We start from the raw sequence: 288,358 nt of genomic DNA, 5'->3' as shown, positions 1-288,358 counted from the left end.
CTGGACCCCCAGAGACTTTTGGCCAGCTTGGGGGGGCCTCCTGACCCCCACAAGACTTGCCAAAAGTCCAGCGGGGGTCCGGAAGCGACCTCCTGCGGTCGAATCGTGTTGGTCTATGGCCGCCGCCATTTTGCGGCGGCCATTTTGCAAAATGGCGCCGGCTGAAGACAACACGCTTCAACAGCAGGAGCCCATTTCGGACCGCCGCTGGACCCCAGGGTACTTTAAGGCATTTGGGGGGGGGGGATTTAATTTAAAGGGTCGGGGGTGGGTTTTAGGGGGATTTAGTGTGCCGGTTTTCCTACCCTCCCCCTTACCCCGATTTAGCTATGGACCGCCGCTGGATCCTAGGGTAATTTAAGGCATTTGGGGGTGGGGGATTTAATTTAAAGGGTCAGGGGTGGGTTTTAGGGGGTTTTAGTGTGCCGGTTCACGATTTTAACAATTTTTACGATATTCTAAACACCCAAACGGCAACGATACGATTCCCTCCCCCTCCCAGCCGAAATCGATCGTTAAGACGATCGAGGACACGATTCACATCTCTAGTATGAATGCTTTTTTGGAAATAAGACAGGAACTTAATAGCATCTTAGTGCTAGGTGATTTTAATCTTCAGATTGATGTTGTTCCTAACTATCCAGTTTCTGAGGTATGTTTAACTTTCATGCATGTATTGGAAATATAGAAACATGAGGCTGAAAAAGACCATATGGACCATCCAGTCTTCTCATCCATTCTGTCCAATTAATTTAGCATTATAATTATCATCACTTAGAGATCTCATGCTTTCTTGAATTTAGATACTGCTTTTGTCTCCACCACTTTCACTGGGAGGCTGTTCCATACATCCACCATCTTCTCTGTAAAGAAATATTTACAAAATCATTCCTGAGTCTACCTCCTTTCAACTTCATCTCATGACCCCTCATTCTAATCTAGAGCCTCCTTTCCATTGAAAAAGGCTCACCTCCTGTGCATGGAAACCTTTGAGATATTTGAATGTTTCTATCATATCTCCCCGATTTTGCCTTTCCTCTAAGGTATACATGTTTAGATCTTTAAATCAAACCCCATATGCTTTAGAACTAAGACCACTAACCATTTTAATAACTACCCTCTGGACTGACTCCATCCTGTTTATATCCTTTTGAAGGTGTGGTCTCCAGAACTGTACACAGTTTTCCAAGTGAGGTCTCACCAGGAGCAATATCACCTCCCTTTTTTCTGATGAGCATTCCTCTTCCTATGCAGCCAAGCATCTTTCAGGCTTTCACCATCACTTTATCCACATGTTTGGCTACCTTAAGATCATCAGATACAATTACCCCTAGATCCCGCTCTTCCTTTTTGTTTCAAAGAATTTCATCTCCAATACTTACCTTTTCCTAGGGATTTTGCAACCTAAATGCATTACTTTGCATTTTTTAGCATTAAATCTTAGCTGCCAGACCTTAAACCATTCCTCAAGCTTCACTAGATCCCTTCTCAGGTTTTCTGCTCATTCCTGATTTTCTACCCTGTTACAGATTTTGGTATCATCGGCAAAAATACAAACCTTTCCCAGTAGCCCTTCCATTATGTCACTCAGAAAAATGTTGAAAAGAACTAGTCCAAGTCATGAAGTACACTGCTAGTAACAACCCCCACCTCAGCGAAAAATCCATTTACCACTACCTTTGTCGCCTCTCACTTAGCCAGTTTCTAACCCAGTCAGATTCTTCTGACAAGATTTACTTCTGGTAAAACCATGCTGTCTTGGATCTTGCAATCCACTGGATTCCAAAAATTGCACTATCCTCTGTTTTAGCAGCGATTGCTCACCACAGAGGTCAGACTAACTGGCCTGTAGTTCCTAGCGTTCTCTCTTCCACTTTTATTAATAGGAACCACATCCGCCCATTTCCAGTCCTCCAGAACTATCCAGATTTTAATAAAGCATTGCAAAGATTAGCCAATGGAGCTGCAGGACATCTCTAAGTTCCCTTAGTACCCTCAGATGTATCCCATCTGGCCCCATGTCTATAAGTTTAGTTAGCTTTCTACTTTAAGTTTAGTTAGCTCCTCACAAACACACTGTTCTGAAAATTGATTGAGGTTTACCTCACTTCCAAGCTTATGTTTTATGTAGTCCTGCTCTAGGCCCTTCCATAGTGAACACCAAACAGAAATATTTGTTAAGCAATTTTGCTTTTTCCTCATCAGCCTCTATATATTCCTCCCCTTCAATTTTGCATCTCTCAATGCCACTTTTGCACTTCCTTCTATCACTAACATATCTAAAACAAATTCTTATCCCCCAATTTTATCATATTTTCTATTTTTTCTTCTATTGGAATATATGCATTCCTGACTATTTTCCCAGCTTTTCTTAATTTTTGTCCTCCTCCTCTTCCTGCAATCTCTTGTAGTTTATGAATGCTAACCGTTTCTTCCTTACCTTTTCAGCAACTTCTTTAGAAAACCATAATGGTCTATTTATTAGGGATGTGAATCGGGCTTCGGACGATTGAAAATATCGTACGATATTTTCAAAATCGTCAGAAATCGGGGGCTCCCCCAAAACGATAGGAAAACCCCATGATATTGTTCGTGGGGGTTCTCTTATCGTTTTGGGGGAGGGCGGGAAAAACGGCACACAAAAATAACCCCTAAACCCACCCCGACCCTTTAAAACTAATCCCTTAGCTTCCCCCACCCTCCTGATCCCCCAAAAAAACTTTTTACAGATACCTGGTGGTCCAGTGGGGGTCCCGGGAGCGATCTCCCTCTCCAGGGCCATCGGCTGCCACTAATCAAAATGGCACCGATGGCCCTTTGCCCTTACCATGTGACAGGGTATCCGTGCCATTGGCCGGCCCCTGTCACATGGAGGGAGCACTGGATGGCCGGCACCATCTTTAAAAATGGCGCAGGAATGGCTAAGCCCTATAAAGGGCTCATTTGTTCCTGCCCTCATTGCCTCAGCATAATAGAAGGACTAGGGGGCACTCCATGAAGTTAGCAAGTAGCACATTTAAAACTAATCAGAGAAAGTTCTTTTTCACTCAACGCACAATTAAACTCTGGAATTTGTTGCCAGGGGATGTGGTAAGTGCAGTTTTTAAAAAAGGATTTGATAAGTTCTTGGAAGAGAAGTCCATTACTTACTATTAATTAAGATGACTTGGAAAATAGCCACTGCTATTGCTAGCATCAGTGGCAAAGGATAGACTTAGTTTTTGGGTACTTGCCAGGTTCTTATGGCCTGGATTGGCCACTGTTTGAAACAAGATGCTGGGCTTGATGGACCCTTGGTCTGACCCAGTATGGCATGTTCTTATGTTCTTAACAGGTTTACCTACTCCTGAGTAGTGCCTGTTGCTTCCAGCATTCCTGCCCTTATCCAACTGTCTTCAGTTCCTCAACCAGCTCTTCTTCAGTTCTTCATCCAACCTATCTTCTGCCCTCGTCCATGTGTCTCTGGTTTGTTTTCTGTCTTCATCTCCATTCACATTGCCCACTGGTTCTTCTTCTTGCTCGCCTGCCCTGCTCATCCTTCCCTCTACTCCTCCCTTGGACGGATACCTGGTTTCAATCTCGCCTGACCACTGCCTGCCTCTGACCATTGCCTAGACCTCAGATATTTTTTAGCATTGTCTGCATCTGACTATTGTCTGGACCTCAGATATGCTTGACTGCTGCTTGCCTCTGACCATTGCCTGGACATCTGCTATACCTGATTATCACTTGCCTATGACCCAGTTTACTACAGAACTTTCCTGTCATTCACAGAGATCCCACCTAAGTCCTACCGGCCCTCGTACCCAAAGGTTCAACTCGAGGGAAACAAGGGTTGTATAAGTGAAGGTCCTGCCAGGTCCCTGCACTGCCTGGGTCAGCCTGCTAACAGTGGGAACCTACAGGACTCCCCCCTGCAGGTAGAGCCAATCCTACCTTGGCCCAAGGTTCCACAAAGTCAGCACTTGGGAAATATAATCTAGCTTTAGATAGGTATCAGTTATCTGTCATCATTTCCAAAAAGGAATTTATTTCAAAGACTATTCAGAATGCTGGTAATAACACTAAGGAACTTTTTTTTATCTAGTGTTAAAATGCATGTAAGTCATAATCAAATCTTTCTCCAGTCGATTTTGCTAGATTTTTGAAACCAAACTTTGTATTGAATTCAAAATTTTCTATTCTCTCTTTACCAGAGGATTTGCACCATTTCTTGGTTGGCATTTGACCCCATCAGTTCAAATGATGTTATTCAGATAGTTAAAAAATGAATCTGACCTCCTGCCCTCTTTACTCTTGCAGTATTGCAGTTATTGGATTTCTCCTGAATGATATCTGTGAACCATTAACTACATTAGTTAACCTTTCATTAAAGTCTGGATTATTACCAACAGTACTGAAAAGAGCTTCAGTTGCCCTTTGTTAAAAAAAAAAAAAAAAAAAAAACTCAGGCTGATATGTCGGGCCTTAACAACTACAGACCTATTTCCTCTAGCCCTTTGTTAGCTAAGGTTATACAGTCTGCAGTTCTTAAACAACTTTAATATTTTCTGGATGAAAATGGACTACTAGACCATTTTTATTGTGGGTTTAGACCCAAATTTAATATGGAGATCCTTTTAAGATCAAACCTTGATTTTGTGATCCAGGGTTTTGATTGTGGAGCAAGTTTTATTCTTTATGCTAGAACTTTCCTCCGCCTTCGATACCCTGGACCACAAAATCCCCTTCTTCCTCTTGGCCCAACTTGAACTAAGCAATATAGTTCTCAACCAGTTCATTTCTTATATTTCCAACAAGTTAAATATGGTAATGTAACATCATCCTGGCACCCGCTCACCATGAGAGTACCTCTGGGGTCCTTACTCTCAGCCACTCTGTTCAATGTTTACCTAAATACTTTATGTAAGCTTTTGGCTGCTCATAATCTACGATATTACCTATATGCCAATGAAATACAGTTTCTGTTCCTCTGTAATAGTGATCCTCTGTAATAGTGATCATTAGCCATATATTTAGACACAATATATACCTGACTTTCCCATAGCTGACTTTCTTTACAAGTGGGTAAAACAGAAATTATTTATATGAGTAGACATCCAGCATAATCTTTCTCAGTGTGGCCAGACTTTTGGTCAACCACTAATTGTCATAGCTCCTAGCCCTTGGGATTTATAGCAGCTTACCTGGAGGCAGCATTCATGCATAGGCCTTCCCCCAAAGGCTGCTTATGGATGATGATCTCCCAGGCCACAAGGGGTGGGGGGTGAGCCCTTGTGAGAGTGTGGCATTGTAGATTTGATTTCAAAGGAGAAGGAATGTTTTCAGTGTGCTCTCCAAGTTAGGCCCTCAGCTTGGTACAGAGAGGGAGAGATACTGCCCTGCCAGGTCCCCAGAAGAGGACTGGAAGACTGAAGATTTTTGCAGTTTTTCTGAAGTTTTCTCACAGTTTTATTTATTTAAAAAAATTTCTATACCACTATCTGTAGTGGCACACAGAGTGGTTTATAAAATCACACACAGTAATTAAAAACAAACAACTTACAGGCAGAATTCCCTGCTCAGTGCTTCAGGAGGGAGCTGTGTGCCTCTTTGCCCAGTTCAAGAGGAGGCCGCAGTGACCATGCAGAGAGAAAGAAGTATCTTGAGCAGAAATTTAGTTTTTTACCGAAAACGAAGGAAGTTGTTTCTGCCACCCTTTCTTGCCCTAAGCTGGAAGCTGAAAGGACTGTTTTCAGTGGTTTGCCTTTCATGCCGAAAGGCTGCATCTGCATCTGTTTTGAAGAAGAGTTCAAAGGGAGAAAATAGAAGAAGAATATCTGGAGACCCCCAATGGAGTTTACATTCTGAGACCCAGGATTCTGCCAGATTGGAGTACAGGATTTTTCATGGACTTCAGGTGCTGGATCGGATATCCGTCATGGTAAGGACATCCCCAGCCCACTGCCATGGAGGATAAGACAGTTTCAAGCCCCTGCATGGAGGGACACAGCCACAGCGTCCAAATCCATGCCCCCACTATGGATACCTGTAACAAAGACCTACTGCAAAGTAACCTGGACAAGTTCTTTGGTCTATGTCATGTGCATCTCACATAGCAGGCCCCTTTCTGTTCCATCTTGGCTTTGACAGTCAACTTGGTGTCCCACCAACAGGACTTGAGCTGGTCCACTATCCTGGAGGCCACCAACATGATGCTGATATCCTTTGCAATCTCGCTCAGATTTTCCTCTTTACCTTGGTGGATGTCTTCTGACCAAAAAGCACAGTGTGCTTTTCACAGACCCACTACACCAGAAGTTCCTTCTCCTCCTCCAAGAAATGCACAACCCGCTGCACTGCTTCTCCTCCTCTTGGCTGCAGGTTCCTGCCTGTTCCTTGCTGTCAGGAGAGTGATGTGGATCCCTACCTTTCAGAGCGCTACTCCCTCTCCCAGTCCCAACCCCTCCTTCCCCTGTTCTGGCACCTCCACCTGCCTTCTTTCCTCTCCCCTGCAACTGCACTCTCTACCTCATGCACACCCCTCTCCTCCTGCCCCATCTCCCCTCCCATCTCCCCTCCCCTCCCTCCCCTCATCTGACTCAATTGCCATACTCCTCCTATTCAGTCCGTCATCACTCACCCACCTGTCATGCTCATCCTCTCCCATACTCACACCTCCTCTGTCACAATCCATTCTCACCACAGCCATGAACACTTGCTCTGCCGTTTCAAGAACAAAAGGCGGATGAAAAACAGACAGATAGATAATTACATATGAAAATCCATTTTTGGTGGATGGCATAATTCTTGAGGGCAATCACGTCAATCACCATGGATCTTGAAATAATATATCAGGTTGGACCGATAGTAAACAGTTACTGGCTATGAAGAAGGTACCAATGTGTCCAATGTGATTGTCATTTACTCAAGAACCTGTATAGATATGACTTTCATAATAGGCTTCATCATATAGTATTACATTCCACTTTTGCACTCTGCCTTATGTATAATCATTGGTCATACACAGCACATTTTTTGTTTGTTTTTTATCTTTGCAACTTATCCCTTGTTGTGCAACTCATATAATGTGATTCACAAATTTGTGGAAAGAATTTTTTGTGTTACTTATCTTAGTAGTATGACATAGTTAGAAGCCAACCACTCCGAGATAGACTCAGCCTGATAGCTCTGCCCGACACGGGACCATGTTTCGGATTGCAACGATCCTTTTTCAAGGGCTAAAGTAACTGAAAATATAAAGGTTCCATATGTAAACTTACAATATAACTTTAAGGTTAAATAGATGCTGGCAAAACGAAACTAATGTAATTTTGGCATTCAAAAATCATATCACAGCACTTACTATTGCAGTCAGTTTTCAAACATGGTGCAGTGGTATAATGAGGTTCATTTCCGGGATCAGCGGAAAGACTGCCATTTTTAAGTTTTTTAAAGGGCTAGGATGTCAATCATTGTAGCCGACATGATAGAGAGCCACTTGAGTTACAATTAAATGAACTAGATGAAATATGCCGACTGAATTGGGAACCGAAGTCAGCCATTATTTGCTGAATGCTGCCAGAAACCGTATTGTGTCGAGAAATATTAATGATGACATATTAAGACATCACACAATAATACTTGTTCACAATTCTTGGTAAATTTAAAGAAATTGTTAGCAATGCTTGGTAGACTTTGATAGACCTTTGATCAGTTGTCCACCTCCCTCCTCTCAATTCTAAAAATGTAATGATGTTTAGAACAATTAACTACACGAGTAACACTCCACTAGTGCATTCAAATCTCTAAGATAAGAGGCTTATAAAAGAAAAATCCATCGTTGTTCTTTCAAAATATCTTCGGATCATTTCCTCTTAGGTTAAGATGCACTACTTGGTGTAAAAAACTTTTGGTGTAAAAAAATGTTTTGGAACAATTAGATGCACGAGTACCACTGCTGCATTCAAGCCTCTGGGATGTGAGGTTTTTAGTTGAAAAATCCATCGTTGTTCTTTCAAATTTAAAGTTGTCTTCGGATCTCCTCCTCTTGGATTGGATTGCTCTACTTCTATAACTCGCCATTTTAAATCAGCGAAATTATGTTTCTGTTGAATACAGTGTGCCACAATTGGAGCTTGCATTTTGGCATCCTTAAACAGCTGCGGTATTCAATAAGTCAGATTTTTATAGTACATTTGGTACATCCCACGTACTGTAAATTACAAGGACAGACTATTAGATACACCACATTAGTAGAAGAACAGTCCGAGTATTGCCATGCTTGATGAAGTCTTCCAGTGTAGTCTGTCCAACTTGATCCTGTAATTGCTTGTTTACAAAGTTCACAATTTTGGCAAGACCAATGGCCTATTCTAGCATCTTCATCTCAAACCGGAATTGGGGATAAAAAAGAATGTACCACATGGTCCCTGATATTCATACCATGGCTGTAAGCTATAATCGGTCTTTCCTTGAAGACCTGATGCATCCGAAGAATGGGCCAATGTCGCAAGATGATAGACGCTATTAAAACCGCTTTTCCAGAATGGGTCACAGTGCATACCAATGGAAATGAAGTTTGTGATTCCTTATCCAATAGTAACCACTGCCGCTTGGCACTGAATGCTTGCTTGTAAGCCTCGTTCCAGCAATTTGCAGAATAAAATGTCTGATTGAGCTACCAACTCTGTTTTTTCGCTGCATAACCGGCGTAGATGTAGAGATTGTCCTACTGGTAGGTTGTTACGTAGATGCAATGTGTGAAAACTGGTGTAATGCAATAATGTGTTACGTTCTTTCAGTTTTCTGTGAATAGTTGTCACAAAAGAATCTTCATTTTTGGTTATACTAATATCCAAAAAATTAATGGTATTAGGATGATACCTTATGGTAAATTGAAGATGAGGATCTAAAGAATTAATCCACTTATGGAATTCTAATAATTCATGTTCGTTAGACTGCCACAGGAAAAAAATTCTTGAGGGCCCATAAAATAATTTCTTAATCTGGGCTACCTCCTCAGTCAATGATGTGGGATCTCCCTTGTGAATCTGTTGCCATAGCTCTTTGGGACAGGTACACTTACCAACCAGGCTGGCTATTCTGGATAGGTGTTCAAATTAAAGTTTACTGTGATTGCTATCAAAATAATCATTTAGCTGATCTCTACCTATGTAAATGTGTCTAAGAGGGGCTAGGAGCTACTTTATCCTCCAAAGACTGGAATGATAATTTTCCCAAGTGGGCTAGGGGTGTCCTAACCATGACTGAATCTCCTATCCAATACCTAAAATTCCACAAAAAATCCTGAACACCATCTTGGTAGTGTCCTGTGTCCCAGGAGTGGAAACTCCATTTGGGTATCTCCAGATGCCTTTCTCCTCTTCTCTCCCTTGGACTCCATAGATGCAGCCTTCCAGGAAGAAAGGCCCAATACTGAATGCAGTCCTCTCTGCTCCCAGCTCTGGGTAAGAAAGGGTGACAGAAAAATACTTCCATCCCTTTGTGACAGAAAACTAAATCTCTGTTCAAAACACTTCTCTTTTCTCTGCAAGGTCACTGCCACCTCCTCTTACTAGGCGATGAGGTACACTGCTTCCTCCTGACCCACTGTACAGGGGATTCTGCCTGTCAGAAAGTTCAAGTCAAAACTGTAAAAACTTCAGAAAACTGCAAAAATCCTTCAGCTTCTCTCCCCTCCAGTCTGCTTCTGGGGACCTGGCAATGCAGTGTCTCTCCCTCTCTCTGCTAAGCTGGGGACCTAACTTGCAGGCCGATACAGAAAGAAACGTGGGAGAGCGAGCGAGTGCCCGCTCTCTCGGCGCGCGCACAGGCCAGTGTCCTGGGCACGCGATCCAGTAAATAAAAATATGCTAATTAGGGCCCGTGGTAAAAGGAGGCGCTAGGGACACTAGCGCATTCCTAGCGCCTCCCTTTTGACAGGAGTGGCGGCTGTCAGCGGGTTTGACAGCCAATGCTCAATTTTGCCGGCATCGGTTCTTGAGCCCGCTGACAACCATGGGTTCGGAAACCAGACGCCGGCAAAATTGACCGTCCGGTTTTCAACCCGCGAGCCGCGGGCTGATTTAAATTTTTTTTTTAATTATTTTTAATTATTTTTTACTTTTGGGACCTCCAACTTAATATCGCCATGACATTAAGTTGGAGGGTGTACAGAAAAGCAGTTTTTACTGCTTTTCTGTACACTTTCCCGGTGCCGGCAGAAATTAATGCCTACCTTTGGGTAGGCGCTAATTTCTGAAAGTAAAATGTGCGGCTTGGCTGCACATTTTACTTACTGAATCGCGTGGGAATATCTAATAGGGCCATCAACATGCATTTGCATGTTGCAGGCACTATTAGTTTCGGGGGGGTTGGACGCGCATTTTCGACGTGCTGTTACCCCTTACTGAATAAGGAGTAAAGCTAAGGTGTCGAAAATGCGCGTCCAAATGCGGGTTAACAGTGCACTCCACCGGAGCGCACTGTACTGTATCGGCCTGTTGGAGAGCACACTGAAAACACTCCTTCTTCCTTAAAATCAAATCTACACTGCCACACTCTAACTAGAGCAAGCGCCCCCTTGTGCCTAAAAGGGCTTCCAGTTCCAGACAACCTCTGGGGGAGGTGCTGAATGGAATGGCATATCCCTTTGCTGTTGTATAATCAAGGGCTGGGAACTGGGATTTAGCTGATCTCTACCTCTGTGGATGTGTCCCTCCAAGCAGAGGCTGGGAAATAGGGCCATTTAGTGGAGACCTCATAGTCTCTACACAAACAAACAGATGTACTCCAAAGATTCAGTGACAGACAAAAGACAAAAGGATGGGATAACAACAAGAAAAAAAACAAGCAGAACAAAAGACACCACTTAGCATCACAACATACCACCAACACTTACCACCACCAAATCCGACCAACTCCTAAGAACACTCAAACAGCCCTGGAAGGAGCAGCCTTTTATAGCCCTGCAAGGAGGAGTGTCCCAGAAAATTTGATGGACATGTTTCCACCCCAATTACACTTCCATTTAGCACATGTCACTTTAAACAGCCAATAAGGATCTCTGCACCATTTTTTCAATAGTACCAATTTTTTTGGTGCCTAGTTTATGCACAGATTTCTGCATCGGGATTTTAACATTGATTTTTGCATTTGTTTATTATCTAGCATGGATTTTTACTTGGGTCTCATTTGTATCCATTCTGTTATTATATCCTGTGAGGCTGTCTGTTTTTGACACACACGCTGTAAAAAATAGTGTGGGTCTTATTACATTGGCCCCAAAGGATCCCTGGTAGAAAGAGAATAGTAATGAGAAAACTGTGCAGTCTTCACTGAGTAATGGTTGCAACTGAGGGCAGCAGTGATAGGGCTACATTGTGCTTCCTAGATGGCATGGGAAAACCTGCATGGAACAGCAGTTACAACTTTAAAGGGAATACAATGGGATTGGGGGTTGGGTTCCATGTGGTAATTGGATCTACTTTGGGTAAATACACATAAAATTACTGCTGGGCAAAATAAATGATCCTTTTGGTCTTTATCTGCTATCATTTACTATCAGGCCAATACAATATGAGGCACTCCGGCCAGCATTCCATTTTACATGGTTTAGATGTACGCTTTAGACATGCTAGATGGACATCCTATGCAATACATGCATTAGCGCATCTATAAGGCACATGCTAACCAGCGTTGTAGGTAATAGCACCAAGCACATGTAAATTGCATGCTAATGATTAGATTAGCTAGTACCCCCCATCCAGTAATGCATGTCCAAAAGTAGTGCGTCCATAACAAGCTTTTTTACGTGTAAAATTTAACACCTACCTTGTTCCTGGCGTTAGTGTGGTGATGCTATCGGTGGCAGACATATCGAGAGAGCTTTTGTGTGTTTCTGACTAAATCCAATGGATTTTCTGTACATTTTTGTCCTGCTGGCCTTTCTCTTGCATATGAAAGCAAGAATAAGGAATGCCAGGTGAAGGAGAGCGATTGCTCTGATGAACAAAATACGACAAAACTCAGTGCCAAAATAAGAACAGATAAGCAAAAATTGGGAGTCCATTATGGGCTTCTGTAAACAGCTCACAACGGACGCCCAAAGCCATCCATGTGTCTGTGCATCCTGACTTGGTATTGTTGCAGGGATGATTCAAGCCTCATTCTCGTGGCATTTCACACACGTCTTGAAGGCAATGATGAAGCAGATGATACAAAATTGTTCAGAGTAGTTAAATCACAAGCAGATTGTGATAAATTGCAGGAAGACCTTGTGAGGCTGGAAAATTGGGCATCAAAATGGCAGATGAAATTTAATGTGGACAAGTGCAAGGTGATGCATATAGGGAAAAATAATCCATGCTATAGTTACACAATGTTAGGTTCCATATTAGGTGCTACTACCCAAGAAAGAGATCTAGGCGTCATAGTAGATAACACATTGAAATCATCGGTTCAGTGTGCTGCGGCAGTCAAAAAAGCAAACAGAATGTTGGGAATTATTAGAAAGGGAATGATGAATACAACGGAAAGTGTCGTGGTACCTCTGTATCGCTCCATGGTGAGACCACACCTTGAATACTGTGTACAATTCTGGTCACCGCATCTCAAAAAAGATATAATTGCGATGGAGAAGGTACAGAGAAGGGCAACCAAAATGATAAAGGGAATGGAACAGCTCCCCTATGAGGAAAGACCAAAGAGGTTAGGACTTTTCAGCTTGGAGAAGAGATGGCTGAGGGGGGATATGATAGAGGTGTTTAAAATCATGAGAGGTCTAAAACGGGTAGATGTGAATTGGTTATTTACTCTTTCGGATATTAGAAAGACTAGGAGGCACTCCATGAAGTTAGCATGTGGCACATTAAAACTTATCGGAGGAAGTTCTTTTTTACTCAACGCACAATTAAACTCTGGAATTTGTTGCCAGAGGATGTGGTTAGTGCAGTTAGTATAGCTGTATTTAAAAAAGGATTGGATAAGTTCTTGGAGGAGAAGTCCATTACCTGCTATTAATTAATTAATTACTAGCAACGGTAACATGGAATAGACTTAGTTTTTGGGTACTTGCCAGGTTCTTATGGCCTGGATTGGCCACTGTTAGAAACAGGATGCTGGGCTTGATGGACCCTTGGTCTGACCCAGTATGGCATGTTCTCATGTTCTTATGTTCTTATGTACATTGTGTTTCCTAAGGACCCAGCATAATTTCAGGAGATATGCCGTGGATTCATGGCAATTGCTGGGATGACAAATGTGTTGGGTGCCATAGACTGCAGCCATATTTCATTGACCCTGAAGTCAAAAGAAGACAATTCCTTCCAGAACCACAAGTAATTCCATTCGATGAATGTGAAAGTTGTATGTGATGCACACCTTCGAATCCTTAATGTAGTGGCAAGGTTTCCCGGGAGCTGCCATGATTCCTACATTCTTGCACATTCATCGCTTGAAACCCATTTCCCACAGGGGAGATATGGTGATGGCCTCCTGTTCAATAATTAACATTTGCTATGGGACGAGGTTCTAGACAGCCAGGTGGGATGATAGCCTACAATGTGTTGTGTTAATTTCTGAAAGTATTTTGTTAAGGACTGTAATGTCAAGAGTGGTGAGGTATAAATGAGTATATGTATATTTATATGCGATCTGGATCTGTGTATGTGCTTGGTGTTGTCTCTTTACTGTTTTTTGATCCAAACTTGGTTACACCTTTTATAGGTGATGGCAGCTATGGCTGTAAACCTTGGTTGCTAACTCCACTCCAGTCCCCACACCGCAGCTGAAATATGCTATAATGAAGCTCATGCCAGTACAAGAAATGTGATAGAGTGGACCTTCAGCGTACTGAAAGGTAGATTCAGATGTTTGGATCGCTCCGGTGGAGCCCTGCAGTATAGTGTGGAAAAGGTGGAAGTATTATTATAGTCTGCTGGCATGCTACATAATATTTGTTTGTGCTTTGCCTTGCATGCTGAGGTCACAGAAAACTTGCCACCAGATCCACCACTGGAACCAGCTGTAGAGTTGGACAACACAGAGAGGGGCTACGATGTTTGCAGAAGGATCATTGCCAATTATATCTCATGTAAGTTGTTATCAATTACACATATAACACTTGACCCCTTGTCAGTATATTGATGCAGTCTTGATTCAACAAAATACCTATGCAAAATCTTTTTATATTTTTCTTATTATTATTACAGTAGATTAGTTGCATATCTTGATTGGAGTCTGTCCTGTCATCTCAGCTTCACAAGCATATGCATCCATCACACAATCTCCCACCTACTCCTAACACTTGCACCACCCTCTCAGCCTCTCAATAAATCCCATCACTGGAGAGCCAAATCTATATCCTGTATTTGGTTTTATTTCAGGAGCTGTAATTGGAGATAACAGATGTACCTGGACTCCAATGCATTATATATAATTTTTTTCAAAATGTGCCAATACATTTTTTTAATTTCTTTAACAGACTTTGTTCTCTGGAATAAGGTACCTATGATACTAATATCATTTACATTCCTCTCCCCTTGTGCCAGCTACTGCCATGGCTGCCATGTGTCAACCTGGCACTCTCAGCAACTCCCATCCATCTCAGGCATTGATCCACTTACCTACTCACAAGGTCCTGCATTGGCATTCCCCTCCTACCACATTGCTAGTATGTGGTAGGACATCAAGGACACCTTGGAAAGACCATAGCCTTGGCTGTCCATTGTGTGCCCTTCAGAAATTCAAAATGGGCGTCCTTTGTCTAGAACATACGGACCCTCCACAGATGCTGAAAGCATGGATGCCTCACTTGTTCAGCCTAGATAATGGATGCCCAAGGACTAGGCCTTCCCATCCATGCTTTGGGCATCTGTAAAGGGACCACATTCCCTAGACAAGGGGTGCCCAAGGCTTTCCAAGGCATCCATGCTTCTGGCAGTCTTGAGCTTCTAGTTGTCTAAGATGTGTGGACCCTCCATAGATGCTCAAGGCATGGATACCTTACCTGTTTGACCCAGATAATGAACACCCAAGGACTAGGCCCTCCAGATCGTCCATGCTTCGGGCATTTGTGAAGGGATCGCATGCCCTAGACAACGGGCACCCAAGACATCCATGATGCATCCATGATTACCTTACCTGTTCGGCCCAGATAATGGACGCCCAAGGACTAGGCCTTCCCAAAGCATCCATGCTTTGGGCATCGTGAAGGGACAGCCTGCCCTAGGCAGGCTGTCCCTTCACGTATGAAGGGCCAAAATCAGAGTTTTGGATGTCAGTTTAGGGTTGTGAGGTAGCTAATGGTTTTCCATGCAGAATTGGTCTTTTGTGTGCATGATTATTGATGTCCATCCCCCATGGCCACACTCAGACATCCATTTTGTGTGGTGCTTTCAAGAAGCAACCATGCCACATGGATGGCTCCCGAATTTTAGGGACAATGATGTGAGGCTCCTGGCGGAGTTGATTATGGCTGATAAGTACAACCTATATTTTCACCCTGGGTGCCAGCAGGACAGGATCAGGCTGATGAGGCCTAGCTGGCGCTTAGGGTGAGCTTCAATGCCCAGTCTTCTTTCCCCAGTGAGATAAGTTGGGGGTTGGGGAAGATGGTAATAGGGTCCATTCCTAGAGGAAATTGTCCTAGGCCTTTCCAAAGTGTCCATGCTTTGATTGTCCGTGATGGGTCTGTATGCCCTAGACAATGGATGCCCAAAGCCATTCCAAGGCATCCATGCTGTGGGCAACCTTGTGCGTCCATTCTCTAGAACGTGCAGACTCCATTGATGCACACAACATAAGACGCCTTGCCCTAGATAATGCACACCCAAGGCTGCCCAAAGCAGGGGTGCATTTGAATGGCCATGGGCTTGGGCATCCAAAGGGTCAGTTTTGGTGTCCATTTAGGGCTGTGAGGCAGCTCAGGGACATTCACTTGAATGTCCCAGACAACCATTTTGTGCGGTGCCTTCAGTTAGTGGGGACATCCATTTTGAGCTATGCCTTTAGTTTGTGAGGCAGTTAAAAAAAAAAAGAACAATGCCACATGACAGGCTCCTGAAATTCATGAGGGAGATAAAAGGATACTGCCAGAGCTCATCAGTCGAGATGAGAGGCACTTCTATTTTCGCTCTGGGCACTGGTGGAATCAGCATCGGGTAGATGAAGCCTGGCTGGCACTCAGAGCAACCTTTAATTACCCAGGCTTCCTTCCCTAGAGAGATAAGTTGGTAGGTGGGGAAGATGATAATAGGGTCCATTCCTAGTCCTTCCTGCAGATTTTTGGATGTCAATATGGCCAATTGTGGTTTAGGAACTTTTTCTCCAGGTTGTTGTCCTTTTGCTCCAGGAACTTCTAAATTGTTCAAGGGGGCAAATAATAGACCAATTGCATCCCATTTGACCATTGCTGATGCTTTTTTGCTAAAACACGCAGGGCAAGTTAATGAACCAGGTGGGAGCAGCAGGCCACACATCAGTTTATTGCATTGTTTAATTTTTTTTTTTGTTGCCCAACAGGTCAAGGCATTGAAGAAGAGGGCCCAGAGGCTCCGTCAGGAGGACCATGGGTACCTTCAGGCCCTATATGCCCAGTGTGGGCATTAGGAAGGTATGTGTTGTTGGTTTCATGTCGACGTAGGAAACACGAGGCAAAAAGCAAATACAATTTAATGGTCATGTAAAGCGCATTGAAAACTATATTATAGGAAGCCTATGGTCTTATAAGTTTAATAATGTAAATTATAAATAGTAATCACAGCTATTAAAGGTTTGCCTGAAATATTGCCGGCCTATATCAACTATGTACAATTGTTGAATCTTTACAAATAACTCTGTCCAGCCTGCCCATCAGGACTCTTTCCCCTATGTTGAATCTTAGTAATACATTCATATTTCTTTCAGACACCACCAGCACTTCAGAGGAGGAGGAGAATGGTGAGGAGGTACCACCACCACCGCCACCGCCACCTCCTCAACCATCCTCTGAGCAGCAGGAGGCTATGACCCCGTCACCTGCCCTCCCCCCCCCCAGCACCCGTTCCTCCAAGCCCACCATCCATGGAGGCCAAGGAGGTCATTGTCATAGATGATGACCAGCTCGCAGCAGCAGCAGCAGTCCAGATGGTGGCCGCCTTGGAAGATCTGTGACATGGCCACCAGCAAATGATTGAGCTGCTGCTATCAATGGCAGCAGCTCAATCGCTGATGGCCATGTCCTGGGCTCCACTAAGCTGGCCACCATCTCCCTGTTGGTGATGATGATCCTCCTTGGCCCCCATGGACCCATCCCCCCTCTTCATCCCAGCCCCTCCTGTATTTTTGAAAATTTTATTTTTTATTACTTATACTAAAAAAATGTGTGTTCTAACCTGTTGGTGGTTGAAGTGTGTACAAAGCAGACGAGAGAGAGGGAGGCAATATTGGTTGAGGTAAGATGATGTTACAGATGCCAGGAAAACAATAGGGTGCCCGAGTACAAATCATGGATGTCCTGCTTCTTTCTTGGATGTCCAGGAAAGGAGCAGGACTTGGGCAAGCGACTACAGGCCCGGAACGGGCGGCCATATGTTGGACGGCCCGGAAAGGAGCAGGTTGACAGAATATAAATCATGTACGTCCAGCTTCTTTCCCCAGATAAATTCCTCTTACCTGTTCAAAATGAAGCAATGCCAGTGTTGATCTTGATAATCCTGTAATATCGATATCCAATATGATTGCCAGGCACCAGTTCACACCATTCTGTATATAACACAGATCCAACTTCAACTGAATACAAAAGGGCAATTGTACTCCCAGCAGTAATTTATATACCCTCCCCCCCACCCGGCAGGATTATGATGTCACTTTGGGAGAGCAAGGATAAATTTGAATAAATTAGAATTTCTTATTCCAGCCAGTCCATTCCAACAGCCATGGACTTCGGCATGTCCACAAGTCACACGTGCAATACTGTATGGACGCCTGATTTAATAAAATGAGTAACATTACGGATGCTCTTTTTTTTTTTACCTACATGCGCATTTTTGCCACCATTCTGGCACGCCCAGGAGAGGTGGCTGTGTGCGCATTGAAACCGTGGGCACCCAAAACATGCACATTTTTAGTGCGTCCGAATTGTGTCGGCCTGTATGTTACTATGTTGTCATAGAAGCATAGAAACATAGAAATGATGGCAGAAGAAGACCAAATGGCCCATCCAGTCTGCCCAGCAAGCTTTCATACTTATTTTTCTCAAACTTATCTGTTACTCTGACTGTTGAGGTCAGGGCCCTTATTGGTAACTTTTTGGTTCTAATTTCCTTCCACCCCTGCCAATTGATGTAGAGAGCAGTGCTGGAGCTGCATTAATGTGAAGTATCAAGCCTAATTGGTTAGGGGTAGTAACCACCGCAATAAGCAAGCTACTCCCACGCTTATTTGTTTGCCCAGCCTGTGCAATTTAGTCCTTGTTGGTTGTTGTTCAAATATAAATCCTTTTTTCTTCATTCCCCCCTGCCGTTGAAGCAGTGAGCTGCACTGTATATGTATTCAAAGTGAAGTATCAGGCTTGATTGGTTCGGGGTAGTAACCGCCGTAACAAGCAAGCTACTCCCATTCTTATTTGTTTTTCCAACCTGTGCAATTTAGTCCTTGTTGGTTGTTTGAATATAAATCCTCTTTTCTTCATTCCCCCTGCCATTGAAGCAGAGAGCTGCTTGGATATGCATTGAAAGTGAAATAGGCTAATTTGGTTTGGGGTAGTAACCGCTGTAACAAGCAAGCTACTCCTATGCTTATCTGTGAATGCAGATCCTTTTTCCCACATTTCCTCTTGCTGTTGAAGCATAGAGCAATGTTGGAATCGCATTAACCGTGTGTATGTTTATTGAATAAGGGTAGTAGCTGTCATTCCCGTAAGCCACCCCCATGCCTCTTCTTTTCATTTCATTCACATCCTCAAGACTTTATGGATCCACAGTGTTTATCCCACGCCCTTTTGAAATCCTTCACAGTTTTGCCATTGATATAAAAGCTGTGGCATTGCTGTAAGATTGTCTTTCTTGTGGGAAACAGAGGTAGGGCAACCAGGGCTGTCTGTTACTTTAACTACATGGTCTTGCTGGTGGAGAAAACTGGGCAGAGAGCCAATAAAGGAGGAGATTTTCTGGGAAGGTTCAAGCTAAACTTATGTAAGTTTTTTAAAGTACGCTTCCTTGTGCATTCTGTGCTTGAATTAAGTACTTCTGAAATTATTTGCAGTTCTTCAAAACATTTCTGCATCCAAAGTTGAAGTTAAAAAGATGCCTTTTACAGATCCAGTGGTTATATTGTGTCTCTTTATTTTGACTCTAATCTTTATGCTCTGGTTGAAGAGTGGCTGGGACAGTACCTACAAGAATTTTCCTCCAGGGCCAAATCCCTTACCACTGATTGGAAATCTGCACATCTTAGATCTGAAGAGACCCTCCAAAACTTTGATAGAGGTAAAACTTTTAAAATCATTCTATACATGATGCAATTATCATTATTTGTCATATAAATTGCTGGCTTCAACTAAAAAAAAAATAGAAGGGAAACACTATGGCTTATGTGTGCATATCAAAGATACTCTGAACAGCTGCAGAAACCTCTTTCTTGTCGAAGAGAACATTTATTCTCTTAAATCAGCTCATGATGGAAAATTAAGATATGCCTGAATTAGATAAAAAATAAATTTCCTATGCTTAACTGTTTTGGAATGAACTTCGACTTACTTCTACTACTATTGCTAAAGTGTTACCAGACACTAGACATATATATATATCATACCTATAAGGGAGCCCGGACCGACGTGCCGCAAATGCGCAGTAGAGAGCAGCTCTACTGCTCATGCGAGCACGTCGGCCAGAGCAGAGCGTGCCCCCCCCCCCCACCAAAAAAATGGCGCCTGCTCCTTAGGAGCAGGAGCGGCGGCGGCGGCAGGAATGACGAGCGGGAGGAGCAGGAGCGGCGACGGCGACAAGCAGGAGCGGCGGCGCGCACGCGAGGGAGGGAGGGAGGAGTAGTAGCGGCGGCGACGCGCTCGCGCGCGTGCGAGGGAGGGAGGAAGGGAGGAGCAGTAGCGGCGGCGACACGCGCGCGAGGGAGGGACACCCCCCTGTCTGCTGGTTGTGATCAGCTGAAAGGGGAGGGAGGAGGAGAGAGTGAGCTGAGGGGAGGGGGAGGGAGGAGAGAGTGAGGGGAGGGAGGAGAGAGTGAGGGGAGGGAGGAGAGGGAGAGTGGAGAGAGGAGAGGGAGAATAGAGTGGGGAGGTGAGAGGGAGGAGAGAGTGAGGTGGGTGGAGGGGAGAGGGAGGAGTGAGGTGGGGGGAGGTGAGAGGGAGGAGAGAGTGAGGTGGGGGGAGGGAGGAGAGAGTGAGGTGAGGGGAGGAGAGGGAGAATAGAGGGGGGAGGTGAGAGGAAGGGGGGAGGAGAGAGGGAGGAGGGAGGAGGAAGTGGGAAGGAAATAGACCGAAAAAAATGTTTAAATGAAGCCCGTTGTTACGGGCTTAACGGCTAGTATATATATATATCAACCTAATAAACGAAGCTTGACTGACGTGCCGCAAATGCGCAGTAGAGAGCACGTCGGTCTCAGTGAGCGTCAGCTGGATATCAACATGGCGGCGTCGAGCAGCAGCGGGAGTGGCGGTGGCGACGAGGAGTGGCAGCGGCGGCGACGAGGAGCGGCGGCCAGTAGCGAGGAAGGAGAGTGAGAGGGAGGGAGATGAGAGAGGGAGGGAGGTGAGAGGGAGGAAAGAGTGAGAGGGAGGGAGGGAAGAGAGAGTGAGAGGGAGGGAGTGAGTGGGTGGGTGGGAGGGAGGGAGGAGAGAGTGGGAGGGAGGGAGGAGTAGGAGAGTGGGTGGGAGGGAGGAGAGTGGTGGGAGGAGGGGAGAGGGAGGGAGGGGGGAGAGGTGGGGAGGAGTGAAGGGAGAGGGAGAATGGGGGGGAGAGGGAGAATGAGGGGGAGAGGGAGAGGGAGAGGGGGAGAATGAGGGGGAAGAGGGGGGAGAATGAGGGGGAGGTGAGAGACAGAGGGATGTGAGTACGTGGAAGGATAAGAAATTGTGGAGCAGAGAAAAAGGGAGTGGAGGAGGGCTGAGGGAGAGGGGATGGGATTGAGAGAGGGTGGGGAGTGACTGAGGGAAGGGGAGGGAGGTGAGAGTGAGGGGAGGGTGGCAGTGGGAGACAGAGGGTGAGTAAGACTGAGTGGAGGGAAGGGGGTGAGTGAACAAGGGGAAGGGGGAGTGAGGGAGAAAAAGTGTAGAAGGGTGCTGTGTTCGAAAATGGACTGAAAAAAAAATTTAATGTAGCCCGTTTTAATGGGCTTAACGGCTTGTATATATATATACTAGCCGTTAAGCCTTTTAAAACGGGCAAGATTCCATCGGTCAGACCGGCACGGTTAGAGCCGCACTGTTCTCCACAACTTCCCTTTTCCTTCCATCCCCTCTCATCTTTCCTTTCCTTCCCCTCTCACCTCATCTACAACCCCTTCCCTCTCCCAGCCCTCCTCCACTCTTTTTTTTCTTCTTCAGAACTTCTTACCCTTCCCACTTGTTCAGTCATATCCTCTTCCCTTTTCCTTCCCCTCTCACCTTCCCTTTCCTTCCCCTTCTCCCCTCAACCTCAGCCCTCCTCCACTCCCTCTTTTCTCTACTCCACTTTACCCGTCCCACTTACATCCTCTTCCTTCCATCCCATCTCATTTTCCCATTCCTTCCCCTCCCACCTCCTCAATCCCTTCCCTCTCCCTCAGCCCTCCTCCACTCCCTTTTTCTGTACTCCACAACTTTACCCTCCCCACTTACTCACATCCTCTTCCTTCCCCTCCCACTTCCTCCACAACCCCGTCCCTCTCCCTCAGCCCTCCTCCACTCCCTCTTCTCTTATCCAGAACGCGTGCCTGACGCTTAGATACCGCCGCTGCTCCATGGGAGGTCTCCAGGGGTCTCTCTCTCTCACACGCGCCTCTCCACCGGGCTCATTGCTGGCCCGCCCGACGCTCGGTGATGAGGCGCGCACGCGAGAGAGAGACCCCTGGAGACCTCCCATTTCTATGTCTGTGCCGCCGCTTCTCCCCGCGCTAGAGAGACCCCCCCCCCCCCGAGACCTTCTGTGCTGCCGCTGTCGCTGCTGCTCCTCCCCGCCGCTTTATTCCTTCCCGCCGCTTCATTCCTTCCCAGCACCATGTTGCTGCCCTCTGACCGACGTGCTCTTGCGCATGCACAGTAGAGCTGCTCTCTAATGCGCATGCACATTTGCGGCACGTTGGTCCAAGCCCATTTATATGGTAGATATATATATATATATATATATATATATATATATATATAAAAGAGACAGTCCCTGCTGCATAAGCTTACAATCTAGTCAAGAAAACATGACATGACAGGCAACAAGACATACATGACAAACAAGAGTTACTGGAAAATGTGTTTATTGTAGAGAAGTGGAAATGTTCAACTCTGTCTTCAAAACAGAGAAATATCTAGCTAGACAAACCTCATATTTATTTTATTTTATTTAACTTTTTTATATACCAACATTCAAGACGGTGGTCCCATCATGCTGGTTCACAAGAAACAGGGGTGCAATTATAATAAACTTTTTTTATTTTATGTAATTTTTAAATGTAATAATTCTACTGTTTTACTTTGAACCTGCACCCTGCTACCAGAACCCACTCCTGCTTCCTTGGGATACAGCTGTAATCAAGGCTTTTGTCTAAATCCAGCTTTCCCAGTCAACAGATCGAAATAATTTAAGATCCATTGCAGCCTGGAAAAATGGATAGCTATTAACTAATACAGCAGTAAAATCATTGCAGATACTTGCAGTAAAGGTTAGGGAAAGGAAAGCTTCAGTTTAAATAAAAATAGTTCTGTTTTATACAGTGTAAAAGCTAAGAACATATTTGGTCTAGCAATGCAATCTGCCCAGTAGTTTTCTTAGTCTAATGATGTTTTTACTAGAGACCATTCTACACAGAATTCCTAGAAGCAGGGACCCACTGGGATATGCATCTCTTCAGCTCAGGGCCCATGCAATTGTATTTGGTGCCCTGGACCAGGAGGTGGGCAAACTTTTTTTTTAAACAGGGCCACATTACTAGCACTTACTGAAGCCAGAGGTGGGGGGGGGGGGGGCCTCTTAGAAGGCAGTTTACATTGGCAAGTATACGGCCCAGTGAGATGACCAAAGCAGCATCCATACCAATAAAAAGAGTAATTCAAAACAGTTAACAAATAGAAATACATCTAATACTGATAACAATTTTCCAAACCCTCATAAAATATTTCAAAACAGACACATCAGAGAATACCCAATAATTAAAACTAGTGAGGATTTTAAAAGATTCCCCACTTTCCATGCCTGGGAACTTTTGATTTCCAGATGCCCTGAGACTGTCATGGATTAGCAGACAGAGTGGAAGGGGGGGTTGATCCACACACACACACATGCTCTCTTTCTCTCACCCACCCAGATACACATTTTTTCTCTCACCCACCCACCCATTCATATAATGCTCTCTGTCACCCATGCACACATGCTGTCTCTCCCACCCACCCATATATGCATTCTCTTTCTCACCCACCCACCCATTCATATAATGCACTCTGTCACCCATGCACACATGCTGTCTCTCTCACCCACCCATATATGCATTCTCTTTCTCACCCACCCACCCATTCATATAATGCACTCTGTCACCCATGCACACATGCTGTCTCTCTCACCCACCCAGATACACATTTTTTCTCTCACCCACCCACCCATTCATATAATGCTCTCTGTCATCCATGCCCACATGCTGTCTCTCTCTCTCTCTCTCTCTCTCTCTCACCCCCACACAAACACAATGTGCTGTCACCCACCCACATACAAACATTCTCAGAAAGAGAATATGGGGGAGAAAAGGAGGGAGAGGGACAGGAACTTGAATGAAGAGACCCAGAATCAGAAGCACCCTTCAAGTTTCTGACCTGGGGCCCTCCATATCCACCCTGAACCTTGAGTTATATACCCAAGCTCTGGGAGAACTGGCAGTTAGCTTTGGTTTGCTGCAAACTTGCACAAAAAAACTCAGGGGTCCATATTCAGCCACTGTGTGGCTGTGCTAGTTAGCCAGTTATTTATAATATGCCCAGCTGTCTTAAATTTAGCCACTTATGTATAGCTACCTAACTTTAGGACAGCCCTAAGTTAACGGGCTAACTCCAAAAATCAGAGTTAGCCCGTTAACTTATCCAGCTAACTCCTCTCCTCCTCAGAATGCCCTCCACATATCCAACTAAATTTTAGCTGGGTAAATAGTTACCCGGCTAGAATTTAGCTGGATATGAGATGAATATAGACAGTCCATTTAGATGGATAACAATTATGTTATCCATCTAAATCGTGTTTGAATATGGATCTCTTAGTTCTTACTTCTTCTCCTTCTAGGTCACTACAATCACCACTTTTACTGAACGCAGGGCAAAGTACCACCCTGGGCAAGTGCAGACCCCACCTGGACTGGCAGCAGGGGAAACAACACCCAATCCTATCCCCTCAGGCATGGGGGTTCCCTCTTGAAATGGGAGCAGGTCAAAAAACAAACCAAGTTTCTCAAAAGTCAAAAAAGCCTCTCCTCAAAACTCTCCTTGTTTATCTCACTGGTGTAGACACAGGGCCTACTGGGATTCACAAGACTTGAACCTTCCACCTCAAACAAAAAACTATTTCCAATCATACCTTGCTTGTGCTCAACCCAGCTTATATAGGGGAGCAGAGACCAATACCAAAAACATGGGAAAGGACCAACCAAAAATGTAAAATAGCAAAAATCTACCTGCAGCTGAAATGTTTGGTAAGGATGAAAAGCCAGCCTTACAAGAAGTAATGTTGGTGACTATCAAATCTTGTAATGCAGCTTTGTTTTTTTCTGATATATTGTAGTAAATTATGAAAGCTTTCTAGATCATTCTACTTACAAAACATATAATGTAAATATAAAACAAAAAGCTAACTGGGCTAGCTGAATATTCAGATTATTATTGCACTAAAAATCAATATTTGCAGTTTGTGGCTTCTTTTTGGACAGTGATACAATCCAAAGAAAATGCTTCACTTGTGACCTGAATTTGTTGAGTGTAACCTGTCAGATCACAACTTGAAACACAGGAAATCTATGAAACGTTTTCTACAAGCTGCAAAAATTAGTCATGGGCAGCAGTTTATTGTGCAAATATACTTTCCAGGAACTCCAAGGGCTGTTTTTAGTATCCAAGTTAAAGAATGATCGTAAACAAAGGGCCTGATGTCAATGGCATACTGAGGGAGGTGGAGCCAAATCTGCAAAGCTCTGGGCTGTGGGAGAGGGCTCAATCAACACATACCTGAAGTCAGGCTGCTCTGCCGTGTCAGAGGAATCACATTTTCACTGAGGTTGCCAATATACAGCTTATTCATTTTCTTTCACAAAACGGAGGGCGGATTTAAAAAATATAAAATGCATGTGTGTGTTTGTGTATGTTGATCTCCTAAAGGGTTTTCACATTTTGCATGCATGAAAAAAATGCTTAGGACATCAAGCCTTAAGTCACAGTATTTTGGATATGACACTTAAAAATGACTAGTTTCCTACTATTAATGTACAAAAATTGGGTTCAAAGTAGTCAACTGGCTCCCTGTGGGACATCTGGCTTCAAATTCTGACTCTAGCTTCTGCTTCTTGAGCTGGCCAGGGCTAGAGATGCTGTAGGGGTAATGGTCACAGTCCGCAAAGGTAGGACATTCTAGCCATTCCATAATAGCAACACCTAGGGCCTGATTCATGAAGACTCTTTTCCCATTCTGCTTCTATGGGAAAAGAACTTGAGGAACCAGGCTCCAAGTGGTCAGATTCTGGCTGTGTGGATACTGGATTCTAGTGGGAGCTGTTGTCTATGTCAGCGATTCTCAACCAGTTTGTCGCGACACACCAGTGTGTTGCCAAGCACTGGCAGGTGTGTCGCGGCTCCTGGTGACCTACTGCCCAAGTTGTGCTTCCCCGTTCCCTGCCCCCACAGGCCAACGGCAAGCCTCCTCCATTCTTCCTACCCCCACGCAGGCCAATCATAAACCTCCTCCCTTCTACCAGCCAGTGGGAGTAGGAAGAAGGGAGGAAGCTTCTGATTGGCCGATGAGGCAGGAAGAAGGGACATAGCATAGGCTGGGAGTGGGGGGTTGGGAGGAGTGGCAGTGTTGAAGCGAAGCCACCACAGGAGCTCATCCCCGTGGCAGCAAAGAAGATACCTGACCCCAACGAATCATGGCCGCCACGGGATCTCATCCCCATGGTGGCAAAGAGGAAGCCTGACCCTGGACAAGCAAGACCGCCATGGGAGCTCATCCCCGTGGTGGCAAAGAGGAAGCCTGACCCTGGCCAAGCAAGGCTGCCATGGGAGCCCATCCCTGTGGCAGCAACAAAGAAGTCCCACTGGAGTAAAGCCGCGACGGAACTGGAGCCCATCCCTGCAGTGAAGGAAGAAGAGGTTTGGCGGTGAGGCCTGGTACATGCATGTGAGAATGGGAGCCTGGGTGTGGGTGTGAATGGGAGCCTGGGTGAGGGCTGGTGTGTGTGGGTATGAATCAGTACCTGGATGAGGGCTGGTATGTGTGGGTGTGAATGGGTGCCTGGGTGAGGGCTAAAGTGTGTGGGTGTGAATGGGTACCTGGGTGAAGGTTGGTGTGTGTGAGTGTGAATGGGTGCCTGGGTGAGGGCTGGTGTGTGTGGGTGTGAATGGGTGCCTGGGTGAGGGCTGGTTTGTGTGGGTGCGTGCTGGTGTGTATGGGTGTGGATTGATGCAAGAGCATTTGTGTGTGATTTTGAGCTTGTATATAAGAGAGAACATGTGTGTGATTGAGAGAGAGACTGGTCAGGGAGATGATGTGTTTCTGGATGAGAGAGAGAGACTGGTCAGGAAGATGACTGGTATGTGCGTGAGAGACCAAGACTGGTTGTGCGGTCTAATTTTGGGGGGTGTGTGTGTGTGTGAGTGAGTGAGTGAGTGAGTGACTGATTGTTTGACCCTGAGAAGAGGACTGTGAGGACAGAGCTTCAGTAGCTGCTGCTGCCTCTGGTGTGTGCTTTTGGCCTGCAAGAGAAAGGAGTAGGAGAGTTGCTGGAGATGGTAAGTAAAGGTGTCTTTTTAAGTTTATTTTTCTTGATTGACTGCCATTTTAATTATTGGGTATTATGTAATCTGTCTGTTTTGAAATATTTAATTGGTATTTGGACAATTTTTAAATAATTTTTATGAGTTTTTAATCGTTGGGTGTTATTCTGTTCATCAGCTGTTTCGAAACATTTATTAGTATAGTTTTATAATTATTTCTGCGTGGGGTTCTATAGCAGCTTGGCTTATTCTGTTTTCCTAATAGGAAGTATATTGGTGTTTAGGGCCTGGTTTAATATTTGTAGTGTTACCTTTTCATAGATAGGGTTGTTACTGTTTGAGTGCATTCAATAATGCAGGTGTAACTTTGTGCAGATTAGTTTGTGTGCATTATTGCAGATCCTGGGACTATGTTAGGTGCTATATTTGTTTCCATTTCTCCAGGTTTGCACTGCATGCAAAGTGACTTTTTTGGTTTTCCATTCCAGTTTCTGTCTCCGTATTTATAATGTGTGGTCTTTCTGTCCTTGGTGAAGGTCGGCTTTGTGTGTGACCGAGGTGAGGTATTTTACTAGCATGTAGGCATTTGTATCAATCTTATTTGTTGTGTTTTCTCAATAGGATATGCATTAGTGGTAAATTATTGTCTTTTCACAAGGAAGGCTATTGTGCCTGGTAGTAAAGGGAGTTTGTTTTGCTTTTACTGAGATGTCACCAGAACCCGAATATCTTTTTTGTACGGTGAGTTGTATGGGTAATGATCTAGTTCTGTTCTGACCCATTGTTGGGGATCGAGGGGGTTCCCATGGATGCAGAGTGTATGTTTACATAAAGCCCCATGACGGTCACATGTTCAGTGTGTCACGCATGTGAGAACCATCTGTCAGGTGTGACCTGGCTGAAAAAAAGGTTGAGAACCACTGGTCTATGGAACCTCAACAAGGATTGTAACTATGATGAATGGCCCAAGTGGAAAGCAGAAAAAGTTAAAAAAAAATAGGGATGTGCATTTGTTTTAAAACAAATGGTAAACTGAACTGAAGAGACATTTTCATTTTGGTTCATTTTATCCCAAAATGAATGCACAATCCCCCAAAATCCCAAAATGTTTTGGGTTCATTTATTTTGAAAAATAGTGCTCACTATTTTCCAAAATGAGTAGAAATGAAAAAATGAAAAGAAACCCCATGAAATGAATAAAAAATTATCCATAAATGAATAAAATGATCCAACATGAATAAAATTTCCCTACACATCCCTATTAAAAACATTGACATTTGTATACACTGAGATGAGATATTACATTTTATAGAAAATCAAATTTCTCATTTCAGCTACACACAGTCCTCAAAAAGAAAAAATACCGATTATAAGGATGATCCAGATGTATCTGCAAATTGTGTCCTTCATGGTTTTTCTCTTTATCGATTATTGTGTTGGTAGATTCTTCTGTATGGAAATGTTTTCCAGTATGAGACAGTTATCCTTACTGTGTCATCTGATAACTGCTAGCATATATTAGTTGAAGTTTTGCTTGAGTTTGAATAACAGAAAAATTTAAGAGTAAAGCTATTACTATATTGTCAGAAGGGTGCAAAAAATCTGGATCCTGTACAACTGGATCCTGGATCTTGTACAACTTCCATAGTTAGAAAATCTATTTAGGTCTGCCCCACCCTGTTCTCCTTCTCTTGTCTTTCTTTCCTTGTTTGTTTTCACCTCTCATTATATTCCCTCTTATCCCTCCTTCATGTCTTTATTGTTCATCCCTCATTTCTCTAAATGCTATCCTCTTGTTTCAAATTTCTTTCTCACTTCAATCCCTTTTCACCATTCAAGACCACATGGACAGATGCTCCCTTTCCAGCAGCTGCTTATTGACTCTGAAGGTCCCAATTGGTGCTTCATGCCTTGCTTGACTAGTCATCCTATTTTCATTTTTGGACAGTTTGGAGCCACACTGGCTCCACTTCTGTGTCTCACCACATCTATTGCTGTTAGCGGGTTGTGTGGAGGGGAGGACCACAACAGTGCTTTTACTTGTTGACTAATGTGAATCTGCTTGAGACTGTTTTTGTCTGCTCCATTTTTTGTGACAAATTCAATATTTATTTGTTGTCTTTATGTTCTAGTCTTGCCTCGTTCAATGTTAACTTTCATATTTATGCAGCTGATATCCACTTGCTTTTTCAAGTCAATGGTTCATTGATTTGTACCATCAATGCCATGATAAGTTGTTTAGATTCTATCATTAAATGCTTGGGTCATAATGCCTCCATTTAAACTTGAAGGTACACACCAACAAAGGTTGGAGACTTAAATTCCAAAGAACATTATTAATTGAGACATGAAGGAATTATTAAATATAGTAAATACATTACAAATATCTTTAATAAATGGTTACAAAAACTTTAAAATATTCCAAAATCAACAGTCAGGATACAATGAAAATACATACAGTAAATATGTCATCAATACTTACTAATATATGTATACTCATAAAAACAGATCTCATATATGTACTCACACACAAAGCACTACTAACTGACATTGTATCACTTTCAGTACAAACTTGCGTATGCTAAACAAAGTTCTAATTAACAAGTCTGTGTCCAAAAGTAGTGAAAGCACGCTTGATTTCTATGTGTTAGATGAATTCTTGAAATTTATCCATTGAAGAGCTGGAGGGAAATATTTAAGTCCTTGACAACTTGTCTTATTGATGGAAATACATGTGCTCTTATGACTCTATTAAAGCTGGTGATGAAAGAACCTGTGGCCTCGCTGTGTTCTTATCCTGGGTGAAAGATTCATTATGTAGATATGTATCAGACTCATCTGATACATATCTACATAGTGATACATATCTTATAAGTAGCTAAGCAAAGAGTAAGCTCCCTAGGATGGGCATCTACAGTTAAATTGTATGCCAAGGTTAGGATGTACGGTGACAGTGTACTTATTCAGCTGTAAGTGTCCACCTCAAGAACGTACACTGGAAATTAAACTCCTGTGTCAAAAGTGATGTAAACCTTTATTTCTGGTCACCAAAATTATTCTAGTGCTGTGTCCAGTCTGGTAGAAGCAGCTAGACACTACCACGCAAGCCCCAGGATGCGCGTATGTCCCGGGGCTTTGAAAAAGAGGCAGGAAGGGGGCAGGGGCAGGGCAGCAATCTGGGGGCGGTCCGGGGGTGGTCCCGAGTCCTCCGGCACAGCGGCTGTGCTGGGGGATGGCGGGCCGGTGTGCGCAAGTTACGCCTGCCTCAGGCAGGCGTAAAGAAGATAAAGGTAGGGGGGATTTAGGTAGGGCTGGGGGGGGGGCGGTTTAGATAGGGGAAGGGAGGGGAAGGTGGGGAAAGCGAAAAGAAAGTTCCCTCCGAGGCCACTCCGATTTCGGAGCGGCCTTGGAGGGAATGGAGATAGCCACCGGGGCTCCCCTAGGGCTCGGCATGTGCAAGGTGCACAAGTGTGCACCCCCTTGCGTGCGCCGACCCTGGATTTTATAACATGCGCGCGGCAATGCACACATGTTATAAAATCGGGTGTACATTTGTGCGCGCCGGGTAGCGAGCACAAATGTACCCCGCGCACGCTGTTTTATAAATCTGCCCCATAGTGTGCTTGGTATATTATATTATATAACAAAACACAGGCTGTATATGCAAAATGAAGTGCTCAAAAAGGACATAAAAAACTCCCCACCACAGGGAAAGAAGCACTAATGATAACAATGAAAAAAAACTCTTTTTTATGAACTTTTATTTGTTATTAGATCATTAAGAAACAAAGATGCAATAATGCATACCATGATAATTTAAAGTACATTCATCTGTAATTCAATGTTCCCAAACATGATTATAAATCAAAAACTAACCCTAGCTAATCACACAGGACACTTCTACTCACTGAAATACACTTGACAGTTATATGATAGTCTGGACGCATTACATCAGATACAAAATATTGGTGGAAACACAAATGAATGCCACAAGATACAAGTTGTTATAGAAGGAATAGCACAAGTGTTCCAAGCTGGAAACAGTGTATGCAATTGCCTTGACCAGACAAAAGAAAAAAGACAAGACTGATTTAACATTCCTACCAACATGCTCAGTCATACAACTAGCTCAGGTATGCATAAACATATTAATTGTGACCAAAGAGTGTCCAGAAATATCATATACAACAACCTTTAACACACACACACACACACACTCTCCCACGTTCCCACAAACATGCACTTTCTCTTTCTTTCCCCAGTACACACTCATACTCACACACGCCTACACACCCACAGTGGCAGTTCTGCCTCCCACCAATAGCCCTAAACAGTATAAATTGAACTCAACCCTCTGACTGGGAAGATGAAGCAAGAGGGAAGAAATGGAGAAACAGAGGGATAAGAGAGACAGTGTCTTGGAAAATTAAGAGTAACAAGGCAGTGGGGGAAGGTAGAGTGACAGAAGGATGGAGAACAGAGACTGAACACAGAGAAGACGGTATGTGAGAACTTAGGAGAGAGAGAAAATGCTGATTTGATTACCGTATTGATCTTCTTAGTTTTCAGAATATGGTGTGTTTTATTTCAGCTTTCCAAGAAGTATGGCTCTGTTTTCAGCTTTCAGATGGGACTGAAAAAAGTAATAGTTCTAACAGGATATCAGACTGTGGTGGATGCTCTTGTGCACAATGCCGATCAGTTTGCAGAAAGGCCTGTCATACCAATTTTTGAAATCATTTCCAATGGAAAAGGTAAAATTTGTAATTCTGCTTCTTCAAGATACAAGACTGTAATTAAAGGGATGACAATTTTCAAAAGCTCTTTATCCATTTAAAATGGCTACATAATGGATGAAAGGACTATGAGAGTTTCCAACTTGTATGCTGCTAAAAGTATATGCCTTGTTCCTCAACATGCAAACTTTTCCCTGCATTTTTGTGGAGAGCTTTCAAAAAACTACCTGCATTGGTTTGGTCAGAAAAAGCAGATGCAGATCTCTGCGGGCAGTTGCTCCTCAGTCAGTTTTGAAGGTTATAAAGACACGCATACTTTTCATTCAAGTACCTGTGCAAAATCCACTGGGAAAAAGTACTTGTAGACTTTGCCTCTCCCTACAGAGTTTTGAGTCATCCCCTAAATGTTTTGCATAGTTTAATTTTGCAGACTATTTTAAAAACTATTACTACTGTAGTTATATATTTCTATTGACTAAATTGCAATATTATGCCACCTTAAATGTTTTGCTAACAATCACATTTGTTATTATTGTGGACAGCACTCATTTTACATCTCATGGAATGCCGAAAGATAATGCTGCATATTACAATTTCCTTGAAGAACATCCCCAGAGTAATGAAGGGGCATGAGTTAATTAGTATATTGCACCAAGAGTGACTCTATTTTCAAAAGAAACATTTTTTTATGTAGGGGGAGCATGGGTGAAAGAGCTGTAACTGACTCCACTTTCTCCACATGGACCTGCCAGTCTAGTTAGAATCTGAGCACAGCTCACAGTTTCCAGTGTGAGGCTCACTGTACGGAACACAGACCATGGGTCCCTTTGGAACTTAGTTCATATACACCCTGAACATGGTAATATCTGCTATCATAAATGAGAAAACAATATTCTGTCTATAATTATGCCTTTCAACTTGCTGTATGTATTAAATATAGGGGTAGATTTTAAAAAGGTGTGCGTGCTACCCGGCACACGCACATGTACACCTGTGCACTTGTGTGCACAGGCGTGCACAAGTTATAAAATCAAGGGTCGGCGCACGCAACGGGGTGCACAATTGTGCATCTTGCTCGCGCCGAGCCGCACTGCCTTCCCCCGTTCCTTTCCCCCTAACCTAACCTTCCCACCCCTTCCCCTAACCTTTCCTCCCCCTAGCCCTAATCTAACCCCCCCAAAAAATGTTTATTTTACCTTTTGCACCCGCCTGCTGGCACGCGATCCTTCGATACAGCGGCAATGTCAGCTGTGTCGGAGGCCCTCTGGCCCTGCCCCCACCCCTGCCCCACCCGCGGACCGCCCCTTTAGTAAAGGCCCGGGACTTACACGCATCCCGGGGCTTTATGCACGTCGCCAGGCTTTTTTAAAATAGCCTCGGCACGCATAACCTTTTCAAAATCCGGCCCATAGTTTTTAATATACAGTAATAATGGAAAAATTTTAATATTGAGGATGGTGATGCTGTTGATGTCCATGAAGAAAATTCATATGTGGATATGATGAGTAGTTCTATGGTTACCTACTTGACTCTCATTGGTGAACAGCTGAGGATGCTGTCACCTCTCATTTGGCCTTTTAGGGCCATTCTACCAATACTGACTTCTACAAGTCTGACCTCTTTTCCTCTGCTCCCTCCAGGGGAAGTAAATCAGTACTTTTATTTCATGCTGCAGTTTCCTCCTTCCTCCTTCTCCCTCTGCTTCTCCTTGTTACTCTTTATTCAGATGTAGCTACTAGGCTGCTGGGATGGGTAATGAAGCTCAATCTCATCCTCTCCTGTAGCTTTGTGCAAGACTGTTCATTTTATGTTCTCTCTTATATTTCTTTTCCCAAGTTGAACATGGTCTGGGTTTTCTGGCTGTTCCGCCCTCTTATCTGTCTGTAGACCCCATCACATACTTCTTCCCTTTGGGGAGATTTTTAAAGGCGCGCGCAGGGCATACTTGTGCGTGTGCTACCCGGCGCGCACACATATATGCCGGATTTTATAACTTGCGCACGCAGGCGCGCGCAAGTTCTAAAATCAGGGGTCGGCGCACGCAAGGGGGTACACAATTGTGCACCTTTCACGCGCCGAGCCATGCTGCCTTCCCCCGTTCCCTACACCCCCACCCCATCTTCCCTTCCATTCCCTCCCCTGTCCTTTCCCCCCTACCTTTTTTTCTGCTTTTTTTATTTCACAATTTATTTCAGCCCTGGGGCTGAAGTAAGTTGCGCGTGCTGGCCAACTGCCAGCGCGCGATCCCCGGCACAGTGGCAAATATGGCCGCTATGCCGGGAGCCTGCCCCCACCCTGCCCCCAGATGCCCCACCCATGCGCTCCCTCCCCGCCCCTTTTTGCAAGCTCCGGGACTTACACTTGTCCCGGGACTTTATGCGCATCACCGGGCCTTTTTAACATAGGCCCGGCCTCATAACCCTTTTAAAATCCAGCTCTTTATCCTGAGTGCACCAGCACTCTTGGCATGACCCATAATTTCCTCCTCCATCATCATCCTACGAGCTTCACTCTTCAAATCAGAATGTTCACATAGGTAGGCTAACTTTAAAAACATGTAAGAGCACACACAAATACGCAGTTATATGGATGCACGCATGCATACACACGTTTTATATCATGCGCACAAATGCATACACACTATATAAAATCTGGTCCATTTTAAAAGCCCTATGTGTGCCAAAGCTAGGAGATGCACCCATGACTCATCCCAGCATGTACCATGTGAAATTTTTAAAACATGTCAGTATGTGCATATCTCCCAGTACGCGCATAGAAAACATTTTCACCAAAAGGAGTGGGGCATGGATGAGACTGTACCATGAAGTCTGCACATATGTATTTACATGCACAAGTGCATGTCGGGGTCCCCTACCATTTAACTTTACTTCTGCTATGGATGATGTGTAAGTCATGTAACAAACAAAAAAAAGGCTAATCAGTAGGGTTGTAAGGGTTGGGGCTAATAGGGTAAAATGGAGGCAAGTTAGCTAGGGGGTTTAGGAAGTCCTCTCCTTTACTGGGGCAAACTGGGAATGAACTGAGGAAACAGGTAATTGGGTTGGTGCATGTATCCACTAAAATTCCTCCCACTCACGCACTCAACTAGCCATTTGCATGCAGTTGCACGTCAATATAAAATCATGCACACATGTACACGCGTAAAGCCAATTTTATAAAACACGCATATACATGTATGTTATAAAATCAGCATGTCTATATGAGCGCACATGTGCACCCACACACAGGTCATATCATTTACTTCAATATGTGTAAATCTACCCAACAACGTGTTCACATACCAAAAAATGTGCAGCATGTATTTTAAACATAACCTCATAAATTTTGACTTATCTAGCTACAGGGCAATAAATATCTGGCTAAGTACAGCTGTTTAAGACTTATTTGGCTAAGTAAGGGCTATATTCATCAACCTATTGCGTGTGATAGGAAGAGGGGCATATTTTATGGTAATAGCCTATCACAATGTGTGCTATCTTAGTACTTTGCGTAGGTATTACCGCAAAGTGTGTTAAATTTTCGTACTTTGTGGTAATACCACAATTATGGCATTTCCTACCTGCAACTACTGGGGAAGAGAGAGAGAGAACCTATTTATAAGGCCCTTATAGTAGTTAGATATTTATATCTCTATAGGAGGCCTACCTAGTAACTCGGTCAGGTTTAGGTAGTAGTGTAGGGGTTAGGGGCCACTTTGACATGCAGAGTGAGATGTACGAACAGAACAATTCACTCTTGTGAAGATCTGATGTCCTTCAGAGTGAGGAAACTCACACAAAGATGAGATTTGTTCAATGATCTCTCAACCTAGCTTGATGTTACCCAGGTAGAGAGTCTTTAAGCTAAGTTGAGAGAACATTGTACAAATCTCACAGTCTTGGACAAATCTCCAATACTTGACAGAGTTCTTGTAGTAGATGGGTCAAGAAGGTTGTCTGAGAGAATATTTTTAGATGATATGAACTTAAGAGCCATCACCCACAACTGCTAGGATAGTGTACTCTACCAGTCACAACAAATAACTGTAACTAATAGTTGTCTTTCCTCACTAGATCAACCCCCACTTGGTTAAATAGGATCTTCACAACAGGAAGGAGTACTAGCAGAGGCTGGGACTAGTCCTAATGTTACAATGTCCTCCAAATGGAGTAGCATAGGACAAAACTAACAGATTTTTGTGGTACTTCTGAGAAACAAAGAGGCAGCACATTATCTCTCCTGTAGGGGCTGCTTGGTTGTCTGATATAATAAATTGTACTTCAAGTTAAATTATGGATAAGGCAGATATTTGTTCCCAATTCTCTTTCTTTTGAGGCTGATATTCAAAGGCTTTATTCTGCTAACTTATGAAGTTAACCAGACAAAAGCAAAAATGTAAATATTTCTCCCTGCTGAATGAATACAGTTTGTGCATACAACTCATTGGTGCCAATGTAATAAGATCCGCACTGAAATTGATGCTATTTTTCTGGGCATATATTTTTTAATGCACGCGACAACAGCAGGATCCTCCTGAGATGTAATAAGGGGACAGCATGCAAATGAGATAGTGGCAGAAATAAGTGCAGACCAAATACATGTGCCAATACCTGCATAAAAGCCCTAATGCAGAAAACCATGGGAAAACAGGCCCTAAAATAGACGCTCATGGAAAATGTTGCAGACTCATCTCTAATGATTTCAACTTACTATTATTCAGAAATAAATTATTTCAGCTCCTACTGGCCCTTTTACTCCATTGCTGGCATTAGTGTGGTTGTGTATCCGAGCAGCCTTTTCCTTGCCGGGATCTGGGGCCGCTCGACAAGGATCAGCCCCACTGGGAGAGAGCAGAAATGGAAATGGATGGATTGGTGATTTCCAGGAGCTGCAGACAAAAGCGCCAACACTGCCCAGAGCCACAGCATTGCTAGGACTGGAACAGGGACCAAAAGCCACCAAAGCAAGCACTGAGAGCTCAGTGAGGAAAAGGCTGCATAGACACACAACCTGGGAGTTTAAAGTAGCTCAACAAAACTAATGAGAACTAATCCCAGCAATGGAATAAAAGGGCCTCCAGACAGACCCTTTTACTTAACTCCTACCCTGACCCAGGTGCTAAAAGACCCGCTTAGAAAAACCTACACTAACTGATCTCCCTGCTAGCATGGCTCCTTGCATAGCCTGTTTAGAGATAATTGCCTCTTTTGCATGCCAATTTGCATGCACTTGCACAAAACGTGCAGCAGGTGTGCACGCGTTTTTTCTGCACTAAACACGTTATTACATATGTGTGGAAAACCACACGCAATTACCCACACCAAAACCATGGCAGGTTTTGCACAGCTTATTAAACCACCTCCATTGTGTGCATAAAATTTAACTGGATAAAAAGAGGCGGTGCTGGAGGTGTTCCAGGGAAGGAGCTAAACTTTAGCCAGTAAACACAGATATTGAGTGCTGTCTGGTGAAAGTTATGTTTGTAAGTTTGGTCAGAGAGATACTTGTCCTAAAACTTTCTTGGTAAAGTTATATGCATAACTTATATTCAGTGGTAGACTTCTCTGTGTAAGTCCCAATGAATATTTGAATAAAGTTATAGGCATAGATGTATCCAAATAACTTACCCGCTCACCAGCTCTTTAAGTCCCTGAGGTCAAACAATCATGGCTAACAAAAGAAGATCAATATTCAGTCACTATCCAGCTGAACAAGTTAGTCAGATAAACGTATAAGGCTAACTTGTCCTGGATATTTAGTGGCACGGCCTCATCGCTGGATATATCCGGAAAACTATGAGTTAGCCATATACGTTTATCCAGCTAATTTTCTAACATATCTAGCTAATTTAGCCAAATAAATGTTAATCTTGCTACTTATCCAGCAAATTGGGAGTTGCATCAAGCTGCAGTAGTGCTCTAGTGCACATTAGTGTATGTCTTGCAATATATGCTGTATTTCGCATGATAGAGCACTTTTGCAGTGATATCACATGATATATGCAATAATTTGCATTGCCCTATCCAGGTTCCCTCCCCTATTACAATGACCTGCTTTGCTTTCAATCCCTTCAGTTACCTCTGCATGACTCACCCTTGTTAGAGAGAGAGCGATTTCACTTGCAGGACCTAAATTATGGAATGCTTTACCAGTAGATTTAAGATTACAGGCAGAACTCAATACGTTTAAAAAGGCGCTTAAAACCTGGCTATTTGAGCAGGCTTACATGATAAGTAATGGTTAATTTTTTTAGCTTCCAGTTATATGTTTTTTAACTACCACAGTTTTTACAGATTTTTATATTTCCATATTTTTATTGATTTATTAACTGTATTTATGACTATAAAGCTATGTATAATTTTTATTTTTACATCTATTACCTTGTTTTATGATTATATTTCATCTTATGTTTATTTATATTTTTATTGGATGTTTTCAGTTTGTTTGAAATGTTTGTAAACCATTGTGACTGCTAGTCTAAACGACGGTATATAAAAACCTAACAAATAAATAAATGTAATTTGCATTCATAAATAATGCAAATGCATATAAAGAAGGTTATTAATAGGCAATTTATTGTGACTGATGGAAAAAGTAGTCAGCCACAATAAAATAACACCTCCTGATATTTTGATAAATGCAACGTATGTGGGTTTTGAGGCTCCTGGGTTTCATTTAAAGTGCCATGCAAAGGTGAAAAAAAAATTGCCGTGGCTAAAAAAAAAAAAGAGTTTGATCCAGTGGGTCAGAGCTGACCCCCAGCTCAAATCAAGACCACCACTCAAGTCGGCCCCGACTCCTCAAAATATAAAAAAAAATTCCATTTCACACATGGTTATGGCCTCACCCTCCTTTCCCCCAGAGTTAAAATTAAAGTCATTGGGGTTCAGGGTTACACCCATCTCAATAGTAAAAGAACTTAATTTGGGTATAGTGCCATCCCAAGCAACCGTACCCCCTAAACATATAATTAAAAATCATTGGGGTTCAGAAAGGGTATCCCCCTCCCCCATATGTAAAAAAAAACCTCATTGGGATTCAGGGAGATCCCCCACTCCTGACCCCTTCCCACACACCCCACCCTGAACCTTAAAATTGTGAAAGTCCTGTGCTGGGGCCTGAGGCACCCCCTAACACTAGGCCTGTTTGATTCCATTTTTCAAAATAGCGCCGACCTGACCTTTCCCTGTCATGGGTTGGGGCCATGTCAGGTCAGCGCCATTTTGAAAAATGACATTGTCCGGGCCAGATGCTAGAGAGCACAGGACTTTTTCAAATTTTTAAGATTTGGGGGTGCGGTAGGGGGGTCGGAGTGATGAAGTGCCTGGGTGTGCAGAGGGGTGAGGGGCTCCCTGAACCCAATGAGGTTTTCTTTTACATTCAGAAGGGGAGGGAGAGGGGGTTCCCCTCTGAATCCCAATAATTTTTACTTATACCTTTTGAGGGGGGGGGGGCAAATGGCAGGACATTATACCCAAATGAGGTTCTTTTACTATTTTGGTGGGGGTGGGGTAACCCTGAACCCTAATGACTTACTTTAACCCATGGGGGATGGGCTATCACTACACATGAAATGATAATTTTTTTGTTTTACTTTGTGGGGTCTCGGCCACCACTTTGACCCCGCTCAACTTTTTCTTTTCAGTGACAAACGTCTTACATGGCCAGCTCTTTGAGGTTGGAGCCGCTATCGCTCCTAAAGGGCTGTTTGCTGTGTCCTTTCATCCCACGATGTTCGGCCATGAGACAAAAGAACACGCCATAGAGCCGCAATATTTTTTCAGGGGGAAGAGCCCTCTATCGCAGAAACACCCCCCCCCCCCCCCCCCATGAAACTGGTTCCCCTCGCATGAAAAACATTGCAGTTTAATGCATCCAGGCTTAATTTTAAGAACATAAGAACATAAGAAAATGCCATACTGGGTCAGACCAAGGGTCCATCAAGCCAGTGGCTATTCTCTAAGTGAACTTAATAGCAGGTAATGGACGTGCTGGATAAGTAGCTACACCCTCGAACGTCCCATTCACCACTTAGTTGAATACTATTTTGCTGACCCCAGCTGAATATTTAAATGCCGCCATTTAGCTGGATATGTCCAAACCTATCCAGCTAGGTGGCGATGAATATCAAGCCCAAGGTCTTTCTGCTGGGCAAGACAAACTCCTTTAAGCACTTCTCTGGGGAAGCTGGCTCATGATAACTCATCTAGGTCTGCCATCGAGACTTCTCTATGCAGCCCTCGCTGTTTGTTGGGTCTCCATTATTCCCTGCCATCATTCTGCTTTACTTTTTTATGTTTCTGGTCACCATGTTTATTTTAGTGCTGCAATTGCACCTACTCATTATCTTCCACTGTCAGTCCAGAAAGTAGGCTCCTTCACAGGCAGAAACACCTTTGTTAATCTGTGAACATTGGTCACAGAAGAAAGAAATAACAGAAAACAGGGTGTGTTGTTTGGGTACATTGTCAGGCAACATGCTTTTGAGAGTAAGTCGGGCCAGATATAAGATTATGGCACTCATAGGCAGAGGAGCAGAAGACCGGGGAAGGGGAGATTTCACCCCAGCAAATCAGAAAGCAGTATAGGGAATTCTGTTTTTGGGTGCCTTCAGAATTTGGCACGCTAAGCACATGCTTATGTTGCTAATTCCTAAATCCAGTCCTGCAGTGAGTACTAAAAATGGCAGTGGTCCCTAGGTGCTTTCATAGGGAGCCAGACAGAGATCACAGTTTTGAACAGCCTACCTTTCAAGTTATTCTCCAAATCAAGACAGACTAATTATTGGCATCTTAAGTATTTTTTCTGCATTTCATTCACTTCCATAAATATCAAAGCATCACCTACTTCAATATCCATATAACTACCCAAACTTCCAAAATTCATAGTCATTGCTGGTTTGCCATGTGCGGATATACGCCCAAGGACTATGGTTATTTTGCATTCTTTTTTTTACAGTTGTCAGTTTAAATTCAAGTATGCTCGTTATATGTGATCCTGATTAATGGAATGCTATTAACATTATTTGTCTGTCAAGTTTCCCTCCCTTTTATTCCCTGTTTGAGTTCCACTTTTGTTCTTACCTTGAGTTTCAAGAATGTTTTATACAGTATTCTATGATCTGTTACCTGTCCTTTCAGAATGGGTAGCAACTAGGGGTGTGCATTCGTTTTGAACTTAAATGGAAAACGGAACTTTTTTTTTTTTTTTAACTTAAAAAAATGATGAGGCGTAAACGATCGGATTTCCAACGTATTCAACATAGCTATGTTGAATACGTTGGAAATCGCGATTGTTGATCTAAATAAAAATTTAAAACCCCTCACCCTCCTTAATCCCCCCCCAAGACTTACCAAAACTCCCCAAGCTGGCCAAAAGTTCCGTGAGGGTCCGGGAGCGGACGCGTGGGGAATCACGTGACGTCCGCGTCACTCCGACGTGATGCGGACGTCACGTGGTCCATCGCGGTTCCGCTCCCGGACCCCTCGTTGGGCCCAAACGGCACTTTTGGCCAGCTTGGGGGGGCCTCCTGACCCCCCCAAGCTGGCCAAAAGTGCCTTTTGGGCCCAACGAGGGGTCCGGGAGCGAACCCAAGGGGAATCACGTGACGTCGGCGTGACGTCGGCGTGACGCGGCGTCACTTGATTCCCCTCGGGTTCGCTCCGGGACCCCTCGTTGGGCCCAAAAGGAACTTTTGGCCAGCTTGGGGGGGCCTCCTGACCCCCCCAAGCTGGCCAAAAGTGCCTTTTGGGCCCAACGAGGGGTCCGGGAGCAAACCCGAGGGGAATCACGTGACGCCGCGTCACGCCGACATGACGCTGACGTCACGTGCTCCTTGCAAAGGAGTTCAGGAATGGCGTCCTGACGCCGCTGGACCACCAGGGAGTTTTGGTAAGTCTTGGGGGGGGGCGGGATTAAGGCAGGTGAGGGGTTTAAATTTTTATTTGCACATATGGACATAGACTCAACTTATGGAATTCTCCATATGTCCATATTGACCGCAAATGGGACCCACTTTCGACTTATGGACTTATGAACTTAAACTTTTGGTCTGCACATCCCTAGTAGCAACTCACTGCAAAGTAGCAGTCCACACTGGAAATAATTATCCAAAAACCAATTATATTTTAGGTATTATTTTTGCTCATGATGAAAACTGGAAAGTGATGAGAAGATTTACTATAACAACTTTGCGAGATTTCGGCATGGGCAAGAGGACCATAGAGGACAAAATTATTGAAGAGAGTGAATCTTTGATCGAATGTTTTAAATCTCATAAAGGTAGATCTTTATCTCACAACTTTGATCTTTATGGCTTATATATTTTTATTTTAGAATAATAATTTTAACCTAGAAAAACACATCTTATTATCTTGCTGTAGGGCAAATACTTTGCAGTTAAATAATCTAAATAGGCTTACTTGATTAGAATATTTCACTATCAAACAGATATTATTGGTTTAATTTTTATAACATATTACATTGGTACTAGTGAAACATGGAAATGCTGCAGGCCAATATAACTTTTTAACAATGTAGAACTTGTTCAGTACAAAAGCAAAAGGTTTAAAATAAGATAGATTAAAAAATGTGTTCTTGAACAGAAATGTACTTTAAATTATCAGGCTTATTACAAATAGTCCTTACAAAAGTAGTTTAAAACATTCAAATTGTCAGTTACCAAGCAGGTAACCTGAGTTATCAGACTGCTCTAGCATGGTACATGGCATTGGACTATGGTTATGCCAATGAAAATGTGCATACATAGAAATTCCACAAATCTCAAGCATCTCAAGAAAAAATGCTTATTACAGCAGAATTTGCATCATTTTGTTTTTATTTTTCTTTCACATGAGTATAATCTGCAAATATTTTATACAAAATTAACTTTGTACAACTTATGATGCCATAAGATATAGCTAGGTCTCACCTACTATTTCATACATGAACCCCTTAGTCATGATCACAACATGGATCATTGACAGGCAATTTTAGGGCTCTATTCTTTATTTATATTTTCTTTGTGAAAAATGTATGTTCCATCAATCTAAAGCATCCTTTCGCTTGATGGTGTGGCTCCCCCTTATGGGTTGACCACTAGATGTCCCTAGTAGCCCACAAACCAGTTTCCAGGAATATCACATTTCAGTTCCTCCACTAGAGGCTGCTTGAGTGGGTGTATCTTGCCTACAAGTAGGGACTAGAACAGTAGGTGGTGAGGCATTTGAGTTAGGATTTTGTTAAGAGAGGAGGTCTTAGAGTTTGTCTTTTAGAGTGAGGCCTACTCTCTCACTCAGTACATTTTTAGAGGGAAATCATTTTTGAGCAATACCTGCTTGTTAAGGGTCTTCCTCAAGTAGACAGAGATTTCATTTAAGATTTTTATGCACAGAATTTTTTTGTCTGGCGTGCAGCCTGGTTTCTCTTGGGGCATGGCCATTCCCCATACCCAGAGGCCAGGACACTGCCTGAGGCACAAGCAATAACTTTCCTCCCCTCCACAGAAAGAACTCACCTCTGGGATATAACCAGCAGGAGGGCATAAGTGGCAAAGGAAATCAGCCACAGCTATATAAAGTGGTTTTGTGTGCCCTGGAGAATATGCCCCTCCAATGAAAAGGGTTACAATTGATTACAGCATAAAATATAAATTACAATCAGCCACATAAAAGGAAAAACACAGAAGGCTAAATGGGATTTAGAATGCTCCTAACTGTATGTGAAAGTTTATGATTTGATTTTTTTTTTTTTGTGTATTCTTTTTGATACTTCAAAGTAGATTATATTCAGGTACTTATTTCCCTATCCCCAGATGGCTTACCATCTAAGGGCCTCATTTGCTAAGCATTTTTCCCATAGAGACAGAATGGGAGAAAAGCCTTAGTAAATTAGGCCCTAACGGGCGGATTTTAAATGCCCTGCCCGCGTAAATCCAGCCGGATTTACGCGTGCAGGGCCCTCGCGCTCCGGCGCGCCTATTTTGCATAGGCCGCCGGCACGTGCAGAGCCCCGGGACGTGCGTAAGTCCCAGGGCTTTTAAAAAGGGGCATGTCGGGGGCGTGGAAATGCCGCGTCGCCAAATGACGCGGCGTTTCGGGGGTGTGACGCAGCGTTTGGGGGTGAGCCCGGGGGCGTGGCACCGGCCTGGGGGTATTCCGGGGGCGTGGCTGCGCCCTACGGAACAGCCCCCGGGTTGGGTCTTGGTACGCCAGCAGCCCGCAGGCGCACGCGGATTTACGTCTGCCTCCGGTAGGTGTAATCCATGGATAAAGGTAGGGGGGGGATTTAGATAGGGCCGGGGGGGTGGGTTAGGTAGGGGAAGGGAGGGGAAGGTGAGGGGAGGGTGAAAGAAAGTTCCCTCCGAGGCCGCTCCGATTTTGGAGTGGCCTCGTAGGGAACAGAGGCAGGCTACGCGGCTCGGCGCGCGCAGGCTGCCCAAAATCGGCAGCCTTGTGCCGATCATTCCTGGATTTTATAAGATACGCGCGGCTACAGGCGTATCTTATAAAATCCAGTGTATTTTTGTTTGCGCCTGGTGCGCGAACAAAAGTACGCGATCACACTATTTTTTAAAATCTACCCCTAAATTTGTACCTGAGGCAATAGAGGGTAAAGTGACTTGCCCAAAGTCACAAGAAATGGTAGTGGGACTTGAATCCTAGTTTCCCTGGTTCATAGCCTGTTGCTCTATCCACTAGGCTGCTCCTCCACGCCACAAAGATACTTTGTTCTTCCATTATACTTTCATTGACAAGTTCTAATCAACTCACCAATGAAAGAATACAATTTCAATTCTGCTTATTTAGTAAGATGGCATAGTTGTACATAGTACAAACCATTTAAACTGGAAGCCAAAATGAAAAACAAGATTTGTTAATCATGCAAATTTTGCAGAATTATTTTTGCCTTTGTCTCCTGCTAGATTACAAATGAAGGCTGATTTTGTTTGTTACTTATGAACTTTTTTGTATTATAGATGGAAAAATAGAGATTGAGGACATATTTTTTTTTTAAATAAAATGAATTTAAAATTGTCTGTAGCTAGAAAAAAGTTGCTTACCTGTTACAGATGTTTTCTGAGAACAGCAGTTCACCAGTCACACAAGTGAATCATCTGACCACACTTGAATCCTGAACGTACCAAATTTTCCAGAAATCTCTGGAAAGGCAAAAGCCTTTCACTGCTTATGTATGATAATTCATGCAGTGCAGTGACCACTCAGGGTCCCTCTGTTTTATTGTTTAGCTCTGACTGGAGGAGAAAACAACTAAAGAGGAGATAAATGGCCTAGCATGCTTGGTCAACTGCTGTCTTCGGGTAAGCAATTTTGCTTTCTCTGAAGACAAGTAGTTCACCTGAGTCACACAAATGAGCCTCCCTAGCTAAGGATTTTCTTCAACCAAAAAGGGGGAAAACAGTAAGAATTGCCAATGGGAAAGCAATAATTTTTGTTGGGGAAAAAAGAAAACCCCTTTTTCTTATTTGCTTAAAAATAGGACCTAGAAGGGATAGAGTAGGGCTGTATTCCTCAAAAAGATAGTGTAAAACAAACAGACCAATTCCACTGGGAGGCTGTATCTAGACGGTAATTGGAAATGAATGTGGGCTGTATGCCACATCACAACCTTGCAGATTTCCTCAATGGAGGTAGTCCTTAGATGGGACATTGCCATTATGGGCTTTGATATGCCCATGTAAGGTTAGACCTGAAGTGAATCCTTACTGATTTAAATTGTAGGCCATATTCTGATAAATTTAGATCTATATTCAAAAGATTTATGCAGATAAAATTGGTTTTATAGAGTAAAGCACAGTTATGTTGTTTTTTTTCTGTGCGTTGTGCCTGGGGAAAAGGGGGGGTGAGAGAGAGACTATTTGTAACACTGTAAGAGGGGGCACTTTTAACTCAGAGTGGGGTTGGGGGTAGGTTAGGAGGGTGGTTTTACATACGCAGTAGGAGGTACAAACAGCAAAGTTGACAACACTGAAGATCTTCTGTCATATCAATTGATGAAAAGTACAAGAGGAGTTGATTTGTACAATGCACTCTCTACCTAGCTTGTTTGAATCTAGCAGAGAGTGCATTGACAAATCAACTCCTCTTGTACCTTTCAACAATTGAAATGACAGAAAAATCTTCAGTGATGTCAACTTTGCTGTTCATACCTCCTACTATATATGTAAATCCACCCCTCCAACCTACCCCACTTGCCCAAACCCCACTCTAAGTTAAAAGTCCCCTCTCTTAAAGTGGTATAAATAGTAGAGTTACAAGAAACACATCCCTACCTGTCCATGGAGAACAAATGTTTTAATTATTTTTTAAAATTATTCATATGATTTTTATCTACTTACTTATCTTACTGATTTATTAAATAACCAGAAGTCCACTATGCAACCCACTGTTATAAGCAAAAGGTGTGAAAAGTGGTGTGAAAAAGTTGTTTTTTTTAAGGCCAAATGCGCTAATGCTAAGTTTTCCTGGGAAGTTATTGGCATTTATTAAAGCAAGAACAAAAATATCTAATTTGAAATTTTAGTCATTTTTTCCACTGATTTCTCCCATTTTTGTAACAGGGAAAAATAAAATACAAACTGAAAATGAAGATCCCTATCTGGCTAAAGTGGGGTGCACAAATAACAGCCCTAAAGTTATCCAGATAACTTTATCCGGAGATTCAGTGGAACTTATCAGGATAACTTTATCCAGATAACTGAACCATGTATCAGCTTTTTAAATTTTGAGCTCAAGGTATTCAAGTAGTTTTTGTGTGGCAAGAGAAGGGATCTAGGGTCTTGCCCTCACATCAGATGGAAAACTTCCTCCCTTTAAAAGCAAATAATTTCCTGAGAATTTCATTCTAAAAGGCAGAATAAATTGAGACGACTTATTGGAGAAACCAAGAAGACTGTATTACATCCTCCTCAACATCCAGGCTCTGAAGGCCAGAGATTGAATGTTGGAGTGAAGCAATGATACCTGGTTCTGCATGCTCAGAGCTGGAGAAGTTCCCAGTCTAATTTGTTTCCTCAGAGATAAATCCTGAAGAAGTAGAAACTGAGGGCCGGATATTCTAAACTACCGTGGCTTCCTGAATCCCGGCCCTAACGGGGGGTGGGGGGCGAAGCAGGGGGCGGGCCTGCGAAAGCCGGCAGCGATCGCACCTCTGCGGTGCGATCGCTGCCGACATTCGCACCCAATAGCGCCATCGTAAAAGGTAGTGCTATTGGTCGCGCTACTGGCGACGATAAGGGGCCTTACCTTTTCACCATCAGCAAAGATTCCGCAGTGTCCGCCCCAATGCTACCCCTACTCCTCCTCTTCCAGTGCTGACGCTGCCCCGATTCCGCCCCGATCTAGGTATCGCGTGCAATATCAAAAGAAAATGACCCCCTAAATCTGTCCCAGGTTAAAGGGAGCTATGAAGATCATACTTCCCTGGTAAATTTGAGTTTTATCAAGATTTAGGTCATTGGCAGTAAAGGAGCGTACACAAGGTATCTGCTGCTAATTTGCCTTCTGATCTCCTCCTAGAGCAGAAGACTGGTAGCTTTTTGTTGCAGATAGGTCCTTCTTGGGTGCACCTGACTTGAGAAAGATACTGTTTGCAATATTCTGATCCAGAAACCACTCTTGAGAGTCCAAGTTTTCACTTAATTTGTCTGTCAGTATACTGACACTTCTCAGCAGGTACATGGCTTTTAGAGTGATAGTGGGAAAATGCCCAGATTGATAGAACATGACCACCTAACTGTTAAATTAGGACAATTGTTTTGACTGTGTGCTTCCTGAAAGCCTTTAGAGCTTTCACAACTGCCTGTAGTTCCAGAAAGTTGATATACCATCACTTCTCTTAAAGATATTAGGAGCCTGAAATTTGGTCTCCTCTTTTCCACCTGGTACCTAGGACAATGCAATCTTTCTTAGGAATCATAAGGTGATTATCACAATAATCGGATACAAAATATTAGAAGGAAAATTTTAAAAGAAAAGGTGTACTGTAGTAATTTCAGAAATATAGTAAATATGCTGGTTGTCAGGGTAGAGGAATAGGGGGGGAGAGGGTGGAGGGAGATGGGAAAAGTGAGGGATTTTCTTCTCTGATATCTCAGAAAAATATCTAAGGCATGATGATCCAAATACACACTAGAATGCTGAGATATTTTGACAGTTCTATCTGAGATATTTTGACTGTTCTATTGTTAATGTTATTGTTTGTTTTAAGTACAATTGTTTATCTGAGAAAAAAACAATAAAGAGATTGTGCAAAAAAAAAAAAAGATATTAAGAGCCTGAGTGTGAAGCCCTTGTAGGCAAGCCTCCCATCCCAGTTTGGAAACATCTGTAGTTAAAATAATCTGAGGAAGGATTTGGAATGGTAAATCCAAGGTCAAATTAGAATGGGTGAGCTACCAAAACAGGGAATCTATTAGCTCTTTCATGAAAAATGATTTTCTGAGGTCTCTTAAGGGCATTATTCCACTGGAATTTTAGGGTTTACTGATGTATCTCATATGGAGATGTGCCATGGCAGTTACATGAACTGAGACTGCCATAAACCAAATATTCTGAACATAAACCAAGGTGATGAATGCTGACTTGAATTATTCCTTCTATCATGGACACTATATCTTCAGCCCTGTTGATAGAGAAAGAGAGAAGCCATGACTTGAGCCCTGTCTAGCAGAGTCTCTGTAAACTCCAATTGTGGTATCTAGATCAGATTGGGTTTGGGTAGTTGGTGACAAACCCTGTTGACTGCAGCACCAGGATGGTGCTCTGCATAGATTAATCCACTTTTGACCCATCAATCACCCAAACAAAGAAGCACATGAACCCCCAACTTGTATTGAAATACTGCAATGATTGTAAGACATTCTATGAATACTAATGGGTTAGAATCCTCCTATATGTCTTTGGCAGCCATAAGTATCTGGAAAAAATCCCCATCTTCTTTCCCGTAGTGGGACAGGTTTGACTAATCTTGCCTGCAAAAGGGAAGAGATTTCCAAACTCAGCAGGTCCTGGGGTTTTCAGGTTTTGAGCCTCTACAACTGCAAGCCACACATTAAAATGTTGAAGCTTGGTTTTATTTTTTTCTGGTAATATAACATCGGCATCCTGGCTTACAGATTCTGTCTAAACACAGGACAACACCTTTACTTCAAGGCAGATTTGTACCACAAAAGTTGAATAGGTTCAGTTAGCAGTACTCACGTCAGGTTCAATTCATGGAGAAGACTTCTGGAGAATCAATCCAACGTGCATACAAATTATTACTAGCAAGAGTTTACAGATCTCTCAACAAATCTACCTACATACAGTTCAACAGCCCTCAAACTGATGCAAAGATAAGATATATAGGAACAAAATTTGATTGTTACCAGAGCTCCCCTTTTGTGAGCCCCTAGGATCAAGCCTTTTCCTCAAGGGTGGAGTTACAGATCTGGGATTCAGGTTGCGTGTAAGCCCTTCTAACTTGCTCAATGACAATTTATCAGAGTCACCCAGTGACTCTCAAGCAAAGCCTCAACCTTTAGCTGATGGTTAAAAGCAGCCAGAGCCTTTTTGCCAATAAGTAAGTTTTACTTTTAGTGCTCTTTTGGGCATGATTTGGAAAGATTCCCAATAGATGTGCAGAGGCAACATTTTTTGATTCGGTTCATTTATTCACTTCATACATCACCTCCATTCATTTCAAATGAAGAAAAAAAATTATTTGTTTTGTATTTTGTTTCCCTTTAAAGTTAATCAGGAAATTAATGCCTATTTTGATCTTCAAAACTGGGGTTTTCTAATCAATTCTAATGAAATGTATGAATAGACATCAGAAGAGGTAAGAGAACTCCAAGACACCAATACTGTAGCATAGTGGCATCAAAAGGCTTGAATAGCTTAAGTCACCATAAAAGGGCAAAAGGATACCAGCAATGGCAGGAGTTTTTCAAGGAACTGTCAAAGCAGCAGCAAGAGTGGCAAAGCTTCAAAAGAGGGCACCAGTGACAATGATATGAACCCCCAAGGGCAGCACAAGGGCAAAGTGGCACCATTCGTAGCATGAACACACTAAGGCACCATGAAGGGGGAACAATGCAGCAAAGGTGGTGAAAAAAAACCCAGGCGTTGATAGAGGGACAAAACAGCACAAAAAGTGGCATGAAGACCCCAATACACCATGAGAAGTGCAAAGCAGCCTCCCCAAAGTGTAGAGTCTGGGGTATGGCAGCAAGGTAGAGTGGCTGCAAGACTGACAAAGTATAGAATTTGGGGTATGGCGGGTAAGGCTGAGTGGTAACAAGACCCCAAAGTGTAGCAGAGGAACAGGCAGAGTGGCAGCAGCAAAGCAAGGCAGCTAGGCAGAATGACAGCACGATACCCAATCCTCTGCCCCTGCCATTTCCTCCTCTCCCCTTTGCTCACAGTGGCATGATGGACTTAGAAATGGCTACTGGGGTTTTGATGTCACCATATATTTTTTTGATTCCGTGCCATTCATCAGTGCCACTATAACACTGACTGGGTTTCTGTCACACAACTCCATTAAGCTGACAGACTGAAGTTCACTTCAGTGCTTAAGAAACACAGTGATCACATGCCAAGCAGAGATGGCAGCTTATTAGCGGCACAAACTCAGTCTCTGTCTGGCTAAGTGGCAAGGACTATCACAATGTGAGAAAAAATGTTTCTTTCTCTCTCTCTCACACACACACACACATACAGTGTATGTGTGTGCATTGCAGATTAACTCCTTTTCCACCCACAAAAAAACTGTGACACTGGTTAGTCACTATAGCTACCAACCTCGCAGCAGCACTTTTCAATGGGCAATAGACTTGAATGGGAAACATAAATGAATGAGATTAATATTTTCATTTTAATTTGTGGTCAGTCTCCATTTGTTTCAGGGGAGGGGGGGGGGTCCAAAGATCACCCTTGCATTTTATCCATTTGTTTCAAACTAATGCACATTCCTAATCTGTTGTCTTCCTTCACAATCTGTGTGTGAACCTGTCTGATGTAATATAGGGCCAACAGTTTACAAAAAAAACCCTTAGCCTTCCTCTGCCAGAGAAGTCTCCTGGAACAGATCCTAGGATTCTGGCTATCTCCTCTGGATCTAGTCAAAAATCTGACCCTGATTTTGAATAGGTGACAATATGGGGCTTAAGACTTCTTTGATCAGAATGACAAGAGCTCAAGTCCCGTTGCCTGAGACAAGGAGGCCCTAGGAGGCATTTATTTTGAGGAATAAACTGTTTCCTAGTGGATCCACTGACACATTTCTGAGATGTAAAGGATGGTTTGGAGGCAGAATGGATAGAGTTTGATGTGTAGAATGGTCGAGTTTCATGAGCTGCACTGCCTGCTTGACTTTATCTCTGAAGACATTTCTCACTGCAAGGCACATCTGATTGAAAGCCCGAGGCCCACAGCTGTGAGAGTCTGCAAGCGTCCATAACCATGGCAGAGGCTTGCAATGCTTTTTCATAAACATTACAGGGTATTTGGAAAAGCTTTTCACGTTCCTCACCTATTGTCATTAGGTGACAGACCTTTTCCCGATTCTCCTGGAGAAATTGGGTGAATTTCTAGGCCCCTTTCAGGACTGTGTGCAAGTATTTAATCATGTATATCTAGAAAAAAAACTAAGTGAGACTAGAACATTGCATCCTGGTAATACTTCTTCCCAATGAACTACAGAATCTGAGACTTATGTCTGGGGAGACTAAGGCAGGGGTTTTCAAATTCTACACTCTAGTATGGTAACCAGAGCTTGTTAAATCACTAATCCAGCCAAATAGTTAGCCTGGGTGTAGTGGGCATAACTGGGCGGCACTATATGTCCAGTTGACTTAGCTGGATAAGTAGTGATATCCAGCTTTATCCTGTTAAGTTAACCGATAAGTTAGGCATGGCCCATAGCAGGCCTAAAGTTAACTGGATAAGCCTATCTGGCTAACTTTAATACTTATCCAGATATATTCAGTGGCATTGCCGTGCCATTGAATATCCCATGTAAATTAGCCAGATATAGACATATCTGGCTAACTTACAAAACTGAATAGCTTTAAATATTGGCCTTCTTTTTTCTACCTTCATATAAACAGGTTGTAAAATATGGAGTATCTAAACAGAGAAATATAGAAATATGATGGCAGAAAAAGACCATACAACCAATCTAATCTGCCATCCACATCAACTAATTCTCTCAGTGATCCTCTTTATCCCATGTTTTCTTGAATTCAGATATTGTCCTTGCCTCAACACCTCCACGGGGAAACTCTTCCACGCATCCACTACCCTCTCTGTATAGAAATATTTCCTAGACTACTACTCAGTCGACCCCCTTTCATCCTTATCCCACAAACCCTCATTCTAGAGCCCCCTTTCCTTTGAAAGAGGTCCATTTACTCTACATGGAAACCTTGGAAGTATTTAAATCTCTCTATCATATTTCCCCAACCTAACTTTCCTCTGTTATTTTCCCATACATCCTGAAAAAGATGGTGGACAGGCCCTGCCACTGACCTTTTACAGCAGTAATCATCACTATTTTTTAGGCAGGGTCACTTTTAATCCAATAGAACCAATGCAGAGCCAGGTTCGAAGAGTCTTCCTCCAATGCTGTGGCCAACTGGGGAGACTTGATGGAGACAATATGCTGGATGGGTATGGTTTTATAAATTCTAAGAGAGAAATGGTCCATCAGGAGCAAGCAAATAACTTTCTACCAATAATGTTTTCCTATTCCCCCTCTGCTCCCCCTCCCCAGTTCCATTACCCCCTTCTCTATTTAACCTCCTTTATAGTTCCAATGCCCCTTTGTTTTGTCCTCTCTCCAGTATGTTTCCCATTCCTCTTTTCCACTGCTTCCTGTTACCCTCCATAACAGTTAATACCCTCGTTGCGTTGTCAATCTCTGCAGCTCTCTGGTTCAAGCATCAGAGGTATTGGGGCCCAGAGGCACATAGGATAACCTGCGTGGGGGGGGGGGGGGCCTTACCACTGCACTCTGTCATGGGAGAGGTTTCTGGGGGCATAGGCATCAGTGATATGGGATCTAGAGAAACATGAGCTGCCATATGAGTAACTTACTTTCTGTGCTGGTCTGCTCCTGCTCCTCTGGCTCTGATACTTTCTGTAAGTGGGAAGCAAGGCTCAATGCCATGGTCTGCTGCTCTGCACCTGCATTTTCATCACCACTCCTCTGGCTGTGCTGCGCTGAGCTTTTCAGTCCCTTTTCTCCCTGGGCTGGTGGACGCTACAATTTGGATGGTGGGGGGGGGGAGGGCAGGAGCATATTACTATGATCTCACGGGATCTCATGTTTGCCTTTGCTAGTGGAGTTCTGCTATCGCGAATGCTTCAAGACGCAACATAAGAGATCATACAGCTCTTTATATGATCACACTATATTCTTAGTCGATATATAACTAATGAATTCAAGAAGATTATTGTAAGCCCCTGAGGCAGCCGTTTTGAAACGGCGAAACTCGGCCAGAGTCGGGCTACCCTTGTGTCTCCACTGCAATAAAGGATTGTTTTAAGACTACAGGCATCTATTTCTTTTCTTTCATCCTGACGGCTATTATAGATCGCCTTCCTTCGTAATGAAAGTTTAAGGCCTCTCCTTTTGGGTCTGAATTGCTCTGGGCTACATCTTTGCACTGAAACCACAACCAGAGTCATCATGACCTTGTACAAAAACACTTGTAGCAAACCTTATGATGGTCAGTAAAAGACATCATCTGTTTGCACTTGGAACAGAACTTGAAGTTAATTGTTTGCTTCTTGGACGTGGTAAGGAAAACTGATAAGGAAAAATCAAATAAAAATATTTTCTTTTTAATAGGAGATGGATAGTCTGAATAGAAAACAAATGTGGCTGGGTTGCTCACAGGCAGTGGTTACATTGAAGAAAACTGTGAGCCAACTCAGCAGGATCACTGAAGAAGATAATAACATTTTTTAAAAAGCCAAAAAAACTATGGATGGGGGGGGGGGGGGGGGGGGGGATATGGCAGAAGAAAATAAAAAGAAGACAAATGTCTTCAAAAGCTCTGCAAGCCTGCAGCTCTTAGAAGACATGTCTAATGATCTTGGCAAACAAAAAGGAACCAAGGGGAGGCATAGGGTTGCTGAGTGCAGGAACTTCCATACAAGAGCAGTGATATGCCTTTGCCTTTCCAGAAATCTCTGGAAGATTCCATTTATTCAGTGCCCAGCAGTGGCATGCAGTGACATTTATAGTCGTGGATTCAGTCTTGTTTCCTCAGCCCCCTTTCCACTTCTAACTCATACCCCCACCCCACCCCCAACAACCAAATCACCAACAATCTTGCTCCCTCCATTCCCTCTACCCTCCCATAGCCCCTCCCCAACCCTTCAGCAGTCTCGCTCCCTCTGTCCCCTTTTCCGAACATACAAAAGATAGTTGGAACCCATATGGCATTAGGCTTTTTGTAATATGCATTGGGTGTGAGCTTGCCCTTCAGAAAGCCAGGAATAAACAATTACAAAATAGTAAATCTCCCATACCAAAACAGCACTACTGCCAGTACTCAAACAGTAAAATCCTTACATATAAAAAGGCAACAATGCAAATATTACATCAGGCCTTATAACACCAATAAACCACACCTATTAGGTAAACAGAACAAGCCAGGCTGCCTAAAAATGCCTGCAAAATAAATACCTTTACTTAAAAATATTGTACAAAAGCTTTTAAAACTACATAGGCCCCTTCTCCAGATGTCAGATCAGAGATATTCACATCTAAAGATGGGTCCTATATTGTCTCAATAGCTCATGTACAGTATTTTGGGATAATACTTACATAGCTCCCATAAAAGCTATCCCAGCCTGCCAAGAACACAGTTTACCCCAAGAGACAAATCTGCCATATCAAAATAACACAAACTCCCAGGACTCAAACAGCAACAACCCTACCCAGGAGATACCAGCATTGCAAATATTACATCAATAAAACATTTAAAAACAGCAGACATATCAAATAATATCAAACAATTCAAACTTATAGGGATTTTTTTTTTTTAATCCTCTGCTCTCCATATCTGGGAACTTTTGATTTCCAGTCAGCTTGAGATTGTTCTGGATTAGTTGGGGGGGGGGGGGGGAGGGTGTACAAACTATTTCCTTTCTCTCCATCATACACACACACACACACTCAGTGGCTCTTTCTTTTTCACACACACACACACACACACAAAGGCACTCTATCACACTCAGTGGCTCTCTGTCTCTCCCATATACAAAGGCACTCTCACACTCAGTGGCTCTCTCCCCTTCTTATACACACACAGGCAATCTCACACTCAGGACTCTCTCTCTCCCTCACACATACACACACTCAATGGTTCTCTCTTCCTCACACACACATTCTCAGGCACTCTCATATTCAGTGGCACTCTCCACACAAACACACACACACTTAGGCAGTTTCTCACATTCAGTGGCTCTCTATCCCTCAAACACACACACACACACATACTCAAGCATTCTCTCACATTCAGTGGCTCTCTGCACACACACACACACACACACACATATGCAAACATAGCACATGCATTCTCCCATTCAGTGGCTCTCTCTCCCTCACACCTACACACACACACACATTCATATTCAGTGGCTCTCTCCCTCACATACACACTCATTCATTCTCTCACATTCAGTGGCTTTCTGCACACACACTCACAGGCACTCTTGCATTCAGTGGCGCTCTATGTACACACACAGGCACTGTCACATTCAGTGGCTCTCTCTTCCTTACACACATAGGCACTCACTTTCAGTGGCTCTACACACACACATACACACAGAGGCACTCATATTCAATGGCTTGCTCACTCTCAGACACACTCACACTCTCTCTCACTCATACAGGTTCAGGGCCTCCTCCTCCTCTCTTCACCATGCTACCAGGTCACAGGTGTTCTCTTATTCAGCTCCCTGCAGTGGCCTGCCAGGACTTGTCTTCAGCCACCAACGAGGTGGGTTCCGCTGGTGGCCACCAGGTTGCGGAGTCTCCTGTTTTCTTCATCCACCAGATAGGCTCCGTGGCGGCCTGCCAGATCACATGGACCATAGCAATCACATTGATGCAACATGAACACCTGCTTCCGCGGGGCCTGTCTCACAATAAACTACGAGATCGGTTCCAAGGGCAGCAGGAGATTATGTTCACTTATACATGACTCCTGCTGCCAGTTATGGGGGGAAGTGGAAATTAAATGCAGCATTGACTCGAGCAGGAATTTGCCCCTGCCATCTTCTTCACACTCAGTGGCTCTCTCTCTCTCTCTCTCTCACACACACACACACACACTCGCACGATCAGTGGCTCTCTCTCCCACACATATTTTCTCAAACTGAGTATCTCACACACATACAGGCACTCTCTCTCTCATCCTGAATGGCTCTCTCTCCCACATACACAGGCACACTCACACTCAGTGACTCTTTCTCCCTTACACATACACTTAATGGCTCTCGGTCACTCACACACACACACATACACACAAATACATACAGACATCCTCTCACGCTCAGTGACCATCTCTTCCTCATACACCAGGTCCTCTTCCACACTCAGAGGCTCAATCTTTCTCTCACAAGCACACAGGCTCTGTTTCACTCACACACACACAAGCTCCCTATTCCTCTCTCATACACACACATTGAAGATCTCCCATTCTCTTGACCTTTTTTGCATCTATCCCATCGAGTTTCTTCTTTTGTTGCTAGAGCAACCTCACTGAAGATGTACCACTGGGGAGAGGGCCACATCAATAAAGATTTGCTGGAGAGGGCCCATGCCAGTATTCACCACTGGGCGGGAGGGTCTTGTCAGTAAAGATGCACCGCAGGGGAGGGGGAGACGCTTCAGTAAAGATGCGCTGCCAGGGGGGGGACACCTTGTCACTAAAGATGTGCCAGGGGGAGGGCTGCATCACTTAAGATGCGCTGGGAGGAGGACCACATTACTAAAGATATGCTGCGGGGGAGGGGGAGCCGTGTCAGTAAAGATTCACTGTGGGGGGGGGGGGGGGGGGGAGGGATGGCCACATCACTTAAGATGTGCCAGGAGGAGGACCACATCGCTAAAGCTGTGCTGCAGGGGTGGTCTCGTACCCGAATTGAAAAAAATGCAAAGAGAAAAAATTAAATAAAGGAAATTGGTCAGGGCTGGGGATTCACTGAATCCCTTGAAAGCCCTGACCGTACACCACTGGTGCCGAGCATAGTCACATGGCCCACTTGTGTGATTTAGGTGAACTGCTACTCTTCAAAGAACAGGAGCTACACTGGTGGCTCTAAGAAATAAATGTACATTATAATTATTGCATCCTATAATGTTTTCACCGGCCAAACTGTATGGTATAGATGCCTACATTTATTTTACAGAGGCTAACTTTTGAGTATCCTTAATTATTTTAGGTGATCCCTTTGACAACATAATGATAATAAATGCTGCTGTTTCCAATATCATTGTGTCTATAACAATTGGGCATCGGTTTCAGTATGAAGATTCAACATTCCTGAGACTCATAAGTCTAATCAATGAAAATATGAGACTGGCAGGAAGCCCCACAGTTATGGTAATTTATTCATCATCTAAAATGATACATTTTTTAGCCTACTCTCCAAAGGGAAGGAGGTCTATGCAATTGCCCTACCTGTATATTTCTGCATGTGTGTAGCTGCCTGTCTGTCCCCTACTAATAATGCATACACAATTGCTGTCTAATAACTTTTTTTGTTTTGCATCCAATCCATCCCAAATTTTTTCCACATGTAGAGAGCCCATAAAGATCATAACAGGAGTATTTTGGAGGCTATCTACATATTCAACAAATGTACACATGCAATTATGTCATCTATCAGATCCACACCAAAGTTTCAGGATGCGTCAGGGAGAACAGGACAGTTCTAACAAGGGTATTTTTATTTTGGATCTAAGGATCCCTCAAATGTACACAAGTACACTTATATCACTTAATAACTTTTTTGTTTTGAACTCTATCCATATCAAATTTTCAGGACATGTCAAAGAATCCCCAAGGATCATGACGAAATATTATTTGGGGGATCCACCTATATGATGAGTATATGCGTGCAATTAAACCACCAAATAACTTTTTTGCAATTATGCCATCTAATAACCTTGGGGGTTTCATCTGATCCACACCAAATTTTTCAGGACATGTCAGAGTCATGAGGATTCTGACAGGGCTATCTTTTTATTTTTGGAGCTATGAATTCCATGAATATGTGCATGCAATTATTGTCCCCTAATATTTTTTGGTGTCCATCTGATTTACACCAATTTTCAGGAGATAGGGGCTCACAAAGATAATGATAGAGGTATATTTCGGAGAGCCATGCAGTCACACCACCCAATAACATTTGGGGATTGTATTAAATCCACACCAAATTTTGAGCAGATATGAGGGGGTCTAAAAGAGTCATGATAAGGAATTTTTTGGAGGATCCACCGATTCAATGAACATGGATGCAAACTTACAGTACATCACTGAATAATGTTTCGGTTTTACATCTAACCTACACCAGATTCTCATTATATGTCAGTAGGTCTACAAGGATCATGAAAGGGGTATTTTTAGTGGGACTCCATGTAGTCCATAAATGTGTGTGCACAATTATGCCATCTAATAACTTTTTGGTTTTGGATCCCATGCACACCAAATTTTCAGATTTCAAGTAGTCCAAGAGGAATCAGACATTAGTATCCATGTAACCAGGAAAAAAAATACCATTCTGAAACTTTAATTTATATACATGGTCTAGAATTAAGTAACTAAGTTCAATTAAGCCATTTAGAGACTGGAAAGAAGGCCATTGTGAATATTCAGAAGAGTATGGCAAATTAAATATTTTAAATACTATTCTGAGGTCAATTAAGCCAGCCTCAGAATGCTGAATACTGGAAAATAGGCTGATAATGAATGTATAATGAGTTTTTTTGGAGCTCAGCCCTCTCAGAACTGTGTAATATATTATCAGCCACATAACAAGTATGAAACTCAGTATGCCTCTTTGGACATGCAAAGTCACTTTAATGGTATTGATTATGAAAGGAAATTAAGGGAATGGTTAAAGGTGAGGTGGCTTCCGGGCTAGGGGAATGGCTGAGGAGGTTTTATAATATGATCACTGTGGTAAATGTCACATTTGGCGATGTACGTCATTTTTGTTTTATAATGGAAGAATGGCTCATTGTATAATAAAAGAAAAACATAAATATTGGGTGGCCCATGGAAAAGTAAGCTGCCTTCGATACCAGTTATTGGAGGCAGGCTACTTTTCCATGGACCACGCTGTACCATCAAGCCTAACATCCTGCCTTGAACAGTAGTCAATCCAGGTCTAAAGTACTAAGCAGATCTCAGAGAATAGATTAAATCCTTTTTGCTCATAACCAGTGATAAGCAGCATTCCTAATTCAGCATGGATAATAGAGGTTTATGGACTTTTCCTCCAGGAACGTGTCTAGACTCTTTTTAAACCCAGCTATTCTAACTGATTTCACCACATCCTCTGGCAATAAAATTCACAGTTTAATTGTTTGGTAAGTACAGAGAAGGGTGACCAAACTGATAAAGGGAATGGAACAGCTCCCCTATGAGGAAAGACTAAAGAGGTTAGGACTTTTCAACTTGGAGAAGAGACGGCTGAGGGGGGCATATGATAGAGGTGTTTAAAATCATGAGAGGTCTAGAATGGGTTAATGTGCATCAGTTATTTACTCTTTCAGATAATAGAAAGACTAGGGGGCACTCCATGAAGTTAGCATGTGGCACATTTAAAACTAATCAGAGAAAGTTCTTTTTCACTCAACGCACAATTAGACTCTGGAATTTGTTGCCAGAGGATGTGGTTAGTGCAGTTAGTGTAGCTGTGTTTAAAAAAGGATTGGATAAGTTCTTGGAGGAGAAGTCCATTACCTGCTATTAATTAAGTTGACTTAGAAAATAGCCACTGCTATTACTAGCAAGAGTAACATGGAATAGACTTTTTGGGTACTTGCCAGATTCCTATGGCCTGGATTGGCCACTGTTGGAAACAGGATGCTGGGCTTGATGGACCCTTGGTCTGACCCAGTATGGCATGTTCTTATGTTCTTAAATGAAAAACACTTCACAGATTTATTTTAATGGTGTTACCTATTAACTTCATGGAGTGTCTCCTGGTCCTAATACTCTTGGATAGGGTAAATAAGCATTACCAATTTATGTTTTCCACTCCACTGGTAGATCCCATAAAATAAATCTATTTCCTGTTATTCACACCCAGGGATAGAAATAGCTTTCTTTAGTCTACCTGGCTAATAATGTATTATGGACTTTATCTCCAAGAACTTGTCCAAACCTCTTTTAAACACTGTTATGCTAGCTGCCTTCACAATGTCCTCTGGCAACAGATTCCACAGTTTGATTGTGCACTGAGTGAAAAAAGTAATTTATACAGTTTGTTTTAATTATAGGACAGCTGTTCCATCCCCTTTATAATTTTTATTGCCCTCTTCTGCACGTTTTCTAGTTCCTCAACCAAATTAAAGGTTTTTCCAATACCCAAAAGACAGGACAAAGAAAAGCTTGGTCAGAGCAGCAGGTATACTGTATTTGGATAATGGCCTTTTAAACAAATAAGTCACAGGGAAGGCTAAAAAACAAAAAACCAAACGGAGCAAAATGCAAATATTTCCAGTCTATGAAATTTTAAATGCAATTGTGAAATTTGACTCAGGAGCATGTAGGTATGAACTCTGGCACATGACTTGCTATTACATGCAGTTCAATGCATTCAGAACTTAGTGAAAAATAGTGTATAATCAACAAATATCTTTAGAATACTCAAAATGTTCCTTTTACAAGGATTTAAAATGCAATAATCATGTTTTCATTTGCATTTTAATATTGTCACTTAGCAAATGTTTTGGCTGTCAAATTTTAATTGTCTTTCATTACTTAACATTTTTTTAGTTATACAACTTGTATCCTGTACTTGGATTCCTGCCAGGAAATCACAAAACTATACTCCAAAACACAAAAGAATTAAATGCTTTTGTTAAGGCGACTTTTGTTGAACATCTTAAACAGCTGGACAAAAATGACCAGAGAAGTCTTATTGATACATTTCTTGTCAAACAGCAAGAGGTAATATAGTAATTTTTCTAGATATATTTTTTTCTATCATGTACAGTATGCTTGTTTTGCTTTTACAATTGATAAGATTAAATTTTCTACTAAATAACGTAGCTGACAACAGGAAACAAAAGTTGTATGTAGTAGATGAAATTACTGGATAATCATTTAATACAGACAAAATCCAGCCTCTCATTGGTTAGGACAATATGTTTTCACTAAGGAGATTCTGGTTTGAGATCAATCAGGCTGCAGCTGGGAGAATTCTAAAGATTGTTTTCACAGACTAACAAAATATTTGGATATGTGCAGAGTCGGATTATGATGAAAAACACTGAATTTGACATGCTAAGGTCTTTGTTCTATTTGAATTAATTGTCCTTGTTTATTGTAATGGTTCTGAATCTGGTGTGTTATTATTTTGATTGTTAACCATTTGTATCGCACATACCACATATATGCAGCACTATATAGAAACACATATGAAAGTCCCTGCTTGGAGTTTATAATCTAGTCAAGAGACAAGATACACAGACAAAAAAGAGAGGCTTTATTATAAGAGGGAGGTTTGTGTGTGGAATGAGTGGCTAGCATGCAGTTAAGCATCTGGAGAGTAGCATGCATGTATGTTAATTCGTTTGGAGCATACCCCATGGTGACAGAGTAAGATTTTTTTGGAGGAGGATGCCAATATTTTCATCCATCATGGTTCATGTTTAAGAGTGGATGGAGCCATAAAAGGGGGAACACTGGAGGTGAGAAAATCAAAATGCAGCTGTGAATGACTTCATGTTCTTAAACCTTGGAACTATTTCTCTATACTAGTTATAGACATCTGCAAGGGGTTTTGTGATTAGGGTTGTCAACAGGCTCCAGCTTTTCAGAACAGAATGACCCAGTCCTTTTTTTATCCCATTGTCTGCTTGGACTTGTAACCTTGCTTTTCTTAAGGAAATCAATAGGGACATCAAAACTCAGGGCCATGAAGACGGTGGGTAAACCTAGAACTGGATGAGCCTGTTCTGAAAAAATTGGAACCAGCTGGCAAACCTATTCATGTAAGAATAAGTACATAATTCAAGCTGATGTTCTAGAATACTATGGTTCTTAATCCTTCTTCTTTTTTTTTTTTTTAAAGAATCTTGAAAATCCTAAAGTAAAACTTTGAAATTTGGAACTATAACCTTTTTGTTTAAATGTAAAATATTTTAGAGCCAGGCAATGGCAACAATGGCTAAAATGTTTCATGTGGAATATTTTACCAATTTCTTTGCCCTGCCTTGTCTTAAAAACTATTGAAATGATTTTTCTGAAATTTGGCAAACTGATAGGTTTGAACTTGATCCCTGATTGCCAGATTTCAGATGGCACTGGCAAAATGATGATTGCATGAACACTGTGATCTAACATGTATCTGCTAGTATATAGGTATGGACAAATAATTAGGCATCTTTCAGGTTTACATTCAACCATGCATGTTTCCACTTCACCTTCAAAAATCGCATGAACATGTTAAGGTATGTTTACACCTTGGATATCACTAGCTAGAGATCAGATTTTTCAATAACATGGATACAGTGGATGTCAACATGAATGTAGAGGATGATAATGATACTTTATTGCTATGGATGTAAGAACTCTTATAAAATGATGCTTACAGCAGATTAGTGACGATTATTTTTACCTTGATTTTAGAGGATCAAAAAAATATGATCATTGATTATGATCCAAAGTAAGCTCACCTTCCCTGAAAAAATGTACAGACTGGGTCTTTTCTATGACCCAAAAACTAACACTGCCTGCACCTTGAACAACACACACACCCACAAAGGGTATTGCTGCTTGAATTGTGCACTTTTTAAATACTGCAGGGTCTTGCAATTAATTAGAACACAAAAAGTTACACAAAGTTTCTAAAATAACAAAGTGTTTTCTTTCACTTGTATTTACAGGAAAAAAGTAATCCACAGTCATATTTTCATGATGAAAATTTAACCAAAGTTATAACCAACTTATTCACAGCTGGATCAGAAACTACATCCACAACTCTCCGCTGGGGACTTTTACTTATGATGAAATACCCACTGATTCAGAGTAAGGCATCTAAAACACCTACCACATAACTGAAAAAAATGCATTTTATGGTTCAGTTTCATTCCTGCATATACTTCCTGTGAGCCAGTCCAAGAAGAAATCTTAAGCTGGTTAGAGTACTTTGGGGGCAATAATCAAAATACTTGTGTTGATGCAAACCCTGTGATAGTTGTATTACTACCCCCGCAAAAATTACCTATGGAGATTTTGTGCCTGCCTTCTGTCCAGATATATTGTTTCAGAAGAAAAAATGCATGTAGTTTTGAAAAATCAAAACTATGTGTGTTCGATCCTCCACCATCTCTTGCCCCCAGGAATAGCCCTACATAATGTAGAGAAAAATACAAGCATTATAGAACATGTGCATTTTCCCCACTTTGAGAGTGGGAATTTTTTTTTCAAACCCATTTTTTGATCACGGAAATGGCATTCAATATTTCCTTCTTTGTGATTGATTTTCAAAGCAAATTACCTTCGTAAAACCCTGTTTTGTGTGCAGTTGACACTTTAAAAATCAGTTAGGGGGGTGTGCATATAAAAGTATGTGCAAAACCCCATCTAACATATATTTTTACCTGCTCTAACAAGAGGCATTCTAGGGGCTTGAGTCAGGCTACGGAAAACATTTACGTGCAGTTTCGATTTTTGAATGTATCTGTGTAAATGTACATACAGATGGATTCAACATCACCAGATAAGTCGGGACTCTGAAAGCTATGTTCATTTAAATGATATTTGAATTCTACATACATAGCCTAAAAAAATCGTTTTTAAGGAATAATGGGATAAAAAAATGTGTTGCAGTTTTCACTAGGGTTGCACGGAGTTTAAAAAAAATATGGTGGAGGAGGATTGGTTGATGATTATACATGCACACCGATCAGACCTTGTGTTGGGCTGAAACAATTATATATGAAACCCTTCCTCTACTTGTCTAAAAATTTTGCGGTTTCAGCAATCTAGGCAGCTTGCAAGTGTTTCATTCACACATTGCAGTTGACCTTTCAAAAAAGTTTTTTAGTGGTCATTTAAACAAAGACTTGATTGCGAGCAGAGAATTGTTATTAACAATTTAATAATTTGCAAAACTTAATATTTACTGGGGTATTCTCATTTATATTTTGATTATCATATGACTAATTCCCCAGAACATTTTGGTGCTATTTTGAAATTTTTGGTATCATACAGAAAGTTAGACATTCATGGAAGCAGGTGTAACTTTCCACGTGTTTGTGTATGTACGTACCGGGACAACCCATGAATGTTCAAAGCAGATTTATGTGCTTGGAAAATTCAGGCTTAAGTCTCCAGTTACTTTGCACCTGCAGCCTTTAGCTCTATGTGGGTTGTTTATATATACTTGGGGATAGTAATTTTATGTAAATTATAAATTAAAACCAATCAATTTGTATTCAATTTATTTTTTTTTCATATAGATGATGCAATGTTTGTTTCTTTCAAATTTCCATCCCAAAGGCCTTCCCCTGGGTGTGGGAACCAGAGATATTTCTAGGTCTCTCATAGTTTAGAACCAGCCCAGGGTTGATCTAGCAATCCTAAAAAGTAACATGCTAAGTATACCCGTAACCAAACCAAATCAAGTTAGCAGTAGCTGAATATGCCACTCCAGTTTCAGGTCAAGGTGGTCCTGAGCTTCCTTTCCTTTCTCAGTGGTATTCACCCAGATGAGAGTTTATCTTTATGCACAGGTCCATGAACCCATCTACCCTCTCTGGCAGTTCCACCTGGACCAGTTCATCTTTGGTATCATATCATAGCCTTGTACCGAACTGGTTGCTTACCTGTAACAGGTGTTCTTCTAGGACAGCAGGATGTTAGTCCTCACACATGGGTAACATCATCAGATGGAGCCTGGCACAGAAAACTCATGTCAAAATTTCTAGGTGTACTGAACCTGCCCAGCAGGCCCTATATCACGCATCCACGCAGGATCCCTCTTCTGTCTCATAACACAGGATTACGATAAAAATAAAATAAAAAATTGAAGAAACCCAATTCCACGGGATGGCAGGCAGGTTTCATGAGGACTATCATCCTGCGGTCCTAGGAGAACACCTGTTACAGATAAGAAACTCTGCTTTCTCCTAGGACAAGCAGGATGGTAGTCCTCACACATGGGTGAATCCCTAGCTACAGGTTGTTCCCCAACACAAAAGGGGACCAACAAGCACCAACCAGGTGTCAACAGGCACAACAACCACAGTTCTGTTGGTAACAAAGGGGGAGACAGCCTGAACCCAAACAATGGGCCCTAGGCAGGGAGAGTTGGGTTCTACACCTCAAAGAGATTCCGAAGAAGAATCTGGCTGAACCTACTGTCACGTTGGCCCTTCTTATCCAGATAGTAGTGAGATATGAATGTGCAGAGAGAACTCCACGTCGCAGCTTTGCAGAACTCCTCCATGGGAACTGCTTGCAAATGGGCCACCGACATTGCCATGGCTCTGATAGAATGAGCCTTGACATGAACCCCAAGATGCAGTCCTGCCTGGGCATAACAGAAGGAGATGCAATCTGCTAGCCAATTGGATAGTGTCTGTTTGGCAACAGCAACTCCCAATCCATTCCTGTCAAAAGAAATGAAAAGTTAGGTGCACTGTCTATGGGCTTCTGTCTGCTCCAGGTAGAAGACTAAGGCTCTCTTGCAATCTAAACTGTGCAGTGCTTGTTCGCCTTGGATAGAATGGAGCCTGGGAAAGAATGTTGGCAGGAAGATTGACTAGTTAAGATGGAAATCCGTCACCACCTTAGGCAGGAACTTAGGGTGTGTATGTAAGACCACCCTGTCATGATAAAACTTGATATAAGGTAGATAAGTCACTAAGGCCTGGAGTTTACTGATCCTGCAAGCTGAAGTGACCGTCACAAAATATATGACCTTCCAGGTCAGGCACTTTAGGTCGCAGGTGTGCAGCAGCTGAAAAGAAGCTTTCATCAGCTGAGCTAGCACCACGTTGAGGTCCCAGGACACTGTGGAAGGCCTTGGGGGGGGGGGCTTCAACTGAAGCAAGGCCCACAAAAACTGTACAACTATAGGCTGTTCAGAGATGGGCGAACCATCTTCACCATGGTGGTATGCCCCAATAGCAGCACTAAGATGAACTTTGACAGAACTGGTTTTTAGGCCAGCCTCCAAAAGGTGCAGAAGGTAATCAAGCAGTTTTTTGTGGGGCAGGAGAAAGGATCTAGGACCTTTTGCTCGCACCACAGGGAAAAACCTCCTCCACTTCAGTCCATAGGACTTTCTAGTGGAAGGCTTGCTAGAAGCCACTAGTACCCGAGACACATTTTTGGAAAGATCAAGCGGCTGCAGAATCAGCCTTTCAACATCCAGACTATGAGTGACAGGGCCTGGAGGTTGGGATGCTGCAGCCTGCCCTGATCTTGCATGATAAGATTTGGGGAAGTCCCCAGACTGATCGGTTTCAGGAAGGACAACTCCCAAAGGAGAGGAAACCAGACCTGTCTCAGCCAATAAGGGGCTATGAGGATCATAGTCCCCTGATCCTCTCAAAGCTTCAGGAGAGTCTTCGTAACTAGAGGATTCGGAGGATACACATACAGAAGACCCTTGCCCCAATGGCAAGCAAAAGGGTCTGAGGCTGGTTTGCCGTCCGACCTATACAGGGAGCAGAACTAAGTCACCTTACTGTTGCAGGGAGATACGAACAAGTCCACATCTGGGCTTCCCCAGAGATGAAGATTCGATTCATCACCCCCAGGTTCAGGGACCACTCGTGGGGTCTGAAGGCTCGCCTCAGTCTGTCTGCTATCACATTCTCAGTTCCAGCCAGATACATGGCCTGGAGCACCATCCAGTGGGACAGAGCCCTGGACCAGATCTGGACTGCTTCCTGACACAGGAGGTAACACCCTGTGCCTCCTTGCTTGATGACATACCACATTGCTACTTATCTATCTGAATCAGGACAATTTTGTTGGACAACTGATCTTTGAAAGCCCATAGAGCATACCTGATCTCCCAGAGCTCCAGGAAGTTGATTTGATATTCAGCTTCCTGAAGAGACTACAGACCCTGGGTGTGGAGCCCATCGACATGAGCACTCCACCCCAGGTTGGATGCATCTGTGCTGAGGACAATTTGGGTATGGGGAGTTTGGAAAGATATTCCCTGCTCCAAATTCGAGAGAACCCACCACCAGGACAAGGAATCCCAGAGAGATGGAGTGATGAGGATGCGAGCCTGGAGGTCCATTGGGCTCTGTGCATGTGTAAGTGTGCCAAGGGAGTAACATGGATGGTTGCAACCATGTGGCCCAACAGCCTCAACATGTGCCGCACTGATACCTGCTGGCTCTATTGAACCACCTCCGCTATGGACACCAAAGAGAGCCCTAGAGCGTGGCAGAAAGGCTTTTTCTTGAGCTGTGTCTAGCAGAGATCCTATGAAGTCCAATCAAGGTGACAGGCTGAGATGGGACTTTGGGTAGTTGATGACGAAGCATAGTGACTCCAACATCTGGATGGTCAAGCGCAAGGACCAATCCGCCCCTGCCTGAGAGGTGCTCTTGACCAGCCAATTGTCCAGATAGGGGAAAACATGCACTCCAGGTCCGCGGAGGTGCGCCCCCACCATGGTCAGGCACTTTGTAAAGTCACGTGGGGCCAACGCTAGCCCGAACGGCAACACTATGTACTGGAAGTGTTGTTTTCCCACTACTAATCTGAGCTACTTCCTGTGATCTGGAAAGATATTGATGTAAGTGTATGCATCCTTTAAATCAGGGGAGCATAGTCAGTCACGTTTTTGCAGAAGGGGAATCATGGTGCCCAGGGAAACCATCTGAGCTTTTCTTTTTTCAGAAACTTGTTCAAGGCCCTCAGGTATAGAATGCGGTGGAGTCCCTCTGTTCTCTTTGGAATCTTTGGAATCCCTGTCCTTTTTGCCTTGGTGGGACAGGCTCGACCACTCTGGTCATTAAGAGGGCAGAGAGCTCACTTAACAGTATAGGCATGGAGGAGAATTTGGCAGGACACCCAACAGATTCAATCAGTACCCTAGATGGACAATGGACAAAACCCACTGGTCCGATGTTATAATGGGCCATCGATTCACAAAGAACCGTAGCCTGCCCCTGACCGGGGGGGGGGGGGGGGGTCCAGCACCTCGGTTACAGGTGCTCCCTATGATCCAGTCAAAATCCCATCCTGGGATTTGGCTGGGACATCATTTGGGGCTTGGGAGCTCGCTGCTGCCTTTGATGGCCGTGAGAGCTCATTCTCTGCGTACAGAAGTAAGAAGCCGAAGGATAGTCCTACCTCTGGTGGTAGAAAGACCTCCTCTGACCCAGCCTTGCAGACATCCTGGCTGAGGAGGGTGGATATGAAGTACTGGTGGAGAGATGCTGGAGGGTCTCATGATGATCCTGCAACTGGGCCACCATGTTCCTCAACTTATCTCCAAAGAGATTCTCTCCTGTGCTCGGCAGGTCAGCGAGTCTTTCCTGTACCTGCAGTCGGAGAGCCAAGGCCTGCAGCCATGCTATTCTGCGGGTGCCAATTCCCACTGCAGAGACTCTCACTGCCATTTCAAAAACATCGTAGGTGAAGTGCACCTCATGTTTTCTGTGCTCCAGGCCCTGACGTACCAGCAACAGAAAGGTGTCTTGCTGCTGTTGAGACAGCCACTCAGCTGCCTCCTGTACTTGCTTCTAGAGGTTGTGAGAATATTGGCTCATGTAGAGCTGGTAGGAAGCAATGCGGGCACTTCCTTGCTTTCTAAAGTTTAAATTCATACCATAATGATTTATGGTAACACAGCATCTTGGAATATTGCTCTAGGTCAAGCTCCTAAAGGGTGCATTTTAGGATATAACATTCTGCAGTCTCTGTCTCCCTTAGTAAAGGCATTCATTAGGGGATCATGCATTTGTGGTGCAAAAATTCAAAATAACCGTATGCAATTTGAGGTGAGAGATTGATGTATGTTTTGCTATTTTGAGATTAGACACAATGGGGCCGATGTAATAAGATCTGCGGCAAAACAGGCACTCGTTACGTGCATGGATTTTGATCACCATGCGCGGCTGAAGCTGGTGCTTTCGCAAATTATGCAAATGATTTGCGCACAGAAATCCGTGCACGTACGGAAAAATGCGCGTACCTAAGCTGGGCCTATATAATAAATGGCTGCATCCGCGGTCAAAACCCGCGCCAATGATCTGCGCATAAAAGTGAGTGAGCAAGTGAACGGGTCTCCCTATTAAGTGAAAGTATGACCCTGGAAAGTATTTTTAATATTTCAATTAACTGTGCTGCAGAAAACAGGGCAAATATTTTCATGGATAATAATTCACAACAATCTTGCCGCTCTTCTGTCTGGCTGTCTGCCCAGGGAAGCGCCTACCTTGGCGCCTAGCTTACCTTGCCATTTGGGTGCTGAGCTAGGCACTTAGTTGATTGCGAATGTATGCTGCTTGGCCACGATCAAGTAAGCACCTAGCTCAGAGCCCAAATGGCAATAGTAGCTAGGCGCCTTTCTGGGTGCCCGACGGCATACATTTGAGACCAAGTAAGCACCTAGCTCAGCGCCCGAGCAGCAATAGTAGCTAGGCACTTTACTTGGTCACGAATGTATGCCGTCAGCGCCCAGAAAGGCGCCTAGCTAACTGGCCACTCAGACACCGAGATAGGCACTCAGCTAGGTGTTTTTCAGGATGCTCAGATGCTGACATAGGCCCCCTGAGTCAGTGCTGACACTTAATTTGTGCCCTGACCATTGTGGTAAAAAACCCGTACTAGCATTTTTTTATTTATTTATTATTTTTACTATACCGGCTTTCATGACATGAATCACATCAAACCGGTTTACATTTAACAAAGTGTGCAAGGTAAGAGAGAACTCAAACAACTGGAACAAGAGCATTGTAAGGAGGGTGACAGTTACAATAAAACAGGGAAATAAATAACTGGGAGCTGGAAGCGAGAAGAGGGGAAGTTAACTGACAGCAAATTATTTACAAGGTAGCAAGATTGAATCCGATAAAATGTGATTTGTATAGTAAATGACATTGATAACAATGTGAAGATGATGACAGCGAAGGACATAGTTTGTTATTTAAATCCATTTTTTGATAATGTGATTGAGGTGTCGGGTGTAGGTCTCAGTCAGGGACTGGAAAGGCTTTTTTAAAAAGCCAAGTTTTCAGCCTTTTCCTAAATGTTGGTAGGCAGGGTTCTTGTCTCAGGTCCGCTGGGATGGAGTTCCATAAAGGTGGACCTGCTGTTGAGAACGCTCTGACACAGAGATTTATGATGGAAGGTTTTTGCATGAGGAACCTGAAGAGATTCTTTGTAAGATTCCCTGATGGGTCTGGCGGATGTGTGTTTTTCGAAAGGAATTTGTAAGTTGATCCGGGCCTATTGGTGAATGACTTTGTAGATGGTGGTGATGGATTTGTAGATGATTCTGTAGTGGATCGGTAACCAGTGAAGGTCCTTGAGGATTGGGGTGATGTGATCAATTCTCCTAGAGTTAGTCAGAATTCTGGCAGCTGTATTCTGCACCATTTGTAGAGGTTTGGTATAGGAAGCTGGGAGACCCAGTAGTAGCGAGTTACAATAATCTAGCTTGGAGAAGATTATTGCTTGAAGAATTGTTCTGAAGTCCTGGGAGTGGAATAGAGGTTTTATTCTTTTTAGGATATGTAATTTGTGAAAGCAATCTTTGGTAGTTTGGTTGATGAATGATTTTAGGTTGAGACGGTTATCCATGATGGCTCCTAGGTCTCTTACATGAGAGGTTTGAAGGAGAGTTGGTGGCTTTGAAGAGGTATTGTTGTTTTCCGGGGAAATAAGCAGAAATTCCGTTTTCGAGGCATTGAGTATTAGGTTTAGACTGGTGAGGAGGTGGTTGATTTCTATTAGGCAGCTATCCCAGAATTCTAATGTTTTTATAATGGATTCTTTTACAGGGATCACGATCTGGATATTGTCTGCATAAAGGAAGTGTTTCAGGTTTAGTTTCGTTAGCAGTTGGCAGAGAGGGAGCAGGTAAACATTAAAGAGCGTGGGTGAAAGGGAGGAACCCTGCGGTACCCCTAGAGAGGATGGAAAGTAATGGGATTCTTTATTATGAATTTTGACCTTGTATCCTCTGTTGTCCAAGAAAGTTTTGAACCAGGTCAGTGCTGTGCCTTTCACTCCTATGTTTGCCAGTTGTTTTATAAGGAGGTGGTGGTTGACTGTATCGAAGGCAGCCGAAAGGTCGAGGAGGATTAATAGGTAAGCGTGACCTTTATCTATGCCGGAGAGGAGGAAGTCCGTGAGGGAGAGAAGTGTTTCGGTGTTTGATTCTTTGCGAAATCCATATTGATTCGGGGACAGAATATTGTGATCCTCGATGTAATTTGATAATTGAGTGTTTACTAATTTTTCCATAACTTTAGCTATAAACGGAAGGTTGGAGATGGGGCGGAAATTGTTAGGATCGCTCGCATTTAGGTTCGGTTTTTTTAGGAGTGGTTTGATTGAGGCCGTTTTAAGGTCATCTGGGTAGATACCCTGGGACAAGGAACAATTTATGATGTCGGCTAGAGTTTTCGATATAGTATCCGGGATTAGTAGAAGTAATTTGGACGGGATTTGATCAAACGGGTGTGATGACAGTTTCATTTTCTTCAGAACCAATTGTATCTCTGAAATGGTGATGGGTTCGAAGGCGTTTAGATGAATGTCTTTGTTTGGGAGAAGATATGTGCTATTGGATGTGCCCATGTTTGGTGACAGTTGTTTGAGGAGGTCAGAGATTTTTTTACTGAAATGAAGAGCCAGTTCATCTGCTTTTGTCTGGGATAATTCGGTTGGAATATCTGGAGTGATAGCTTTTGTGAGACTGGAGACGTAGGTGAAAAGAGCTTTAGAGTCGAAGATGAGGTGGTGGTTCTTGCTGGCATAGTAGTCTCTTTTGGTTTTCAATGGTTTTCAATTCAGGGAGCATGGCTCCCTGAATTGCCTATGATTAGCTAACCACCTCCGTTGCATGCGTTAGCATGCATTTGCACAGGAAAAACTGTGGGCCTTTAAGCGCGTCTGTTAGTGCTTTCTTTCTGCGCACAAAACCCTTAACACATCCCCGTATAGGGCTTTGCGCAGGAAAACACATGTGCAAACATGCATACATACGCACACAAACCCATGGCAGCTTCAGTGCACTTTATTATATCGGCCCCAATGTGACAAGATGGTGGTTAGAACCAGAGGGATTCTAAGGTGCATAGAAAAATGAATAACCAGCAAAAAAAATAAAATAAAGTCATAATGTCCATATACTGGTGGTTAGTGAGACCTTACTTAGGATACAGTTTTCAGTTCTGAAGGCCCAGAAAGAAAAAGAATAGAGCTAGACTAGAGGTGGTCCATAAAAAGGCAATCGAAAAATGTAATGGAATTCACAAAGACATGGGATAAACACAGAGGATCCTTAATGGCAAGAGAATTGTAATGAAGTACTAGGGTTACCTGCACAGAGTGGTAGTTCAAGCCAAATGACTACATTGTGCTTTTAAAAAGGCTTTAGGACAGGGGTGCTCAAATTAGTCCTTGTGCTCACCCCTCCGCCAGTCACGTTTTCAAAATATTTCTAATGAATATGCATGAGATTTATCTGCATGCATTATTTCCTACGTATGCAAATATTTCTCATACATATTCATTAGGGCTATCCTGAAAACCCAACTGGCTGGGGGGGCCCCTCAGGACCAGTTTGAGCACCCCTGCTTTAGAGTAACCTGCACAGAAAGTTACAACCATAAACAAAAGGCATGGGGTAACCTGTACAGAGTGACAGTTACAACCTTAAACATCTTATTGGGCAGAATGGATGGGCCATTTTGGTCTTTATCTGCTGTTATATACTATGTTACTATGTGCTGAGTAAGCCCAGCTGAAAGGCATGTTGTTCTCTATGGGAATTGTAAAAAGCAGGTTTGGGAGGAGCAAGACCCGTCCGCATCTGGGAGAAACATGTAACCATGGGTTAGTGCATGGCATGGTGGTCTTTATAAGTAATGGCATGCATTCCTCTTAAGAGCTGTGAGAGCAGGAGGAATGTGAGATATCCTGAGCTGGTCTGCCATTGTGCATGCTTGCTATATTGTTGATGTGAGAGTGGTAGCAGGAGTATAGTGGTTGAAGGCAGCCTCTCCTTTATAGAGGTATGAATGCTGGGGATGCAGGAAGGGTGGTGTAGGGAAGAAAATGATGAATAATAAAGATTGTATGGCTGTACAAGTTGCTTAACACTGGAATACGTGATCTTGGGTGCCAGCACTTCATGGTGCCTGGCATCTAGCTATAGATTAGCAGTTAGCTGGGGGATTCTAATATGTGGTTTTTCCAAGTGTTTCAAAGTTGTTGTTTTTCTCCATTGAATCCTACATTAGAATGTTGAATAAATGTATAATCGACTATGAAAATGAGGCAGTAGGGAGATTTAAATAGGCAGCATTTTCAGCTTCTTGCTCTTTGTTCACCCTGACATTACACATTACAAGCCATGCTTGCTTGGTTCAGTTTCCACACTTAATACAGATGTTGCTGACATCACATGAAGAGAGTTTGTATATCCAAGAAGGTATAATTTGGTTCATGCATATGCAAATGAAGTAGTTAATGCATTCTGTGACTATTAATAGGGTAAGTACAATTTATCCCATTAGGGCACTCAGATAAGCTCCCTTCTGAGAATGAATTGCAAAATCTTTTATTCATCAGATGACCCAAATGGCTATTTACCTTTGAATGGCTCCTAGTGGCAAAATAGAATACCTGGAATAGGGGGTGATTTTCAAAATATTTACTGGTTATAATCAGGTTTTAGCTGAATACATTTTCCCCATTTAATTTTGGCTCCTCTAACTAGTTAAATTTAGCTGTTAAATTCATAGACTGGAAAATTTAGCTAGCCAAAAAAGGAGCCAGCCAGTAGAGTTCCTGGGGTGGGTTTTTGATATTTAGCCAGTTATGATATTCAGTGCTAATCGGCAACAGCAGGCCTAAATCTGCCAAGTTACCACTCAGCTTCTCTCGCTCCCAGTGTCCTATAGCTCAAAAAACAATTGCCCTGAATCATAATCTGCTCCTCCCTTCCCATCTCCAAAGTTCTTGATCCCCCTACTCCCTCCCTCCCACAACCCCCTGTTACCTCAAGCCAAGCCAAGCCAGCAAGAGGATTCTCTCTTCTCGTCTGCTGGCTTAAGAGATGCAACTGTGTTCTTATCTAGTTTGTCTTTATAATTTGTTATTTTTAGAATATGATTATGGCTTTTTAATTGTTTGCAATGTTTTAAATTGGTTTTAATTGATTGTAATGTTTTAAGGATTTGTAAACCTCTATGATTAAATTGTTTTAGAACAATGGTTAAGTAAATTTAAAAAATCAATGTTGCTCTATGAATGATACTACTACACTAATTGGCTGGATGCCAAGTCCTCCTGTCAGCTCAGCTATGGGCATGGAACAGTGAGTGTTGGAACTTCTAAGGAGTATGGGTGAGGGCCAGGAGCAATATTTTTCAGATGGTGAAAGGAAGATCATAGGGGGATGTGGAAAAAACAAAAAAAAACAAGGTCTAAAGCAGGAGTAGTGAGGAATCATGACTGTAGGCTCCATGAAGAAAGACACTGAAGTGGCTTCCAATTGGATGCATGTTACAGTGGCATGCTGTACATGCTCAGTGAGGCTGAGTCAAAGTTCCAGAAACTTTGACATAAAAGTTCCATGGAATGATGTCACCCACTTCTGAGGACTGCCATCCTGCTTGTCTTTGGAAAAAAGGTGCAAAGCATCTATATGGACAGGTAGTGTAATATACCCTGCAAAGAAGCAGGGAGAACAAAACCAAATACAATAAAAACCAATCAAATAAAAAGCTTTAAAATCAAATGACCATGAAGGTGAGCTATGTTTCTAACTAGATATAGTAATTTGCTGACCTGAGTATGGAACAATACTTTGAACAGCTCTCTCTTTATGAAGTGATCCAGGTCAAGTATAGGGACAGAAGAATGACTAATCACTATCTGAAAGATGAACGCAATGCGCAAATGCCTTTTACCAAAATTTACAGTCCATTTAAAATCAGTTTACTGTTCTTTGTTGATTTTCCTCAGTAAAAAAAATGGTTTACAGAAAACAAGTTAATGTTCATTTATTCAGGGTTTGGTCCAGCAAGAACTTCATTAGCAGGATATTCCATTCAGGTAAACTTTCACTATTTGAAGTGTCTTTGTCTTAAGGGATGTTGCTATGTAGTCATTCTTCCACACTTTATTCCTCCAATTTTAGCTTTAAAAAGTATGAATTAACATTCTCTCTCCATGTTATATTCTCTCTCATCAGAAAAAGTCCAGGAAGAGATTGCAAAAGTGATAGGATCAGCACAGCCTCGTACTGAGCATCAGAAGCAAATGCCCTACACAGACGCTGTCATCCATGAAGTACAGAGAGTTGCTAATATCCTGCCAATGAGCTTGCCCCGTGAGACCACTGTCGATGTGAATTTTAAAGGCCACGTTATTCCAAAGGTAAGGTTTAAGGAGTATTTAAATTACCAGACATTGCTGATGAAGTGGACTTCTGTCCTCCAAAGCACATTCCTCAATAAATCAGTCTATAAAGGTGCCACCAACATTCTTGTTGTTTTTTCTCTGAATTTGTGTTAACAGAATAAACAAAATGGCCTCATGCAGTGCCCCTTGTGTGACCCAACATTTGATGCTCTGAGTTGTCTTTAAAAGTATTTTTGACAAAGTTCCTCATGAGAGGCTTCTAGGAAAAATAAAAAGTCATGGGATAGGAGGTGATGTCCTTTCGTGGATTACAAACTGGCTAAAAGACAGGAAACAGAGAGTAGGATTAAATGGACAATTTTCTCAATGGAAGGGTGTAGGCAGTGGAGTGCCTCAGGGATCTGTATTGGGACCCTTACTTTTCAATATATTTATAAATGATCTGGAAAGAAATATGACAAGTGAGGTAATCAAATTTGCAGATGATACAAAATTGTTCAGAGTAGTTAAATCACAAGCAGATTGTGATAAATTGCAGGAAGACCTTGTGAGGCTGGAAAATTGGGCATCAAAATGGCAAATTAAATTTAATGTGGACAAGTGCAAGGTGATGCTTATAGGGAAAAATAACCCATGCTATAATTACACAATGGTGGGTTCCATATTAGGTGCTACAACCTAAGAAAGAGATCTAGGCGTCATAGTGGATAACACATTGAAATCGTCAGTTCAGTGTGCTGCGGCAGTCAAAAAAACAAACAGAATGTTGGGAATTTTTAGAAAGGGAATGGTGAATAAAACGGAAAATGTCATAATGCCTCTGTATCGCTCCATGGTGAGACCGCACCTTGAATACTGTGTACAATTCTGGTTGCCGCATCTCAAAAAAGATATAGTTGCGATGGAGAAGGTACAGAGAAGGGCAACCAAAATGATAAAGGGGATGGAACAGCTCCCCTATGAGGAAAGGCTGAAGAGGTTAGGGCTGTTCAGCTTGGAGAAGAGACGGCTGAGGGGGGATATGAAAGAGGTCTTTAAGATCATGAGAGGTCTAGAATGGGTAGATGTGAATCGGTTTTTTACTCTTTCGGATAATAGAAAGACTAGGGAGCACACCATGAAGTTAGCATGTGGCACATTTAAAACTAATCGGAAAAAGTTCTCTCTCACTCAACGCACAATTAAACTCTGGGATTTGTTGCCAGAAGATGTGGTTAGTGCAGTTAGTATAGCTGGGTTTAAAAAAGGATTGGATAAGTTCTTGGAGGAGAAATCCATTACCTGCTATTAATTAAGTTGACTTAGATAATAACCACCACTGTTACTAGCAACGGTAACATGGAATAGACTTAGTTTTTGGGTACTTGCCAGGTTCTTATGGCCTGGATTGGCCACTGATGGAAACAGGATGCTGGGCTTCATGGACCCTTGGTCTGACCCAGTATGGCATGTTCTTATGTTCTTATGACCTTAGAATAAAGTGGGATAGTAGCCTTTTATATTGATTCAAGCAAATATAATTTGGGTAGCTAAGCAGAAAAAGCTCAGAGCAAGCTTATTTAGCACAAATGCCTGTAATGTCCTATTTGTCCCTTTTACAAAAAAAGGGTACCATACAAAAACAAAGACACTTGAATCTTGACAGTGTGAATTTTAACAAAACACCACATTTATTTAATTATATTTTCCCTGCTGTTGGGTACATAGAATAGGCATACCCCTTATTTTATTAACCCTGAAATAATTTTTTTTGGAGGGGGAAGGGGAAATGGAGGAAAAGATTTCAGCTTTTTCTGTTCATATGATAGCTGCATCAAATCTACATGGTGATTTTTGCACAAGAGAAGTAAGTGAAAAGAAACAGAAAGGGACCCATCTTATTGGTGACACAGAGGTGCAGGAAAGACTTGTCAATTTCTATACAATGCTTTTTGGCATTCTTATATACCAGAAAACACTGAACAATTGTAGCTTCCATTTGCGGTAATGTCCTCATGTCATCAGTGGAGCAAGGATTTGCTCTGAGAGAAAGAGATTTTCCATGTTGGGAATTTAGCAGAGGGCAGGACTGCTGGTGATCAGCTCTGTCAAGCCCAAAAAGTATTTGTGGTGAAGCTAGCCTACATCTTAACGGAAACAGCCAGAAACCAGTAACCCTGCTGTTACTGAGTTCATGTATCCTTGGGAGATTTCAAAGAAAGAGAAAAAGAAAGAAAGAAAAATAAGATTTGATTCCTGATTCCAGAGAGATTCCTGTACCTTGAAGGTAAAAAAAAAGAAGGAACAGAGTAAATAGTAGAAGCAATTAAACAGGAATGCAGTAATTGTTTTTACCTGTTCTAATTAGAGGGAAGTAGGATTTTGTTTTGATGTGTACAGTAACTACAGTTCCCCTGAAATTAAAGACAGGGATTTCCTGATTATTATTTACTTTCTTTAGCTATAAAAAAAACAGTTTCACCAAGCTGCCGGATACATGCAGCAGAAACGCTTTTAGCTTGGCGGAAGATAACGCAGTGTTGCGTGTCCTGGCTATGGCAGGCCCACGACCGGGCCTACTCACCTTCAAGCGCCCAGCTCCCAGACCTGGCCCATCCTCATTAGCAGCGGTGGGCAGCCGCCTGTGCTCCCACACCCCTGCTGCCTCCTCGGGCACTCCCAGTCCCTCTACAGGCCTCTCTGTCTCCCGATGGATCTCCCCACGTGTGCCGTGGGGAGACGCCACGATTCAGTGTCCTGCCTCTTCCTAGGCGTGCGCACACCTTGTTGGCCTTTAAAGAGGCTGCGGTGGGAAACTAACCCATGGCCCAGGATGATGACATCATCAGGCCCTGCTACTTAAGGCAGGGGCCACTACTCATTCCTTGCCTTGACAACAGGTCTCCAGTCGTGTAATTCATTGCTCTTCCTTGTTCCTGACTTCGTTCCTGGTTCCTACCTAACTTTGCCTTGGACTGACTACTGGCTTTGACCCTTGCTTCGTTGGACCACGCTAAGGACTGATTACTGGCCTTGACTCTTGCTCCGTTGTACCTTGTCTAGCTCTGCCACCTGCCCCGACCCCAGCCTGTTCCTGACCTCGTTTCTGGTATCTCCTTGGACTTGGCCTTGTCAGGCTTCGGCCTTCTGCTGCCTGGGCGTCACCTACTCTTGCTTATAGCCCGTCTTTGCCGCCCGGACCTCTGGATCCCTACCTCATCCAGACCTGCCTCGGTTCCTCCGATACCTCTGCTGGTCCCTGGCTACCTGCTACAACATCCACTGGGCATCATCTGATGGAGGCCTGCCTAAGACTAGCTGGCCCTGGCACCCAAGGGCTCAACCTACGGGGAACAAGGGCTAGTATTGGCGAAGCTCCAGTCGGCCACCATCCCCTGGTCTGCTCCACCTCCCGACAGTGGGGACCCATGGGGCTTGCCCTATGGGTAGCATCAATTCACCTCGGGCCAAGGGTCCACCACCAGTGCAACACTCGGAGCCAGGGAGGTAGTCTTTTTTTTTTTTTTATTTGGTATAGTTAAGTAGGATCAGACACCAGCGACCTCAGGATTCATCACCTGGAGGAGACAATTGCTGTGCAAGAGACCATCCATTGGAGATTGCATCACAATGGATTGAGCTTGGATCCCAGATAAGTGTGTGCATACATCTACAAAAGGAAATCACACCAAGGTCTGGCCAGACTAGCAAGTTAGCAAAATCTAATTGAGCTCAATATGAAAGTAACACAAAGGACAGACAACTCTGAAAGTGGACAGTAAAAATAAAAAAGGGAAAAAAGATACTTACCATAAGAGGGACTCATAGTTTTTAGAAAAGCCTGGAAAAAGAGAAAAAGTACCCCTAAAGACTTAATTTCTTATGATACAGATCTGAGGGTTAAACAAAGTAAAGTGAAGACCAACACACAAAAGAATAAAAGACCTAACTTGGAGTTGAATCCAGCAGAAGGTTCTTGGAAATAAGAGAATAGAATTATTAATATTGTTTTTGCACTGCTACCAGAAAAGAAAAATATGGAAACAATTTCTAATTCTTGTTTACATGTCTATGGTTGAAAAATGTGGTGTTGTTTTTTTGCAATTATTATTCCAAAGGTACACTTTTGAACTTGAATACTTGTATTGTTTACTACAAGATTGCTTCTAATCATTTTCTTTTTGGTAAAAATAAACTTGTTTATCAGCAATTGTTTATTTCCAAGGTACTGCTGGTAACATCCTCCCTCAGGAGGGTTACCTTAAATTTCTCCCTGCTTCCCCTCCCTGCCCCTGGGAGACTTTGCTGGGTGGGTTCTGAACCCCATTCCTGTGCAGGAGACCCAGTAGGAAGAAGGCATCGGAACAGCCAACCCTGTAAATTTCCATCTAGAAGCTTTGCAACACAGCAACTTTTAGCATCCCCGTCAGCCTCTGCCACTACAGTGGGAGAAGGTCTCTGCCACAGAGGAATGCTATTTAGATTACTTCCACCATCTTCCCCTTTCCTTCCATTTCTCCTGCATTCACTGTTAAGATTCTTTTACCAACCTCCTCTTACAGGCCAGGCCAACCTTCTCAGTGCTGGCACAAAATCACAGCTATTCTCATAAGTTTATAAGAGAAAACTTCCAGCAATGGAAGATCCAAGAAGATTAGGAGAAAGTTAAGAGGTAATATAGCCCCCATCCCAATCAGCTCTTTGACATGAGGACACACAGGTAGGATCTTGGACCACACAAGGCCAAATGACCTCCCTGTATTCCCACTAGGGGTGTGCAGGGATAAAACATTTGTTTTGCTTTTCGGTTTGTTTTCGGGAGGTTTATTCGCCAAGAATTTTGTTTCATGGAATGTTTCATTTGTTTAAAAAAGTCAAATCAAACATTTTTTAAAAACCCAACAAACAAAAAATTTAAAAAAAACAGGTCCTCCTGACCACACCTGAAAAAATGCTGGGGCCAGGATCCCCCCGGCCCCCACTTAACTGGTCCAGTGGGGATCCGCTAGTGAGGTCTAAGCCAAAGTCGTGATAGGTCACTGTGACCTCAACATCGGCCTTAGCCTATGCAAAGCCAAAGCTTTGGGCTAGGCCAGATGCTGCGGCCCACCCTGGAGGCCAGGTCCCAGAGCCAAGGCCTCAAAGCTCCGATCGCATCCTCTTCTTTCTTCTTAAATGGACACCGTTCGCTGGTGACTCACTGGACTTAATTAACTCCAGCACTTCCTCAACGGAGGGCACCATTTTGCTGTATGGCATAGTATGGCAGCGTGTTACCATATTCAAGTGGGAGACATGGATTTTCATGTCCTCAGGGGATTCCAAGGGAGAAAATACTTATTAGGAGAGCTAGGACAATATCCTGGATTGGTGCATCTCAATTTTGTCCTCAGAGCATACTGAGCTAGTCAAGTTTACAGGATATCCACAATGAATATCCATGAGATAGATCTGTACACATTGTAAAGATCCTGAAAACTTGATTAATTAGGTGTACCTTGAGGAGAGGGTTAAGAAGCAGTGTCCTAGAATCCTACTTCAGTACTCAAGCGAGTTGAAAGGATAAATCTTGTGTGGATCTTGGTGTTTGCTACATTTTCCTGTGGTTTTGGACTGCTAAACTTTGCATCCTGCTTTATCTTTTTGTACTTCGAAACTAATTGATTTTTCTTTCGTAAACTTTACCTTTGTTTTGGAATAAAACACTTGGCATATAGCCTGCTCTTTTAGAGGGATTGAGTGTGATCCCCATGGGTCTTACAAGTTAGCCTGTCCCTCACAGAAGGATCTGGATTTCAGAGCTGCCCTGAGGTGGAGAGTGCTCCAGAGGCTTTGAAGGGGGCCCCTTGTAAAGTGGGATTACACAGGAAATTTTTAAGCTTCCAAAATCCGTGCACTCTTTTTACCTACAGACCTTGCACTAACTTTCAAACTTGTGGACCTTTGCACCGGCTTTTTGTTTAGGTAGAGATTCTGCAGAAAATAAATAAATTGTAGGCTTAAAAATACAATCTACTTGCATTATTTTTAATCCTGCCCCAAACACACCTTCCCTAAATATGGCTAAAAGTATGCATGTCTGAGGGAAAGCAGTTTTCAACCAGTAATTTTATGCATGTAAAATGGTTATTTAAATCAAATAAACCTACAAAATTACAGTGGTGAAAAATAAAATATTAAATATGTGAACCACTGAATATAATCAGTGACAAACAGGTATTGTCTCTTCAGCTATCAAGACGGAATGTATTTGCTAACTCCTGTTGAAAAATGTTACTTTTTTAACCAACACTACAGCATTTCAAATCTGCTCAATCGGATATAATCATGGGACTCTTTTTTTGCATATAAAAACAAAGTTCATTATAGAAGAAAGAGCACTTATCATGAAATTTGTAGACTGTAAAAACTTATGCCAGCCTCAATATTCCAGGTTTCTATTTGTAAAGAAGACAGCTGAATGCCCATTCCAGGTTTCTTTTTGTAAAGACAACGACCTGAATGCCCGATACGTTATGTGTTTCATTTCTTCTTCATGTTTTTAGCATGTTACAAAGAAAGCTCCTGCTCTTAATGGCTTAGCATGATAAACCTTTCACTGTGCTCATAAACCTCTGCCTATCATTTACACATGTAAATGACGCTGGAACATGTCCTCTGTCTGCTAAGTGGTGTTGCTTAATGCTCCTTCCCAGTTCCTTTCACTCTTTGCTCTCTTGCTTCTCCTTTTCCCCATTTTCTGTCTCATCTCTGCTTTTCTCTTTGTTCATTTTCCTCTTCTTCCTTTGGTTTCTTCTTTTTCTTTTCTCCTTTTGATCAATGCTTTTTTTTGCCCTTGTTTCTCCTTCCTTCCCCCTTTCTTCTCACCATCTTCCAGTGCCATATTGGTAATATGGAACCACTACGGTTCCATGTAAAGCTCCACTCTCTGTTGAGCAGTTCTTTGTTTTATGTAAACCGGAGTGATTTGTAGTCCCTACAAGAACTTCGGTATATAAAAATTAAAAATAAATAAATAAATAAATAAATCTCCTCCTTTTGTTCCCTCTCTTCATCTATGCGCTCTTCTTTCCTTTCATATCCCCTTTTTTCTTTTGACCTCTCTCTCCCTGCCTTTTTTTTCCGCATTGTCTGTGGCTCCACAGTAAAAGTACCTTGGTAATATGGCACTGGAAGAGTGAAAGTGGCTGTAAGGAAGGACAGACAGAAAGCAATTAAGTCTCCAGGGCTGCTAAATCCACCACCTCCTGCTTCCTTTAGATTACGGCATCCCTACTGCAAGCGAAGAGGTTGCAAGAGAAGGCAGAAACAGTAGCCAGTAGGATTTTCTGCTTCTCTCCCACAGCGCCCATGCTCTCTCAGCAGCACCACCATGGCTGATTTATTTACATACTGATGGATCTCCAAAATATAGCACATCCCCTTGATAAAAGTTGTACGAAACATTATCATGTTTGAAAAGCTGACTTTTCTCTGTATTTCCTCCTCCCTAGCAGTCAGATCAATGGCAATGAAAGTAGGTTGGCAGCAAAGGGACAGAGCAAGCATCCACTCCCAATTTCTGCAGCTGCTCCTCTTCCCTGTTCTATGTTTCTTGATTATAAAATAACTGTTTATCTTGGGAGGAAAGCAGCCCTAGGAACAGGGAACATTCACTTGATGTATTCCCACTCTGCTCGCCTACCACTACATTGCCCAAGAAAGTGAATGGAACCTGGGAATGGGGAGATGAGGAGGAATCTGAGAAGTAAAAGAGATGGAGAAGAACCTAAAGAAAGCAGAGTTGCTTTCCTGTAACAGGTTTTCTCCAAGGACAGCACGATGTTAGTCCTCACACATGGGCGACATCATCAGATGAAGCCCAATGTGGAAAACTTATGGCAAAGTTTCTCGAATCTATGACTAGGCACAATGAGCATGCTCAGCATACCCTATACCACGGGTCCATGTGGTGTCCTCCTCTTCAGACTTGTAACATAGAATTACGATTAAAATAAAAATAGGAGAAACTCAACCCCACGGGGTGGCGAGTGGGTTTCGTGAGGACCAACATCTTGCTGTCTGGAGAACACTCTGCTTTCTCCAAGGACAAGCAGGATGGCAGTCCTCACACATGGATAAATCCCTAGCTACAGGCTGCTCCCCAACACAAAAGGGGGACCAACAGACATATAACCAGGTGTTGTTGGTAACAGAGGTGTTGTTGGTAACAGAGGGAGAGAAAGCCTGAACCCAAACAATAGGCCCTAGTTTGGGTTCTACACCTCGAATAGGTTTCTGAGGACAGACTGGCTGAACCCACTGTCTGAACCCAGTCGTGTTGGCCATCCCTATCCAGACAGTAATGGGATATGAATGTGTGGAGAGAACTAAACATCACAGCTTTGCAGATCTCCTCCATGGGAACTGCTCACAAATGGACCACTGACGCTGCCATGGCTCTGACAGAATGAGTCTTGGCATGACCCTCAAGATGCAGTCCCGCCTGGATATAACAGAAGGAGATGTAATCTGCTAGCCAATTGGATAGTGTCTTTTTGGCAACAACAATGCCCAACCTATTTTTATCAAAAGAAACAAAAAGTTGGGTGGATTGTCATGGGGCTTCTGATCATGCCAGCATGAAGGCTAAGGCTTGTTTGCCCTCCAAAGTGTGCCGTGCTCATTCGTCTTGGTGCAAAAGGGACCTGGGAAAGAATATTGTCAGGACTATTGACTGGTTAAGATGGAAATCCATCATCACCTTAGACAGGAACTTAGGGTGTGTACACAAGGCTACTCTGTCATGACAGAATTTAGTATAAGGTGGATAAGTAACTAAGGCCTGGAGCTAGCTGACCCTGTGCACTGAAGTGACCTGCCACAAAAAATATGACTTTACAGGTCAGGTACTTTAGATCACAGGTGCGCAGCAGTTCAAAAGGAGCTTTCATCAGCTGAGCTAAGACCATGTAGAGGTCCCAAGACACAGCGGGAAGTCTTAGGGGAGGCTTCAATTGAAGCAGGCCCTGCATGAAATATACAACTATAGGCTGTACAGAGACGGGTGTACCATCTGCATCATGATGGTAAGAGCCAATCGCCCTAAGATGGACCCTAACGGAGGCGGTCTTCAAGCCAGCCTCCAATAGGTGTAGAAGGTAATCAAGCAGTTTTTGTATTGGGCAGGAGAAAGGATCTAGGGCCTTCTGCTCATACCACAGGGAAACCTCCTCCACTCAGTCCATAGGACCTTCTAGTGGATGGCTTTCTAAAAGCCACCAGGACCCAAGATACATCTTCCAAAGGATCGAGCGGCTATAGAACTTACCTCTCAGTGAGCAATAGGGCCTGAAGTTTGGGATGCTGCAGCCTGCCTTGATCCTGCATGATAAGATCTGGGGAAGTCCCCAGACTGATCAGTCTTCGGATAGACAACTTCTGAAGGAGTGGAAACCAGACCTGTCTCAGTCAATGAGGGGCTATGAGCATCATAGTCCCTCTGTCCTCCCGAAGCTTCAAGAGAGTCTTCATCACTAACGGAATTGGAGGATAAGCATACAGAAGCCCTGTGCCCCAGTGGCAAGCGAGGGCATCTGAGACTAGTTTGCCGTCTGTCCTGTGCAAGGAGCAGAACTGAGGTGCCTTCCTGTTGCAGGTGGACGAGAACAGATTTACGTACGGGCTAAGGCAGAATATCCGATTCTGTATCTCCTGGTCCAAGGACCACTTGTGGGGTCTGAAGCCTTGACTCAGCCTGTCTACTACCACTCTCTGTCCCAGCCAGGTACATGGCCCTGAGCACCATCCCATGGGACAGGGCCCATGACCAGATCTGGACCACTTCCTGACACAGGAGGTATGATCCCGTGCTCCCTGCTTGTTGACATACCAAATTGCTACTTGGTTGTCAGTCTGCATCAGGACAATTTTGTTAGACAGCCGATCTCTGAAAGCCCATAGTGTGTACATGATCACCCAGAGCTCCAGGAAGTTGATTTGTCATGAATGTTTCTGAGTGGACCATAAATCCTGAGTGCCGAGCCCATCCACATGAGCTCCCACCCAGACTAGATGCATCCATGATTAACACAATTTGAGACTAAAGACTCAGAAAGGAGATAATCTGTTCCAGATTGGAAAGTACCGTCACTAGGCCAAGGAGATCCGAAGGGACAGGGTGATTTGAATGTGATCTTGAAGGCTCTGTGTGACTTGCCACCACTGAGACCTCAGGTCCATTGGGCTCTGCGCACATGTAATTGTGCCAAGGGAGTAACATGGACGGTTGTGGCCATATGGCCCAACAACCTCAACATGTGCCAAGCTGATACCTGCTGGCTCTGTTGAACCTCCACCGCAATGGCCGCTACTGTGACAGCCCTCTGGCATGGTAGAAAGGTCTTGGCCTGAGCCATGTCTAGCAGGGCTCCAATGAAATCTAACTGAGGTGTCAGACTGAGATGGGACTCTGGGTAGTTGAGAACGAACCCTAGTGACTTCAACACCTGAATGATCAAGCTGACTGTCCCTGCCTGAGACATGCTCTTGACCAGCAAAACATTCAGATAGGGAATAACATGCACTCCCAGCCTGCGGAGGTGCACCACCATCACAGTCAGGCATTTTGTGAATTCCCAGTACTGGAAGTGCTGTTCCCCCACTACAAACCAGAGATACTTCCTATTACCATGGAAGATCTCGATGTGGGTGTATGCGTCCTGTAGGTCGAGAGAGCATAGCTAATCCCCTTGTTGCAAAAGGGGAATCAAGGTGCCCAGGGAAACCATCTTGAACTTTTCTTTCTTTAGAAATTTTGTTCAAGGCCCTCAGGTCAAGGATGGTATGAAGTACTCGTGTTCTCTTTGGAATCAAGAAGTTCCTGGAGTAAAATCCCTGCCCTCTTTGCCATGGTGGAACAGGCTTGACTGCTCTAGCAGTTAAAAGGGAGGCAAGCTCCACTAGTAGTACTTCCTGATGCACTATCGGCCCCCAATTTGGTGGGACACCCAATAGATTTAATTGGTACCACTGACAGACGATGGACAGAACTCACTGGTCCGAGGTTACACTGGGCCATTGGTTCACGAAGAATCGCAGCCTGCCACTGATCAGAGGGTCCATTGCCCCAGATATGGGTGACTGGCTGATACTCCCTGCAGTCCAGTCAAAACCCCGTCCCCGAGTTTGACTGAGGAGCCAGTTGGGGCTTTGGAGTCCTCTGCTGCCTGGGATGGCTGCAAGAGCTCTGATGTTTGGGATGGGATTGAGTAGGTGGAAGATAGTACTTTCTTTGGTGAAAGGAGGACTTCCTTAGCCCCTGCCTCGATGGCATCCTGGAAGAGGATGGGTCCTGGGCACTGGCAAAGAATTGTTGGAAGGTCTCATGATGGTCTTGAAGTTGGGCCTCAGCGTCCCTCACCCTATCTCCAAATATATTCTCTTCTGTACATGGCACATCAGCGAGTTGTTCCTGTACCTCCAGTTGGAGATCCGAGATCCACAGTCATGCCATTCTGCGGGCACTGATTCGCACTGCAGAGACTCTTGATGCCATCTCGAAAACCATCGTAGGCTACACAGACCTCATGTTTTCCGCACTCCAAACCCTTGCACACCAGTGACATGAGGGTGTCTTACTGCTGTTGAGGCAGCTGCTCATCCACCTCATGCACCTACTTCTAGATTTTCTGCAAATATTGGCTCTTGTAGAGCTGAAAGGCAGTGATGCAGGCAATAAGCATGGTACCTTGGACACCTTCCTACCAAGAACATCGGCGCCGAGGAGTGGGTCCGAGAGTGCTTGGCCCTCTTGAGGGCAGATTTGACCACCACTGACTGGTGGGGCAGCTGACACTTATTGAATCTGACCGCCTTCTGGATGAGGTAAACCCCATCTGCCTTCTTACTGACAGGAGACACTGTGAGTAAGTGTTCCCAAATCCTCAGCAGCAACTCTTAAAGGATCTTGTGTATCGGGACCACCACAATCTCCTTAGGAGCCTCCACAAATTGAAGGATCTCAAACATCTTGTGTCATGCATTCTCCTCCATCAACAGCTGGAAATGGGATGGCCTCCACCATCAACCTTACAAAACCTGCAAAGATTAAGTCCTCAAATGGAGACGTCCTTTGCTTCTCTGGAGAAGAAGGGCCTGACAGGACAGCATCAGAGTCCTCAGAAGAAGACTCCATCTGATCATCCCCAAAGGGTCATAGGGACCCTCATCCTCAATGTATGTCACAGGGGGTTGGGGGCTTGGTGCTCGGAAATCGAACAGAGGTGCAGGCATCGATGGAACTAGACAAGGGGGCTATAGGCCTCAGCGATTCTGCCGGCCTCAGTGGAGCTTCTTCCTCCTCAGAACCAGCAACAACCACCATAACAGCAGGAGGTGGCCCCAGTGCTATGCTGGGTCAGTAAGGCATCGATGAGCATATTGAGTTTCTCCAGAAGTGGTACAAGAATGGGCAGTACCGGCTCCGGTTCCATCAGTGCCATAGGACTGTGGCCCTGCAGCACCCACTCCACCACCAGCTGGATTCTACACTCCAGCTCCTCCTCCTCAAACGTTGCCGATGACAAGGCCAACTGGGAAAAAGGAGGGGTGGCCAGATCTTCCTTGGACCCTCTATGGGGATCGGTGATTGGCACCAGGCCCGGTGGAGACTGTTGAGAACCCCGGGCATCGATGGAGTACTGGCACTCCTCACCACGGGGTCGCTTCAGGGGCATCGCATCACAAGCTGGTGCATCCCCATGCATCAACGGGGACCAGTGCCAATGTTTCTTGGTCTTCCACAATGCTCAGCCCGGACTTTCCCTGGTGTAGAGGTTGAAGACAATGAACCTAGCATCCTCGATCCAGAGGAGATTGACAATGGTCAGTCTCCAGTGCACCTATCCACCAGTGACCTCAGTGGAACAGATGTCCCCCGCGGATGTCGATGGCGAGGTGTGGATCTGAAGTCCTTAGATGCCAATGCTGCCAACGCTGATATCGCTAGGTTGGACTTCTTTAACCTGAAGAGATGCTCCATCTTGTCAAGTTGAAGCCAACATCCCTTCGGGGGTCATCTGACTGCACAAGTGGCAACCCCGGAAGTCATGCAATGCCCCCAGGCAGAGAAAGCAGACGTCATGCAGATCAGCGATTGACATGGTCCGTGGGCACTGGAGGCATTGGCAAAAACTGGACGTGGCCATGACAGAGCAAAACAAAAGGGTTGAAGGAAGGTGGCAGAGGGTGTCAATGACCAGCAGTCACCGGGGCACTGCCACCATGATGGAATCGACCGCAAAAGGAAACTTACCCAAGGATGTCAAACTCTGACTGGGGAACCTGTGACAGAACAGAGAGAAAAAAAAAACGCAAAAATGCAAAAAAGAAATTTTCCACTAGACCTAAAAGACAAAATTTTTAAGAGCTCAATCAACCACAAGGCTCACAGCTCCATGGAAAAGAAGAGGCTGAAGAAGGACTCCACATGGACACGTGGATATAGGGCATGCTGAGCATGCTCAGTGTGCCATCAAAGTTTATTGAAACATAAAACAGTGAATAACATAATGTTTCTGTATTGCTCTATGGTGAGGCTGCACCTTGTGTTCAATTCTGGTTGCCACATCTAAAAAAAGATATAGATGCACTGGAGAAGGTACAGGGAAGGGCAACCAAAATGATAAAGGGGATGAAACGAAACAGCTCCTCTATGACAAAAGGCTAAAGTGGTTAAGTTTGTTCAGCTTGGAGAAGAGATGGCTGGGGGGGGGGGGTGGTGTATGATGGAGATTTATAAAATCATGAGAAGTCTAGAACAGGTAAATGTGAATTGATTGTTTACTCTTTCAGATAATAGAAGGACTAGGGGCATTCCATGAATTTAGCAAGTAGCAAATTTAAAACAAATCATAGAAAATTCTTTTTCACACAATGCAAAATTAAGTTCTGGAATTCATTGCCAGAGGATGAGGTTAAGGTAGCTAGCTTAGCTGGGTTAAAAAATGGTTTGGATAGGGCAAGTTGTTGGAGTCTGTTTAGTTGTAAGATTGTGTCATCCTTTCGGGAGGGAGAGGGTGTACAGATCAACCACCCTCCTCTCATCCCATGCAGTGTATCATGTTATTTTTTGTGAAAATCAATAAAAAAAACGTGAAACATAAAAAAAAATGGTTTGAACAAGCTCCTGAAGGAGAAGTACATAAACTGCTATTAGTCAAGCTGACTTAGGGAATAGCCACTGCTTATTACAGACATTAGTAGCATAGGATCTATTTAATGTTTGGGTACTTGCCAGGTACTTGTATCCTGAACTGGCCACTGTTGGAAACAGAATGTTCTGCTTGATGGATCCTCGATCTGACCCAGTATGGCAACTTCTTATGTTCTTAGGCGCAAGTAGAAGGAAGATGAAAACGTGATAAAAAGAAGAATGATGATGTATCACTTCATCTGTATCCCTCTTTCTAAAATCCTACCCATGTGACAATTTAATTTTAATGTATGGACAGATTGAAAAATATGATAATTATGGATGCTATTGTTTCTTAAATAAGACTTAGGATAATTTGTAACAAAAATGACTACCCTGTGTCAAGCAGGATACCTAGTAACCCTACATACTAGGGATGTGCATAGCTAAAATTTTCATTTTAGTTTGTCTCTTGTTTTTGGGTCATTTTTGGCACAAATTTTGTTTTGGAAGGTTTTTATTTTTTGTTATGTTATATTATTCATTTTAGAAATTAGTGTAAGTTATTTGTAAATAGAATGCACTTTTTTCTGAAATGAATAAAAACAAATCTTTTCAGAGTCATTTCCAATTCATTTTGGATTTAACTAACTAAACAAAAATGGCTATTTACAGTTTGGATTGCCATTTATTTTTAAATAAATGCACATCCCTATTAGACACAATGCTAGATGGTAAGCATTGTATAGCACAGTATAGCAAGTGTTGCTTAACTGTAACAGCTGTTCTCACAGGACAGCAGGATGTTAGTCCTCACATATGGGTGACATCACAGGATGGAGCCCAATCACGGACAACACTTTTGTCAAAATTTCTAGAACTTTGACTGGCACCTACCGGGCATGTCCAGGATGGCACTAACCCTGCAACCAGCAGGGGTCCCCCTTCAGTCTTGTTCAAAAGCTAAAGTAAGTGCCAAAAAATAAAATAAGAAATGTAATGAACCCAACACTGTGGGGTGGCGGGCGGGTTTCATGAGGACTAACATCCTGCTGTCCTGTGAAAATACCTGTTACAGGTAAGCAACACTTGCTTTCTCACAGGTCAAGCAGGATGGTATTCCTCACATATGGGTGAGTACCGAGCTGAGGATGGCCAAACATGCACCAAATGTACCCAAAGATGTGCAACAAGCACAATAACTGGGATGGAATTTGGTAGAGGGCATCCTGAACCCTAACGGGCAGGTGGAAGGGTGTTGATACATCAAGTTGCAAAAAGGTTGCACAAGACAGATTGGCCGAAGATGGAATCTTGTCTTCCAGCCTTGTCTAGACAATAATGGGCTGTAAAGGTATGGAGAGAATTCCAGGTAGCAGCCCTACAAATATCAGGAAGTGGCACCGAGCAAAGGTGCACTACAGAAGTTGCCATGGCCCTGACCGAGTGTGCTTTAACACGGTCTTGAAGTGGAATGCCTGCTTGCTGATAGCAAAAGGAAATGCAGTCCGCTAACCAGGAGGAGAGAGTCTGCTTACCCACAGGTTGACCCAATCTGATGGAAGCAAAGGAAACAAACAATTGAGTACTTTGCCTGTGGGCAGCTGTACTGTCTAGGTAGAATGCTAGAGCCCGATTGCAGTCAAGGGTATCCAGATCCTGTTCTCCTGGATTGGAATGGGGCCTGGGAAAGAAGGTGGGTAGTATAACGGATTGATTAATGTGAAACTCCGATACTACCTTAGGCAAGAACTTCGGGTGAGTGCGGAGTACTGCCTGGTCATGCAGAAATTTTGTGTAAGGCGGGTAGGTAACTAGAGCCTGTAACTCACTAACCCTGCGAGCTGATGTGATCGCTAAAAGAAAAATCACTTTCCATGTGAGATAGCGAAGATCACAGGATTGGAGAGGCTCGAATGGTGGTTTCATGATCTGACCCAAAACCAGGTTGAGGTCCCAAGAAGGGGCCAGAGGGTGCAGTGGAGGTTTGAAGTGGAGCAAGCCCTTTAGAAAACGTGTTACAAGGGATTGTATCTAAATTGGAACATCCCCGACACCTTTATGGAAGGCAGCTACTGCACTGACATGCATTCTGATGGAAGAAGTTTTGAGACCTGACTCTGACAAGTACCAGAGATAGTCTAAAAACTTTGTGGTAGAACAGGTAAAAGGATCTAGGGACAGTGAGGAACACCATGATTTAAACCTGTTCCATTTGTAAAGATAAGATTTTCTCGTGGAAGGTTTCCGTAAAGCAATCAGGACACGGGAAACTGGCTCTGAAAGGTTGAGAGGCTGCAGTATTAACCTTTCAACATCCAGGCAGTCACGGACAAGGCCTAAAGATTGGGGTGGCGTAGGCACCTGTTGTTCTGCGTAATCAGAAGTGTGTCCTTCCCCAGGGGAATATGCCTGCGAATGGAGAGGTCCTGAAAAATCGGAAACCACACTTGATGTGGCCAGTGAGGTGCTATCAGGATCATGCTTCCCTTGTCCTGACTTAACTTCACGAGAGTCTTCGAGAGAAGTGGAAGTGGAGGGAATGCATATAGGAGACCGGTTTCCCATGAGAGGGAGAATGCATCTCTTGACTATGAGTGCTGGCTGTGAGTGAGAGAGCAATAGTTCTCTACTTTGCGGTTTTGAGGTGACGCAAAGAGGTCTATGCGAGGGTAACCCCAACGTTGGAATATCGAATCCGCTACTGTGGGGTTGAGAGACCACTCAAGCAGTCGAAAGGTACGACTCAGCTTGTCTGCCAACACATTCTCCACTCCCGGCAAGTAGGTGGCCTTGAGGTACATCAAGTGGGAGAAGGACTCTGCCCATATCTGTGCAGCTTCCTGACACAGGAGGTGGGAGCATGTTCCTCCTTGTTTGTTGATGTACCACATGGCCACCTGGTTGTCCGTTTAAATCAGGATGACCTGGTTGGAGAGGTGATCCTGGTCTCCAGAGGAAGCCAAACACCAGATCAATTTCCTGGAGCTACGAGCAATCAGATATGCTCCCCAGCCGATGTTGGAGGCATCTGTTGTAAGGGTTATTTGAGGATCTGGAGCTTGAAAAGGAAGGCCTTGAAGGAGATTGGCCTGATTCTTCCACCAAGCTAGAGATAGATGAAGTGGGTTGGTTATGTGGACAACAGCTGATAGTGGTTGAGATGACTGAATCCACTCTGACCTTAGAGTCCACTGTAGGATCCTCATGGTGAGATGAGCCATGGGAGTGATGTGTACTGAGGACGCCATGTGTCCTAGCAGGACTAGAAAGTGGCGTGCAGTGGAGCGTTGTCGAGACTGCAGCTGATGGGCGAGAGAGGAGATGATGAGAGCTTGTTCTCGAGGAAGAAATGCCTTCACTTTGAAGGTGTCCAAGTCTGCTCCTATGAACAACAGGGTTTGCGTTGGGACCAAGCTGGACTTTGGATAATTGATGAGAAACCCTAGAGAGATCAGGGTGTGCAAGGTGAGATGTAGGGACATCAGAACAGCTTGCTGTGTGGGAGCCCTGATCAACCAATCATCGAGGTAGGGGTAGACTTGGACACCTTGAGTTCTGAGGAACGCTGCTACTACTACGAGGCACTTGGTGAAGACTCGTGGAGCAGAAGCTGGGCTGAATGGTAGCACTCGATATTGGTAGTGCTTTGGACCTACAAGGAATCACAGAAATTTGTGATGAGACGGAGCTATTGTGATGTGTGTGTGTAAGCATCCTGGAGGTCTAGAGAGCAGAGCCAGTCTCCCCTTTGTAGAAGGGGGAGGAGGGAATCCAAGGTCACCATCTTGAACTTTTCTCTTTGTAGGAACTTGTTTAAGGCCCGAAGATCTAGTATCGGGCGAACGCCACCTGACATTTTTGGGATTAGAAAATACCGAGAGTAGAATCCGAGGCCCTGTTGGGAGTAGGGCACTGGTTCTATTGCTCTGGACTGGAGGAGGAGGGAAATCTCCTGTTCCAGGAGCGGTGAATGGTCTGATGTTCCCCATGTCAGCCGAGGTGGGGAGTCCGGTGGAATGGCAAGAAAGTTGAGATGATAACCTTGAGTTATTATGGCGAGAACCCACTGGTCTGTGGTGACTGAGTGCCAGATATGGCTGAAGTGGCACAATCAGCCTCCCACTGGTACATGCCTTAGTGGAGTCTGAATGCTGCTCTCTAGAAAAAAGTCAAAAACCAAATGCTGGACCTGGTTGAGGAGTTGTTTGCAGCTTTTGCCTGCGAGGTTGCCTGGACTGGCCTTTCTGGTAAGGCTTAGTAGAGCGACCTTTGGATGGAAGAGGATAAGATTTCCTTTGACAGTAAAAGGATTTCTTGGGCTCCTTTCTGAATGTTTGCTTAGCAGGATATTCAGAAGGTATCAAGGAGAGTTGGCAAAGAGTCTTATGGTGATCCTTGAGTTGTGCCACTGCCTTTTGTATTTGCTCCCCAAAAAGATTATCTCCAGTGCAAGGCAAATCAGATAATCTATCCTGGAATTCAGGCCGTAGGTCTGATGACTTTAGCCAGGCCCACCGCCTTGCAGAAATGGCTGTTGCTGAAACCCTGGAAGCGGTGTCAAAAACATCATAGGCAGATCTTATCTCATGCTTGCCCGCTTCTAAACCCTTTTGAGCTAGGGTGTGTAATTGGTCTTGAGACTGTTGAGGTAGGGACTCAGCAAAGTCTTGTATTTGTTTAAAGAGGACCTTGTTGTACTGGGTCATATAAAGCTGATAAGAGGCGATGCGGGATATAAGCATTGCCCCTTGAAAGATACGGGGACCTATAGCATCCAGGAATTTTTGTTCCTTTCCTGGAGGATAGAAAGAATGAGGCTTGGATCTTCGGGCTTTCTTTTGGGCTAACTCAACAACCTCTGGCAGAGAACACTTCCTGCTTTCAGCAGGAGAGGGTGGCGATGGCAATTCATCAGTATCCTGGGATGAATCATCGGTCCAGGTATCATAGGGATCATCTCCAGCACCCCCAGTATCCTTGGAGGGATGAAAAGCTGGTATACCTGAATGTCCCAGGTGAGGCACCTAAGGCATCAATGGATGGGTCGGTGGCACCAATGGAAATAGAGATGCAATCGGTGAAACAGATGATCTAGGCATCAGAAGGACTCCTGATGGCGGAAGGAACGGTGTTTCTCCTTCTTAAGAACATAAGAACATAAGAAAATGCCATACTGGGTCAGACCAAGGGTCCATCAAGCCCAGCATCCTGTTTCCAACAGTGGCCAATCCAGGCCATAAGAACCTGGCAAGTACCCAAAAACTAAGTCTATTCCATGTAACCATTGCTAATGGCAGTGGCTATTCTCTAAGTGAACTTAATAGCAGGTAATGGACTTCTCCTCCAAGAACTTCTGTCAATGAAAGAGGAATCTGAGAGGAAGGCACCGGGTACATTGGTGTCATCGGATCCATTGGAGGAAAAGCAGCGATCAGCACTTCCATTCTCGTAATGGTGCTAGTGCTGCAGGAATGGGATCAGTTACCGGTTCAGGCATCGGTACCGGTATTGGCGTCGATGGAACCTTGAAGCCTTGCATCGCTCTGCCGATGGCCTCCTGAATCATCTGATCCAGTTCCTCCCGGAAACCTGGAGCATGGAGCCCCGATGCCGGAGGAGGAGGCGGAAACATAGCCGGAGGGACCACTGTTGGAGGTGGAATCGCGGTTCCTATCCTGTGATGTCACCCATATATGAGTACTACCATCCTGCTTGACCTGTGAGAAACTATGACTTGTTGTAGCCCACAGAATCTGGAAACTCTCCCGTACACTCAGTCTGGTCTATGGACCAAGAGTTACTCTGGCTTAAATCTGAAGTTCCCAGGTATGGTAATTAACTAAGATTTGACTCTAAGCAAGGCAGCTTTTGAGTAAAACCACAAAGGAGAAGTTATCACCGAAAAACTTGTTTGCCATCTAATTAGCATGATGCTATATTCTGACTCCTAAATCTCACTTGAGTAAGAAATTAATCAGTTTACATCAGATTCATGTCCAGTCATGGATAAATACTCGAGTTAGGAAAACCCTGTTAATGAAACAGGATGTACAGAATCCGTTCCCTTTTAGCCATGCAGATTAGAAAATACTCCTGACTGCAAGCTTCTGATGATGATTCAGAACTCAGTGGACATTTGGTATTTTTATAATTGGAAGATGTTCTGGTTTGAAAAGGACAGTCTTTGACTTTAGACTAAAAATACAAATGTTTATCATTTTCATCAGTTCACTGATTCTCCAAGTTGGGTAACTGGATGGCTCAGTGGAGTTAAAGACTGAAAAAGCACAGAATATGAACCTTCTCAGCTCTAGCTTTGTCCTGTGAAAAAAACATCTAAGGCACATTGGCAATGCAAATATAAGGAAGCTGCAGTGCCATTAGCCATGTTGCCTGGTCAGTGAAGGACTTTAGTTTAGACTAAAGTGCTATCAAGCTGGAGACTAAAGATTCCTGAACTTTAATGGAGCAGTTTTCAAAACAGCCAACCCCGGTGCTAAGTCCACAGGTACTTTGAACCCATGGACTTGGAACATATTTGCAAAGGGAAAGTGGAAAGACATTTTCCCTTTGAAAATCGCCCATGGGTACAACTGGACCATGGAATTTTAAATGGGCTAAATCTGACAGGGCAATCACATACCTACATTGGCAATGCCTCCCCTCAACCTAGTTCAAAAGTACACTCATACTGTGGAACCCCACATGTGCTTTTAGCAAAGCTAAGGCAGGCAATTTTCAGACAGCCCTTTTTTCCTGGGTAAAATCAGTACTTGGCCAAGTAAATGGCTTTTGAAAATCACCTCTACAAATCGATATCAACAAGTTTGAGAACGTTCATGCTTTTTCCCCATAAATGTATTTTACAATGACTTGCATATTCTACTCGACTCTTGCACAGCTCACAACAGAAATAAACACCAAAAGAAAAACAATAGAAAATAAAAGCTTACTTGAGGATACAAAGAAGTATAGAGAAGGGAAAAAAAGATAGATATATATATGCAAAAAAAAAAAAAGCATATAGCATCCTCTCTCTCAATTTGTAAATAGTCATTCACTAGTTTCTGGTCTAAGTAGATTATATGCTATTTAACAACATCACACAATTGAGTAAATACATCATATCTCATTTTAAAATGTGTGCCCCATCAGGCATGTCACCCTTTCCAGTTCAACAAGTTAGCAAAGCTGAAATGCTCCAGATGAATGTTGGCATTAAAATATAAAACTATACACTATGCAAAAGAAAAAGAAATAGTTCTTTTCCTAGGAGGGCTCAGTGGTTCAGGCAATGGCACTGTGGTGTAGCAGAAGTGCATCTGAATTTGCTGGACACTGGGGCCAGCAAGCCCTGTGTGCACCTTAGAGGCAAACATTCTCATAGGTGGAAGGTGAGGATGAACGGTTACCACTACATTGGCCCTTGCCAGCCATGCTGGTGAGGGTTCCCGGGAGTCACCAGGTCTTGCTGAATGATGTGCAGAGTATAGCTTTGGTCGATCGTTTTGATCCGGAGCGTGGTCGCTAAATGCTGTAAAGAAATAAAATGAGGGACACAGAAAGAAAAAAAAATCCTCTATGGTTCTGCACCTTTTTTTCCAGATGACGCTTTACCCAAGTGCAGCTTCTCAGGTAGTCAAAGTGTAAAAGTGCACAACTCCCTGGTAAGCTCTGCAGCGGCAAGAAGAAATGTTGAAGAACAAGTTCTCATGCCAAGCACTAAATCATGGGGGAAAAAATTCTGTTTTAAATGAAAAAGTATTTTCTTTCTTTGAGAATGCATAGCAATAAATCTCAATGTTGGGTACCTTCATAGAATATTTCAAGCTGAACTTCCTGAACCAGAGAAGTTGAAATGTCTCTATAAATTTTAGATCAGTTGGATATTTGCTTTTCACAGTTCTGAATGAAATTTGTGGTCATTTTTTTTTGTCTCTTCAGGGAAGTTATATCATTCCACTACTAGAATCTGTACTGCATGACAAAACTCAGTTTGAAAATCCAGAAGAGTTTTATCCCCAGCACTTCCTAGACTCTGAAGGAAAATTCCTAAAGAAAGAAGCTTTTATGCCTTTTTCAGCAGGTAATTTTTGTGTTTCATGTTGTTGGAAAAACTTTTCCTTCATATCTCCTCTCTAGGTATTTTGCTATTTGCAAAAGTTACCATTACAGAAATATTTCTCTCATATATCCAAATCTAAGTATGGCGAAAGCAAGGAGCCTCTGATTTCTCAAAAAAAAAAAATTTGTTTTTAAAACTTGTACCAAAAGGACTTATCAGCTGTATGGGGCTTATGCAATAAACTTTAGTATGCATGTTAAGGTCCTCTTATGCATGCTAAAAATACCATGCAAAGCAGGAATGCCTTACCATGTATGTTACATGGGTCCTCTAAGATGTTAGAGTGAGTACACAAAATATGTGTGCACGCACACACAAAACTGAAGGAACATGAACATCATATGGAAATAAGAATTTAGTATGTGCTTGGTAAATATCAAGGTATGCTCGCCCTCTATGCTAACTATACACTATTTAATACTTTCTAAGACCTGGTATTAACTTATTAATGTGAACATGTTACTTAGGGCAAGCTAAATAGTATGAGCATGCTAAACTAAGCATGCTTGTGAGAGGGCTCAGCTAACTGGAAGCAAAGAGCCTGAAAAATGAGGCCATGGACTGGAGATGACCCTGGACTGGACTGGAGATGACCCTGGCCATGGACTGGAGATGTACTCATAGACCCTTGGGGATGAATACATTTGACTGCACATATCTTTGCCAAAATGCAACTAACATATACTTTTTGCACAAATTCTTACACAAACACACACATTCATATTATATATATATGTCTTCTCAAACAAAATAGTGATCTCACATAGGCTCTTCAAGCACTGTTCCACATCTCACAATGTACAAGGCACAGATGTTTCATAGTAGTATGGAAACATACAAGTGGCAATATATTGGCAAGATTCTCAGCATCACTGCTATCATTGATGTGGTTTGTCTAGCATCTGAGAACTGCTGGAATTTAAACATCTGTCAATAATTCTCTTTTTTGTGGGGGACCCAACCCTATCACCTGGTTAGTAACAAAATCAAACTCAAAGGAGCTACACATGTAAATATAACATTTTATGTAGCAATTTTCAAAAGCCCATTTATGTGCTTAAAGTGTGCTTACATGCATACAATCTATTGACAATTCAATAGCAGATATTGTAGCAATTTTCAAAAGCCCACTTACACATGTAATATTCATTTAAATGTGTAAGCATGTACATTATTTTGAAAATTATCTTTTTGCTTCACTCAAGTTATTTTTTAATGTGCCTGTTAAATTTTTATGAGCTTATGCTAAAATCGGTTTTGCATGAAGATTATTCCAAAGGCCCTTATATAATATATTCCCTATATTACAATTTCTGCTTGATTTATCCTAGGAATCTTGACAGTATTCTTGGGGGATAGAAATGGTGTATGAACAAAACATATCCAGAATAAAATCTGAAATACACTTGATTTCCTGGGCCCCTTTTCTTTTGCCCAGTGTCCCCTCATTTTGTTATAGATCTTGGAACACAACGTGATAACCCTTTTTTAATACTGTTATCTCTGATCACCTGGGGCTAAATTAGTTCTTCGATAAGGGGTATGGGGTAGATTTTAAAAGGGTTACGTGTGCTGGGCCTATTTTAAAAAGGCCCGGCGACAAACGTAAAGCCCCGGGAAGCGTGTAAGTCCCGGGGCTTGCAAAAAGGTGTGGGGCAGGGCATGGGTGGTCCGGGGGCAGGGTCAGGCTCCTGGCACAGTGGCCATATTTACCGCTGTGCCGGGGATCACACGCCGGCAGTTGGCAGGCGCAAAAGGTAAAACAAAAACTTTGGGGGGGGGTTAGAGTAGGGCTGGGAGGGGGAAAGGTTAGGGGAAGGGGGGGGAAGGTCAGGTTAGGGGGAAGGCAGCGCGGCTCGGCACACACAAGGTGCACAATTGTGCACCCCCTTGCATGTGCCGACCCCTGATTTTATAACTTGCGCGTGCAAGTTATAAAATCGGGTGTACATGTGCGCGCGCCGGGTAGCGCGCACACATGTACGCCACGCGCATGTTATAAAATCTACCCCATATTTTTAAAGGTGGACGTGCCAATTTTATAACATGCGCGTGCCAACGCACACGTTATAAAATCCAGGGGCCGCGCGTGCAGGGGGGCCTAATTTTAGAAAATTACACGCGGCGACTCATGAATTGGTTACCAATGTTTTGACTTTTGCAAGACCAGCCTGCCTGACTATATTGTTATAATAAACTTTCATCATTTTTGTTAAGGCAGTTTCTGTCTGTAGATGCTCTTCATTTTGCCAAACACAACCTCAGCTTAGTGATCTTATCTCTTAGTGTGTTTTCTGTCCTCTACTTGGTTGTTGGTTTAAGACATTTTGCCAGCTATTTCCATTGTTTAGCAGTAAAATATTGAGGTGGAACCATAGTAACTTCCAATGTGATTATTAGTGCTGTGTATTACTGACTCTAATGATTGAGTGAGAGTTAAGCAATGCACAGGACCTAGAAAAAAATGACAGTGCACACACCCACAACCAAACAGCAAATAGGCAAATTGCTTTAAAAAAATAAACTTGAAAGTAATGGCAATATTCCTTTGTTAAAGAATTGTGAAGTATCAGCTGGTATTACTAAAACTGATTCTTATCTAACTTATTTTGACAGGAGCTATCAACCAACCAATGTTCATTTCCACTCTATGCCCTGCCCAAGCTCCACCCACTCTGTGGTGATGGCTCCTCCTAAGCTCTCCCCTTCCATCTTAACTATGCCCCACCCAACTCCTCTAGCTCAATAGAAATGGCCCCTAACCATGCCCCCCATGGCCATTTTTTTGTCTAGGTCATCAGAAATGGACTCATCCCATCGCATCCAAGCAATGCAAACATGAGTAGAAAAAAAAATTAGGCACTCCCTGAAGAGCAACTATAAAGCAGATTCAAGTCTATAACTCTTTCCCCTCCTCCCTTTTCCTGTCTTAGCAGTCAGAGAAGAGTTGCAACTTCACGCAGTTTCACTGACATCCCCCTCCTCTTATCTCTGCCTAGAATTCAGCTTGTGGCATGACATTTTATCAATCCCCTGTCTTTTGTCCTGCTAGCAAGCAGACAGAATGAGAAATGGGGACGTTTTAAAGGAGCAGTTGTCAAGGGCTTTTTGAAAAATGTTATTTTCACAAAAATCCAATCAGTTTTGAACATTTTCTCAATGTTGTCAAGTCACGAGAGAGACTATATGGTAGAAATAGTGGCCATTTTGAAATGAGATCACATCTGGGTCACAGACAAATGCATATTGGGTATTTCCCTTGGTACCTCTCCTTCTCAGCAACCACTCCCCTTCCCTTTCCTGCTGTTCTCTCAGAAAAGCAGTTTTAAGGCTGAAAAATCCTCTCAAAAATGATCAAACTAAGCTAAAAATTCCTTCAATTTTAAATATTATAATAACTTTGGCACTCCATATGTGGATGGTGAACAAGTACCAGGAAACTTTGCAGATGGACCTTGAAAAAAGAAGTTGTATAAGGGAATACATGCAGTTGGTACAAGCAACAGAGAAGCATCTGAAAGATAGTCTTGCTGATCAACAGTCGAGTTTTACAGAGGTTACTAGCTTTTAATCTATCGCTTGATCAGAAGTGTGCAGACCACTACTTGTTGATTAAAACAGGTTAGCTGTGGACTGAAATCTATTTTACCAGGGCTTTCCTCAGTAAGGTAAACATTATTGTAATCAACCACAGAAAGAACACCTTGTTTGGCTATCTGTGAAAATAAACACTGTATCGATCTGTTGTATGTTGAAGGAATACCAGTATATTGTGGAATTATTATTAGTATTTTTTTTAAGAGACAGAAAGGCAAGCCTACTACAATTGTAAACTATGTAGCAAAAAAGAGATACAAAAAGGCAAGGAATTAGGAAAACAAAATTGAATACAAATAAATATATGGAAAATTAGATAAAACAATCAATAAAATAAAATAATTTTATCACAAATACACAAACTATATAAAAACCACTAAAAACAAACCCAAAATATGGCCATGTTTCAGTCAGATGCCTGCATCAGGAGTACAAACAATGGAGATGATTTTTAAAAGCCTGACCACTGCATCACTTGAGGGATTTGCGAATAAGTTGGGCTCGCATGCGCGCCGAGCAGATTTTAAAAGCCACCATAATACACGCATCTCTCCCACACTGTGCACATGTTGAAAGTTTTCAAAAAGGGGCAGACTATGGGCGTGGTCTGGGTGGGGCATAGGTGGTTTGGGGGCGGGTAACTGAGATGTGCACAGAATTCCTTACACGTCCTGGCGTGCACAGAGGCCACCTGCCGCGTGACTTTACTTCTGCTATGGATGCCGTGTAAGTTAAAATTTAAACAAAACTAGGCAGATCTGCGGGATTTTTAAGGTCGAGGCTAACTGGGGGGAGTGAAGGCTATCAAACCGGGGGGGGGGGGGGGCCGAGGGCCCACCTCTTAAATGGCCAAACTGGGGATGAAATGGTAGAACTGGAAATGATGTTAGCATGCGCCCCTTTTGAAATACCGATTTATGTGTAGAAGCGGGATTTGGCGCACATTTGCATGTGGCCAGGCTATTTTATAACATGCGCGCATGTTATAAAATAGCTGCGTACCTGGGTGCAGGCCGATGTATGTGTACAAATGTGCATACATGCTCCGGTTTGAAAGTTACCCTCCCTGTGCAAAGCACAAACCAGACATCATAAGAACATAAGATTTGCCATACTGGGTCAGACCAAGGGTCCATTTTTAAAAATTCATAAAAAAAACCTAATATACAATAAAAATAAAATTCATCCTGTGTCAAAAAATATTATATAGCACTGACTGTGTATACAATTTTTTTTAAATCGCTTACATAAGAACAATGGCAAAAAACACGTGTAAACATGAATCCAAACTTTATAAATATGGAGAAAAAAGAAAATTGACTCATGACATGTGGGGCCAATTTTGGAACACACATTAAAAATTGTATTATAAAAATGTAAAATAACAATTGAGCCAGAAGTAAACAAACATATAGAGATCAATATTCAAAACTAAACATTTAAATAGCTAACTTGGAGTTAGATGCCTAACTTGCCATTTAGATGGATAATTTGTGCGTTATCCATTTAAATGGCTTTGAATGGATAACGCACAGCCTCACACTAATATGTTAGAGGCAGTGGTGTTCTGATATCTGAAAAAGAGGCACAAGGGCCCCATCTACTGGACACTTGTGTGAACTTAAAAAAAAAAAAAAAAGAATCTTAATGTTGAAAATGCTATATCTGTACATATACAGAAACTTAAAACATGGAGGGGTAAAAGGAGGAAGGAAGGAAGAAAAAAGAAGAGGAGATGAGGCAAGGAGAAGGAAGGAGAAGATAGAGGAAAGAATGAGAAGGAAAAAAGGGAAGTGGAAGTAGAAGGAGGACGGACAGTTTTTTCACTTTCCCTTATTATATGGTCAAACAATAAATTTAACCAAACACTTTAAACTCCAGGAACAGAAATAAAAATAGATTTGTATAATAACAATATCATTATTGGCACAGTGCCTTTCAATTAAAGCAATCTTGTGCTACTCGGAAAAAGGAACTCAACATTAAAACTACATAGAAACCGTATATAGTATAGTAATGAAGGCTGTTATCACCTTGTTCTGTCTTGCGCCACCCTGCCCAGTTCCTTGTCTGTTTCACAGTCCTTACCCTTGTCCCTGGATCAGCTTGTTCATTATATCCACTCCCTAGCCTGTATCCAGTGCCCAGTCTGAGCCTGTATCCACACCCCAGCCTGAATCTGTATCCAGTCCTATCCCATGCCCAGTATCCAGTCCTCAGTTCCAGCCTGTCTCTGCTACACCATCCAGCCTGTACCTGACCTCAGTTCCTGCTTGTGCCTGCCCAGCCTCCCCTGCCTCATCCAGCCTGACTTATGGCCCCCAAAACCGAAGAGCTCATCCTGTGGTGAAAGGGCTGGATAGGCAGAAGATAACCCAAGCCTTGCCCTGCCCTACTCCTGTGAGGGTGCACCCGGAGACCAGCCGGCACCAACATGACATTTTCTCTATATATAAAACATACAATTTGCAAAAATATTAATGAAACCTCATGCACCTATTTTTTACTTTTACAGTATTACATGCTTTTTCTCTCAGTTAAAAAAACAACAAACTTGTAAATACACAAAAACAAGAAAATTCAAAAATATTAATAACCCACAGAACCAAATCTCTATTTTACTTTTACATGTAGCTGAAGCAGTTTAATCAGCCTCATTCATCCCATTTTTGAATTTTTTTTTTTATATTTTGCAATGTAGAACATTTCTTTGGGGTATATGTTAATTTTCTTTTGGCATGCCACCTTTTTTAATTTCTTCTTATGTGGGCTGTGGCTATGACCTTTTATACAATTATGTTTCTTGTTTTCTGTTTTCTTATAAGGGGCTGGATGATTGGGTCTATTATTTTGAGCCTGTTTTATTTTTTTTTTTTAAGACATTTTTATACCGGCATTTTGTATTCAATCATACGAGTTTACAATAAAAACAGCTATGTAAATACAAACAAAATAAAAACATACAAAAGATTTTAAATGCAAAAATAAAACAATCAATATAGAATATGTGTTAGGTAAACATTATCAAGCAAATTTTCAAAGAGCTGCACACGTAAAAAGCAGGGGTTACATGCATGGCTGGGCCTTGCACGCTCATTTTAGAACAGGCCCGGCCACGCGCATTATCCCCGTTACACACAGAAGTGCCAGGCCCTGAAAAAGGGACGGGCGTGGTCTGGGCAGGGCAGGGCAGGACGTAGGCCGACTGAGTCAGCGGCCAGTAGCCGCTATCTCGAGGAAGCACTCACCAGCAGCCAGCTGTCGCATGGAAAATACTTCTGCTCTGGAGGAAGTAGTAAAATAAAAAAATTTGGGGGTAGCTAGGTAGGGGTAAGGGGTCAGGGTGAGAGGGGAAAGGGAAGGAAGGTTAGGCAAGGGGGAAGGGAAGTTCCCTCCCAGTCCACTCATTAATTGGAGCAGATTCTGAGGGAAATGGAAAAAAGGCCTCTGCCATCACCGCACGTAATTTGAAAATTCCCCCCCTGCGTGCGCAGCTGTTAAAATCTGGCACGCATGTGTGTGCGGACACTGGATTTTATAACATACGAGCACTGGCATGCAAATGTTATAAAATCGGCATGACCATGTGTGCACGCCGGGAACCGAACGCTGCTTTTAAAATCAACCCCTATGACGGTAATGTTATAACAGGCCGCATACATTTTTGGGCTATTATATACCAAAGTTACACCAGTTTTCAAAGCAATCCAATGTGTGTAAGAAGTGTGCACAAAGGGCCGGATTTTTAAAAGGTTACGTGTGCCAGGCCTATTTTAAAAAGGCCCGGTGACGCGCGTAAAGCCCCAGGACACTCGTAAGTCCCGGGCCTTGCAAAAAAAAGGGTGGTCCAGGGCAGTACGGGGGTGGGGCCAGGGGCCTCCGCACGGCCGCTGGGCCGGGGATTGCGTGCTGGCAGTTGGCCAGCGCACGCAACTTACTTCAGCCCCTGGGCTGAAGTCAGTTTTAAAACAAGAAAGAAAACAAGAAAAAGGTAGGGGGGCAGGGCAGGGGAGGTAGGGGAGTAGGAAAGTTCCCTCCGAGGCCATTCCAATTTCGGAGCAGCCTGGGAGGGAACAGGGGAAGGCAGTGTGGCTCGGCACGTCCAAGTTGCACAGTTGTGCACCCCCTTGCGCGTGCCAACCCCTGATTTTATAATTTGCGCATGCCTACGCGCACAAGTTATAAAATCGGGCATATGTGTGCGCGTGCCGGGTAGCACGCGCACATGTACGCCCACGCGCAACCTTTTAAAATCTACCCCAAAGCATGTATTCTGTGCATAAAATCCTGACTATAAGTCCTGGCACTGGAACTCCAGCTTCACTCATACATTAGCCTTGAAAAATTTATTCCACCTTGGACTAGAAGTTAAGTTTCCAGCACTAACAAAAAAAAAAAATAAGATAAGCCAGTGCACCTCTCTGCATTGGGGAGTAATAGCTAATGCCATCATTAGAATGGGATTTGAATGAGAGGGTGCTAACCTGTACAAATGCTGAGGTAGATCTTCAAACGATACGCGAGCGCGTACTTTTGTTCGCTGGATTTTATAAGATACGCGCGTAGCCGCGCATCTCTTATAAAATCCGTGGTCGGCGCGCGCAAGGCTGCGCAAAATCAGCAGCCTGTGCACACCGAGCCGCGCAGCCTGCCTCTGTTCCCTCTGAGGCTGCTCCGATTTCGGAGCGGCCTCGGAGGGAACTTTCCTTCGCCGTGCCCCCACCTTCCCCCTACCTAACCCACCCCCCCGGCCCCATCTAAACCCCCCCCCCCCCTGCCTTTGTCGACAAAGTTACGCCTGCTTTCAGCAGGCGTAACTTTGCGCACGCCGGCCGGCAGCCCCGCTCCGTCCTCCGGTCCCGGGGGCTGGTCCGGAGGCCTCGACCACACCCCCGGGCCGGCGGCAGGCCCCCGAAATGCTGCGTCGTTTCGGGAACGCCCCCTCCCGCCCCTTTTCGAAAGCCCCGGGACTTACGCACGTCCCGGGGCTGTACGCACGCCGGCGCGCAGGCCTTTTAAAATCCGCCCCCTAATGCCCACATTTTGTGTGCACAAAACTCCTTGTTGCATAAGCAGTAAAGTTAACGCACAAAAATTGTGCACACAACAGCAAGTTAAACTGTACGCTCTGCCAAAGGCACCTTAAGAACATTAGGACGTAAGAAATTGCCATACTGGGTCAGACCAAGGGACTATCAAGCCCAGCATCCTGTTTCCAACAGAGGCCAATCCAGGTTACAAGTACTTGGCAAGTACTAAAACACTAAGCAGAGCCCATGCTACTGATGCCAGTAATAGCAGTGGCTATTCCCTAAGTCAACTTGATTAATAGCAGTCAATATACTTCTCCTCCAAGAACTTATGCAAAGCTTTTTTTAAACCCAGCTACACTAACTGCCCTAAACACATTCTCTGGCAACAAATTCCAGAGCTTAATTTGCATTGGGTTAAAACATTTTCTCTGATTAGTTTTAAATGTGCTACTTTCTAACTTCATGAAGTGCCTCCTAGTCCTTCTATTATCAGAAAGATTAAATAATTGATTCAAATTTACTAGTTATAGACTTCTCATTATTTCATAGAGCTGTCCCTTCTCCAAGCTGAACAGCCCTAACCTCTTTAGCCTTTCCTTATAGGGGAGCCATTACATCCCCTTTATCATTTTCATTGCCCTTCTCTGTACCTTCTCTAGTGCAACTAAATCTTTTTTTAGATGAGTCGACCAGAATTGTACACAGTACTCATGGTGTGGTCTCACCATGGAGCGATACAGAGGCATTAAGACATTTTCAATTTTATTCACCATTCCCTTCCTAATCATTTTTAATATTCTAATGCTTTTTTGACTGCCTCAGCACACTAAGCTGACAATTTCAATGTATTATCTACTATGATGCCTAGATCTTTTTCCTCAATGATAGATCCTAATATGGAACCTAACATCGCGTAACTAAAGCATGGGTTATTTTTCCCTATATGCATCACTTTGCACTTATCCACATTAAATTTCATCTGCCATTTGGATGCTCTTCCAGTCTCGCAAAGTCCTCCTGCAATTTATCACAATCAGCTTATCATGTAAATACTTTGAATAATTTTGTATCATCTCAAAATTTGATGACATCACTGGTTGTATTCCGTTCCAGATCATTTATAAATATATTGAAAAGCATGGGTCCTATTACAGATCCATGAGGCACTCCACGGTTTACCTTTTTCCACTGAGAAAATTGACCATTTAGTCCTACTCTCTGTTTCCTGTCTTTTAACCAGTTTGTAATCCAAGAAAGGACATCGCCTCCTATCCCATGACATTTTAGTTTTCTTAGAAGCCTTTCACAAGGGACTTTGTCAAATGCCTTCTGAAAATCCAAATACACTAAGGGGTACATTTTAAAAAACAGCACGCACATGTACTTTTGTTCGCGCAACCGGCGCGAACAAAAGTACATCGGATTTTAAAAGATACGCGCGTATCTTTTAAAATCCGGGGTCGGCGCACGCAAGGCTGCGCAAAAATCGGCAGCCTGCACGCGCCGAGCCACGCAGCCTGCCTCCGTTCCCTCCAAGGCTGCTCCGAAATCAGAGCGGCCTCGGAGGGAACTTTTTTTTTTTGTCGTCCCCCCCACACCTTTTTCCCTCCCTTCCCTTATCTAACCCACCCCCCCCCCCCCCAGCCCTACCTAAATCCCCCCCTACCTTGTTCGATGGCGTTACGCGTGCCGGCTGGCCAGGCCCCGACACAGGCTGCTGTGTCGGGGCACTCAACCGTGCCCCCGGACCGCCCCGGACCGCAGACACGCCCCCGGACCGCCCATTTTAGCAAGTCCCGGGACTTACGCGCGTCCCAGGGCTTTGCGCGTGCCGGTGCTCAAGTGCCCTGCGCGCATAAATCCGGAAGGATTTATGCACGCAGGGCTTTTAAAATCTACCCCTAAATCTACTTGTTCATCTTTATCCACTTGTTTATTAATCCCTTCAAAAAAATCAAGCAGATTTGTAAGGCAAGACTTCCCTTGGGTAAATCCATGCTGACTATGTTCCATTAAACTATGTCTTTCTACATGCTCTGTAATTTTGATCTTTAGAATAGTTTCCACTATTTTTCCCAGCACTGAAGTCAGGTTCACTGGTCTATAGTTTCATGGAGCCCTTTTTAAATATTAGGGTTACATTGGCCACCCTCCAGCCTTTAGGTACAATGGATGATTTATTGATAGGTTACAAATGTTAATTAATAGATCTGGAATTTTATTTTTTAGTTCCTTCAGAACCATGGGGTGCATACAATCCAGTCCAGATGACTCGCTACTCTTGTTTGTCAATCTGGCCTACTACATCTTCTAGGTTCACAGTGATTTGATTCAGTTCATCTGACTCATCACCCTTGAAAACCATCTCCAGAACTGGTATCTCCCAGACATCCTCATTAGTAAACACAGAAGCAAAGAATTAATTTAGTCTTTCTGCAATGGTCTTATCTTCCCTAGGAGCCTCTTTAACCCCCTTGGTCATCTAGCGGTCCAACAGACTCCCTTGCAGGTTTCCTGCTTCGGATATATTTTTAAAAGTTATTATGAGTTTTTGCCTCTAGAGCCAACTTCATTTCAAATTCTCTCTTAGTCTGTCTTATCAATGTTTTACACTTAAATTCACATTACTTGTACTTTCTCCTATTTTCTTCAGATGGATTCTTCTTCCAGTTTTTTAAGGATTTTTTGGCTAAAATAGTCTCTTTCACCTTACCTTTAACCATGCTGGTAATCATTTTGCCTTCTTTCCACCTTTCTTTAGGCATGGAATACATCTGGACTGCACTTCTAAGATGGTATTTTTAAACAATGTCCACGCTTGTTGTACACTTAGGGGCGGATTTTAAGAGCCCTGCTCGCCGGTGAGCCTATTTTACATAGGCCTACCGGCGCGCGCAGAGCCCCGGGACTCGCGTAAGTCCCGGGGTTTTCTGAGGGGAGCGTGTTGGGGCGGGCCCGAACCGCGCAGCGTTTTCGGGGCGTGTCGGGAGCGTTCCGGGGGCGGGCCCAGGGGCGTGGCTACGGCCCGGGGTGGTCTGGGGGCGTGGTCGCGCCCTCCGGACCCACCCCCAGGTTGCGTCCCGACGCGCTAGCGGCCCGCTGGCGCGTGGGGATTTACGTCTCCCTGAGGGAGACGTAAATCCCCCGACAAAGGTAAGGGGGGGTTTAGACAGGGCCGGGCGGGTGGGTTAGGTAGGGGAAGGGAGGGGAAGGGGAGGGGAGGGCAAAAGAAAGTTCCCTCCGAGGCCGCTCCGATTTCGGAGCGGCCTCGGAGGGAACGGGGGTAGGCTGCGTGGCTCGGCGCACGCCGGCTATACAGAATTGATAGCCTTGCGCGCGCCGATCCAGGATTTTAGCGGCTACGCGCGTATCTACTAAAATCCTGCGTACTTTTGCTTGCGCCTGATGCGCCAGCAAAAGTACGCCAAATCGCGTGGTTTGAAAATCTACCCCTTAACATTTGCAGTTGCACCTTTCAGTTTTTTTCTATTTTCTTCTTTTTATCACAGTTTTCCTTTAGAAAGTTTAGTGTTAGAGTTGTAGATTTACATATTGTCCCCTTCCAGTCATTAGTTCAAATTTTATCATGTTATGATCACTATTGTCAAGTGGCCCCACTACTGTTACCTCTCTCATCAAATTCTGCATTCCACTTAGAATTAGATCTAAAATAGCTCCCTCTCTCGTCAGTTCCTGAACCAATTGCTCCATGAAGCAGTCATTTATTCCATCCAGGAACTTTACATCTCTAGCATGTTCTGATGTTACATTTACCCAGTCACTATTGGGGTAACTGAAATCTCCCAATTAAACCATGTCTTTCTACATGCTCTGTGATTTTGATCTTTAGGGAGGAGGAATAGCCTAGTGGTTAGATCAGTCTCCTATGAACCAGGAGACCAGGGTTTGAGTCCTGCTGTCACTCCTTGTGACCTTGGGCAAGTCACTTTACCCTCCATTGCCTCAGGTACAAACTTAGATTGTAAGCTCTCTGGGGATAGAAAAATACCTACAGTACCTGAATGTAAACTGGTGTGATATCTCAATTGAGATCGAATGTCGGTATATAAAAATAATAAATAAAAATATATATTCTACTGTGCATTTAGTGTCTTGTATGATCTTTATCCTGTTGGACTCTATGCCCTCCCGGACATAAAGCGCCACATCCCCACCAAGTTGATCCTCCCTATCATTGCAATATCAGTTGTACCTTGATAGGTTACTATCCCATTGGTTATCCTCCTTCCATCAAGTTTCTGAGATGCCATTTATGTTTATCTCATCATTCACTACTATACACTCTCTCGCATTTTTCTTCTTAGACTTCTGGCATTGGCATACAGACATTTCAAAGTGTCATTTTTGTTTGTATAAACGAGCTGCTTATCAGTTGATAGGCATAATTTGGAATCCTTAAGCTCAGGTGATCTTTACTTATTGGCACATGGACTACTCTTGCTTTTATTGGAACCTCTCTATTGGGATGCCCTAACTCTCCTGTTTCATTAGTATCCTTCGAAGATACCTTCCTCCGAACCATGCACTGCTGAGTGACTGTCGGCTTTCCCCCTTATTCTAGTTTAAAAGTTGCTCTATCTCCTTGTTAAAAGTTAGCGCTAGCAGGCTGGTTCCACTCTGGTTAAGGTGGAGCCCATCCTTCTGGAAAAGTCTCCCTCTTCTCTCCAAAAGGTTGTCCAGTTCCTTACAAAACTGTATACCTCTTCACAGCACCATCGTCTCATCCATGCATTAAGACTCCAGAGCTCTTATTGCTTCTGGGGACCTACACGTTAAACAGGGAGCATTTCAGAGAATGCCATCCTGGATGTTCTGGATTTCAGCTTTCTACCTAAAATCCTAAATTTGGCTTCCAGAACCTCCCTCCCACAGTTTCCTATGTTGTTGGTGCCCCCACGTACCACGACAGCTGGTTTCTCCCCATCACTGTCTAAAATCCTATTTAGGTGATGCATAAGGTCTGCCACCTTTGCACCAGGCAGGCAAGTTACCAGGCAGACCTCGAGTGCAGCAGCCACCCAACTATCTTTATTTCTAATAATCTAATCACCAACTATGACAGCCAACCTATTCCTTCCCTCCTGTGCAGTAGCCCTGGGAGACTCGACCTCTGTGCGAGAGGACAATGCATCATCTTGAGAGCAGGTCCTTTCTACAGGATCACTTCCTGTCACACCAGGGTTATGTTTTCCAACCAGGAGACCTTTCTGATCCAAGGCAGCACCGGGGCTGCCAGACTGGATTTGGGACTTGGCTACTATGTCCTGAAGGTCTCATCAATGTACCTCTCTGTCTGCTTCAGCTCCTCCAGGTCTACCACACTAGCATCCAGAGATCGGACTCATTTTTGGAAAGCCAGGAGCTCTTTGCACCGGGTGCACACATACAACCTCTCACCAGTGAGTAAAAAATTATATATGTGACACTCACTGCAAAAGACTGGAAAGCTCCCCTCTTGCTGCTAGACTGCTGCCTTCATCTTAATTTTGTTGAGTTCCTAGTTAAGTTTAGGTTAATATGGGAGTTGTAATGTAGACAATTAGATTCCTTTAAATTTATATGTGTATTCGCTAATTAATCTGGTAGTGACCTTCAAGGGCTGGTGCAATAATACGATTTAGAAAAGAGCCTGATTGATTTTTAATGAGAAAGTGTCTCTTGCCTATAAATCAAGGGATGAGCTAGGGACAGGTGGGAGGGAAAGACAGACACTAGAATTAACTCCCTCTGGTTTACTTATCTCAGAGACACACAAACTCTATATGACCTCTCTCCAAACTTTAAGTCATCAGTTCTTGTGACAGCAGCAAAAGAAGAGGAAGAAGAGTGGGAGATCAAGATTCAAATATGCTTCATACACATACACTTGAGTGTAAGAAAATAGGAGAGGGGGCTTTTAGGAAAGAGAGAGTGTAGCAGGGGATGCCTGTCCTGCCTGCAACAGGGAAATTACCCAGAATGTATGAGTCTGATGTCACATGACCTCATTTCAACATGGCCACTGTTTGACCCATACAGTCTCTCTTATGAGTTGAAAACATTCAGAATGTATGCAAAACTGAATGGATTTTCAAAAAGCTCTTACTTAATATGCCTCCTGGCACTTTGACAACCACTCCCTTCAACCTTCCTTATTTCTTATTCTGTTTGTCCATCAGCAGGACAAAGGAAAGGAGATAGGTAGGAGTTGATAGGGAAGTAATGGAAAATCATCCAGTAGCAAATGGCCCTTTTTAAGCAAAGGTTTAGGAAAAGGTGGCAACTGTTCAGTTGATTAGCTATTTGAGGGAGCAGAATGTCCTGGATGAGTGTCAATCGGACTTCAGGTCCGGCTATAGTACGGAATCTGTTCTGATAGCACTGATTGATTTGATTGGTGATAAGTTAAATAGAGGAAATGTGGTGGTTTAGTTTTATTAGATCTTACCAGTGTTTTTGATTTGGTAGATCACCAGATCTATCAAATAAGGAGCTAAGTTTGTCCTATATGGTCCTAGACTGGGTTGCATCCTTTTTGTGGGAGAGATTAGTGGAAGTTCATGTAAGGGAGAAGAGAGCGGAGGCCTACAATTTAGAATGTGGAGTACCTCAAGGCTCCCCTCTGTCTCTGTTGCTTTTTAATATCTTCTTGCAACCATTGGGGACTTTGATTCGTAATTTGGGTTTTGAAGGATATATCTATGTGGATGATGTCCAGACAGTATGGGGCAGATTTTCAAAGGCTACGGGCGTAACATACATGCATAACCCGAGAAAATCTACTCCTGCCCGCGCTGAGCCTATTTTGCATAGGCTCGGCGGCGTGTGCAAGCCCCGGGACGCGTGAATGTCCCGGGGCTTGCAAAAAGGGGCGGTCTGGGGGCGTGGCCGGGGGCTGGCGGCGGTCCAGGGGCGGGGTCGAGTGCTCTGGCACAGTGGCCTGTGCCGGGGCATGGCGCGCCGGCTCGGGCAGGCGTAACTTTTTCAAAGGTGGGGTGGGGGGGGGGGGGCGGAGAAAAAGTTCCTTCCAAGGCCACTCCGATTTCACAGCGGCCTTGGAGGGAACAGGGAAAGCCATCGGGACTCCCCTTGGGCTCGGCGCGCTCAAGGTGCACGTGTGCACACCCTTGCGCGCGCTGACCCCGGATTTTATAACATGCGCACGGCAGCGCGCACATGTTATAAAATCAGGCGTAGATTTGTTCGCGCCGGTTGCCTAAACAAATCTACGCCCGCGCATACGTTTTAAAAGCTGGCCCTATGCTCTTTAGGTAAGGACTCCTTAATGAATCTGGGTAAGGTTAAAAATGGTTTACAGCTTCTAGGGATTTGGTTTTGGAAGAACAAATTAAAATTGAATGAGGAGAAAATGGAGTGGATGGTTTTCTCGAAAGGGGTCCAGAGCGGGGTTTGTGGTTAAAGGTGGGGAAGAAAGCGTGTGATAATAGTCATGAAATGTGGAATCTGGGGATAATCTATGATGATTGGTCTTTCACACCACATATTTCTTTGATGGTGAGGATGATTTTTTTTTTTTTATTATAAGGAACAAAGTGGGCACGGAGGTGTTTTGAACAATAGCTCAGCCACTACTCATGCCACTTTTTGATTTTTGTAATAAGATATTAATAGGTGTGATAGGGAAGAACTTATGACTTCAGGTGTTGCAAAATATGGCAACCAGATTGCTTTTTGGCTGCACTAGACATCTCAGTGCCAGGACTTTGTTGAGGGCATTACACTGGTTACCAGTGAGGGAGAGAATAGTATTTAAGACGGCGACCTTAGGGGTGAATTTTAAAAGCCCTACGCGATGCAAATCTGAAAGATACGCACATGACTGGGATGCGCACTCAGGCCACATGAATTTTAAAAGGCCCACAGCCACTCGCATATCTTCCAGTATGCTCATTGGAAAGGATTTTACAAAAAGGAGCGGGGCAGGAGCAGGATTTGGGCATGGCGTGGGTGGGGCAGTACCATTATGTCCAAGTTGCGCATAAGCGTGTGCCGGGATCCAACCACCATGCAAGTTGCTGCTGCTATGGACTGTGGATAAACAGTAAAATAAAAAATATCTAGGGTAGTCAGCGGGGTTTTAGGGGTCAGGGCTAGTAGGGTAAAAGGGAGGCAGGTTTGGTAGGGGGTTTAGAAAATCCGCTCCTTTACAAGGGCGAACTGGGAGTAAACAGGGAAATAGGCCTTAATACATCACCGCACGCATCTACTAAAATCCCCCCACTTTCGCACGTGGGTTGTGGATTTTATAATATTCTCGCATGTTATAAAATCGGCACATCCATGTGCACGAGCCGGCAAACGCGTGCATATGTGCATCAACGCGCGACTCTTAAAAATCTACCTTTTAATGTATAAGGCTTACCATGGTAAGGGAGCAGATTATTTGGCAAGGAGGGTGCAGAGATATATGTCCACAGTCAGCTGTTGTGTTCTTCAGGGGAACCACTCTTTATAATTCCAGGGCCTAAGCAGGTAAGAAAAGAGGGTTTCAGGAAAAGGACATTCTCAGTGGTGGGGCCTGAATGCTGGAATTCTTTTCCAGTAGCCATTAGATTGGAGACAAATTATTTGGGTTTTATTTATAAAAAAAAAAAAAAAAGGTGAAATTGTGGCTGTACTCATGTTTAAATGAGTTTTAATTTAGTTTTAATTCCTGCTGTTTGTATTTTCATTGTATTTTTTATTGTTGTACATCGCCTTGGTCAGCTTGGCGTTAGTGCAGTATAAAAGTCATAATTAATAAATAAATAAATAAATAAATAAATAGTTTGAAATTCTATACCACAAGCTGAATTTCAGGAAAAGAGAAGGGGAGGGAGGATGTAGGGCCTGGGCTGTCAGCAAAACTCTCTCTGTGAAGTTGCCAGTCTTCTGATTGCTAAGGCAGGAAGGAAAGAAAGCACGATTTGACGTACATACAGTATCTGCTTTAGGTTTGCTTTTAGTGAGACATTAAGGGGGAGAGGGGAAAAAAAAAAGGAAAGAATGGGTGATGTTTTCTGCGTGAGCTTGGCTATACTGAAGGGGGGGGGGGGGAGAAGGACAGGGCCATTTCTGATAAAGAGACAAAAGACGGCCCATGGTGACATAGTTAGGACCCTTTCTAGTGATGTAGAAGGGCATGGCAGAAGCTATCCCCATTCATTGTTATGGACTAGATGGGTCTTAGGTGGGAGTGGGCAGAGCTTAGACTTGAAATGAATGCCAATTGGCCGACACCACTTGTCAAAATGAGTTTGATAAGAATCCTATACCTTATGCTGTTTGATTCTTTTCAACTTAGATTAATACACATAACTGCTTGTAACTTTTTTTTTTTTTTTTTTTTTTTTTAAAGGTCGAAGAATCTGCCTTGGTGAAACACTTGCCAAAATGGAGCTCTTTCTCTTTTTTACAAGCTTGCTTCAGGAGTTCACTTTCTGCCCTCCTCCAGGGGTAACTCACGTGGACCTAACCCCTCAAGTTGGATTCACGACATGTCCAAAGCCATATATGATCTGTGCTATGCAACGTTGATGAACCACCATTTACAAACCAGAAGTCTTCAAATATTGACTGCATGATGCATTTAACTTAATGCACGTCCAAAAAAATAATCATGTCTGATTTCTAACATTTGGATTACTTGTTATAACTCATTTTTATATCATTGTAATAATAGAAAACAATAGAAATTAAAGAAAAAAAATCAACTGCTATCGAGAAAACCAAACTACAAGATTAGTATTTTAGTTTGAATGTACTAGTATTTACAATGGGGTAAATTACTATATTGTTCAGACAAGTAATACATTGGGCACTACATAAATCAGTAGGTTGATTTAAAACTTTCATTTTTAAGGTTTATACAAAAATTACATAAAAACACCTTAAAAATAAAAGCATATAATAAAACAAAATACAAAATAATTTCTATGAAAATTTTGGCTTTGTGTTTTGGATAGCTTTATAAAGAAGCAGTTAAACCAAATAATTTATTTGGTTTAACAATATTCTATCAATAATGTCTTACAATTATTTCCCTTGTACCAAACCACTTGCAAGAGCGAAAAAAATACCATGTTTATGTATAACCAATCACTTTAAAGCCTGGTACAATTCTATAGAGGTTAAAAATGATAATACATAATATGTAAGAGGAGAACATCATGTTAGGCTCCATGTCAAACTTTCATTTTCAGTGATAATCCAGGTGATCCTTTATTTTTTTAAATTTTCTATTTAGTTGCAATTAAAAGCCATGAAGAACATGCAGCCTTTTTGTCAACTGATACTTGGAAAAACAAATTATCCCATCATAACATGTTTATATAAAGAGAGCTAAGATACTTATCTTGACTTCACTGGGATATCGTTCTTGTCAACAAATCCAAAAAATAACAGACGCTAGACCGCATTTTGATTTCCTTCTTCATTAGGAATATGCATACATCTGCTGCTTCTCCTCAAACCAAACCTCTACACTTGTGCCACAGCATCTCAGAAGCAACATGTGTAATATATAGGCCAACTAGATCTACAAATAGACCAATCATTAGGATATTATGCATACTTCTACATGAAGCTGTCAAAATCAATTGACAGCTTACATACACAGTATGTCACACCAATATAATACTTCAAAAACAGACATCAGATAATACCCAATAATTAAAACTAGTAAGGGTTTTTAAAAATTCACCACTCTCCATACCTGGGAATTTTTGTTTTCCAGATGTCCTGAAATTGTCATGAATTAGCAGGCAAAAAGGAAGGGGGTTTGTTGCACACATTCATACTATCTCCCACTCACAAGTTCTCACCCTCCCAATTTCATATCGAATTCAGTGTAAATTGGCCATGACTATTCACTCTTTGTTGTATAACATATCCTCACCTTGGATTACATCTGTTTTAAATATTTATACCCCAGTAAGAGTATTGAGCTCCTAGAGCCAGGGCTTACTGGACGTACCTTCTCTGAAGGTGGTCCACTTGGAGGAGACAAGGGAGTGAGCCTCCCCCTCTTTTGGAATTCCCTTCCAAATGAAATAAGGAGAAATTACTACTTATCTGATAATTTCCTTTTCCTTAATACAGACAGGTAAATCTAAAACCAGTGGGTTAATCACCTCTACCAGCAGATGGCGACAGAGCAAAGCTGACATATAGTATATATACCCCTGCAGTGATATCAGCCCATCAGTATTCTCTGCAAAGCCAACTGTGAAAAAACTAGGAAAACCTGATTGTTACAGATAACCGTTCCAGCACTCAGCAAATAGTAAAACACTGAGGGCCAGATTTTCAAAGGGTTACGAGTGTAACCGCTGCTGCGCGTGCCGAGCCTATTTTGCATAGGGCCGGTGACGCACGCAAGCCCCGGAACGCACATATGTCCCGGGGCTTTGTGAAAGGGGCGGGGCTGAGGCCTCTGGCACAGTGGCTGTGTTGAAGGATCGCTTGCCGGCACGCACAACCTACATATGCCCAGAGGCAGGCACAACTTATTAAACAAAGGTTAGGGGAGGGGAAGGTGGGGGGGTGGAGGGAAAGTTCCCTCCGAGGCCGCTCCGATTTCGGAGGGAACGGGGAAAGCCATCAGGGTTCCCCTAGGGCTCAGCGTGCGCAAGGTGCACTAGTATGCACCCCCTTGCGCGCGCCAACCCTGGATTTTTATAACATGCGTGCGGCTGCACGCACATGTTATAAAATGTGGCGTACATTTGTGCGCGCCAGGTAGCGCACACAAATGTACCCCGTGCGCGTAGGTTTTAAAATCCGGCCCTAAGCTCAGGTAAGTAATGTAATAGCACTAATCTAGGGACTGAATTGACACAAGTACTCCCCCTGGAACACACAGCCACGTAGGAGAACCATAGCACAATAATCGGCAGCCAAGGGTGGGAAGTTGGATTCACCTGTCTATACTAAGGAAAAGGAAATTATCAGGTAAGTAGTAATTTCTCCTTTCTTAGCATACATGTTGGTGAATCCAAAACCAGTGGACTATACCAAAGCTACTCCTGAATAGGGCAGGAGGTTGCTTGTGGTCCAGTCAAAAACGCACATGCAAAAGTTGCATCCTCCCAGGCCTGCACATCCAGACTCTAATGCCTGGAAAAGGTGTAAGGAAGACCATGTCGCAGCTCGGAAAATGTCGACGGGAGACAACAATCTAACTTCTACCCATGACACTGCCTGAGCCCTAGGGAAATGAGCTCTAACCTGACTAGGAAACAGTTGCTCAGCATTTTCATACGCCAGCTTACCTTGTTTGCTCCCATAATGGAGAATAAACAGCCGGTCCATCTTTCTAAGAGATTCAGAAACTTCTAAATATCTCAAGATATGCCTTTTGACATCCAAAGGCCGTAACAAGTGATATTCCTCCACATCTGTCACCCCGTTCAGAGACAGCAAGAAAATAGACTGATGCAAGTGAAAATCTGAGACTACTTTTGGCAAAAAGGAAGGAACAGTATGCAGCTGTATCGTCTCTGGAGTCACTTGTAGAAATGGCTCCTGGCAAGACAAGGCCTGTCGTTTGGAAACTTGACGCGCAGAACAAATTGCCACAAGAAACACCATTTTCAAGGTCAGTAACCTAAGGGAAAGAGTACGCATCAGTCGAAAGGTAGGGCCCGCTAAAAAATCCAAAACTAGATTAAGACTCCACATGGGCACCGGTTACCACAAGGGAGGATGAAGATGCTTCACTCCTTTCAAGAAAAGGCCACATCTGGATGAGATGACAAGGGCCCACCATTTACCTGACCTTGGAAGCAGGCAAGAGCCACCACTTGAACCTTCAAGGAATTAAGGGCCAAACCTTTACTTAAACCATCCTGCAAAAATTCCAAAATATGTGGGATCTTAACCGAATGAGGAAGAACTGCTCGACCTTCACACCAAGACTCAAACAGTCGCTAAACCCGCACATAGGCTAAGGAAGTGCACAATTTTCTCATTTGTAGCAAGATGGCAATCACCATAGTAGAATATCCAGCAACTGAGCCCTCTCAAGGCCCGTACCGCAATACATAATCTTTGTAAAGAACAGGCCCCTGCCGCAGAAGATACCTGTGTGCCAGAAACTGAAAGGGAGAATCCACCAAAAGCCTTCACAGATCTGCATACCACCATCTTCTGGGCCAATCTGGTGCCACCAGAAGCACCATCCTCCTGTGTCTCTCGATCCTCCGAACCATTTCCCCAACATGGGCCATGGGGGAAAAGCATACAGCAGATTTCCCTCTGGCCACTCCTGCACAAGAGCATTGATGCCCAATGAATTTGGATTTCTCCTGTGACTGAAGAATCAAGGAACCTTCACATTGCAGGAAGTTGCCAGCAGGTCCAGAAATGGAAGCCCCCAGGTATCCACTATTAGCTGAAATGCCTTGTCTAAAAATTCCCATTCTCCTGGATCCAGATTCTGTCTGCTGCGAAAGACTGCGCTTACATTGTCTTTTCCTGCAATATGTGAGGCTGAGATCTCCTGAAGATGCACTTCTGCCTATTCCATAAGTTGGTCTATTTCCTGTGATCTTGTTTGCTCTTGGTTCCTCCCTGCTGATTGATGTAGGCCACTGTCATTGCATTGGCCGACATTATCTGGACCGCTCGACCTTGCAATCTGTCGCCAAACTGCAAGCATGCCAACTGGACCACATAGGCTTCCAACTGCTTCATGTTCCAGAGACACTCTTCTGCACTCCAGTGCTCTTGCGCTGTCTGTTCCTGACAGTGAGCACCCCAACCCTGGAGGCTCGCATCTGTCATGAGTGTCGCCAGTCCGGTGATCTTAGGGAAAACCCCTTTCTGAGATGATCTGCTTTTAACCACCACCATAGTTGAGAGCAGACCTCCATTGGTAGGTGGGGCTGAAATCAAGTAATCTTGAGATTGTGGGCTCCAACGAGACAGAAAGAGTGTTGAGTGGATGCATATGCATAGTCGCCCATGGCACCTCCTCCAGGGTTGCCGCCATCAATCTGGGCACCTGAAGATAGGACCACACTGTTGGGCATATCGTGTTAGACAAAAGACGCACCTGTGCCATCAGCTTCTGGACACGGCCCTCCATCAGGAACAACCTGCCCTGCTTCATGTCCAACTGAACACCGATATACTCCAGTGACCGTGATGGGTGAAGATTGCTCTTGACCAGTTTCATGACCCAACCTAGCTCCTGTAACATGGAGATCACCTTGAGTGAGACCTGGAGGCTCTCTTTAAGACTCTTGGCCCAAATCAGCCATTTGTCCAAGTTCGGGTGTACTAGGATCCCATTTTTTCTCAACTCCATTGCTGCCACCACTACCATAACCTTGGAAAAAGCCTGGGCGCAGTGGCCAAACCAAAAGCTAGCGCTCAAAACTGATAATGAGATCCCAAAACCGCAAATCGCAGAAATTCCTGATGCTCTAGTCAGATGGGAACATGCAGGTACAGCTTGGAGAGCTGTACCTGCATGTTCCCATCTGGGAACATGCAAGACATCAGGAATTCCCCGACTGTACCACCATTATCACTGAGTACAAGGTTTCCATGCAGAAACAAGTCACAGTTATCTCCTTTGAGATCCAGGATGGGACGAAAAGAGCCCTCCTTACATAGTAACAGTAATGATGGCAGAAAAAGACCAAAATGGTCCATCCAGTCTGCCCAGCAAGCTTCCCATGATAGTAACTGCCGCTCCGGGCAAGCCACCCCCACATCTCTCCCAAGGGCAGTAACTGCCACTCCGTGCCGGTTTAGCTTTTTTGTTTATTCCCATCCTCTAGCCTTTTAGGGATCCACAGTGCTTATCCCATGCTCCTTTGAAATCCTTCACAGTTTTAGTCTTCACCACTTCCTCCGGAGGCATCCACCACCCTCTCAGTGAAGAAGTATTTCCTGACATTGGTTCTAAGTCTTCCTCCCTGGAGGAAAGGTTTGTTGACAACCATGAATCATTAAAACCTTTCAAGTAGGGAGGAGCAAGAAACGCCAGATTTTGCCTTTCATTGAAAAAACTTACCAGCTGACAGCAAAAGGGGTGAGGTGATTTCCCCAGCCCCCAACGAATTACATCAAACTTTGCTCGGTGCCGACATCATCAAGGGGCGACTGGCAGTTGCATGAAAGCCAGCCTCCTGTGGCGCATCGACGCCACTGGCGCGTCACCAAAGGGACGCACGGCTTTGTCAGAAGATTTATCTTTAACAAATTTCCTGAAACTTTGTCTCCACCTATTAAATGTGAGTAAAGTATCTTCACTATTCCTACTATCTCCTCGCTCCAAACTCTCACGCAGGAAGGAAGTATAGTGATTGAAGATGGTGAGAAAAGAATTGGGTATCATAGGCTACAAATTCCTGATAGTCATGCCTCACACTAAAAGGAAGGCAAAGATTTGTGAGGTGATTACATCATCTCCATTATCTGAGCCTTCCCAGCCTCGGATACCTGCCTTTTTCTCACTTGCTCCTAGTAAAGAACCAGAGAAAGGGGCAATTGAACAAATAGGCATAGAGCGGATACCTGTTCTTCCAGCTGAAACATCTTTAAGTCCCGGAGCCCCGAGCACCCCTCCTCCACCTCAATTGATTCCTTCTGATTTTTTACAATTAAATACTCTCAAAGATGGGATGGGATGGGATGAGAGGAGGTGACCAGGCTAAAGAGGGACAATGGGAAGCGAGATCTGAAACATTACTGGAGAAACCAACTGTGATTACATTAGATTCCCTCTGGTCCGCCATTACATCATTAGAATCAGCGATTATTAACCTGACCAAATTAACAGCAGACTCAAATCTGCGATTCATTAATATGGAGGCCTCAATTATAAAGAAAAAAAGAAAAAGAAAGAGCAGATGGAAACAAGAATGATTAATTTGGAAACTTGTCAAAGACTTACAAAAACTGAGATATTGTATGATAAAAGGCTAGAGGCTATTGAAAATTCACTAAAATATTTAAATCTTAGTGTGTTGAATTTTCCTAGGCTTGACCTGGTATAACCGATAGATATGTTTAAAGAATATTTAAGTTAGGTCTTAAAGATGCCTCAACAATCTATGCCCTCTATCTCTAAGATTTATTATGTTTCCACTAAAGGTATTGCCCCAGTAGAGAATAAACCTGGTGAATTATCATTAAATCTGACTGACATAATAGAAGCTACTACAGAAACAAATATTGTTACTAGATCAACATTGCATATTTCTTTTGTATTTGCTTCTGATAGAGATGCGGTGATCCACCTCTACATGAGAAAGAGAATGGAAAATTTTCATGGGGGCAAAGTTTGGATTTACCCTGATTTATCTAGATTGACGTAGCAGAGGAGGAAATTTCTAGCTTTAAGAACTGAAGTAGAAAATATAGGTTATGGAAGTATCTGTATTCCTTATATTTTCTAGTTGTATTGTATTGTAACATGTGTAAATTAAACATTAAAAAAAAAAAAAACCCTTTCAAGTATATGATCTCTGTATCATATCACCCCTGCTCCTCCTCTCCTCCAGGCTATACATATTCAGGTATTTCAACCTCTCCTCATAAGTCATTCGATGGAGACCACCCACCATTTTGGTTGCCCTTCTCTGAACCGCTTCCATCCTGTCTCTGTCTCCTTTGAGATACGGTCTCCAGAAATGAACACAGTACTCCAGGTGAGGCCTCTCCAAGGACTTGTACAAGAGGATTATCACTTCCCTTTTCTTACTAGATATTCCCCTCTCTATGCAGCCCAGCATTCTTCTGGCTTTGGCTATCGCCGTGTCACATTGCTTGGTCGACTTCAGGTCGTTAGACACTATCAGCCCAAGGCCTCTCTCCTGCTCCGTGCACATCAGCCCTTCACCCCCCAATGCATTTAGTTCTTTTGGATTACCATGCCCCAGATGCATGAATCTGCATTTCTTGGCATTGAATCCCAGCTGCCATATGTTCAACCACTCTTCCAGCTTCCTTAAATCCCATCTCATTCTCTGTACTCCTTCTAGCGTGTCCACTCTGTTGTAGATCTTAGTATCATCCGCAAATAGACAAACTCTACCTTCTAACCCTTCCGCAATGTTGCCCACAAAGATGTTGAACAGAACCGGTCCCAACACCGATCCCTGTGGCACTCCACTTAACAGCATTCTCTCTTCAGAGTAGGTTCCATTTACCGTAATCTGTTGTCTTCTATCCATCAACCAGTTTCTAATCCATGCCAACACCTTGGAGCTGACTCCCAAACTTCTCATTTTGTTGAGTCTTCTGTGTGGGACTGTATCAAAAGCTTTACTAAAATCCAAGTAAATTACATTGAGCGCTCTTCCCTGATCCGGTTCTCTAGTCACCCCAAAGAAATCAATTAGATTCGTCTGACAGTACCTTTCTCTGGTGAATCCATGCTGCTTCTGATCGAGCAACCCACCGAATTGTAGATAGTTCACTATCCTTTCTTTCAGCAGAGTCTCCATTAATTTTCCCACCACTGAGGTGATGCTAACCGGCCTGTAGTTTCCAGCATCTTCTCTTCTCCCACTCTTGTGAAGCGGGACCACCACCGCTCTTCTCCAGTCACTAGGCACTACACCCTTTTCCAAAGATCTATTGAACAGGTCACACAGTGGACCTGCCAGCACATCTCTGAGTTCCCTCAGTATTCTGGGATGAGCTTCATCTTCCCATACATTCTCTTCTGTAAATGGAGTTTCATCTACTCCACCCCATTCTACAGTCTTGATAACAAGTGACGGTCCTTCTCCAGGTTCTTCTTTTGTGAACACTGAACAGAAGTATTTGTTTAATATTTCTGCTAATTCATCCTCTCTCTACACCCACTGTCCTTATCCCCTTTCAGTTTCACTATACCAATATGTACCTTTCTCCTTTCTCTGATATATCTGAAAAATGTTTTGTCACCTCACTTTATCTCCTTGGCAATTCTTTCCTCTGCCTGACTTTTTTGCTTTCTTGATTACTTTTTTCATCTCCCTCAGTTTCACCAGATAATCCTCCATGTGTTCTACTTTTTGGGATACTTTATATTTCTTAAAAGCTGCTTTTTTTTTTTTGCTTTTATTACATCAGCCACTTCCTTTGGACACCAGATTGGATTCTTATTTCTCTTACTTTAGTTTACTTTTCTAACATACAAATGTGTTGCTTTTGTAATTGCTCCTTTTAGTTTGGGCCACTGTTGTTTGACCTCTCCCATTTTCTCCCAGTCTTCAAGTTCTGCCTCCAGATATTTCCCCATTTTGACAAAGTCTGTTTTTTTGAAGTTCAAGACTCAGGTCTGTTTGACTCTTCTCTGGATCCTATTTGCAATATCAAATCATACTGTTTAATGATCACTGGTGCTGAGGTGGGCACCCACCCGGACATTAGAGACATTATCCCTGTTAGTGAGCACTAAGTCAAGTAAAACTCCCTCCCTCGTGGGTTCCATTACCATTTGTTTGAACAAAGCCCCTTGCAGGGCATCCACTATCTCTCTACTTCTGTTAGATTCTGCAGAAGGGATACTCCAGTCCACATCTGGAAGATTAAAATCACCAACAATCAACATTTCCCCCTTCTTTCCCACCTTTATAATGCATTTGATCAGATCTCTGTCTAGTTCTTCCGTCTGAGGCAGAGGCTTGTACACCACTCTAGTAAAAATGGATGTACCGTCATCTTTTTTTTAGGACAGCCCATAATGCTTCTTCTCCACCCCACTTTCCTTGCAGTTCAGTTACTTGGATATATCATTTTTGACATAAAGTGCTACTCCTCCCCCTTTTTTGTCCTTTCTGTCATTCCTTAACAAGTTATAGCCTGGCATGGCCGTATCCCAGTCATAAGAATCCGTGACCCATGTCTCCGTGACAGCAACAACGTCCAAGTCTGCCTCCACCATTAAGGCCAGCAGGTCTTGGATTTTATTGCCCAAACTGCAAGCATTTGTAGACATAGCTTTCCAATTTTTCTCCTTTGCTATGGAGAAAAATTTGGCACCATGAAATAAATGGAATATCGGCCCATATTTACTTGAGAAGTGGACACTGGAATCACAGCCCATAGGCTGAGGAGTCTTGACAACATAACCTCCACGGCCTGTCTCTTCTGAGGAGAGTTGCAGGGAGACACCATGAACATGTCCCAAGGAACACTGCGAAACTCCAGCGCATAGCCATCTATCATCACCTACAGCACCCACTGGTCTTTCGTGATCTCGGCCCACCTCCTAAAAAAAAAAAAAAAAAAAGAGAAAGATAGATGAACTCCTATCTCCATAACCTAGATGGGGAGGGGGGTGGTACACCTTCATTGTGAGGCTTGGGGTGCTCCACTACCTGAGCCTGCACCCCATCTGGGCTACATGGGATGAAAGGACAGAGATCTACCCAAAAGTTGAATCCTCTAATAAGTTGCTCCTCTGTAGGATTAAAAACACCTGAACCCTCTTGTGCTGAAGAATATTGGCGCTTATTTGTTATCCTCTGGTAAATGAGCAACTGGGGACTCACCCCACTTATTGGACATTTTCTCCAGCTCACTCCCACATAACAGCGAGCCTTTAAAGGGCAACTTCGTAAGGATAGACACGAGGTTGTACCAGCCGACCAATTTCTCAGCCATAGTTGATGCCTAGCCACTATTAACGAAGCCATCCCTTTGGCCAAAGTGTGGACCGAATTGCAGCCCGCATCTGCCAAAAAGGCAGCTGCTAGTTCCATCACTTCCCTGGAATTCACCCCAGATTCAGCCTCCTAAAGAGCAGTAAACAAGAATGAACCACCAGGGAACAACAGGAAACTATCTGCAAATTCATTGCCATTGCTTCAAAGGCCTGCTTGAAGATAGTCTCAATTCTCCTATCCTGAGCATCCTTCAAGGCCGCTCCCCCTTCTATGGGAATAGTCATCCGCTTGGCAACAGCACACACAAACAAATCCACCTTCTGAAAATATAATAGCTCTCTCGCAGCTGGATCCAGGGGGTATAGTCCATCCAAGACTCATCCCTCTTTAAAATTAGCTTCTGTGGCATCCCATTCAAGATCAATTAATTCTTCCAATAGCTCCCATAATAGGGAAGAAGCATGAGGCTTTTTTCAAGGAAATTGACTGAGCCAAAGAAGGATCCTATTTTGGATTCGGCCCCAGGTACTCCCAGCATCTTTAATGTCTGGGAAAATCAGAGCTGGTAACTCATCTCTATGAAAGAGCCTCAACATAGTTCTTTATGGCTCCAATTCCAGAGAAATTTCCCCATCTTCCAGGGAGTAAGGATCGGTCTCATCATGTGTGTCATCTGGCTCCCTATTGGGAAGGCTGGATCAAGGCTACCCCAGTGCTTACCCGCAGCACCAGGCATGCAGATTCAGACAATGGCTTCTACGAAGTATACGGGTCGTAACGATATGGTGCATTACTTAGACGATTTCTTGTTGTGGGACAGAGTTAGTATAGCTTATATCAGGATTGGTTAGCTGTTTTTTTTTTTTTTTAGCAGTAACTCGTTCTTTAGGGATGCCGATAGTGCAGGACAAAACGGAAGGGCCATCTACTATGCTTACTTTCCTGGGTATTTAGTTGGATTCAGTAGGAATGTCGCGTTTGCCTTTGGATACAGTTGTCAAGCTGCAGGGATTGGTGAAGTTAGGGAGAAAGGTGACTCAGGTGACTTTAAAACAGATGCAGTCCTTGATTTGTTCACTTACTTTCCAGGCCGGGTGAACTCGCTGGGCAGGGTGTTTATACTCAGGCTGTCTGCGACGACTATTGGTGCGGGCAGGACTTCATTTTATTGTGGTGAAGTGGAGTGTGAGGGAAGAACTGGGTGTTTGGGAGGGTGTCTTAAGAGTCCTTTAATGGGTTTGTTTTCATGCAGGAAGGGGAAGTATTTAATGGAGAGTAGGAGTTATATTCGGAGGCAGCGGGGCATTCGGCTTTGGTATACTGTCAAGTTGATTGGTGTATGGAGCGATGGCCAGAGGCTGGCAAACAGGAGCGTCTTACAAAAAAACAAAAAACAAAAAAAAACCACACATCACCTTTTTAGAGCTGTTTCCTATAGTGGTAGTGCTTGTTATTTGGGGACATAGACTGTGGTATGACAACTTAGGGGTGGTGCAGGTAATTAACTGGCTGGCTGCTAAATGTGTATAAGTGTCTAGGCTGTTGCGGGAGTTGGCAATGGAATGTGAATATCACGGCTAGGCATGTGCCAAGTACTCGGAATGTGATTGCAGATGCTCTCTCTCGTTTCAAGCGGAAGGTCTTTCAGACACTGGCACAAGAGAGTTCAACGGGAGAGCATTCCCGGAGTAGCTGTGGCAGCCGGGTTGTCGGAAACGTAGAGATTAATTCAACAATTCATAGATCCGACCACAGGGAAGTATTATGCAGTAGGCAGGGGAGTAGTGTCTTGATTCTTGCAGACGCTAAGGATGGAGAGGAGGGATGGCTTGCGAATATGATATCGTCCAGTCATACTGTAGGTAAGTGGAACAGATATTCCCTTGCGTCAGTGCATTCTCAGTGATGGTCACGTTACGAGGTACAGTCCTTCCGGGCAGCATTTGCTCTTGCCTTTTTTTCGGTGCACTGCAAGTGAGCAAATCAGTTGCACGCTCCAAGGTCAGTGTCAGTTATGGGCTTTTGGGACAACATGTATGAAATAGGATTTGGTGGGGAAGACGGGAGACTAATGTCCGTTTTTTCTTTTGCAGACCCACAGGGGGTGTCTTGTTAGCAGAAATGTGCTTGGGTCGTGGGCCATTCCTTCATGAAATGGACTCAGTGCTGGGCGGTGAAGCATCCATATGGAGCAAATCAGACCTTGGATAGCACCACTGGAACACGGTCATTGGTTACCTCAGAAACAGTGACATTTGTGCAGGTTCTATCTTGCTTGCCTCAGTCAGCAAGAAGCAGCGAGGCAAACGGCAGCAGTTTGTTTTCCCTCCCTCCATTAAAGATGTGTATTATTTATTATTTATTTATTTAACAGTCTTTTATATACCGGGGCACGTTAAAAACATCACCCCGGTTCACAATGTAACGTAACGTAGCAACAGGCTTTACAATAATTTAGGAAAGATAAACATAAAACATTATTTAGCTTTACAATAAATTAAAATATATAAACATTATGACAACTAACTGTACAGGCAGGGCAAGAAGGATTGTTCTTTTGCTGCAGTGGAGGTAGAAACCCGAGCCCTAAGCGATGTGTTTGTATTGGATTGTAAAGGACATTGGAAGGGGGGGGGGGGGGGAAGAATCTCTTGTAGTTTGGAGCTGCTACACAGGATGGCCTATGAGCAAGGCAGGGGGGGGGGGGGGGGGGCCAATGCTCAGGCCGCAAGCTTACCCTCACTGGGGCTGCGGCAGGGTAGGTGGGAGAGGAGTGACGACAGTCTTACCACTGGAATGCGGTGGTAAGCGAAGAGGATCAAGGAGGAGGAGGAGGAAGAAGAAGAAGAAAGGGGGCAGGGTTTTTTGCATTGTTTGTATAATAAGTTTGGGGGCTCGGGTTATGTTATGTAATAAACTGTGGCCTTGTTTTAAAGCCATAGAGGTACACTGTAATTCTTGTACAAGGGGGTGGGGAGAACGATGGCGAGCAAGTCTTGCTTCCCTGTGTTAAAAAGAGGAAGACTGCCAGGCCACAAGCGAAGCCCATCCCACTCACTGCAGAAGAAGAGGGAGGCTTCCGGGCCATAAGCGGTGGAAGACAGTGAAGAGAGCGGCCGGAAAGCCACAAATAAAAGCTGAAGAGGGAGAGGGCCAGAATGACCACACACAAGCCTATGTGATTGAGAGTGGAAGGGGTGTGTGAATGTATGTAAGTTAGAGACTGGGAGCCTGTGTATGTGCATATGTATGCATGTAAAAGACTTTGAGCGTGTGTGTGTGTGTGTATATGGGAGTGAGGGTGCATGTTTGTGTGTGAGAGGGAGTATGTATGAAGGGGTGTGTGAGAGTGTGTGTGCAAGAGAGAAAGGGGGTGCCTATGTGAAAGAGAAAGAGGGGAACCGGAGATCACTGAAGTTGGGGTGGGGGCGGGGTGCAAAACGAATTAGCCACCCCGGTGCCAAATACTTTAGGTACGCCACTGAGTATTACTCTCTCCCTTCCCATGGGTTGTGAGTGCTAACTCCACAGCTTGCTCAGCTTCAGCCAATCCAGGGAGTGGAAGACCTGAGCCAGGAATTGAAGTACACAGCAATGCAGCTGAGCTAGTCACAAATCAAACATTTTTAATAATCCTCAATTTAAAAGTCTTCTGTGTAAATTGCCATTTTCATATGAACCTTGATGATAATAAACCCTTAATAAAATAATCTATTTAAAATCCAGTCTAGTGTACCCTATTTTTCTCTCTGTAGACTCAGCATCTCATGCAGAGGGTTTTACTAAACACAGTTTACATAAATCACTTTTAAACTCATCCCCATAGCATTATACCTCATTTAATGGGGCATTTTATCTGCTTGCCAACGACACCTCATGTGTTTCATTCCCATTTCTTAGGCTGAGTCATGCCAACATTAAGAATTTTTTTAAACCTAAGTAAGAACTACAAATGTGGCCACCGACTTCATTGGCATGTGACACAATGTCATCAGAACGAGTCTGGGTTACACACTGCTCTCAGCGGAATTTCCTACAGCTGTAGCTGCAGCTTGCCAGGGTTAAAAGTAAATGTCAGCCTGTAATGACCTACAAGGAAACTGCAGGGTTTTACCAGGCAGAGTCTCCTGATTCTGCTCCAGCTGTCTGAGACACAAACCCAGGATCTGTTTTGCTTTCTTTCTTAACAGAGCACTAAAAGGAGCAGACGTTTTGCTGTTTCCAAGCAAAGGTAAATCAATCAGTCAGTAAATAAGCCTTGAGAAGAGTTGGTACGCACAATCAAATACACAGACAAGCACAAAAATAAAATAAATGAGAAAGAGAGACAGTGATCGGATGTCTGGGTAGACGAGTTGGGAGAGGTTGCCTGAGCATACTACTTCATCCTGGTTGAGAGAGTGGATTGTCTTGCTAGTGCTGCTGGCTTGGCTTTCCCTGTTCTTGCCGATAAGATGTGATGTCCCCGAAAAAGAGAGAATCAGGAGAGCAGAGTGTTACGGGTCGGGCTGCTGCTCAGGGTTGCCAGGTTTTCATGAAAGAACAAGCACTTTTATCCAAAAAAAAGCCCAAAACACATGAAATTGAAACACCACTGTCTGTGAGTTGCATAGATGACAAAGCTTAACTTTTTGCATGTTTCTCTGTTTTAGCATGTTGCAGAAGGTCTGCATGATGTGCACGAATGTCACACTTACAAAGTTTGCACATAGCCTTATTCTCATTGCTGAAAACAGGCTGAATCCATGCTTTTAGTTCATGTTCTTCTTTCCATGCTTTGCAGTACTTTTTACTGTACTTAGCCCAGTTCTTTACTTTAGCCATAGTAGATCAAAACCATTTAGTAGTGTAGCAGCCAAGGACGGAAACAGTAGGTATGGACAAGGCTTTCTTACAGAGGTGATTCTTCTACAGGGAGAAGAAATGAAAGGAAAAAAAAGCAAAATTAGATGAAAGCAAAAGTGGTGTAGAAAAAAAAAATAGCATTACAAGTTTCCATGTCACATTTTTTACCTGGAGTCAGCAGGTATGGACAAGCTTTATTTTTGTCAAAATAAGGATTTTTTATTTTTTTTTTTATAAAGGTGATCTGCTACAGTGAGAAGAAATGAGAAAAAAAAATATAGATGAAATCAAGTGGAATAGAACAGATTATTTATTTATTTTTAACTTTTATATATAGAGGTTCCTGTATGGGAAACAAATCACCCCGGTTTACAAAAAAACCTGCAACTTCGCACAAAGGCAGTACATAAAACATGCGAGTATAAGAACAGGTACAACTGGTACATAAAACAAGTGAATACAAGAACTGGAACAAGGAACATAAACTGAATTTTCTAGAATATGAAACGGTCCAGGAGATTGCATCATTGAAATTAATGGGAGAGTTTATACAATCGAAACTAAAAACGGGTATCATATGCGGGTAAAAGGTTAAGTACGTTGAGTTATAGGATGAGAGAGTACAATGGGTGAGCATACATTGGGACCTGGATAAGACTTATTAAAACCAAGGCTGGGGTTAAGTGGAAGTACATTGGGGATTGGACAAGAATGTTAGTAAACCAAGGCCAAGGTTAAGTGTCAGGGAAAGCTTGGATGAAAAGCCAAGGTTTTAGTTTTCTGCGATTGGTTTTGAAATGGTATTCGGGATGGAGATGAGAAGGTTCGTCGGTAATGGGTCAGACGGGTGGAGGAAGGCTTGAGTTTGAGAATATTTTCTCTCTCAAGAGAAGAAGTGGGCTCGAAGGATTCAAGACTAGTGGTTTGATGAGGCAGGATCATGAGAGAGGGAATAGGTGGGAGACTGAGTTGTAAGAGGGTCAGTCAGGCTGGAGATTTTTTTCTTGAAATAATTGGCCAGTTCACTGGCTTTGTTGAGTGCTTGGTTGTCTAGGATGATGGGAGGGGATGGTTTGGTGAGTGTTGAGACATATGAAAATAGTGCCTTCGAGTCAAAGATGAAGTTGTGGATTTTTTTTTTTAATAAAAATCTTTGTTCTGAGAATGGCATTCCTGTAGGTGTTGAGGAGGGATTTGTGGATGGCTTGCGTCGTGGTGGAGGGGTTTTTCCTCCAACTTTGTTCTTTACTTCTTAGTTCTTGTTTAAGAGATTTCAATTCTGGGGTGAACCATGGTTTCCTGTTGTCCGAAGAGGGATGTAGAATTTAAAGGTGGTCGGGCAGATTTGGTCCGCAGTTTTATTGGTGATATTGATCCATGAGGTAGTAACTGCGATTGCGTCTGATAGGCCAAGATGAGTTAGTTCCTTGGAGAGCTGTTCGCTGAGTAGGTCTGGAAAGCAGAGTTTCCTGAATTGGATGGTAGTTTTCGGGAAGGGTTGAGGTGGGTGCTCTTTGATCTCTAGAACAGTGGATATGGTCCGGTGGTCCGACCAGGGGACTGGGGAGCAAGTGGGATTAGAGTAGATGGAGATGTTATCATTAATGAAGATAAGGTCCAAGGTGTGGCCCGCTTTATGCGTGGGGCTGTTAATTTGTGTGAATCCCATGTAGCTGAACGAGGTGAGAAAGTTTCACAATTGTGGGATAGTGGGAAGGCGTCCACATGTATGTTAAAGTCTCCCAAGATTATAGCTGGTTTGTCGGCATTGATATGTTTGGCTATGAGCTCGATCGTAGGCGAAGGGTCTGATTCTAGGGTTCCTGCGGGGGTGGGGGGGGGCAGCATAGGTAAGGCAGATTTGTAGATGCTCAGATTTGAAGGAGAATTCAAGCTTTGTTGTTGTAAGGTTAGACCTAATTCATTTTTTGCAGCTAAAAGGAGCCCTCTTTTTTTGGGTCTGGGGACTGAGATGAGGTCATAAGATTGCGTGGGAAGCTGATTCATTAGTACTGTATCGGTGGGTTTAAACCATGTTTCCGTGATTGCACAAATGTCTGGGTTAACTTCAACCAGATAGTCATTAAGGATGTGGGGTTTTTGTTTAGAGAGCGACTGTGCATTGAATAGTTAGTGTAGAGTGAGAGACCAAGAAATTGAGTAATTGGAGAAATCATTATAGGAATTAGCCTTTGTCGTGTGATGGAGGAGACGCAGGTTTCGTATGAATTCTGAATTTGTTCTTGATTATGGGGATGGCGAATGAGTGCATCTTTATGCAGCAGCTAAGGGTGAAAATGGAAAGAGGGAGTAGAGCTGCTGTTCTAAGGATGGCAGACTTCTGCCACTGGTAAGTTGGAGGGGGGAAGTAAGATGAAAAGAAAGAAATCCTGATAAAGGCAGCAAATCAGAGACTGAATCTGAATCTCACCTCACTTCAGAACTGCTTCGGAGCTTGGAGTTGGGTTGAGGCCTTAAATCTGCTGCGGTCGCGGTTTTGTGCAGTCACCGGTGCGAATGCAATTTGAATGGCTGGATCTGCAGGACGAAGATGGAGGGCCTTAGGGGCGTAGAGAGGTCGCAGGTCGCATGGACGGTGCAGGGGCCTTCTGCAGTGTGGGCGAGACTGAATGTGAATTACCCAGATAGTTCCGCGCAGCCGGCGCTTAAGCCTGTCTCCCAGCTCCCCGATCTTGGCCTTATCCGAGGGGTAGTGTGGATTGTTTGGCTGCTTGCAAGGGAGACTGGAGAGATTGTAGTTGGTTTGCGGTGGTCTGAAGTAATGCCTTGTGAGGAATTGTGACTGTAGCGAGAAAGGGGCTGGGGCAACACTACTGTGCTACACGAAGGGGCCTGCCCCTTTGTCGCGCGGCCCCTAGCTGCTGTGTAGATTTAAAGGCCAGCCGGGGCTGTCCCCCAATTGGCTGTACGGTGTCGGCTCACTGGATTGGCTGCCAGTGTGGAGGAGGAATAGGCCCGAATCGGAGGGGGCTGCCTCATTGTCTACGCAGGGAGCGGCTGTGGGTAAGTGAGGTTTAATGGCCTTACCCCGGCAGGTCTCCGGCGCCAATCGCGCAGGCCTAGCTTTCTCCCTGATCGCCACGATGTGAAAGGTGTTAAAAAAATAACCACCAGCCCCTCACACTCATTCCCTCCTCTGAGCACATCCCTGGCCGCCACACACGCATTCCCCTCTCCAAGCAAATCCCTGGCACCCACACATTGATTCCCCACTCCCTACCCCCTCCGAGCACATCTTTGGCCCCCACATTGTCATTCCCCCCTCCCAACATACTAATTCCTCCCCTCCTGATATCTGGCAGTAGCTGGACAATCAGAAGATTCCTTCTCTGTTGCTTGCTGCAATGCAGTGCTGGGTCTGCCCACAAATGACCTATTTTATTGGAAGGCGTCCTGCTCTGGCCAAGAAAAAAAAAAGCATCCAAAAACTGTACTGCCCACATCCCGTGGGTTAAGAACGGACCAGAATTCAGAGGTCAACCTTTCGATAAACAAAATGCCTCAATCGTTGGAGGCTGCGATCTACAGAGCCACGTGTACTCCCTCCCAGTCTAGAGAAGGGCAAGAAAGAAGAAGAGACAGAGAGTCAGTGTAGTCAGTCTACTCAACGGGTCACACTGCCCAAAGGCAGAAAGGAATCACTGGCACAGCCAGTGTCTTTTAGCACATCATCACAGATCCGAGTCACCGAGTGGGGGAAAGGAAGGGGTGTGGGGAAGTGGAGGAAGGCAGAGGACGCAGTCGACCACCCAGTCAGCTATAAATAGTGGGATTTTGTTTCTGTGCATGGCGACTGCGTGCTCTGCCCATAAGCGGGACTGCACCAAGGAGCGAAAGAACATCCCGCACGGGGCTGGTTCTTCGCCGGCCAGTTTCGCCTCCCTGGTGCACTGGATGGTATGCTTTGCCTCCACCAGGAGATAGTTGACGAGGCGGGCTCGACTTTGCACCAGCGGGTGCCTTGATGCGGCAAAGCCATAAACAAGGAGATGGGGGGGAAAGGACAACCAAAAGTGTAAAAATAAATTTTTTAGAAATGTAATGAAGGAGGTGAGGCGGGGACAAGACCAGTAGGTGTGGGTGACAGATTCCCAAGCCTGGCAAAAGGGGCAGGCCGTGGAGCTGGTAATGGCCTCCATCATGCCACCTGTGAGAATTGCCCCATGTGCCACCCTCCATGCCAGGTCCACACTTTTCCTAGGGGTGGGGGAGGTGTAGAAAGATCCTTATCGTGGTCCTCTATCACCACTGATCACGCTCCTCCAGACTGTGTCGGGGCGCGAGGCGAGTTCCAGATAGTGGACTGTATGGACCAGGAGGCAGTAAAGTGCCTTCCGGCGGATAACCTCGAAAGGGGCTGTGGGGAAAGAGTGCAGCCTACTGAGACTCTTGGCTGGAAGGGGGCAGGCGAAGGGGGGGTCCCTCTTAATGGGGCCTATACTCAGGTCCAGAGGAGGGGGGATGGAAGAACGGCAGGGACCTCCGGCCTGTGGACCCCCCCCCGAGAGAGCGGACTGAGTTACCCTCGCCTGGGTGAACCCTATGTCGATGGGGGCGGGGGATGCTGACGGCCATCCACTGTGCCAGAGTAGACTGAGGCACCTCTGGTCACCCCCAGTCAGGGGCCTGATCCGCAATCTCAGCGGTTCCGGCCGAGGCCAGCCGACGGCATACCGCAGAGGACTCCAAACGGGGTTGTTCAAAGAAGTTCTCCATGGGGTCCGCCGGCCTCCTCATCACGGAAACCATGCTCCAGGACTTAAAAAGTTCGATAGAAAGACAGCAGCGACAAGAGGCCGTGTTTGTACTCTCTCGCATTGATCACAAAACAGCTGCCAGTCGTACTGCAACCCGCCCACCTGGTGAAAGAAAAAAGCTGCCAGAGGGCGCCACGGGGGCGGTGGGTCTGCCTACAGGAATCTCTGTAGGGCCTGGAAACAGAAGGTGTGTGTCTGGTTCTTCAGACACACAAGGCCCTGTCCGCCCTCCTCCAATGAAAGAGACAGGTTACCCACAGACACCCAGTGCCTCTTGCCGGCCCAGAAGAAATCCAGCAACTTTCTCTGGGTCCGGACAAGAAACTCCGCGGGGGGAGTCAGGGCGGTCAGCTCGTGCCGCATGCTGGCCACAAGCTGATTCGCCACCAAAACCCTCTCGTGGGGTGACACTAACCATAGCAGCCCCACCCACGACCTCAGGCGAACGTCGACTTTCTCATCCAGCTCCTGCCAGTTGACCATGGAGCTGGATGACACCCATGGAGAGATGGAGCCATGGAGAGATGGACACCCAGATATTTTAGGGTCTCCCGGCTCCAAGAAAAATTAGCAAACTCGCTCGGGAGCACGTCCCTCTGCTGCAGTCCTATCACGAGCCCCGAGCATTTGGCCCAGTTGATCTTGGCGGAGGATGCGGCTGTAAACACCCGCTGGCAGGCTCACATCCTTGCCATATCAAGCGGGTCACGGATCATGAGGAGCATGTCATCGGCGTAAGCGGATAGGGTGAGGTGAAGTCCGGGGTCCTGCAACATTAAACCAGTGAGCTTCCTGCGCAGTGGGCATAGGAAGGGTTCAATGGCCAGCACAAGGGACAGCCCTGACGTATTCCCCTTTTAAACGCCAGGGGTGCTGTCAAGGACCAATTGACCTTAACTAGGCACTCTGCGGATGCATACAGGAGGCGGAGAAGACCCACGAACCGGGGGCTGAAGCCGAATTCCTGCAGGGTCTGCATGAGATAGCAGTGATCCACCCTATCGAAGGCTTTCTCCTGGTCCAAAGACAGAAATGCCACAGACAGGTCCTTCCTATGACAGTAATGGAGAAGATTCCGGACTAAAAAGATGTTATCAAAAATCGAGCGGCCTGGGACCATGAAGGACTGGTCCGGGTGGATCACCTGAGCGAGCACGGGCCCTAGCCGCAGCGAAAGCGCTTTGGCCAGGATTTTGTAATCCGTGCACAATAGAGAAATGGGGCGCCAGTTCCGCAAGTTGCGACCATCCCCTTTCTTGGGGAGCAGCATAAGTACTGCGTGGTGACATGACAGCAGCAACTCCACGGTCTCCAGAACTTCCGCCAGGACCCGCAGGAGATCAGGTCCCAGCAGGTCAAAAAATGGCGAAAAAATTCTACCGTCAGCCCCTCGATGCCCGGCGTTTTGTTGTCGGGCATCCCGTTCAGGGCCTCAGAAAGATTCGCTAGATTCAAGGGCATGTCCAGCTTGTTTCTGCTGCTCTGCCTGATGGCGGGGAAGCCCCTCCCACAAGACCTTGCAAGCGTTCGGGTCAACAGGTTCCGGAGAGAAGAGGGTCGAGTAAACGTCCCAGACCTCCGCCCGAATCCTCTCCGGATCGCTGGAGGGGGCCCCGTTGGCAGCCACCAGGGCTGTGATCTGCTTCTGGGCACCCCCCTCCCCCAACCCAAAGAAGAAGCGCAAGCTGCAATCCATCTCCCGAAGGAAACGGATGCACGATCATACAAACGCCCCCCAGCCTCGCCGCTCCTCGAGGTGACGGAGGGTGCGCTTCTTCTCCATGTACTCGTCTCACAGAGCTTGGTCCGCAACATCAGAGAGGTCTGCTTCGAGATCCAACACTTCCTCCTGTAGGCGCCAGATCTCTCCACTTCACTCCCTGTTAACACCCCTGGCGTAATCCTGAAAGAGCCGTTTGAAGTGGATTTTCCCCACATCCCACCATAGGCACCGTGAGGCAAAGTCCACCTCAAAAGGTGCGCCATTCCACCCAGATCTCCCGGACCGCCGCCACGAGGCCCTCCTTCCCCAATAAGGAGTTGTTGAAATGCTACTGGGTGGCCCGAAGCCCAGCCGAGCCTCACCTTCACATACACCAGATGGTGGTCCGTGAAGGCCGCCACCTCAATGGCACTCGAAAGGGTCTGTGACGTAGAACTGGTCGATCCGAGATCGGCTGATTCGTTCCTCCAGCACCCGGACAAAGGTGAAGGAGGGGGAGCCAACCGGGTGACACAGCTGCCAGACATCGACCAGGGAGAAGCGACGAACCGTCTTCCCCAAGTATGCGGCGTAGGTCACACTCCAGACCGGAACGGTCTAGCCTCTCGAGGATGCAATTAAAGTCATCCCCGAGCACCACCTCCTCCGCCGCATCCAAGGTCTGCAATAGGGTCGAAAACCGGCGAAAGAACACCAACTTGGTGGATCTGGAGGTCGGGGCGTGCACTTTGATCAAATTGACCGTGCAGCCCTCGACGCAGAACCGCAAGTGCAGCATCCTGCCTGGCACGACGGATCGGACCCCCAGCACCTCTGCCTGCAGGGACTCCGCAAACAGGACAGCCACTCCCCCGGCACGTCCGGCGTGGCTAAAGAACGCCGCGCCACTTCAGGAGCCAGTCAGTCGCGCTCTCTGGAGTGGAATGGGTCTCCTGCAGGAGACTGACGGGGTACCCTCCCCTCCGAAGATAGGAGAGTACCCAGCTCCTGCGGAGGCCGTCCCTGCAGCCGTTGACATTCAGAGTGCTGATAGAGCAATCCTCTGTCAGGAGAGACCATCGCCAAACCTGACTCCCCTTAGGGTGTCAGTTTGGCACAGAACCTCCGGGCCCTCTTAGTGTCCTTGGACCCTGAAGGTTTGCACCCCTCGAGGTAGCTGACCAGAGCTCCGGCTACTCTGCGGAGTCGCTCACCGTTGGGCCAACTCTCTAGTGCCTTTGCCATCCTAAACTTCCAACTCCGGTTACCCCGCAGTAGCCGGTACAACTCCATGACCGTGCCCCGCACGGAGTGGTCCGATAGGACATCTCCTGCCCCAGGGTGAAAGAAAGTAGAGGTACCCAGTTCTGGTGCGCTGGAGGAGACCCTCACCACCCAAGGCGATGTACTGTCGCCGAACTCGCTATCGCTGGTGGCGTGTTGGCCCCCCAGGTCTGGACACAATCCAGGTGGCGGCATCTCAGGCAGCATCACCGAGTCCCCCGGTTCACCTCGAGAGGACGCCAGAGTAATCTGTTCTGGGTTGGCAGTGGGTTCACCCATCTCAAAGTCAACATCTCCCTCATCAGTGGTCGGGTCAGACCCCCCTCCCCCAACTTTGGCCGGGAGTCCCGGGGATAAGCCCCGGGGTAAAGCCTGGCTCTCCGTCTTTACCAGGCTCCTCTCCTCTCCAGATACTGCACTAAGAGGTGCCTCGCATTAGGTGGTGATGAGAGGGGAGGGGGATCCCTCGGGAGGTCGGGACAGGGGCCAAAGCGGAAAGGGATGCAAGCATCCTCCATTGCCGGATCCAGGACGGAGCTGAAACTCAGGTCCAGAAGAGGTAGAGCGTTTTCATCCAGAGACATCTGGGGAGGCAAATCGTGCTCCCAGAAGTCAGTGGTTCGCCCGGGGTGAGCCTCAGCGCCCTCCTCTCAGCCTTCATCCAGGCCTTGGCTTGATGATCATCCCTGCTGGTCTTTGCAACCTGGGCTACAGGCCTGACCAGGGGCTCCTGGTGTCTTTTGCCAAGGCCCGATGGCGGGACAGCAGGGGCACCACTGAGAAAAGTCACTGAGCCAACTCCGTCCTGCGATCTCGTGGCCACTAAATGCAGTTTAATGACTCTTCGCCAGTACGGAATGAGGTGATAAGACCTGGAGCCCCATCTTTCCGTTCCTCACTGCCCTCTTGCCCATCCGAGATGAGTGGGAGCTCCCCACGGGACAAAGCCTTCTCCGCAGCCGGGTTCCCAAGTTTGGGTGGGGGAGGGGTCACGAGGGTCGAGTGTGCCCGCTGGGCTGTGTGTCACGGTCAGGATGGGGCTGGTGTCCTTCCTCGGGCTGAGGGCCAGTCTTCGGAAAGACAGTTGTCGGGCCATCGCCAGGGGACGTCCACTCAGATTCTGTGCCAGCCCCCGAGTCCTGCACCCCCAATTCGCTGGTCAGGGGTTCCAGGTCTGATGGACCTCAGCATCGGCGACAGCACTGTCCGGGGTTTGGCACTCGCAGGTGGAACCGGAGCTGGTGAAGCGGTCGTAACGGGAAAGCTGGAATCCTTCCGGTCCGACAAAACACTGGCAGTCGGACCGTGCCCAGAGGGATCCGGGGTCTTCTGCAGAGGGGCCGGGCGGGTCACCGTGGCTGAGGTGTGTGGCGCTGCAGCCGCAGAGGGAGTGGCCTTGCTGGGGGATCCCACTCCCTTACACGAGAAGCACCTCGCCTCCTCTTGCCCTTCCCTCAGCTTCAGCACGGCCTCTCTCCTGCAGGACTCTACGTGCTTAAGGGCACGGTCAGTGTGTCCCATCGGGATGGTAGACACTTGGGACTTGATCTCCCCGAGCGCGCCGAGATGCGCTGCCAGCGATTTGTCGGGAAGAACCGGCGGGACATTGGACAGGATGATCTTCGTCCCAACACTGTCTGGGGCAGTGGTCCCCAGCCTTTTTTGCACCAGGAACTGGCTTCAAGCAAGACCATTTTTCCATGGCACGGCAGGGCGGGGTTATGGAGGGGGTTGGATTTTAGTGCATACTTATTTAATTATGACATTTATAATGTGAATGTGAGTCAACTCACCATTGGTTCAGAATGACTGGGAGCACCAGGCTTGTTTCCCCAAACTTCACACCTCTCTCCTCCACCTGATGCCTTCCCTGGCTGTGAGCAAACCCCAGGAAGACACCCATTCATTCTCATACACAGACACATCCTCAGGCAGGCACCCATGCATTCACATATACACCCCCAGGCAGACTCCCATTCATATACATGCACACACTAAAGGCGGAGACCCCCTCTCTTTCTTTTGCCAGCAACCTCAGAGCCTCTCTCATTCCTCTGCTGCCACTGTCACTGCTGCTGCGTGGCTATTGGGGAGGCACTGAAGCCCATTCTGCTGCCTCCTCTGTGCAGGCCCTGTGGGCTTCCAGTTCATCCATGCTGATCTCGTACATTGTGAGATCCGCATAGAGAAAGTGCTACTCTTGCACATTCCCAAAGATTACATGTGTCAATCAGTAAAAAGTAATTTTTTTTTTACATTTGCTGTCTGATCTTAATTTTCTAATCGGTTGGTCACAGGCTTTCCCTCCCCCCCCCCCTTCCCTTATTTTTTTGCCAATTTCTTTTATATTGTCTTTTTTCCTATTTCTTCTCTCCATCTGTCTTCTTCCCTCACAGTCAGGTTCTCATTCTCACATGCTTTCTCTCACACAGGCTCTCACGTGCTCTCTCATACAATCATTCATACACACAGGCTCTCACTGTCACATGCTGTTTCTCACACACAGAGGCTCTCACATGCTTTCTCTGCAAACATTCAGGTCTTCACTCCCACACACAGTCTCTCAACTCATCTCATACACGCACAATTACACACTCTACAGGCCCTCAGCCTCTCTCTCACCTCTGGGCCTCTTCTCTACGGGTTGCCACAGGATAGGCTCTGCAGTCGCCCTGGTCTTCTTGGGTCGCGCTGCTCCTCCGCCTCCTTTCTGCCCGCGCGGATCCAGTAACATTTTTCTTCCAGGGCTGCACGGGCAGGAAGGAGGAGGAGCACCTGCACGTTTAGACGCGACCTTTTTCTTCGGGTCGTGGTGACGTGAGCTCCACCACTGCCCTGCTGATCTTCTTGCTGTGGGTATCCGGTACACAGCACAGCAGTAGTTTACCGCTCAGCAGCATCAACCCCACAAAGTGTGCTCTGAGCCACTGCAGAGCACACTGTCAGTGTTTAGTGCTGGTCTGCGGTGGCACCACGGACCGGCAAAAAAACCCCAATGGCCCGGTCCTGGTCCGCGGACCGGTGGTTAGGGACCCCTGGTCTAGGGGCTCCAAAAGGTGGAAAGTCCCCTTCACCACTAGCCCCTTGACGAGTGCCTTATGGGTGGCAGCAAGGTTTGCCAAAAAACAAATCACCACCTTAGCGTACATCTTGGCACAGGAGATGATACTCCTGGGGCCCACCAACTTTGCCATCGCCGACGCATAGTCCTGTGGGTCCTCCCCCTGGCAGAATCGGAAACTTGACCTCATGCCTGCGCCCGATGCCGGCCCTGGGTGGCGGGACTCAATACCTGTGTGCTCCTCGCAGTCACTGCCACGTAGGAGGGCTTGGCGGGCGGAGTGGGCCTCGCTACTGGGGCATTGACCTCCCCGGAACTACAAGCGTCGTACGTTCTAATTTTCTGTTTCCTCTTACCCCCTGGTTTGTGGGGTCCCCCCTCTACGGCGGGAGACTCCGGCCGCTGCGATGGCATCTGTCACTGGCATAGAATCAGCAGGGGCAGGGACGGTGGTTACCCACGGGCAAGAGTTCCCTCCCCCAACCTGGTTGCCCTCCGTATCAGTCTCGGCAGAGGGAGTAACCACCGGTGCCGAGGTACCGGACATCGCCCCTGCAATCCTTCCTCGTGCTTCACTCCCTAGCAGGGAAAAAAAGCACTGAGGGATAATACTACTCATGTCTCTGTGTGGCACTAGAATAAGCAGCGCTTGGCATGGTGTGAATGATGGGACCTGGTATGGAGTAGGTGGAAATGAGCCTAGAGACCGGCACCTTGGTCACCAGGTCTGCCATGGTGGACGGTACTGCTGAAAGAAGATCAGGCATGTTTGGGCCTTTGAACAAGGCCGGAAGTGAGAGATGCAGGGGTGGTTGTCCCTTCTCTCGTGCCCTTGCAAAAAAAGGGTTCCTGGTGCAGGGGGTATGGGGAGCAAGGGGACCAAGTATGGAGTGGGAGTCCCTGCCCCTGCTATGGTGGGCACTGCGGGTGGGATGTGCCCTGTGGTTCGAAGTACCTCAAGTACAGGAGGGAAGGTCGAAGGATCACTTCTCTCTGCTATGCTCTTCAAACCTCTCCTTGACATGTTACCTGCTAGTGGGGAGAGACCAAGGAAGAAGAGAGGAAAAGAAAAAAAAAAAGAAGTGTCAAGGGAAAAAAAGAAGGAGCACTGGAGAGGGCGTGTGCTAGGGAAAGCCAATGGGGGAGGAGAAAAACTAACACTTAGAAGGCAGCATGTTTTTTTTTTTTGGGGGGGGGGGGGGTAGAGAAGGGAGGACTGTGAAACCTGTGTTAGAAAGCACACAAGCTGAACCTGCTTCCCTCACCTGTGCAAGCTGTCCAGGGGGGGGGGGGGAAGCTGAAAGAAACAAAAAGAAAGCCTGAAAAATGGCTTACTGCAGCCTAATCAGGGGAGGAGAGGGCCACTCCCACACACAAGGGTCTGTGAACAATTAGGGGAAAGAAGGACTCAGGAAAGAAACCTGGGCAGGCAGCAGAGCTGGAAACCGGAGGGTGGAAGACTCAAACAAAGGTAAAAAAGTAAAAGGTTAGACAAATTCCGACCTGTGCAGCCCCTCACTCCGGGCTGAGCCCCGCCTGCAGCCCACACCGTCCCTCAGAAGGCAAGGAAAAAAAGTGTAAATTGAGTCTCTTACCTTTCTCTGGGCCTGGGAAGGCAGGACAAACTGGCAGGCAGGAAAACAGGTACCGGGTGAGAGCTACAGCAGGGAGGGGAGGCTGGGCTACCATACAAGAGAGAAGTTCAGGAAAGAAAACTTTTCTACACTGCACAGGGGAGCAGGGAGAAGGACAAAAGTGGTGTCTCCGGAGTAGACTGAGTTCAAAAGCACTCAGAGCTCCACTGAGGGGGGGAGTAGGAAGGGAGCTTGGAGTCCTGGCCTGTCAAGGAGGAAAGCAAAAACCGGCAGAACTCCCCGGGGGAGCAAGCAAACCTCCAACAGAACCAGGGTTGCCAGGTTTTCATGAAAGAACAAGCACTTTTTTCCCCCAAAAAAAGCCCAAAACATGCGACACTGAAACTTTTGTTTTATTTTTTAAAGCATTTAACACTTGAAATACTTTTGTAATACACACAAAACAGCTGACTTTATTGTAATAAATTGTTGTAGCTCTCACAGTTAACTAAAACAAGGTCTGACAATTAGTAATAATAACAGCCAGTTCTTCATTCTCTATATTGTCAGCATTGTCACCATATATATTTTCATTGAATCGCTTCAGCATACTACTAGCTGACAAGGAGCTGGTACAGCAAATTCCCTCATGCTCATTCCCCCCTCCAAGCACATCCCTGGCTCCCACACACTGATTCCCCCCTCCGAGCACGTATGCCCCCACTGATTCCCCCCTCCAAGCACATCTCTGGCTCTCACATACTTATTCCCCTCTCCCCACCCCACGCATCTCTGGCCCCCACACGTCATTCCCCCCTCCCTAATGCCTCCGAGCACATATCTGGTCCCCCACACTGATTCCCCCCCCTCCCTCACATACTCATTCCCCTTTCCTCACCCCCTTCCGAGCACATCTCTGGTCCCCCACACTGATTCCCCCCCTCACATACTCATTCCCCTCTCCTCACCCCCCTCCGAGCACATCTCTGGCCCCACACACACACACTGATTCCCCCCCTCCTAACACATCTCTGGTCCTCACATACTCATTCTCCTCTCCTCGCCCCCACACTCTCATACTCCCCCCCCCTGATACCTGGCTGTAGCTGTACAGTCCGAACTTACTTCCGTTGCTGTTGCTTGCTGCCGTGCTGCAAAATGTGCTCGTGTCGTGTGGATCAACTTGTTTGCAGTCCTGCTCTGATTGGCTTACTGCTGCAATATAGGGATAGGGTGCGCCTGCTATGGACAGGCTTCATTGCAGCAGCAGCCAATCACTGCAACATCAGAGCACATGTCCCGCCCAACAAGCCCAAAAAAACGCGACTGGCAGGAGAAATAGCCCAATTAAAAGCAACCTGCAAATCGGAAAAAAAAATGCGAATGATTAGGAAAAGAAGCCCAATCTCGCGGTAAATAAGCGAGGTTGGGAACAACACTGCTGCTGCTGTAAGTAGAACTGGGTGATTTATATATGCCCAGGGAGGGAGGTTGGAGATACCCCAGGGTTTGGGGGCGGGGATATGTATTAGTACAATGCTTGGCAAGGTGGCAGCCCTCCTGCTTACCAGATCTGTGACCTGGGCTTCCTCTCCGTATTCGTTCAGGAGGTCACAGATCTGTATTTTTGCTCTCTTCCACTCTCCAAACATAAGATCAGAGATGAGTGCTCTGCTTCTTTTCCCAAGCTCAACTTTCTCTTTACTCATGCCCACAGATAGGACCTCAGTGCTCCAGAACACAACCCTACACCCCCCCCCCCCCCCCCCCCCCCGCCATTGCCCCTTAATGGAGCTGTGTAGCCCTGGCATGCTCAGGTGGGAAAACACAAGCTCCCACATGTTTCTTCTCTGACTGTTGCCCCTCAGCCCAGTGCAGCACTTCTATCGTGTGTAGAGTGCACCCCTTCCCGTTCACTGCACAATGCCAGTTTGAACCAGGAGCAACTCTGACCAAATTGGATTCCAGTTAATGCTGTGTGTAAACTGTAAACAGAGATCCATCTCTCCCTCTGAGCTGGGGCTGCACTGAACTTTATTTTTTAAAGGGAAACAAACATTTCTTAGTTCAAGCTGTAGATTGCTTTTTTTTTTTTTAAATAATTTTGATTGGAGTTTTTCTAATACAATAAACAATTAGCATAGTAACAAATGAACATTGGAATGGAAATTCCGGTACAGAAGAAAAACCGAACAATAATATCCATATAACTCATATACAATCTGAGATAATCAGGTCATAAACAGAACCTACCGACTGAGGTGGGGTAACCGGAATCTTCTGTCAAGAAAGACAAACTTTACTATCTCATGTTCATAAGCCAACAGTGTAACATTGTATGATATTCTTCAACTCCCCCCCCCCCAGTACGGTATAAGAGTGGTGAGGAATGTGTGAGAGTGCATATTGTACCCGCATTAGGGACCCTCCTAAGCCCTGTGTCAATAGTCCTAAGGCAGATTAATAGTGGGGTTAATATATGTAAGAAAATTGTCCCATATATCTGCCCGCTCTGTCTGTTTGGAGGGTTGAAGGTGCTATATAATATATTGTTCATGTGTGCATAGGCGCAGCATTTGTTTAAAACATTGGTCCCTGTCAGGGGCTGTGTCTTCTAGCCATTTAGTAAGTATGGCTTTTTTTTTTCCCACTACAGCTGCTTTAGAGATAAAAAGCCATAGAGAGGGGGAGTTGACACTATGCCTCGATGTCTGAGCCCCAAACAGCCACAATTCAGGCTCCAGCAGAATGGTACAATGCCATATCATCGAGCAAAACTTACATATGTCCTCCCAAAAAGCCCGTATAAAGGAGCATTCCCAAATGTAGATTGCTTTTAATGTACATTTAGTGCAGTGTTCTCACAGTCCTATTCATCCTACAAAAACATAGATTTTTTTTTTTTGCTGGTTGCATTAGTCTTTTAAAACACATAAGAACAGCCATACTAGGCCTGACCAAAGATCCATCACGTCCAGCATCCTGTCTTTGACAGAGGCTGACAGTGGCCAGTCCAGAAAAATACCCAGCAGAATCACAAAGAAAATATCCAATCCTTGCCCACCATAAGCAGGGATAAAGAGTGGCTTTTCCAAGGCTACATGGCTAATTTTGTTTTTCAAACTTCTGCGATGTTGTCCGGCACTGATGTCAGGCTCACCAATTTATAGTTTCCCGGATAATACCTGGAGCCCTTTTTAAAAATAGGCATCTTGCCTTACAAATCAGTTTTGGGTTTTTTTTTTTTTTTTTTTAAAGGTTAACAAACATGTTGATAAGGGTTAGTCAGTTGATAAAGTGTATCTGGATTTTGGGAAGACATTTGACAAAGTCCCTCATGACAGACTCATCAGGAAATTAAAAAGTCATGATATATATAGGAAGCAATGTTTTATTGTGGGTACTGACTAAAGAATAGGACCCGGAGAGTAGAACTGAATGGTCATTGTGAGAAACTGCAAGAATACCTTGAAAACTAGGGGATTGGGCATTTAAATGGCTGCCAAAAGTGATTGTGGATAAATGTAAAGTGATGCATGTAGGGAAGATTATACAATGCTGGGTTCCATATTCAGTGTCACTACTCAAGGAAAGGATCTTGGAATCACTGTGGATGCTTTGAAATCCAGTGTGTGTGACAGCAGTAAAAATAGTTAATAGAATGTTAGGTTTTATTAGGAAAGTAATGGAAAATAATCATAATGCCTCTGTGTCAACCACACTGCTGCATGTATTGTGTATAATTCTGGTCATCCCATCTCAAAAAAGATATAGGTGAACTAGAAAAAGGGAAGAGAAGGATGAGCAAAAAGATAATGGAATGGCACTCCTATGAGGAAAGGCTAAACAGGTTAGGTGTCTTCAGCCTGGAGAAGAGATGACTGAGAAAAGATATGACAGAGGTCTAAAAATCTTGTGTGGTGAAGCAGGCAAACAGGGAACAATTATTTGCTCTTACAATAGTACTAGGACTAAGGGACACTCCGTGAAGCAAAAAAGTAGCACTTTTAAAGCAAAGGAATGACGGTATAAAAACATTTAAATAAATACATGGGAGAAAGTATTTTTTCACTCATCGCACAATTAAACACTGGAATTTGTTGTCAGAGGTTGTGATGAAAACAGTTAATGGAGCTGAGTTTAAAAAGGGTTCCCGGAGGAAAATTTCATAGACTACTATTACTGGCCATCTGGATAGACACAGACTAATGGGGAAGAGCCTTCATGGATTTAGCAAATGGAAATAAGATTGGCCACCCTCCAGTCCTCAGGTACCATAGTTGATTTGAATAACTATTGGGCCTTCCTGGTTGCATCTGGCTATACTGTTCTAGTTCTGGGCATCACATTTCCTTGCCATTGGCTTAGCCTATCTAGTACTGAAGCAGTTAAGACATGAATCGTTGTTACAGTGCATGAGCTTTTCAGACCTTAGAGGCTCTTTCCTTTCATGTGGGTAAGCAGGATCTGTTCGATCTCCTAAGTGGTCAGGTGACATGTGCAAGAGTCAGTCCCTCATTCAAATTCTGCAGTGGTATCTGGACCTCTTGCTTGCCAGTGTTAACACCTCCATTTGTTATCCTTAGTAGTGTAGGTAAATAAAGTTCACTGTTATAGTAATCAAAGACTTTTTAAGCATTTTTGAAAGTTCTCGTTGATGTACCCTTTTCTACAAAGGTAACGTTTTGGCCCTTGTATTAATCATTCTTAACGAGCAGCAAGCTGCATGCTGAATAATGACTTGCAAAATGAAAAAGAGCGATTTTTATAAAAGACTGGGGAAAGGTTTATTTTTAACTAGTTTTCTGAAAGGGCCCTCTCGTAGTTACGCCTCTGACATGCACAAAGAAGTATAGTTTCAAGTGACACACAAGTTTTCATTTTAATTGATTTCTTTTTAGATGATGCCATCGTTGAAGCTTGTTGCGATGGTATTGTGGGCAGGGGTGAGAATGACTCCGTCATTAAGCACTTGAAGTGGGGTGTGATGATCCCAAACTCACACACACTGTGGGAGCCATTTCTCTGCTATGTTGCCAAATTGACTGAATCGCAGTATGTACTGGGACATTGAAAAGAGGAATGTGCTTCTCCTTCTGAAATGCATAAAATCTGTCTGCCTCAGCATTTTCAAAGAATGGGACCCCAAAAATGTACATTTCGCTAACAGTTGAAAGGGGTGATGCTAAATGCGTATTTAACTTCTACTGTTTTATTTTCTGTATGTGTCTCTTACTTATCTTCTCCACCTTCAGCGCTCCTTGCTCAGACTTTTGGGCTCAGCAGCGTGAGAACCATGTTGAAGGCGAAGCGACTGGTGCTGCCCATTGTCGTGTCCAGGCAGCAGCTCCTCAGCCCCGCTGGCAGAACGAAACCGTCAGTCCTCCTCAGCCCCACCTGCAGCCCTGGATGGTTTGTGCGCTGGGCACACCGCCAGGTTCTGCACCCGGAATGGGCTGCCTTGGCCAAGAAACAGTTGAAAGGAAAAGACCCGGAGGATCTGCGCTGGCATACGCCAGAGGGGATAATTATCAAGCCCTTGTACACCCGGAGGGACACAGAGGAATTTCCAGAGGAGTTGCCCGGGGTGAAGCCTTTCAGCCGTGGTCCCTACCCCACCATGTACACCCACAGGCCCTGGACTATCCGGCAGTATGCTGGCTTCAGCACGGTGGAGGACAGCAACAAGTTCTACAGGGATAACATTAAAGGTAGGATACCATTACTAACAGATCTAAGCTAGTCACCTATTTTTTTTTATCTTCCAGATTGTTTTCCATATTGTTTTAGCATTGTGTGTTGTTTCTTATGTATGCCAATTTTGTTTGTTCTCTCAAACCCAGTAGTTTGGGGAGGGAGATTTTCAGAATTCTGATTTAGCTCAGTAAAGTGATTGACTGACTGAAAATTGCCCAGTCCTTACCTGGAAAAAAAGTACGTGCAGAGATCAGCAACATGTGTCCTTTTAGCCGGGTGAAAAGCATGTGGCCCCAGGGCATGTTTAGGTGGGGGGCAGATATTAACCACCTGGGATTTTCATCTTCATATCTCCATTCACTATTTTTGAGGCATGCATCTCTGCAGGTTCTCTTTCCCTAGAGAAATTTTCAGAAGAAAAGCATGCTCCTACTTTCCCTTTGAGTCCTGGTGCAAGGCCCATGGCTAAAAGTATCCACGGACATTGCATCTCTGCGGATGCCTTTGAAAATTGCCTCTTTCCAGGAAACAGTTTTTGCATGCCTGTCTGTGATTGGGAGCAGGGTCCGGTGCTGCTGCATTGTGAATATTCACAGGAGGTACGTGATGCCCGCTTTTCTTCCTGAGTGCTGCCTCCTGACTGGCAGGGAAGCACATAGAGCATGAGCAATAGAACTGGATAGGCAGAGGGTAGGTTTGGGTACAGCAATAATTTGAGCAGTGAATGGTTTACATGTTGACTTTGTTACCCTCACCAGACCAGAAGTCTCTGGAATTTTGAAAATAGATGGAACTTACAGCAAGTCTGTTAACTTTCAGAGGTACAGGTCACAGAATTCCTAAAAGTGGCCACTTTCGGCACATATGTATTACTCCTCTCATCCCACGATCTGCAGATGCTGCTTTTGTAGCATTTTTATGGGAGGAGAGAGGATTAGAAAATTAGAGAGATGTATTTATTCCTTTAAAGGAAATTCGTAGTAATTAATTTGGGGAGGTGGGGGAAAGAGACAAGCTGAAAACTGTGAATTACTTTCAGGAAATCTCCCACCAAATCCAATAGCGCAGAGGATGCTGACTGTAAGCCTAACGTTCAACCACCCATTTTCCATTGTTACATGTTTTCAGAATATCCTAATAGGATGTTACCTGAAAGGGATGCTCATACACACACACACACACACACATATTGGCATGCGAGCAGAGTTACGTTACGATTTTAAATCTTGTGTGCATTTGCACCCATATGTTTTAAAATACTCCCTTGCTGTTTGTACTTTGTTTTATGGATATGCCAATAAAAATCGTTTAACAATAAAATACACCTCCCACGTATGTATGTGCCTAATCTTAAGAAATTGCTCGAGAAAACGTACCTCGCATATCTTTTCTAGGACTTTGCTGGCTTTACGTGCGTATGTAGGTGGATTTTAAAACGTGCTCATGTGAAGGACAATCCAATTTTTTCAGTTAGTCTACCAGTTTGCCCAGTTAATATCGATGTCTTCAACACCCCTGCTGGTTCTTCATCCTGCAAGTGCCCCAGTTGACCCAGACCCTCACCCTGTCCTGTAAGCCCTAAAACCCGAGATGTACAGACTTGCTCCTCATCTGGAGCAGTAGTAAAGTTACGCAGATAAGGAGCCGAAATGAGCTGCAATCTCCAGTTTTAAAATATAGAGTTACCCGCATAACTGTCGGCCCTGCCCCTGCTCTGTCCTTTTTCCGTCCTCATTTTTTTACGAGCTCATAGGTATATACCGGTATGTGTATACTTTGCGGCTTTTTAAAATCTGCGTGGCTTGCGCGTGGCCCACTTATGCGTGGGCGTTTTTTGCACAAGCAACACTTCTAAAATCGACCTCTAAGCCGACTACTGCAACTGTTGAAAACTTCCCTTGTGCGAATGGGCACCTTTCCTATGATTTCCCAACCCCTTTCAGTGACATTGCTTGTTATTTTCTATAACACTGATGGTGTGTTCAGTGTTGTACAAGATAATTATAGGTAAAGCAATGCAAGACCTACAGGTCCCTTCCCAAAGAGCTTTACAATCAGACTGAAACCTAAAAAATAAGCCAGGATTTGGTATAAATGAATATTTCTCTCTATGGTAAGGGCTTTACCATTCTGAGAATAGTCCAATTCTTTTGACCTAAGGTGAAAATGAGGGCATATCAAGCAAGGTAAGGGCAATTGTTTGCTTTCTAGAGCCCCGCAAGACTGAGGGCTGTTGGTAATAGAATTTGTATTGTTTGAAGAAATTCCAGACGCCATTCCCAGAAAATACAAATGCTATTTTAAAAATGGTGCTGTTTTTTTTTTTTTTTTTTTTTCTTTGGTTGCTAGCTGGCCAGCAGGGACTGTCGGTCGCCTTTGACTTGGCCACCCACCGTGGGTACGATTCGGACAACCCTCGAGTGCATGGTGACGTTGGGATGGCCGGAGTTGCCATTGATACTGTTGAGGATACCAAGATACTCTTCGATGGAATCCCTTTAGAAAAAATGTCCGTTTCCATGACCATGAACGGGGCCGTAATACCGATCCTGGCGATGTTCATTGTAACAGGCCAGGAGCAAGGCGTGCCACAAGAGAAGCTGACGGGGACGATCCAGAATGATATATTAAAGGAGTTCATGGTCAGAAACACGTACATCTTCCCTCCTGTGCCATCCATGCGCATTATTGCTGACATCTTCCAGTACACGGCACAGGTATTTTTTTGTGTTCTAAATCCAACAATGATTGCAACGCTTTCCATCTTCTTGAGACAGATTGTAGAATAATTTTAGGTAGTAAGGTAAACAAATCTATCATTCTGTCATTGAAACAACGTAAATTAGGCTATTAATCAGATTGGAGTCAATTTTCAAAAACCGTCAGGCTGGTTAAGTTAAACTGATTTTTAGCTAAACCTAGCCAGCTACATTTAGGCCCCTTAAACATGCCCACCTGAACTTAGTTGGCTAGCGCAGAAAATTAGCACCAGCTGACTAAATCCTCCGCTTTTCATTCAATTAAAATTAAAGTGTAGGACTGCTGGACCAGAGCTGAGTTTAAGATTTGGGCACGCATTGGAGGACTGAGAGCTATGGCACTGACCCTTTGAATTGCCACAGGCATATAAGCCTTGTGCAAGTGGGAGCAGACTCCTGTTCAGGCCAGATATTTGGTGCCTTCAAAATTTGGCACCCTGAGCAGTTGCCTATGCCTAAATACAGGCCTGCCTTCCCGCCTCAGTGAAAGTCAAGCAAAGGGGGACAGGTTGTAAGCCCTCCAAAGTTAAGAGGATACAGATTCACCTCCCCTTAGCTTGGCTTCCAGTGTTGCTCTGACAGTGATGCATTACAGTCGTCATCATCAAAGCAATGCTGGACATGACCTGGGAGGAGGTAAACCTGTATCCTTTCTACCGGGTCTGTTTGGAAAATTTGGTTAAGAGCTTTCAGGAGGTGGAAGAGTGGGGGGGGTCATAAGCAGTAGGGAGTCTCGATGTGTTCTTGCAAACCCCATGGGTAATTTTAACCGGTTGGGTTTGATACAATAATAAAAGCAAAACTTTTATTATTGTATAATGAAAAATTACCTCAGATGTGTGCCTTCTTTCTCTGTTTTGATTTATATAATACTAGGAATGTGGTTTCCTCCTCTGATCAAATGCTGCCCTCAAATACCTCAAAACAACAGGGATAATGGTACCCGCATTGAGGATGGACAATAATCAAAGAGCCCATTTCCATAGGTAAGACACTGTTTTACCTATGGCAATGTTTTTTTATTATTGTCCTCATTAAATCATTGCATTTCTCACAAGTTAATTATGAAAGACTTCATCTATTAGTCTCATTCTGTATTGTTGTCTAATTTACAGTACTGAATATGTCAGTCCAATAAAATATCATAAATATGATAGGAAGGGGGGGGAAATAAACAAAGAGAATATTTCAGGGAGCTATTTGGAAGTCACCTTTTTTTATTTGTGTCCATGGCTCCCAGCCGTTGCTGCCGTGCCCAGACTAAGGACAATGGGAAGGTGGGTCTGTTAAACTAGGGAAAAAAAATCCCTTGGTAGTTATGAATGAAGGTCCAGAATCCCCACTGGTTCAGATTGAACTGGAAGAAAAGGAGAACCACCTAGCCAAATAAATAGATCCTTATTCCATTTTTGAAAGTTTTTTGCTGTGGACACAGACTAAGAAACCCTCGTGTAAAAAGGGTGTTGTAGGTAAGATTTACCTTTGTGTAAAATTCATGAGGTCCATATTTAGTCACTGTCTGGATAGCAGAGTTAGCCGGATAAACTTAGCCAGCTAACTTTGGAGGTATATTCAGTAGTGCAGCTGCACTAACTCTGAATATGGGAATTAGCTGGATCTTAGCCGGCTAACGTAACTCTTCCCTGAAACGCCTCCAGAATGCCCCGAAGTTATCTGGCTAAATTTTAGCTGGATAGTAAAATAACTGACTAAAATATAGCTGGCTAAGTGCCCAAATGTTCATTTAGCCTGATAACTTCTGAGTTATCCATCTAAATGCTTCTGATTATGGACCCCCCATAAGATTAGAAAAGGATTCTATGAAAACAGCGGTAGGTTGCGTACCCCTCGCCCAAACAAAAGACAGATCTGTACAGTTCTATCCACAGGAGAAAACTTCCTTCAAAAAAATATAGGACTTAACAACAGAAAGCACCAGAAAGGACAGAAGCACATCTCAACCCTCAGTTTTAGCAGGACTGAAGCAGCATATTCACGCCAAGGAGGAGTTGAAGCTGAAGTTAAAGATTTGTGCTGTGAGCGTCTTGCTGCAGCCTATGGAATACAGAAACATAAAATCCAAACCCAAGGCCGATTTTCCCCATGCCCACAGCTTTGTCGGCCGAACTGCAGCTGTGCAAAAACTAAGAAGAATCATGTGGAGCCCTTGACAAAGACTATTTCTGAAATGTCCCCAATTGTGTAAAAAGTTTTAATTTATTTTTATATGCTTTTAGATACATTTTTGCAAGAAACATAATTGTCTCATATGAAAGGATCGCATTTGGTGTTATGTGATTAAAAAAAAAAAAAAAAAAATCGCTCCCCACAATTTACCCAAGGCAGGGAAAAACAAATCAAATTTCCTAGCATGTAGACAGATGGACTCAGAACCAGTGGGTTATGCTCCCCTGCCAGCAGATGGAGACGGAGCAAACTGACGTCACAGTATATATAACCCTGCAGTGACCCCCAGCCTGCCAATATTCTCTGTCTCCAGTAGATGGAGGATGTCCATCTCCTTATGGGGATTACTTCATGTTTTTTTCGAAGGGGAAATTTGAAATTCTGATTTAAGGGAAAGAAAACCCCTGCTCTCCTGCGGTGATACCTAAAGGTTCCTCCCCCAGTTGAGAATTCCTGGGGTGATTTCCATGGTCCCTCAGAGGTGTGCCTTGGTCCAGTAGCTGGGTTTCCCAGCATGGACGTAGCTGCTCGTTCAGCTGAAAGGCAGCGGGTGCAGGAGGCCAAGCGTGGCAGTGATGGCAGATGCCCTCTGCCCCCTAAGCCGGAGACCGTCTCTTTACTCAGCCAGTAAGCGCTGAGCTCAGGAAAGGTTTACAAAAAAAGAAAAAAGTTTTACCTTTTTAAGCAGAGACAGTTAGAGGGGTTTTAGGACTTCCTCCGGTCTCCGTGCTCAGCGCATGGTACCGACATTCGTTCCCGCTCCTGTTGGAGCTGGGGAACTGGGCAGCCTGGTGGGTTGAGCGGCCCCAGTGGGCTAGGCCCTGCAGTTAGGCTTTTTCCTTGCATGTCACATGGTAGGCCGCGGCTGCATTTTTTGCGTGCTCCTGTATGTGTTCTGCTGCCCTGTACAGGTAGTCAGTGTGCGCAGTGCGTTGGCTCTGCACATGCGGTATGCACTCGTTTTTTGGGTTCACCATTTACATGCACAACATTTGGACTTTCCACGCTTAAGGACTTGATGCATAAGTTGTGTGTGTGCCTTGCCACGCTTATTTCTGCAGTGCTTCAGGTTTGTGTGCATAAATTTTGAGCGCGAACCATTCAGACACACATTTACTGCCGTGATGGCGCCGGTAAACAAGAAGCCTGAGCATCTTCCTATTTGTGTTGCCTGTCATATTAGGGCTTCTCAGCCTCACCTGGCTTCTAACCTGTGTCAGCATTGCTCAGATGCTCAGAGAGTTGTCTTCCTCAGATTTTGCTGGCTCCTCCCATTCTAATGATAGGTTGGTTATGGCTTTGATTGGAAGGATGCCAGACCTTGGTTCTCTCTTGACTGGCTCCTCCGTAAGCAAGGGCAGTTCTGTGGGACCAGCTCCAGTTCCTTCTGGGCTTGGTTTGGATCTGGCTGCCTTTTCTTGGGTGGAATTTTTTTCAAGGCTTACAAGCTTTTCTTTAGGCGCAGACCTCTGCTTCACTCAATCCTGTCAGGTCGGACCCTCAGCCAGTGGCTTCTCCCTCTTCCAGTCCTCGACTTCAGTGACGGAGCTCTCCTCGGCTCCCTGCATGTGTTCCTGCCAGGAATCCGGATAGCACTTATGATGAGGTAGATCCTGATTCCCTGGAAGATGGGGAAATTCCTCCAGGATTGGAACTGTATCAAACCATGTTGAGGATCTTTCAAAGAGATAAACTGCCGGCACTAATTTCCCAGACTTTGAAATGGCAGGGTGTTCCTGATTCGGATGCCATGTCGGAACCGAAGAAGAATTCCATTTTGGTTTCCTTGCGTAAAGCCTCTTGTTTTTTCCCTGTGATGGATGCCATTCAGGAATTGATTGATCTTGAATGGGACAATCCAGAGGCAAATTTTAAAGGGGATCAGACATTGGAAGGCCTGTACCCCCTGGATCTGGCTATGAGAAAGCGTTTGCATTTTCCCAAAGTGGATGCCCTTGTCTGTGCCAACTCTAAGTGGACAACTATCCCTATGGAGGGAGGAGCGGCCTTGAAGGATGTACATGATAGGAAGATCAAGGCTATCCTTAAGCAAGCCTTTGGGGCAGTGGCAATGACTTTATAGATCGCTTCCTGTTGCGCCCTAGTGGCACGATCTCATCTGCTTCTCTCTCAGGAGGCTGATAACTCTGGAGGGAATTCCAGAGCAGTTATGGACCCTGCTGCTGTCTTTTTAGCAGACCCAGGCTGTGATTTGGTCCGTACCTCGGCCAGACGAGTGGCTTTGGTGATAGTGGCCAGGCGTCAACTCTGGTTGTGAAATTGGTCAGCTGATGTAGTCTCCAAAGCTAATCTTACAAAGATGCCCTTTAAAGGCTCACTCTTGTTTTGTTTTAGAGTGAGTTAGACACACTGGCTAGTAAGTAGGGCAAATCTCCGGATCCTCAGTTGCTGGAGGATAATAAGCAATTGCAGTGCCCCTTTGGTATGAGGGGTCATCTCCGGGGTTCCAAGCCGTTTCATCCCTACAGGAGGTCAACTTTTCAGAGGACTTGGCTTTTGGTAGGTCTCAGTCCTTTCATCCCAGACAGCCCAAGCAAGGAGCGGGCTTTATAGCGGATCTCACCAAGTTTCCCAATGAAGGTTTGCTGACCCACCTTCGGGAACAAGAGATAGGGGGACGCCTCTCTCACTGTTATCAGAGGTGGGTCGAGATCACATCAGACCAGTGGGTCCTGGAGGTGCTACAAGAGGATATGCACTGGAATTTTGCAGTATTCCTAATAACTTGTTTATGGTGTCTCCTTGCCACTCCCTGTAGAAGAAGCAGGCAATGGAGTCTACACTTCTCAGGCTGAGGGCTGTGGTTCCAGTGCTCATGTCTCAAGAAAGAAAGAGGCGATATTCCATTAATTTTGTTGTGCCTAAGAAGGAGGGTTCATTTCGTCCCATCCTGGATCTCAAAAGTGTTAACTGTCATTTGAAGGTGATTCATTTTCACATGGAAACCTTACGCTCTGTGATACTGGCAGTGCACTCGGGAGATTTCTGACCTCCCAGGATCTGTCCGAGGCCTACCTTCATATTCCCAACCATTTGGGACACAAGCGTTTTCTAAGTTTTGTAGTGTTGGGGCACAATTTCAGTTTCAGGCGCTGCTCTTTAGTCTAGCCAGTGCCCCCCAGGATGTTTTTCAAAGTTATGGTGGTAGTAGCAGCAGCCTTGAGAATAGACGGGATACTGGTGCACCCTTACTTGGATGACTGACTGATTCGGGCCCAGTCTCAGGAAGAGAGCCATCTGGTGACTCACAAGGTGATTTCCTTGTTGTAGGAGCTTGGTTGGGTGGTGAACCCGACCAAGAGCAGTCTTCAGCCATCCCAATCATTGGAGTATCTGGAGGTTGGGTTTGACATGGGGCAGGACAAAGTTTTCCTGCCGGAAATTTGTATTAGGTGCGTCAGTTGGTGAACACTATGCGCCTGATGGTGTGGTCCTGTCTACAGGTGCTCAGCTTGATGGCAGCAAACTTAGTGCCGTGGGCGAGGGCGCATATGCGTCCTCTTCAGTGCTTGCTACCGTCTCATTGGAACCTGCAGTCTCAGGACTATTTGGTTCAGCGCCACTTACCGCTGGAAATCATCTCTCGCCTCCAGTGATGGTTGCAGGAGGCTCATCTGAGAGAGGGAGATTCCTTGACCTCAACCTGGTTGGTGCTCACTACAGAGACAAGTCTCCAGGGTTGAGGGGCTCACTGTCAGGAGCTGATGGCCCAAGGGAATTGGAATGCCGAAGAGTCCTACTGGAACATCAATCACCTGGAAGCCCTGGCAGTCCAGTTCACATGCTTGCAGTTCAGTCACAGGCTGCAGGATCAGGCGGTCCATGTGATGTCTGACAACGCAACGACGGTGGCCTACATCAGTCGCCAGGGAAGAACCAAGAGCCAGCAAGTGTTGCAGGAAATAGACCAACTTATGGAATGGACGGAAGGACATCTACAGATGATCTCAGCCTCTCACATTGAGGGAAAAGATAACATAAGAGCGGACTTTCACAGTAGGGAGAGTCTGGATCCAGGAGAATAGGTTTTGTCAGCCGAGGCATTTCAGCTGGCTATTTCTCGCTGGCTATTTCTCGCAATGCGAAAGTTCCACAATTCTACAGTCACAGGAGAGATCTGTGCTCCCTGGGCATAGATGCTCTCGTACAGGTCTGGTCGGAAGACTGATTGCTTTATGCCCTTCCTCTCTGGCCATTGCTGGGTAGGATAATTTGCAAAATTGAAGGTCACAGGGGGCTAGTACTCCTGGTGGTGCTGGACTGGCCCAGGCATCCATGGTATGCGGATCTGCAGAGACTCTAGTTGGAGACCCCCCTTTGTCTTCCGCCGCACATGGATCTGTTGCAGCAGGTTCCAGTTCTTCATGAGGATCTGACTCAGTTCTGTCTTACAGTTTGGCCCTTGAGAGGGCTTGCCTGTTGAAGCGTGGATATTCCTCTGCGGTGATTGCCACCTTACTCCACGCTCAAAAGTTTGCCAATTCCTTAGCTTATATACATGTTTGGAGAGTTTTTGAGGTGTTTTTCCTCATTCAGTTAAGATTCCGCTCATTCTGGATTTTTTGCAGGATGGGTTGAATAAAGGCTTGACCCTTAATTCCTTGAAGGAGCAGATTGTGGCTTTTGCCTGTTTCAGGGGCCTGGTGAATGGTGTTTCCTTGTCGTCCCATCTTGATGTGGTCCATTTTTTGAGGGGAGTGAAGCATCTTAGGCCTCCCTTGCGGTTACCGGTCCCCTTGTGGAGTCTTAACTTGGTTCTGGGTTTTTTGGTAGGCCCTGCATTCCGACCGCTGCGTAGCCTTTCCTTGTGTTTGTTAACCTTGAAGACAGTGTTCTTGGTGGCTGTTTGTTCTGTACGTTGAATCTCTGAGCTGCCGGGAGCCATTCCTTCGGATGACTCCAGAGGCGTTATAGCTGCATACTGTTCCTGTGTCGGACTTTCATTTGAATCAGTCCATCTCCTTGCTGTCCACCTGTCTACATGCTAGGAAATGGAGAAATTACTTATCTGATAATTTTGTTTTCCTAGGTGTAGACAGATGGACTCAGCTTCCTGCCCTCAGCTGCCGTATGGGTGTGTCAACAGTTCTCCTGTAGGGCTCTGGATCCCAAGGGATTGCTGGTAAGAGTTCATCCAGTCCCTAGCTTGGGGTACCTAGATTATTATGTGAGTTCAGTGTTTTCTTATTGGTTGAGTACAGTTACGGTTGACTGTGTTTAATCACGTTTTTAATCAAGTTTTTTGCTAATCTGTCCACAGTTGCCTTTGAAGACAATACTGGCAGACTGGGGTCACAATATATAAATATACTATGATGTCAGCTTGCTCCAGCTCTATCTGCTGGCAGGGGAGCATAACCCACTGGTCCTGAGTCCATCTGTCTACACTAAGGAAAACAAAATTATCAGGTACAAAATTTCTTCAATAGTGTAGTGCTCATCACCAGTCCTCAAAAGCATGAAACCTTTTTAGCGCATTTTTTGGGATTGAGGGTTTTTTTTAAACATTTTTTTCCTTTACAGGGATTTGCATTCTATTTCTGAGGAAATAATGGTGAACAAAGAGATTGGGTGATAACATTTTATTGATTAATTCAATATATCTGTGACTACTTGTCTTCAGTCTATTCAAAAGGTATCACCTACATATTTGTTTGTTGACCTTTATTTCAACATTTTTAGGTGGACTGACATGGCAAGCACAAGACTTTTTTTTTTGGTTCAATCTATTTCTGAAATTAAAAAAAATGTTTAAAGAGTACTCTACATGGAGGATAATTTTCAAAGCCATTTCCGGGGAAAAACAGTGCTTTATTCACAGAAATGGGCTTTTAGAAAACTGCCCACCCGAAATGCACATAAAAGCACCCGCCTAGGGCCTCCTTGTGTGCAGTTACCCGTGATGGGGGAAGCGTTCTCAAGGGAGGGGGGGTTCACACGTACGTGAATGCGTTTTTAATTTTCCCCAATTACGCCTGTGATTTTATTGGAAAGAGCTACCTGGACAAATGAGCAGGTGGAATTGCATGCTGGTAGTTTTGCTGGGATCAACTTTCAAACTGAAAAGAAATCGCGCTCCTTCGCTTTGAACAGCACTGTAAACTCCGTGAATAAAGAGTACCCACAGCCTTTGCACCAGTGGGAGCAATTTTGAAATTTCCCTCTGAAGGGTTCACGATTTATTCATGGCCATTTTTAAAAGGAGTGTCCCCCCCCCCAGTCACCGCTGAGATGTGTTTCTGTTCTCTCTGGTGCCCTCTGTTGTGGAGTACTATATTTTGGAAGAGAATTGGGTAGACCTTATTTTTTTTATGCTAGAGGAAGAGTTGGTTTTTTTTCCAGTCATGACTCATCATGAAAAACTGGGGGTTGGAATTTGAGTGCAATGATTTATATATTTTTTTAAGATAGAGAAGGATGTGGTTTTCAAGGGATGCATATGTTTTGTGGTTAATGGAGCCAGGTCAGACATAATGCAGTGTCGAATACCTGTACTTATTTCTCTTTTGTTTCTTTCTTTGTACAGCACATGCCAAAATTTAATTCCATTTCAATTAGTGGATACCATATGCAGGAGGCAGGCGCAGATGCTATTCTGGAGTTGGCCTACACCATAGCTGATGGTTTGGAATACTGCAGAACGGGGCTGCAAGCTGGCCTTAGCATTGATGAGTTTGCACCCAGGTGGGCTGAAAACCAATAATATAAAAATGGAAACTGGCTATCAGCCAGTTTTATGGGCGCTATATAAAAACCCCCCAAAAAAGTCAATTTTTCTTATAAGCACAAAAAAAAGATTTTTGTTAAATTGAGTTAAGTCTCAGTAAGCCTATTAGGCAACTAGATAAAAATTAGTAATGGATAATGAAGAAAGGCCTTTCCTGGTGGGAGTGTTTCCTTAATATAGGATTAAGTCCTAAGAGCAAAATCCTTGCAGCATTCTTTTGAACGAAGTTTTACTTTCCCAAAGATTTCTGTCTAATATTTTACCTTTCAGGACTTAAGTGATGCAGAAAAGATGTGCTGTTTCAGAATTGCTACTACTATGATTGCTGATGAGCTCAGTAGCACTGCTAGGTGTACACACTGCACTTTAATTGCCAGATAAACCGACTCGCAGAGTTTTGCTTTTTTGACTGCCTGATTCTTAAGTCCATTCTAGAGTAATGAGTAAGCAGTGATGCTATTTGGCAGATACCACTGAGTTCTGTCCATGGTGGAGGTCAACTTTCAAAATCTGTTTACCCAGGTAAACGGGCCTGTCGGGGGAAATTATCCCCACTGCTGCTTGGCTCAGGCTTCCACAATGTGCATACTTCAGCTGGGTAGCAAATGGCCTTTCTTTTAGACTTGTTTAGCTGAGGGGAGTATAACATGCAGAGTTTGATTTTCAGAAACTACAAAAAAACAGATCCTGAGACATGTGAGCTTTGTTTCCCACTTTTCACATGTCTCAGGATCTGTTTTTTTGTAGTTTCTGCTACTGACTTCCTGCTTTTGTGGATTCTTTGTGGATTCTTTATTATTTGTATTGAGTTTGATTTTCAAACATGCATGAACTTGTTTGGCCTCCTGCACAAATAGCAACAGGTGCAAAATGTGTGGGCACTTTTATCCCAAGTGCTTTGCGGCTGCTGATTTTCAAAGGGAAAAAGGGTGGCTGGTCTCCCTTCTGAAAACTGGCTGCAATGTATGCAGGCCAAAAGCACCCACATGCTTTGCAAACAGCACCGGCTATTTAAAAATTGTCCCCCCTGTAAGTTTAAAGCGGGATGCTCCAGATTTTTACAGAGGTGCATGCCTGCTAGGAGGATTTGCAATTGATGTTTAATCTAGAATGCAGAACATTGAATTTGTGACAAAAAAGTGGGCAAGTGCAATCTTTTTCAAATGGGGCAAAACTAATTAGGAAAAGGAATGGGCACCATTGGTGTTTCCTGCTACAGACAAGGCAGATGTGAAGTATTGCACTGGGAGCTGTAGTAATGGTAATGTGGAAATGAGTGCATGAAGCCAAAAAATCCAGGCCTGGATTTGTCAGTAGGCACATTAGGCCTGTGCCGAGGGCAACAGGCTGATTGAATATTTGCTGTCTTCCAATAAAAATAGAATAAATTATACTAATATAGTGTAAAACTACTTTAGTTTCATAATGTAATATAAAAGATGGAAATGTTTGCCAATTTGTGCCAGAATTTTTAATTTCGGTTCATACCCGTATCAGTCCAGACTCCTGAATTTTGCCTCCTTTCCAGTAGATGGAGACAGAGAAAGTTTCACTGACACTGCCATATATCCTGGTGTGCCACCTGTAGTCTCTCAGTATTTCTCTAACTCCAGCAGATGGTAGAGGTGCAAATCCTGTAGTCCAAAAAAAAAATAAAAAAAAGGGAAAAGCAAAGATACTTTTTTTAGAATTCCTCCCAGGAGGTTGCTAGGTCCTGGTGGGGCTATCCCTTCTTATTCTGAGGTGGTCAAGCAAGGGGTCGGGGACTCTTGCCTGGCTCAGTCTTTTCACCGCTGGTGGTGCCATTTCCCTCCCCCCCCAGGAGAACTCTTGGAGTCCCGCACCTCTTCTGCCGCACAGGGAAATACCCTTTGTTTTTGTAGTTTTAATTAAAGTTTAAAAAAATAAAAAGAAGAAGAAGAAGAAAGCGGCAGTGATATAGCAGCCGGGAAGGCTGTGGGTGGTGCCAGATAGCTTTGGCTTTGCTGGAGTGGGAGTACTCGGGCGGCAGGGCTAGTCAACCTGTTTTTTGGTCAGACGGATGGTGCTCCGGGTTCTGCTCCCAATGCCTCTCTGGTGGAGAGGGTGGATCGGGGCAGGTGAAGCTGCACCAGAGTGACAGGGCAAGCAAAAGACAGGTGCGGAAGCACCTCTGAAGACTGCAAATTCCCTTCTGCCAGGCACAGGAACAGTGGCCATGTTCTCTCCAACTGAAGGGACTTCAATGCTGTTCAGGGGGTCGGAGGATCTTCCTCCCCCATTGTCTCTGGCAGTGCAGAGCTCTGCTAACAGGAGGGAGCCTGATTCAGATGAAGAGGGAGGACCTTTTCATGGATGAATTTGAGGGTCCCACAATGTTTTCATCAGAGTTTGTGCTGCTTATGCATGAGGCATACTTGGCAAGAAAAGCAGCTGGGAAGCAGTCGGACCGGGCTCAGGGATCCCTTGGTCCGTGTCCTTGTAAAAGACAGTGATCAGATTCCTAGGCGGGCTCACAGAGTCCTGGTAGTCTGGATGAAGGCTCTGAAGATTTAGAGGAAAGTGTTCCACTGGAAACTGCCTCTCCTGGCCCGGCTGTCCCTGATACTAGCCCAGATGTGGAAGACCTAGATGGGGGGGCTGGGGCCAGGTCCCTATAGCTGAAGGGGATGACCTTAAAGTGGTGCGTCTCTTACGTAAGAAGGAGATATGACCCTTGAGTCCCCATTTTCTTGAAGAGTTGGGGATCGAGGTTCCCCAGGAGGAGTCTGACCATGAAGGGGTGGACCCAGTAATGGATGGCCTGAAGGGTCCAACAAAAGCCTTCCCTTTTCACAAATTGGTGAAGAAGTTAGTGGTCAGGGAGTGGGATACTGCAGAGACAGGCCTGAAGGTAGGCCAGTTGATGGCAAAATTGTATCCGATGCTTGAAGACATGCTGGCGCTTTTGGCGCTCTCAAAAGTGGACGCCTCAGTGTCAGCAGACACTAAGAATACCACCATTCCTGTAGATGGTTCAGCGGCATTGAAGGATATGCAAGACAGGAAATTGGAAATTAACCTCAAAAAGATTTTTGAGGTGTCTGCATTAGACATACATGCTGCCATTTGCAGTAGCTTTATGCAAGGGGATAGCCTGTGCTGGGTTCAGCAGTTACAGGCTACGAGATCGATTTCTGCTTATGAGGCTAAACAGGCGGACTGTCTGGAGGCAGCAATGGCTTATGTCGTGGATGCCTTGTATGACCTCATCAGAACTTCTTTGAGGAATATGATGTCGGCAGTCTCCTTTGGTTATGGAACTGGTCCAAGTCATGCTTAGGAGCATTTCCTTTCAGAGGAAAGCTATTTGGTGAGGTCTTGGAAGAGCTCGTGAAGCGTCTCGGAGAGACCAAAGGGCAAAGGTTACCAGAGGATAAGCCTAAAAGAAACAAGGGTTCTTTTAGGGAGCATTCTGATTTCCAACCAAATAGATGCTTTCGTCAGAGTAGGCCGCCAGAGGCAAGAAGCTAGAAGGCAACAATCCTGGAACCAGTCCTTTCGACGGAACAGAAAACCAGGCAGAGATAGTCTTGGCCAGGGTTCTGGTGGAGCTAAATCTTCACAATGAAGGGAGGCCGGTCCACTTCTCTGTTCCTCCTATTGGGGAGCGACTGACCCTGTTTTACGAGGAGTGGGCCAAAATCATGACAGATCAGTGGGTCTGAAGCGTGATAAGAGACATTTATACGTTAGAATTCTCTCATCTGCTTCGAGACTTGTTCATGGTTTCCCCTTGCGCTCTGTTCAGCAAAAGGAAGGTGATCCAAGAAACCGTGGATTGGTTGCAGAGGCTGGGGTGATTGTTTCCGTACCTAAGTGGGAACAAAAAACAAGAAGGTATTCCATATATTTTGTGGTATCAAAAAAGGAAGGGTCCTTCCATCCGGTTTTGGATTTAAAAAAAGGGAATGTGGCTCTCAGGGTTCCTCGTTTTTGCATGTAAACTCTGCGCTCAGTCATTGCAGCAATACGCAAAGAAGAGTTTCGGGCTTCGCTAAACTTGATCAAAGCATACCTGCACACTGCAGTCCGCCTAGATCACCAATGTTTTCTGAGGTTCATGGTCCTTGGGAAGCATTTTAGGTTTTGTGCCCTTCCTTTTAGAATGGCAACTGCTCCAAGTACGTTTACCAATGTGATGGTGGTTGTGGCAGCAGCACTCAGAAAGAAGGATGTTCTGATTCACCTGTATCTGGATGATTGGCTCATTCTGGCGAAGTTGGAATCCTTCTGCAGTCAAACGGTGTCTCAAGTCATGCAACAGTTGAGGTCTCTAGGCTGGGTGGTGAATCTGGCGAAAAGTCATCTCACCTTGTCTCAGGTTCTGGAGTTCTTAGGAACACGCTTTGACTCCAGGTTAGGAAAGGTTTTTCTTACTGAGGGTCGTATTCTCAAACTACAGGAGCAGGTACGCAGGCTGTTGGATGCTGCGGTGCCCAGGTTCTGGGACTATCTTAAAGTGCTGGGCTTTAAGGCTTCGATGTTGGAGCTAGTTCCTTGGGCTTTTGTGCACATGTGAACTCTCCAAAAGTCTCTTCTTTCCCATTGGGATCCTTTGTCAGAACAGTTTCATCTTCCTTTGTCAGTCGAGGAGGCTGCGAAATCAAGTCTTTCATGGTGGCTTGGTCGGGGTCATCTAAGTTGCGGAATGGACTTTGATGTTCCGGAATGGGTGGTAGTTACCACTGATGCCAGTCTCTCTGGCTGGGGTATGTGCAGTATACCAGAGTCAGATGGCCCAGGGGTAATGGTTCATGGAAGAGGCATCCTGGTCTATCAATCATTTGGAAACGAGGGCGGTGCATTTTGCATGGCTTGCCTTTCTGCCTCTGTTACGTGGCTGCCCGGTGCACATCTTATTGGACAACGCAATCACTGTGACTAATATCAATTTACAAGGGGGAACCAGGAGTCGGGCGGTGGCCCAGGAGTTGTGTCTTTGGGTGGAACAGCATCTAGCATGGCTGGCGGCGTCTCACATAGCCGGAGTGGACAATGTTCAAGCGGATTTTCTGTCACCAGAAACTAGACCTGCGGGGAATGGGAGTTGTCTGAGGAGGCGATGACTCTTCTATGTTGCAGATGGGGTACTCCCCGCCTGGACTTGATGTCTCAACGGAACACCAAGGTGCCCCACTTCTTCAGTTGCAGAAAAGAACACGGGGCAGAAGGAGTCTATGTCCTAGTCCTACCTTGGCCCTGAGGGATTCTCCTTTACATGTTCCCCCTTGGCCACTGGTGGGCAAAGTGATATGGCGGATAGAAATTCATCCTGGAGAAGTGATTCTGGTGGCACCAGAGTGGCCATGGCGGATAGTTTGTGGACCTGATCAATCTGACTTTAGACAGTCCGCTGCGGCTCGCTCATCTACTGAAGCTTCTTCGTCATTGTCTAATATTTTTTGATCAGGCGGATTGTTTTTGTCTTGCGGCTTGGCTTTTGAGAGGAAGCACTTGAGGGGGAAAGGATATCTGGAGGATGTCATTTCCACTTTGTTGCAGGCTAGAACGATCTCCACTTCCTTGTCCACTTCTGGAGAGTCTTTGCATCCTGGTGTTCAGATCAGGGAGTAAAACCTACTCAGGCCTTGGTAGTTCACATCTTTAACTTTTTGCAGAAAGGAAAATGAGTTACCTTGCTCAGCTAACTAACAATATAGGAATATAGAATGTTTATACAACCCCGAGGCAGCCCATTGGTTTGGGAAAAACTCAGCCCAAGTCAGGTAACTTCTCTGCTACATGATTAAATAAAAGTCTTTCCCTTGACATTGATCCATTCCTTTTTTTTGTCTGTGTGACACCAGGATATATATGGCAGTGTCTGTGAAGCTTTCTCTGTCTCCATCTACTGGAAGGGAGGCAAAACCCAGGAGTCTGGACTGATCCATGGTATTCCAGGAACGAAAAGTAGCGGGTAAGAACCAATTTTCCTATTTTTGCCAAAGGATCTACCCCTGAGCTGCCACAGGAAACTAGGGGAGACTGTGCCGTAGACCCTCTACTCCCGTTGTCCAACCTTGGGGGAGGGAAGAGGGGCATGGCAGAAGGCGACAGCCCCAACAGTGCCTAGGGGTGCCAAAACCCTAAAGCCATCATTGCATAGAGCAGCAACCAAAGCTGGGTGTATGCTGGCATGCACTAAACAGTGCATAGAAGCAAGGAACCAAATATCATCCTTCACTGTATAAAGGCTTTGGCAGGTTGGAGTTAAAGGGTCAGCTTCGAGCATCCATCCTCAAAGAGAATATCCAAATGTTAGAAAACATACAAAGAAGTCCCCTGAAAGATTGTGCAAACTGCAGCAACTCACACTATAAAAAATAATATGATCGAGCCTCGGTAATGGCTCACATCACCCGAGTTGCATGTGGAGTCAAAGAGCTCTTCTAGAGATTCCTTGGAAGGCTATTTTCTGAGTTGGCCCTGTGGGTAGGTACTGCCATGCGGAGGACCTGAATTTGATTCTCATGCCAGGGCTTCATCCCCCAGACTCGCCTGGGAGAAAAGGAGACCCAGCCAATTCCCAATATCGACACTCAGCAATTGGATATACGGACCACAGTGCTAGGTTCCTGGGGGAGAGTCTATGTGTATGTTTCCCTGTTCCTAATAACTTTGTTTTTTAGTGTCCTGTCAGCACCAAATTTTCTGGATAAATCAAGGGATCCAAGGAGATCCTTTTAAGGGGATTTTATTGTAATCCACATACACACCGGGTTGCGTGTGCATGCAAGCATCTCGGAAAGTATGCTCCATTAGTTCTGAGTGGAACCTTTAAGTTTCACACATTCCTAATTTCTAACCATTCATCATCCTGCATATTCCTCTGTTAGACTTCTTCCCTATAATGAATTATTTTCCACCATGGTTTAAAATATATCACCGCTTCTTTAAACACATTACAAGATATTCTTCTATTGCTCATTTCTCACAGAGCACATTCCATCACATTTCTCACATTGCCTACTTCTAGAACATTCTCTTAGTGCACTGCCAGGACCATTGTACTACTGAACAGTGTTGAGGTACACGCAAATGCTACTGTTCTATCACAGCCAGCGAGAATTCTAGCTGGGCATAGAAAACTTAAGCAAAGATCTCTCCATTTTCATCACCCACATAAATGTAAGCCTTCATATTAAATGTGAGACACTGTGGCACAGGATAGATAAATATGTGAGTCCAAAGGGGAAAATAGATTTGCCAAAAAAAAAAAAAAAAATCCTCATTCTTTCTAAGACAGATATGAAAAAATTTAGAAATTAAAGGGAAAAACTGAAAAAGAGCTTCCATGGTATTTTTTTTTCAGAAATTAGCAGTGAAAGTTTTAACAACATTATTTCAAATAACATTGTTACAGCTGACCTTCAGGGCCCTCAAAATGCTTTTTAACAGCAATTAATAAGTAATCAAAGCATCTACTATATAAACTAGTTTCCCCCTTATGTTACAACTTCTGTTTTTTACTTTTACTTTTCTGGAAACATGCAGAGTACCCTGACCACAAAAAATGATGATAAAAAATATTTCACATGCAAAGGGGGGTGGGGGGCTGTGTGGAGGGTATTTTGGAGGAGGGGAGAGACTTGTAGTTTTAGCTTTCAGATTACTCCAAATGCTGGTGGTTCAATTTATTGTTCGGTATGTCTTCTCTCAGATCAGTGCTTTTAAGGGTTTTTCTTTTTGCACATCCCATGACAGGACTGAACCTCAGTTTTAAATCAGGCTATGCTGAGTATGACTTCAGTTTCTCATGTTTGGTGCTAGTGCCCTTAATACTTGGATTTTGCAAAAAGCACTTGCTTCTGGAATTGATAACATATAATATGTACAGGTAGTGTAACAAGGTATGCCTGGAAATTCTTCTTAATCACAGCCCTAAGCTTATACCAGTTTTCCGTGGTGTATGCTTTTTTTCATTGCAGACTCTCTTTCTTCTGGGGCATTGGGATGAACTTCTACATGGAAATAGCTAAGATGAGAGCTGGGAGACGTCTTTGGGCTCATTTAATAGAGAATAAGTTCCAGCCTAAGAATCAAAAATCTCTTCTACTGAGAGCTCATTGTCAGACTTCAGGATGGTCACTTACTGAGCAGGTGAGCTTACAAGACAAAAAAGCCCTTATCTAATGGAAATATAGATAGAATTACTTATATAGAGAATAACACGGCATTTCTGAAATGAACAAATTCCAAGGTTAAAAAAGAAGCATATAGTAGTGAGGATATATGTTACCGCCTTCCTGTCCAGGATGAGGAAACCAACTGTAAATGCTAACAGAAATTAGATAGGCTAATAAAATGAGCAACTCAATAATAATGGGAGACTTCAATTACTCGAGTAGTGATTGGGTAAATGTCACATAATTACATGTAAGGGAGGTAAAGTTCCTAGATGCCATCAATTACTTCTTTGTGCAGCAGTTGGTCATAGTACCAATGAGAGGGGGAACTATATTAGATTAGTTCTCAGTAGAACACAGGACTCTGGTACAAGAGGTAAAGGTGGTGAATCTGCTTGTCAACAGAGATCATAAAGTAATAAAATTTGACTAAATCACTAGAGGGCGAATACTAAGGAAAACTACTGCAATAGCATTTTACTATAAAATGGGAGACTATGATAAAATGGGAACATTTGTTAGCATAAAACTGAAAGGAGTAATCCACAAAGTTAAAGACTTGCAGAAAGCATGGACATTGTTTAAAACTACCATCCTTGAGTCCCGGACAACACTATATCTTGTGCATTAAAAAAAGGTCAACCAAAAATGGAAAACAAAATGACTGCCAGTACGGTTTAATAGTGAGGTGAAATAAGTAATTAAAGCCAAAAGGTCATCTTTTAAATGAATGGAAAATAGAAATGAGGAAAATAGGGAAGAGCGTATGCCACTGGCAAGTTAAACGTAGAAAATGGGGATGTGCAGATAGGCCTCTGTGAGATCCAGAGATGCCAGAAAATTTCCTTTGCAAACTGCCGCAATCACCGACCTTAAGGTTTCCATCCGAAAACACGGAACCTTTAGAGCTGCATTTACTTTCTTTAAATCTAAAATCTGTCAGAAAGTCCCTTCCTTTTTCGGGATAACAAACTAAATGGAATATCTTCCCCTGTGAACCTCTTCGCTGGGAAGCGGAATCACCGCCCCTAGGAGGCGCAGCCGGTCCAGCATCTCTCGACCTGCTACTTGTTTGTCCAAGGAACTGCATGGAGAAACCAGAAACAAATCATGGACGGGAAGAGCAAATTCTAAAGCATAGCCGTCCTTTACCACACTGAGAATTCACCTGTCCTGAGTAATTCTGGCCCTCTCCTCGGAAAACCATGACAGGCGACCTCCTATAATAGGAACGATGGAATGGACTAATTTTGCATCATTGTGAAGACTGAAGCTCCGATGCACTCCCCCCTGTGGTGCCTCGGAATGGTTTTTGGGAACTCCAAAAGGATTGACTCCAAGACTGTCCCCGAAAGGGAAATTGCCTTTGAGGCCCAGCCGCCACGCTTGGAGGACAAATCCTTCTATCTACCCGAAAACAGGAACAACCCTGTAAAACCCTTTTGCCCTTAGGCTTATCCTCCAACAATCTAAGGACTTTATTATCCCCAAGAGATTGCATCAGCTGCTCAAGTCTTCAAATAAACGTTGATCCTTGAAAGGCAGTGAGCCTAGCTGCACCTTGGAGGAGACATCCGCTGCCCAGTTACGCAGCCAGAGCAACCTTCTAGTGGAAACCGCAGAGGCCATAATCTGAGAGGAGGTACGAACCAAATCATACAGAGCATCCACTCTGTAAGCCACAGTCGCCTCAACTCTCTCAGCCCTGTCTGCTCCTTGACGAGCTAGGCAGGCCTTCTTGCATCTGCTGCAACCAGCGGAGATAAGCTTGTTGCATAAAACTGGTACAAATAGCAGCATGCAAACCCAGAGCCTAAACCTCAAAAATCCCCTTGAGGTGCATCTCCAACTTGCAATTCCTGAATGTCCTTTAACGCCGCGCAACCTACCACAGGGATAGTCGTCCTCTTAGTAACCGCTGAAACTGCAGCATCAACTTTAGGGAGAGCAAACAGTTCCAACACCCCTCATAGGCAAAGTGTTGTGTCGCATAGAAAAGCATCATGGAGAAGTGGTCTTGGTGGCTCCAGAATGGGTGTGGCATCCATGGTTCGCGGATCTGGTCAACTTGGCTGTGGACGGGCCGATTTTGTTTGGTCATCTGGAGGGTCTTCTGCGTCAGGCACCAATATTTTCCGACCAGGCTGCTCGTGTTTGTCTAATGGCATGGCTTTTCAGAGGCGGCATTTGAGACATAGGGGCCTCACCTAGAGTACTGTGTTCAGTTCTGGAGACTGTATCTCCGAAGGGACAGAGACAGGATGGAAGCGGTCCAGAGAAGGGCGACCAAAAAGGTGGTCTTCATCAAATGACTTATGAGAAGAGATTGAAGAATCTAAATATGTACACCCTGGAGGAAAGGAGGAGTAGGGGTGATATGATACAGACTTTCAGATACTTGAAAGGTTTTAATGATCCAACGACAACGACAAACCTTTTCCGTTGCAAAAAAATCAGCAGAACCAGGGGTCACGATTTAAAACTCCAGGGAGGAAGACTCAGAACCAATGTCAGGAAGTATTTCTTCACGGAGAGGGTGGTGGATACCTGGAACGCCCTTCCGGAAGAAGTGGTGAAGACCAAAACTGTGAAGGATTTCAAAGGGGCGTGGGATAAATACTGTGGATCCATAAAGTCTAGAGGATGTGAATGAAGAGAAGAGGCATGGGGGTGGCTTGAGGGAATGATGGCTACTACCTGGAGATGAATATCCTTATTCAATAATGCGACTCCAACATTGCTCTATGCTTCAACGGCAAGAGGAAATGTGGAAAAAAGGATTTGCAACCACATAAAAGCAGGGAAGTAGCTTGCTTGTTACAGCGGTTACTACCCCAAACCAAAAAAAATACCTGATACTTCACTTTCAACGCAAATCCAGCATAACTCTCTGCTTCAACGGCAGGGGAGGAAGTTGACACTTCACACACCTCCAGCATAGCTCTCTGCTTCAACGGCAGGGGAGGAAATTTTGACAATTCACGCATATCCAGCATAGCCCTCTGCTTCAACGGCAGGGGAAGAAATTTTGACAATTCACGCATATCCAGCATAGCTCTCTGCTTCAGTGGCAGGGGAGCAAGTCTGATATTTCACTTTCAATGCATAGCCAGCATGGCTCTCTGCTTCAACGGCAGGGGGGAATGAAGAAAGGTGGATCTATATTCAGGCAACAATCAACAAGGACTGAATTACATAGTCTGAATAAACAGATAAGCATGGGTGTAGCTTGCTTATTGCGGTGGTTAATACCCCTAACTAAATTAAGCTATTTCACTTAGATGCAGTTCCAACACTGCTCTCTACATTAATGGTGGGGGTGGAAGGGAAATAGAATAAAAAAAGGTTACTAAGAGCCAAGAGAAACAGATAAGTATGTGAGAGAGAAAAAAAAAGTGTGAAAGCTTGCTGGGCAGACTGGATGGGCCGTTTGGTCTTCTTCTGCCGTCATTTCTATGTTTCTATCCAGAGGTAGTCTTTACTATGTTGATGAAAGCCATACTACTACTAATATTTCCTACATAAGGGTATGGGAGGTTTTTGACTCCTGGTGCTCCACGAAAGGCGTTCACCCTCTCAGGTCTTAAGTTCAAGTGGCAGCATTAAGTTGTCTTCGTGGCAAGATAGATGGGTCCTGTATTTCTGCACATCTGGATGTTATTTGGTTCCTTAGAGGTCAAAGAATTTGCGTTCTCCGCTTCGGTGAGTTTGTCCATCCTGAAATCTTAATCTTGTCCTCAGGGCTTTATGTGAGGCTCCTTTTAAACCATTATGGAGAGAGTCGCTGAAGGGCTTGACTTTTAAGGTTGTTTTTCTGGTGGCCATATGTTCTGATAGGAGGTTTTCGAAGTTGCAGGCTCTGTCGTGTCATGACCCATTGATTCAAATTTCAGATTTGGGGGTCTTATTGAGGACTGTACCTTCTTTTAGCTGAAAGTGGTGTCTACGTTTTATGTCAATCGGACAGTGGAGATTCCAGCCTTTCCTACAATGGACATGTCCACCGCCTAATGTAAGGGAGCTCAAGCTGTTAGAAGTAAGAAGAGCTTTGCCGAGGTATCTCAAAGCAACGAATGACTTCAGGAGGTCAGACCACCTTTTGTTCTGTGGAGCGATCTGAAGAGGGGCTTTCAGGCTTCTAAGGCTACTATTGCTCGTTGGCTTAAGGAGGTTATTGGTTCCACTCACATTATTCGTGGTCGTCCGGTTCCAGATGGATTGCGTGCTCATTCTATGAGTTCTCAAGCGGCCTCGTGGGCGGAGACTCAGAAGTCACTACATACATTTGCTAGACACTATCACTGGATGTGGGAGATACAGGTTCCCCATCTTTTGGCGAAAGTGTTATGTGAGCAGGACTCCAGGTCCCACCCTGAGTAGGGAGCTTTGGTACATCCCAGGAGTCTGAACTGATCTGGGTACATACAAGGAAAGGAAAATTTGTTCTTACCTGCTAATTTTCGTTCCTGTAGTACCAGAGATCAGTCCAGAACTCACCCATTCTGTTGAGCAGGAAAGTCTTCCACTCATTCTGTTTTTATAGCAGAGTATATTTTCATATTTTGTAAGTTTTGAAAGTTTGGACTTTTTTGAAATTGTGTTGTGTTTGGCTTGGGGATAGATTAATACTGAGGAACTACAGGTAGCACATGTTGGTAAGTAGCAGTGCCACTAAAACTTTCTCTGTCTCCACCTGCTGGAAGGGAGGCAAAGCCCACTTGTCTGGACTGATCTGTGGTATTACAGGAACAAAAATTAGCAGGTAAGAACCAATTTTCCTTTATGGAGAAAGGCTAAACAGATTAAGACTCTTTAGCTAGGAAAAGAGATGACTGAGAGGGGATTTGATTGAAATTTATAAAATCATGAGTGCATGGAAAGGGTCAATAGGAAATGGTTATTTACCCTTTCAAATAACACCAGGACTAGGGACACTCTATATAGGACCTATATTTAGCGCTACTTAGCTGGATAAATAGGGATTTATCCGGCTCAGTGACAGTTGCTAAATATCCAGCTGTGTTCAGCGGTTGCCACTTAACCAGATAAGTATTTATACAGCTAAGTAGATCGATGGATATCTTGGTGGCAGGCAATGGGCAGATCGAAGCAGGGCAACTTATCTGGTTAACCTACCTGCATAAGTGCATATATTCAGCCTTATCCAGTTAAGTTAACAGAATAAGTTAGACCTACTCAATAGCAGATCTAATGTTATCCAGATATAACTTATCCAGCTAACTAGAACTAGCCATGCTCCTGAATATCCCTTCTAAATTAAACGGATAAGTTATATAACCAGATATCTTTGAATATTGGGCCCTTTGAAATTAGCAACCAGTAGATTTTAAAACAAATTGTAGCAAGTATTTTTTTCACTCAGTGCACAGTCAAACTATGAAATCTGTTTCCAAAGGACATGGTCAAGGCAACTAATATAGTGGGGTTCAAAAGAGGATGGAGGGTTCCTGAATTAAAAGTCCATAAACAGTTATTAGCCGGATGGACTTGAGAAAGTCAACACTTATTCCAGGGAGTAAGATACAAGAAATATATCAACTATTGTGGACCTGCTGGGTACTTGTGACCTGGACTGGCCATTGTCGGAAACAGCATGCTGGGTTCAATGGACCTTGATCTGGCCCAGCATGGCACTTCTTATGTTCTTAGGTAAGCGGTCATGATATGTGCATATGTACTGAATGTGAGTATCCTCCGTACTCATGAGTTTATTCTATGTATTGTGTGGTTATAAAAATAATGTATATCTATCAAGAGGTGATCTAGCAAGTTGCCTCTCCAGATCTTAATTCAGCGTCTAGCTTTATCTACAGAAAGAAATCTTTAGTGCTATTCTTTCTCACTTCTTTAGTTTTCTAGCAGCATGGAGACAGCCCAAGAATTTATATATTCTATCACTGCTAATACTCTACTGACAGGGAAATTCTGTGATTCAGTCTTCCTTGGGGCCCAGTTCTTATGCTTTTTTCTTCTTTTCTAATAGTTTTGAGCTTTTATGCTACTTAGATGTTGTATAATCATATTTTAATTTGCAGATGATAAAACTGCACTGCCATTCTCCAAAAATACCGAGGACATAAACACATAGAATAAGATAGCAGGTAATGACATCCAGGCACGTATTCTGCCAGTTTTCACTTCCTACTGCCACACCACAGACTCATGTTGTTGTCCACCTTTTACCTCCCCACAGTTAAGGACACCTCTCCCAAACCTTTTGAGGAGTCAGCCAGACAAGACCTTGAGATTCGACCGTAAAGTTCTGTAGAAAGTATTTCAAAGAGGATTACTTTCTTGACTTCCACTTGAGTCCATCTCCACAGTCTGCAGAAATCTTCCATCCAAGAAGATATTACAAGGCATAGGAGATCCCAGGACACCCCAGTGCTCATCCACCCTCTCCTTTAGGGCAAGGGTTCTCAACTTAATCCTTGGGACCCAACTAGCCAGTCAAGTTTTCAGGATGTCCCCAGTGAATATGCATGAAGTACATTTGCATATAGTGAAGGCATTGCATGCAAATATACCTCATGCGTATTCATTGGGCGCATCCTGAAACCTAACTGGCTAGGTGTGTCCTGAGGATTGGGTTGAGAAGCACTGCTTTAGGGCACTGGGAAGATGTGGACACACAGCATCATATGCAGATAGCTTCAGGCTTTGACTAAATCCTGTACCCACACCAGAACATGGAAATTGAATGAGCTGTCAAGAGGGCCAAGAAGCCTAAAGTACATGTGTTTGACCTTCCAGTCTGTGAACCTAAGGCTTTAGTTATCATTGGGAAGTGTATATTTTTTCCTAATGAGAATTTCGCTCTCTTATGGCTAGAGGGAAGTTGTGAGAGATTTATCTAGTTTGTTCAGCTGATAGCATATTCATACTAGCAATCAGGCTGATACAGTACAGTGCGCTCCGCCGGAGCGCACTGTTAACCCGCGGTTGGATGCGCGTTTTCGACGCGCTAGCTTTACCCCTTAGTAAGGGGTTGAAAACGCGTGTCCGAACCCCCCCCCCCGAAACTAATAGCGCCCGCAACATGGAAATGCACGTTGATGGCCCTATTAGTTATTCCCGCGCTATTCAGAAAGTAAAATGTGCAGCCAAGCCGCACATTTTACTTTCAGAAATTAGCACCTACCCAAAGGCAGGCGTTAATTTCTGCCGGCACCATGAAAGTGTACAGAAAAGCAGTAAAAACTGCTTTTCTGTACACCCTCCGACTTAATATCATGGTGATATTAAGTCTGAGGTCCCAAAAGTGAAAAATAATTAAAAATAAAAAAATGTAAAATCGGCCTGCGGGTCGAAAGACGGACGCTCAATTTTGCCGGCATCCAGTTTCCGAACCCGTGGCTGTCAGCAGGTCCGAGAACCGACGCCAGCAAAATTGAGCGTCTGCTGTCAAACCCGCTGACAGCCGCCGCTCCTGTCAAAAGGGAGGCGCTAGGGACACGCTAGTGTCCCTAGCGCCGCCTTTTACCGGGGGCCCTAATTTGAATACTTTTATTTACTGTATCGCGTGCACAGGACACTGGCCTGTGCGCGCGCCGGGAGAGTGGGCACTTGCCTGCTCTCCCACGTTTCTTTCTGTATCGGCCTGAATGAGAGTTCCTGAACATACCCAGATTAGTCCAGACAAGTGGGTTATGCATTTCTACCAGCAGATGGAGTCAGAGAAACAAAACTTTGAGGCACTGCTACATAATAGAGAGTGCCTCCTGCAGTCCCCTCAGTATTTCTTTGACTGTAGCAGATGGTAGAGGTGCAACCCTGCAGTCTGAGATTAAGAAAGAGAAATTGAAGTAGAAGGACGTGAGGGCGCAGGAAGAAGCGTTCTTTGAGAGTGTTCTGCGTGCGGGTGTTTCGGGTTCCTGCCCAGTCTAGGGGTGCTTTGGTACATCCCACTTGTCTGGACTGATCTGGTTATGTTCAGGAAAGGAAAAATTTTTTTTTCGTTCCTGTAATACCACAGTTCAGTCCAGATACCCAACCCATTACTGCCGAAAGACTTTGTTATTTGCCAACTGGTGGTTCAAGTTGGTTTGCCTTTCAGGGTTTTTGGGCAGTTGTTGATCATGGGTTGGGTTTTTCAGATTTAGTTTTTGAGAGTGTTTTGTGCTTCAGTTTTTAGGGGTTTCCAACCCTATAGTTTTCCTTGTTAGCCCGAGAAAGGGATTTTGGGGTGGCTTGGGTACAGGGGACTGCAGGTGGCACTCTCTGTTATGTAGCAGTGCCTCACAGTTTTGTTTCTCTGACTCCATATGCTGGTAGGGAGGCAAAACCCACTTGTCTGGACTGATTTGTGGTATTACAGGAACGAAAATTAGCAGGTAAGAACCAATTTTCCTATTCTGCTATGGGTATGGATGCCTGAAGAAGTGCATATCTGTGGACTTCAGATTTTCGAGAAGATGTGCAGAATATGTTTGCTGAAGTACCATACGTGAGAGAGAATCTATTTGGAGATCTTAATGTCCATCACACTACTCTACTCTTTATAGATATACTCCACTTCCACCTTCAGTCTGCCTTCCACTACTTGCAAGTGGAATTCAAAGGAAACTGTTTTTCACTTAAAAAGATAGCTCCCCCCCCAAAGGGCAGGGTTTGACAGGCTGCTATCAGAACAGGTTACTGCTCCAAACTCACCCCACATTCCTGCCTAATGTGGTCTCTGATGTCCACCTTAGTCAGTAGTCTTTCAACATTTTTCTGTCACCCCCATGTACAGAAGTGAGAGAGTGCAGTTCATATTACAAGAAAGCTTTGGATCTCTATCTGGAGTGGACTAAAGCCCATAGAAAGTCTACTCAGCTTTTTCTTTCTTATGGACTGGGTTTTTCATTGATAATGAAAATTATTTTTAATTGGGTAGGAATTACATTTCGTATTGCTATGCCCTGGCAGATCTGACATGTCAAGCCAGGGCTGTCAAAGCCATGGAGATGACAGCTGCCAATCTAAAGTCTGCTTCCTAAGAGGAGATTTCCAAGGCTGCTGCATGCGGCTCTGACAACACATTCATCAATCACTGTTTCCTTGAAATTGTTTCCCACAGGGATTCTAGGTTTAAATTGTCCATCCTGCATGGACTGTTTGCAATGTTGCCTTCCTGTCTTCATGTTGCTTGTTTTAGGGAAAGAAAACACTTTTTTTGCCATAAAACATGTCATTTCATAGTCTCACCTGTTGGCATTGTTCTTGTCTTCCCCTTTTTTTTATCTGAAGACAACCCATGATGATAAGTAGACAGTGATCCACACTATCCTTTCACCTTACTGTTTGAGGTTATTCATACTTTTTTATTCATTTAGGCTCAGCCAATAAATTGAGGAGCCATAGATTTGCAGCCTGCAATGTTAAGTGTTTTCCAGACAGAGTTCTTAGTGCTTGCACAAGACAGAGGTCATACTACCTATGTTTTTGATCATTTTGCTGTCATACGAGAACAGTTATTACAAGTAAGACATTACTCTTTCTTACTTCTTCTTTTTTGTAGGATCCATACAACAATATCATCCGTACTGTGATTGAAGCCATGGCGGCAGTGTTTGGAGGTACTCAGTCCTTGCATACAAATTCTTTTGATGAAGCCTTGGGTTTACCCACAGTGAAGAGTGCTCGAATTGCCAGAAATACCCAGATCATAATCCAGGATGAGTCTGGAATACCTAAAGTGGCAGATCCATGGGGAGGTTCTTACATGATGGAATGCCTCACTAATGACGTTTATGAGGCTGCTCTGAAGGTAAGATTTTCATGTAGGTGGAAGCTGTACTGAATAATATCGTGGGTGCAGACTGCACAGATTTCTCATTCATCACTTTGACCTGATCATTTCCTCTTCCTCCTCTTATGCTTTCATCTCCTTGGAACCTGGTTGAGATTTGGCGCCATGAGCCTTCATTCAACTACCTGGAGATTTTTCCCATGTTTTATGCCCCCTTCCATCTTAGTCTGGGCATTGCAGCAACAACTTTTGGCCAGGGGCCATGCACCAGAGTTCCTTCCGGTAATTTGCAGTCATGGGTCCTAAATCTGGCCAATAAGTGTCACCACTGCAGAATGACCAACTCCCTCCTCCCTTGGGCTGTGAACTCTACCTCTGCAGCACATTCACACTTTTTAATTACTGATAGGATCATATTAAAAGATGTATTGCTGTGACCCAGAAAATTCACTGAATACATCAAAATTTAGGGTTAAATACAGTAATGCACTTTTTATACTAAAAAAATAGCCATTTATCCATCATGTACAGCCACCTTCTGAGTAATTTACACACTAATTATTTATCCCTGAACTGCTTTATATTAATAGCCAAGAATGTCAAGTGTATTTTTAAATATTCATTTTATCTCTGGCTTTCTGTGACAGAATTTAAGTCCCATTTTCTGGCTATTTAGAGAGATATTGCCTAGAAGTCTGCATATATGCTTGCTTTGTCTGGTGAAATTTCTGACTCTTTGACCACCCCAAAGTTAGTCACATAAGCTGGGAGTGATCTGGGGGCATTCTAGGGCGGAACAAAGTTAGCTAGATGACTTAGCAGGATAACACTGATGCTTGGTGTTATGCAGCTAAGTATGCAACTAACTTTAGTCCTGGAATTTCCAGTTCCTGGGAGACCCAGATCCAGAACCCATGCACTCAGGAATTCCAGGTCCTGAACCATACTGGTACAGCACCATACATGAATACTAAACCCAGAAATATAAGTTTTCTTTGCACCACCTGTGACTGAGGACTTACATTTTAGGCGTTATATCCCTGAATGTTTAACTCAGGTTTTATTTAATATATCTTCCTGCAATGGGGAGTAATAGCTAATCATTTCCGTTATGTTTTGCTCCTCGCGAATCTTACCAGCGAGCCGCAGCACTTACCTAACCCAGCTGACTGGCCATGCGGCGGGTCACCGCCATCGAGATTCTTCATGGCAGGACGCCACCACTTCTGCTCTCTCTCTCTGCACGCCAGACTCTGCCTTTCTTGAAGTGCCCACAGCAGGAAAGTACCAGTGGCACTCCATGATGACGTCAGTCTCAGAGCCCTATAAAGGGCCTTCCAAGACCCTCACTTCTTGCCTCAGCAACGGGTCGGCTACACTTGTGTAGTGAGAGTTGCTGCAATGCTTTTCTGCTTTTTACGTCAGCCCAGCCTACCTCCCTCATCTTCTCCAGCCCAGCCTGCCTTGTCTTCTCTTGTCCATGCTTCCCTTGCTCCCCTGCTGTGTCGGTACCTCTGCTTTGCTTCCTTGACCTTTTCTCAGACTGACCACTGGGTTTGATCCTGGCCTAGACCTTGATCATTCTTGTCTGCCGCCTGCCACTGACCCTAGTCTGGACCTTGACCCTTCTTGACATAAGAACATAAGACTTAACATACTGGGTCAGACCAATGGTCCATCAAGCTCAGTATCTTGTTTCCAACAGTGGCCAAGCCAGGTCACAAGTACCTGGCAGAATCCCAAGGGTTAGATAGATTCCAAGCGCTTATACCAAGATTAAGCAGTGAATTTCTGCAACTCTACCTTAATAATAGTTAATGGACTTTTCCTTCCAGGACCTTGTCCAAATCTTTTTTAAACGCAGCTATACTAATAGCTTTTACCACATCCTCTGGCAACGAATTCCAAAGCTTAATTATGTATTGAGTAAAAAAAATGTTTTCTCTTATTAATTTTAAATGTATTACCTAGCAACTTCAATGTTTATCCTCCCTAATCTTTGAACTTTTTTGAAAAAGTAAACAACTGATTAAGATTTACTCATTCCATTCCACTCATTACTTTATTTATTTTATTTATTTGGCACTTTTATATACCGATGTTCATGTAACAAGTTACAAATCACCTCGGTTTACATTATAACAATAACCATTGGAAAAGGATGCATTACATTAAACAAAGGAAGACAAAACTTGGATCCAACGAAATGAGATTAACAAAGAGATAACTGGGATTGGGTATTGAGGAAGAAAACTTGATTAGATCATCTGTTTTATAGACCTTTATCTCTGTTTTATAGACCTTTAGACCTTTATCTCCCCTTAGCCCCCTCTTCTCCAAGTTAAGAGTTCTAATCTCTTTAGTCTTTCTTCATAGGGGAATTGTTCCATGCCCTTTTATCATTTTGGTCACCCTTCTCTGTACCTTTTCTAATTGTGCTATATCTTTTTTGAGATGTGGTGACCAGAACTGCACACAATATTCAAGATGAGGTTGCAGCATGGAGCGATACAGAGACATTATGATATTCTCTGTTTTATTCTCCATTCCTTTCCTCATAATCTGTAGCATTCTGTTTGATTTCTTGGCTGCTGCTGCACACTGAGCAGAACATTTCAACATATTTTCAAAGATGACACCTAGATGCTTTTCCTGAGTAGTGACTCCTAAGGTGGAACCTTGCATTTTGTAGCTATAATTTGTGTTACTCTTCCCTAAGTGCATCACTTTGCACTTGTCCACATTAAACTTAATTTTCCATTTGCATGTCCAGTCTCCCCGTTTTGCATGGTCCTCTGCAATTTTTCACAATCCTCTTGCGATTTAATAACTTTGAATAATTTTGTGTCATCTGCAAATTTGATCACCTCACTTGTTGTTCCCATTTCCAGGTCATTTATAAGTATATTAAAAATCATTGGTCCCAAAGCAGATCCCAGGGTACTCTACTATTCACCTTCTTCAATTAGGAAAAATAACCATTTAGCCCTACTCTCTGTTTTCTATCTTTTAACCAGTTGGCATTCCAAAATAGGGCACTGCCCCCTATCCCATAATCTTTTAATTTCCTAAGAAGCCTCTAGTGAGGGACTTTGTGAATTGCTTTCTAGAAATCCAGATACACTGTATCAGCTGGCTCACTTTTATTCACATGTTTATTTATGCCCTCAAAAAAAGTAGCAAATTTGTTAGTCAAGACTTCCCTTGGCTAAATCCATGTTTGCTTTGTCCAACTAAATTATGCTTATTAATATATTCAGCAATTTTGTTTCTTATCATAGTTTCTACCATTTTGCCTGGCAAAAAGTCAGAACTCACTGGTTTGTATTTTCCTGGATCACCTCTTGATCCCTTATTAAAAATTGGCATTAAATTGGCAACCCTATAGTCTTCAGGTACCATAGATGATGATACTGATAGTTTACAAATTTCCAATAGCAGGTCTACAATTTAATTTCTCAGTTCTTTCAGCACTCTGTGATGTATACCATTTGATCCAGGTGATTTCCTACTCTTTAGTTTGTCAATTTTACCTAGGTTCACTGAGGTTTGTTTCAGCTCTTCTGAATCATCACCTTTGAATATCATTTCTGGCATGGTTATATCTCTAAATCATCACCCATGAATACCCCTTACCAAAATACATTCAACTTAACGACGCGACTAATATATGACCTTCATAATAGGCATCATTGTGTGGTACTATATACCTTCAATCACTCTGCCTTATTTTTAATCATTGGTCAGTCCATATATATTTTTTTGTTGCTTGTGATCAAGTGCTCTTGTGCATTAAAACATATATCTTTTTTCTTTCAAATAATGCTTATGTATAATAACATCCACTTATCTTGATGTTGTTAATCTTGTGTGATGATATTTCTTAATATTTTATTCTTCAACCAGAATCTTCATGCCCAACTATTAACAGCAATGTGTACACTCTCCACATTCTCCCGTGCCTTTGGGCACGGAGAAGCAATGTGGGGTTGTTGCCATAGACCTCTAGATCAGTGGTTCTCAACCTTTTTTCTGTCGGGACACACCTGACAGATGGTTCCCACATGCGTGACACACTGACCCATGATCGTCACGGGGCTAGATGTAAAAGTACAGTTTGCATCCACGGGAAACCCCCTGACCCACAATAATGGATGTAAAGCAGAATTATGACATTCCCCATACAACTCACCCTACAAAAAAGATATTCTGGTTCTCAGTAACAGCAACTCAAACTCCTTCTACTTCCAGGCTCAATAGCCCTACTTATGAAAAGACAGCAGTTTACCACCAATGCATGTCCTCTTGAGAAAACACAACAAATAAGACTGATACAAACTCTTACATGCTAGTAAAATATCTCATCTCGGTAACAGACACAGAACCGACCTAACATACTCCCAGGATCTGTAGTAATGCACATAAACTAATCAGCACACAGTTACACCTGTATTATGGAATACACTCAAACAGGAGCAACCCTATGAAAAGGCAACACTATAAATATTAAATCAGGCCCTAAAAACCAATACACCTCTTATTAGGAAAACAGAACTAGCAAGCAGCTATAGATCCCCACACAGAAATAATTGTAAAACTATACTAATAAGCAGAATAAATGTTTCTAAACAGCTATGAACAGAATAACATCCAACAATTAAAAACTCATAAAAACTATTAAAATTTTTCCAAACACCAATAAAATATTTAAAAAAAAGCAGACACATCACATAATATTAAATAATTAAAATGGCAGTCAATCAAGAATAATAAATTTAAAAAGCCACCTTTACTTACCCCCTCCAGCAGCTCTCCTACTCCTCTTCCATGCAGGCCGTAGTACACACCAGAAGCAGCAGTAGAAGCTAAGCTCTATACTCATGGTCCTCTTCCTTAATGCCCATGTCTCTCTCACACACACACACACACCATACCAGTCATGCCCCCATGACCAGTTTCTGTCTCTCACACACCAATCATCTCCCAAACAGTCTTTGACACACACACCAATCACCTTCCTGAACAGTTTCTCTCATGCCATACACACACACAGGCTTCCCACTCCTGTGTTCTACTTACATATACGGGCTTCTCACTCTCATAATCACTTTCTCTGTCTCACACACACTCACCAGTCTCTCACTCCCATGCTTATTCTCTCCACATGCACAGGCTTCTCATTCCCATAATCACTTTCTTTCTCTCACACACACACACACACCAGTCACCTGATCTCTCTCATGCATACACACACACAGGCTTCCCACTCCCATGTTCTTTCAAATATACAGGCTTCTCACTCCCATGCTGTGTCTCACACACACCCAGGTTTCTCACTCCCATGCTCACTCTTCACATGCACAGGTTTCTCATTCCCATAATCACTTTCTTTCTCACACACACACACACCAGTCACCTGATCTCTCTCATGCATACACACACAGGCTTCCCACTTCCATGTTCTGTCTTACATATACAGGCTTCTCCTTCACATGCTGTGTCTCATACACACCCAGGTTTCTCACTCCCATGCTCATTCTCTTCACATGCACAGGCTTCTCATTCCCATAATCACTTTCTCTCTGTTACACACACACACACACACACCACTCTCTCTCATTTCCATGCTCGCTCTCCACTGCACAGGCTTCTCATTCCCTGAATCACATTCTTTCTCTCATATTCACACACACCAGTCTCTTTCTCTCATACACACCGTCACCTTACCAACCAGTCTCTCGCTTTCATGCACACACACACACACACACAGGCTTCCCACTCCCATGCTCTCTCTCTCACATAATCAGGCTTCTCACTCCCATGCTTTCTTTCACACACATCCACCCCCCCCCCAACAGCAGGCTTCTTACGCCCATGCTTTCTCACATACCCAGATTTCTCACTTCAATGCTTTTTCTCTCTCTCTCTCACACACACACACACACACACACATCAGTCACCTCCCTGACTAATGTCTCACACTCTCACATACACATCAGTCATGTCCTTGAGCAGTCACTTTCATTGTCTCTCACATATACACATACATCAGCTTTCTGACCAGTTTCTCTCACTCACACACGTGCTCTCAATCACACGCAGGCTGGCTGCTTCTTTCTCTCACTCACTTCCTCTTCCCCGCCCCTCCCCGAGCACAAATGGTAGCTGCAGCAGCCTCCTCCTCCAGCCCCCGCAGGCCAAGAAAGAAGAACCATCGGCCGCGGGAGGCTCATGCTGCTGTCTCCTTTCCCGATTGCCGTCTGCTTCAATTGCTCGGGGGCCGATGCTGCAGCCGCCGCTGCTACTTTATCACGCGACACTGCTCTTTCTCCTTCCCGCGCACCGCGTATCACTTCCTGTTCCGGGTCACGGGGGAGCAGGCGCGGGAAGAAGAAAAGGCCCAGCCACAGCTTTTTTTAGCACTGCTGCCGTTCCCACTGGGCTTGAACGTGTTGATAGCCCGGCGGCAACGGCAGCAGGGAAGAAAGAGCAGCGGGAGAGACCGGGAGCACGCGACACAGCAGCCGGTGCTTGGCGACACACTAGTGTGTCGCGACACACCGGTTGAGAACCGCTGTTCTAGATAGTCAAACATCTGAGGGGGAGCTTTCTGACCACCATTGGAGGTGCATCTTGCAGATTTTTTCCTTTTTTAAGAAAACATTCCCCATGACCGTGTCAAATCTTGCTCCCAGATACTCCAAGGCTTGAGTAGGATTCAATCTGCTCTTTGAGAAATTCACCTCCCAACTGAAAGACTGCAAAACTTGAACTATTCTGACAGTTGCTGACTGATTCTCTTGTTCTAACTTGATAATAGTGTATTAATACCCCTTCTCTGTGTAAAACATTTGCCACTACCACTATGACCTTGGAGAAGGTTCACAGTGCAGTGGCTAGCCTGAATGGAAGAGGTCTAAACTGAAAATGACTCCCCTGTCATTGTGGACTCTAAACCCAGTCACCAGGCATTGCTCTTAAGGGTAATCATAACACCGTTCCCCCCCCCCCCCTCCCCAAGCACTGCCAATTCTGTATCCTCAGCTCCAGCCAACCGATCCAAGAATTGAACCAGGGTGTCTGTTGACCAACCCGTATTTCCCAAAAATCTACCTTTTTTTTTTTTTTGTTTAGATGTTCTGTATTCTGTGGGTATGAAAATCATTTGTATGTTCACCAATGTAATCCGGTGTTTGTCCCTTTTTTAGCTCATTAATGAGATTGAAGACATGGGTGGAATGGCAAGGGCCGTTGCAGAGGGAATACCCAAGCTTCGCATTGAGGAGTGTGCCGCTCGAAGGCAGGCCAGGATTGATTCAGGTACAAGGGTTGAATTGGGACCAGATTTTTTTTTTTTTAATTTTATTAAACTTATAACAAATATACAAGAATACTGTTGCACAGAAAATTCAGAGCATTTAGAATATCCATAAGAATTATAAGTAACATATTTTGTTATTCAATTTAGTAGGCTCCTATTAAGGAAATAAGGGGAGAGACAAAATCAAGCGGATTAAGAAATTCAGTACAACAAAGAATTCAAACACAGGATTACTTCACCATTACAATATAGTTTTGCACCTATCCCTATCTGTAAATTGTCAGGAGTGCAAATCTAAAAATACACGTAGCTGCAAGGGTTCATAAAATACATACTTATTTCCCAAATGATATACTAAACATTTACATGGATATCTTAACAATATTTTTGCTCCTCTAATCAGTATTTCTGCTCTCATTTCAAGAAATTTTTTCCTACGCATTTGTGTAACCCTTGCAAGGTCTGGATAAACCCACACTTTTTGACCATGAAATGCTTACGCAAGAAAAATCTTAGTACTGCATTCTTATCTGATATAAATGTAAATGATACCAAAACAGTAGACCTTTTCTTCAATTCTGTATCTATAGAAAGCTCTAATATATCCGAGAGATTTAAAGACATTTCTATCTGTTGATCTTCAAGCTGTTCCCTATCTCGCTCACACTCAAGCACCGGAAGGTAATAAATTCTTGAAATAACAAGAGTGTAATCCTTTTAAGATAAGGAAAGTTAATAACCCGCAGATTCAGCGCTTTCATTACATTTTCCATATTCTCAAGTTTTTTCACTTGAATAAACTCTGACTGTACAAGTCCTTGTACATTCTCTACAGCTGTTAAATGAACACTCATCTGTTCCACTCTCTCCTCGGACTTCTTTACGTTGCTATCAGTAGATAATAAATGTTGTTTTGTGTCCAAAGTAATTTTAGTCAGTGTGGTTATTGCAGTCTCCAGAGATACTTATGCAGACCATAAAGAATTCATTGTAATCGTGGCAGCTTTATCAAAGGATCCCTAGCTGGAGACAAGATGGCCGCCAACCAGGAAGCACGCTGAAAAGTTGCTCTCCGTTTATTTCTCTTTTTACCTTGGATATTATCGCCTAAGATGCCTCCCATCAAAAGAAAAATGAAGATAAGAGATAATATTGCTTCCTAACCAATACAGGAAGGTCAACAGCCATGGATTGATAACTTTTTTGTGGCTTCACCTTTAACCTCGCTGGGAGACGCATCTGCTGAGAAATCCAAGTTAGAGCGGGAGTTGGCTTTTTTGGCTGAAGGAATATCTCTAAGTCCTGGCGCACCTATTCTATTCTTTCTACCGCATCCCAGACCATCTCTTCGGCAAGTCCCCCATCTCTTGCATTTGGAGATGGGGGAGAGAGAAATGTTGACGGAAGAGCTGGAACGGGAGAACCCGGTGATAGAAGGGAAGGGGTCCCAGTTTACAACCACCGAGAGTCCTGGCCGGACCTCGGTGAGGATCAACGGAGTTGGAGTCTCAACAACTGGGGAAGGTGTGGTCGACCCTTCTGGAGCAGGAGAAAACGAATCGAAGGGACCAGATTTTTTAATAGCAAAATTTTAGCAGCCCATGGAAAAAATGAAAAATAACATTTTAGAGCAATAAGCAAGGCCAGTAGTTTCTGCGGCAGCCTGTGGGAAGATTATGCTACAACCGAAGCAGACAAATTTAATAGCTTATAAAGATTATCTTCAAGAATATCAAAAAAAGTTTTTGATAACTAAAAAACAATATATCTACTCCAAAATCACATTCTCACTAAATAAACCAGCTGAGCTATTCCATTCCATAAATCAAATAATTAAACCGTCTTCAAACGCTCTTCAACTTTCATCTACCAATGAAAATTGGAATGATAGCAAATCAATTTGAATGTTTTTTCATTGAAAAGTTTATATCAGAAACTCAATAACTGAAGTTGTCGACACCTTTTATCCAGACAATTCCCCCTGGTCTGAATTTGTAATAGTTAGAGAAGAAGTTGTCCTTGATTCAATCTCTTCAATCAACTCCTCTACCTGTTCATTGAATCCATGCTCAACACTCTTACTAAAATCAATTAAATTCAACACTGTCGAATTTATTACAAAACTAGTTAATACATCTTTTGCTGAAGGTCATGTTCCAGATTCCTTGAAGCGTGCAGTTGTTCGCCCAGTTATAAAAAAAAAAAAATCACAATGCTGATCTTGCTGTATTTGCAAACTATTGCCCTATCTCCTCATTATCTTATATATCAAAAATTCTTGAGACGTGCACTAAAACAACTTTCCTCATTTATCGAAAACTTTAACATTCTTAACCAATATCAATTTGGCTTCCGTAAATTACACAATACAGAACTCTTATTGCAATCTTCCTTTGTTCTAATCAGACGTGGATTCAACCAAGGTACAACTTTTTATCTTGGTACTATTAGATATCTCGGCCGCGTTTGATATGATCTATCATAGTATCTTAAGAAACCAATTAAAATCAATGGGTCTAACAGGTAATGTTCTCAATTAGTTTCATCATTTATAACTAATCACACATTGTAGTTAAAGTACAATCTCAGGTTTCTTCATGGAAAATGATTACATCTGGAGTACCTCAAGGTTCCGCGCTATCGGCAGTACTATTTAATATATATCTCACTCCATTTTGTCAAATTTTAGCTAGTTTCAATGTTCACTATCGTCTATATGCCGACTATATACAGGGGTTTTTTTTTCCCTATCAAACCAACCTGGTCTGAAACAGAACAATTTTTGTCCCATTTATTGTTAACAATTCAAAACTGGTTATCGGCTAACAAACTTGCTCTTAATATTCAAAAACCAGAAATAATCTGTCTCTCAAGGTTTCCATCAGACTCTGAATTATTACTAAATAATCAATCAATTAAACTCTCGGATCTCATTCGCAATTTAGGTATTCAAATTGATCAATCATTGACATGCGAGCACATATACAAAATCTAATCCAAATATCTCATTATAAACTGAAACTTCTCCGACATGTAAAATCTTATACATAGAAATGACAGCAGAAAAAGACCAAACGGCCCATCTGGCCTGCCCAGCAAGCTCCCACACTTATTTTCCCATACTTATCTGTTTCACCGACCACCAAGTTCAGGGTCCTTGTTGGTAATTGTTTGATTCGAAACAATCTCAAACCAATCTCCAACCAAACAATTTCCGAACTGTATTGCAATAATTACTATTCTCAGGTATGGACTATTGTAATTCTTTATTGATTGGTATTCCAAAATACATCATATGTCCATTACAAATCATTCAAAACACAGCCGCTAGATTATTAACAAATAGCTCAAGTCGTGAACATCAATATTAAAACAATTACATTGGTTACCCATATCATTCTGAATCCAATACAAACGTGGTCTAATTGTTCATTCCCTATTGTTTAATTTACACTCACCATGGGCAAATGCAATTATGAAATTCTACTCCCCGCCAAGATCACTTTGCTCAGCAACCAAATACTTCCTTGATATCCCTTCTCCAAAACTAATACGCCTTGATGAAACACACAAAAGAGCACTCTCGGCAGCAGGTCCAATGTTTTGGAATACTCTCCCTATCGAATTAAGAAATTGTAATGATCCCAGGATCTTTAAAAAATATCTTAAAAACCTACCTTTTCAAGATTGCTTTTAATGAATAATCTATCTTTATTTTACTCTTAGTTTTATCTATTCCGGATTTAAATTCTATTTTAGTTTGCAGTTTATTTTATTTTATGCATATGTGTCCCATTTTGTAAAACATTGTGAGTGTATCTTTGTAATCCGCTCTGAATGTAAGAAGGGCGGAATAGAAATATTTTAAATAGATAAATAGAATTCTATAGCACTTGAATTTATTTATCACCAAAATGTAAAAATTGTGTGTAGCATGTCTGCATTGTAAAAGAGTGACCTTTTATTACATTTTATATAGTGAAAAGTTAAGAACATAAGAAACTGCCATGCTGTGTCAGACCAAGGGTCCATCAAGCACATATAGGGGTAGATTTTCAAATGTGCACACGTGTGTCCATGTGAGCGCACTACCTGGTGCGCACACATGGACGCCCAATTTTATAACATGCGTGCGCCGGTGTGCGCATGTTATAAAATCAGGGGTCGGCATGTGTAAGGGGGTGCACATTTGTGCAACTTGTGTGCGCCGACGCCCGTGGCCTTCCCCCTGAAGTTAGCAAGTAGCATATTTAAAACTAATCTGAGAAAATTCTTTTTCATTCAACGCGCAATTTAGTTCTGGAATTCATTGCTGAAGGATGCAGTTAAGTTACTTAGCATAGCTGGGTTTAAAGGGCTTGGACAAGTTCCTTTAAACTGCTATTAAGGTAGGTTTAAAAGGCTCGGAGAAGTCCATAAACTGCTATTAATCAAGATGACTTGGGGAATAAGCTACTGCTTGCTTGCTTGCTTGCTTGTTTGTTTGTTTGTTTGTTTGTTTATTTATTTATTTATTTATTTATTTATTTATTTATTTAAAAGTATTTATATCCCGCCCCTCCCAAGTTCGGGGTGGGTTACAATATAACATAATTAAGTCATTTAAATAAAAAAATTAAAATAATAAACATACATCTTTAAAAAGAAATAAAATGCAGGCAGGCTTCAAACAATAAATAATTGAAAAGTTTAAAATATGACTAATTTGCTTGTGAGATTTTGCATAGATCAGGATAGGCCTTGAATAAAGAGATAGGGGCGGATTTTAAATGCCCTGCGCGCGTAAATCCGGCCGGATTTACGCGCGCAGTGCCCTCGCGCGCTAGCGCACCTATTTTGCATAGGCCACTGGTGCGCGCAGAGCCCCGGGATGCGCGTAAGTCCCAGGGCTTTGTAAAAGGGGCGTATCCTAAAATGACGCGGCGTTTCGTGGTCGAGGCCTCCGGACCAGCCCCTGGGGCGGGTGATGGCGCGCCAGCAGCCCGCTGGCGCGCGCAGATTTACATCTGCTTTTAACAGGCGTAAATCGTGCAACAAAGGTAAGGGGAGGGTTTAGATAGGGCCGGGGGGGGTGGGTTAGGTAGGGGAAGGGAGGGGAAGGTGGGGGGAGGGCGAAGGATCGCGTGCCGGCAGGCTGCCAGTGTGCGCAACTTGCGCCTGCCCAGAGGCAGGCGCAAAAGGTAAGACGAGTCGGGGGAGGGGTTAGAGTAGGTCTGGGGGGGGAAAGGTTAGGGGAATGGGTGGGAAGGTTAGGTTAAGGGTAAGGCAGTGCGGTTCGGTGCGCGCAAGGTGCGCGCCGACCATGGATTTTATAACGTGTGCGCCTGCGCACGCGTGTTATAAAATCGGGCGTACATCTGCGCACGCTTCTTTTAAAATCTAACCCAAAATTATCTCCTTTGAACGTGGCCAGACATTTGCATGGATATCTTAGAAAGAAGGATGCCCCTATGGCCAAGGTATCCTGCCTCAAAGCCAAGAAGCCCTTCCTTCTTTCTTGTGTAGTCTTGGACAAGTCTGGGAAAATTCTCACAGATTGTCCCATAAACAAGATGTTAGATTTCTTGAAGTACTTCTTCATAACAGCACGCAAATCACTATCAGTTAAGAAGGAAATCAGCAGTGTAGCTCTTTCTATCACCTCATAATTAGAGGACTCCAAATAATCTGTTAGATTGTCCAAATCAACAGCCGGTGCTTGCGTTTGAAATCCCAAACCAGATGGCAAAAAATATACTTTATCCAAGGGGGGGATCGCTTCTAAGGAAAATTCTAGAATATCAAGGAAAAATTTCTTTAAAGTAAAACGTGGTAGTTCCCCCACCACCCTTGGGAATTTTAGAAAAGGCAGTTCCCTGTACGTACTGGGATCAGTCCAGATAGTGGATTGAGCCTCCAGTCCAGCAGAGGGAGACAGGGAAAAACTGAAAAGGTATCCTATATCAGGTCAGTGCTCACCCTGCATCGCTTCGGTATTTCTCTGTCTCCCAGCAGAGGCAGGCAGTTGAACCTGCGGTTCCCTAGCTTTCTCTGTTTTCTATTCTGTGGTGATTTCTTTCTTTGTCCTTCTGATTGTTTCCAGGATCAAGCAAGTATTGATTAATTTCTATATGTAAAAAAAAAAAAAAAAATTTGAAGGAAATCAAACTTCTTGTCTATGTGAGACAGCTCTGTCTCACAACTCTTACAGGGTCCCAGGGGGGATTTTCCTCTTGAGTACTCAGGCTGGGACCCCTCTTCCCGGTGACCACTTGCCTGGCTTAAAGGGGTGATACTGGTGGTCCAGTCACTCCCCCTTTTCGCGCCTGCTTCAGGTCTTTTAGCAGAGAGGGTCCCATTCCTCTGCTCGTTTCTTTGGAAAAAAAAAAAAAAAACCATCGGAGGCACAGCTTACCCACGCTTTTCATTGCAGGCTCCATCAAGGTAAGCAGCCGGGGAAGTGATTACTGGTGGTCCAGTTCCTCTCTTCACTCGTGTGTGTCTAAGCAATGTGCAAAAAAAAATGTTTTTTCTTCTTTGGTCTGCTGCAATCCAGGACCCCTGCCCACCTGAATCGCCGCATTTTTAGCCGATTTTGTGTTTTGTGAGCTGTTTTTTCCCCCCACCATGCCGTGACCATCCTGGTGTATAGCATGTGAGGAATCAGCCGCGCGGTTTTCCAGGACTGGGATTTGCTCGAGGTGCCTTCCAGGGGGGTGGGCAGCTCTTTTTTTCAGGGTCTGCAGAAACAGCCAAGCTTCGTGGGGCTCAAAAACGTCAGGCTCCACAGGAGCTCAGAGCTGATCCTTTCTCCCTCAGTGCAGGGACGGCAGCCCCCTTAAGCACATGTGCTGCAGCTCAGGCAAGGGCTGTGGGGGAGGGGGAGCTTCCTCCAACATTGTATCCAGTACTTGCAACTCCTGATGAGAATGCAGATCAGGATCAGGTTTTTTTACAGGAGGACCCTGCTTTTCCAGGAGATCAGGATACTGATTCTGATTCCTTTTCTTTAGATTTTGTCGTCCTTATGTATAAATGGGCGGATTTTAAAAGGGTTACGCGCGTAACCCTTTTAAAAGCCTCCTGCGCGCGCCGAACCTATTTTGCATAGGCCTGGCGACGTGCGCAAGCCCCGGGACACACGTATGTCCTGGGGCTTGAAAAAATGGGCGGGCCGGGGTGGGAGCCTCCAGGCACAGCGGCCATTTGCCGCTGTGCCTGGGATCGTGGGCCGGCTGGCCAGTGCGCGCAACCTACGCCTGCCTGGAGGCAGGTGCAACTTAAAAATTAAAGGTATGGGGGGTTTAGGTAGGGCTGGAGGGCGTGTTAGGTAGGGGAAGGGAGGGGAAGGTTGGGGGGGTGGGAGGGAACGGAGGAAGGCTGTGCGGCTCGGCGTGCACAAGTTGCACAATTGTACACCCCCTTGCACGCGCCGACCCTGGATTTTATAACATGTACGCGGCTGCGCACTCATGTTGTTACAACTGTCGCTGCCCGATGTCTCCACTCCGCCCACCTTACCTTTTTTGCGACTCCTCCCACGGTTGATGGATGTCTGGCTGCCACGGCGTCTACCTGCCGTCCTCTCTGGCGTCCCCGGTCCGGCCTGGGCGCTGCATCTCGCCATGTTATCCAGGTACCATAGGGCACGCGCGCCGTGCGGCCCTGCTTCTTATTCTCTCTTTGGCGCGAACCTCAGGGGCGTCCCCCTGTGATGACGTCACGCATCCCAGATACAAAAGCCTACACTTTTTGCTAGCTAATCAAGTTAGCAAGGGGAACTGCTTACGGATGGGATTCGCTCTCCATACCTAGCTACTCTGCCTCTCCAACTTGGGCTTTATCCTAACGGGGTACCCGCTCCTCGGGGGCCTCTCTCATTTCTTTCAGGTCGCTATCAGGAACCGGTACTCGCTCCTCGAGGGCCTATGTTCCTGGCTCGCTGCCTGAACTTATCTCTTCTGCTTGGAAGAAACCGCTGCCTACATCATCAGTGAGTTACCAACTTTATTTCCTCAGAGCTGTTCCCTGGAACCAGGTACTCGCTCCTTGAGGGCCTGCCTCTTTTCCAGCTTATGTGTCACCTTCCGGGAGAAACTGCTGTGTGAGTAACTTTACCAACGAGGCTCTATACCAGAACGCTGTGTATGCTCCACTGTACTCACTATCTCAGTTTTCTCTACTACAGCACAGCCATAGAGGGAATCGCTGTTCCAGTATCCTGAGGAACCCAAGCCCAGCTGGGCTTCATTTCTACTCACTACTGCCACCTCTGGTGGCTTCTCAACTCTGTCTAATAAAAGATATAACTCTGTGTTGTGGGTCCCAAAGCTGAGCCTGACCTGTGGCCCCTCATGGGACTTCCCCCCCATGGGCGAGGTCAGCTGCCACAGTGTCCAAGGGTCCACCCAAAACTTACAAACAATAACAGTTATAAAATCGGGCATAGATTTGTGCGCCGGGTTGCGCGCACAAATCTACGCCAGCACATAGTTTTTAAAATCTGGCCCAAAGCCTTTTTGGCTTCCAGGTCTCTGTAAGGTGGTGCCTTGCCAGTCAGATCTACACAGGGACTGCCCCCCCAAGGTAGCCAAGCATGCCGATGTTCCCACATCTCTAAGGGTTGCGAAGTTAAAAGGCGCGGTGATTTCAGGAGGGTCTGCCGCTCCGGACATGCCGGGCAGTGCGGCTGCAGGTATAGGAGCCTCTCCTCCCCCTCCCTCGGGGGGGGGGGGCATGGATGAGGAGCAAGGGAAACAGGCTTCTTTGGAGGGTGATGACCCTCAGGTGGTATGTCTGTTCCAGTGGGAGGAGTTGGAACCCTTCATTCCTGCAGTCCTGGCAGAGCTCGGGGTTCGATCTCCACAGTCTGTAGCAGTCTCATGCAGCGGGCAAGCCTCAGGTGGGTTCAACAATTACTCAGCATCCAGGACCTCCCGTCTGCAGAGGCAGAACAGGCAGAAAGGCTGGAAGGCGTGATTGCGTATGGGGCTGATGCTCTCTGTGGATCTCCTCAGGGGGCAAGCCAGAGCTATGGTCTCGGTGGTGTCAGCCAGGCGATTGGGCTGCAGACTCCTCTTCTAAATTGCAGTTGGGCACTTTACCCTTCAAGGGTAAGTTACTTTTTGGCGAAGACCTGGACCAGCTTATCAAATCCTTGGGTGACAACAAGGTTCATATGCTAGCGGAGGACCACCCCAAGCAGTCCAGATCCTTTTTTTCCATCGTGCTCTCGTTTCCAGGGGCAGCACAGGTACAATAAGCCATGTGGAGCTTTTCAACGAAACACCTCCACTAGGTCTCCAGCACAGTCTCACTCCTTTCAGGGCAGATGGCCCTTCCGAGACGGTACCCATCAAGGCACCGCCGCAAAGTCCTCACAATGAGATATGGCCGGCCCATTCCTCCGTTCCAGACTTAGGTGGTCGGCTGTCCCTATTTCTTGAGGAATGAGCCAAAATTACTTCGGATCAGTGGGTCCCCTAAGTAATCGAAAGAGGCTTTGTATTAGAGTTTGCTTGGCATCTCCTGGACCTCTTCTTGATCTCTCCCTGTGGAACTCGGAAGCGCTCAGCGGTGTGCAGACTCTCGACAGGCTTCAAGCGCTGGTGCCATAGTCCTGTTCCCCCTCCAGGAACAGGGATCCGGCCAGTATTCCATCTACTTCGTTGTCCCCAAAAAGGATGGCTCCTTTCGACCGATCCTGGACCTCAAGAGAGTCAACAAGGCCCTCAAGGTTCCCCATTTTCGGATGGAGACCCTGAGGGCGGTCATAGCGACAGTTCGTACAGGGGAGTTCCTTGCCTCTCTCGACCTGACGGAGGCCTACATTCACATCCCGGTCCGCCAGGAACACCAGAGATTTCTTCGTCTCAACATCCTGGGACGACATTTTTAGTTTCGAGCACTCCCATTCGGTCTCGCCACCGCGCCACGCACATTTACCAAGATCATGGGGGTAGTGGCGGCTTTCCTCCAGTGGGAGGGAGTCCTAGTCCACCCATACCTGGACGACTGTGCATGATAGCGGTCAACCGGGTCTTGTCGGTTCTCACCTCCCTCGGGTGGATAGTCAATTTCTCAAAGCGCAACCTCAAGCCCTCTCAGGTCCTCAAATTCTTAGGAGCATGCTTCGACACTCGTGTGGGCAAAGTTCTGTTACCCAAGGCCCGTACACTCAAGCTCATGGGTCAAGTCCAATATCTATCATCTCTCACGGTCCCCACGGCTTGGGATTATCTCAGGTTCTGGGCACTATGGCTTCAACTATAGATTTGGTTCCCTGAGCCTTTGCGCATATGCGTCCTTTGCAGAAAGCTTTGCTATCCTGCTGGAAGCCAATCTCGGAGGAGTTTCAGATACCCTTACCACTTTCCGATGTCACCATGGACAGCATGCAGTGGTGGCTCTCTCTCGCCCACCTGTTGAAGGGGATGCCCTTGCAGATACCTCAGTATATTGTTGTGACAACGGAGGCCAGCCTCTCCGGCTGGGGAGCGGTGTGTTAGAGTCAGTCTACCCAGGGATGATGGACCCCAATCCAGTCTCAGTGGCACATCAATCGTCTGGAGACCTGAGCGGTCCATCTGGCTCTCAAGACTTTTCTGCCCTTGATCCATCGCAAAGCTGTGCGAGTCCTCTCCGACAATTCCACCACAGTAGCTTACATCAATCACCAGGGGGCACCAGGAGTCATCCGGTTGCCCTGGAAGCCAGCAAGCTGCTAGCCTGGGAGGAGCGCCATCTGGAATGGTTAGCGGTCTCCCACATTGCGTGGAAGGAGAACACTCAAGCCGACTCCCTGAGTCATCAGCATCTAGACTCCGGGGAGTGGGAGTGGTCCGGAAAGGCGATGGATTTGATCGTGCACAAGTGGGGGTCCCTCACTTAGACCTGATGACTACTCTGAGCAATGCAAAGGCCCCCAGATTCTTCAGCCGCAGAAGGGAGCACTGCTCAGAAGGAGTGGATGCACTAGTCCTACCCTGGCCTCACAATGTCCTCCTTTACGTGTTCCCACCTAGGCCTCTGGTGGGAAAGGTACTCAGAAGAATAGAACTCCACAGGGGGCCAGTCCTCCTCGTGGCGCCAGAGTGGCCTCTGAGACCGTGGTTCGCAGATCTGGTGAACTTCGCTACGGATGGTCCTTTCCACCTCGGCCATCTGCCAAACCTGCTCCGACAGGGTCCAGTATTTTTTGATCAGGCGGCTAGCTTTTGTCTAGCGGCCTGGCTTTTGAGCGGCGGCGACTAAGGAAGAAGGGTTATAAGGAGGAGGTTATCTCCACTCTGTTGCGGGCCTGTAAGACTTCTACCTCTCTGGCTTATATTCGGGTATGGAGAGTTTTTGAGACTGTGCGCTGAGTCCAGAGTTCCAGCGCGTAAGGCTTCGGTGTCCCAGGTTCTCTCCTTCCTGCAGAATGGTCTCTCCAAAGGTTTGTCTTTCAATTCCTTGTGGGTACGGGTTTCGGGACTCTGTTCCCTCCTTGGGCGGGTCGATGGTTACGCGTTGACGACCCATCCAAATATCATTCTGTTCCTCAGCAGGACTAAGCCCTTGAACCCGCCTGTTCGGGCTACTTGTCCATCGTGGAGCCTTAACTTGGTTCTCCACGTTCTATGCGAGGTGCCCTTCGAACCCCTTCGGCGAGCCACACTTAAGGATCTGACCCTTAAGACTGTCTTTCTGGTCTCTGTTTCCTCAGCCAGGAGAGTGTCCGAGCTCCAAGCCCTGTCTTGTAGGGAGCCTTTCCTTCGCTTTTCTGATTCAGGTGTTTCCCTCCAAACAGTCCCATCCTCCCTGCCAAAGGTTGTGTCCTCCTTTCATGTAAATCAGTCAGTGGAGCTCCCTGCTTTTTCTCCAGAGGACATTGCAAACACGCCTGGCATGGATCTACGGCGCCTTGATGTGAAGAGGGGCCTACTGCAATATTTGCAGGTGACAAATGATTTTCGAGTCTCTGATCATCTGTCTTATGGAGTGGGCCGAGTAAGGGGAATAAGGCTGCTAAAGCTACTATCGCTCGCTGGCTAAAAGAGGCAATTGCGTCTGCATATATTTGTCGGGGCCGGTCGGTTCCGGAGGGCTAAAAAGCTCACTCTTTACGTTCTCAAGCTACCTCTTGGGCAGAGAGTCAGTCTCGACACAAGAAATCTGCAGAGCAGCTACTTGGAAATCCCTACATACCTTTGTGTGTCGTCATCGCCTTGATGTTCAGGCGCCAGTCTTTGGCTCTTTCGGCAGACAGGTACTTCGAGCGGGACTGTCTCAGTCCCACCCTGTTTAGGGAAGCTTTGATACATCCCACTGTCTGGACTGATCCGGGTACATATAGGGAAAGGAAAATTGGTTCTTACCTGCTAATTTTCGTTCCTGTAGTACCACGGATCAGTCCAGACTCCCACCCTGACTACATCTACATTGCTACGTCCGCTCGGAGTTTTTCTTTCACAGGTTCTTTTTGGGATTCTCTACTTCCTATTTCAGCTTTAAGACACTGGAAGTTCATCCGAATTGTAAGGCACCAGAGGTATCTGCTCTATTTATATTGATAGCTGCGTAAGAGCATTTTTCATACGTTTGAATTTCTTGTTTCATTTGGCTGCTTTGATATCGATTTATACGGAAGGGACGCAGGGTGAGCACTGTCCTAATATAGGATACCTTTTCAGTTTTTCTCTGTCTCCCTCTGCTGGACAGGAGGCTCAACCCACTGTCTGGACTGATCCGTGGTACTACAGGAACGAAAATTAGCAGGTAAAAACCAATTTTCCTGTTTGGATGTCTCAACCTATTTTCAACAAATTAAATCCTTCTATTCAGGATATCACCTTCTTGAATTAAAGAACTTTGTACTCCCTTAATTATATTTATCTCCTCTTCAATATGATTAAACTTTTTCTGATTTTCCTGATGTTGTAATACATTGTTTTTGCATACTGTGTCTAGTTGTTGTGATAGTGTAGAAATCTTAAGAGAACATTGTGAGATAGCATTACCCATATTTGTAACAAGGTCCCGTATTGAATCAAGAGTAACTATGGCTGGTTTCTAAATTAATGCGAAGGTTTTCTCTTCAGTCACCACTAGCCTCTCACCTTCATCTCCACTGCTTGCTCTGTAAGATGTTTCCTCTGGGAGAAACACAGCTGATCCTCCCACTACGGTCTCCAGCCCCTTTGGCCCATGAGCATTCTCCACAGTTGCTCCCTTGGTGTCAGGGACTCGAGAAACCCCTCCGGGACTCTGCCCGTCAAGCTGCTGGAGCCCCTCCCGCACCGACGGTGGAGGCCTGACGTCAAGCGGGCTCAGTGACACCTCTTCCGAGGCTGTGGTGAGTTCTCCTCCGCTCACTACAGCAGCCGGATCTCCTGACCCCACATATGTAGCTGTAACCAGGCTTTGCTCGATCGTTCGCTGCCCGGAATGAGAAGGGGGTTCCGAGGGGAAGATTTTAACTTTCCCCTTTCTCTTCACCGGCATTGTAGAGGTAAAAAAAATCGCAGAAACAAACTTCAGAAAGGTGCGGTGCAGAGCTGGCGTTAGGCCGCCATCTTGACTCCTCCCCCTCCAATAGCTTTATTTTCAAGACAGAATTTCTAAAGAAAGTTTTGAATTGAAGTTTAGTTTTGTCGAGGATGATTCCTAAATTACGTATCTGATTGACTATATGTATTGTACAGTTGTCATGTTGAATGAAAGAGGGGATGCTTTCGAAACAAGGATTTCCTAAAACGAGTATTTCTGTTTTATTGAGATTTAGATTTAATTTATTGTACGTTAACTAGCTTTTGATTGTTGTGAGGCATAAGGAGAGGAATTTTGATATATCTTGCCAGGTCTGTTTGGTGGGGAAGAAGAATTGTATATCGTCTGCATAGATTCTGTAAGTTAGGCCAAGTGTGGCTAACAGTTGACAAATCGGGACATTAGTAGCATGAGATTTACATAAGGTTTCGGATCTTGCCAGGTACTAGTGACCTGGATTGGCCACCTTTGGAAACAGGATGCTGGGCTTGATGGATCCTCGGTCTGACCCAGTATGACGACTTCTATGTTCTTATTTTTTTTTCTTGATAATTTTGTGGTAAAATTTCAGTAGCCTGCTTTGGTGCAAAGCCTAAAGGTTATTTTGTACCTACAAACCTGGTAGACCCTTTTTAAAGAATACTATGTGTGTAATTGTTAATGCTGCTAAAAGTATATGCATTGACTCCCATATATACTTTTTAAGCTGTTCTTAGGAGTGTAATTTTCAGATGGACCAATTTACCCTAGAAAATTACTTTGAAAACTCAGACATCTACATTTATGCTGGAAAGAAAAGAATTTTCTAAGCTCTTATAAGTCGTTAATTACATAATTCTCTAATAGTTTTAGTTACAAGCAGTTGCACACATGAAAAGTTGCAGTTCCAGTGATGGTGAAATCAGAAAATCTATACAGATTTAAAATCTTTATTTCTTCAGTTTTTAAATGTATCAGTATATAAAACTATATTTCCAGTCCAACCAGAGCTAAAAGTTTGTTTGTCAAGGTAAAGCAACAGTACTATTTACTTTTTAGGTATTTATGTATTTGCTTATTTTTATATTCTGCTTTTCAAACATTTTAAATTGGATTACATTCAGGTACTGAAGGTATTTCCCTATCTTAAAAATGTTTTATGGTTTTCCTTTTTTTAAGATGTACTTGTTGTTATTACGTGTGTTTTAGTGGATCCTTGGGTGCTGTGGAGATGACCACACCCATGGGGAGGAGCCCTGTGAGGAGCCACAGCACTGGGCTAGACTCTTATACACAAAACACCGGGATCTGAACTCTTTTATTATACAGCTTGAAGAAGCCACCAGGTGACAATGGTGGGTTGTAGTCTCAGGGACCTTGGAAGAGGGAGCCCTTCTCTCCTAGATGACGTCAGGAGGTTCCGCAGCAGGATACCCAGCAAGGAGTTACTGTGGATGAGACAGATGAGATATTAGAGTACTCACTCGGTGTTAGTTGTTATGGATACGATTCCACCAAATAGTTGTAGATGGTACAGGAAATAGAGGCAGGGAGAGCAGGCCTTCAAGGAGCGAGTACCTGTTCCCTGAATGGCACCTGAAAATAGAACAGAGGGCCCCTGAGTAGCGGGTACCCAAAAGGTAGCAAACCCCGAAGGGAAGAGGTAGAGCTTCCTGCAGCAGCAGGAAAGCGGCAGAGTAGCACAGACAGGAACTGATTTGAGTCCTTGCTAACTCGAATCTGTCAGAAGAAAGCAAGTTCAAATATCCCACAGGAGTGGGGCACTTCCGGGGCCGGCCCCAGGTATTTCCCTCGTTTGGCCCTTTAATTGCAGATCTGAAGTCGCCGCGCGCGTCCAGGCCATGTCAGGGGGCGTGGCCTCGATGGCTGCGCTTCCATCACAGGAGAAGGCCTCGTGGTGTCTCCTGCACCGCAGATCCGTTGTGGAAGTGGCTAAGTACGGTCAGCCACGGTCTGAGTGGCCGACCGGCGTAACAATACTCTTTATATGCACAGGTGTTTCCATAATATATGGACATCCCCTGTTTTTAAAAAGTTTATTTCTCAGATTCCTTTGTTGAGGCAGTAATTGGACTTCACGTGCTTCACTGTGTTGTATGCCTGGGGTTTTGATAAATAACACAGCAGTACCTTGGTGTATGTGGATTCAGAGTAGTGGGAGCCAATAAATTGGAGACACTTTTAGAGATTTTAAACATTAATATTGCTTGAGAACTTACATCAAAATAGAAAACCCTAGGTCACTGCTATAAATCATCTTACGTGAACAGGGATTGAAAGCTGTTTAGTGGCCTGCATTCAGTTCTCTCCAGTCTCACAATTTGTCACTATTTGATATTCGTGTTGATAGTCTGAACAGAGTTTAAATGAAAATGGAGACTGAATTACTACCTTAACCTTTTAGAGCATGGTTGTTGCACATTGGCAGGGCAATGTATCTGCACAGTCCTTGCTGTATTTTTTCTCAGAATAAGAAGTCTTCTGTTTCTAGTCTCCTTAATCCGATAAGAAGTTCATTACAAAAAAAAAATCAGTGAATCAAAAAGGGCTCTTAATTAATCAACAGCCAGCTAAATTATCAAAAATTCTTTACAAGGAACTGATTCTTTAAAGTTAACATCTGCAAAATGTGATCTGGCTGTTTTTACTTTTTATGGTTCCTGGTTAACCCTGCGTTTTCTGTTTCATTTACAAGGCTTCCCTAGTGATTCCTGATCCTGGGCTTAATTTACTGAACTAAATTGAGTGAATTCATTTTAAAGACCTTTTTTAAATCTGTGAATATGCATTCATTTTTTAAGTTCTTCATTTTCTTTTGTGCATTAACAGGTACTGAAGTAATTGTAGGAGTAAACAAGTATCAGCTGGAGAAAGAAGAAACTGTGGAGGTTCTGACTATTGATAACTCCTCTGTGCGCAACAGACAGATTGAGAAGCTTAAAAAGGTATGTATGACCATGTTTTTAAAAGCACAAATTTGGAAAACTTTCACCAGATTTGGGAACACTGCATTTCATCATTACCACCAAAAGTCAGAATTATGTTTACAGAGAAAGTAAAAGAAAGATGGCCTGAATTACTGTCTGATCTCTAATAAGCTCTTTCTGTATTCTGTTGCTGTGGGTCATGGGATGCATATTGATGGCCCTCTAGGGTGAACTAGAGTGAATACAGTAACCTTGTTTCACTGTAGCCAAATTGCTTTGTCATAGATATATATAGTCAAAATTAACTAAACCTCATTAGCTTGCATATTAATTGTTAATAGGGAGCAATTATTTACTCTTTCAAATAGGACTAGGGGACACTCCATGAAACTAACTGCTATCAGATTTAAAACAAATTTTAAAACCATATTTTTTCAGTCAGTGCACTATTAAGCTGTGGAATTTGTTGCCGGAGGATATGATCAAGATTATTTGTATATCTAAGTTCAAAAACAAGGTTAGATGAGTTTCTGGAGGAGATATTCATAAGTTATTAGCCATGTGAAGGTGATGATTGCCACCTATTATTTCTGAGAGTGAGCAATGGGGGAGAATCTGTTAGGTACTTCCAAATGACTTGGGTTGGCCACTGTTGAAGACAGGTTGCGAGACCCGATGAAACATTGTTCTGACCCAGTACAGCAATTCTTATGTTCCTATAGATCAACCTGGGGTTAGGGGATGAGAGATGGAGCCTTTGAATGTTCTATGTGTGTATTGGTTCAATCAGTTCAGCAAGGTTATGAATTTAAACTATACATTCACAGTTTGTAGTTTGAGATATGTGGCTATTGTATATGTTAAGATGGTTGATATCTAAAAAAGCAGTATGTAGAAATAAGAATCAATAAATGAGGATAATTCTTGCAAGCTTGTCACAGATATATTGAGTTAATCCAATAAAAAGGTAAAACCTACAACTTGTTAACTCTTATTTCTACATATTCAAGCAGATGAACACGGCTGCTATAATACTTTGCTCTAGAAAATCAATAAAAACAATTAACCTGAGAGCATAAATTTAAACATAAGCATATATCTAAGACCATTCTACATTCTAAAAATAACAAGAACAAAAGCAACAATTTAAAAAAGAAAAAACACCTTCATACAATAAATGAAAACTATTAGACAAAAATATATTACTCACACAAATTATAAATTTCCTTTCCATCCAGACTTACCTTATAATAAATAACAAAGGAATCCAGCACCCCAACCAAAGAATGGATATTACCCCCAATCTAGAGAATCTCACAAGAAAATAAAGAATCATAGATATCCCCATGGAGAGAGCCCAGTTAAATCCCCAAACCAGTCTATCCTGCTTGTCACAGTCTGGCAAGCTGTGGTCAGGGATCAGCCCCACAGAAGTGACACAGGACTCCAAGGCAGGACTGGAGATGGTCTTCTGCCTAATTAGCCTCCTCCCCCACAGGTTGGGTTCTGGGGGCTGGTAGAAGAACATCATGGCTGGGAGCTGGATTAATGCACAGGCTGGGAGCTGGATTCAGGTACTGGCTAGGAGCTAGACCCATGAACCGACTGGGAGTTGGATCCAGGCACTGACGGTAAGGCTGGTACTGAGGACAAGCAGGGACTGGATACAGGCAGGGCTTGAACCAAGGGCAAGGTCTGGGAAACAGACAAGGGACTGAAGAGAGACAAACAAGGGCTTGAACAGAGGGCAAGGATTGGATTGAGGACACAGACTGGACAAGACAAGACAGGACTAGGCCACGCAATAGTAAACAATATAGCCCAACAGACCACGAGACTGGGCAAGGTAACCCTAGTAAGCTCAAAGGCCAAAAAGCAGGACAGGTAGGCCCAGAAGGCCACTGACCAAAGTAGGAGAGTCTACAAGGCCGAAAAGCAAGGCAAGGAAGCTTGGAAGGTTACAGAGCAAGGCAGGGAGCCAAGATAGGCTACAGGGCAAGGCAAAGCAGAAGGCCTGGGTAGGCTGCAAGGCAGAAGGCCTGGGTAGGCTGCAAGGCAGAAGGCCTGGGTAGGCTGCAAGGCAGAAAGCCTGGGTAGGCTGCAAGGCAAGATAAGAGTAGCAAGACAAGGCTGACCAGGTCAAGGAGCTGAGGTAACTCCATGAAGGAGCAAGGAGGAACTGAACAGGCTGAGTTAAGTAGAGCTGGAACTGCTGCGTCAGGTGATGAGCGAGGAGGTGGCTAGGACAACTGTGAGTGAGGCTTGCTGAATTCCTCTGCTGGTGGAGAGGCTGCATAACAGAGAGATCTGTGGCATGGGGAGGCTGCATAGCAGGCAAAATTTGAATATACCTGTTTAGGTTTTTAAGTTATCCATTCTTGTGTGGCGGGATAATTTGCTACTTATCCAGATGTCTTCAAAAGATATCCAGGTAAGTAGTGCTTTGAATTTAAAATAAAATAATTATTAAAGAGCCTATTGCCTGATTTTCAGCTTTTGCCACAAGCTTTCCATAATGCTTTGTCGTGGTATGCATACCCCCAGTTCCCTTTTAAATTTAATTTTAAAAAAAGTACCCTAGTGTGCAGTTAGTACCCTCTAGCCCCTTCCCGGGATCTACCACATTTGTGAAGTTCTGCTGCTGCTGGTCCCTCTCTCCTCAGTCTAGAGCAGCGGTTCTCAACCGGTGTGTCACGACACACCAGTGATTCGTGGCTTCCGGTGTCCCACTGCCCCGCTTGTGCTTCCCTTCTCCCAGGGGTGGAGCTGAAGAGTGGAGAGATCTGAGCGCCGCCGGCAGGCCAAAGAATGGAAAGACGCTGCGTGCCACTGCTGGAGGCCAGGCCGGCGGAGCCGAAGAATGGAAAGACGCTGTGAGCCACTACCGGAGGCCTGACCAGCGGGGCCGAAAAATGGAGAGACGCTGTGTGCCACTGCCAGAGGCCATGCCGGCGGCGGCTGAAGAGTGGAGAGACCTGTGCACCACCACCGAAGGCCAGGCCAGCGGGGAGAAAAATGGAGAGACGCTGTGCGCAACCACCGGAGGCCAGACTGCCGGCGGCTGAAGAGTGGAGAGACCTGTGCACCGCCAGAGGTCAGGCCGGCGGCGGCTGGAGAGATGTTGCATGCCGCCGGAGGTCAGACCAGCGGTGGCTGATAAGCAGAGGCCAGGCTTATTGGGCCAAACAATGAGAAGAGGCCCCATGTGAGCTTGTGTGTGTGTGTTGTAGAATGGGTGCCTGGGTGCGTGAATGGCAGCTGTGTGTGTGTGTGTGTAGGAATGGGTGCATGAGTGGCAGTGTGTGTGTGTGTGTGGTTGTAAGTGACAGAGCATGTGTGTGATTGAAAGAGAGAGACTGGTCAGAGGTGATGTGTTTCTGTGAGAGAGAGACAGAGACTGGGAGGGGAGGGGACTGGTGTGTGTGTGTGGGTGGGTGGGTGAGACAGAGACTGGTCAGGGAGGTGACTGGTGTGTATGTGTGTGTGTGTGAGGAAGAGATACTAGTTAGGGAGATTACTAGTCTTTGTGAGACAGAGACTGGTTGTGACTGGTTGTGAGCCCTAAGAAAGAGGACTGTGAGGATAGAGCTTCAGCAGCCACTGCTGCTTCTGGTGAGTGCTATTGGCCTGCAAGGGAAAGGAGTAGGAGAGTTGCTGGAGAGGGTAAGTAAAGGCGGCTTTTTAAGTTTATTTTTCTTAATTGACTGCCATTTAAACTATTGGGTATTATGTGATGTGTCTGCTTTTTTGAAATATGTTATTGATATTTGGACAATTTTTAATAATTTTTATGAGTTTTTAATTGTTGGATGTTATTCTGTTCATCAGCTGTTTTGTAACATTTATTAATATAGTTTTACAATTATTTCTGAGTGGGGATCTATATATAGCAGCTTGGATTGCTCTGTTTTCCTAATAGGAGGTATATTAGTGTTTCCCTGTACGTTCCAGGACCTGGTTAAATATTTGTAGTGGTAAATTACTGTCTTTTCATAAGGAGGGGTATTGTGCCTGCCAGTAAAGAGAGTTTGTTTTGCTTTTACTGAGATGTCATCAGAACCAGAATATCTCTTTTTGTATGGTGAGTTGCACCCATTCTTGGGGGTCGAGGGGGTTCCTGAGGATGCAGAATGTATATTTACATTTAGCTCCGTGATGGTTACATGCTCAGTGTGTCACGCATGTGAGAACCATCTGTCAGGTCTGTCCCGGCCGAAAAAAGGTTGAGAACCACTGGTCTAGAGATATGGTGCACCACATCTCCCTTCTGCCAGGATCCTCCCCCATCCCCTCAAACCATAGAAATCCATGTCGGGAGTGGGATTTGCATTTACTCACTCCTCGCATGCTCCAGCATAGCTTCTGTCAAAGCTGGGCTGGAAGTTTAGGCTTCCAGCACTAGAAGTAACTACCTATATTGGTTCTTCATGCTTTACCTTAGTTCCACCGGTCCCATTACGGCAAAGCTTGTTTATAAAATTTTATTTCAGCTGCATTTCTAAGAAATGATTCAAATGACTTTAGTGTGCTGTACTCAGCGTTTGTTTAACCTTGTGTAAAAAGCTAAAACGTTGATTGTTACCACAATGCAAAATCTCACAAATATGAGTGTATGGTAGCTCAGCAACCTCTTTGATTTTGTAATGTAAAGTAGTACAGGGCAAGCAAGGATTCTGTGATGCAGATTATAAAAATGTAATATGCCTGCTGATTTCAAGTCACAATGTATTGTACATTATTTCAAAACTTGGCCTATTGTCTTCCCAGCACATCTAAAGTTATATACAACTAATCCTGAACTCTGTTCTTCATGATTTGTTTTTAAATGTCTCTCCACGTAGGTGAAATCTTGCAGAGATAATGCAGCAGTACAGCAGTGTCTTACTGCCATTACAGACTGTGCCTCTACAGGAAGAGGTAACATCTTGGCCCTTGCAGTGGAAGCAGCACGTGCAAGGTATGTAAAGAATCAATATTGGGCTGTTTAATTATGTGTTCAGTGATTATTTTTTCTCCTCTGTTCAAGCAGTAATTGTACTTATGTTAAATGTAGCTGTGATTTAAATTTCCTCTGAATTCCATTGATTTGTTTTAAACCAGCATAAAAATTAACCATATATTGATGATGAACCACTTGCCTGCGTTGCTTTTTATACACAGCATACATGTCAGAACCTTATTACAAAAAAAAAAAGAGCATGACTGGGGAGGGAAATCCAAGTAATTTGCAGAGACTATGGAGGCCATTTTTGGGTGGGAGAATATAGCACGCAAGGGTGAGTACATGCTGTAGTATGTATGGCGACAAAATATAAATTAGGGTCATCTACAGAAAACAGCACAAAAGTCAGATGAAAATCCAATTTGTGGCTGTTTACAGAGTTAGAAAAAGTGAGGCAAACTTAGATGAGAACAAAGTAGAAAAGTGCACTTTGCTCAGAGAAACTGAATCCCTCCTAAATTGGAGTTGCACATTACATTCTCCTTGATAACTTTCCTCGCTGCAAGCCATCACCTTAGAATGCAGGTTGGAGAGAGCTGTGAGACCAGCTCCAGCAGTGACATCATTCAGCCATGCCCTTCCACTGCACTTAGTGGCGGCCCACCGAAGGGCCTGCCTCTTTGTGAGCCCTTATGTGGGCACTTGTGGGGGCAGAACTTTTGTCATTTTAAATTTGAGTTTTAATATGTATTGGTAAAATTTTCCTTTTGTGGGCTACTTTGTGGTTTTTGTTGGTTGGGCATGTTGTAATAATAGAGAGAAAAGATATAAAGGAAGACAATTCTCCGATTTTGGTAGTTATGGGTAATGGGGGTTTGAGAAGGAAGGATTTTGATATAAATAGACTCAGAGCATGATGTTTCGTCGTTCCTGAATTTATCAGAGCTATGATCCCTCATTCTGAACAAACATATAGTAAACTTTTGTCATTTGTGTATATTAGTGCTCAATCAGTTTGGGAGAAAAAGGTCTTGAATTAGCTGATGTTATACAAGGTAATAATTTGGATCTGATGTTTGTAAGTGAATTATGGCATACAGATAATGATCTGGTATTGTTAAACTTAATGACTCCACTTTGGTTATTATTTTATTGGGGAAATACAAGAGGGTAAACAGAGTGATGGGCTTTTAGTGTTTTATAAAACTCAGTTAGCATTGCAAAATCTGCCCCTGGTTTTAGGTGATAAAATTGAAGGGCACTCTTTCAAATTGTTAAACCTTCATTTTAGTTTATTATAGGTACCCCTGGCATTAAAAGCTTCAGAAGGGGCACAGTTTTTTGATAGCTTGATAAGTTTGTCCTTTTGTTATTCTTATTGGGGATTTTAATTTACAAATATATAATTGCTCTTTAGCAATTGTTCAGTTTTTAGAGATCATGGAAAACGCCAGTATAAGACAAATTGTGAAGGTTCCAACCCATCGGTAGGTCACATACTAGATTTAAATCTATGTTCTCAAGTAATGTGGTCTTAAGGTTCTTTTATGGTAAATGCTGTCTCTCCTGTCTTTATGGTCAGATAATTTTTTTAATCATTGGAACCACAAAGATTCCCTCTATTTCTTCTATTGACAATAAAATAAACAAAGTTAGAGCAAGAATTGATCCAGATTCATGTAAAACGTTAAGGGAACAATGTGATTTTTTTATATGACTTCTCTTCGGTTAAAGTTGAACTAGTTACACATTGGTTTGCACAGCTATAGATCTTATATGATCAGCTGACTCCGAACATGAAGACTGGTCCATATAAAAAAAAAGGTTTCCATGGTATACCTTAGAATTAGGTAATAAGCATAAAGAAATTATTAAGTTGGAGAGAAGATGATGTAAAAGTAAGTTTATGGCAAATAAGGATGAATACCTATTTAAATTAAAATGGTATAAAACCAAAATAAAGAGGGTAAAGAAAGAGTTTTATAGGACGCAAATTGTTTCTTCACTCAAATCAACCTAGAGATTTGTTTGCAGTGATAAACTCATTAAGGAAAAGGCCCATGAGTAAGGAGACAGAATATGTGGACTATGAGGCTCTTGCTGATTTTTTTATTAGGAGAAACCATTAATTTGAAAGCCTGTATTATTAAATCCTAAAAGTAGACATTCACTAATTCAAACTCATGTAATAGTAGATTTTAAGTACATTTTAAGTTAATGACTGAGGAGGATGTTTCAAAAATGGTTGCATGTTTAAAGTCCTTAAGTTCTCTTTGTAATTCTAATCCTTTTTGGATTTTAACTGGTCTTTCAGCACAGATTAATTTTATAGTTATGCATATTGTTAATAAATTGTTGGAGGGGGGAATTATCCCAAAAGAACTTAAACAACCAGTTGTGCGACCTATTTAAAAAAAATAATGCTGTTGATGAGAGGAGAGGGAGCAAACCTGCTTTCTGCAGAAGACTTTCTGGGGTAACAGATCTTGGCTGCCCCGACGGCTCTAATCACTTTCTCAGCTGTGATTCCTGCTACGCTTGAGAAGCATTGTTACGGAGGCGCTTAAGGGGCGTGCGGGTAAGCTGGGCTCTGCCGGGCTTCCCCGGGATTCTTCGGAGTAAATTTGGAATTGATTGATTAAATTGCCTGTTGCCTTAGTCTCCCTTCTCCTCTCAAACCTTAAAATTGAGATCCAACTTAAAGTACGACGTGGCAGAGTTGAGCATCCATTTCTCCTTGTGATCTAATTACTTATAAATGCCCCATTCTGCCCGCAAAAGAAGGGCAGAATGGGGCGCCCGTCTATGTGCTTTCATTGGCCGGAGCGCCCAAATCGACGGGCGCTCCGGCCAACGAAAGAACGCTTCGCTCGTGCCGGAGAGGGCACTTCACGCCGAGCCAGGAGAACCGGGACCTGCGGGGGGGGGAGGAACGCTGCAAGCCGGATGGTGCCCTAGCTGTTGTACTGCTGTTGCCGAGCCAAGAGAACCGGGACCTGCGGGGGGGGGGGGGGGGGGGGGGGGCCGCTGCGAGCCGCTTTCGCCGCCGGCTGCCCCCTCCGGAGGGCGGCAGAGAAGGGAAGGGGCTGAAAAACAACAAAAGGTAAGAAAATGTCGAGTCGCTTCGGGAGGAGGGGATTTTAGGTTTTTAGAGGTTTCCTTTTGGGGGAAAGTTTGTCGTCTACCATTACCCCTGCCTCTAACGCAGGGGTAAGGGTAGGCGGTAAGTTAGCAGGTTAAACGCGGGGCAAAATGGCAGGGTAAAATAGCGATAGTCGGGGCGCGCGTTACTGTATGGGAGGGAATAGCTAATTCGATGGTTTACATCTCATATACATGCTGCGTGCGGAAGGGGTTACCCGGGGATTTAAAGAGGCGGTAAGGATGGGTTAAAGGGGATTGTGTATCGCAGGAAGGGCTAACGCAGCCGGAAAGTGAGTAGAAAGCGGGTTAGGAGCGGGGTAACCACGGCCCCACTTTACTGTATCGAGCTGTTAGTGCATAAATCCATTGTTTTAATTTTGAACACTTTCAAGCGGCTGCTCCAAAAATTCTGATATACAGTACAATGGTTTTCAACCAGGTCTATCTCCTTTTCCTGCATTGGATTTGCCTGAATTTCCTGCCATGACTTTGCTTCCATCCCCACTATACCATCTAAGTGTTTCTGCACTGTCTGTGAGAATGTCTTTTTTTATAGCGTCGAAGGGGGTCTCGGTCTGTCATGACCCTTCCTCCTGGAGCGATTCAACATTTACCTCCTGCCCCTCTGCCACCTCCACTCAGACCTCGGCCTCAAACATTACATATACGCAGGCGACATACAAATCGTCATCCCAGTCACAGACTCACTGCCTAAAGCCATCAAAACATGGGAAGCCTCACTTGCAGCCATCAGCAACTTCCTCTCAAGTCTCAACCTTGCACTTAACACCGCAAAAACAGAAACCTTAATAATAACTCCTCCACACAACCATCTAATCTCTAATCAACACAACACTCCTCTAAATTCAACTCTTACATCTCAACCTCCCCTCAATTCAGTTCTTACATCTCAACACGCAAGGAACCTAGGAATCATCATAGACGATCAACTAAACCACAAAAAATTCATTAACACCCTCAAGGGATGCTACTTCAAGCTGCAAACCCAACACTCGTAGGAACGAACACATAACCCCAATCCTCGAAGAACTACACTGGTTACCTATCCAACAGCGCATACATTACAAAACCCTGACAATAATACACAAATCCCTACACAACACAGATATAAACTGGCCCCATAGCACCTTCTCATTCCACAACACAAACAGATCCACCTGTTCACGCTACCAAGCAACCTAAAACATTCCCTCACCCAGACTCATCCACTACAGTGCCACCAGGGAACGCGCCCTATCCATTGCCGGCCCCACGCTCTGGAATTCTATGCCCTCTGACATACACCAAGAACACTGCCTGAACAAATTTAAACAAAAACTAAAAACTTGGCTGTTCACACAAGCATACTCATGATCTCAAGGACACCACAATGCATCCTATTACACTACCCTGCAACCTATAACACCCCACTCCCTGCCCTCTCAATAACCAACGCCCCCTTCACATACCTTAACACCTCACCCCACAGTAGCTTTCTTCACGGAGAATACTAAACTCCACCTTACCCTAGTTTATCCTACTGAAAACGGTCCAGTCCACACTCCCAATGATATTATGACATTATTTATACCAGTCATTTAAGATATATATGTACATTATTATTATACAAGCCGTTAAGCCCGTTAAAACGGGCTACATTACATTTTTTTCAGTCCATTTTCAAACACAGCCCCTCTCACCTCTCCCCTCCTCTCCCCTCTCCTCCCCGCCCCCTCTCACCTCCTCTCCCCTCACCTCCCCCCTCTCTCACCTCCCTCTCCCACTCTCACCCTCCCCTCCCTCACCTCCCTCTCCCACTCTCACCCTCTCCCACTCTCACCCTCCCTAACTCTCACCACCGAGTTCGCCGCTCCTCGCTGCCGCCGCCGCCCCCTCCCTCCCTCCCCACCGAGTTCGCCGCTCCTCGCTGCCGCCACCGCCTCCCTCCCCACCGAGTTCGCTGCCGCTCCTCACCGCCAATAGTGCTCCTCACCGCCACCATGTTTTTTTAACAGCTGACGCTCCACTTGACCGACGTGCTCGCCCGCACATACGCGGTAGAGCTGCTCTCTACTGCGCATTTGCAGCACGTCAGTCAAGCTTCATTTATTAGGTTGATTATTTAGCAACCCTCATTGGTCAAATTGTAAACCTGTTACTGCTGCACGAAGCAAATATATTCTGATTAGCTGTTTTTTTTAAACCGTTAAACTGTTGTTATAGTTACTCTGTAAAAGCTGTTATATGGGTTATACTATAAAGCTATGTTGCTGACTCCATGTTGACTGTAAACCGATATGATGTCCAACAATGAATATCGGTATAGAAAAATCTTAAATAAATAATACTAGGATATCTTGGGAAGTGTCCCAGCAAAGGGACATTAGATCAAATATGTCCTTGACAATGGGGTATAGTTTCTGCATAGCTTGCCATATTTGGGCTCAGCTGTCATTAAAATAGGACCCATCTATTAGATTTTGAGGACCCAATGGTAGTGCAACAGTCTTACCTGACTCAGCTCGGGAAGGAAGGTAGACCTGGAGTTCCCGGCGAGAGTCCAACGCTCCCACAGGAGGAGAAACAGGCAACAGGAACCCTTCAGCAGTCTAGTCAGAAGGCAGGCAGCAGACAAGGGTGATCCAAAGACAGTCCAGGTATAAGGCAGGCGGCAGACAAGGGTAATCCAAAGACAGTCCAGGTATAAGGCAGGCAGCAGACAAGGGTAATTCAAAGACGGTCCAGATACTAGGCAGGCAGCAGACAAGCGTAATCCAAACGTGGTCCAGGTACAAGGTAGGCGGCAGACAAGGGTAATCCAAATACATCTGGGTACTAGGTAGGCAGCAGACAAGGGTAATCCAAATACATTCCCAAACAGCAGCAAGGCACAAGCTCCGAAGACAGCACCAGCACAAGCGAGCCTGTAGCTGAGGCAAGTAACTTGTGCTGGGATGTCAGATTAAATACTGTAGTTTTCCCACACTAGGCACGGGGAGCTGCCGGGAGGGATGCTTATGAAAGGGGAGGAGCAACACTGCATTGTGGCGCAGGACCGCGCCATTAACGGCCCCAATCGCGGCAGATGGCCGGCAGCAGCACGGGTGCACAGGTTCGTTTCCTAACACCATCATAATTAGACTGAATCTGGGTAACAAATGAAAGGCCAGCTTCCCTGAAGAGGTGCGCCTCATTGACCCCTGGCAAGGAAGCCAGGACTGCCTGTGTAACTGGATATAACTTTTTCAAAAACATCTATCCAGGGGCCCGCTCCTAGCAAATATGCAGGTAATTTAGCCACTAAATTTTGCATGTCAGTAAAAGACCAGGGAACATACGTAGGTACTGTCTATGCTTATGTCCTTCAGGACATTTAAATATTAAGGGGAACAAAGGAGTAGCAGGATTTTCTCCTTTTTCTTCATATTTTCCCAGACCTTAAGTCCCTCTTGCATATCCTCCTTATTCCAATGGGGATCTGCCAAAAAAGATTTGCTTACGTACCAAGCTGATTACTTATGAAAGTGCAGTTAGTGTAGCTGGGTTCAAAAAAGTTTTGGATAAGTTCTTGGAGGAAAAGTCCATTAACGGCTATTAATCAAGTTTACTTAGGGAATAGCCATTGCTATTAATTGCATCAGTAGCATGGGATCTTCTTAGTGTTTGGGTAATTGCCAGGTTCTTGTGACCTGGTTTGGCCACTGTTGGAAACAGGATGCTGGGCTTGAAGGACCCTTGGTCTGACCCAGCATGGCAATTTCTTAGGTTCTTATGAGAGAAGGAACCTTCCCGGGAAAAAGGGGTATTTGAGGGGGCCAAGGCCTCCATTTGACCAGCTAAGTTATTCACTCAGGGGTTAACATAGTAGCCAAGTGAAGGAAATAGCTGGTACTATTTCTTTGGGAGTTAATGCATTACCTGACTTGGGGCAAGTGACAGGGCGTTGCATTTCTTAAAGAAGCTACAACTCGACTCCTTATGATCGAGACAAGTTTGAGGTTTACCTTTTTTCTGAAGGATTCTGGTCTCTTTTTTCTGTTTTTTTTATCAAGCTGCACTGACTTTTGGGAAGCTACTTCATCTCTGTCATGTCCGTTTGACTTCTGGGACCTTGCATGCTCATCATCCAGCTTCAAGATTTCTGTCTTTGGAAATACCGACCCACATTTATTACCTTCCTCATCTGCACTTTCTTTTCCTCCATCACATCTTTCTTCAGCATGTATATCTTCCTCCTCTAATACCCCTTTTTCTTCATCACTGCAATCTTCATCACTTTCTTATCATCCTGCAATTTCCCTCCTTTCTTGAGATATTTCTGCAACATACCAATGGCCTTTTGGGACTCTGAATTCAATACCGGGGAGGCTTGCACATAGCCATCATCCCTTCTCCAACCACAACGCTCGGGAGTTTCTCCTGACAGGGGATCACTGACTTGAGATTCCAGGATGGGAGGCTGAACCTTCTGAATTGGGGCAGGCAAAATATTGCTTGCCTGCGGAGAGACCTGTGGTGTACCCATAAGCTACTGGCAGTTTTGGGTATAATGAAGTAGTCATGGGAGACTGTCCTAGCGGGAAATTATTCGCAGTAGAACCCTGCGGAGCATAGAGTGAGGAACTAAGTATCCCAAGCCCTGCTGCAGCAGCTGGACTCCATTTTGTACTAACGGGGGAGCAAGTAACCTGACACCCTTCTGTACTAAATCCCATAATCCTAAAATTTGTAGGTGTTTATCACAAGACTTTCCCTGTTTACATTCAGTAAGAAAATTCCACAACCCAGCAAGGACAGAATCTACAAGGGTACCCTCCGCTGGCCAGCTTAAGAAAGGGGTAGACTTAGTGGTTTTGAACCATTTTTTATTATACTCTTGTATAAGTTTGCTATTAAGAGAAAACGCTGCACAAACCAAATCTACAGGTAGTTGTGCACTCAGGTCAGACACAATCAATTTTCACTATCTAAGTTAAAACTAGGTAAAACACGAGTGGGCATCCCCACAATCAAATCAATACTTGTAAAAGTAGTAAAGAAATTATGCTTACAACCTTTCTTAAAGTTATCTTCGTACGGAATCCATGCACATACTTTCTCAACACTTCCTGCCTCTCTGCCGGGGTATTCTATCATCCTTCCATTCTGCGGAGAAATACAGGCCTTTTCCTGGTCCTTCCCGGGCATACGCCCCTGGGGATCACAACAGGGTCACCAATATGTAGGCTTATTCCCACTATGACCAATACTCAAGACCAAATAGATCAATATATTGGAACTTGAAATATTCATTTGAATAGTACCGAAAGAGTATTGGGAAGGAGACAGAAAGCAGCTCAGAAGCTGTGAGTGAGCCTGCCTTTGAGAGCTCCTTCCCTGAATTGCCAAGTCTTTTCTTATATACTTATTTTTAACTATTAGTTCAGTGCTTTCTGACTAGTTTTGGCCCTTCCATCAAGCGTCATCTGTCCTCTTGTCATTTTCCAGAAAACTAGGCCAGAAATAAAATGGCCTGTAAAAATTCTTCCTCCTTTACCTAGCATGTGTTTTCTTTCTCATGGCCACAAACTTGCCAGCTCTGAGAAACTTTTCTGCTTTTGACCTGCCACCTAGGGTAATTGCTTGATATTATCTGCTATTTATAGAGCTTCTGGTTCCTCTTTCTCATGCACAGCTGCAGCTCTCCCTCACCCACACAGATTTCCACATACTGGGCTCCTGGACGCTGGCTCATTCTGCCTGACCTTAGGTCTTGGTCACTGGTCAGCATTGTACAGTGCCCCTGACCGGCACAATATAGACAGAAATTTAGTTGTCTTCATCTATGCTTTTCCTTCTCAATCTTAGAGCAATTCAGTTGCATAGGTTCCTCTGCCAGGATGGTTTGCACTGAACTGGACGAGGATACCAAGGAAGCTGGAGCTGAGGAGTCAGATGAATGGGCTGACAAGGAACTCTTTTTTTATCCTGTGCACAATCCTGAAACCTGAAATCCACTCTGATAGCTAGGGCAATCAAGCCTTTTAATGTGAACGGGATATCATGCCCTGCTAACTCATTTTTTATTTTTCCAGACAATCCCTGCTAAAAGATGGTCATCTGGCTATCTTCTCCCCAGCCTAGCTCTAAGGCCGGGGTTTGGAACTGCACCGCATACTCACCTACAATTCAAGTCCCTTGACGAAGCTTCAGTAGTTGCAGATGTGGTATGGCCTGGTTGTCAAATACCAACTTAAACTGCTGTAGGAATAGATCTAAGTTCTGAAGGAGTAGATCCTCTCGCTCCTACAGTGAAGAAGCCTAAGCAAGGGCAGAGTCATCAAAAAGAGATAGTATGTACATTACCTTTGTACAATGAGAGGGAAACAGAGCTGCCTGAAGCTCGAAATACATTTTTCATTGGTTTTCATAGCCTCTGAACTCTTTGGGATCCTCCATGTCACAAAGTGACAGAAGTTGCGGCAGGGGTTGAGTTGACCCCGTTGGAGGCTAAGCCACAGGAAGCAAAACTTGAGCTGATGATGGTGGCTGTGCTTGCACTGCATCCATCCATACTGCCAATCTTTCAAGAAGACCAGTCACTTGATTTAATACATCTTGATGTTGCTGGATATGCTGGGCTATATCGAGTATAGCCTCTAGCATGGATGAGTCCATTGGGTCTATGGCCTCAGCAAACTTGTAATAATAGTGGACCCTTGTGGGCTTGATGCAGCCTAGTAGGCAAACCTACAAGCCCACCCAACAGCTGGCGAACATGGCCTGGTCTGGGACAAGACTGGAGCTTCACTTATACCAGCCCCGTTTCTCGTGGGTTGAGCCTTTGAGTTCCAGAGGTGGCAGGACTTAGGCAAGGGTGCCCATAGGGCATATAGGATAAGAGGGTCCAGGACTGGTCCAAGGTCAGGACAAATGTTGTCAGAGAATAACCACTAGCGAAGTGGAGGTCGAAGCAAGATGTAGGCAAAGTCCAAAGCTAAGGTCAATGACAGGTGGCAGGCATGAGAGTAGTCCAGGTCCATAGCAGGTTATTAAAGACGTCAGTCTGGAGACAGGGTAGTTTGGACAAGGCAGGCTGCACAAGGTAGAATCAGGAATGCAGGAGCAACACATACTGCAAACAAGCAGGAAGACCTGCTACTGAGGCAAGAAATGGAGCACGGCTGGGACTTTTATACCCAGCCACGTCATTAGAGTGTGCCAGCCAGGCTGTTTCCTGCCACGGGAATTACCAAGAGTGCTGCATGCGTATGTGCCTAGGGAAGCCTGAGGAGCAACGGTGCTGGCAGTGTCATGGCGATGTGCTCGCCGCTTCAGGGGAAGTCGGCATCTTGGAAGGAGTGCTGCCGGAGGTGGCCGGGGAGCAGGAATGGCATCATGGTGGCGCTTTTGCTGCTTTGAAGGCGGTCTGTGTCCTTAGATGACCCCACAACCAGCAAACATTAAACCCTTAGGCCATTCCCTTAAAAATAATTATAATCCCTATGTACAAAGTTTATATTCTTGTTCCTATTCCACTCCATTTCCTTCTCGCTAGATTCTTAACTAGTATTGATGTTGAAATTGTAACTCTTTATTGAAATTATTGTGATGTAACTTTCTGTTATCTGTATAATGATGTGATGTGCAAACGAACTTCGGTATAAAAAAGCCTTAAATAAATAAATAAATTAATAAAATAAAATGATCCTTCCCAGAGTAAAGGAGGTAAAAAATTTGGGAATTTGGGAGCGAATTTAACTGCTAGATTGCAGTTACTCCGCCCATTGAAACAGTTACTGTCACCTTGTGAGTTTCGTACAGTGATTCATTCTTTGATATTAACAAAAATAAATTATTGTAACTCCCTATTTATTGGGCTGCCAAGGAAGCTACTCCATGTTTTCCATTTAGTGCAAAATGGTACAGCCAGGGTTTTAACAGGAGCTAAATATTGTGAACATATAAAACCTGTACTTGGAATTACTGCACTGGCTACCAATTGAAGAACAGATTAATTTTAAAATAATTACTTTAGTTTTTAAGGTGCTGCATTCTGAAGGTCATCCTTTGGCTGATTCTGTTGAGCTTTATGTTCCAGCAAGGTTATTGTGCTCTGATGGGAAAGCTTTCTTCAAGTTCCCCGGGTAACAAGCTGTAAGACACAGCAAACTAGGTCAAGAGCTTTTTCACAGACTAGCCCAGTGCTTTGGAATAGATTACCTCCTATTTTAAGAGTATATGAAGATTATAAACTGCTTAGGAAACTACTTAAAGCCATATTTTTAGAAAGGTCTATTCTTCTTGAGATACAGTATATATTGTTTGCATGATATGAATTTTATGTTTTATTTTGTGTAGTTGGTAATGATGATGTAACTGTCTATTTAACTGTTTATACGTGGTGTAATATACTCTGATCAATTGTAATTTGATGTAGCTAACCATAAGTTTAAATAAATAAAATAAATACAAGTTACGACACAAAATTCTCTTCAGTGATTCCTCAAGGGATAATCTGAAGTGAATATGGAATAATCGAATATTCCAGCAGGTCTGAAAAGACATTATTATGTTATAAATACAAACAATAATTTAGCTTTGCATAATACCTTTTATCCAAACAGAACCACAGCTGGGTCTTTCTCCAGTGTTAGGGTACAAAAGTATTAACATTTTTTACCTGATGGAAAGGAGAATAATCATACTCAAAATTCAGGGCATCTCTTGTTTTTTTTCTCCAGGCGTCCAAAGATGTGACAGACAATACATTTTAGGCTGCAGCACATTGTGAACTAGCTTAGATTGAAGACTGCACCCTGCTGCTGTTGAGAGCATCCATTTTGTGACAGCTGCAGCAGTGTAGTGATGTCTCAATGCTCACTCCTATTGGAAAAAGGTGAATGCTGACATTACTGAATGCTCTTCTGTTGCAAGAACAAAATATGAGCTCCTAGGAGCTCAAGGAGCTCCCTTTGGTGAAAGCTAGCTCAAAAGCCACTTGAGTCTTGATCTTTTTAACTATCCAGAGGATGCTTTCACCTGCCTGGACAAAAAATGTCCTGAGAATGGAATTCCTCCATTAAATAACTTCTTGTTCTTACTTTACTACTACTTCTAGAATAATTACTTTATGTCAAATGCAAATTTATGGTTGAATTATTATTTTGTATTATATACCTACTGCTATATTTGAACACTACTTCAAAAGATATGGCTGCAAGAAAAAGAGAGGCACTTCATTAGACTGCCATCCCGTTAGGAACTGTCTTTTCATAGTAGGACACAGCCATTGAAAAGATCGAAAAACAAATTTCAAATGAAAGAGTATACCTACAAGTACCGCAATGCACCAGAATGCAAGTTCAAGAAACAGGATTGGCTTATAACATCCTACCCTTAAAAATCTTCCCAGCATAATTGATGGCCATTGCTTCTAGTATATGAAATACTGTATTTGGCTCAAATATAAAGAGGAGAATAAATTACAAACAATGAAAACCTGTGCTGGCCCAGCATAGGCCATTCGAGCTGATGTGGTTGTGCTAACCAGTACTCACAGTTTTACCTGCACATTTTCTGCGGGTAAAACTTCTTACCGCATTAGCAGTAAGATTTGCCCACAGAAAACAAGCACACAACTGCTTTAGGGCTAACGCACCTTTCTGCATTGGGGCTAATGCACCTTTCTGCGTTGGTTGTGGTTTGTAATCTACCTTGAGGCGGAATATCAGATGTCTATAATAATGTCGGTGTCTTTCAACTTTGCAACAAAACTTGACCGTATGATTTTAACCTCATTACATTTTATGAGAAAGTATAAAAAGATCTTCCGGGAAGATCCTGAGATGATCTCCAGATATGATGCTGTCCCTAAGAATAAGCTGTCTAAAACATGGGCTACTTCTGCTCCAGATAACCTCTGAATACCTGCTAGAGCCGTCCCCAAGTAATGCCTCTGGCTCTGATGAAAAATCTGCTGTAAGGAGGGAAAGTATTATAATCAGTCTATAATCAAACCCTGAGAGATGCTGTAAAAAAAAAATTGTTTTTGCTTATATCAGCAGGATCCTGAAAATGTTTCCTCATGGAACAGATCTTATATTTGCCCCCAACTATCCTTAGGAATTGTTTTGCCTCCTAGTATTTTCAGTGGTCTTTTTTTTTTTCACTTTTTATTCAATATTTTGCCCAGCAAATCTTACTTGTCCCAGATCATTCTTTTTTCCCCATCCATATATTTTTTTACTTTTGTTTGAATCCTTTCTCCTGTTTCTCTTTACTTCACCACTCACTCACCCTCCACTCTTTCCCTTTCTCTGATACCTTCCAAATCTCCCCTCCCCCTCACACACACTCCCCTTTTCTCATTCCCTCCATTTTCATTTTGGGCTGGTTGTGGAGGAGACTTACTGGTCCCAGAAGAGGAGGTGGACCCGCATGGAAGAGTAAGGCCAGTCCCAGCAAGAAGGGCAGGATACAATGGAGGAAGCAAGGCTGGAGATGGCAATGGAGAGCAGGGCCAGGATAGATGAGGAGAAGCATTAAGACCATTGGGGACAGCAGGAGCACTGCCCAAGTCAAAAGAACAGAACAAGGGAAGACTTGTTTCAAAGAAAAAAAGGTCTGTTGTAAATGCTACCCAATGTATGAAGAAGAAAATTGAAAGACCTTATTTCAAATTTGCCTTCTTACTAGTTAGTCCATAGTGAAAATTCAATGGGTTTTTGCATTTATACTTATGACTTGTCTTGTAGATGTTCAGTTGGAGAAATAACAGACGCAATGAAAAAAGTATTTGGAGAACACAAAGCCAGTGATCGAATGGTGAGCGGAGCATACCGCCAGGAATTTGGAGAAAGCAGTGAAATTAATTTTGCTATCAATAGGTAAGATGATGTGACATTATTCTAGAAAACTTTTTTTAACACTTTATCATTTTTAAATCTGTTAACAAGTTAATACTTGACAAGACATGATACAATAGAGATCTGATTAAACAAAATAAGGAAATAAAATAATAGGAAATGTAAGATCTCAATAGTACATTGTCAGACCACAAACAAGGTGAGATCCAAATGCAAATAAGAGAAAAAAAAAAAGGAAACAAAAAATGTCCTGAGACATCCCCCTTTGTCGGGGGATTTATGCCTCCGGGAGGCGTAAATCCCCCGACAAAGGTAAGGGGGGGTTTAGACAGGGGCGGGTGGGTAAGGGAGGGGAAGGTGAGGGCAAAGGAAAGTTCCCTCCGAGGGAACGGGGGTAGGCTGCGCGGCTCGGCGCTCGGCGCGCGCCGGCTATACGTAATTGATAGCCTTGCGCGCGCCGATCCAGGATTTTAGCAGATACGCGCGGCTCCGCGCGTATCTACTAAAATCCAGCGTACTTTTGTTTGCGCCTGGAGCGCAAACAAAAGTAGGCTATTCGCGCGCCTTTTAAAATCCGCCCCTAAATGAACTTAATAGCAGGTAATGGACTTCTCCTCCAAGAACGTATCCAATCCTTTTTTTAACACAGCTATACTAACTGCACTAACCACATCCTCTGGCAACAAATTCCAGAGTTTAATTGTGCATTGATTAAAAAAGAACTTTCTCCGATTAGTTTTAAATGTGCCCCATGCTAACTTCATGGAGTGCCCCCTAGTCTTTCTACTATCCGAAAGAGTAAATAACCGATTCACATCTACCCGTTCTAGACCTCATAATTTTAAACATCTCTATCATATCCCACCTCAGTCGTCTCTTCTCCAAGCTGAAAAGTCCTAACCTCTTTAATCTTTCCTCATAGGGAAGCTGTTCCATTCCCTTTATCATTTTGATTGCCCTTCTCTGTACCTTCTTCATCGCAATTATATCTTTTTTGAGATGTGGCGACCAGAATTGTACACAATATTCAAGGTGCAATCTCATCATGGAACGATACAGAGGCATTATGACATTTTCCGTTTTATTCACCATTCCCTTTCTAATATTTCCCTACATTCTGTTTGCTTTTTTGACTGCCGCAGCACACTGCACCGACGATTTCAATGTGTTATCCACTGTGACACCTAGATCTCTTTCTTGGGTTGTAGCACCTAATATGGAACCCAACATTGTGTAATTATAGCATGGGTTATTTTTCCCTATATGCATCACCTTGCACTTAACCACATTAAATTTCATCTGCCATTTGGATGCCAAGCATTGCTAAAGGTAAGAATCTTCAAATGTAAAGCGCGCCAGAAAATCACAGGAGTTACATGCTAGAAGTTGAGGGTAAGATATCCTGTCTGATTTTTGGCATTAAGGAAAACATTTAGCTGGGAAGGATCAAAGAAGACATATTTAACCCCCTGGAATTTGACAACACATTTACAAGGAAAGTAAAGCCAAAAGAAGCCCCCAAATTCAAGACAGCAGGACGCATCAGCAGAAATCGTTTCCTCTTAGACTGGGTTACTTTGGACACATCTGGGAACATACGAATCTTAAGCCCTAAAAAAGAAATATATCTCTTACGAAAGAACAATTTCAAAATAAAGTCCCGGTCAGAATCTAAGGCAAAAGAGACAACTAAGGGGGAAGACACAACAGCTTCATCCATAGAAGTTTCAAGAAAAGAAGAAAGATGAGAAGATTCAGCAAGGCCAGCAGGAGTATCACTCGGTTGAGAAACTTTCAAATTTGCAGGGAGATAGTAAGCTTTAGAAATAGGTGGAAGCAGACTTTCCTTGATAGACTAGTTCCCATAAAATATCTGCGTAACATTTCCACAGGAGAAATAAGCCTTTTTTAAGGAAAATTGATAATCCTGATATTTCGATAGCATACAACATTTTCCAGCTTTTCCAGCTTATTCTGCAGAAACAAATGACTACTACTAGAGATAGTATCAAGAGAATTTTGCAAGGCGACCCCTTTGATCTCCCAAGAGTCCACTTGTGATTTAAATTCAAGTAACTGAGACTGAGAAACTTGGGTTGAATCGGACAGCTCACGCTGTTGAAAAACAAACTGGGAAACCTGGTTAGAGAAATTAGCTACAGTTTCCCAGATTATGTCTAGTGATATGTTGGGGGGTTTAAGGAGAAAAAGTTACCTCTGTAGAACTGTCCCAGCCATTGAAAAAGCAGAAGGAGAAGAACCGGGCAGGAATTCGGCTCCCCCAGCAGACCGGCTACCAGCTTCATGACTTGCCTCCTCCATGTTGGCTCTCCCCAACGTCGAAGCAATCAGCAGTGTGAAATCATCAAGGCGCGCCGGGAGCAGAGCATTCGAGTCAGCACCACCCGCGGGGAGGCCAGGTTGAGGAGGAACTCAGTGCTGCTCCAGAGTTAAAGATGATTCAAAGTCTGGGGCTGCCGGTGACAGACCATTTCTCGACAGGCTGCCTAAAGACACTTCAACAGAGCAAGGAAGAAGATCTTGGCTCCGGAAAACATGTTTATCCTTTGGGCCGGCTGAAGACGGACCCTCCGATGCATCTGAGAATGCTCTAGCCTTGCCCTTCCTCTTACCCATCTTGAAAAGAGGTAAGAATTTTATTAGGCAAATTATTCTCGTAATTTCACTTTTGCTTTTATGATAAATCAAGGCAATGATGAGGGACTTCGTATTTACTACATTGTAGCATCAAATACCAAAGGAAATTGCTTGTTCATATCTTAATATTGCTAAGAAAATGATATGAAAAGGAAAATTCTTTCTGGTATTTCTTTTTTTTTTAAATTTTCTATTTATTAATTTCAACAAAATTACAAAGGATATTCACTTTGTACAGAAACTCATAAAAGTTGACATTTTACATACAACTTCACAGTACATTACTGTAATATAGGCAACAATTATCAATTATCAGTCCCCAATCATGAAAGGGGGGGAGGATTTAAAAAAAATTATATAGGAGTTACTTTTTCACTAGGAACACTGATACTAAGAATTGGCTTAACGTATTATGCTTCTTTTACTTACTGCTCACTTATAGATCTCTTGGACTAAGGGTACAGGAATAATTTTCTTTCTGTTATCCAACAAAATCTTTAACTGCTCAGGTATAAAAAAACACATAATTAACATTATCCAATTTTACTATACAGCGACACGGATACCTGAGAGTGAAACTAGCGCCTATGGAGCGGGCGTCCTGTCTCATTGCCAGGAATCCCCTCCTCCTCTCCAGTGTTGCCCTAGCTAAATCTGGAAACACCTGCACTATTTTACCAAGAAACTCATCTCGCATATATTGGAAATAATTCCTCATTATCATTTATTTATTTATTTATACCAACATTCTTGTATAATATACAAATCATACCGGTTTACATTAAAACAGGAGATGCAGGAAAAAAGTTACCTTTGTCAAATACATTTAACATTAATTAATAACAATGAAAATTGTTAACAAGGAATGATAACTATAAAAAAAAGAGAAAGGTAAACAAAAGTGGAAGAAACATAGAAGTTAAAAAGAAAAAAAAAAAACGAAAAAAGGTAGCACCAAGGGTTGCACGAAGGGGAGTGCCCCTTTGTCGCACCCCTTCGGCGCGCGACACCCGGTGGAATGGCGCCGTTTACCAGCTCGACGCTGGGCTGGATGACATCACAAAGGGGCGGGTCTCATGCTCACTGTTTTTCTTCATAGCAATCTCCATTCACATTTTAAAGCTGATTTTTTTCATTTTTTTGAGCTTTTCTCTTCATTGAAGCATCTCAAAAGTGCCCGGTGCTGGTTATGTTGTCTTTGCCTGTGATATGCAAGGCCGAGATCATCTGGAGATGCACTTCTGCCCATTCCATGTTGACCTATTTCCTGTGAAACTTGTTGGCTCTTGATACCTCCTGCCAATTGATGTAAGTTACCATTGTAGCATTGTCGCTGAACTGAAAACATGCCAACTGGCCTGCTCTGGCTTCCAGGTGATTGATGGTCCAGAAAGACTCCTCTGCATTCCAGCGGCCTTGCGCTGTGAGCTTCTGACAATGAGCTCCTCAATCATGTTAAGATCTTGCTCATAGATAAAAGACACTAAGAGAGTGGATCTCTCTATTATTTCTGGTGTTGAAGTCTCAAGGAAAGCTGTAAAAATTTCCCATATCAATTGACTGGGGTGCTGCTTCTTCTCTAGATCTTGAACAAGGTAGAAAATACACTTTATTAAATGTTGGTATATTCTCCGGAGCTATCTGCAATATTTCAGTCATGTATTTTCTAAGTGTGGTCCAAGGCTGTTCCCCTAATACCTTAGGGAAATTTAAGAACCTTAGGTTCAAATGTCTCATCCTGTTCTCTATTTGTTCCAACTTTCTGTTCAAGATTAAACGTTCTTGAACCAAAGCAGACTGTGTTTCTTGCAATTTCTTTCCTTGATTTTCTAATAACTGGATCTTTTGCTGCTGTTCAGAACGTTTAACATTAAAGTCCCGAGTTGTTTCTTCTATTTTTGTTGAAAGAAAAACTTGTTGTTGAGCATAACCTTGTAATGCAGTTCCAAGATTAGCTACAAGCTCCCACAGGGAGTCCAGTGTCACTACAGCTGGCTTAGGAAAGGGGGTATTCATGACTCCTAGCCCAGGTACAGACACTAAAGTGGAAACATTTGAAGAGGCAACAGAAAAGGTACCTTCCATGACTCCACCTGCTGCTTGCAATCCTGCCGTTCCTTCCCCTTCCGTGCCTTGATCACGCCTCCCATTTCCCGTGGTGGATCCCGTGTTCGCAATGCCTGACCTCTCCGGGTCCACTTCTGTGCCCACCGGGCTCGAGAACTCCTGGGGAATCGGCACCGGAGGTGTTCGTGAGTCTGGAGGGCTCAAGCTGGTTTCCCCTGAGAAGACCGCTGCTCCTCCTGCAATCATCTCTGTGGGGTTTAGCTCCTCCACTTTTGCATAACCGGCAGCCAGCTCAGTGATAGTATGCTGTCCAGAAGGTAGGGGGGGTATCGCGGGGTATACCCTAACCTTTCCTTTCTGTTTCGAGGCCATAATCAGTCAGAAGAATCAAAAACTTCAGGGAAAACGGGGACAGCGTTCTGAGCCGTGCTGCTACACCGCCACCATCTTGACTCCTCCCCCCTCATTCTGGTATTTCTGATCTCATTCTTTTTCTATATCTGAGTTTCATGCTAATAGCTTTGTCCAATTTAAGTAAGGGATGAGTGCTTGAGCCCCCTCAGACTTTGAGACAAAACAGCTCCCAAATCTACTTTTGGAAGCATCGGCCTATAGGACAAAGGAGCTTTTGAAATTCAAGCTCCATAGTACTGGTTACTGTTCAAGATGTCCTTTTTACAAAAGGTATCCTGACTTTCTGTTTATCTGATAAATCTGGGTACTCTTTCTTTCTAACTAGGAAACCTCAGCATTCTTGCATGTGAAGAGTGCAATCTGAAAACATCTTTTGCTGATGGGTTGTAATATTTAATCCAGCTGTATTAGATTGATCCTCTTTGTTGACAAGTGATATAATTGATAGAAGTGAAGGGGGACTTGCTCTGAAAAGTTACATCCCTTGGAAATTTCGTAAACTGGGTCTGGCGGGGGGGGGGGAGGGGAAGGCATTGGATGTTGAACTCCCAGCAGTACCACACAGACCCAGCAGCCTGCAGAATTTCACTCCTCTCTATCATGCCGATACAGTACAGTGCACTCCGGCGGAGCACACTGTTAACCCGCGTTTGGATGTGCGTTTTCGACGTTCTAGCTTTTCCCCTTATTCTTCCAAGAGCAGCACACTATCCAAGTCCACATCTCACTGTTTTACCTCTCCTGACTAGCTCAGGATCAGGAAACCGATTCCTTGCATTTAACACTATGCTTGCTGGTGCAGGCTGTCTGCCATTGCTTCCAGTTTCAGGGTCCCAGGTAAAACTGGAAGAAACGGCATCCTACATGAACAAAAGAGAGAGGGTAAGGGCTACACATCTGTGAAGGTAAAGACGAGCCAGTACACCTCATAGAAGAGGTGAATAAGGTTTTTAATTTCTGCATATGAAAAAGCCAACATTTTGGTTCAGTAACGACCCTTTTATTGAGATTAATAAAGATCTAATAAAAACAATAAAGAGACTAGTGACGCTTTATAGACTACGTAATTGATTTATTGAGGCATGAGCTTTCAAGGACAAGAGTCCACATAATCAGCTGCATCAGATGAAGTGGGCTCTTGTCATAAAGAGCTCATGCTTTAATAAATTGGTAACTCCAGCAGATCTCAACAGGTGAGTCGGGACACACTGATGTGTTGCGAGGTCCTGGGAAGTGTGTCGCAGGGCCAGCAGGAGGCAGCTTTCTCCACATCAGCCCGGGTGGAAGTTGGTTGACTTCTCCTTTATCAGGCTTGACAGAAGGCTACTCTTGCTTTCTTCTCCTCTTTCTGGCCTAGTGGAAGGCTGTTTTCTCCTTCACACAGATCAAGGTGAGACGCTGCCAACTCCTGCTCTTCTGGGCTCAATGGGACACCAACTTTATCTTCTCCTGCTGAGCCTGGAAGTGATACTGCTGATCCTCTCTTCATCTTGTGCGGGATGAGGAAAAAGGTTGGCGATTCTGGGCAAGAGAGAGAGAGTGTGGGGGCTGCTGAGCAGGAACGGGTGAGAAAGAGGGGGTTGGGGTAGTGGGGCAGGGAGAGTCAAGTATGGGTGAGAGAGAGCCCAGGTAAGAGGATGTGGGGAGGGGGATCAGAAATGCTGGGCAGGGATGTGAGTGTGAAGGGATGATTGAAAGGGAGTAATTGTAAATGTAGGAAGGCAGGAACCCTGCCTTCCTATATTTAGGAAAAGACTTAAAACGTGGCTATTCACGAAAGCCTTTCCTGAACTAAACTGAACCTATTCCATTATTACCTATTCGCTCAGACTTTGCCTTAATCATAGTAATTAATATCCCTACCTCATAAGGGCAATTCTTCAACGCTATAAGCACATTGACTGGCATATATGTTATCTATATTTAAACCCCTGCTTCTTTTCTCTGATCCAAGTTATATTACTCCCTTGTTTTATTGTAACTGCATTCCTTAGCCTTCTCTTGTTTAATGTTTTTTACTACTATTATTTTATTATTATTACTTAGATCAATGTTATTTATTGCCTTTTTGTTCCCTATCTACTTGTTAATTGTAAACCGACATGATGCGATATTTATCGCGAATGCCGGTATAGAAAAACTTAAAATAAATAAATAAATAATTGGGAGAAGTGAGGGATGAAGAGAAGTATGAAGGAAAGTGATGGGGGTGCAGTAGCCATAATGTGCATCTCTTCTAGTTTTGTTCTTTGCTTAGTGTAGGAGGAAATGTTTTTCTGTTTCTTGTTCTCCAGTTTTGCACTGCATGCAAAGAGGCTTCTTGGGGGTTTCCATTCCAGCTTTGGTCTCCACCTTTGTAATTCGTGTTCTTTTATTCTGTATTAGTGAAGATCGGTTTTGTGTATGTGACCAAGGTGAAGGTATTTTACTAGCATGCAGACATTTGTTTCAGTCTTATTTCTTGTGCTTTCTCAATAGGACATGCACTGAGGGTGCACTGCTGCCTTTTCATAGGTAGGGCTGTTGCTGTTTTTGAGTCCTCGGAGTTTGTGCAGCTCTGCTATGCCAGGTTTGTTATACATGGGCAGAGTGCGTTTTTTTCAGGTTTTATATTGTTTTACATTGTATCTGGTAATAGAGGGAGTTGTGTTGCTGCTAGTGAATTGACACCGAATCAGAATATCTTTTTTGAATGGTGAGTTGTACGGGGAAATATCCTAGTTTTGCTCTCTACCTGTTGTTGGGGGGGGGGGAGGGGCTGTTCCTGTGAATGCAGCATATATGTTTACATTTAGCCTTATGAAGATCATGTGTTCAGTGTCAGACATGCAAGCATCAACTGTCAGGTGTGTCCCGACAGAGAAAAGGTTGAGAACCACTGGGTTAGTCTTTATACTGTCGCCAGCCTCTCTGTGGTTTTTGCTGCTGCAGACTAACCAGCTGCCCCTCTAAAACATCCATTAATGGACCGAAATGTTGGCTTTTTTGTGTTCATGTCTTATAACTACGTAGTGTGCTGGTTTTTCTTTATCTGTATAATGTGAACATAAGCCCATAGAAATTGTTGCACTCTACTTTTGTTTTATTCAATAATGATAAAGACACAATGGGGGCAATCTTCTGACTGTTTGCCTTACTCACAGGCTTTGCAGCAATTTTCAGAGTGAGAGTTTGCACATACTTTCACAATGAAACTTCCCACGCATATCAGGTAAGCGCAGTCGCTTGCACTACTTTTTTCTGCAGGAAGATTTTTTGATGGAAAAGTACACATGAAGATTTGAAAACACAACTACATGCGTTTGTTTCCTCCTTCACCCTAAACGCACCCTGAGGAATGACTCCCATCATTGCAGCTGTAAGTCCACACATCGTGGAACAACTGGCAAGGAGGGTAGGCAAATTACAGAGCTGATTAGCATGCGTAAAATGCTTTTTGCCCATGTAAATTGCTTTGAAAATTGTCCTGGATATTCTTTCTGAATAGTTATAATTGACAATAAAAAAATGACCCAGACAACTGAAAATTAATGCAAACTGCTAGCTCAGTGGATTTATTCTGCGGCAAAACACAATTGATGTCATTGACATCCAGATTCCACATTGGCTCTTTACACTAACTGAGTTTGAAAACAAGATTAAGAATGGAATCTTAAATAGCATTTCACTTAGTCACAATGTCTGCCTCTTCCATTATACTCTGCTTACAGGGTTTTTTTCATTAATGTTGTCTCTTTAGGATTGTATTAATTTTCCACTGTGGTTACAAGTGGGATCTGCTTTCCTGCCAGCTTTTAAATAGCAGTCACTGTGTGGCTTAGATGCACTTTTATTGTATGTTTTTATTTTCAGGGTAAAGAAGTTTATGGAGCGTGAAGGACGCAGACCTCGTCTCCTTGTTGCTAAAATGGGACAAGATGGCCATGACAGAGGAGCTAAAGTTATAGCTACCGGTTTTGCTGACCTTGGCTTTGATGTAGATATTGGCCCTCTTTTCCAGGTGAAATTTTCTAGAAAATATTGACTCATTCCAAAGGTTCTTCCAAAAAGTTGTCCATACTTATCAGCGATCTTCTCATGATATATAAGGCTAGGCAGGCATACATATTCTGTCATCTTGTATGATCTGTGGGTCAGTTCTGTTTCTTACTATCATGAAGTCTTCTAGGACTTCTAATTTTACTTGCTTAACAGGAAACAACAGCAAATTATGCAAAGCATTATCATGGGGCTTCATGCAATAAAAGGAGAACTAAGCTTTAAATACTAGACTTTTGTAATTAGTAGTTATGTATAGAATTGACTTTACTTTAGCAAAATCATTGAAATAATTACTACAATTGAGGCCCAGGCAAAAAGCTGAGCTTTAAAAACCCATAAGCTAATTTTTATGTTTAAATTTCTTTTATTAATTTTCAACAATATACAAGTGTCAACAATGAACAAAATACAGAAATAGGATTGGGCTCTTTGGTTTACTCTTCCCATAGGCCCGTATATCTGTGCAGAAAACATCTCCTGACCCCTCCCATGTCCTTCCTTGCCCAACCATCCCCTAGGTAACATAGTATAAATGAGTCATGTATATATCTCTCCATAGCCATCTCTATGTATGCTTCCTCATGTTAGTAATTGTTAAGGATTAGACTTCTTGCTCTATAAGGAACAGATTGTATGTAAAAGTTCCAGATCGGTAAGAAGACTCTCTTCTTCCTGCATAAGTCTGTCATTTCCACATATTTCTCACAGTGAATTTGATTCCTCTATTTGTTAAATGTCTGTGGTTTCTCCCATAACCAACATTCGGGTCTATCCTGTAAAGTGCGGCCGCGTTTACCCTGCTCCTAAGCCGCTTTTTACTTACTTTTCGGCCGCGTTAGCCCTTCCTGCGATCCCGAATCCCCTTTAACCTACTCCTACCGCGTCCTAAATTCCCCGGGCAACCCCTTCCGCACGCGGCATGCATATTGCATGCAAACGAGCGAATTAGCTATTCCCTAGCATCCCGTAACCCGCGCCCCAACTATCGCTAGTTTTCCCTGCCGTTTTGTTGCGCGTTTAACCTGCAAACTTACCGCCTACCCTGACCCCTGCGGTAGAGGCAGGGGTAAGGGTAGGTGGCAAGCTTTCCCCCAGCCCCCGCTCACCTGCCCCGGCCGCGATCATGGGTGCCGGTCTCCGAGGCAGCCCCAGTCCTCTCCCCTGCTCCCAAAGCCAAAAAAAAAAAAAAAAAAGCGGAAAAAACGTTGCAGCCCCCCTCCGATGTCCGGACTGGGGCTGCCACGGAGACTGCAACGGCGAAGCAACGGCGAAGCAAAAAAAAAAACCAAAAGCAAAAAGTAAGTCGCTTCGCCGCTTCACTCTTCCCTCCTCCCGGAGCAGGGCGCGAAAAGCAGCCTTGCTCCGGGAGGAGGGAAGCGGCGAAGCGACTTACTTTTTGCTTTTGGTTTTTGTTTTGCTTCGCAGCTGTCAGTGTCTCCCCTCCTCCCGGAGCAGGGCGCAAAAAGCAGCCTTGCTCCGGGAGGAGGAGAGACACCGGGAGGAGGAGAGACACTGCGGCGAAGCAAAAAAAAAACCAAAAGCAATTTTGTTTTTTTTATTCCAAAAGCGACAATTTTGGTTTTTTTCCAAAAGCGAATTACTTTTGGGATCTGTCAAGATCCCAAAAGTAAGTCGCTTTTGGACGCCTGCATAACTTACTTTTCTGAAGCCATCAGCAGGAACACGATCGTAGCTCCTCCCGACGAAGACAAAGATGGCCGCCGGCACGGGGGGAAAGCGTGCAATTGGCCGCTGAAGACGTGACGTCACGACGTTTGGCGTCACGGGATGTGACGCCACGTCTTGAGCGGCCAATTGTACGCTTTCCCCCGTGCAGGCGGCCATCTTCGTCGGGAGGAGCTACGATCGTGTTCCTGCTGATGGCTTCAAAAAAGTAAGTTGTGCAGGCGTCCAAAAGCGACTTACTTTTGGGATCTTGACAGATCCCAAAAGTAAGTCGCTTTTGGAAAAAAACCAAAATTGTCGCTTTTGGAAAAAAAAAACCAAAATTGCTTTTGGTTTTTTTTTGCTTCGCCGCAGTGTCTCTCCTCCTCCCGGTGTCTCTCCTCCTCCCGGAGCAAGGCTGCTTTTCGCACCCTGCTCCAGGAGGAGGGGAGACACTGACAGCGGCGAAGCAAAAAAAAAAAAACCAAAAGCAAGAAGTAAGTCGCTTCGCCGCTTCCCTCCTCCCGGAGCAAGGCTGCTTTTCGCGCCCTGCTCCGGGAGGAGGGAAGAGTGAAGCGGCGAAGCGACTTACTTTTTGCTTTTGGTTTTTTCGCTTTTTTTTTGCTTCACCGCTGTCATCTCTTCTCCACTCCTCCCTGGTATCTGTCATTTCAAATGACATTTGAAATGACAGATACCAGCGTGGCGTGAAGCCTTAGGCCCGCGCACCCAGGATACTGTATAGGCGCTCTATCCAGTAAAATGGGTTGCGCGGACCTAAGGCTTCACGGACGCGGTTTACATTTAAATAAAATTAGTGTTCAGGATCGAGCGGTAGGTGAGCTGCACTGTGCGTGCGGCAACCGCGGGTGCCGCAGGCACTAACGCAGCTCTTCCTACCGCTCGGTACTGGATAGACCTGATTGTAATATCACCTTTTTTGCCAATGTCAGCACTTTATGTATTCAAAGTCTTACAAATTTTTGTCCAAGAGCAATTCTCCTCATGTTATCGAAAAGACGTTCTTTCGATTGAATCAGCAATAATACATTAATAATCTGCTTTGTATAATTTTACTGATTTCCAAAATTGATTAATTACAAGACACCCCCAAAATTGATGTCCCAAGGTTCCAGCTGTTATCTTACATTTTATGCACATTTCTGATGTCGTTATTTTCATTGCACAGGCCAGTTTTTAAGAAATTTATATTGCATTTCTCTCCGTTCTGCATTACAAGTATTGGAATTTATTTATTTGAAAGAATTCGTATACTGGATTTAGATCTGTAAAGTTTCCAGGGTTAATGCTAGTCTATGGATGAAAGCTGGAGTTCCAGTGCCAGGACTTGTAGTTGGTATTTTATAGAGGTGGTAGCCAAAAAATATTGCTTCTTGGAGAAAAAAAAACAAAATAGGAAATATCGTTGGTAGTTCCTGTTTCGTTTCAAACCATTGCACGCGCCTAGTATTTTATGTGCGGAAAACGTGCTTTGTGCACAAAAAGCACATTTTCTCCACACAAAATATGATTTATATGCACAAAAAAATGCTCTCTGTGCTGAAAACATTTGTGCGCCCAACTCATACTTTATGGTTTATAAGCACAAAATGTTCTCCATGCAGAAAATATGATTTATGTGCAGGAAGCATTTTTTGTGCGCATAAATCATACTTTATACATGGAAAACATGACATACATTTGTGCACATAATCATGTTTTGCTGTGCACTAAGACTTTTCTAGGTGCACATTTTTTTGGATTTGTGCATATTTTTCTAACTCCCAATGCATTAGCATACCATTAGCTTACTGCATTGGGGAATTAAAAAACAAACTTTAGCTTAATGAGGAGGTGGTAGATTCATTTACTTATTTAGGGATAATGCTATGTGGACCCTGGAAAATTATATAAGTGTAATTTTCAGAAATTGAAGGAGTCAATGACAGTGGTGTTCTGATGTAAAGCCTTAGATCTGCCACCAGTTACCTCCTTGTCCCTCTTCCTAGTCAGTTTTGCTAGGGCTATCCAATGTTTCACTATTTTCTACAGAAAACCTCTCAGTAGTTTTTGGAGCAAAGATAAAGGGAGGGCAGGGTGAACTTATTTCAAATGAGTGTGTTTCCTAAATTGCTTTATATGCTCAAAAACTACTGAAAGGTTTTCTGTAGAAAATAGTGAAACCTTGGATAGCCCAAGCAAAATTGACTAGGAAGTAGGATAAGGGGTGTATGGTGGCAGATCTAAGGCTTTACATCTCGGACAAGGAGTAAAGTTTCTAGCACTAAGAAAACACAAGATAGGTTAGTGCACCTCTCTGCATGGGGGCGGGAAGGAGTTAATAGCTAATGCATCATTTGCATAGAATTTCCATGGGAGGGCGCTAACAAATAGACATTGACAATAAAGTTTGTGCACCAGATATGTGCACACAACTGAGAGTTAAACTGTGCACTCTACTGAATGCACCTTATTGCTTTGGCCTCACTGCAATTCTTTATCAGAAGTTAATGCATGATCTGTTTTCTTTAAAGGAAGCTGGTTCACTGAGCACACAAGTGAGTTACGTGACCATGTTCAGATCTAAACTCACTCCAGAGCTTCCTAGAAAAGGCAAAAGCCACTGCCCATAAACCATACTTCCTGTGCCACATGGCTCCCTTCGGCTTGTCGTTCTCTGATTAGAGAGATGAATAAGATTCTATCTTCTTATGACTCTGCAGATCTTCAGAAGTTATTCTTTCTCTTTTCCTTCTGGTTCCCCTACCAAAGTCTTCTAGTTTTGCCCTAACTAGGTATTTTGACACATGCTCAGGTGAATTTTCAAAGTTATATGGGGAGTGTGCGCATAAAAATAGTTTATATATACACATTAATAGCATGTATGCATGTATATGACATTTTATAAACCTCATGAGTATGCTTGTATTTGCAATATCATGTGCAAATTTTAATGGGGGAAAAAACAGGGCACTTCTGCATAGGTGACATAAATAAATTGAATGCCTGTGGTACAGGTCTTAAAGTGAGTGATCAGAAACTGCTTGAGTGGGAGATGATAAAGGGCAGTGGTAAATGAAGTTCACTCTGAGGATAGGAACATTACTAGCAGTCTGCTGCAGGGATCGGACCTTGGGCTGGGCCGGTTCTTTTCAACATTTTCTTAGTGACTTGTGAAAGGATTGTTGGGAAAGATTTGTCTTCCTTTTCATCCAGTCAGACCAGTTCTGACACGTGGGTTATGTGCCTCCTACCAGCAGATGGAGGTAGAAAATCATTCTTTAAGCTGATGCCTTCTTCTATATAGAGAGACACACTGGTTGATCCTTCCCATCACCCCCTCCCCCCCCCCCTGTGGGTATGCACGTACCCTGAAACTCCCCCCTCATATACTTCCCCCCCACAACCCCCGTCTCGGTTATCTTAAACTTGTTCCAGCAGACCTCCAATATAAACCAATAAGAATAATCCAATTTAATAATCATTTAAAATAAGGCTATGTGCTCGGTGTGGCACTGATTGAATATACGCGTCTCAAGCAAGTAAAAGCTTAGATTTTCTAGTCACAACCATCTTTTCAGCATATTTTTCATTGGTACACAAGAGATGTATTTGGTTCCGCCAATATGTAAAATTTGGCAGGTCCCTGCCCACCCAGAAGTAAAGAATAGATTTATTTGCAAGCAACAGGACTTTCCTGATCCAAAGTCATTTAAACCTCTGCCCCAGGGCTATATCTCTCAGCTGATCAAAAAGGAGCACATGAGCATGTATGGGTAGCTGAATATCTGTAACCTGATAGTTCAGTATGTGTATCACCTTCCAAAAAGAAACAATTTATGAACATCCCCAAAACTGGTGTCCCAAGATGCCAGGCATTTGATTGCATTCTCGCATGTCGCGGAGATGTCAGTCTTCATGTGGAAAGCCCACACTTTCGAATAATACTTCATCAGGAACTTATATTGAATCTCCCTTAGATCCTGACTGCACATAAGAGATGGTATTTGTTTGAAACATAACGCATATTGGGAAGTAGTGAGGTCCAAGGAAAGTTCCCTATTCCAATTGGATAACACAGCCCCAAAATCCAGGGATGGTTTTAAATCAGAAAGATGTTTATAGAAGTAGGAAATTGAATGTCATGAAGGGTCTTCCACATCAAATATATCAGACAGCATTGCCCTTTATTTCCGTCCCAATCGCTCATCTGAAGAGATCTAATGTAGCTCTTAACTTGCAAGTAAGCAACAAGTTGTTTATCATCCAACCCAAATTCTTCCGCTAGAGTCGAAAATGGTTTAATCTCACCCTGCTCATTTAAAAACTGTGCGATCACCCACAGTTCCTTGGATGCCCAGTGGTGGAATGTCACACAAGTAAGCTCCAGTTGAAACTTTGCATTGCCTGTCAAAGGTAAAAATTGAGAAACATTACTCCCTAATTTTAGGGAAGCACAAAAATAGCTCCATGATAAAAGCAAAAGGTAAACAGATATTCGGAATTTCCCTCAATGGGGAATGCAAAAGATATCCCAAGCTATTGCAAGAAGAAAAGAGCTCCCGTTCAGACTCAATAGGGGTATAAAAACTAATTTCAAGTAGCCAACTGGCCACATGGCGAAGATTACAGGCCACATTATATAATTTTAAATCAGCTTAGCTTAATTCCCCCATGTCTCAGTTGCGCAGGAGCACAATCCAAGAAACACAAGGTTTCTTGTTTTCCCAAATATACCGCCGTATCAAATCATCTAAATGGGACATCTCACATTTAGAAAAATAACAAGGAATGGTTTAAAACAAATCTATATGTATAAACAGTAGGTGAAACAATGTATATGTTGTGGATCGTTGGTAATCACTAATAAACTTACACTAAACCAACATTAAGCCATGCCAAATGAGATATCATATGTGAAGCTCCCAATATTCTTCAATCAAGATATTACTATTGAAAGTATGACCATCATAATAAGCTTCATCGTTTAGCTTTCACTTCAAGACTCGGTCTTACATTTAATCATTTGTCACAGATGTAGAAATATTTTTTTTAAGTCTTTCTCTATGCAAAAATTAATAAAATAGTTCATCCAGTGAAAAATGATATACTTTAATTACTTAGCTTTTGCTGTGCAAAACGATACATCAGTTGTAACTCTTGTGATGGTCAATTAAACCCAGGCTTTGACTTTTATATCCATTAGTCACCGACACTCTGGTCACCAAAAGACATCAAAGAAGAAAATGCCATACTGCCATTATGCAATGAGTACAACCTATATTAAAAGCCCTTGAAAAAGGACAGTAGTCCGAAACACGGTCCCGTGTCGGGTGTCGCTGACCAGTGTCAGTGACTAATGGATATAAAAGTCAAAGCCTGGGTTTAATTGACCATCATAAGAGTTACAACTGATGTATCATTTTGCACAGCAAAAGCTAAGTAATTCAAGTATATCATTTTTCACTAGATGAACTATTTTACTAATTTTTGCATAAAAAAAGACTTAAAAAATATTTCTACATCTGTGACCAATGATTAAATGTAAGGCCGAGTCTTGAAGTGAAAGCTAAATGATTAAGCCTAGTATGATGGTCATACTTTCAATAGTAATATCTTGATTGAAGAATATTGGGGGCGTCACATATGATATCTTATATGGCATGGATTAATGTTGGTTTAGTGTAAGATTATTGAAACAAATAAAACCACTTGGACAGAGTGATCATTTGAAGTAAATTGATCCTACCAGATAGAGAAAGTGGGAAATCCTGCCAAGTCTGTAGGGCTCTTTTAATCAGCTGAAGCACTTTCTGGAAATTAATCATGCCTAAATGTGCCAGATAGTAGTTTAAATAATACCCAATTAGGTGAAAGAATCATAGAACCATTGCATCGGAAAGTTTCCTTCCCAATTCTACCTCAGAGTCTGTTCAGTTGGAAGAACCTCACGTTTGTCAAAATTCATTTTGAAACCCGCCAGCTTCCCATATGTCTCCATCTCTGTTAAGAGGGCCAACATTGATTTTCGCGGCTCCGAAATGTGTAAGAGAATATCATCCAGGAAAACAGAGTTTAAAGTTGTCTCGGGAGTGCTCCTTATTGGAACCCCCACAATATCTCAATTGTTACGGATCCCACATAAAAAGGGCTCCACAAAAGGATGAATAACGGCAACAAGGGGCAGCCCTGCCTGGTCCCCCTTCCCAAAGAAAATTCTTCCAATAGGCATCCTTTGACCGACACACAAGCTTGGGGATCATGATACAAAGTATGCACCACCTAAGGAAATACCCTGAGATGCCGAAGGTGTCCAATGTTTTAAATATAAAGTTCCATTCCAACCTGTCAAACACCTTCTCAGCATCCAGACTCAGCAAAATGGACGGGAGGCTGTTGTGCTTACTACTGATAAAAAATGCAACAATTTTACGCATATTCGTAGCAGTATATCTACCTGAAACAAAACCAATTTACTTAGATCCAATGCGCCCTGGAAAAAATTTCACCAGTTGGTTAGCCATAACCTTCACCAACAATTTTACATCAAAATGAATAAGTGAAATGGGACGATAAGTGGTGGAAGTAGTTAAATCATGCCCTTCTTTAGGTATTACCATTATCATGGTGCTATTTGTTGCCAGAGAAAACCTGTGCATTAACTAAATACAACAGCATCTTCCCCAAGGGCTCTAGCAATCTTGTCACTAATAATGTATAAAATTTGGCAGGAAGGCTTGTCCAGCCTTGGCACCTTGAGGAGCTTTGCTTCCTTAATTTCCTGTATGACCTCTTGTAATCAAATCAGTTGATTAAGCTGCTGCAGCTGGTCGTCAACTGAGGTAATCCCACAGAACTCAAATAATCAGAGATCTCCGGCTCAGAGCCTGGGGCCACTGTATAAAGCTCCTGAGAGAGATCACGTGATGCTATGAGGGGATAGGACGCACGCTTCCTTTCTCAGCGCCCCCGCCCGGCATCTAGCCCCATCCGCTGCAGCTATCACACAATTTTGCTCTATCAGATAGGTGTGGTGAAATCTAAGTAACTGCAGGCTTGGATTGCGGAACGATGGCCTCTTGTCAACAAAAGAAGGAAAAAGAGAGAGAACGCTCGCGGACCCCAGAGGCCCAGGTGGAGGAGGAGGATCCGCTTCCCATCCAGATCTCATCTACGGGGCTTACAGAGCTTAAATTAGCGATTCAAGAGACAATTCGCTCAGAATTGTTGCTAATTTCTACTAAACTTACCGAGATGTCAGCCTCTATTGCCTCTTATGAGACCCGTTTCCTTGATGCCGAACATCGCATCTCGGAGCTCCAAGATGGCCACCAGACCCTGCACCAGGAAATGGCAGTGCTGAAGAGCTCAGTGAGTAAACATATGGAGCGTTTAGAGGATCTCGAGAATCGCGCTCGTAGATCCAACCTCTGCTTCTTCAGGCTGCCAGAAACAATCGCAGACACGGGCCTCCATACGTTTTTAGAGGAATGGATCCCCCCATGCGCTTGAGTTACCTTGTGCTCTGGGCCCATTCCACAATGAAAGGGTGCATCGCCTCAGCCCTAGACGGGCGCCTGATGCCCGCCCGAGAGTTGTTATATCTAAGGTGCTTAATTATGCACACAAAGTCGGGGTCCTGACCGCGATCCTCAAGGGGCAGGTGCTGCAGCATAACAACCAGAAGATTTTGGTTTTCCAAGATTTTTCAGCCGCGGTCATCCAACAACACCGCGCCATGGCCCCCCTTTGTAATAAACTCTATGCCTTGGGAGAGAAAGTGGTCATAGTTTACCCGGCACGACTCAGTATGGCCTCGGAACAGAGCATTAAATGGTTTTCGGATCCAGTGGAGGCAGGTAAATGTGTACAAGAACATGGCAACATAAAAGATAACTCTGCGGGACCTACTTGAACTGATGATCCTGATGTGCTATAAAGGGCCTGTAGTGGCTAGCTCGGACACACGGACAGGCTGTTCTTCCCTGTGTGCTGGTTGTGTTTTATTTAGTTCCCGGGCTAACGATCGCATATGGATCCAGTACAACTCATGTTTCCTACGTGGATGGGACACAGCACTGGTCTAGCTGTTTTTTTTTTTTTCTCATATCAAACTATTTCAGGGCAGGTGACTACGCCGGACCACAAAAGCCCTGAGAATTGGGATGCCACCTGATGTTCGTCTCCGGAGCAGTTTGTTTATCCTTTTTGGAGTTCACAGTTTGAGCTATCAATATATGCTTTTTGGAGGCGCCATTCTAACTTAAGCTGGCTTAGCCAGGTTTTATTCATACCCTCATATTGGTTGAGGCTTTCTCACTTGGAATGTTCAGCAGTGGGTGGGGCTGGATGGGGGGCGGGGCTAGTTGGCTCTTAAGTGATCTTTTTTTTCCTCTTCGGAGGGATTTGTGGGGGTAAGAGATTGCAGTTTGCTCTGGGAATGGAGGGATGGTTAGAGGGTGGTAGGGGGGAGGGATTTCTTTTTTTGGCTCTGAGCGCTCATGGTCCGTAAAGGAGAAATCTATTTCACAGTTTTATGGTCTGGAACAGTGGTTCCTGGGAGTCCCACTTGGTTCTTATATGGAAGTCTCAGCTGGGACGGCCTCCATATACCAGAATTTCCGTGTACTGTGTTATGTTTTTCTTTTTCCTATTTTACCCTATAGGTCCTAATTAATGTCTAATAAATCATTGAGATTAATTTCCTGGAATGTTTGTGGTATAAATTCTCCCAGCAAGAGAACAAATATATTAACGGTTTTAAAAAAGAAAGCTGCTACGGTGGCCTTTGTACAGGAAACGCATCTTAATGATGTTGAACATCGAAAGCTGGCCCGTCAATGGGTGGGGGCAGTGCACTACGCCTCAGCAACGACGTGGTCTGCCAGAGTCGCTATTCTAATACATAAAAATCTCCCAATGTCGATTAAAACTGAAATTAAGGATCCCCAGGGATGCTACCTAATTCTAGTAGCAGAATTTGACGGGCAACCGGTTCACTTGTGCACTATTTACACCCCTAACAGCCCTCATTTTGATTTTTTTCAAAAATTATATAGATTGCTCCTTCCCTATTTAGATCACGCTATTATTTGGGAGGGGACTTTAACTCCATCCGAGACCCTCAGTTGGACAGGTCAGGTCCCCGTGTTCGGGGTCTGGTCCCCAGTAAGGGTATTCAATTTTTGGAGCGGTCTTTGCATTTGATGGATCCTTGGCGGATCTTACATCCCACTGACAAGGGGTTCTTATATCTCAAGAGCACACTCCTCTAAATCTCGGATAGATTATTTCTTGATCAGTGATTGTTTGTTTTCTAAGATCACAGGTGCGAAGATTGAGGACGTGATTGTGTCTGACCATGCTCCTATATGGATTGAGCTGAGCTGGTCCCTGGTTGCTACATTTGGACGTCTTTGGCAATACCCCTACTTTTTGGCTGGGGATACTTCCTTTCAGGACTATCTATGTACTAAGTGGGCAGATTATCTTTCTTTTAATCGTGTGCATGCGACAGATCCAATACTGTTTTGGTATACTGCTAAAGCAGTCCTGAGAGGGGATGTCATTTCATACTTAACCCATCGACGAAAACTCCTAGATAAGCAATTGATTTCTCTTAGTGCGCAACTGCGTCAGGCTAGGCTGGCTTTGCAGCGGGAACCCTCAGGAGCTCACAGAGAAAGTTACTTTGCTCTCCAAATTCTATTAATACATTGCTACATCAAAGAACAAAGAAAAACCTAGCTTATTTTCAATTCCAATTGTTTCAGTATGGTAATAAGCCGGGTAAAATGATGGCAAACTTAATCCGATCCAACAGAGCATCTCACCATATATCTGCCCTGCGATCACCACAGGGTTTGATGGTGCGTGACACTCCTTCTATACTGAGCTCCTTTAGGGCGTTTTACTCGAGACTGTACTCTGCAGAATGTAGGAATGCAGTGGCATGTGACAGCTTTTGTGACTCCTTACCGATCCCTCAACTAACTTCTGAACAGCGCCTTCCGGGGTAGTTTCGTGGAGCCCGAGGACCCGGATATTACTTTGGCGTGAGCGGTTCTACCAATCTTCTAACTTAAACTCATGTTTCACCAGCTTCACCCAAGCCGCAGTCAGATCGAGTTCAAGGGCCTCTCTCTTATCCTTTGCCTCACCAATGCACGATTCTGTTTCAGTAAGCCGCCGGGTATGGTCAGTAAGTAAAGAATTAATTTCATCAAATCTGGAGCGTAACTTACTCAGTTACTAGTATCACTGCCGCCAAGCTGTCCAACTCTCCCGCTGCCTTCTGTAGTGACGGAGAGGCTCTGGGTTGGGTTGCCATATTGGGAGTTATCCCAGTTTTCTACTTTTCCTTGCGGATCAATTTAGCTGCCATCCGCCACACTCAAAAGCACAAAAACGAAACTGGGCCATCTCCTGCTACTAAACTTGAGGGCACGAGTAGGAAAAAAACCTATAATTGTCTCAAGGGGGGTCGATGGTTGCAGATAAAGGGAGTGGGGCCATGGAGCAACACAGAACACGCCTGAACGCTCTCACTACATCACGTGATCCTCCCCCATTTTGGTCTTTATGGGCTATCATTTACTATGTTACTAAGCCTCCCACAATATCACGGGACGTCGGCATGATTTTTACCCAGCTTAGGAAAGCCTCTTTTGAGCCTCTAATGTCAAGTATTTGGGTTCATTTTTAGTGCCAGTAGCATTTGTGAACTTCAGATCATAGTGTACTGTTCTTCAGTGTAAGGCCTGAGAGCCAGTAGTGGCTCCCTTTCACATGGAAGAAGAAACTTGGTGGATTCCTGAGGTCTTTCCCAGATTGTATGTAAATATTGCATAATATAGATCTGGTAAGAAGCTATGCATGACTGGATAAGCAGTGCATTTCTGCAATTCCACCTTAATAATGGTTTATGGACTTCTCCTCCAGGAACTTGTCCAAACCTTTTATAAATGCAGCTACACTAAGGGGCCGATGCAATCCCATGCGCTAACTGCTGCACATGGCTTAACACGCAATTGGATGCGTGTTTTGGATGCGCATCTATAACCCCCGATCCAATACGGGGATTAGCACGTTCAAAACGCGCGTCCTATTCATCGAATAGCTAATTGCACTTATCACATGTAAATTCATGTAGATGAGGCTATTAGCTAATCCCCGCAAGCCAATACATTTTTCACACGGCCAATGCGCCCTTGCAGCGCAGCAAACTTTAAGCCAGGCCAGGGCTGGCGTAGAGGTATGCCATGCTCAAGGGCACGTTGAAAAAAAAGAAAAATCCTGTTTTCTATGATTCCTCCTAATAGTATCGTTGCAATACTAAGAAGGGGGAACCAAATAAAGCAGTAATAAGTTTAAAACAAAAAGGTTTTGGAATAAAAAAAAATTCTGGACACCCTGTACTCACACAAGATACATGGTTCAGGCCATGTATCTTGTGCATGTCTATGCCGGTAGCGGGAGAAAACAGACGCTCTTAGATAGAGTGTCCATTTTCGACAGCCACCTCTCCTGGGCACCGGATGCCGAGGAGGTGCTAGGGACGCACATTTTTCCCCAGCGTCTCCTTTTTAGCGTGACCCCTCATTTAAATATTGAATTGCACACCCAGGAGAGGTGGCTGGGCGTGCTTTAGAAAAACGGGCTCTCAACACTGTACGCCCGTTTTCTGCACACAGTTATTGCATCTGCCCCAAGAGCTTTCACCACATCCTCTGGCAGCAAACTCCAGAGCTTAATTATGCATTGAGTAAAAAAGACATTTTTTCTTATTAGTTTTAAATTTATAACCTAGTAACTTCATTTTGTGTCCCATAGTCTTTTTACTTTATGAAAAAGTAAACAAGCTATTCACATTTGCTCATTGCACTCCTCTCTTTATTTTATAGACCTCTATCATATCCCCCCTCAGCCGTCTCTTCTCCAAGTTGAAGAGTCCTAACCTCTTTAGTCTTTCCTCATAGGGAAATTGTTCCATCCCCGTTATCATTTTGGTTGCCCTTCTCTGTATCTTTTCTAATTCTAGTATATCTTTTTTGAGATATAGTTAACAGAACTGCACAAAATACTTCAGATGAATTTGCACCATGGCATTATGATATTCTCTTTTTTTCTCCATTCCTTTCCTAATTATTCCTAGCATTCTATCTGCTTTCTTGGCCATCTCACACTGGGCAAAGCATTTCAACATATTTTTAACAATGACCCCTAGATCCTTTTCCTGTGTGATATCTCCCAAAGTGGAACCTTGCATTGTGTAGTTATAATTTGGATTACTTTCTTAAGTGCCTCATTTTATACTTGTCCACATTAAATTTCATTTGCCATTTGCATACCCAATCTCCTAGTTTCGCATGGTCCTCTTGCAATTTCTCAAAATCCTCTTGTGATTTAACAACTGTGAATAATTTTGTGTCAACAGCAAATTTGATCACCTCACTCATACCTATTTTCAGGTCATTCATAAATATGTTAAAATGCAGTGGTCCCAGAACAGATCTCTGGAGCACTCCACTATTCACCTTTCTCCATTGAGAAAAATCTACCATTTAGTCCTAATCTCACCAGTTCCCAATCCACAATAGGTCTAGTCACTTGATGTTTCTTTTGTTATAAAATTGAATATTTATCAAGGCAGGAATTTTAGTGGGATCCAATTGTATTTTTTTTGGCCTACTTAGGATTATTTTTGTATGATTTATATTTTGCCATAAAACATATTTCAAGTGTACCCTAGGGATTATTTTACTAATCTCAGTGACTCTTCTTTATCATTTCATTTTCTCTTCCCTCAGACACCTCCCGAGGTGGCCCAGCAAGCTGTAGATGCTGATGTGCACTGTGTGGGGGTGAGCACTCTGGCTGCAGGCCATAAAACTCTGGTTCCTGAACTCGTAAAAGAGCTGTGTGCCCTTGGGCGTCCTGATATTCTTGTCATATGTGGTGGAGTTATACCACCCCAGGTAATATATGTAGATTTGAATTGTAATCTGTGCTAATGGTGTTCTGATTGCAAAAAGTGAAATGTAAGCTAGAAATTAAAATTAAGTTAAATTTAAGATAACATTTGCTCCCAGCATGAATATATTAACTTGCAAAGTTCTTTTACTTGGCTGAAGTTTTATATTTTAGCAGCTGTTCTCACAGAAAGCCAGTCCTTGAGGTTGTCATGAGGAATATGCAGGTAGTACGCCTTAGAGTAAAGTGATACAGCAAATTAATTGAATTCACTGAAATAGAATGTAGCTGTATCTTTACTGGTTCTAGGGGTGCCTCAGGAGAGAAAGTAAAGTTTAAAGACAAAAAAAAAAAGCTTTTCACACATCCAGCAGAAAAATATTTTAAATTAAGCAAATAAAAGGTTGAAGAGAAAGAACCATCATTTAGGAAAATAAAGCTTTCTGCACATTTTTGCTTACACTTGCTCAGAGTATGTTGAATATATGAGAGATTGCTATATTTTCTTCTGTTTTTACTATTTTGGTCTGTTGGGGTTGTCCTTACTGACTGGTGAATATTTGTACAGCTGACCATTTGTTCCAGAATTGAACAGCCCAACTGCTCTTGTCAAAGGTTTGTGTGAATGGGGAGAAAAGAAGGAATATAATTATGAAAATAATCGTGGATTAAATTGCTGTTTCAACAACTGGAATATTCATAAAACTTGTATAATGCTGAGTATGACCTTTGTTTTTTTGTTTTTTTTAAGGAAGAGAGCAAGCTCGATCAGTTATGTCCTCATTGTTTGGTCTAATAAAATAAAAAAGAGAAACAAAAGAACCCCCCAAAAACGGAAAGACCCACTAAACATAGGGAGATCGATATTTACACACTAGATAGCTGAATAAGTCATTTAAGTTGTGGGCAGGCAATGTGCAGATCGGGGTGGTGCTGCTTAGCCGGATAAGTAGTGATATTCAGCCCTAGACAGATAACTTGGCTGAGTTAAACCTGCTCAATAGCAGATGATTTATTCAACATAGCATGCTGCTGAATATCCAACTAACTTAGCTGAACAGCTATCTTTTGAATATTGACCCCAGAGGGTCTGAAAATGTATAAAACACTTTTAAATATCAAATGCCCCACAAAGATTGCCAAAAAGCTGTTCAGTGATTCCCTTTTTTTCCATATACAAATAAATAAAATCAAGCAATCATACCAAGCTAGTTGCAACACTAATCAGCAGTGCTGGTATTACTTGTAATTATTTAACCCCAAAAATCTTTATTGGAAAATGGTTTTATAAAAAATAGGTTTAAAAATTGTAACCCGACAATGACGGTAACTTTTAAACAGGTGTGCAGGCGCCTGATTAAAATACAATACCAAACAAAACTCTAACCCCGCATATATCCCACAATTTCTCAGTAGTCAAATTAAATGTAAGCTGTTATTTTATCAAGATAATTCACTTTTATTCTACAATGTTCTAATGTTATACGTTACAAAACATTATTTCGCTGTAATTTTATAATGTCTCAATAGTTATCACACTATCTCACCAGACAATATGTAAACCGATGTCAGTATATAAAAACAAATAAAAAAACATGTGTGCGCGTTCGTTCACACGCATCCAGAGACGTGTCCATTTTATAATATATACGCGTATATGTGCATGTTATAAAATAGGCTGGATGCATGTACATGTACGCGCAAATCTCGCATCAACCATGTAAGTGGGGGAATTTTACAAGGGACACACACCAATGCTATTTGCCATTTTCCCAGTTCATGCCCAGTTTAGATATAGGACTTGCAACCCCCCCCCCTCCTAATTTAATAGCCTCCCTTCCCCCTCCCCTCCTCCCATTAGCCCCAACCTCACTGACTTGACTTGCCTAAATTTACATGGCCGGGGACCCTGGTGCACGCAAGGACGCGTAAGTATTTACGCACACATTTCTTGGCCAGGTCCTGATACACCCATGTCCTGCCCACAGTCCACCCCTTTTCAGAAACTTCTAAATCGTGCGCGCAGCAGGAGATATGCATGCCCTTGGGACCTTTTAAAATCCGCTTGATGCGCGCCGGCCTAACATGCACATATCTCCCAGTTTTAGTGCGCGCAGGGCTTTTAAAATTCACCTAATAAGGTTTAAACAAACAATATGTAGACAACAATCAAACGGACCGATACAGTACAGTGTGCTCAGATGGAGCGCACTGTTAACCCTCGATTGGACGCGTGTTTTCGACATGCAAATGCATGTTGATGGCCCTATTAGGTATTCCCGCGCCATTCAGTAAGTAAAATGTGCAGCCAAGCTGCACATTTTACCTTAAGAAATTAGCGCCTACCCAAAGGTAGGCGCTAATTTCTGCCGGCGCCGGGGAAGTGCACAGAAAAGCAGTAAAAACTGATATTAAGTTGGAGGTCCCGAAGGGTAAAAAAATTCAAAGTAGGCCCGCGGCTCGCGGGTTGAAAACCGGAAGCTCAATTTTGCCGGCATCCGGTTTCCGAACCCGTGGCTGTCAGCGGGCTCGAGAACCGACGCCGGCAAAATTGAGCGTCGGTTGTCAAACCCGCTGACAGCTGCCGCTCCTGTCCCTAAAGAGGCGCTAGGGACGTGCTAGTGTCCTTAGCGCCTCTTTTTACCTGTTTCTACCGCCGGACCTAATTTGCATACTGTATCGCACGCACAGGAGAGTGTCCTGTGTGCGCGCTGGTCTCCCCCGGACTTTACTGTATCGGCCCGTATGTTGCAAAACATACCGGAGCACTCTAGCAGAGCTGGATAGAAATTTCTTCTAGTTTCTTTCACCGCCATTGAAACAGTTCTTTATAACAGATAATTCAGAGTCCATCTTGGGTAAGGCATCGACACATGGAGGGAGCAGATCAATGGATTTTCATAGAGCTGAGTGCTAGCCCCAACTTTGTTCAACCTATATCCAGATGATTGGCCAACAATTTCCTCTTGCAATGATATGTGCTGTATCACCCAAGCTTCCTCTTTTCACTTTTTGTTCAGGGTGTGGTCCAGAGATATGATAAAGCTGGCAGGCTACAGACCACCTGGTGGCTCGCATTGAACCCCACCAAAATGATATCCAGTTTTGTATTCAAAACTGTATGCAGTGTTTTCCACTTTCACACCAAATGCTACTAAAGAACTTAACATTTACATGGGTGGCCAGAGACTTAAGGCGTGATCCCTGCCCAAAACACTTGAGCATATGTCACCACAACCTAACTTTGAACTCTGTTCATTGCTTGTCTGTGCTGACTTGCATTTGCAAAATAAAACGAATTAAAACCATTTTTCCTGAACCAAATTACAGAAGGAAAGAAAGACATAGTAGGCAAAGAATCTTTATTTCTTTATTTATTCTTCTTTATGTCTTTATTTCTAAGTATGTTAGTAAGTTTTTCATTATCCTAATATATGTATATTGTATTTTCAAATATTAATTTATCAAACTGTTCTTGTCAACAGGATTATGAATTCCTATTCAACTCTGGTGTTTCCAGCATATTTGGTCCAGGGACTCGGATTCCAAAAGCAGCTGTTCAGGTGGTCGACGATATTGAGAAATGCCTGGACAAGAGACAACAATCAATGTAACACCATATCAAAGCAACTAATCTTGACAGAAAACAATCTGATTTTATTTGTTTTAATGTATCTCCTCCATGTGATTTCAACCCATAGTAAATCAAATGACAGTCATGATTACTGATTTAGCTTCAATGACTGATGCACTGTCTACTTTCTAAGAAAGTTAAGTCTCTGCACATTGTTCATGTGTAAGACAGCTTTGCTATATGCTTGTGTAAATATGTTATTAGGTCTATGGCTGATTAAAAAAAAAATTAAAGCATAATTATATTCAAAATTTTAAAAAATGGTTTAAAATTCTTTCATGCTATTTGGGTAAATAAGGTATATAATTTTATTTAATATATTCTGATTCATGGTTATTACATTTAATAGGAAAAGGTAACTATAAAGTGCTAATTAAATTGACCAGTTTTGGGTATGGTCAGAATTTAGTGATATGAATAAATATTTAATAAAACTGCTATCTAAGTGGTCAGTTTGGAAGTTAGCCAGGTAAATAGCCCTGGCTGGGATATTAAGCGGGACTTAACCAGGTAAGTCATCCACTGAATATACCAGTATAAAGTTAGGTAGGATAGAAACTGAAATCCAGACTGCCACATAAGGTGCCCAGGAACTGAAGGCTTTAAACTGGACTCGTCAGGGATGGGTGAACAAAGCTCACAGGTAATTAAAACATTAAATATTTGTATACAAATGGGAAAAAAAGGCAATATCTGGAAAGCTATGTACACTAATGCTTATAGCATGGGAAATAAAGTCCGATCTAGAGGCAATCATTGAAGAAGCTGATTTAGATGTAATGGCTGTCGTGGAAACTTGATACACAGAAAATCATGACTGGGATACAGTCATACAGAGTTACAGTCTATTCAGTAAGGACCAGAGAGGTGTGGCATAATGTAAGTAACCTCAGCCTGGTATGCTTATCCTGCACAGATGGGGCCATCAAAGAATTTGTATCTCTTTGGGACTGGAACCTCTCACCAACTAGCTCTTTCACATTCCCTCTTACTCCCGGGACCGGATCCTTTGTAAGTGGGGGGTGATATTTATTTATGGTATTTCTATACCGTCTTTAACAATATATAATTGACCAAAACAGTTTACAATGGTAAAAAATTGAAAAAAAAGAAAAAAATAAAGCAAATCATAAAAAGTGATAAGGAATAACTCAATAAAATATTAGCTAACTTGTGTGGATTAAGCATAAACCAACATAAAACCCAAGATAACTATAATAAAATAAATAATATAAATTAAATTAAATCAAATAGAAAGATGGAGAAAAATACAATTTCATGTTAAAAACTCTATACTAATCTGACATCTAATACATCAGTAAACTAAACTCCCTACTAAAGTAATTACATTTAAAAATCAAGTAAGGTAGGAAAGGCGAAGAATCGAAAAACCTAACAAACAAATGAACTTTTCTCTAGTTTACCAGGTTACTGTTGGCCTGAATCACAGCTGCAAAAGCCCAATGTGACAGGGGTGACCTTTTTACACATTCCTTATTGTCCTTTCTGTACCCTTGAGGAAGGATACCTTTTTCTCTCAACACTGTAGATGCTGTGGGGCAGATTTTAAAAGCCTATGCGTGTAAATCCAGGTGGATTTACGCGCGTAGGAGTTATGTGCGCCGGGCCTATTTTCAAAAGGCCCGGCAGCACGCATAAAGCCCCGGGACACGTGTAAGCCCCAGGGCTTAAAAAAATGGGCGGGGGCATTGCCAGAGGCCTCTCTGGCAGGTGTAACTTTGAAATAAAGGTACGGGGGTTACGGGCTGGGGGGCAGGACAGGTAGGAGGTGGGGGGGGGGAAAGGAAAGTTTTCTCCAACATCAGAGCGGCCTCAGGGAACAGGGAAAAGCCATCAGGGCTTGGCACGTGCAAGGTGCACTAGTGTGCACCCCCTTGCGCGCGCCAACCCTGGATTTTATAACATGCGCGCGGCTGCGCGCACATGTTATAAAATCGGGCATACATTTGTGTGCGGTGGGTTGCGTGCACAAATGTACGTCCACGCATTCGGCTTAAAATCCAGCCCTGTGAGTATGAAAAATAAGAGACAGGAGATGCGAGTTGAGTCCAAAATCAATATCTTTACTGATGGGTAATCAGATGGAAAATGGTAAATTTTAAATTAATTCCTTTGGTCTCCACAGGTGACTGTTACAGTTCTTTCTTGCTCTGTCTGTGCAAGGGTCTCTTAACTTGTGCCCAGAGGCAAGGGAAACACTCACTATCCAGGGCTTGAATTAATGAGGTTCCTAGGTGGTCAGGACTCCTTTTTGGGATGGAAAAAATCCTTCCAGTTGGACAAAAACTCTGTTACCCAGTCTCTGCACAGGATTCTCAATTATTTCTCATCCCTGGGTGAAGACTCGGAAGGGGGGGGGTCATCAGGTGTAACTCAAATTTAGTATTACTCAGTTTTCCTTAGTTTTTCTTGATCTCACTCTCTTTCACAGATCCCAAGTTGGAAAGGGATGCTGGAACATGTAACTTTTGCTGTTCCTTACCAGGGTAGGAAGAAGGGGTAGCAAAAATCTTCCTCCCACGTCTTCTAATAAAATATCTCTTAGCCCAAAAAACTGATATGAACACCGGAGCCTTGCAGCAGATCACCACCACCACTTCAGGGGCAGCTCTTCCTTATCTGTGGGCGTTTCAAACAAACGGTTCCCCTATACCTGGGTCCCCTATACCTGAGTCCAAGAAGGCTCCCCCCCCCCCCCCCACAACACACACACAAACTCTTACTCCCTTGGATTTTCTCACACACTCGTGCTCTCACACTCACTGGCTCCCTCACGTATACACAAACACACACACCCAGGCAAGTTCCCAGTCATTCACACACACACACACACACACTGACCCCCAGGCAGGCTCCCATTCATTTTCACACTACTCCCTCCCCATCCCCCAGGCATGCACACATTCATTCTCACACACACAGACCCCCAGGCAGGCACCCATGAATTCACACACATACACCCCCAGGCAGAGTCCCATTCATACACATGCACACACTAAAGGCAGACCCCCTCTCTTTCTTTTGCCAGCAACCTCAGAACCTCTCTCATTCCTCTGCTGCCACTGTCACTGCTGCCGCATGGCTATTGGGGAGTTGCCGATTGCTGCTACGGATACTGAAGCCCATTCTGCTGCCTCCTCTGAGCAGGCCCCGTGGGCTTCCACTTTCTCTATGCGGATCTCGTACATTGTGAGATCCGCATAGAGAAAGTGCTACTCTTGCATATTCCCAAAGATTACATGTGCCAATCACTAAAAAGTTTTTTTTTTTTTTTTTTTTTACCTTTGCTGTCTGATCTTAGTTTTTTAAGCAGTTTGTCACAGGCTTTTTTTTTCTACCTTCCCTTTCTTATTTTTTTGCCAATTCCTTTTATATTGTCTTTTTTTCTATTTCTTTTCTCTCCATCTTCTTCCCTCAAACACACAGTCAGGTTCTCATTCTCACATGCATTTCTCTCTCTCACACACACACAGGCTCTCACTGTCACATGCTCTCTCTCATACAATCATTCATACACTCAGAGGCTCTCACATGCTGTCTCTGCAAACATTCAGGTTCTCACTCCCACAAATAGTCTCTCAACTCATCTCATATACACACACACACACACACACTACAGACCCTCAGCCTCTCTCTCACCTCTGGGCCTCCTCTTCACGGGTCGCCGCAGAATGGGCTCTGCAGCAGCCCTGATCTTCTCGGGCCGCAGCGGCCCTGCTACCGGGCTTCTTCCTCTTCTCTGGCCGCTGCGACTTGGATTCGCGGCGACCCATAAGCGCTGCTCCTCTTCTGCATGCGCTGATGCTCCTCCTCCTTCCTGCCCATGCGGCTCCGGCAAAGTTTACTTCCGGGGCCGCACAGGCAGGAAGGAGGAGGAGCATCAGCGCGTTTAAACGCAATCTTTTTCTTCGGGCCATGGTGACGTGAGCTCCACCACGGCCCTGCCGATCTGCCTGCTATGTGTCGCTGCTCAGCCCCACTGGCGGCTGAGCAGCGACACATAGCAGGCAGATCGGCAGGGCCGTGGTGGAGCTCACGTCACCATGGCCCGAAGAAAAAGATTGCGTTTAAACGCGCTGATGCTCCTCCTCCTTCCTGCCTGTGCGGCCCCGGAAGTAAACTTTGCCGGAGCCGCATGGGCAGGAAGGAGGAGGAGCATCAGCGCATGCAGAAGAGGAGCAGCGCTTATGGGTCGCCGCGAATCCAAGTCGCAGCGGCCAGAGAAGAGGAAGAAGCCCGGTAGCAGGGCCGCTGCGGCCCGAGAAGATCAGGGCTGCTGCAGAGCCCATTCTGCGGCGACCCGTGAAGAGGAGGCCCAGAGGTGAGAGAGAGGCTGAGGGTCTGTAGTGTGTGTGTGTGTGTGTGTATATGAGATGAGTTGAGAGACTATTTGTGGGAGTGAGAACCTGAATGTTTGCAGAGACAGCATGTGAGAGCCTCTGAGTGTATGAATGATTGTATGAGAGAGAGCATGTGACAGTGAGAGCCTGTGTGTGTGTGAGAGAGAGAAATGCATGTGAGAATGAGAACCTGACTGTGTGTTTGAGGGAAGAAGATGGAGAGAAAAGAAATAGAAAAAAAGACAATATAAAAGGAATTGGCAAAAAAATAAGAAAGGGAAGGTAGAAAAAAAAAGCCTGTGACAAACTGCGGCTGCATGAGCCTCCCTGCGCCCGGGGGCATTGGCTCCCCTCAGGATACCACTGCTCGTGGCGCCCCCTAATACTCGGTGACCTAGGCCTAGGCCTAGTTCACCTAGTGCTTCCACCGGCCCTGCATGTACCTATCACTGGCTGCCCCAGTTTATGTCCTGGCAATGCTGGTTTTCCTAGCGTGTAGCAGATGGACTCAGGACCAATGGGTATAGTGTACTCATGCTAGCAGTTGGAGACAGATCAGATTTCAATCTGACGTCAGCACCTAGTACATATACCCCTGCAGGAAGTGCAGATTCTCAGTATTTTTCCATCTCCAAAGCAGTTAGGAGCTATCTTCACGCTCGCCGAGCGTTACAACAAAATTAAAGAACAAAAACATCCTGAAGACGAGCCCCGCACTCCTGCGGTGATACCCTCGGGTCCCTCCCCCAGTTGAGTTTCCCGAGGTGATTTCCGTGGTCCCTCGGAGGTAAGAGCCTCGGTCCGGTGGCCGAATCGCAGCAGGGACCTAGCCCCCGAGCGAGAAGGGTTCGGGCGCGGCACAGAGGCAGCCTCGGTCCGGAGCCGAATCACGGCGAGGACTTAGCCCCCGAGTGAGAGGAGTTCGGGTGTGGCTGAGAGGCAGCAGGTGCATCCCCTCGAGCGCGGCAGTGAAGGTATTTACCCTCTCCCCCCACAGCCGGAAACCGCCCGGGTCAAAACCGGGAAGCACCGAAGACAAGGTAAGGTGTACATCTTCTATTTAAACGGTCTCCGAAGATCGAGGAGGAGCAGGGTCTGCCCACGTGGAGACCCTCTGAGGAGGTCGCCATATTGCCCACACACTCGCCATCGCTATCTTGGCTTTCTTCGCTGCCCGCCGCCCGATAGAGCACACAAATTAAGCTAAGTGCATATTTTAAGCTAGGCGCCCAGTAATTGGGCGCGTACTATAGGCGCCGATTTTTGGGCGCGTACTATAGGCGCCGATTTTTGGGCGCGTATTATAGGCGCCGATTTTTGGATAGGCGCCGATAGTTGGGCGCGCATTATAGGCGCACATAAATTTTGGACGCACCTTATTAGGCGCACTTTAAATCCTCCGCGCATAAGCTTCGCGCACAGTGCAAGGCGCATACCTACGGCTCGGAGCAAAACCGGCGAGCATATACCAGACGCAATGGATCGCATAAGAGCTTACGCGTCCACAGAAGCGGCACCTCCAATAATAGGCATAAAAGCCCAAGGCCTCTGCCCTGCATGCCACATCAGAGCTGCACAGAGCGAGGAAGCGGATGCCCTATGAGCACACTGTGAGGAGGCCCTGGGAGACCCAGGCCAGTGCCAGCTCCTCGGAAGGCACCCCGGATCTAGCTGGCCCCAGTGATTCCATCCCTCTGACGGGGAACCCCAGGGAACCGGCGCCCCTCAACTTGGACCCGGCATCAATCTCCTGGGTGGAGTTATTTAAAGGGATTCACGCCTTTGTCAAGATGCAGACTGAACCCCGGGCCGGCTATCCATATGCTCCGGAAGACCCTCATGCCCCAGGACCCTCGAGGCCTAGGCACAGGCTCCCACCACCAAGAAGCCCCACCTACGGGGACACTGATTTCTCCGAGGAAGAAGTTGAGCCCCTCGAGGAGGGAGAACTCCCCTTGGGGACGGAGCCGCATCGAACCATGAGACGCTTCTTCTCAAAGGATGAGCTTCCGGACCTGGTATCTCAATGCTTGTCGGAGTTCGCTATCCCGGGCCAAAGCACCCCGGGGGAACCTAGAATGAACCCCCTGCTGGAGGGCCTTCGACAGACGTCCCACCATTTTCCCCTCTTACAGGCGGCACAACAGCTAATTGACCTGGAGTGGAATGCGCCGGAATCCTTATTCAAAGGGGGTCGAGCCTTATCGGCCATGTACCGCCTGGACCCAGCACAAACCATTTCATTACCAACCACGGAAGGTGTGAAGAAGTCGGAAGAAGGCCGGTCTCTATGCCATCTCGACGTTGGCAGACTACTATCCAGATACCTGGAAATGTCAGAACCGGTACGAAAGACGGACCATCTGTTCGTCCTGCACAGCGGGAAGAAGCAAGGGGAAGCGGCCTCATGGGCAACCATTGCCTGCTGGATCAAAGAAGTCATCAAGGCGGCCTACGTAGAAGCGGGAAAACCACCACCTCTACAGGTCAAGGCCCATTCCACCAGAGCCCAGGCGGTTTCCTGGGCAGAAACCAGAATGCTGTCACCTGCCGAGATCTGCAGGGCGGCAACGTGGTCCTCCATCCATACCTTCTCCAGATTCTACCATCTGGATGTTCAGGCTCAGGAGGACACAGCATTTGCAAGGGCAATCCTTATTGGACCACGGGCAGCCTCCCACCCAGTTCGGGAGTAGCTTTTATACATCCCATTGGTCCTGTGTCCATCTGCTACACGCTAGAAATGGAGAAATTACTTACCTGATAATTTCGTTTTCCTTAGTGTAGACAGATGGACTCAGCAGCCCACCCTCGGCTGCCATTACACATGGTCGTTCATCATATCAAGGTAAGCCATGTCTTTACTCATCATAGGGCATCCACCCTGCCGGGTGTCAATGCTTTCCGGTTGAGGACACTGGCGGTCTCCATAAGAACATAAGAAATTGCCATGCTGGGTCAGACCAAGAGTCCATCAAGCCCAGCATCCTGTTTACAACAGAGGTCAAAACCAGGCCACAAGAACCTGGCAATTACCCAAACACTAAGAAGATCCCATGCTACTGATGCAATTAATAGCAGTGGCTATTCCCTAAGTAAAATTGATCGGGGAGGAGCCAAGATGGCCGCCGCCAGCAGACGCTGAACCGAGTTGCTCCGCACTGCGCTTACAATTTTCCTGTTTAAAATTTTCCGAAGAGGTTCAACTTTCTTAATATGCCTCACAAGCGCAAAGGAAGGGTAAGAGTTTATCCCTCAAGCCTACCCAGTCCTGCGGGGCAACGATACATTACTGAGTTCGCGTCGGTATCTCTGGAGGTGGGGAATCCAAGCTCCACTGTGGTGAAACCGGGAGAAGCGGTACTATCACCAGGCGAGATCACCTTGAGCCCACCAGCACCCCGAGGCCTGCTGAGTAGCTCTCCCCTTCGTTCGAGCAGTGGAATTGTAACCCCGGAAGCAACACCAGCTGTGGGTGAACAACGAGAGGGATCTACTCCTCTATACGGAGCAGGACTTCCCCTCCCCCAGCTGTTGGAGGTATGTGAAAGACCCGAGGAGACTTTGGTTAACGCGGGCAGTGAGGAATCTCAAAGAATATCAAGAGAGGCTCCACTGGGGGAATTGGGAGGAAACACTCTAAGTCCCTTGGAGTTTGAGAAGCCAGCAGTTATAACACTGGAAGCCATTTGGGAATTAATGGCTACCATGGCTCGTACTCTGAACACTCAATCTCAATTGCTTGGCAAATTTGAATCAAAAGTTGAATCTGTTAAAAAAGAACATACTTTGTTGATCCAAAACCATACAAATTGCATCCAAGATTTAACTACTAAAGTAAATCAGACACAGTCCCAAAATGCCTTAATTATGAAGGATTGCATAACATCACAAAGGAGACTGGAGTCTGTTGAAAATTATTTACGTTGTTCCAATGCAAGATTGGTTAATTTCCCCAAAGTAATGGGTGAGCCTGTTTTGGTGACTTTCAAGCGTTTTGCCATGGAAACACTCAAGATTGAAGCTGCAAAAGTTCCGACTGTTAAAAAACTCTTCTTTTTAAGGAGTAGTTTACAAAGTTCCGTTGGAGGAGAAAGAGAGACTTCCAATAATTTGACACAATATTTGGAGAATTCGGAATTGGAAATCACGGAAAGGGCCACACTGTTTGTTCAATTTTATACTGAAATAGAAAGAAATTTTCTGATGAAAGCATTTTTTCAGAATATTAATGATGTTTTCATGGGAGGGGTTGTGAGGGTATATCCTGACCTATCACGCCCCACCCAACAACGAAGGAGATCATTCTTAGCTATGCGCCCGGAGGCCTTGGCCAAAGGGGCTAGCTTTGCTCTCCGTTTTCCTTGTAGGTGCATTGTAAAATTTTCTGGAAATATATATGTTTTCTTTATGCCAGATCAATTGAGAAAGTTTTTGGATGGAAGGGCCTAAGTTAAAATGCTCGGAGTCAATATATAGAGAGATACCAATAGTTAAGTGAATATTATTTCAATGATGTACTTCTCTATTTTTTCCTTTGGTTCTCCTCCCCCCCCCCTTTTTTGCCTATGAAAAACAAAGAAATCATTGTTGATGTATCCATTGGATATGAATATATATGCTAATGGTAATTATATTATTTCATGTTATAATAATTTCTGTAATTTCAGTCAAGGTTTATTCTTGTAATTATATTGAAAAATTCATAAATAAAGAATTAAAAAAAAAAAAAAAGTAAAATTGATTAATAGCCATTAATGGACTTCTCCTCCAAGAACTTATCCAAACCTTTTTTGAACCCAGCTACACTAACTGCACTAACCACATCCTCTGGCAACAAATTCCAGAGCTTTATTATGCGTTGAGTGAAAAAGAATTTTCTCCGATTAGTCTTAAATGTGCTACTTGCTAACTTCATGGAATGCCCCCCTAGTCCTTCTATTATTCGAAAGTGAAAATAACTGAGTCACATCTACTCGTTCAAGACCTCTCATGATCTTAAAGACCTCTATCATATCCCCCCTCAGCCGTCTCTTCTCCAAGCTGAACAGCCCTAATCTCTTCAGCCTTTCCTCATAGGGAAGCTGTTCCATCCCCTTTATCATTTTGGTTGCCCTTCTCTGTACCTTCTCCATCGCAACTATATCTTTTTTTAGATGTGGCGACCAGAATTGTACACAGTATTCAAGGTGTGGTCTCACCATGGAGCGATATAGAGGCATTATGACATTTTCCGTTCTATTAACCATTCCCTTCCTAATAATTCCTAACATTCTATTTGCTTTTTTGACTGCTGCAGCACACTGAGCCACACTGAGCCACTATGATCCCTAAATCTTTTTCCTGGGTGGTAGCTCCTAATATGGATCCTAACATCGTGTAACTATAGCAACGGTTATTTTTCCCTATATGCAACACCTTGCACTTGTCCACATTAAATTTTATCTGCCATTTGGATGCCCAATCTTCAAATCTTGCAAGGTCCTCCTGCAATGTATCACAGTCTGCTTGTGATTTAACTACTCTGAATAATTTTGTATCATCTGCAAATTTGATAACCTCACTCGTCGTATTCCTTTCCAGATCATTTATATATATATTGAAAGCACCGGTCCAAGTAAGGATCCCTGAGGCACTCCACTGTCTACCCTTTTCCACTGAGAAAATTGACCATTTAATCCTACTCTCTGTTTCCTGTCTTTTAACCAGCTTGTAATCCACGAAAGGACATCGCCTCCTATCCCATGACTTTTTAGTTTTCGTAGAAGCCTCTCATGAGGGACTTTGTCAAACGCCTTCTGAAAATCCAAATACACTACATCTACCGGTTCACCTTTATCCACGTTTATTAACCCCTTCAAAAAAATGAAGCAGATTTGTTAGGCAAGACTTCCCTTGGGTAAATCCATGTTGACTATGTTCCATTAAATCATGTCTTTCTATATGCTTTACAATTTTGTTCTTGAGAATAGTTTCCACTATTTTTCCCGGCCCCTCATCTTCTAAAGTATCGCAGGCCTGTGATACTTTAGAGAATGAGGCCCAGAGGTAGAAGATAAATGTTGAATAATATAGAAGATAGTGAAGAACCCTGGGGTACACCTGTTGGTTGAGTGAAGAATTGGGAGAAACAGGAGCCAAACGATCTCAGGTATGGAGAAAAGGAAATTTTAGAATCCTTATTAGTTTTAATTATTGAATATTATTTGATGCCTCTGCCATTTTGAAATATTTTATTGATGTTTTGGGAAATTTATAACATTTTTTAATTATTGGATTTTTGAAATCACGTTTTGAAGTATAATTTTACTATTATGATTCATGATTTGTATTTCTTGATTTTGTTTGATGTTTTATGAGGAATGGTAATGTTGCACTGCCTACAGCATCTAGTTTGTTGTGGTTTCCAGTTCAGTTTTGTCCGCACATTTCTATTTATACTTCATTGTCTGTTCTGTGTTTGCTTCCAACAGTTAACTAATATCTGTGTAATCTATTAGTTGTTAAATATCATCTGAATAAGATCTTGTATCCATTTTCTAAAATTGTTGATGCAATGCTGTCAAATGATTTTAAAAATAGTTTTTGCTGGGTGGCTAAAACTGGCCAAAACCTTATTACATACAGGACCCTTAGGAGTTTTTCTTGTAATGTCCTATATCCAAGTTGCCAGATAAAGTTAACGCCAGGACAAGATATGCATAGTCTAGGGGTGTGCTCTACTTCTTGGTGATTTAGACAAAATCTGAAGTTTGTGTTTGAGATTTTTTGTATGATCCAGGGATTTATGATTGATAGAAAATGAAAAATGCCTACCTACCTGACTCCATCTCCTTCCTGGACACCAAGCCTGTCCTGGTCCTATGAGTGTAGAGATCTGATTAGGGTCTCCCAGTCTTTCTCTTTCAGAGCTGCCTTGCTGGCAGGCTTGCCAGGTGCTGGCAAAAGGCCACAAGCAAAGGGTGAGGGCCTTTTTGTTGGAGCTTTGATTGGAATTGGGCATGCTGTTTTTTGGTCTAAAGGGATTACAGGCTAGCCTCTTGGTGTGGGCCGGGTTGGTTTTGTTTTTTTATGATGATGTCTAGTTTGGTTTCTGTGCAGATGGGAAGGGGTAAGTATGGGTTGTGTAGATTAGGTAGGTTTAAGAGAGAAAGGAGGGGTAAATTTGGGTAATTTAAACACCTGTCCTCTAGAAAAGAGACAGGTGGGTGGAAGGATTGTTATTTGTAGGTTTATTAATGTTGTTCGGTTAGGACTAAGGTGATTTAATTTTAGCATTTTTAAATGATTTTAAACCTGATTAACTACTTTTAAGACAGACATGGCATGGGGAGGAAGATACTATGTTGTTGAATTTCTAACACTCATCGGGTTATAGACTTTATCATCAAGCCAGAGTGGTAAGAGGGGTGGGGGTGTTATTTTCATCTATAAAGATTTATATGTCCAAGAAACAGTAGATAGGGTAGGGAAGGGTAGTGAGAGTGTTGTGGTAGTTATTGGACATTTATAGAACTTGAGTAAATCAGTCATTAGAGGAAGGATTGCTGCCCTTTCAGTTTAAGGGAGGGATAGTGTGTCCCATTTTGAAGGAACCTAAGTTACCGCCCAATGATCCAGCGAGCTAACGACCTAATACTATTCTTCCCTCGCTGGGTAAGGTAATTGAGAGGGTGGTGTTAACTCAGATAGTGGATCATATTGAAAATAATCAAATTCTCCATGAATGTCAATGTGGGTTCAGGAAGGGCTGGGGAACCGAGATGTTACTATCTATCTCTGGTTTTGTGTTACAGTTTCTAGATCGGAGGGAGGATGTGATAATTGTCCTGTTAGATATCTCCTCTGCTTTTGGTTCCTTGTCGCATGAAACAATGTGTAGAAGATTAGCAGAGGTAGGAGCTGGGGGTATAGTTTCTCCACTGGTTCCGGTCTTTTTTTAGAAGATCATTATCAACAGGTTCGGGTTGGTGGCGCCAGATCCAAATGGACCCCAGTGAGGACTCGCATTCCTCAAGGCTCTTCTTTGTGTCCTGCTCGTTTTAAGTTATATTTACTCCCTCTTTGCAATATGCTACAGGATTTGGGTGTATTTTGTATGGCATATGGTGATGACCTTCAGTTGGTGAGGTTTTTCAGGAAATACAAAGGTCCGGATTTTCAAAAGGTTACGCGCGTAAATCCAGAGGATTTGCGCGCACCGGGCTTATTTTCAAAAGGCCCGGCGGCACGCGTATAATGTTCTAAGCCATCACTGTGTCTTACAGCAAGATCCGTCACTAGTGCTTGCCCACTTAGGAGCTGATTCAATACCGTGCGCTAGCCTCTGCGCATGGCCTAACATACAATTGGACGCGCGTTTTGGACACAACCCCCAATCCAATAAGGGGATTAGCGCGTCCAAATCTCTACATGGATTTCCATGTGATGAGTGCTGTTAGCTAACCCCCGTGATCCAATAAATTTTCAGTGTGGCCAATGCGCTCTTGGCAACACAACAAATTTTATGCCAGTCTCGGGCTGGCTCAAGAGCATAATGAAAAGAAAAATCCTTTTTGAGATTCCTCCTGATAGCATCGTAGCAATACTATGTAGGAGGAACCAAATAAAGCAGAATTAAAAAAAAAAATAAAATTCTTTGAAAAAAAATTTTGGATGTCCAATACACACACAAGATGCACAGTTCAGGCCATGTATCTTGTGCGTGTATATGCCAGTAGTAGGAGAAAATGGACGCTTGTAAATTGAGCGTCCGTTTTCCCAACCGACTTGACAGCCACCTCTCCTGTGTGCCCGATTCTGAGGAGGCACTAAGGACACACATTTGTCCCTAGCACCTTCTTTTTAGCATGAATCCTCATTTTAATTTTGGATTGAGAACCCAGGAGAGGTGGCCGAGTGCGCATTAGGAAAACAGGTGCTCAACACTGAGCACCCGTTTTCTGCGCACATTTATTGCATTGGCCTCCCAGAATTTAGAGTGGACTCACAGGTCTTCAGTCCTCTGGATGTGAGCCTTTTCGCCCCAAAAGGGAATCAGGCATAAAAATCTCTCTCTCCATAAAGTAGTAAGAGAAGGACCCTCTGGCAGGGAGTGCACCATAAGGTATCACTTCCAACTGAAACTCCAGGGTGAAGCTGGGAGGCTTCACCAGAATATAAAACAAATATCCTCACTATTACAAAGCTTTTTGAATCTGATCCTACTGAGCTCTAAACTGGCTGGGCTAAATAGGGTTGAGAAATCCAACCAAAGCCCTCCAGGTGGGAAGAGGCTGTTGAGGGATGTTGCCAGGTTCTTTTTTGGGTACTTGCCAGGTTCTTTATTGGGTACTTGCCAGGTTCTTATGGCCTGGATTGGCCACTGTTGGAAACAGGATGCTGGGCTTGATGGACCCTTGGTCTGACCCAGTATGGCATTTTCTTATGTTCAGGGTGACCAACAGGTGGGGGTGCCACACTGACATTTGGCAGACGACTTTTTAACAGTCCAGGGACTTTCCCCGTCAGGAAAATAATTAAAGGGTCAAAACCTGGCTCCAGCACTTCCCAAGTGAGCCCTTAAGCACTATTATCCTGTACAATAGCGGGTACACATATTTTCCTACAGATAAAAGTAGGCATGTCTTTGATAATGGTGGATACTTTTACCCGTCAAAATGGTGAGCAATTTGCAATCTACTTACCCGAAGTAAGAGTAAGAATTAGACTTGTCAACTATTTGCTTCCCCGAAACTGGGTCACTTAGTTAAATTCCTTTGCAACCTGAGTTTGTTTTGTAATAAGATGCATTTCAAAAGCATATCATACATGCTTGAAAATGTTTGTTCCGCAAGCTAGCACGACACCAACTAAACCTGAAGAAATAACAGCAGCTCGCAGACCACCACCACCACCATCTGTTGCACCGCTCCGCGTTGCTGGCTGGCTCGCGCTATTTACACGCCCCTTGCCAGCACGTGACGCGCCGCGGCACAGCTTCCTCCCCCCCTCCTCGGCTGCATTTAGGCCTGTTCTCCGGTGGGCCGGAAAGCGGCTTTGTGACGGACCCGAAAATCAGCGTTGATCCGCCATCAGCCCCCGCCAACAGGCGGGAGCAGCATGGCGGAGGAGGAGCGGCGTGAACCTGGGCTAAAGAGCACAGCAGAGAGCGGTAAGCGCTGGCACCTCCCATTTCGCCAAGTCTCCTTCCTGGCTGTTAGGTCACAGCCACACTGCAGTTACTTAACCTGTCTTCCCTAGCCCCCCTCCCTCCTCTGAAGAGCTGTCAGATTTCTTCTTTTACAGTTCTAGAAGGTATATTACTGTATTTGATCCAGAAAATAATAGTATCTTTGTATGTGCTGATTCCACTTAGTGGATCAATGGGCAGATGATTAAAGAGGTTACAAAGCATTGGCTGAATGTCCGCTCTCCCAGATTTGACTGCAACGTTGAAGGAGGGATGCATGTATATCTAGGGAATGTTGTGGAATGCGATTCCAGTTTTTGGCAGGGCCAATACAATTACTAGAACTCTACGTTAAAAAGAAATACTGTGGGAAACTGGTATCTTTTTATTGGATTGATGGATATCTTTAAAAAGGAATTGAGAAATTCTGGAAGCTCATTTACAACATTTGTGAAGAAAACAATGAATTGTCCTATAAACAAAATAACTTTCCAAGTATCTTGTTTCATTAATTGCCACTACATTACTGCAGTGATAATGATTCATCTGTACAAGTCATTGGTGAGATCTCTTGTGAAGTATTGTATCCTATTCTGGAGAATCTCATGTCCAGATATAGACCAGATAGTGCTAGAAGCAGCCTGGAGAAGGTGTTACCAAAATGGAGCAGGGTCTGCCCTATAAGCTCTATGTAGAGAGATTTAAGAACCTAAATTTTGTTCCTTAGAAGAGAGGTATACATATTTGTGATGCACAAAAAGTAAGTATTTTACTGTAGGAAGAAAGTTCTAGACCAAGCGGTCATGATACATAAAGTCAATGGGGATAGACCAAGGAAAACATAGTAACATACAAAGTAGATGATGGCAGATAAATACTATTCACCCATCCAGTCTGCCCCATTTTTCTGGTCTATATTGCTAAAGAATCTTTTGTCTTCCTCTTTGGATGCGTGGCATTTTGCCTGTCACTTAACGTTTCTCATTGATTTTTCTACCTTAGGCAATGAGAGCAAGGGTTTTTTTTTTTTTCATTTTTTAATCCTCCCCTTTGAGTTATCCCCCACCTATTTTGGAGGCTTCTAAGGGCATCCCTGGAGCAGGTTCAGAGATTAGTGGTAAGGTGAGTAGTGGAGAGAAAAAGTGATCTTTGACCTCCCGCATGTGGACTGACTAGAATGAGAGAGGTTTTCTCAGCTTCTTTGAAGAGTAGACCTAGCGAGGAGATGAGTTTTTTGAAGATTGATTCTGCTTTTGGGATATTGAGTGGAACCAGTTCCTGACAGAAGGGATTCTCCCCAGTATCTGGAAGGGCTAGCTTTGATTTTTAATTTTTTTTTTGCCTTTGCGTAGAGTCAATAGTGAAGGTGAAGGCGTGGAAGATTTTTGATAGTTTTGCTGGTGATTGTCTGCTCACAACCAGTTAACAGTGAGTAGTGACTGCCACAGGAGGATGCCTTCCCCACGGCCAAAGATAGCATAGAAGTCACAGAACATTATTTTTTAATGGTTTTAAAGAACTATTTTATTTTTTAAGGTGTTTTGTAACAGATTTTTTTCAGAGCTTTGAGGACAATGGATTTTTCCCAGCAGTTTGGATGTGGGAATTGCAATGGAGATATTCTACCCTTCGAGGGGAAGGATTATTGTGCGGAGGGGAGAATAAGAGCAAGGAGGATTGGTATGGATAATGAGACCATGGTTTTTTCTCACACTAAATTTTTATGTTTTTGATCTTTACAGTTCTTGCCTGAATTTAGATTTACAAACTACATTTTTTTTTAAACACCAATTTGGACTCAAGAGACTCTTTCATTGGGATCACAGGGCAGTGAGTGGAAAATATGGGGATTTTTCTTTATTTTTCTTGTCTCTTTTGTCTCCTCCTGAAACACTCCTTGCACAGCAACAAAGGCCAGTGGGTTGGGACTGAATTGTATTGACCACGGACCATGTCCACATCAAGGTCCCAGGAGACAAGCTTTCCCCCTCATTAACAACCCTGGCAATGCTGCACCCTGAGTGCAGCCAACTGGGAGTCCACTACAGATAGATGAGCATACAAGTTCCTATGCTTAATCCAGCATCTTGGCCCTCACAACCCTCCATGTTTTACCACCAAGATTTGCAGTAATCTAAACAACTGCCAGAATTAGCAAGACTGTTGCCTGAACAGCTGGCCTTGCTGCTGGCATTGACCTGGGTGGTTACTGGGGAATTGTAGCCTGCTGGTTCCTACCTGGCTATCCTGTGACTTGTAGTATTGCTTACATTTGTTGTCTTTATCAGTGTCTTTTCTCCTTATCGCCTCTGTGAAGGAATTAGTTCTTCACAGAAGGGGTGGTAAATACATGGAAGAACCTCCCTGTGGAGTTGAGTGATGGCCAAAATGGTAACATAATTCAAGCAAGCATGTGATGAGCATAAAGGATCCTTAGCCATGAGGATGTATGGGTAAAGCCTTAGATCAGGTATGCTCTGTGTAAATCAGGAGTGGGCAGATTAGACGGGTCTTGTGGTCTTGTCTGCCATCATTTTCTGCTTATGACCTCCTCCCATAGTCCTCTCTGTCTCTCTCCCACATTCTTCCTCTGGTGTGTTTTCAGGTTCCTTGGCAAGATAGCAGTAGTGTCTCAAGGCTATGGGGAGGAGAATATGTCTTAAGCTTCCATTGAGTTGCATTAGAGTTAGAGGCATATTTTTAGAATGGAGACTGAAAATAAGGGTTAGATTTGTTGGTTGATTTAAAAGGGTTTGGGCTGTGTTTGCATTATGCAGTAGGAGTGTCAAACACTTGCATGGCAGCGTTGTGCAACATAATTGTGCTTGGGTTGACCAATATAAAAATGATACTAGGAGCTACTGAAAAGTAAAATGACATACAAATTTAAAACAAGAATGACTGACCGTGGTAAAGCATAGTAGCAGTCTTTGTTTTGCAAAGCCAGGCCAGGATCCCAGGACAACCTTGCTGTGGCATAATACATCTTCATATGACCAGCAGATAATGAGCAGAAAAGACCACAAGGAAGAATAACCTGCCATTTATAGCACATATTGGAGGGGGCACTGTTAGTATGCAATTATATACTTGGTGCATCTTGTACATGCCCTATACCTGACTTTCTGAAACCACTGCCGCCTTATTTTTGTATATTTTTTATAGTCCAGTGCATAATGATTTTTGTTCATAAATGTTTGAAATATTTAATATACTGCACATTATTTCAGACTAATATTTTCTTTTGGCACTGTGATTCTTTATGTAGAATAAGAATAGTTGTTATTCTGGAAAGTATCTTGGAGCTCCTACATCACTTCTGTCCCAAATTTCTGTGCAGCATTTTATAGTGATTAAATTCATGTGGGTTATTACTGTAAATCAAGATAAATCCAGGAAAGTACTTGAAAAAAAAATCAACATTATTAAACATATATGTAGTGCTATGAGATGTGGACAAGCACAGTACAAACATAGAAGAGACAGTCCCTGTTTTCTAGAGTTTACAAAAAGGCCAGGATCAAGGAGAACCTGTTTAGGATTTAAATCTTCCTCAAAAAAAGTAGGGTTTGAATGAGCCACTTTAAGTAGAAAAATAGGCAGTGGGTGAGTGGGAGGCAGGGAAGGAGAGAAACAAAATAGGGACGCTTTCAATGTCTGCATTAATTAGTTTGGCAATTGAGGGAAGATTTAAACTCCTGTCCTGCACGGGTGGGGCCATAAAAGAATCTGTAAACTCTCAGGGCTGGAATCTCTTTTGGCTAGCGCTAGCATGGCTCTCTCTCTCTTCCCCAAGACTAGGATCCTTTGTTGGTAGTGGTGGGGTTTACTTCCAAGGCAGAGTGCTAAGGGTGTCCTTTTCACCTTCTGTCTTTGTCCCTGGGAGAGGGGCATTGTTTCCTCTCTCTGTGTGTGTGTCAATAAACCCACATGAGAGGCACTTGGTTAGTGTCCAAAATTAAACTTCTTTACTGTTGCAAAGAGATGAAAATGGCACAATTTACATTTATTCCTCAGCACCACAGAATTTGTCAGCTGCAGTCTTTTTTTTTTCCTATCTGTGCAGGATTCTCTTACACCAAGACAAGGGAACTTCTACCCTCCAGGACTAGGAAAAGAGTTCCCAGGTGGGCAGGGTATCCCTTATATGGGCAGGACACCTCTTCCAATCTGGCAATATAGTAATCACTGTCTCTGCCCAGAGAGCCTAAATCTCCCTCTCCCTCTCCAAGGTGAAGACTCCTGTTGGGTGGCCTCAGTGCCCTTAATTATTTCTTTACTCACAGTTAGCTGGGTTTCAGTATTCTTTTGGTTCAGATGGATCCCTGATGGGAGGGATCCAGGTTGGAACAGCTTGGGTTGTTCCTTCTGATGGACAGGAAGAGGGGCAGTCAAAAGTTGCTCCCAGATCTCCTTGCAATAATCTTCTTTCCCAAACTGATATTAACATCGAAAGATCCTGGCAGCGGGTCACCTCCATCTCTGTCTTCCCTAACCTGGGCAGCCCCAGACACAGGGATCCCTGTATCCTGAGCCCAGGTGATGCATATGGTTTCACCACACTTCCTAAAAAAATATTCTCTTCAGAAGCCCAAAATAGTCCCAGGATGGAGACCTTCCACACCAGGGAGTGGAAAGGGAAGGCAGATCCCTGACCCAACTCACAGACTCCCAGCAGGGTTTGCTGGAGTCCTAAGAGCAGGTCCAAAAATTCAAAACAGGAAACACTCCAGACCCCTTGTAGCAGATTGGCTCTCTGGTCTCCTGGGCTGGAGTGGTGCAACTCTGTCGTGGCTTGGCCTCCGAAGGCCTGCAACGGGTACTCTGGGGGGAAAAATAGTCTTTAGTATCTTGTGCTCCTTCCTCCAAGGTAGTTGTAGCTTCCACTTTGTAAGTCCAGTTCTGCTTAAAAAAAACCCAAAACACTCCCAACAGTACTAATTCTTGCTATAACCTAGGATCACGGCCTATCCTTTCAGGTCTATGTAATAAGGTCCAAAAATAATATGGACCAGCCATTGCTTGTCCGCCTTTTAGATGTCCCAGAAAAAACCTCTGGTCTGACTCGATCGCCTCAGGTTCTGTATTCTCTGCTTGCACACAAAGCCACAATGTTGTTCACAGGCAAATGTCCTGGTAGTAACTTGGACAAGCGTTGTTTCCACTTCCACCCCCATCCCTGTCTCTATATATATTAAATTTAAATTTAAGGGCAGCTGGGTTTCTAAAAAAACCCAAAAAAAAACCACTTGGTAAAGACTGCCTCCCCTTTAGCTGGGAGACTGCCTTTGCCTTTTCCCACCAGTGTCCAAATACAACAAAAAAAAAAAAAAAAGGAAGAACTGTTCTCTGCTTATTGGTAAACATTGCAGTGCTAATTAGCAAACTCAGATAATTGCTGCCCCTTTTATTCCCTCTGTCCCTACTCAGAGCCCACAACATCTAGTAATGCTCCTAGAGCAGTGATGTGGCACTCGAGGACTGGAGTTCGCCAAACTGGCCAGGTTTTCAGGATATCCACAATGAATATGCATGAGACAGATAGGCATGTACTGCCTCCATTATATGCTATAGACTGCTAGTACCCAACATACCTCCCAGCTCCACAACTGCTATAAATTGCCAACATTCACCACATCTCCAACTCAAAAAATTATAGGAAAAATACATCTTTACTCTCCTGTACTCCACACCAACCAATCCAGCTTCATGCTATTTAACAACACAAGAACGGCCAAGCCTTTCCTTTTCTCTTAAACCATGTAATCTAGCTCCATTTTAATATCCAGGGGAGCAGAGTTCCATAGCTCAGGTCCTGCCACTGAAACGCCCTTTTACGATCTTCAACCTTTGGTATCTCTGATTTGGATGGAATCTGTAATAGGGCATCTTGAGATGTAAATTACATCCAGGGTATACCAACATAATCACTTTTGTAAATACTTAGGCCCTAGCCCAGACAACTAGAAAAATCAATGTCATCAATTTGAATTGCATTCAGTAAACAATGCAAACTACACAGAAGCAGGATACACTAAGGGGAGGAAGAATAGCCTAGTGGTTAGAGCTGTGGGCTACGATCCAGTAGACCATTGCCTCAGGTACAAACTTACAGGCCGATACAATAAAATCACGGGAGAGCGCCTGCTCTCCTGGTGCGCGCACAGGCCACTCTCCTGTGCGCGCGATTCAGAAAAAAAAATTATTCAAATTAGGGCCCGCAGTAAAAAGAGGCGCGAAATTGAGCGTCGGCTGTCAAACTCGCTGACAGCTGCCGCTCCTGTCAAAAAAGAGGCGCTCGGGACGCTAGCGCTAGCTTTACCCCTTATTCAGTAAGGGGTAATCACATGTCCAAATGCGGGTTAACAGTGCGCTCTGCGGGATTGTAAGCCCTCTGGGGATAGGGAAATACCTACAGTACCTGAATGTAAACCAACGTGATGTGATATGTCAGATTGAATGTTGGTATATAAAAATAGATAAATATATATATATTCAGGACTGTCAAAAAAATAATTCTTGCTGCTATATTTTGCATTACTTGTAAACACTGAACAACTTTACTTGGAAATTCTACAGACTATTGAAACAGGTCCAACAAGAAGAAAATGGCAACCCGTATCACTGTCTGAAATACAGACCTGTTAGACGAGGGCAGAAGCTTTGCCCTTTGAAGTTTTTTTTTCACTGACACTGAAAAGTGAGATTCAAAATCAAACAAAGCATCTATCTGAATCCCCAAATCTCTCACCTTTCCAATACACACTGTAGCCATATCATTGATCTTGAAAACCAATGGGGGGACCACTGTTCCATTCATAAACACCACCTCTGTTTTTCCAACATTCAAAATGAACAGATTAACAAACATTAAAGGCTGATACAGTACAGTGCGCTCAGTAAGGAGTAATAGCGCGTTGAAAACGCGCGTCCAAACACCCCCCCCCCCCCCCGAGACTAATAGCGCCCACAACATGCAAATGCATGTTGATGGCCTTATTAGTCATTCCCGTGCAATACAGTAAGTAAAATGTGCAGCCAAGCCGCACATTTTACTTTAAGAAATTAGCGCCTACCCAAAGGTAGGCGTTAATTTCTGCCAGCGCCGGGGAAGTGCTTTTCTGTGCACCCTCCAACTTAATATCATGGCGATATTAAGTCGGAGGTCCCAAAAGTTACAAAAGTAAAAAAAACAAAAAAAAAACCAAACTTAAATCAGTCCGCGGACGCTCAATTTTGCCGGTGTCCGGTTTCTGAACCCGTGGCTGTCAGTGGGCTCGAGAACCGACGCCGGCAAAATTGAGCGTCGGCTGTCAAACCCGCTGACAGCCACCACTCCTGTCCAAAAGAGGCGCTAGGGACGCGCTAGTGTCCCTAACGCCTCTTTTTACCGCGGGCCTGTGCGTGCGCTAGGAGAGTGGGCGCTCGCCCGCTCTCCCGCGAACTTTACTGTATCGGCCTGTTAGAGGTCACTCCCAGAACACAAATTAAACTCTGAATAATGGCCACAAGATTAATGTCCTCAGACACCACTAACTGAACATCATCAGCTTATAAATAGCCTTTGATGCCCTTAGAACCCATAAGGCTTTTCAGTGTGCACCTGAAGATATTAAACGGCTAACAGTGGGGAGCCTTGCAGGACCCTGCAATTAGCCTGAAATGTCTGACAACTCATCTTTTACTGCCACTACCCACAGGAATTAAGCAATCAATCAATTACCACTCTCCCCACCTCCAATCCCACTTGTTGATGTTGTTCTAACAATATCCCTTGATTAACCAAACCAAATATATTCAAGAGATCAAAAGACTCCCCTCTATCCCTGCAACACCTCAACCACTACCAGCACAGTCTCAGTGCTTTGGCCTTTTGTGAACCCTCCAAAAAAAAAAAAAAAAAGGCAGTGCATATTGCATGAAACTTGAACTGTCCTTTAAAATATTCAGAGAAGACCAAACTGCTCACTTATTCCATAGTAGTTTAATAAAAGCTTCAAAAGAGATTCACAACTTTAGACTGTGGTTAGTCCCCCAATACAGACTGTTTCGCCCTAAGACGGTAACTTTAAAATAAGCACGTGGGCATCCATATACACTTATATGGGTGCACGTACACTGGATGTTGCGTCGGAGGTGGACCCGTAGGCGAGGACCTACGGGTCCCCACCGTCGGCAGGTGGAATGGGCTGAAGCTAGAGGCCGCTGGAGCTTCACCTATACCAGCCCTCGTTCCCCTCGGGTTGAGCCTTTGGGTGCCGGGTCCGGCAGGACTTAGGTGGGCCTCGAGGTTAGATAGAGTTGAGTAGCTGTTCAGCCCATAGACAGCAGTCGGTAGATGGCGCAGTTCTATCCTGGACTGGATTCGGTACGAGGGCTCGGGTACCAAAGAAACAATAGGGAACTGGAGGCACCCGAGCAAAGGAAGGCCTAAGCCTTGAAAGTCCACGTCCAGAGGATAGGCGAGGAGAGGCGTTACTGACAGGCTGGATTCTGAGCCGGCAGTGAGTGGAAGTTGTGGCAAGCAACAAAGAACTCTGGACGAAGGAGAGTCTGTAGTGTAGTTGTGCAAAACAAGGGTCGGGGCCGGAGAATGCAGGTATAGTCAATCCAGGCAATAGTCACGGTATGGAGCAGGCAGACGTGGTCAGGCAAGACAGTGGTCAGGGCGCGGAGGAGGCAGGTGTGGTCAGGCAAGGCAGAGGTCAGGGCGCGGAGAAGGCAGAGATGGTCAGGCATAGGGGAGATCCGGGGCTGGAGAGAGGCTGAAGAATAGTCAGGCATAGCAAAGGTCAAGTCCAGAGAGTCAATCCAACACATGGACAAACAGGAACTAGGAGAACAGGAACCGGGAGCCACAGGAAGACAGGAACACACGATGAGACGATTCAAGGAATAGCAACGAGTACTCGGAGTATGAGACCTGTTGCAAAGGCAACGCTATGGAGTGAGGCCTGAACTTTTATGCACTGAAGAGTCTGACGTCAGCATCCAGGTCCGCGGCCAGGTTCCCGCTGCAGGCCCTTCAAAGGAATCACTGAATCTCGTGCCTAGGAAGGGGCGTGGTGCTGGTAGTGTCGACTCTTCGAGGGCACCATGACGAACAGGGGCATCCTGGCTGGCAACACCGGGCAGCATAGTAGGGCCAGAGGCACTGGAGGGAACCCAAGGTTGGAGCTGGCGACCCACCGTCGCCAGCAAAGAGGAGCCAGCAGCTGGAGTCCATCTGAAGAGGTGAGAGGGCCGTGCCGTGGGGCTGCTACGAGTGTCACGCGTAACACTGGAATTTTAAATCATGCACGTAGTTGTGCACACATGATTTTAAAGTACGCCTACTGTACATAATGTGTGCTCCTAATTTTAAGGACTTTGTCGGCTTTAACATGCCCAGGTAAGCGGATTTTAAAACATGCTCGCATGAAGGACATTCCCAGTTTTACCACTTACACTGGGTAATCTGGTGGACTATCTTGAGGTCATCTACCTTCGTCTACCGCTGCCAAAGGTCTGGGGGATTACTTACAGGTCCTGGGCTCAATGGTGTCCACTTTGGAGCTGGTGCCTTGGGCGTTTGCTCATTTGAGGCCACTACAGAGGGCATTGCTGTCCCTTTGGAGTCCTCGGTCACAACAATACTTTCTGTCCCCTATCTCTGATGGAGTTGGCAAGGGCCAGTCTAGCCTGGTGGATAACACGCAGCAACCTGGAGAAGGGAATGCCTTTCGAGGTCCCTGATTGGGTGGTGGTCACCACGAATGCCAGTCTTCGGGGCTGGAGGGCAGTTTGTCTGGGAAAGTCTGCGCAGGTTCTCTGGTTGACGGAGGAACAGACGTGGTCCATCAATCGACTGGAAACAAGAGCGGTGCGCAGGGCTCTGTTGGAGTCCCTACCTTTGGTCCACGGTCGGATGCTTCGGGTTTTCTCAGACAACTCGACCATGGTGGCTTACATCAACTGCCAGGGGGGAGCCAAGAGTCCCGCAGTAGCACAGGAAGCTCAACTGTTGTTCGAGTGGGCAGAGCTCCATCTCGAGGGGATTGCCGCCTCACACATGGCAGGAATCGACAACGTCCAGGCAGACTACCTCAGCCGGCAACAGTTGGATCCGGGGGAGTGGGAACTGTCTCCAGGAGCCTGGAATCTCCTTTGCGAGTGGTGGGGTACTCCTCAGTTTGATTTTATGGCAACGAGTCTCAATGCTAAGACACAAGGAGTCGGGAGCAGTGGGGCTAGATGCCCTGGTGTGTCTGTGGCCGACTGGTATTCTACTGTATGTCTTCCCTCCTTGGCCATTGATAGCAAGGGTGCTCTGTCAGATAGAGGACATTCCCAGTTTTACCACTATGACCGGGGTTGGTCATAGTGGTGGCTCCGGAGTGGCCTCGCCGTCCTTGGTTCGCGGACCTACTTTGTCTGTCAGTAGACAGTCCTCTATGCCTGACCTACTTACCGGACCTTCTGCGTCAAGGTCCCATATTTTCGTATCGGGAGGATCGCTTCTGTCTCGCGGCCTGGCTTTTGAGAGGAGGCAATTGTGCGTGAAAGGATATTCTGAATCTGTGATTGCTACACTTCTTCAAACGCAGCATCCCTCTACCTCTTTGGCCTATTCCAGAGTCTGAAAGAGTTGGACCCTCTTCAGGTTTCCGTGTCCCATATTTTGTCCTTTTTTGCAGGTGGGCTTATCCAAAGGGTTGACCCACAGTTTTCTTTGAGTCCAGGTTTCAGCCTTAGGTTGCCTCAGAGGGAGAGTACAGAGGATGGTTTTGGCGTCCCATCCGGATGTGGTTCATTTTTTAAGAGGGGTCAAGCATCTTCGTCTGCCTCCTGATGGCATTTGTCTGGAGTGGAATCTCAATCTTGTGTTAAGGGCGCTTTGTGAGGATCCTTTCGAGCCTCTGAATCGCACATCCTTGAAGACCCTTACTCTGAAGACTGTCTTCTTGGTGGCTATATGCTCGGCTAGGAGGATTTCGGAATTGCAGGCGCTGTCTTGCCGTGATCCGTTTCTCCAGATTTCGTCAGACAAGGTATCTTTGAGAACGATGCCTTCCTTTCTCCCCAAGGTAGTGTCTAGTTTTCATGTAAACCAAACAGTGGAGTTGCCTGGTTTTCCGGATTGGACTCTGGATCCCTCGATTGGACGAGAGCTTCATCTTTTGGATGTGAGACGAGTGATGTTGCGATACTTGAAGGTCACTAACGCTTTCTGTCGCTTGGATCATTTGTTCGTTCTATTTGGGGGAGCGAAAAAGGGGGAGAAGGCGTCCAAATCTTCTTTGTCTTGCTGGTTGAAGGAGACTTTCTCTGTGGCTTACGTATTCAAAGGAAGAACGGTTCCATTGGGGCTTAGAGCGCATTTGACTCGAGCTCTGGCCGCGCTGTGGGCTGAGTGTCAGCTACTCTCTCCCCAGGAGATCTGTAGAGCCACGGTGTGGTCCTCATTGCATACTTTCACCAAGCATTACCGGTTGGACGTGTGGGCTCCGGAGATGGCCCCTTTTGGGGAGAGTGTTCTGTAAGCGGATCTTTCAGGATCCCGACCAGTGTAGGGAAGCTTTGATACATCCCATTTGTCTGGACTGATCTGTGGTATTTCAGGAACGAAAATTAGCAGGTAAGTACCAATTTTCCTTTTGTCAGGTGCTGGCAGGACTGACTGAATGCAATCCGAGGGTTATCCATGTAGGCTGCTGAGCCTGGGCACTTGCCTGAATTCTACCTGGGTAGGAATTCTATGTCATTTCACCAATTTGATTGGCATTGATAGAGGGTCAGACAGTGCAGAGATTGAAGACCACACTGTTCAGAGGGGAAGAACTCTCTCCCTACATTCAAAGGAACTAGGCTCCACAGGCAGGAGTCTTGTATGATGTAGGCACTGCTCCTGCTTGCTAGTATGGCAGTGAAGTCTCCTTATGAGAGAGGGTGAGCAGGAGCCTGGGCAAGCAGCTTGCTGCCGCACCTTTGGTGCCATGCCCAGCAACTGTTGCCCATGTGCACCATCACTCTGACACATCAATGTCAGGACCGTGTCGGGGACCAGGACTGCCATTGAGCACCATGGTCACCCTTGATGCCATTGAGGTGCTGGGACGCCTTTGATGCTGTAAGGGTCTTCCATGCCATAGGCATTTGTGGACTCGCATCGGATTCATCGAGCGCCTTGGACTTCAAGGTGGCAGAGTAGTCTATGCCATGGATGTCTTGGTCCTATCCATTAACAACTCAAAAAAGCGCAGCACGACAATTTTTATGGAAATTGTGAGTCAACTAAATTCTCAAAAACCAACCACTAATTTCCCAATCATCAGATCAATATATTGACGCTTACAAATTGACCATCATAATAGGCATCATTGTGTAATGCTATACAGCTTTTTTTTCTCACTCTGCCTTACATTTAATCATCGGTCAGTCCCAGAATATGAACAAACCTTTTTTTTTTTAATATTTTTAGTGTGCTCCGTGAATACTTCATCCTTGAAATTAAAATAATCATCGATTTTCCTTTTCATTACAGTTCATGAATTAAATGGTAACTTATCTGGAAAGTTGTCCATGTATTATTTCACATGAAGCTGTCAGCCACTTATGGTTTCCATGCCCAAATTTATCATGCTGTTAGCCAATTGCTGTCTCTCTGTCTGACATGGTACTGTGTTTCAGACTCTATGCACGTCCTTTATCAAGGGCTCCTTTATAACAACCGGGGGCACCATTAGTATCCCATTGGAGCATCTTTAATCATGAGGTAGATGAATTGAAATTTTTTGTTATTCAGCAATGCCATGTGCGTCAATATGGAGACATAAGTAACATTCTCAGGAGAATAGAGCAGAGATACATTTACACATGGAAAACTATGAATCCTGAAGGATTAAATGATATCATTGAGTGGGAGGCTTTTTATGGCGTGTAAGTGAGTTTAGGGCTAAGCAACAGTATTCATAATATTTTTTAATATGCCATAAGCATGCAGTAATTTTTACTCATTTCTTCTCATTTTTGATGGTTGATAGGTAATGACGATTTTATGACATACCTGTAGTGGATTTTGTTTAATTGGCAAGTTTAAGTTGTGCATTGAATCCATTTATTCAAGCATAGGCAGCCATTGTTTGTATGACATTTAAGGATGCCAGCAACTATATACACATTTATATCATTTACAGAATTGTCGATATAAAATATACTTAAGGGATCAAAGAGGAGTCTGTTTTCGCTAAGGTTTGGGCTTGCCGCATGCGCGTTTTACGTGCAGTTCAATGCGGTACGTATTGAATTTATTCATGGAGATCTGTCTTTAATGTGATTGGCCAAGGGGCATTTAAATATACGTCTTTGAAGCGTTACGTAAGTCAGGTAATACGCCAGTCTTCATGGCGTTTCAGTTGCAGTGGACGCGGTAGCGATATTGACTGAACAAAGTGCTGAGGGCAATTGGCAAGAAAAGTTTTGCAGCGACTGACGTAAATACCGGGAGATCAATTTAAAATTTTGGCGTTTGAACTGGTAAGGTCTCAAGTTATTTATTATTTATTTTTTATTCCTTTTGGGAATCATTATAATGCATTTAAAAAAACTAGTGAGTTTTTGCTAGCCAACTAGTTACGCTTTTGAGAAGCGTCGGCAATATTTAATATGAATATAATTTGAATGTAATGGCAAGTGCTATATTTTGCAGCGAGAGCGACATTTAGATATTGAACAAAACATGTTATTGCATCCTTTATAGGTTGTGAAGGCGAAGGCTTGTTGAAAATGGTATAAGGAGTTGTCGTCCCGGTTGATGCGTTAGATGCACAGATTGTACATTGTAAAGCATCTGAAATACACATAAAGTTTTCCAAATGATTTCCAGAATGTTTCAGACATGAAAGTACGGTTGGTCCCAGTGGAGTGGAGTGGTGATGGTGCACAGGGTGTACATACCCGTATATAAAATATGTATTTGGTTAAAATGGGTATTGTATTAAATTTGTTTTGTAGGTTACAGAGACCAGATCTATGTGCGCTTAGTAGTTTTATTATACATGACCAACAATGATGAAACTTGACAATTTGGAGCATTAATGAGAAGAAAATAACATAATGAAGATGCCGTTATAGAGCCATAAATCGTGGACACCTATAATATTTCCCTGAAGAAGCCCTATTTTTTTGGGCGAAACGGGTATCCCGTCGGGTGGTATAAACATTAGGGGTGGTATAAATGTTATATTGATAAATGTGATATTTATAAAACTATGTTTGTGGTTAAATCATTATAGGTTTCTACCTGATGGAATATATCACAGAGATTTATTATAGCGATGTATTGTATGTTACATGTTGGGCATGTTAATATTGGGTGGTTTGGGTAAGTTATAAGTATTGCAGTATACTGACTTTTAGGGGTAATTGGGGATATATATGGACTGAATGGTATGATTGTGATGATGAGAGTGATGCGTCGTTGATGGTTTTAATTTTGGTGTTTTCAGCACATAGAGGTCCTAATATAATATGTTATGTATTTTTGAATAAAGTTTATTATATAACTGTTAATTGGCATTATAATTTGCCTAGTCCTCTGTGTCTGCATTTTAGTTATTGTGAGCACATTGATTTTTCACCCTTTTGCAGATACATTCTGTCCTTCAGATGTCAGTGGACCGCAGTTTCTGGGAATTTCTCAAGCCCCAGTTGGTTTCTCGGTTGTCTTGTAACACCAAAGAAAACTGTGCGGTCTTCGTCCAAGGGTCCTTTCCTTGGTTACATCTCTGGACTTTATCCAGAGGGTTCTAGACATATTGCCGTTGGTATAGTTTACTGATCCAAAACCCTGCTTGTAATGTTTTCTGTGATGCAGAGTATGATTCTTGTTTGGCACTTGCATCCGTTCCCTGCCTCAGGTGCCCCTGCTATGCATCGGGGTTTTGTGTCTCTTTTCTATGGTTTTTCTCTTTGTAGAACCCAACTCTTTTTTTCCCACATAGACCCCCCCTGTGGGTCAGCTGCCTCACAGGCAAAAGAGAGAGGTGGTGCTTTCAGCACAGTGCAGCTTCCCACTTAGTCCTACTCAGACAGCCTATAGCTTGGTATTCACCCATGTGTGAGGACTACCATCTTGCTTGTCCTTGGAAAAAGCAAAGTTGCTTACCTGTAATGGGTGTTCTCCGAGCTCAGCAGGATGTTAATCCTCACAAAACCCACCCACATCTCATGGGAGTTGGTTTCTCCATGTATTAACTATATTAGGCACTGAGGGACTCTACCTAGGCGGCAGGGTGATGACTACAGCTGCACATGCTCAGTAGTGCATGTTTGAAAGTTCTAGAATCTTTGAGGTCAAAGTTCCGTACCGAGCTCCATCTGATAATGTCACCCATGTGTGACGACTAATATCCTGCTATCCTTTGAGAACATCTGTTAGAGGTAAGGACGTTTGCTTTTCATCTACTATATTACTATAAGCAAGGATAGCCAACTCAATCTTCAAGAGCCACAAAAAAAGGTCTGCTTTACAGGATATCCACAATAAACACAGTTTGCATGCACTACTTCCATTGAATGCAAATATCTTATGCATATTCATTTGGGAAATCCTGAAAACCAGGACTGTTTGTTACTCATGAGGACCAGAGTTAGCTCCTCATAAGAATTTTCAGAAGACATTTTAAAGCAAAAACCAGACAAAAGACAACTTAGTTTGCATAGATATTTGTCCATCCAGTAGTTAATAATTTTTCATTCCTTGTTGATCGGGGTCGGATTTGAACTGGTCTTGGTAGTAAAAGGCTCCACTGAGCTCTCCATTTCCACTTGAATCTTTAATAGTTGACCTTAGAGAGTTGGTTTCTGGCATTAGCAGGGGTCAAAATGAAGAGAGACTGCCAAATTCTAGAAGAAAAATTTCTACTTAAGAGTTAAAAATATGTAAAAATAAGCTTTGTTAGTGTGCTGAATGTTAATGTCTACAAAGAAAATCCTTATGCTATAATGTTTTTTAAAAGAAAACTTATTACCATGTGTTTGTTTTTTTTTAATTTACAGATTCAGATACATTTGAAATAGTTGTTCCCATCACCATCTGTATGTTGAGTGATGAAGATATTTTAGAAAGTGATGAAGATGATGGAAGACAGAGAAGCAGCTTTGCACATGAACAGTCCTGTCCCCCAATGAGATCACTGTCACATGACCATATAAGATGGGAAAATTATGCCATCAGCCAAACATGTGCCCAGATGGAGCCCCAACAGGAAGGCGAAAGTAGTGAAGCCCAGGCTAAGAAGGGACAGCATAGTATAAATAAGCCACTACAGCAGATTCATGAGGATGCCTCATGCAATGAATTGGTGGGGCAAAAGGACCTCGGCGGTTCAGAAATGATTGTGCCTTCCCTTTATTTTCTGTGTGAGACGAAGGTAAATTTTCTGCATCGCAGTGGGCAGATTTCTTCTCAAGCAATAAGGGAACATCAAATGGCCTGTGAGAAATCTGCATGTGGTTTCACTGGCCACTGCTTCTGTGAAGAATACCAGTCTGAGCTCATGTGCAAGGACTCGCAAGCCTATAGTAAAGGAAAAGGTACTATAATTTCTCCGTGCTATCATTATTTATGCTTTGTTTTTTAATTGCAGGATCAATTCATGTGAAAATACATGTCAGATCAAAGCATATAAGTTCAAAGGAGTTTTGCTACTTGGGCGCTTTAAAAGTACGCACTCTTATGAAAATTTTAGAAGAGAAAATACCCGCATTGAAAGTATACACATGCAACGTGCACGTTAAAAATGTCTTTGTACTTTGTAACTGCTGTTTATGCAGGGGGTGGGAGCACATATTTGAAAATTGAATGTACGTCTGCTGGTTTCCTCCCTTGACCTAAACACATGCACCGACTTGACTCCTTTTACTATGGCTAAATATGTGCATGCTGTGGAACACCTGCCATGCTTCTGATTGCATTGAGAAGAGCCATTTTCAATCAGGTAATTTTTCTTCGGTAAATGCCTCTGAAAATTGCCCTCCTAAAAAGACAAAATATTCACCAACTAAGCAATCCAACTAAGCTTCCAGGTCACACCATAAAATAAAATGTAAAAATCTGGATTTTTGCAGTATTAATGCAAGGCATCAAAGTAAACTGACACCTACAACCTGTATTTATTTAGACAACAGAAATCTATGGCTACTTGATTGGATAACAGCTCACTGACTGCCGAATTTTAAATGCCCATTGCGCGTAAAAATTGGTACTTACGTGCGGGGCCGGGTCCTGCATGCTCTGTAAGCATTTTCAAAATGGCCCGGCCCCACGCGTAAGTACCAATACGCGCACAAGTGCCAGGCCCTGAAAAGGGGTGGGTCGGGGGGGGTGTGGTCTGGGCGGGATGGAGGCCAGCCGGGACAGCAGCCATTAGCCACTATCCTGTGGAAGTGTGAGCCAGCTGACTAGTTTTGCTTTCAAGGAGCAGTAAGTAATTAAAAAAAAAAAAAAACCAATTGAAGGTAGGTTAGGTATAGGGGATGGGGAGGAGAAGGGAAGGGGAAAGAAGGTTAGGCAGAGGGTTAGGGAAGTTCCCTCCCTGTCTGCTACTTAATTTGAGAAGGCCTGATTGAGTTGCCATGTGGATTTTGCAAAAATTCACACACACCCCCCCTTTGCGCATGCCACCCACACATGTGCGCGAGGCCAACGGATTTTATAACATGCGTGTGCTGGTGCACGCATGTTGTAAAATTTGGCACGTCCATGTGTGCGCACTTTTTAAAATCTGCCCCTGAGTGTAAATTTTTTCTCAGGCTAGTAAATTACAATAAATTTTATAAAAACATTTTTTCACTTGGTACTGCATTATGGTTTCATTAGCGATTTTTGTGGTTTGCGTGTATGAACTTTTGAACTCACGTAGATACCTTTGCAGAAGTCATCAGATGAGAACATGATGTCGAATAGCCTTGAGAGAAGTCATTGGCAAGACTCTAGGTATATGTGTAAAAATACAGGACACGAAACATTGATCAGAAAAGTTTGTCACCACAAGTTTATATGTATGTATGTATTTTTATTGCAGATTGGTAAAACATCTTTAGGGCCTATGGGCTATAGGACACTGCTTAGAATGGTTACTGGCTTCTTGTAAAGCAACACTAGTAGCATAAACATATTCTTGGACTGCTTAAAAAACATATAGCATTTTTGTAGCCCTGTACATTTTAATGAGAAAGCTAATCTCATATCCTAATCTGATACAATGAGAAATGGACATGACTCATTACACTCACCAATTAATATTATTTACAAACTATGTAACCGATCCTTAATGGCACCTGTGTAACTTAAGATACGATGGCATAATTTTTATGTGCCTTAATGTAAACCGTTGTGATGGTATCCACTGAACGACGGTATAGAAAAATGTTTAAATAAATGTACCTTTTTAAGAATTAAAAAAAAAAAAACTGGGCAAAAATATACAAAAAAACTCATTTTTAACAAGTCTCCCTTCTTCCTGTTTATTATTTTATAACTGACTGTTAGGCTGAGAGATCAGTTCAGCTGTATTTCTCCTCAAGTCATGAGAGGAATTGGTTTTGGGGGCAGGAATGGAGGGAGACAAGAAGGTCAAAAAGTCTACTGGGATCTTCGGCTAGTCATGATATAAAGTGAATTCTTAGTCTTGTTGGATTAGAAAAGGGAAAGGCAAAGTTGATGTCATAGTCCACTTGGGGACGAATGACCTGACTAACAACCAAGTCAGTGTGTCTTATACATTTTTATTGCTAGAAACCATGCCACTGTTTCAAAGGAGGATTTCAGGAAATTAGGTCTTAGGTAGCGATTAAGAGTTTTCTGGAGTGTTACCAGTATATGGTAAGGGGGAAGACAGGCTATGTCACATCAGGATCTGCAGTGCATGGATAAAGAACTGATGTAAATAATTTTAGATATCGCAGAGGCTGGAGCTATATTGTAGAGATGGTCTCCTTTCTGAAAGGGAAATTAAAGTGCTGTTGCACCGATTTTAAAAAGGCCGTATGGGTAAATTTCGGGGGTTATGTGCGATGCCGGGCCTTGTGCGTGCTGCGCGCATTTTATAACGGGCCCACCCACGCACCATTAGCCGCTGTCCTGGGGAAGCCCGCGCCAGAATCTACAGTTGCTCTGAAGGAGCAGCAATGTAAATAACAAAAAAAAAATTATAATAGCTAAGAAGGGGTAGGGGTCAGAGAGGAGAGTGGAAAGGGTAGGAAGGTTAGGTAAGGGTATAGGGAACTGGGGAAGCCCTACTCGGGTCGCCATGTGTAGCTTTTTAAATCCCTTCCCCCCCCCCCCCTTGCGCACGTGCAGGTCCCAACCTGCCCACACATGCATGCGGGAACCGTATTTTATAACATGCGCGCACATGTTATAAGAACATGCCATACTGGGTCAGATCAAGGGTCCATCAAGCCCAGCATCCTGTTTCCAACAGTGGTCAATCCAGGCTATAAGTACCTGGCAAGTACCCAAACACTAAGTCTATCCCATGCTACTGATGCCAGTAATAGCAGTGGCTATTTTTTCTAAGTCAACTCGATTAATAGCAGTCCTGTCATTGACTCACCCCCAAATCCAAGTGGTGATCCTCCTCCCTCCCAGATGTGTAAGCAGATTTGCAGCTTGATCCTGCACCCCCCAAACCGAACTACAAGTCCAGTAGAGGGCAAGGAGGGGGCCTGACAGCCCTCCCCTTCTCTCCCCTTCTCTCCACATGATCCTCCATCCCTTCAGTCTAAACTCTTGCCCAGTCCTCTCTCCTAATTTCCCTTTCCCACTGAGGTTTACAAAAAAATTAGGGCCAACCCCTTCTACCTCCCATGCAGTTTACCCCTGGTACCTGATCACTCTTCCCTCTCCTTCACCTGCCAGAACACCCTGAAACCAAGCCAAGAGAAGAACATGGTTCAAGTTGTACAGACTAGAACAGGAGTGGGCAATTCCGGTCCTCGAGGGCTGCAAACCAGTCGGGTTTTCAGGATATCCTTAATGAATATGCATGAGAGAGACCTGCATACACACTGCCTCAGTTGTATGCAAATCTGTGTCATGCATATTCATTAGGGGTATCCTGAAAACCCGACTGGTTTGCAGCCCTCGAGGACCGGACTTTCCCACCCCTGGACTAGAAGGATCTTATGGCTCTTATCTGCCGTCACATTCTATATTTCTTTTGAACTTCTCTGCTGAAACTCACAAACGAGAGACCAGCTAGTGCCAGCTGTGATCAATGTCTTTTTAGTGTGGAAAGCCTCTGTCCTCTCGAAACTGGACTGAGCCTGCTAATTTGTTGCACTTGTAGTCCAAATCATTAGCGGTTAAATTTCTTGCACAGTTTGTATATAAGAACTAGGTCTGAATTGGATTACAAATAGAAATTCTAAAATCCCTTTTTTTTTTTTGCTTTTGAATTTTTAGATGCTGCTCCTTTGGAGCCGGAAGATAAAAAATACTACAAATTAAAACCTTGTATGGCAAGCAGTAAGACTCTTTGTCTTGAATCTCACAGCACATCTGATGATCTGAATGTATTGAAAGGCCTGGAACTTTTCAAAATCAGCTCTACTCCTGTGACCAGCAGTGTTTCCAGCTCCATTCCAAAACAGCCACAAGAAAATGTAGGGAGTTGGGTTGACTTCCAGAAAGAAGAGATTTCCACCTTTCCTTTAAGTTATGAGCAAAGGGAAGCACCTGTCCAAGTTCAGGGTGAGACTCCTACTCTTTGTAGCACAAAGAAAAAACGAATGCTTGAGATAAAAAAGTCCACCCATAGTAAGCCTAAGATTATTGATCCAGTGGACACCAAATTCAACTCTAAGAAACCAGGGAACTTCAAGTGCAAACTCTGCAGCGCCATATTTCAGTATGCAGAGCAGCGAAGGAACCACATGAATCTGGAACACAAGAACAACAAGATGTACGTGTGCAGTTATTGTCAAAGACGTTACTCTTTGCTCATCAACCTTCGGTACCATCTTAAGGCTCACAAGAAAATGGCAAAGTCTGAAAACAAACAGCACAAAAAAAGATGCAGTAAGAAAAGAAAGATGCTTTGCAACAAAGGGGTACATGAGGACTGCTTTACAAGTGTGGAGCCCAGCAGTAGGGCTGACAAAGCTCCAAAGATCTTTTCTTGCAAAACATGCCTGTTCTCTTCTCGCAGCATTCCACTCTTTGTGACTCACACCAAAGGTCATAAAGGGCCGGTGCAGTATCGCTGTCCACTGTGTGACTACGCTGCAGATCTGCCGTCCTATTTACTGAATCACATGTACTGGCATACAGGTTCTACATTGTACCAGTGCACAGACTGCCCATTTATCACCAGATATCTTCAGAGTATGAGGAAGCACAATTTGATACACACACAAAAGCCACACCCATGCAACCTTTGTGATTTGGCATTTATAAGTGTGACAGGGTTACAGCGACACATGGGTACGCATGCTGTAGAAAATTCAGACAATAATAAAAGCTCAGAGAAAATTCATGCCTGTGGCCAGTGTGGTGTGGTGTTTTTTAGTGAGGTGCACCTCTCCTGTCACACATGCACATATCTTGAAACTACCCAATGCGATGCTGAGCCGGTGAGCGTTTCCATGGATGGTGATAGAGCCACCCGGACCAGCGTGCATCACCCTGACCTGATTTCTACCAAAAAGTACAAATGTCAGCTCTGCAGTTACACTACGCCCTATTTTCATAACCTCAGACAACATTTTAGGGTTCATACTGGGGAAAAACCATACAAATGCAAGCTCTGTGAAAAATTATTTCGCACCGCGAGCCACTTACAGCGACACAAATTTGTACACTTGAAAGTTGGAGCTCATAAGTGCGACCAATGTGGTCATTTCAGCAGGACTTCCTCCGAGCTAGCAGTACACCAGGCGACCCACCAGGGCAACTCCTCAAAACCTTCTGAATATGCTTTCAAATGTAGGAAGTGTGAGTTCACAACAACCAGTAAGAAGCAACTTCAGAAACACAAGGGTTGTCACTCTGCCTCAGAAAGTACTAAAATTCTTCAGTCAACAGCTCTTCCCAGGTTGTTCCAATGTGAACTGTGCACTTATATCACATCCATTTTGGGTAACCTAAAGATACATAAAAGAATTCATACAGGAGAAAAACCTTATCGGTGCAACCACTGTGACAAGGCTTTTCGTACCTCTCACCATCTCCAGCGACACAAGAGCACACATGCTGCTAAAGATGAAGTTGGAGAACCAAAGGAGAGTCCCATCAAAATGTATGTGTGTGAAGAGTGCAAATACACCACCTTTCATTCAGGAAACTATAAGCAGCATTTGAGAATTCATACTGGCGAAAAACCCTATAAGTGTGACCAGTGTGATCTTGCATTTCGTACTTCTGGCCACCGTAGACGACATGTACTTACACACTGGAAATCCGAGTACTTGGGTGACAGTATGATGATTCTTCCACCCAGAATGAAGACACAGTAAATAAACACGTGAAAACTCACAGTTTTAAAAGGCACAGAAAAATATAAACTGCATCTTGGAAATTCCAGCAACATTCATAAAGCTGGTGGGAAAAGTTACAAACATTATAGTGATATCTGTAAAAGTGAATTATCTCATTACATACTTGTATCTGTACAAGAATCACAGTTTCATTTTGCATTTTTATTTTTGCTTTGGCGTGCTTACCCATAAAAGGACTAAAACTGTGCAGTTGATGTTTCCTTTTTGTATCTGGCCTCAAAAATAGCAGCATTTGGTAGCAGTTATGCTAAGGAACATACCAAATCATCTTCATTTTCAATAAAATCAAGAAGTACTATTTTAGACATTCAGGTTTTAGATGAGTGGACGAGCGTTCTACAAGTTAGCTGCATTACACACTGGAGATGTGCTAAAAGCTTGGGCATCAGCCTATGTCTTGGAATCGTGCAGGAGTCATTGCTTACAAGTATCTTAGCAGAATATGCAGCAGAAAGAAAATACAACTGAGGGACCTGGAAATGTATATCCTTTGTGTGTTTGAATGAATCTTAAATGTATGTGTCTATAGTAATTGCCAAAGTACAAATTGGGGCCTGTATGATACATTTTAGCTTCAAAGTTGACCAATGAAATACTTCTGCCTCAGAAGCTAATGAAGAGAGGGGGTGAAACCTTGAATAAGATAAGTGCTAGTTCATCTGCTTGTCAAGAACACACACACTTTATCACTGCACAGTAATGACTGACCTCAGGGCAGGTGCTGTCCTTTGGTTGTGGGGTAGATGCAATGTGGAAGATCTCTAACTTTTCAGAGCACTAATAGGAAATAATCTGCAAAACTGAAAAATAGCTAGGGCCCTTCATTTTCAGTTTTTATTTTATTTTTCCCAGAATTTGTTTCAATATAATAAGAACAAAAAATGGGAGAAAGTAGTGGGGAAAATTGTCATTTTTTTGAGTAAAAATAATTTGTTCTTGTAATAAACACTGAAATTCCTGGGAAAAATAAAATATGAAAATGAACATGTCACGTTTGGCCGGTCACAGGGAGGTCCCGCAATCAGCTCCACTCACCCCAGGATGCTGCCAGCCCATCCAGACGTCATGCTTGGTGGCACACATTATTCCTGTGCATACCTTCTCCAGCCTTAAGGATCCTGGGGTGGGAAAACTCTAGTGGTGCCCCCTGATAATGTCAGGCTCTCAGAGCCATTTAAAACCTGCAGTAGCCCTGGATCCTTGCCTTAGCAACAGGTCCTCCTGCTTTGCACTGCATGTTGCTAGCTCCTGTGCGTCATTTTGCTGTTCCTCTGCCTTGTCTTCTTGTCCCAATACTTGCTTCAGGTTCCTGCTTTCTTGCCTTCCCTAGCACTTGCTCTGCCCTCCTTGCCTTGTCTTGGTCCTCCTAGTCCTTTCTTGCCTTGTCTTACCTGTTCAGTCCAGTCAGTGTCTTGTCTTTCTCCGTATTGTTTGTCTTTGCCTGATTCTCCAGTTCTGACCTCTGCCTTGGATTCTGACTTCTCTTTTTTGGATTGCTGCCTGCCCTGACCCTTGGCCTTGACCCGGATATTTATTTATTTTTTTATTTAAAAGATTTTATATACCGCAAATTGGGCAGTGACCTGACTGGCTAAGCGGTTTACAAGTAAAAACATAATTAAAATAACAATACAAACAATACAATGTACATCATTTGAGTTACGTTTGCTAATGCTAAAAACAACATAGCAGTAAAATTAGATAAAAATGCAATCAGAGTTATTAACAATATAGTAAGAATCTTATTAAGTGATTTTGTATGCTACAGTAAAAAGATGTGTTTTTTAAAGCTTTTTTAAAATTCTTTATTGTTTGCCATTAAGCGAATTTCCTCTGGAAGCGCATTCCAGAGGATTGGGCCGGGAACTGAAAAAGCACGTTTACGTGTTAATTCCAAGTGTACTAGTTTTACTGACAGAATTTCCAGAATGTATTTGTCCATTGAACGTAGTTGCCTAGTTGGTTTGTAGATTCTCAGAAGAGTGCAAAGCCATACTGAATTAGTGTTATGTAATAAATTATGTATTATTGTGAGAATTTTATATGTAATGCGGTAAGATATTGGTAACCAGTGTAAGTGTTGCAAAACTGGGGTGATGTGATCTCTGTGTGGAACAGTATACAATACACGGGCAGTGGCATTTTGAACAAGTTGTAAAGGGTGAGTGGTAGAAATCGGTAAACCTAAATACAGAGCATTACAGTAGTCTAAACTTGTTAAAATTAGAGACTGAGTCATGGAGCAGAAGTCTGAAGTCTGCTCGCTGCCTGCCCTGATCACAGCCCATACCCAGACCTTTTCTGACTGCTTCTTAGGGGAAACTCACCTAAGTCCTACTGGCCCCTGGAATACAAAGGCTCAACCTGTAGGAAATGGGCCTGGTACAGGT

At 44.0% G+C, this 288,358-nt stretch overlaps 3 protein-coding genes across 5 annotated transcripts; all 3 read left to right on the top strand.

Annotated features, from left to right (window-relative positions):
• The first annotated feature begins 19,167 nt into the window (after positions 1-19,167).
• Positions 19,168-116,830, top strand: LOC115088120 (cytochrome P450 2K4-like). Its single transcript, XM_029596093.1, has 9 exons — positions 19,168-19,448; positions 31,716-31,878; positions 41,992-42,141; positions 57,324-57,484; positions 60,890-61,063; positions 63,004-63,145; positions 75,528-75,712; positions 97,797-97,938; positions 115,966-116,830. Exons 1-9 carry the CDS (start codon positions 19,266-19,268, stop codon positions 116,142-116,144), a joined length of 1,479 nt encoding a protein of 492 aa, XP_029451953.1. The 5' UTR covers positions 19,168-19,265; the 3' UTR covers positions 116,145-116,830.
• A 28,006-nt stretch (positions 116,831-144,836) lies between these two features.
• MMUT (methylmalonyl-CoA mutase) lies at positions 144,837-249,145 on the top strand. Its single transcript, XM_029596091.1, has 13 exons — positions 144,837-144,913; positions 148,720-149,175; positions 151,511-151,878; positions 160,655-160,812; positions 168,805-168,976; positions 178,526-178,774; positions 185,965-186,076; positions 202,413-202,528; positions 207,352-207,467; positions 221,333-221,464; positions 230,435-230,582; positions 245,098-245,265; positions 248,746-249,145. The coding sequence occupies exons 2-13, from the start codon at positions 148,761-148,763 to the stop codon at positions 248,872-248,874; spliced, it is 2,283 nt and encodes a 760-aa protein (XP_029451951.1). The 5' UTR covers positions 144,837-144,913; positions 148,720-148,760; the 3' UTR covers positions 248,875-249,145.
• A 13,793-nt stretch (positions 249,146-262,938) lies between these two features.
• Positions 262,939-288,005, top strand: LOC115088118 (zinc finger protein 93-like). 3 transcript variants are annotated; one of them, XM_029596088.1, is made up of 3 exons: positions 262,939-263,408; positions 279,465-280,001; positions 283,876-288,005. In XM_029596088.1, exons 1-3 carry the CDS (start codon positions 263,357-263,359, stop codon positions 285,924-285,926), a joined length of 2,640 nt encoding a protein of 879 aa, XP_029451948.1. In that variant the 5' UTR covers positions 262,939-263,356; the 3' UTR covers positions 285,927-288,005. The 3 variants fall into 3 exon arrangements, with proteins under 3 accessions (XP_029451948.1, XP_029451949.1, XP_029451950.1); XM_029596089.1 differs by lacking the exon at positions 262,939-263,408 and adding an exon at positions 263,431-263,551; XM_029596090.1 differs by lacking the exons at positions 262,939-263,408; positions 279,465-280,001 and adding an exon at positions 280,021-280,405.
• Positions 288,006-288,358: the final 353 nt, after the last annotated feature.

The sequence above is a fragment of the Rhinatrema bivittatum genome, chromosome 3 (assembly GCF_901001135.1).
Source record: "Rhinatrema bivittatum chromosome 3, aRhiBiv1.1, whole genome shotgun sequence".
Lineage (NCBI taxonomy): Eukaryota > Metazoa > Chordata > Amphibia > Gymnophiona > Rhinatrematidae > Rhinatrema > Rhinatrema bivittatum.
This window is presented reverse-complemented; position numbering and strand designations above follow the sequence as displayed.

Coding starts and splice junctions, on each gene's coding strand:
- LOC115088120 (XM_029596093.1), top strand. CDS start 19,266: ATGCCTTTTACAGATCCAGTGGTTATATTGTGTCTCTTTATTTTGACT. Junction 31,879..41,991: donor AATCATTTCCAATGGAAAAG/GTAAAATTTGTA, acceptor ATTATATTTTAG/GTATTATTTTTGCTCATGAT. Junction 75,713..97,796: donor AAGGCCACGTTATTCCAAAG/GTAAGGTTTAAG, acceptor TTGTCTCTTCAG/GGAAGTTATATCATTCCACT.
- MMUT (XM_029596091.1), top strand. CDS start 148,761: ATGTTGAAGGCGAAGCGACTGGTGCTGCCCATTGTCGTGTCCAGGCAG. Junction 178,775..185,964: donor TTTATGAGGCTGCTCTGAAG/GTAAGATTTTCA, acceptor TCCCTTTTTTAG/CTCATTAATGAGATTGAAGA. Junction 221,465..230,434: donor ATTAATTTTGCTATCAATAG/GTAAGATGATGT, acceptor TTTTATTTTCAG/GGTAAAGAAGTTTATGGAGC.
- LOC115088118 (XM_029596088.1), top strand. CDS start 263,357: ATGGCGGAGGAGGAGCGGCGTGAACCTGGGCTAAAGAGCACAGCAGAG. Junction 263,409..279,464: donor AAAGAGCACAGCAGAGAGCG/GTAAGCGCTGGC, acceptor TTTAATTTACAG/ATTCAGATACATTTGAAATA. Junction 280,002..283,875: donor AGCCTATAGTAAAGGAAAAG/GTACTATAATTT, acceptor TTGAATTTTTAG/ATGCTGCTCCTTTGGAGCCG.